The following is a 248368-nucleotide window of genomic DNA, read 5'->3' as shown; positions in this document are numbered from 1 at the left end:
CCGCACCCTTCAGATGATGTATTGTGGAGATTAGAGGTAAAGTTTCTATGAGGAAAATGGCTGAATCTAACTTTGGTTTGATAAAACTTTAGTTTCTTACTTTGCTCAGATTGATCATAAATCCCAACTTCCCAACTAATCCCAACTAATATTATAAATGCGAAAGTAACTCTGTCTGTCTGTCTGTCTGTCTGTTACGCTTTCCCGCTTAAACCTCGCAACCGATTTTGATGAAATTTGGCATAGAGATAGTTTGAGTCCCGGGAAAGAACATAGGATAGTTTTTATCCCGGTTTTTGAAACAGGGACGCGCGCGATAAAGTTTTTCTGTGACAGACAAAATTCCACGCGGGCGAAGCCGCGGGCGGAAAGCTAGTAAGTAAATAAATAAGTTGCGAGCGGCGCAGGACCGGTCTTTGTGGAAATCCTTGGGGGAGGCCTTTGTCCAGCAGTGGACGTCTTTCGGCTGAAACGAACGAACGAAGTAAATAAATAACTTTTTAGAATAAAAACGTCTTATTCGCGCCCAAACGCGGACTATTTAAAAAATAAACAGTGGAAAATAACTATACCTACCTACATACATACATAGGTACATTGTCTAAAATGGTGTATGTATGTCTTGTTGGTGTTAATAAATTTATACTAATACTTTATTATAAATGCCAAAGTAACTTTGTCTGTCTGTCTGTCTTGCTCTCACGCATAAACCACTGAACCGATTTTGATGAAATTTGGCATAGAGATTGTTTGAGTCCTGGGAAAGGACATAGGATAGTTTTATCCCGGTTTTTGAAACAGCTGGAGGTAAGATAGTTCCTCTATGCTTGAGGATTCCGGGAAAAAGAGTGTTCTAAGAGTGATTCGCCAACTATGTTGTTCACAATTTTAACTAAAGAAGTAAAGATGTTCTTTTAAGGCAGAAGAGGTCTTTATTAATCGACCTCAAAACGATAACTAGAATTGTCAAGATGAAAAAAAGGAAGATCATAAACTAGCGGATCCTTAATTATCCGGATTTATGGGGAAATGTATTAAATTATAATAAATTACCACAAACTGTTGTAGAACTACCCATTCATAAATTCAAAGCACATATTAAAAGTACCTTAATGAAAAAGGGCTACTATAAAGCAGGGTTCGAAAATATCCGATATTTATTATAAATATCAAAATATCGGATATTTATGATATATATACGATATATATCAACTTTGATATATATCAATTTTGTATGAAAGCCAAAGTATTATTTTATTGTATTATTCATGAATACTATTGCATATGTGTTACATAAACATGTTTTTAATGTTTTTAAAACTTAAAATCAGACAAATAAAGCAAAAACATAAAATATCTTTGAAATACGGCAAAATCAACTAAAAAAATAAAAATCTTATGTCAAAAAGTACAAATACAGTAACAAATTTTAAAAGTTGATATATATCATCAAAATCTTGATATATATCCCTTGATATATATCCTCGAACCCTGCTATAAAGTCGATGATTATTTAAAAGATAAAAATGTTTGGGATGCGTAACTGCCTAGCTCGCATAAATATTTATAACTATGTATTTTGAAAACCTGTAAACCTTTGAAAAAGAGGCTGACAATAGTGTCTGAGTTTCTTGCGCTGCTTCTTCTCAGCACTGGCCCATTTATTGTCCTGAAGCAGTGGTAGGGTTAATACTGGGACGTGTAAAAGTGCTTTTTTAAAGCCTACTTACAGAAATAAATGAGTTTTACTGAGTTTTTACTGAGTTTTATCAACATTAATGACTACTTTTCAGCCATCGGGCATCTATGGGATAAGTGGTCTGTGTCGCCACACTTCGCTTTCAGTGATGTTATGCTAATACTTGTTACAGGCTTTTTCCATTTCTTCAAAGGTAAATGATTTATGGTCCAGTCTCCATGTCTTTTTACATGAAATCTGCAATGTAGATTAAATTATTGAGCATACGTATGTCATTGCATACAGCAATAACTGGAAGTAAAGCAATAGTTTTTTTTTCTAGTTATTAAAAAATACCGCTACCAACCGGTCAACATGGAAATCATTGGGGAACGCCTATAAATAATAAATAAATAAATATCTTTGGACAATCTCACACAGCGCCATCTAGCCCCAAAGTAAGCAATTAATATGCTTGTGTTATGGGTGCTAGCTTAACGGATATACTACTTATATACTTTTTTTTTTTTTAAATACATACATATTATACATAGTAACACCCAGACCCGTCACAGAAATTAAAATTCATCATTTCAATTTCTGCCCGACCGAGAATCGAACCCGGGACCTCTCGGCATAGTAGTCCGTTCTGAACCACTACACCGAACGGCCGCCAATATTCAGCAGTGGACGTCCTATGGCTGCAATAATGATGAAAAAACTGAATAGTATTAAAAATGTCTTTTTGAGCCCTCCCTCATAAGAACAGATCCCAGGACCTTTAGATTAAAAGAGTTATTCCAACTACTAAACCGCCGCGAGGCGACCACGAGTGCTAAAAGTTCTACGATAAAATATCTCGGTGCTACGAGCTACGGCGCTCGCTATCGTAGCGTTGTAGCATAGTTTGAATTATCCGTAGCTCGTAGTTTGATATTGTACGTAAATTACTTCTTTTGAAAGTTCAGTTAGGAGTTTCTTATTCTTTTGGTGTAGAACCCTTGAAAGGAAATCTTAAGTATTGTAAAGTTTTAACCCTTTACCTACGGGCCCTTGGAAACCCAAAGTCGCCTCTCAATACGGGGTATTTTAACCTATAAAATTGTTTGCTCCACTTTACATCAAGATATTTTAAAAAGTATGAGACTTACGGTATTGAAATTTGGAATATTATATTCTGCAACTAATGTAGTTTCATAATTACAAGCGCATTTTACACTTAATTTGCAATTTTATTGTTTTTTTGTCGTAAACCGTGATTTAGTATTGGCTTTACCAAAATAACAATAGATGCCACCCGTATTGAGAAGTGACTTTTGACTTGGCAACTATAGGTGCCTCCCGTAGGTAAGAGGTTAAAAGTACGGATAACCTCCTAGAAAGCTGTGTGTATTGGTAATGATTTATGACAAGGTGGACCGACGATCTGGGGAAGGTTACAGGAATTAAGTACCTGGATGTGGACAGCGCAGGACCGGTCGTTGTAGAAGTCGTTGTAAACGAACGAACGAATGAATGGTCTATTCTGAAAAAAAAATGACTGTCACTTCGAGTTTCTTGAGTATTTTGTTATTACTTTTTTCACTTCAATTTTATTTCCACCTTTCTTTGTCTTATCGTACAAAACAGCGGAAAACCTTGGTTCAAATCTATACTTCTATACTAATATATCTATAGTAAATTATAAATGCGAAAGTAACTATGTCTGTCCGTCTGTTTTGTCTGTCACGCCTAAACCACTGGACCGATTTTGATGCAATTTGGCATAGAGATAGTTTGAGTCCCGGGAAAGGACATAGGATATTTTTTATCCCAGTTTTTGAAACAGGAACGCGCGCAATAAAGTTTTTCTGTGACAGACAAAATTCCACGCGAGCGAGGCCGCGGGCAGAAAGCTAGTTCCTACGTATTTACGAAATGTTCATTTCGTAAATCAATTCTAAAAAATCCGCACAAACTCCACAACTACAATGCGGGGAACGTTCGGAAAACTGCGTAAAATAGTCAGTGAATTTGATTAGTCATGCATATTCGATTGTCAAAAATTGGACGGTAAACTAGTTTGGGACGCCATTTTTTTCTATTGTGAAGTCCTTTGTTTTTGGACTGGCTTTTACTACAGCTTTAGGTAGGTATGTAACACTTTAACCGGCATAACATGTTATTTTTTATTGTTTTTGGAACTTATGATAAGTGATTAAGGTTAAAATTATGGTGGGAAATACCCACTGTTTTATTATGTGTAGAAGACGTCGATTATTCATTGTCAACATTCCACCAGCTCGCACTGAGCGTTTCGATGACTCTTTTATAATGCGAACAGCTAGGGACTGGAACTCGCTGCCTGCTGCTGTCTTTCCTGAAGACTATATTAATCCGTGCTTTTCAAGGCGAGAGTGAATAGGCACTTACAGGGCCGATATGTACCATCCTACCACTTAATACCAGGTGCGACTGCGGTCAAATACCTGCCTTGTCTTGCATAAAAAAAAGAAAAGATATTATTATTTCAGGAAATTCGATAATCACTGTGAAATCCTATGTAAATTAGAGACGGCCTACATGCTCCTTTTTTACTCCTTTTATAACATCCTATAAAACAAATTCACTGTCAAATGCAATGAAAAAACAAAAATAAAATAGATATCGCAATAATGAAAAAGAAAAAACAAAAATAGAATAGATATCGCAATAATGAAAAAAGTATGTTCCAAGCGAAAAAACAATTGAATAGAATTTAGTGAATGCCTAAACGCACGAATGGAGTGTTTGTTCGGGACAAGTTAACAGCGCAATGCACTACACTAGTGATGGCGATGTATCGATATTTTTATCGATAGTAACTTAAATCAGTGTCATATAAAACGCGCGTTGAACCAGGTTTTTGACATTTAGTATGGAAACGTCATTGTAAGTCAGGGTTCACTGTTCATCGCGCGTTTAATTTTGTTGTAAAAGGGGGAATGAGTTTAAATTTTTTATTTATTTATTTTATTGGGCTATCAACATGAGATACAGTATTAAACACAATTTAAAAAATAAACAATTAAGTCAAAGGTCTCTAGCTAACTGCTCCCACACAAACATTTAATCATAAAAAATATTAGTATAAATAAATTAAACAAAAAATAATATTTGCTACCTTCAAATGCAAAATAATTGGATTTTTTTATTTGAAAAGTTTTGTCATACAGCCATTTTTATAAAACCTTAAACTGTTCCTTATAAAGTTACAAAATAACATTAAAATGATTTGTGTGACAACAATCTGTTTAACATCATTTATGAACTTAAGTAAAACAGAGGTTTACTTACTTTTGGGGTACTTTGTTTGTTTCTGTTTCTACAGATGGGACTCAATTATTAAGTTTGTTCATAAATTCAAGTTATGATAATAATTATTCACACTTCTAGTTGTTATTTGATTAAGGGCTTAACAAACTTATTGCTTATTGTGTCTGGCTTCACTAATATGCAAAATCATATTATACAGGATGTCCCAAAAAGTAGTGTCAAGCTGAAGCCCAGAAATATGGTACATTATTAGATAACTGCTAGGCCTAGCTGATTCAGAAGTATTTACACCCATAACATGAATGGAAACTAAAAAAGTTAAAAATCCTGTATGTTGTAAAAAAAATCATAACTCGAAAACTATAAAACGTTACGGTAATTCTGGTAGCCCTACTGATGCTCTACCTCTGGGTTTCTGCTTGACACTACTTATTGGGACACCCTGTATAATATCTTTTCTTAAAGGTTATTAAACCTTGTTTGTCATCGGCTTTGCAATGGAGGGAAGTCGAACCTTAACTTCGAACTCCTCCTATGTTCTTCTGATTAATTTCGTTGTGGATTCAATGACAGCTTAACTTTCCCTCGGACAAACTTGACCTTCATTGGTTGGGTTTTTATTGGCAGTCAAGCTGTAGATCCTGGTTACACAGGAGTTGCAGCAGAGGGAACGAGAGGTGGGAGCAGTCCCGTTAATATGCAAAACTAAAGTGTGAGACGTTAATTGGTCAAGGGTATTCATAAAATCGCTGATTTAAGAATTCTGTAGATCAAACCCCTTCGACCGCTGGCCTGGATTATTGAATACTTTAGCTAAGTTTCCAGTTTGTTATAATACTTTAAATAAGTCAATCCAAATAAACTAAGTCTTGTGTTTGTTTAAAAAAATAATAATTGCGTATTCTTTGTTTAATCGTAGAGCAGTTTTAGATTTCACCTGAATCGATCTCGTAGTCTATTGTCAAAGGAATCCAACTATAGATCGTTTCATCCACGAAGACGCGTCCTATCAATTTTTGGTCGAGTGAAACGCGGGGGGTGCGGGGAGTTTGATCCGAGCAATCCGAGCGTCATTATTGTAATGTGCGTGTGCACTCATGGATTATTTAGCGTCTACCGATAACATTCAAACATTAGCGGAAGAATGGTGGGGCGCGTCTTCGTGGATGAAACGATCTTCACACGTCCTTGAGAAATTCACCATTCACGGCGACGTCAAGTAAAAGTAAACGCTATTGCATCAATGTATAAAGACAGCACATCAAGCTTAACACAATAGCATCTTATCTCGTTGTAATACAAGCTATTTTACAACAAAAATGTAAATTTCGATTCCTAGATTCCTCACGATAAAACCTGCAGCACATAAATCGCGAAATAATAATAATAATAAATGTTTAATTACTTATATTTTTATGCCTTCGCCTACATTACTGGGAAGGGAATGATTTAGAGCGCCTTTGGTTACCCTTACGCGGTGATATTTCATTGTGACAGCCCTAAAATTGTCTACAATCTTCAGGGAAATCACGCTTTTTGTCTATTTTCGTATCTACCACGATGAAAGGGCCAAAAATATTAGTTTTTACAGATTACGCGTTTGGTTTAAATATGACATTAAATTTTTTTCAAAGTTAGATTTTCTGAAAGTTTGGGTTTCGCAAATTGAATATTCACTTTTTGTAAGCAGTTACGTATCAAAAATATTTTTTCTGACAAATGAAAACACGAATGGCAATTCATGCAGACCTTTCAAAGGAAGTGATTTACACTAGAGAGTGACGCCCGTATTCACAAACATTACTATGAGGTCTCACAGTGCGCGTGGACGCACAGGGTCACACACAAACCAATCATAGAGCTCCATTCAACACTGTGCGTTCGATTTGCTGCTTTACTTATGCAAGCATCGTTTGTGAATTCGGGCGTGAGTGATTTGTGGATGCGGGCAGAGCAAAACTGGTCGCTGTGAAAATCCATGGGGAGGCTTTTGTCGAGGAGTGGACCACAGTTGAAACGGAATCGCCAGAAAAACCCCCACTTGCAAACGCTTCTTTTCAAGCGTGAAAAAAACCGCCCAATCTACCACCACTGAGTGGCAGCGTCAAAGTAATGCTCAAAGGCTTACTGGAATCGTTTGGGATCCTCCGCTAGTTAAAAGGGACAGAGAAATGGGACAGATTAACACGGATCTCTGTATTTTTCACGATAGAGGGATTTTTTGAGGTCCTATTGTTCTGGAGATGTAAAGGCGATTTATTATCAATTCAATTCAACCTTTTTGGTTTGTAACGTATGATTTGTTTTAAAGGTCTAGAATTTCGTAGGTCTAGATTAAGGAGTTCGGATTTTTTTTATTTTTTTTATTTTTTATTTTTAAATATTTATTCAGTTTAGACCACAAGTGGCACTTATGAACGTCAATATAAAATAATAAAAAAAGAAAAGGTAGCCCTTATGGGGCACTTTACATGTCTCCTTATCTTTTGGGCCCTACCAGCGCTTCGAGACAAACATATGGCAAGTGCTGAGAAGAAACGCCGGAACAAACTCGGATTTGAGGATTGACGTGCCTACTTTTTAATATGCGCTGCCTGCCTAAATGCGACTCTCCACACTTAAAATAGCAGAGGGTCAGTTTTTCACTAACTGACCCTAAAATTCAGGTAAATTGTTGGTTAACCGGGCAACATGGAAGCATTTTGGGAGGCCTATGTTCAGCAGTGGACATATTATGGCTGAGATGATAATGATGAAGATGGTAACTACTCGTTGGTTAAATAAAATTCATCATCATCATTTCAGCCACAGGACGTCCACTGCTGAACATAGGCCTCCCCCAAAATGATTTCCTTATCACCAGTTTGGTAGCAGCCTCAGATCATAGAAGGGAATAGATGTGAAACGGGGGCGTGGCGCGTGTCTCCGCGATATGCCCAGAAACGAACATCGGCCGCGTAGCTAGGTTAGTCGCGATTCAGTCGTACTAAGGAAATGTTCTCCGATATTTTGGATAATGCGTCGTTACGTGCAATAAAACAAGTGAAACGAAGAACTACAGGAACAATGGAGTCATTTACTACATGTAAGTATTGCAAATCCATTGGTATTTTGCTTATAAATAAAAAAAACTAAACATTTTTACGAACGAATTCAGTGCCGTAACAGTTACTGCGATATCGAAATCAGTGGTGATAAAAATTCTAACACACTTGTACATTGACGATTTAGTTAGCAACCACTGTCATGCTCAACTACTGCGCAATGTATTTAATTTCTTCCGATATCCACTGTCGTGTGAAAATACACAGTACGGCCGCATGTGCCGGTCGTAACATAGTGCCGTGCTCGTGTTCTAATGCGGTTTCCTATTATCGATAAATAGAAGTAAATTATAATTTTCTATTTTGTAATTTTAAATAAAAAAATGATGTGTTACTTGCGATTATAAGATTTTACAAAAAAAAATAACAGTAGAAGTAATTAGTAACTGTCAACTATGTAATTACTATAAGAGCTAGTTGAAAGCCTAATATAGGCATTATTTTTGATAAACATATGCGGTACGCAGATCGCCATAATTAAAAAGTAAATGCGTGATAGTAGTTAATAATAACGTATAATAATAAAAAGGTTTTCATACATAAGCATTTTGTGAAATCAGTTTCGAGCCTTGCCCCTAGCGATTTAAAGTATCGATATCTTGTCGACTCCATTTTATCTTTGTTCTCTCACTAGCGTTTTCTTAGTGTGCGTCACGTCACGCGGCCATTGATTGGCCATAAGGCATGCCTTCTGGCCAATCACAGCACTTTTAAGCCGGTTGCACATGTTGTCGTAGACTCTCAGTCGCTTTGTTTTTACACAGTTGAATGTGTGTGTGGGAGCTGTGGTGGGGGAAATGTGGGGACACTGGTTCTCGTTGTAGTTACGCGCGACTTCATATCTATTCTCTTTCTATGATCTGAGGTAGCAGCCTACATTCAGCGTCATCCTGCTACCGTATGAGGTCATCGGTCCACCATAGGTAATTATAAAAACTGCTGTGTAATTTTATACTTAGTTTAAAATTTTAATCTTCAGTAATAATAACTTTTTCATGCCATTAATATGTTTTATAACCTTCTCAAGGTTGCAGAAACTATTTGACTTGTGAAAAGCAAAACATATTTCAGTTTCGTAAGCAATATCCAATACCATTAAGTACACTCAAAGTGCATGGCAGTTCAATTGGAATAACTACCACAGTATATATCTACTGTGTAACTACTTCTGAGGCATCGAGGAAAAAATGATATTTTTCTTCAAATTTATTTAAGCCTGCAATGCCAAGTTGAAATGAATTGCACAGACGGATTTTTCAATTTGTCTGACTTACCTGGGAATTGAACCCAGCAGCTCTCTAAGATGAGAGATAGAATCAGAAATGAGGAGGTCCGTAAACGAACTAGAGTCACTGACATAGCCCGACGGATTAGCAAGCTGAAGTGGCAACGGGTACTTGGGCAGGGCACATAGTACGCAGAACTGATAGCAAAGTACTGGAGTGGAGGCCGCGTACCGGAAAACGCAGCATGGGACGTCCACCCACAAGTTGGACCGACGACCTGATAAAGGTAGGATACAGGCTGCTATCAACCGTGCGATGTGGAAGTCATTGAGTGATGCCTATGTTCAGCAGTGAACGTGCTGTGGCTGAAATGATGATGATGATGATGAACTAGGATGAGAGAACCTAACAACTTTCACCTTTCACCTTGGAAGCATTAGATCTGTTTCATCAATTTGTGTGTCTCAACTCGGAGTTGAATCCTGGACCACTACTACTCCAACTGTCTTACTAACAGACCATGAGGTTATTTATGAATCCCTGAGTCCACGAATATAGTAAGAATATACCAGTCAATGAATCGTTCTTTCGTTCGATTCAGCCACATGACGTCAACTGCTAGACAAAGATCTCCCCCAAGGATTTCCACGACGATCCTGCGCTGCCCGCATCCAGGTGCTTCCCGCGTCCTTAACCAGATCGTCAGTCCACCAGAATCGTTATACAAATAGCTATTTATCTCCTACTACCAACAATCTAAATCTAAATAGTATACATACATATAACTCAAAGGTGACTGACTGACTGACTGACTGACTGACATAGTGATCTATCAACGCACAGCCCAAGCCACTGGACGGATTGGGCTGAAATTTGGCATGCAGGTAGATGTTATGACGTAGGCATCCGCTAAGAAAGGATTCTACGAAACTCCACCCCTAAGGGGGTAAAACGGGATCCACGCGTACTAAGTCGCGGGCGGCCGCTAGTAACAATTAACATCATAAAGAATTCCGCAATTGGAAAGCTGTAGGACTTCAAACTTTTGAAAATAAAGTTAAGGCTTGGTATTTCTGCTAAAGTAGGTATTTCGCGCTGTCAAAATCTGCGCGCGCAATACTTCGCCGAAGACAGCGCGCCAAAGAGCTCTCGCGGCTACACAGTATAGAAATACCAGTTGGTTAGGTTAGGTTGACTTCCTTCCGTTCAAGCGTCACACTCACAGCACTTTCTAATACAAATCATATCCAAGTGATACAAATTAAAACAACTTTCAGAATTTTTGGGAATATATTTTAGAATCGAATAAATATAAAATATAACTGCCAAAGTAAACACGGTTCAAAGAAGCGTGGCGTCACCCGACCTTCCGGAATTTTCAAGATTACGTCACCCGACCTATCGTTAGGTCCTCGGGAGCTTGAGCGATCGGAAAAACATTTTATGATCAGTTACAATAAGTAGCGATTATTTAGAGCTTGGATAATAAATTATAGTTGTTGCAATTCACGAAACTTTGCATGTGGTTAATTACATTAATCAGTACACGCATCAATTTTGTTCAGTCTTTTTTGTTTATTAATAAATAAAAATATCATACTAAAATTGCATACATATTTTTTTGTATTGGTCTGGGTGTTTTCTTTCCATAATTTATGTATAACGTATGTACGGGGCTCTGTATTGAAAATAACTATGAGCATCACACGCGGTTACCTGCCGCAGGCACCCGCTCTGAGCACTCATGGGAGTTTATGCAGAGGTCGCTAGAGTTTGACTTTGAGCTTTGTTTATAGTCATTACGAAGCAGATTTTGATGGGAAACTGCACTGTCTTGAATTCGAAAGGGTAATTTGACGGTGTTAGGGGAATTCTAGGAATAAATGCAGAGCCTCCTCATTGAAATTGAGACATTTCAATTTGAGATTTCACTTGACATTGATTGCAATCTGACATGGAGTTTTCAAACACTTGTAAAAATAAAAAGTAATTAAATCAAAAGCAGTAAGACTCCCAAAATAACTTTCTACCCCTTTTACACGTTTGTCATAAATTATAATATTAAGGAATTGTTAAGCAAAATTTCAAGTAGATTGAACCAAATAATCACTGTCCCATACAAACTTTGCCCCCTTATTTCACCCCCTTCATTTCTTGACCCCATTTCGGAAAATCGGATGCCTACGTCATACAAAGAACACACCTTCCAACTTTCAGGTCTCTACGATATCCGTCAGTCATTTAGGACTAAGCATTTTTATTAGTTGTCCAATACTCTATCGTTCCAGGTATGTCATTGACAGGAGGGCGCTACTATCTTAATGGGTTATTTATTAGTCCCAACTTTATACCACTTGACATTTCAGAATCGTTTGACTTTAGATACCTAAGCGATTTGATATTCAGAGTCCCTTAATGAAATCAAGTTCTAAAATAACTTGAGGTGTTGTACCCGATCAAGCTTTTCATTGCAGGACAGTTAAATAGTTTTATTATTAGTTTCTTCTTTAAGTCTTGATTTGTCAGAGTAGGTAAAGGCTCCATGAGAGCAAAATTTAGCTTTATAATAGTTTTTAATTTTTTTCTTGAAATATTTGACGCCTTGTAATCTCTCGTTAATATAGGTCCACACAAATAATGTTTGACTTCGACTTTAATAATTATGCTCTTACATAATTAGAATAATATAAGAATAAGAATTTTTCGGTTTTTATATAAGGTGTTATTTTTTTAACTGATCATATTTTACCAACACATCCTATTACCCCCTATTGGGTTAGTAGTAGTTTCGCACGATTTTCCTTTGCACGAATATGCGAAACGTCCCCTTTCAATAATAATTTTTTTTTAGTAGGCGTTTCGCCCGGATGTATTAGAAGTATTAAAATCGCGTGCGAATCGACTCTTTTTTGAACTAGTAGTATGCGATTACTAGTTCTCAAAGGGGTCGATTCGCACCCGTTCGATTGTGAAAACCAAACTAATATATTTACTGTAAGTAAATGCTAAATAGTAAATATTAGTTTGGATTGTGAATATCCTATCCTACTATAATATTATAAAGGCGAAAGTTCGGATGTCTGGATGTCATGATGTCTGGATGTTTGTTACTCTTTCACGCAAAAATTACTGTACGGATTTTGTTGAAACTTTATAGTATTATTGTTTATAACCCAGATTAACATATAGGCTAACTTATGACGATATGTGACAAATAAATTTCAATAAATAAATAAGACGTGTCTAAAAAGCGAACTCTACCTATCGTCATTGGTTAAAATCTACAGCGCTGGACAAACTACTGTATGACGTTCGTAAATATTCATTCGGGGGAAGCCGTGAAACGCCATCTATCAACATGATATCTAACGGGGGTAAAACGAGGTCCACGCGAACGAAGTCGCGGGCGGCCGCTAGTTTATAATAGGTAGCTTTCCCTCCGCAACCTTATTGGTATTCCATGTATGTGTCTTTTAACTGATTTCTGTTAAACATTTCATGTAAAATTTGTCCAGTTATAACTCCATTTACATCTGCATCTGTAAACAAGGGTTCATGTTCTCCAGCCCAGATGCCGAGTAAACAGAATCGTCTTTCAGTGACGTGCAGCTGCCCCTATATTTGACCCTCTGACCTAATTTTTTATTATTTATTTGTATCAGTGTGCTCTTCTAATAAGTGTAAGACGATTGTATGTAGGTACTATTAATATGTAATTTTAACTCATTGGTTTTGTCTCATATTTAAGGAATTTACTATGTATCATGAGTAGAGTCTTCGTTTAAAAGGATGCGAACGATTTAAATTTCAATAGGTAGACAAAATTGATAATTCTTAATTATCAAATATTTTAGCTTTCTCCAGTAACACTGATATTATTATACTGTGACTCATCAAAGTCATCATTGTCAAAAATATTGACAAATCGCGAACTGTCACGTCCAAAAAACTGACACGCGTCCGTCCTCCGTAAGCGCCACCGCGCGACTGATTGAGATTGTCCAAGCCGTCATGGACGATTTTTTCCACATTTTTTAACATAGTAACTAAATAAGACGCAATATAAAAATTCCATCCGTTAAAAGCCCTCAAGTTATTTCTGAACTTTAGTTTAGTAAAAGATTTAGAATCTCAAATCGCTTTTTTTAAAAATAAAACCATAATTAGAAAACGAATAGAGGTAACTTTGGGAATTTATTCTATCGAGTCAACTTCATCAAATCGTGTTTCCATCCGTTAATAGCCCTAGAAAATATCCTCAACTATGCCCAATAAAAATCTTAGCCTTTAATTTTACTGTTTAGTACCTCAAAAATGAAAAATGAAAACCTCATTTTCGCCATTTTCTCTGCTACCCGGCCTTAAGTTAGTAAACTGAACTCCAAAGCTTTTTATTGTAGAAAGTTCGAGCTTTTCTTACGTAGAAAATGCGAAAGTTTAGGTAAAGTGATATGGCCGAAGAAAATGTCGGTTTCAATCGGTTTGTTTACGTTACGTTGCGATGTTGAAATGTACACTAATATTGTAAAGAGGAAAAATTTTAATGTTTGTTTGTATTGAATAGGCTCAGAAACAAATGTTACCGATCAGAAAAAATATTTCACCAATAAAATTCTACATTATTTTTGATTAATATAGGTGGTACGAAGTTTGCTGAGTTAGATTGTCTTGTCGGCCGTTTGGTGTAGTGGTTCAGAACGGACTACTATGCCGAGAGGTCCCGGGTTCGGTTCCCGGCCGGGCAGAAATTGAAATGATGAATTTTAATTTCTGTGACGGGTCTGGGTGTTACCAGAGTGTTACTATGTATAATATGTACTTATGTATTAACAAAAAAAAAGTATTTAAGTATGTTTAAATATCCGTTTTCTAGTACCCATAGTACAAGCTTTGCTTAGTTTGGGACTAGAGGCGCAGTGTAAATGTCCAAGGATAATTATTTATTTATTTAGATAAGTAACATTTGAAATACATTATTCGGATACATTAAATCGATTCTGAAACTTTCTTTTCGTTAGACTGATACTTAATATAATGAATCTCTATTAGGTAAGTAATAAATAATAGTAATCTCCTATTCAAACCCCAATCGAATTACTTACGTGCATATTAAGCAAATAATATCTAATCTCAAATTAATGAGTTTAATAATTGTTTGTGCCGTTCCACATTATTTGCGATTATTATTGGATTATTAATAATTAACGCTGCTGTAGTTTGGTGCCTAACCGCGGCATTACGGATGGTTGACTGTGCTCTGCGTTAGGCGATGAGGTAGTGATGGGACATGACTTTATCGATGGTATTATTATTCTTTAAAAATGTCGATTATTACTCTAAAAATTTTGAACTAGTGTTGTGATTTCAGAGATAAACCACTTTGGTTAGGAAAAATTGTGGTGTTTTTTTTAAAGTAAAAAAAAAAGAATAAACTAAAAACAGAAAAATACTGCCTTTCTGTTTGTTTATCTCTTTGTTCCAGATAGTCTCCAAAATAGCTAGACTATTTTTAGCCAATAGCTGATGTTATGTTATAAGAAGTAAGTTAGCAAAAATTATGTAAAATTATTATGGACGACTAAAACAATTTTAACGCTTTGTGAACCAAAATCCGTATGAATTCACTCACGACTGTAAGGCAAGGTGAAGGCAGAATCCTACTAATATACAAAATGAGAGTTTGTGAGGACTGATAAATGAAAATCTTGTCTTTCAGATGGTCTAAGTTCCCATTGGTTCCCAAACTTATTTGACCCGCGCCCCCTTTCGAACAAACAAAAATTCGGCGGTTTTTTATACTTAAGTACACAGATGGCCCGCGCCCCCCTTTAAAGGTCTTTGCGCCTCCCTTGGGGGGGCGCGCCCCCCACTTTGGGAACCAATGGTCTAAGTGTAGGTACGTACGTAGTAGAAGATTTACCTATAAGACTTTTGTGTCTTTCTATAGGAAACATATTGAATTCGTTATCACGAATAAACTTGCCAGACTTGTCACTTCACGACTAATTTCCACTATATCTAAAATTAAAGTATAGCAATATTTTGTTTGATGTTGAAGATGACTTACACTCCCTTTCTATTTTCAAGAGATTATTTCTTTTTGATAATACGAGTGAGTAATCCCACTACTTAGCCTTCGAGGAAATTGTTAGCTACATTAATTTCGTGTCTGAAACACTTGATTAACTGTATTTTCATTAAAGACTACGTCTACGCTTCCAGACTCTTCTTACTCTGTAATTAAGCCTAGAATAAAGGAAAGTGTGTTGATTATCTAATACCCACGTCTACGTAGGCCAAGGCCATAGTGATAAATAAAAATCATCAGCACGTCAAACTACTTACAGAATAATATAGGGAGATAATTGGGTATAAAATATGAATGTGTAGTTGTTAATTTCGCGAGTGCGAGTGAGCTTTGCATGTGTGGTGGCTCGCTACTGTTCGTTCGTTTTTCAAAAGTTTTTTGATAGACATTGCACTATAGTTTAAAGCATGTACACGAACACACACAGGTGGGGCTCGCTCGCCTTCGTAAGTTGCTTAAGAACTAAGCTCAAGAACTGTATTGTTTGTTGTAGTGGTTGTAAATTTTTAAGTATTGCATGAGTAGATATAGTATAGTGTAGTAATTAGCAGGAAACACAATGAATGCTCGGGCTGGGTGGCGCCATCTTGCTGTAACTTTAATAATCTTCAAAAATCTATTAAATTCCATACAAAAAACACCCAGTTACTGCTATGGTAACGGTTGAAGTAGGCTGGTGCAACTGAGCCCGAAAAACTAAGGACGAGAACTATTGCCGACAAACTGTAATGCAGTTTGGCAAATGTATCTATATATTTGATGTGTATCCTTTTGTGAACAATAAATAAAAAAAAAATAAAAAATAAAAAATATATTTATCTAAAGAATTTTAACAGGAACGTGGATTTTGTAACTTACGTGGGAGTGAGTGGATTTACAGTATTGAAGTAAATTGAAAATATTATTTGTGAATTTAATAAGTTTTCTTCTCTTAAAATCTTGAGTATTTTGAAGCTAATAAAGTTTATAAGGATTTTGAAACAAAATCAAATCTAAATAACATTTAATTTTTTCAATAAAAAACAAACTACAGTACAGACTTCTGATTTTACGCTTGAGTCTTAAATTTTTTTTTATAAAGATTTTAGTAAATTTTATCATTGCACAAATCACTAAAAGTCATGTTAGCCCCTCGCACTAAGGATCATAAGTCGGCCAGTCCGACCTCTTCACCGTTCGGCTATCGTTGCTTCAGAATTTATTTTAGGGTGCGGGCCGTAGGTTGTTGACATAAGTAAACCTGTAGATACGACCTCTTTCCCTCTTTGACGTCAACAGACTGCATTTTATACAGTTTAGTTATTATTAGTTTCTTTGGTAGACGTTTAATACCTTCCTTTCAAAAGGAGTAATTAACACGCCGATCAAAGAACTTGTAATTTAAAATGCCACTAATATAAAAAGTAAAATACAGCTGTATTTAAGCAGCAGGTTATTGAACTGCAATAGAAAATAACGAAATAAAAAAGGATGAAGAAAACAATTTCCGTTTAATTCTAAGAGGAAAGTTCATGACACTTGTTAAGGGGTTGACAGCAAACTTAGCGTAACTAATTGATTTCATTTTTACCCTGAAAGGCGACGAATTTTAATTTAAATATTGGCAATGTTTTCTTTTCAGGTAACTGGAATTCTTCAGGTTCCTTTTGAAAATGACTAAACTTAAAATATTGCAAAGTGATTTTGCCATCTCTAAGTGACACCTGGAATTTGTATTGTTTAATTGTGTATACAGTTGTATACAGTTAGCCTTAGCTCTGGCTAAGAAAATCCAACTGTATACATTCACATACTAGTGCAAGTAGTAAATCAAACCCAATATTTCCAAAATACAAAATCGTCTCTGATAACACATTCACGTTAACCTAATCACGTCACAACAGTTCATCAATAGAGAGCGCGATATGCCAATCGACAATTCAAACACAGTCTCTGTTTATCTTTCAATCTATATGTCGCAGGCAAATTGTATGATTCCGCATTTTACAAACGGCGTCGTCAGTTCACAAACGCTCGCTGTTCTATGATATGCCGAAGGCAAAATTTAAATTGCCTTGGCACTTTTTATTATGCCATAAAATTTGATAGCCAATTCAATCGCTGTTTACAAATTGCCGCGGCAAATTGAAGAATTTAGTTCTTTTTCTTACCACGCGAGGCGCTGCTAATCAAAACAAGAAAAATGGCGTCGAGTAGTGGTGTTGTGATACAGAAAACAGTGCAAATTTTACGTATTCAAATTACTTTTTACAAAAAAAGTATTGTTTTAAAGACATTTATTATAGTGAATTTTACGATTCACAAATAGAAGCAATGAAAAAGCCAGGGACAAATGAAAAGTTTTTGAGGTTATCCGGCACATAAAAAAACGCTAAGGTGACAATGGAATCTGGTGCTCGGAGGACTGCTGCGGAATATTATTGGTATAAAAATATTGTGTTATGGCTTCTAGGCTTCTTTTAGGTATAATTGAAATGTAAGACTTAACTAAAGAACTGATTAACGAAACTTATTTCATGTGATAGTTTTATGTACCTACCTATCCGTTTACTTTGTTTTTAATCGAACGAAAGTACCATAATATTCATAAAAAATTTATTATTAGTATGTAGGTACGTCAACAGTTTAAATTAGTTTAGTGTTGTTTTTGTTACGAAAATATTTTAGTTACTTTAGGAGTACTAGCACGTATTTTAAGTTTGTCCTATTTGAATAGATACCTGATTTCTGAAATAAAGTCTGATTTGTCTAACATGTGTTTTATGATGGTCACCCTATTGCATCAATCATAGTCGAAATTTTGTCATTGAACGAGTCGCCAATTTGCCTTCGGCATTTCATAGAACAGCGAGCGTTTGTAAACTGACGACGCCGTTTGTAAAATGCGGAATCATACAATTTGCCTGCGACATATACACTTACACACACACCCTTAGGTATAAAAGTGAAACATTGCAAATTTGGGACAAATAGGGAGTGACATGCTGCAGAAAATGTAGCGATTAGGTTACGACGTGGAGTATCCAGAAGAAATGTACAAAAGTCCACTAGTGAACTCTGTGATCTTCATTGGTTGAGTTTTTTTATGGCGGTCAAGTTGTAGATCCTGGCTACAGAGTAGTTGCAGCGGTGGGAACGAGAGGTGGGAATAGTCCCGAACAAAATAAACTCTATGCCAAAAGCACATTGTTAAAAGTTTATAGAGTCGGGCCTACTCCAGCTGTGACATCCACTGCTGTGACTCCTGTAGACAACTTTTGTTGCACAAATTAATAGTCCCGTATTCCCACAATAGTCTATCGGATCTTAACCACAAATGTCAGCTATTCGACACATTCATCGTTAAAACGATTTACATGTACATTAACATGATACCAGTGTTTATTTGGTTTGATTTAGCAGTAGGTATCTATATTTCGTAATCCCAAAATACTAGTTTGTTAGCTCCAATCCTCGCAATGGATGCGACCATGTTTGCCTAATCCAGTCACAGCAATCAATATCCAGATTGGACGATATGCAGACAATCTGCGAATCAAAGAGAGTGCTTGCGCGTCTTCCGTATTGTTGCATAAACCTAAGTAACAAGATAGGGTATGGTCGGATAGGAACTGATCCCAAATACATCGTCCCTGATGTGATTGCGTTCGCCGAGGTCGAGTAAAGCGGTCAAAATTGAAGACAAACTTTATGGATAGAAGTGTAGTAAACAGAGGCTTGCCTAGATAGATCTGCTTGTTCTGGCTATTGGACAACTTGTAAATTACCTACTAGTGATGGTCAACTCAAGTAAGTAACTCGAGTTAACTCGAGTTGGGCGTAACTCGAACCCACTCGAGTTGAATTCTCTCTGACTCGAGTTCGTATCGTAAACCGAATGGATCCGACATGGACCGAAGATTGCCGATCATTTGAGTTTTGAGACTATGTTCATTTGAAGTTAACTTTAAACTGCCGGTTATTGTTGTAGATTTTCGTGTTTTATGTTCTGTTTTTGAAAAATACCAAGTGATAATAAATATAAATATTTTTTTAAATTAAAATTCAAGCCAAAAATCCATGAATAAATTATTATATTTCAAACAAAAATTTTTTCTTTCTTACTTTAGTTAGTATGATTCTCCCAATACATTATAAATGATAATTTTTAAATGTTAATACGAATCTGAGGGAATAAACTGGTAAAAATAAGTAAAAAACTTACTTGTCCATCCAGTCAACTCGAGTTACGTAACTCGAGTTCAACCCGAGTTACGTGGACTTTAACTCGGGTTTTAAATCGACTTTTGTTTTTCCCGAGTTGATTTATAAAATTTGTTAATTTCTCAAGTAAGTGACTGTAAGGTTTTTAATGAGAAATAAATGTTCTTTAAACCTAGGTAAGTAGGTATGGCGGCATAATACACCAGTTTGACGAAAACTTGACATGAGCGTGAATTTTTGATGTGATCAGACTGCAATCATTTTATTTAAAAAATATATCAGCCTTATTCAGCTAAAGTATGCAATTTTATTCAAATCGAATGAAAAGTACAATAACCACAAATACTGTGTAAATCCTAAGCACAATAAAAAATGGTTTCTTTCTTCTTTCTTTCACATTTTTTTTATATTTACTTTAAAATCTATCGATGTATAAATACTTAACTCCTCAATGTCGACACTAACTTAATAATAATATTATTAAATATCGATAAAGATATCGATATAAAAACAAACTATTCCCACCACTAGAGTGCGTTCATGTTAAATTAATTTAGTATGCGGCGACGCAGTGGGGCTTGAATTTAGCGAATCGATTGCTCGTTCGAGTTTTTAGCCGCCATAACGAGGTTATCAATGCTGGTTAGTTTTGATAAAAGCAATATTTCCGAAGATGTATACGGGACTATTCCCACCTCTCGTTCCCACCACTGCAACTCCTGTGCAGCCAGGATCTACAGCTTGACCGCCAATAAAAACCCAGCCAGTGAAGGTCTAGTTTGTCCGAAGATGTATGTTTAAAAATATTATTTTGTTACTTTGAAACAGCGGAATCTCAATATAATCGCAGCCTGGCCAGTTGGGTTCAAATCTTAGTGAGAGCAAAATATTAATATGATGAGTAGCATAGGTATAGGTACGTACCATTTCTGATTTCATGAATTTTATTCATTTTATACTCGTCCATTTGCGACGACACTGTGATATATCAAAAACAGTGGTTTTACAGAAAACGACTTTTTAACTTTTGAATGACCATAACTCTTAAAAGAAGGTTAGGATTACCTAATTGTGTATGAAACGTTTAAAGATTAACTATTAATGAATTTAAATATTTATAGTAGGACATAAATTTGCGTCTAAATTGATGAAATTATAGCGAATGAAAAAAAAAGAGACCACTTATCACGTTGTTCTAGTAAAAAATAATATTTTGAAGATGGTAAGTTCAGTTGTCACGTTGAAGATGATGTAAAAAAATATATTTATATAAGTCATTATTTAGATAAAACGTTGATCTCGAAATTATTTTTTTTATTTTAATAACATTACAATCAGTAAAAATGAGGTAATTATTGGAACAGGCGAATATTTCGCTTTGCTATGTTAAATTGCACTTATATAAGGAATTGGCAAAGAGGCTCACCGAGGTGACCGGTGATCAAAAGGCTAGCTGGCAGCTATTTCGGTCAGAGAATTAGCCTGGCCATTCAACGTGGCAATGCTGCCAGCCTTTTGGGCACCATTCCTGACTGCGGCGCTGGGGGTGAAGTATTTTTTATTTTGTAAACAGCTTTTGTCATTAGTAATTTTTATTTTTAAGTCATTTTAAGTTTATAAGTAATAAAAATATTATCTAAGTAGACAGACATTTGCATACATACAATATTTAAGCTCACATTAAGTTTTCTTACTCTAAAAAATAATGCTTATCAAAATAAACGAAAAACTCTCAAAAGTAAAATCTCGTAAACTACTACAAAAAAAAGCACAGTAAGAAAAACTGTACTAAGTATGTATGTATGCAGAAGAAAAAATTGTAGGTAGGTAGGTACCTACTAGGTTCGTAAATAGATATTTTATAACAGACTAGTTATGACAATTTAATTCTAAAATTATCAACGCAAAAATCACCGTCCCCGGCGAATAAAAAGGCAAAAAAGCGACATTTTGGTACCTTTTAGGGTGTTTTAATTTTTTATACTTAATTAAAATTAAATGTATAAAATATATTTAAAGAATGTATTAAGAGTGAAAAATAACAACCACTATTTATAAATAATGTAGCCATTTTATTGGCGTAGTTTTTCTGAAATATTATTATAACAAAACAATGTTGCGCCCGCCAAAGTATATTTGGGCAATAAGCGATAACATTCCGTCAATTGCTGATGATCTGTAATTATATTAAAACATTAAAATACCTTTGTAGACAGCAAAACATAGCCAATACATCTAAGTAACATTGAATAATTACATAATAACAAATAAATAAATACCTGGGGTCATCCAACGCTTTGCTATTCTAGCATACTTCTACTAATAGATAATTTTGTTAGCTATCGTCTTAAATTAAGCTAATCTAAGGCTATCGTATGATAATATAAAATATTTTACTTGTTGTGTCTGTAAAAACAGACAGTCGTATAAGTATGTTTTATTTGCACTGTATTACTAGTATTTGAACTATTCTTCAAAACGAATGTATGTTTATCAGTCTACATCTACTCGTATTAGTTCCGACGTTATTGTAGCTCAAAGAGACCCTTTCACAGCGCTCTCATAGCGCTGTTAGTCATGTTGTCGGATTAGGTTGTGGAATTCCTTCAGGCAGTGCATCGCCACAATTATTAACCTTTGCTTTTTCGCATTGCTAGTCCCCATCTGTAATAATATCTGGAGTTTAGTATTACTGTTTAGCGTATACAACGTGACAAGTAGATATACCATTCAATTTCAATAACATGCATTCTGCAATAACAGAACATCAACAAATGACCTACAACATATTTTCAATATAGGAAAAATTTTCATCATCTACAACGTTACTAGTTAAGATGTCCCGATGATACTTGGATTTTCTTACAAGAATAACGTGACATATAAATAATTTCTTTTTTACTTTGCTTTTTGTTTTAGAAGAACAATGTGATAAGTATGACATGCCACATTGTCGTATAAAATAAAAATATTTTAAAAACTTACCTTTGTCATCAATACCGCGGTATCCTCGAGATGTCACGTTTTTCTTAAAAACGAAGAGCACCTCACATCTCAAAGCGCAGGTGGCAACTGAACTGTCACAGTGTCGAATCCAACTAGATCGTCGAACGAGCCAGCGCTATAACGTAATATTTTGTCTCTTTCTCTCATAGTATTGTTGTTTTTGGAGTAACAATTACCCTGTTTTTGGAGATAAAAGAACGCAAGATCGCGGTTCAGAATTTCGGTAAAACAAAAAATCGTATGTGTCGAGATGTCACAGTGTCGTCGCAAATGGGCGACATAAGCAAACTCTGCTTAATTTGTTGGTATCTACGAGTAGGTAATAGGCGTGACAGTAAAACCTTTTAAATATATATGAGTTCTCCAAAAAGTTAAAATACCTACCTATTTAAACTTTACCGTCTCTAATCTATGAACGTAGTTGAGTCCAGACAACTATTGGATATTGGTTAATCTATAGGTACTTAACAAACACAATAAATTATTATTATACCTGAAAGGGTTAGAGAAAGTTACGAGTAGTAGGTGATCTATAAAAGCGAAAGGTCACTGACTGACTCACTCACTCACTCATCACGAAATCTCAGCAACTACAAGTGCTAGGAGTCTCAAATTTTGCATGGGGGTTCCTTTTGGAATGTAGATTGTAGGTGCTCAATAAGAACGGATTTTACGAAACTCCACCCCCAAGGGGGTAAAACGGGATCCACGCGTACGAAATCGCGGGCGGCCGATAATTTCTTAATATTCCCATAAAGTCTTAAAATAATTACCCTTATTACTCATCAAACATGACACCGCACGAGTCGCCCGACATTTGGCACGACTACCCACGCGTATCACGTGACTGCGAACGTTACGTATCACGTGACACATCGGTTACAGATACGCGTGACGCGTGTGTACCGTAAACACAGCTCGTCAATATCACATGATGGTATTAGGTTAGTGATCGCTGATCGGATAAATAATGTAGATCAGAGCCAGACTGTAACAATAGCGTTAATAAAATATAAGTTTAGTCTGCAAATACTTTTATGTAGACTAGGTATCTACTAAACAAGCTGGTTAGTGTAAAAATGACAAAACTGTACAGTTTCAAGAACTAATCTTTATAGATTATTTTGACGCAGTTGCTAACGAGCACGCCTAATGTAATCATAGTAAGCACACAGAATTAAAAACAGCGTTATAGTACACGTGTTACCTAGGATTCGAATCCCAGTGGGGCTAATTTTTTGCTAGGTTTGGTTGGTGGTAAAGTTTATTCTACGTCCGCCCTAAAATCTGTCGCCTTTAATTTAAGCAATACAACACTTCTTAAGAATGACAGGACAGGAGATCATAAACTGGCTTCCGGATGAAGTTTGCTTCCACCATCAGCCTAATCGTCACTTTCCATCTGGTGAGATGTTGGACAAGAGCTTGTAGTTTAACATGATAATTTGACAGTGCCCCATAGCCTATCTAATATCAAACATAGAATTCTATGAAAACATTACTTATATGCCAGACAGAAGGTATTGATACTTGAAGAATCCTATCTTACAATCTTGTCAGGTATCCTTCCGTTTGGCCAAATTACTTTTCGCCAAATTTCACTTCGCAAACAACTTATCGCCAAAGTTTCATTTCCCAAATGAACTTTTAGCAACTGTACTTTTCGCAACTAATTCATTTGGTCAAATTATCATTTGGCAAAATTTTACTTGGCAAATGTTTATATAGCAAATGTTTTATTTTGCCAAATATTATATCCCAAATAATTTGTTTGGTCAAATTGACACTTCACATACTTACCCACCGTTACCCACAAATCAAAGCATAAGGCAGATGATCATGGTTTTCACAAGAATTTTATGTAAAACAAAGAGATTGCAGAAAATAGTATGGTTGCAGAAAGTAGGTATCGCCACAGAATAAGTAATAGTACAGGTACAGAAGGATTACTCCGCAAGACGATTTAAATAAATGCGAGTCTTGCTACGACGCGATACAGTGGAATTCAGCTCGCACAGCACTACGTACCTACAATTTTATTCACCTACAAGTTTTGTCTCTTTCTATCGCGTGCCTCTGAACTCTTCTTACGCTGTTAGGGTTGCTGTCTAGTAGTGTCTAGTAAAAAAATAATTAATCTACTTATTTGTAATGAGGTACGTATGTAGGTAAGTACGCATTCATTATGGAAAACCTTGGGGAGGCCTTTGTCCAGCAGTGGACGTCATTTATTTTGGCTGAAACGAACGAACGCATTCTGAGCAATAGTCATGGTAGGTTAGGTTCCTATACTATCCTAAGAATTATTGATTACCTACATGGTCAACATACCTTTCAGCATCTTTGGGAAGCGAAAAAAAAGATAAATCCGGTAGATTTCTTTTCGAATTTAAACACCCGAACGCCGCACAATAATATTTCTTTCTCTTTATGTCCATTTTTAAATAATACTTCGATCATAGAATTAGGTACTACAACGCACGCCAGCGTCCTGACGGGCGCGCGCGTGACACTCGACTGATATAATACCCGCCGGCGGGGCGCTTCGCTGTAGGTAATTATCGGATGTACCGCGCGGAGTGAGCCAGGCCTGGTATCGCAGAAAATAGTAGGTTAGGTTAGGTTAGAACAGTGACAATTAACGCGCGAAGGCGAGCGAAGCGTGCCGCGGCAGCGGCCGCCGAGCGCTAGAATCACCTCTATTGTTTAATGAATCATTTGGAAATGTCGATAAAAAGAATGAAATATGAAAATTAATTTAAAACAAATTTTATATTATCTACCCACTAAACAAAATAATAACTACAAGCTAATTTGTAGTCCATTCTATGCGACAATCAAATTATTTTGTAAATAGTTTATCGTGAAATATTTTTGCCAAATGAAACATTTGGCAAAAAATACTTTGCCAAACAATAATTTGCTAAACAATAATATGCCAAAAACGACATTTGCGAATTAAAAGTTTGCAATAAGTTATTTTGCCAAATGAGAATTTGCCAAATGAAAATTTGCGAAACGTTGTTTGGGATGTGATAATTTGGGAAACGTTTTTTGGCCAAACATTAGTAATCCATCTTGTCAATCAACTCGTAAGTTATAGATAGCACTCGACACCTTTTAGACAATATTCTTAAGTAGGTAACTCTTAACACCGTTAACTATGAAACAGGCTTTTGTAACACGTTTTCAGAGTAAACGTATTAGTTAAAGTATTTAAAATCTTCAACTCTGTTTTATAATTAAATACAAGTAAATAAATTGGATCTGAAATTGATGCTCACAGAATGGCTAAAGGCAACAGTACACGTACACAACATGTTAGTAAAACGAGACAATAGCTTCAAGCTTCATCATCATCATCATCATCATTTCAGCCACACACACACTGCTGAACATAGGCCTCCCCCAATGATTTCCATGTTGATCGATTGCTAGCGGTCTACGTCCAGCGCCTTCCTACTACCTTTAGGATGTCGTCGGTCCACCTTGTGGGTGGACGTCACATGCTGCGTTTTCCGGTACGTGGCCTCCACTCTAGAACCTTGCTGCCCCATCGGCAGTCAGTTCTGCGTGCTATGTGCCCTGCTCATTGCCACTTCAGCTTGCTAATCCGTCGGGTTATGTCAGCGACTTTAGTTCGTTTACAGATTCGATTCGTCGATATCGTTCGATTCCATCTCGTAAAGAAACACCTAGACTAAACTTAGGATTTCCATAAACAACGTCAAAATTTTAAAACAAATGTTCTCATCGCTCAACTTTTCAGGCATATTAAACTGATTCAGCATTCATGGAAAAATTTATAAAGCACCCTTCCTTCAGCGAAAAATGATGGAAGCATTTTCATATTCATATTTTTGCGAGAGCTTAGCGCGAGAAACGTAGATACTTGAAAATAGACAGAAATTTTAAGACTCATAAAAAAGGAGTGGTTAAAAGAAAATAACTTTTTTATAATAGTGTTATTTTTAGTTCATAAAGAAATTTAAGCGCTTTTTGCACATGCTGAAGGCAGAAAATAGCTTATTTAATGGAAAGTGATATTTTTAGTTCGCTAACGAATTTTATTTCGAAAGAATTTCCAAAAATAGATCGTGAGAAAAACTTTTATTTACGAGTAGCTTGATTTAGCTATTTATAATCCCATTTTAGCGAAAACATTACAATATTGTTTCAATTTGTAATCCGATTATGTAGGCCTATATTTAGTTTGAAATTCTTATCTAAATCCTAGCTACTCGTATCCTAGTACTATTAGAGTCAAGACGTAAAGTCTTTTTAATTTGCAATTACCCCTTGTTTGTACTTCTTAAATGATGTTGTTTTTCTGTTTGCGTATTTAGAAACGTCTTAAATAAACCCTTCTTTTGTTTGCTAACTCATTGTTGAAGTTAATTTGAGGCTGAGTTTCACCATCTTACTTTAACTTCGACAAACGTCAACAATCTGTCAAACTCCATACAAAAGCATCGGTTATTGTTATGGTTAAAATAAGGTCGTTCAACTGAGCCTTAGAGATGACTACGTCACACATCATACTGCTAAGGCTGGGTTGCACAATCTTACTTTAACTTTGACAAACGTCAAAAATCTGCCAAACTCCATACAAAAAACACCGGTTATCGTCATAGTTACGGTCAAAGTTAGGCGGTGCAACTCAGCCTAACTTGACATACTTGACTTATGGTCCTTTGTCCCCTAGATGGGGCAGAGGGCGTCCACAACAGTCCTCCATCGCGTTCGGTCTTGAGCTATGTGTTTGATCTCGCTCCAAGTCTTGCCGATCTTCTTCGCCTCGTCTGCCACAGTGCGCCGCCAAGTTTGCTTGGGGCGACCACGTTTGCGTTTTCCTTGGGGGTTCCAATCCAGAGCCTGCTTGGGGATGTGATCGGGATCCCTTCGGAGAGTGTGGCCAATCCAGTTATGCCCCGGCTTCCCCCCCTCCCAACTCAGCCTAAGCGTATTTATATTTAAGTACAGTCTTGATAGATCACTCTACGTAATCGCTCCGTTATTTCTCTTATGACGTTAATTTGCTACAAGAAGGGATTACGAAATTGAATCTGTCAGAAATGTTTCTCTGTCTACAGATGCTGGTTGAGTCTTCTAGACATCGCTTGGTCTTACTATTACACCCGTATTCACAAACATTACTAAGTATGAGGTCACTACAGGGCGCGCAAAATTGTTAAAGAAACTCTTTGTTAGTTTTAAGTTTGAGCCATAGTTTTATCCATTAATGCTTGTTGTTTCAAATAAAATCTATATCTATACTAATATTATAAATGCGAAAGTAACTCTGTCTGTCTGTCTATCTGTCTGTCTGTCTGTCTATCTCTCTTTCACGCCTAAACCACTGGACCGATTTTGATGAAATTTGGTATAGAGATAGTTTGAGTCCCGGGAAAGGACATAGGATAGTTTTTATCCTGGTTTTTGAAACAGGGACGCGCGCAATAAAGTTTTTCTGTGACAGACAAAATTCCAGGCGAGCGAAGCCGCGGGCGGAAAGCTAGTAAATAAATAAACAAACAACAAACAGATAAGTGGCTGGCCACAATTAATAATTGCTTTTAAACATAAATTAATACAAGCTCAGAATTTAAAACCAATATCGTCAAATTCTCTCAAAATAAGCGGCAACTTTGAGATTTAGGGCAAACATTCGGTTAATGGGTGAAACTTCTTAGACTTTGACTTAGGATAAGTTAAAGTTCGTCAAGTTTAATATACTTTCGGTAAATCAGCCCAGTGTGTCAGATCTTGTTTGGAGGATTGATTACTTTCGCTAATTACTGACTTAAAGTATACAGACAGATACAAAACAATTTTAAAAGAGCGGCTTAATTTAGGCACACAGTAACGAAACATTTAATTTTTAAAATTGTGTTCTAAGGCTGAGTTGTACCACTAAACTTTGATCGTAACTATAACGATGACCGGTGATTTTTGAACCTATGGAGTTTGACAGATTTTTGACTTTTGTTACTGTCAAAGTAAGATGGTGCAACCCAGCCTAACACAACAATAATCACTTATGTTAAAGATGGCACATCAATACCTACGCGTAACTTTTTGTAAATGTATTCATTTATTTAGGTAAGTATTTATATTCGTTGTCTGATACTTATGGTATACATAAGCTTTGCTTAGTTTGGGTATAGATGCCGCAGTGAATAATTTACTTGGATAAATTATTTGTTTATTACACATTTTGCAACGGGCTGGAAGACGTAGCGTGGGCAGACCTCTTGTGGTCTGACGATCTGCTAAAGATCGCGAGAAGTACCTGGATGCGGGCAGCGCAGGACCGTTCATTGGAAAGCCTTGGCGAAAGCCTTTGTCCAGCAGTGGACGTCATTTGATTGAAACGACATAAAATAGTAAAACACGGCTTGACGTTTCGGCTGCGATGCTGCAGCCGTGGTCACAAGCAGACTCACTATTTAATCTTTTCTTGGCATCGTAACACGGGTGATACATCATAATTTAAAAAATCCTGAGGGCAGCGAAAGCACTAGAAATAATTTATTTTATACATAACACGTTCCTGATATATCATAGAATGAGATAAAAAAAACTATTCACACAAAAATACATTAGGCTGTCAGTTATTGTCAAAATTGGATAATCTAAGCATGTTGGCTTCAAACGCGTGGTAAGTTTATTTGTATATTGGCGATATCACAAAATATTTATGTTATTTTCTGTATGTAATTTACAGAAGAAGGATTACTCTGAGTTTTTTGCTTGGTTTGGATGGTGTGTATTGCTACTTGCCGATTTTATAACCGTCCATGTGCCTGTGTATCATATATGTTACATTGCCAAGTGCTTCGTAATGTATTTTTAAATCATAATTTAAGAAAAAATGTGTATTTTTAAAAGATATTAGTGTTACATTAGTAGGAAATACAGTAATTAGAGTGGACAAGCATGTGGAGTGCAATTAGTTCATAAAAATATATTAAACTCCATTCACCCTACCTTCTGATGCCTTCAAGTATGACAATGTTGGCCTATTTTTGCTTCTTGTGGAAAAAATAAAACTAGAAAAATAGGCAGATTAAATATAAAATGCACAAAATATAATCACTTTTATGTGTGGTAAAAAGTTATTCGATTTTATGACTTTTATCATTATTAGTAGGTATAAAAAGCAAGAGTCTGAGTAATTATTATTTGCTATAATTGGATTTGGCATATTCTTTTCACTCTTGAGTTTCTGTTTTGATAAGGAAATTTAAAAATTGCCTTTTAAAATTATTTATGTATGTTTTTGTTCATTCAAAATTATTTTTAGAATATTTTAGCTTTTTAATTTTCTATACCCTAATCTTGGCAGTGTATGGTTTCTGAAAAACTGAAAACAATATATTTTTTTAAACATTTTTATTGGCCTATTAGGATCATACTTGACTCATAAATATCAAAAAAATTAAAATCGTAGTGAATTTTTGGTCATGCCAAGATAAGGGTTAAGCAGTGTCTTACTATTTTGTAGTACTGCATTTGCAGATGCATTATGCATTTTTAAATTATTATTACGTTGGGTTTAAGAATAAAACTTTAATTTTGGTTACACAATAGATCATTAACCTTTAGGAGTTATGTTTGTATAACCAACTTAAACATTGCCCTAATCAATTATACCATACACCCACTATCCTACTGATCTAATTCATACTTGGTTCGTTATACACCCAAAGGCGTTTTGCCCTCGCGCTTCATTGAACAACGTTCATATGCTAAATAGGAGTTACGCACGTATTTAAACTAGAATTAGAAACTCATAAAGGTCAGAGTTTGAAATGTATTACTACTATTATTATTCTAAATGGCATTTGGGTCCGTCTACTCTGCTAATAGTAGTAGAAGTATTTATAAGATTTTTGCTCCACGAATGTTTCTGTTTTTTGTAGATATTTAGACACGGAAAATAGTGGCTTAAAATCATCTTCATTCCATCTGAATAGAAATGTTCTTGGGAATAAATAAACACCAACCACACTCCTACTGTGCTCTCGAACGATTCAATCTTGCAAATGGATATAAATATCCCAATAAATCTAGCTTTCAAGTTATTCTGTTTAGTGCCGTTACTTCCTAATATTTGCTTATCGATAAATCAGAAAGTTGAAGGATGTATCGATAATCTCGATCTTTTCCACAGCTTCAGATAGTGCGGAATAAAAATAAATAAACTTTACGTCAATGTTTGTCATAAAATCAAAGTAAGTATCTTTCCAGATAAGGTTTTATGCACACAATATTGGAATTTATGCAAGTTCCTTGTTTAACCCAGATACTCCTGAAACTTTTTATACTTGTCAATTTTTATAAATTTTTAGTATGATTCTAAATAGAGGTCAAGTAACCACAAAAATATTAGAAAAATTCTTGGTCAACTGGAAAAGCCGGAAAATGGGTGGTGTTTTAACACCTGGTCGGAGAATGGACTACTACCACACATCTACTACTATGAGAAAAAAACATACGATTGTGTTAGGTTTAAGAGTTAAAAACGAGTTGTAAGTTGTAAGTCATTGACTAAAAAAATACCAAAATCTTATTCAGAGCTATGGTATATGGTAAGACATAAATCATAGCCTAGGATGCTTTAGTAAGTGGCGCATTTTTTACACCAAATTGATTTTTTCTTGCAAATTTTACATGTCAGTTGCGTGTAGTACTCGTAAGTAAAGTTTTACACAGGGAGGGATGTAAGCTCCGTGGACCCTGGTTGTGGTGCCATTCTTCATAAATATTGTTTAGGAGTATGACTGCTTTGCCATGTATATTTTAGACATTTTGGCACAGAACTTTCACAGAAGGTACTTGCACTATATTGCATTGTTGTAATTGTGATTGCGGTAGGTAGGTACTTTCATGGCAGAAGAACTAACTGCATTGGAGGCATCATTAGATTCATTTCGTCTTACTTTAAAAAAAAACAGAAAGCGGGATGTTATCATCTTTATCTAAAGAAGACTAATTGTCGTACAGTACTTCTGCCTAGGCTCTAAGTTGCGAACCTGGAAGTTCAGGAAAAATAGCAATAGAAAACTTACACGCTATAAGTAGTAATGCAGAAGCAACGGATGAATATTCTGGTGAAGAAGACCACATTACCTTACAAAATCTTCCAGCTTATAGTTAGATAAACGGAACCAGGCTAACCTGGAAGATTTTGTAAGGTAACGTGGTCTTCTTCACCAGAATATCCATCCGTTGCTTCTGCATTAGCATTTTCTGGTGGTAAAATTGCTATGTGGTTCGGTATCTGAAAATCGTCGTCAATGTTTTCTAATACATCCACAATTTCGTGAAGTCACAGCGGTCTTTTATATCGTGGCCTAAACTTTTAATGAATATACAGGTTAGACGTGGATTATGCGACCAGGTGTTAAAACACCGATCGTAATTTTGTCATAAAAAGTCTCAAAAATGTAAAGCTTTTCAAAAACATATGTTTATAGTTTTGTAGCTAACAGTAGTACATAAAATAATAACTAGTATAATCTGAGGTATTACTAGCAAGTTTATGAAATATCTTACCATTTATTAGTCGGTTTTGCACAAAACTAAATAACAGAATTCAAAATAATAAAAAACTAACAAAATAAAGCAAATATTATGCGATATCGAACATACTCAATTACAGCTTGATTCGTAATGAAGAGAAAATACAAGGAACAGTAAACAAATTCTCGATATTTTTATAATTTACCTGAGGATATTCCGAACTACTTTTTAGCGGTGTTATAACGCCTGGTAGGAGTAAGTGGGTTAACGGAGTGGACATTGTTTTCATTTGTTGCAATATTCGGTAAGCGTATTTTGAAAAAATATTTTAGTCCATAAAACTTGTATGGTACGAATAGTTTTCCATCAAAAGCGGAAAACTCAAAGTTTCAAGGTTTAGACGCAAGGCATTTCCTCTTCAAACTTGGCACAAAGTTACTCGGATGAACACCCCCTAAATCAAGAACAAATCAAATTAATATATCCGTATATCATGCCTTTTGTCCATCGCTCCATTTTCGCGAATTTTGGTTCGTCTCAAAGCGAAATTATTGCGCATCCCAAGTATTCCCGAGGACTGTAATTTAGTGATTCCGAGATATAGGCATTTGCTGCCAAAATTTTATTTTGAGTTAATATTAAGCTACATTGTTCACGGAGCTCATTCATTCATGGCTTTCAAAACATTTGGGTAATCTATATGAATATTTGGAAAAGCAAAAACATTACAATGAAACTTAGGTTTGAATGTAGGATAAATAAACAATTGAAAATATTCTTTTCCGATGTTATTAGTCTCTTTTCTTATTTTCAACGAATTCTTATAACCAATATTTTTTTAATTTATTTCAAAACGTTCAACTTTTCATAAATGCAAACACATACTCGTACAACAGGATACCTACTTATGCAGTTTTAGTTCGGTGTTTTATACGAGTAGATAAGGCACCATAAAAGCAAATGATTTTTGTGAAAGATGAGCTGAGAAGCACCAAATATTTTCTCAAAAATCATCGACAACTTTCACGTCAAACTATCGTCAACCGAACATCACTATCCCTAACTTATTCCTGATTTGAATAAACGGTTAAAAGGCAATAGAAATATCGACAATACGTGAACGCTCCCGAATTCGGATCCATTCAAGAATAAGTATTGTGCGGGTCCTGTTAACCCTTTGCTAGATAAATTGGCTTGTAACATCGTTTTTTTATCTGAAAACCTTTTTATCAAGTTGTTCGAACTTTCAGTGGATAAGAACTTATTTCAACGCGTTAAAACAATTATTTTTGACTTACTCCAGACTATATTAGATTTTTTGCAAAAATTAAATAGCAACTATTACAATCATGATAATTATCATCATCATTTCAGCCATATCACAGGACGTCCACTGCTGAACATAGGCCTCCCCCAATTATTTCCACATCGCCCGGTTAGTAGCGGCCTCTATCCAGCGCCTGCCTGTTACCTTTATGATGTCGTCGGTCCACCTTGTGAGCCACCTATAACAATGGTATAAGATAATCAAAAATAAAAATAGATAGTCTACAGTCTACAGCTTTACCGCCAATAAAAACCCAACCAGTGAAGGTCAAGTTTGTCCCGGGGGAAAGTTAAACTGTCATTGGACCCGCAATGAAATTAATCAGAAGAATATAGAAGGAGTTCGAAGTTAAGATTCATTTTAGAACGGCAGCAAGACTTACGCCCGTATTTACGAACATTACTACGAGGTCTCACAATGCGCGTGGACACAGGGTGACAAACGAACCAATCACAGAGCTCTATTCAACGCTGTGCGTTCGATTTTCTACTTCACTTAAGCAAGCATCGTTTGTGAATACGGGCGTTAGACATAACCACTGTCATTTAAGATCCTGTAGCATGTTAACGAGGCCATTGTTCAGCGTTTATTAGGTTCTCCGTTCAGCCAATACTTGTCAACTTCCTTGTCAACTTCTGCTTAATAATGTACCGAGAGCACATCGAGCTTGACACTGTGGCTTCTTATGCTGTTGAAATAGATGCGCTTTTGCAACAAAAATGTAAAATCTGATGTGCTAGCGTCTCGTACAGTCGCTGATGAAAGTACAGTGGCCTTCTTAAACAAAATTTTACAATTTTGCAAAGAAAAATTCGCGCGTCCTGTCATTGGCCTATGCACGCGCAGTGATCGCCATCGCCGACGTGATCTGCACGCGTTGGTTTGGCTGAAGCTTTAGCGCTCCTGCACACGACACCGCCACCGCACCGCCGCCGCGCCATCGCCGCGCCCCTTACACTGTTCATACGCGCCGAGTAAAACCGCCGCCACGCCGCCGCCGCGCCACCAAAGCATAATTTCTTCGCCAGCGGCGCGGCGGCGGCGCAGCGGCGGCGTCGTGTGCAGGAGCCCTTAGGCCTACTAGCGGTTATTTTACCACATTGTGTACTCCATTATAGATGTGTCTCAACTTGTCTATGATTGCAAAGTAGGTAAAAATTATTAATATTTTTTGAAAGATTTGTAAAGTCCGGTCGCCGAGCAGATAGAATTTCTTATGTAATTATGCGAGACCAATAAGGATGGGCAGCTTGGGGTCATTGTACGAAATTTTATCTGCTCGGCGACCGGACTTTATCAGGTTTTGGTTTAGCGCTAACCACAGGCTGGAAGACGTAGTGGGCAGGCCTGCGCAGGGCTGGTCGTTAGGCAAATCCTTGGAGGAGGCTTTTGTCCAGCAGTGGACGTCTTTTGGCTGAAACGAATACATTAAATTTTATTTACAAGATTAACAAAGTCTATGAGCGCTGACTGAGACGAAGAAAATCGGCATGACATGGAGCGAGATCAAACGCGAAGCTCAAGACCGAACACGATGGAGGACTGTTGTGGACGCCCTCTGCCCCATGTAGGGGACGTAGGACCTTAAGTCAAGTAAGTCATGGGTGCTGACTGAATAACTTTTTTAACACTTTTCCTGCGGGCTGTACCAAGCTTTTCCGCCTTATCAGGTTTCGAATCTGTCAAGTTGTCATTCCACTTTATACAGGGTGTCTTGTTTTCTTTCGAACTACTTTAACGGCAATGGACTTGCTGTCTTTTTTAAAAACTTAAGAAAAGTATGTTGCTCGAGTTTAGAAGGAATTGCAATGTTTGAGAGACAATTCAAAGTTACCTGCAGCAGACTTCAGTAAAGTTTTTCTTCTTGTATTAGCAAAACTTTTTATGATTTTGGTAGAAATGATAACAATATTTGTAACTTTATCTAAAGACATGACTCATGACGTCTCACACCTGCGTCTATAATAAGGTACTTGATACAAATAAGGCCTACCTAACTTTAAATGCTTATATTTCAATAAATATTAACGCCAGTCAACAAAAACAAGGTTAATTAACTTCTTCCATCCTTTAATTTTAGCAATATTACAAAAAATAACACAATTTTTAACTAAATCTATTCAAAATAAGCAAATTACGAAACCACTGATTTTGGCTTTATTAAATCACCTACACGGAATAAGGCCTATATGATTCAATTGCCTGTAGACCTTAAAATTGAGGTTGTATTAAACAAAATGCGGTCTTATAACATTAAACACGTCGATTTGTTTGCGTTATCAAAATTTTACATACCAAGTAAACAGAAATATATAGCCTGACCAGGAACATAAAAACCCTCGCCATGTTGCGGAAAACTAATGGTACTAATTTCTTTTAATGGCAACAGTAACTGAAAACTTCATTGTCATGTCCCCTTGCATGTCAGTCTATTGCTGTCAAAGTGTAAACAAACTTTATTTTAAATGTGCGCAATTGATTTTGTGAATTAAATTGCTAAAATCTTTTTATAGTCGTGAAAGAAAAGTGGTTTACAATGTGTTAAAGTATTTGTCGAAGAGAAATACTAAGGGTTCGGACAATATTTTCATTGAATAATGTTTCCGACAAAGGTTGTCAAATTGACTGACATGTTTATCGCATAGTACAGTCCACTATGAAAATTAGATGTGGTTTGTTTCAACTACCTATTTTTTTTTTTTTTCACTTTCTAAGTGTTGAATTTTATGGAATTGGGAAAGAAGTACTGAGTTTGAAGCGTTCATGAGCAAACATTGCAGTTGAATATTCAAGTTCTGAATTTGATTATTGATGAATAATAAAATAAATCCTACTAGCTCGATTGATGGTTTCATTTAATTTATTTAAACCAGGTTACCTATAATAATATTTTTTCGTTAATTTATGAAAATATCAAATTAGCCCGTAATCCTGAATCCTGATACATAAAGTTAGCCTATTAATTTAACACAGGTACGACTGTTCTCAGTGTTGCACTATCAAATGCAATTGACGCGCCTCTATGCCAGGGTTTTTATGTTCCTGGTCAGGCTATACTGTATATATTTAGATAAACTTAAATTCCACTTATTAAGAATAATACATGAATTATAGATAAAACTAGCGGCCGCCCGCGACTTCGTGCGCGTGGATCTCGTTTTACCCCCCCTTCATCTATCTTACGCGGTTCAGATTTTTTCATACAAATGTTTTTTCCCGCTAACTCCCGTTCCCGTGAGGTTTTTGCAATATCCTGTTGTAACTAAGCTTTAAGTTTACTAAGGTACCTGCATGCCAAATTTCAAGAGTCTATCTTACGCGGTTTAGATTTTTTCATACAAATGTTTTTTCCCGCTAACTCCCGTTCCCGTGGGAATTTTGCAATATCCTGTTGCAACTAAGCTTTAAGTTTACTAAGGTACCTGCATACCAAATTTCAAGAGTATATCTTATGCGGTTTAGATTTTTTCATACAAATGTTTTTTCCCACTAACTCCCGTTCCCAGGGGAATTTTGCAATATCCTGTTGTAACTAAGCTTTAAGTTTACTAAGGTACCTGCATGCCAAATTTTAAGCGTCTAACTTAAGCGGTTTAGATTTTTCGTACAAAAGGATTTTCCCGCTAATTCCCGTTCCCCTGGGAATTCCTAAGTATCCTATAACCTGCCCAGGAGTATGAAGAATAATTGTACTAAGTTTCGTTAAAATCCGTCAAGTGGTTTTTGTTTCTATAAGGAACATACAGACAGACAGACAGACAGACAGACAGACAGACAGACTGACAGACAGACAGACAGACAGACAGACAGACAGACAGACAGACAGACAGACAGACAGACAGACAGACAGACAGACAGACAGACAGACAGACAGACAGACAGACAGACAGACAGACAGACAGACAGACAGACAGACAGACAGACAGACAGACAGACAGACAGACAGACAGACAGACAGACAGACAGACAGACAGACAGACAGACAGACAGACAGACAGACAGACAGACAGACAGACAGACAGACAGACAGACAGACAGACAGACAGACAGACAGACAGACAGACAGACAGACAGACAGACAGACAGACAGACAAAAATTTTACTGATTGCATTTTTGACATCAGTATCGATCACTAATCACCCCCTGATAGTTATTTTGAAAATAATTATATTTCATGTACAGAATTGACCTATCTACAGATTTATTATAAGTATATAGATTAAATATTCATAGTAACAAAGTAATGATTCCTTACTTAAATTATCAAAAAAAATATCAAAAACAAACAATATTATTTTTTGTATAGGGCTTATTAAAACACCGTGTTCGAATAAGGCCTATACATAAAACCTTTTAAATAAATCAGTTTAGGAACATCATTTAGTCTTTATTTTTTGTAAACAAAATGAGATCTCAATTTTTGTTAGAACCAGGGCATAAAAAGGCTTCTGAATCATCTTTACGAACTCCTACATAATCTTTGTGATACCACCAAAAGCAGTCCTTTATGGTAGCATATCTGCTACATTGTCTTCGAGACAGGCATGATAATGTCAGCTTTAATCCTTTAGAATTATACATACGGCTTTTTTTTCTTATTTTTTATTGTTTTGTATTTTGTTTCTTTTTTTTACAGGTTTAGTAATTTTTTTTTACTCTGTTTTATTTTTATTTTCTGTGCTGTTAGTAACATTCTTATTAAATAAATATTTAGTTACTCTTTGAGTCATTTAGTTTAATGAATTTGTCCGTAATCAGGTGTTGACATAAGTATCCAATATGGCCTACCATGCTGAAATAAGGCCTAGGCCTTATTAGATATCTCGCTCTTGTTGTCTTTAAAAATTTACAAATAATGCATCTATAGCCAGTAGTACAAATTAAGGTAATTATTAGCTAGTAAGAAATATTTAGAAACGATTACTAAGAAAAGCTTAATCTAAAACAGCGTTATTTTACCGAAAATGTAAGATGAAATCGCCAGATTTTTATAAGAGAGCACGAAATCACCCACCACCTTAGAAGAACGCATGCCAATTGGTGCTGGGATCGTGGATCGGGACGCTCTTGCACTCTACCGGGTTGTAGGGCATATGAGTACGTGTCCTTGAAGTATTATCCCGGTTGGATTTGTTTATCTGTGTTTTCTGATGTATAGGCCTTATTAGAACGTAGGCCTTATTTGTATCAAGTACCTTATTAATTAAAGAAGAAACATTAACATTGTCATTTTAAATCATCACAAATCAAAGAAGATCCATTAATTTAAATAAACGCAGTAAATTCTAAAACTGAACGTGTCCAATATTATCGCGGAACTTGCAAATTAGACAATTAATCCAAGCCTATAATCGCATGAAACTGGATAAAACCAGATTAAACTGCCCCGTTCCGGTTTGAAGGACATAACAACAATAACTAAGTTAAAGCGACACACCAAAAAGTTTTGAACAAATAACTAAATTATTTAACATTAGTAAATAATGTAGGTACTACATATTAGTTGCAGAAATTGCTCAATAGGACAATTACCTTAATGAGTAAAGAAATAGGCACAGAATTTAGAGAGAAGTACTTATAAAGTAAGTATCTTTTTACTATCATGATGTCGATGTAATTGAGTCTCCTAGGCCCGTTTTCACCATCAATCCCTAATTTTTAAGTGACTCCTGTGAAAACAAAATTCCTGTTATGTGTTACCATAGAGGTCATTTAAAAATTAGGGATTGATGGTGAAAACTGGCATTAAGTAGATAAATTATGTGACTCATTGGAAGACACTAGACACAAGATCTTTGGGCAATAATTAGATGATGATTCCTCATCAGTCAGAATGACGTTTTGGCCGTTCGAAACCTTTGCCAGAAAAACATTTTAAGGTAGCTGCCAAAGCCATGAGGACCCCAACTTCATGATTAAATCCATCGTCCTTATTATTCGTGTCAAAATGAAAGCCTCCCACTTTATCATTACCAGAATCCAAATAAATCATATTGAGACCGTTTTTAAGAAACTTTATCCATTCCTAAGATTAGAATTTGGAGTAAATGTGACAAAATTAATGTATTAAAATACGCTGGAATTATCTGAGACGGGGTCTCCATAGACAAATAGTATGTGTAGACTTCACAAGAATTGTAAAGTGAGGATAATCTTGAACATAAATTAAATTATGAAGTTTGCAGCAACTGATGTGGATAACATACCAGCATCTAGACAACGAAAAAAATTGACATTTTGATATAATTTCCCATACAGAAACTGTCAATAAGTCAACTTTATACTTCTTCTTCCAACAATGGCTTCCGCAGAAAAACAGTGTTGTCTTTAGGGTTCTATCTTAGAGCATGATATAATGCTAAGCGGTTGCCATTTTTGGTTCTAATCTAACCGTCCATCATCATCGTTGTACCAACCTACTTTAATATTGTATCATTTTATGTACGAGCCAAATAAATGTTTTCTATTTCATTTAAAAGTATAAGCTGTGACAATTTACAAACTTATGGCCTTCACTGTTTGGATTTTTGAGTTTTTATTGGCGGTCAAGCTGTAGATCCTGGGGCTACACAGGAGTTTCAGCGGTGGCAACGAGAGGTACCCAGGTAAATTCCCGTAGTTTCCCGACTGACTGCCGAGACCAACTTTGTGCACTTATCATAAGCAGATGCTTCTATCGATAACATTTGTCTACGTCACAAGGATTCTTCTTAAATGGTTTTTTATCGGATCTTCGGCTTTTTGCCGTTTCTAATGCTCGCTCTGAGACTTAATTCTTAGTGTGAGTGAAAGTTTTATTCTCACTTATGCAAATGTTAGGATTATCATAAGGCTTTATTTTTTTGCAAATTTAGCCTTACCTATTATTTTATTACATATACAATTTGCCTATTATTTATTTGTTTTATTACATAGGTCTCGCTAATGGTGGACATTTGGACCAAACTCCATACATTTTTGCTCATTCTCTGTAGTCAGAATCTTTTCTAGAGTAATTTAACTAAGTAATAAAGAACATTAATGGTTATTTTTCAAAAGCCAAATTATTATTCCATAGCAGTCTTAACAAGATTCATTCAACTCCTACTGAATATACAAAAAAATCGTTCAGCCCGCATTATACTTGAAATTATAATCCTGTTATTCAAAAACGAAATCTAGTCCACAACAACAAGGATCATGGTTATAGGTCTACAAAAATTCTTAATGGCGGGTAGTCATAAACAAAGAAAACATCTAGCTCGTGAATATTCATGTTAGGCAAATTAGGTGTCCTGGATGGAAAGCTAAAATAAGAGCTTTAAGCTTTTGTTTGTTGTTTTCATCGATACAGGCCAAGGTTCGAAGAAATGTTAACATTAAACAATGTGTACATTAATGTTAGTTACAATCGTTGCTTACAAACAATAAAATATGTCCAAAAAAAAGTATTTGAATAAAAAATACACATTACAAATAGGGTTGGTTAGAGCAGTGTTCCGCAAACTTTTTGTGTTCAAGGTAAGTACATCTAGGAAAACGATGTTTTTTTCGGAGACACCACAAATGAACCACTGTACACCAATGTCCGACGGATTAGCAAGCTGAAGTGACCATGGGCAGGGCACGATAGTACGCAGAACTGACGGCCGATGGGGCAGCAAGGTTCTGGAATGGAGGCCACGTACCGAAATACGCAGCGTGGGACGTCCACCCACAAGGTGGACCGATGACATCGCAAAGGTAGCAGGGAAGCGCTGGACGCAGGCCGCTACCAATCGACCAACATGGAAAGCATTGGGTGAGGCCTATGTTGAGCAGTAGACGTCCTAAGGCTAAAATGATGATGATGATGGCACCAATGTGCCGCGGTACACACTTTGCGGAACACTGATCTATAATACTCGAGTTAGAAAATAGAAGGTCTTTATTCACACCGGATATAAGCTAAAAGAATGAGCTTTATCCGTGTCTAACATCCACACAAGTAACATTAAGAGCAAGGCATAGTTTAAGCTCTAAAAGTGAAATAGGTACGTATAAGATTTCAACTAAGTTGGAGCCGCACTTGCCAACCCGAATACTTTTAGTTCGTAGTCGTAACTTAAATCTTTATCTAGCAATGCAACTGCGGAATGTAGCTACATAGTTTTGTTAAGGTTTTTTTAATGCTTTGATGTGTAAAACATAAGTAAAAGGTAATTATAGCCTATATTTTTCAACTTTACGTTGCTGAACTATGATTTTTTCCTAAACCTAAACCACAAGCATTTTCCAAAATGATTGTCACTTTTCTAAGGCTGAGTTGCTTCACCTTAATTTAATCGTAACTTTAACCAGTGTTTTTATATGGAGTTTGACAGATCATTTATGTTTGTTCCTAAATACTTTTAGGGGATTCTTATAATTTAGTACTCTGACTAGGTTTGGACTAAGCGCAGTTACGCCATGTTTCTTAAAAGTTAAATTAAATCCCATCAAAAACAATACTTGTCAAAAAAACCAAGTCTCGCAACTCAGTTGTTCTACGGTAAAAAGTTGTGAGATCCATGTAATACCAAGTCCAGGCCAGGAAATCTTTAACGTTTTACATAAATTATTGACTTGGCCATCGCACTAAATAATTTAATTTACACGTGTTTTCATGCGATGGCCAAGTCAATATATTTATGTAAAACGTTAAAGATTTCCTGGCCTGGACTTGGTATTACATGGATCTCACAACTTTTTACCGTAGAACAACTGAGTTGCGAGACTTGGTTTTTTTGACAAGTATTGTTTTTGATGGGATCTCATTTCTTTTTGTATTTTGTAGACAGCAGTTATGTATCTAGAAAACTGGACCGAAATTGAAAACTTTTACTCGACTTGGCGGTTGCACTACCGTGCCCCCAAATATTTTAGTTTTTCCTTGATTCATACACCAAACACTACTTATATTCCAAATTTGAAGCTTCTAGGTCTGCTAGAAGTGCCTTAGAGTTTTGATGATCGGTGAGTCAGTGAGTCAGTCAGTGAGTGACAAAATTAAGTAACTTTGACCCGTTATAATTCTTAAACTACTGGTTCAAATTGAATGAAATTTTAAATATACCGTGTCTTTACAATGCCTGCATAGCTAATGAAAATTCAGCCTTCTAGTTTTATCCACAACGAAGTTACAGGCGGTCGAAAATGGCCTGAATTGCTTCGAGAAAAGGATGGTACGGCCGTGCCGCTTTTTTGCTCGACTTGGTGGGGGCACTGAAAAGCTATTAAAACCATACTAATTATGTTTCATTAATCCTATTCTTTTAAACTGCGATCTACAATCCGTCTGCCAAGAGTGGAGATTATGGCAAAACCCTCCACTAAAGTGGAGGAGGCTCATAGTCCAGCAGTGGGCTGTAAAGGACTGTTGATGATGATGATGAATACTATATTATCAAACTTCACAAAACCAAAACTTAGCTACAGGTGCTCTGTTAAAAAAACTTTACAACCCAAAACAATAACTACAGGTGCTCTTATACTTCTGCTCGCCAAAAGTTAGGACAACCTGAATCCCCAATACAAGGCACGGAGTGACCCAATAAGTTAGTTGTTGTGCCGAATGGCATGTTGAAAAGCAATATTAAATCGATTTGTTACTGTCAATAAGCAGCTGCGGCTATAAATCTTACGAATAAGGTATCATTTGCGAAAGTTCGCTTCGTTTGACCGAGTGATTTAGCGACGTTTCTGTTTCCTTTGTGGGGTCTTTTGGGTCCTAGGTAATATATGCTCCTAATGTATTTCGTCCGTTTCAGCCAAATGACGCCCACAGCTAGACAAAAGTCACCCCCAAAGATCCACAACGACGGGTGATACACTGCCTGCATCCAGATACTTTTTTTTTATTTAATTTTTTTATGCATAACAAGGCAGGTATTTGACCACAATCGCACCTGATGTTAAGTGGGATGCAGTCTAGTCTACTTATTCTGTATACTTCCCGTTATACAGATTACAAGCCATTATTGACCCATGATTTCATAGCACTGTACGTTTAGGATTCATGGATGCTAGTGACACAATTTTATATTTTAGTGGTTTTCCAACTGTCATTCCCATCTAAAGTAATATTAGTTCAGAAGTAAGGCCAGAAATAATACTCAATTATACAATACCAGTTTTATTTTCTTCTACAGACGGTATCACACAGAGAGGTCCTCTCGACTCGAGCGCTCGTAACAGAATGGATCGCGCGAGACCGAAAACAACCGTTAGCAACCGAGCGCATTCCAACTGACATAACTCACATTCCAACTTATTATTTCGCTTACCCGCATTTAATTATTAAAACAACAATATACATTTAAATTTCCAATTAACATCTGTTTCACAGTAAAAATGCTTACAGTCGGCCATCCTGAATCAACTGAGTCCTCCAGTTGAATTTAGTATATACAAAAAATAGAAAACTATAAACATTATTAGTAATAATAATTATTACTTAATATTTCATTCTCATCATAATAAATCAACATTGTTATTTCATTATCATTTTACATAAACTAATTTCATTATAAATACAATAATAAAATAATACTAATATTCAATATACTACTAAATACTCATCAAAATATTACTAACTACTCATCAAAATACTACTAATTACTCATCAAAATACTACTATAGGTGTACCAGAATCTCATGGCAAATGGGGAAAATAAACTTTGTTGAGTGCAATACTGGGGAAATTGGATTAAACGATCTTGATACTGTTTAATTTTTACTTATGACTAATATTAATGAACATGAAGTACGAATGCCTACCTATACATTTTAGGTATGTGTATGGAGAATGTTGTTATACATCGGGTTTTTAACATAGGAACATGTCTTGAAAAATAAGTAAACCGTATATTACTGTAAATAATTTTATTAAGTATCATACTTATAACTTATCACTTCATTCAGAACTAGAAAACGATTCTAAGAACTCCACTTGCATTTCTTGTTCTTCAAATAGATGATCAAGTTAAAGAGGTATTAATATAATATAAATCGCTTTTTCAGCATTTCAATTACTCAAACTTGTTTGATGAAATCTTTTTCAATTTTCTTTACATGGCATGGTCATAACATTTTCACCATTCCTCTGCACCAATGCATGAAATACACCTGAAAACCCCGATAAGCAGCTATTAGGTAAGAATAATATAAAAATAAACATAACCCTCCTGCTGACGCCGTTAGGTAATAAACTAAATGTAGGTAAGTATCAAAACATTTCACTCCAACTTACTGTCAACTCAACGACGCGCTTTAAAATCAAAGATTGACTTTGAATTATGCCTTATTTTACAATACACTTTGAAAACAATATGACTTGCTTGAGTTTTTTCGTCTTTTTCACAAAAATAACAAATAGGCATGAAGAGATTACAAAATTTCTGCAGCGGCTGACAGATCTCTTGATTTACTTTGACAGGTGACAATAAAGCCATAGACAATGGCCATATGAAAAACACACTTTTCCAATATTTTTATTTGCCATGAGATTCTGGTACACCTATATATACAAATTTATATTAACTATAACAAAATTCCGTTCGGCCATCTTATACCATAATTGGACCCATTTATGCAAACAGGAACCAACCCACACTTTGAGTGAAATTGAGTTAAGTACATAGATGGCGCTCAAATAACGCATTCTATCTCCAAAAAAATTATGGTACATTTTTAACAACTAACAACAGAGATACAGCACTGTCACTTGCGGAACCAACCCGCTTTGGCCAACTTTTAAAAACTATAAAGAACTATACAGCATGGTCCCTAAGCACTTATTTAAACTAATTATGCAAACTAGAACCAATGTTGGTTGGTTCCATTTAGCAAAAATTGTTACAATTTTTTTATAACTAAACAGAACCAAAGATTGTTTGCTTAGTGGAAATCAGGTTAGTCTTGAAGGAACCATGTAGCATAGTTCTTGATAGTGTTAAAATTAAGCTATTTAAAAATAAAAAATTGTACCTTTATCATAAAAAATGTCTTAATAATAACAAAAATTGATGAATAAATTTATGCATTGAAAAACTCTACTCGAAAAAGATGAAACGAAGCAGTATGAATAGTATGATCTATGACCTTAGCCTGTTCTTCAAAACGAAATAACGACGTTGACAGCTCATGAATGAGACGATTCTCGATGACTCTCGAAAACAGCTTGTAGAGATGGCTCAGAAGTGAGATGGGTCTATAATTCTTCAACAAGGTTTTGTCGCCTTTTTTGAAGAAGAGTATCACCACATTACTGTGCCATGCCGTAGGCGTTTTTTTTCTCAAGGATGACAGAATCAAACAGCTTCTGAAGAATCTTTAGTACCGGCGTCCTCTGCTTTCAGAAGCTCAGCCGTGATTCCATAATCACTCGGTACCTTGTTATTTTTCAGCTGTTTGAGAGCCATTCTAATCTCGTACAGGCTGACGTCCGGGATATCTTTGGTATAGTGTCGGGTCAATCTAGCTCTTGGGTTTTCAGCCAGATTTGTGACAGGTGTATGTACACTCGTGTATAATTATCCGTAGAACTTCTCAACCTCTTTCAATAACTCAAGCCCCGACGAGATGTCTCTGCCATCCTCGGTCTTCAGCTTGGTCAGTAGGCTTTGGCCAACAGACAGATCTCATTCGAACACTTTAGTTAGAGCCCTTATTACGCTCATTCGCCTTTTTTATACGGTCTGTATTATATTGGGGTAGGTCGCGAGTCAAAGACCTGGAAATCTGTCCGTTAAGACACCAATACCGAGCAGCATCTTCAGAGGACTGCAGGACCAAGTTTCGTCACTCTTCCATAAGTTTATTGGGGAAGTCAGAGATCTTTTTGGTTCCTTTTGAACGACGGTTTTTAAAGATCTTAGACCCAATTGTCCACACTACTGGTCGTTTGAACAATTTCCACGAACCTGTCATTGTATTCGTCCACATTTTCTCAATCTCCTAGGCATTCGAAACGATTTTGCAACTCGAGCTGAAAGCTTTCGGGGTTTTAGTTGGATGGACGCTGCGCGGAGCGTAGAATTAATCAGTCGATACCTCTCGAGCTTGGGTCTGATATTTAATGTGCCTCTTACCATTCGTTGATCACTTCCTGTTTTGACCGAGTTGATCACAGATACATCATTTAATATATGCTTCTTCGTCGACAAGATGAAGTTGATCTCATTTTTTATAGCGCCATTGGGATGCAGCCATATCCACTTTCTCTGCTTTGGCTTCCTGAAGAAGGAGTACATCATAAAGAGGCTCTCCCTCTCCATAAAGCCAGCCAGCAGTCGGCCACCTGCGTTCTTCTCGCCGTACCCAAATTGCCCCACTTTCAGCTCACTATCGCTTCGTTTACCCAGCTTCGCGTTGAAGTCCCCCATCATAACAGTAAAATGGGACCGGGAGGTATGAATGGCTCTGAAAATATCCTCATACATAGTATCTACTTCGTCGTTGGGGTGTTCCGTGGTCGGTGCGTATGTATATACCTGTATGACCTCCAGCGAATACCGTTTGGTGATTCTGAGTATAAGTTACGCTACGCCGAAACACTCTCGATCTGGACCACGTTGTTGACAAGGGACTTGTGGACGACACCACCCTAGGACTGCTGGTCGCCCTCCCGGAAATAGAGCAGATTTCCGGATTTGAGGATTATGGTGTCCCCCCACTCTCTTCGGACTTCATATAATCCTACGATATCCCACCGCAACCTGCTCAGTTCTTCCTCGAGTTCGGCGAGCCTCATGTCAGTCCGCAGTGTGCGAGTGTTAAAGATTGCCAGGGCTAGAGATCCGTCCGGTGCTGCAGGAGTTTTTGTCGCCTCTTACGACACGCCATTCATGACACGCTGTTCCTGGTAGTGAAGAGTACTTATTCTTTATGGCCGTTCCCACACGGCACAAAGAAGTTAATATACAGAAAAATATCAGAAGCAAGCAAGGCCGTCATGACAAAAAATGACATGGACTTACTTTAGCTTACAGGAAAAGCTATATCTGAGGCTAAACTAACAGAATATTAAAAGTATTCTGCATCTAATACCAAAACGACACACACAATTTCTACAAAACCCTGAAAAGCAGCAACATAGAAGACCATATCGACAGTATTACCGGGCCTATCGATTTTGAGGTAGAAGACGATAATAATAGTGATTTTAGTTTGGAGGGTTCGTGATTCCAATTCATTATCTAATAAAAGGCATTAAAATCTATATTTTATATAGAATGACTTTTAATTTTAGATATATCACAACAATGAAATCTTACATCCATTTTGCAAGAAGGAACTAAGCAACAAAAAATGTTTTTGCAAGAAAGAACCAACCGGTTTTTAACGATTTACTTTAACTTTAACTTTACAAAATTTATAAATCTGATATTCCTAGATAGGCTGCAGTATCCCACATAAGATTAACAAGTAATCATTCATTTATATATTATGTATGCATTTTGCGCACTCTTTTTACAAAAGTCTCATTTTCTCGAAACCACCCTGCTGTGGGTTGGTTCTTGTTTGCATAAATGGGTCCAATTGTTCCACCAATTATAATACTGCTTACGACACAATTATAATACTACTTATAACATAATTAGGTACTCATTACCAATCACTAATAATACCAAGAAAAGAAATCCTTCTGATCCTTTGCAAAACAGAATCAGTGCTATAAACATTTTTTTTTTTTAACTAAATCAGAATCATTTACATCACAGTATTATCTTGTAAATTCTAACATACTCATAATTTGTAATTCATTATTAAATTCCACTATGTGAAGACTTATCCATATTCATCACAACATACAAAAGTAACACACTCATAATATGTAATTGTCAATAGACTCCATTGTATATAAATCGTTCCAACTACAAAATCATATACAATCTAACACACTCATAATTGTCCATAGACTCCATTGTGTGTAAATTGTTCCAACTACAAAATCATACACAATCTAACACACTCATAATTGTCAATAGACTCCATTGTGTGTAAATTGTTCCAACTACAAAATCATACACAATCTAACACACTCATAATTGTCAATAGACTCCATTGTGTGTAGATTGTTCTAACTACAAAATCATACAAAATCTAACACACTCATAATTGTCAACAGACTCCATTGTGCGTAGACTTTTATTTCACAAAATAAAATACCATCTTAATTTATCAAATGACTCACTGAAACTATTTCATAATTCAATAATTTATCATAAACGTACACATTTTAATCATTGACCTCATTATCGCTACACTCATCAGCGCTCTCAATATTGTCATCTATATTCTGTGACACTACATTTGTTTCACCCTCATCATTGCCTGCACATCCCAAATCAGTCCGACTATCTCCGCTATCAGTTAAACTCTCCTCATCTGTGTCTGCCAACCCTTCTCGAGTGAAACTCAACCAAGGGTGGATTTTGTCTAAAGCTACAACTGCCTCATATTTACGGTTTTGTTTACGTGTCAAAGGCGTATCTTCGACCGCAAACCTATCATTGTTTAAAACCTTGACAATTCTGTAAGGCCCCTGCAATTTAGCCATTAGTTTCCTAGATTTTCCATCATTACTTCCAACCTCTCTCTCAATCCTAACTAAATCACCTGTTTTATATTTCCTACCTACTCTCCTAGTTTTATCAAACCTCTCCTTTTGTTTTGCTTGTTCCTCGTCAATTCTAGCGTTTACATTCTCTCTTATTGTTCGTAAATTTTCTTGTGAATTACCTACTTCACCCTGTTCAAGCAAAGATGTAACAATACCATCACTTTTGGCTCGCAATTTAGTTCCAAATAAGACCTCAGCTGGACTTTTTCCAGTACCCTTATTTATCGTTGTATTGAGACCTAGCTGAATTTCTTCTATATGGACATCCCATTCATTTTCCTTACAATTGTGATTTTTCACCGCGAGGGAGGCCAAGATGGTACGATTGTATCGTTCCACTTGGCCATTCGCTCGCGGTGTCGCTACCGCGTTTAAGACATGTTTGATTCCCAGACTATTCACAAAATCTTTAAAACTCTTACTAGTAAACGATGTACCTCTATCACTAATCAATCTACTTGGTATTCCAAATAAACTAAAATATTGGTTCAACACTTTTATGGTCGACTTAGACTTTGTATTTTTAACTGCATATAAATTGACATATTTAGTGTAAGCTTCTACAAGTACCAATAAATAACTATTTCTAGATTTACTGCGAACAAATGGACCCAAATGGTCCATATGTACCGTGTGGAAAGGCTTATCTATTTTCGGAATTGGGTGAAGCATTCCTTGCCTTTTCCCAGCAGGTATTTTATGGTAACTACACTCTAAGCATGATTGAACATACTTCTTTACGAATTTAGTCATTTTTGGGAACCAGTAAAGAGATTTTAATTTGTCTAACGTTTTGTCTACCCCAAAATGACCAAGTTCATCATGGCATTTTTTTAGTAGTTGCCATCTAAACCCCCTCGGAACTAACCACTTTAATTGACTGTCAACAACTCTATAAACTTTACCTCCCTTTATGCGATAATTTTGATAAACCTCATTAATTTTAGGCGTCTCAGGGTCCTCTAAAATTTGCTTTACTCGCTGAACTTCTTCGTCAGCTCCTTGAATGGTTGTTAACCAATCTTCTGTTTCTACCGCTAAAATATCGAAAACAGGCTCAGGCTCGCATGATTGTGGAATTGCGTTTCGGCTGAGTGCATCAACATGACACATGCGATTACCCGGCCTATACTCAATACCACAATCATACTCTTGTAGTTGAAGCCACCATCTACTTATACGTGGTATTATATCTCTTTTGGACAAAGTAGTGCGCAATGCGTTACAATCGGTTACAATTACAAACTTTATGCCTAAAACATAGACTCTAAATCGTTGTAACGATGCGATAACAGCTAACGTCTCTAATTCGAAGGAGTGATATTTTTGTTCTTCTTGAGTCGTTTGTCTACTATAGTAGGCTACCGCTCTCCACCTACCTGTATTATCCTCCTGAAGTAGCATACCCGCTATGCCCGTCTTACAGGCGTCTGTATGTATCTGAGTATTAGCTGTTACGTCATACAAAGCTAATATAGGCCTTTTTACTAATTCGGACTTTAGTGTAAAAAATGCTTTCGCCTGTTCAGTACCCCATTCCCATCTACTGTCCTTTTTTAACAATCTTGTCAATGGATTAGCAATTATTGCAAAATTTTTAACGAATCGGCGGAAAAAGCTAGCCAAACCTAGGAATTGGCGTACTTCATGTTGATTTGTCGGACACTTAAAATTTTCAACAGCCTCAGTTTTCCTTGAACCAGGTCTAACCCCGTTTTTGCTAACCTCAAAACCCAAGTAATCTATTTCTTGACAGAAAAATAAACATTTAGACAATTTTAATGTTAAACCTGCTTTTTTAATGAGTTCAAGAACTGTTTTTAATCGTTCCATGCCCTGTGATATACTATTAGCTGGAATTATAATATCGTCCATAAATGCAAACGCTTCATTTTTGACGTCTTTTAGCATTTTATTTATTGTTTTTTGGAAAACTGAGGGTGCGTTGGCTAACCCAAAAGGCATGCGTGTAAATTGATATTGGCCATCAGGCGTAACGAAGGCAGTTTTATCCTGTGACGATGGATCCAAAGGAATTTGGTAATACCCGGATGCTAAGTCCAGCGTTATGAAATACTGATAACCACCTAACTGATCAATTTGATCTTCGATTCTGGGTAGCGGATAATGTTCTTTTATCGTTTTAGCGTTTAACGCGCGATAATCTACACAGAGTCGTTGATCACCAGTTTTCTTTTGTACTAAAAGTATTGGACTAGCATACGCTGACTCAGACTCTGTGATAATACCCGAATCCAACATCTCCTGAATCATTTCCTTTACTTTATTCCTCTCAGAATAAGCAAGTCTATATGGTCTATATACAACCGGAGTAGTGTCTTTCAAAGTAATAGTCATTTCCGTTAAGTTTGTAAGTCCTAAATCAGTCAATCCAAATGAAAAACAACTCCTGTATTCCTCCAACAATGCCTTTAGTTTAATTCTATCTTCAACGTGTAACTCACTACCAGTTTTCAAGCAATCTTCAATATGGTCCCCCTTTTCACATTCTAACATTCTAATATTTAAGCAATTGGTTTCATCAATTAAATGTGCTCTAGTCAACAACTGTCCATTTTTAAAATTAATCTCGTGTGAATTTAAATTAACTACCATAATGTGACCTTCACCTTGTGTAATTGTGTATAACCCAGGCATAACAAAATAACTATTAATACCTACGTTCCTTACTGACTCTCTAACATAAACATTAATAGTACTGTTGGTATCTGTCCTGATTGGTACCATATTAATAGAATTTACGACAACATCACAACTAATTACCAGTTTATTCTTACATTTTTGATTCGCAATGTCAATATCAGGTTTCTTTTGAAAAACTAAATGTTCATCAGTTTTAATTATGACTACTCCCGCTTGTTCTGTAAACGTATGCCCTAACAAAACAGGGTGTTTTAATAACTCATCTGGTACTACTAATACCTCTACAGATATCTTAACCGATTGTACTTGTATTTGTACAACTGCTCTACCTATAGGTTCAATAATCGCTTGACCAAATCCCTTAAGCGAAGGTAGATCATTTGTACTGTATATAACATTCAAATCACTAAAGTTACTTAGACGAATCAAGGTACTCTGACTACCAAGGTCAACATAGCAAGTCATTGGTTTATCATTGACAAATATCGGTAGAATATACTTTTCGTCCAAACCTCCAGCTAATTTAATCTCCGATACTGCCTTATCCTTTTCAACAGATTTATCAACACCTTGACTATTTTTATATAATCGTTTACAATTAGCGCTTTGATGGCCAAGTCGTTTACATATATTACACGAAACTAATGGTTTAGTGCACTTGAACGATGGGTGACCAACTTCGTTACAGTTAAAACATCTTAAAATAGGTTTTGAACTATCATTAGCACCATCAAATCGCCTTTTTGTAAACGGTTGACGATATGACTTTTCCTTTGCGTCTTCAGTTTTAACTGATTTGAAAAATGAAAGCAATTCCTCGGGATGCGAGTAGTTTGCAGCCTGTGCTCCTAACCTCAATCCCTTGTCTTCTAAACCATCTAACAGACAGTCTACTGCCCTCTTACCATTGATGTCACAACGATTTAGCAAATTAATTTTATGATAATAATATGTCTCTAATGGTTCGTTAGGTTTCACTTTCCTATTAAGCATGTCATGTAAAATTTGAGCATAATTCTCAACAGTAGGAAACTGTGCAATTAATTGCGCCTTCCACTCAGCCCAGTTATACTTTAAAGTACGCAAACCATTGTACCACACTTTAGCCAAACCAGTAAATTTAGGTAACGCATAATGAAGTAATTGTGTTTCAGACCAATTATACAAAGACGCACATTCTTCCACCTTATTGATCCATATATCAACAGTTTGCTCTTTATTAGCAGGGTCAAACTCAGGTAAAGCATTAGTTGACATACTAAAATGGTTTTGTGATTGAGAAGCCGATGAGGGCAGCGATTTTATCAATTCCATTACATCCTGAATACTAAAGTTGTGTTTATCTACAGTTTTTGAAGCATTCTTTTTACTACTACCTCGATAACTATCTAAACTATCAGTACATGATGATTCACTCACGGTTTCACGACGCCTCCGCTTGTGATGTGGTGCTTGACTTTTTACGCGATGGCTGGAACTCCGTCGAACGCCACTCCTGCGATGTCGATGTCTTCGTCTCGCTCTGCGTTCGCCAGAAGACTTCGAACGTGAGCGCGATCGTGAGGGCCGCGTCCTTGTTGCAGCAGTTCGTCGCGAATCGGCTCGGCGGCGTCTGCGTCGGCTCACGTCGGAGCCGTCACGTCTCCGAGACGAACGGCCTCTGGACCCCGTACGGCCCGAGCTACTCGAGGGCCGCCGCGAGGGACGGGAGCGCCGTGCACCGGAGCGACTTCTCCTTGGACGTTTGCGAGGCCGCCGCGTGCGACTGCGACTGCGGCTGGGCGGCGTTGCTCTTCCGTCTTGAATCTCCGTAATTCCCGCGTCATCCCGACGGGGTCCGTCTTGCTTTTCCATCCCCCCATGATACGTCGACATTTTTGGTCTGAAATCAGTTTGGGTGGGCAAATCACTAACTGTGCTATGAAGATCTACTATAATCTGAGTTTTATTTTATGTCTAGTGTATATCCGTTTAAGTCAACAAAATATTTAATTTCAATTTACACTAACGTAAAATTATCAAGAAAAAGATAGTTATTGAGGGTATTCCTCAAAATATGTACTTATTAATAAATAATTATATTTATTAATTATGATTTTATAATGATCACTCATGAAACCACCATGATGGGGTAGATTTTTAAAGATTTACTAACTATAATTTGTACTATCACAAAAATAAAAATATCAAAGGTATTTTACAAACTGTATTTTTAATTATGCTAAACCACATATCCAATTCATTTTTATATTGTCATTATACAATAAACACTCAAGATGGATAAGATTCTTACGGATTTAATAAGAAAAAAAAATGTGTCACTCACCTTATATTTTCACCAAACTTTTTAACTTACTTGTCCAGTCCGTGGGCGTGATTAGAATATTAAGTAATATTCCCGTTCAATCCCACTTCTGAACTAAAGTAATATTAGTTCAGAAGTAAGGCCAGAAATAATACTCAATTATACAATACCAGTTTTATTTTCTTCTACAGACGGTATCACACAGAGAGGTCCTCTCGACTCGAGCGCTCGTAACAGAATGGATCGCGCGAGACCGAAAACAACCGTTAGCAACCGAGCGCATTCCAACTGACATAACTCACATTCCAACTTATTATTTCGCTTACCCGCATTTAATTATTAAAACAACAATATACATTTAAATTTCCAATTAACATCTGTTTCACAGTAAAAATGCTTACACATCACTGCAGCTACTCAGCTGTAGATATAGCCAGGGTATTTAGCATGTTTTTGTAATCCTAGTCTTTTTATCTCCGCTACCGCCTATGTCTGGCCAATGGCCAGTCTAACTCAGCTGTAGGGCAAGTAAGACTTCTAACGAAATAAGACAAGATCGGCAAACCTAATTACCAAACTAGATTCTTTGACCCCAAATCCATTTGGACCAAGTTAATTTTTGTTTTAGCTCGAATCGCAATTAATTTTGTTTGCTTTATTGCATTAGTGGCATCTAAACATGTTAGTAATCGTGTCTCTATTTTTCTTTTATGTTATTTTTCTTTTGAAAATAAATATAAGAAAATAGGCTCCCCTCGCCTGTTTTTCATACAACATTTTTCTTTCATATCCATGTAGATTAAACATTTTGTTTTCTTTTCATCGGGAGAAGCCTACGCTGTGTTCGATTCCCGCCTTAGGCAGTTAGATTTTTTCAAGTTACTTATAATTTACGCTGTTAGTTTTGTGAAATAGGTTTTACTGATATAAAATTACGACAGTACAAATATATTATAAGTATTTTCTCGTGCACAAATGTCTGTACATTTTAATGAAGGGTTGCTTTTAGATAATATCTAAATCTATTTCAATGAAAAATAAACCTACGAAAATGTTTAAGCACTGTTAGAATCTACTTGTTTAACGTTAAAAAACTAAACGTACGATTTTTTTTTACCCACGACGAGGAAGCTCTTTGCCTACATCTCACCTGATGGAAAGATATCATAAAAGATATTTACAATAAAACTATAATTTCCTTAATTTTTAAATGTAAACCATTAACTTTATAATAATTAGAACATCCACCGCAAACTACAGCCTCACGAGTAAATGTAGTGAACACGGTAATAAAGTTACGAAATACAATTTTCAACTCTGCAGTGTTGGCTCAAAAGTTTCAATGCAGTTACGATTGAAGCTCTGAAACGTAGTATAGTATAATTAGGGGAGAGGGGGGCATAGTGGAAGGGGTGGGCAAAGCGAAAAATTTGATTTTACCAATACTCTTTCACCCAATGGCACTCGTGCTTCACGTAAGCCAAGCACAGGGCCGACCAAGGTCATTGACCAAAATCAGTCCGGCTAGGCTAGCGCCACCGAGCAGGCTACATGACTGCGCGATGTAGATCAAGTGAGTTTCTTACGAAATTCAAGGGTTTTGGAGGCTGGATATTATTGTGAAAAGTGAGTAGTGATGGTATTTTTATTATTTAAATCTAATATCTGTTTATCATAGATTCCTTTGACATTTTGTAGATTAAACAAATTTTAATACTTTCTTAGTTATCAATTGAAAACTGTAATTATTATCAAAAAAGCAAAGTGGAAAAAATTACAAGGGGGCAAAGTGGAATGATTCCCACATATAAATATTTAATTTGTTTTTTCAGATGGTTCATAATTATTACAAAAGAAAAACGAACCAAGGCTCATGGACACAAGATCAAATGAGAAGAGCGATGGAGGAAGCGAGTCTTACTACGATTAGTTCGGCATCAAAAAATATGGTATCCTATTTGGAACTCTTCATCGTCATTTGAAATCTGGTGATGCATCGAAGAAGATTGATAGGTTCGTCCGGTATTTTTCAAAAAAACTGGAGCAAAAAATATACGATCTTGCAGTAGTAAGGGACAAGGTTTTTTATGGCCTAAAACAGTTCCTAATTAGCAAATAAGTTGTTTATGTTATTTCATTTAATTGACCTCATTAGCAAAATGCTCAAATAGAGTAGATAAACGCTTAATAAGTGCCTTTTTCACTTTGCCCAAAGTGCAATTCCACTTTACCCTTGTGATAAGGGCAAAGCGAAAAATTATAGACTATAAAAAAAAGTTATTTTATGCCAAAATAGTTAATAATTCGTTAATTTTTTTTAGAGTTTTCTATAATACAATACTTGTAGTATCATTTCGATTAAAACTAGTCTTCATAACTTATCTGGTTCTTTTTATTTTTTCGATTGAAGTTAAGTACTCCACTATGCCCCCCCTTCCCCTATACTAGTCCATAATACTAAAGTTTTAATGGCTATTTGTGTTACAATGATAGTGATATTATAATGATATATTGCTACTAGCTGTGCCCGCGACTTTGTACACGCGAAAAGTTTAATAATATTTCCCGTTTTTGCGACATATTTCGTTAGCGCTTCGCCCCTATTGGCTGTAAAGCCCGGTCTGTGAGCGTAATTATGTTGCTGTCGCGCTCTCACACTCACTGCGGGCGCCCGTCGCACAGTCGCGACAGCAATTTATTTAAGCACGAGCGATAAGGATGGGTAGCTTGGGGTCATTGGACAAAATTCTACGTGCTCACAGACCAGACTATAGTAATGTTAAACAAAAATAAGTGAAGATCAAGCCTTTCCAACCCGTGTGGCCAGCGTGGAAGTGTTCGTAGAATCATCCATTTGCCTCTGGAAACCTAGAGGGTCGTGCTCCTGCAGTTGACGCGTAATGATAATAATATGATGATGATGATGATTATAGGTGGCCTATATTTCTTCTCGAAGGTTAGGTATTTGTAGAAATAGAAGAAGAGTAAGCCTTCCATCCTGTAAAATTTTCATCTATCTTCCTATTACGTTTCATGAGATACAGCCAGCTGACCAGTGTAGACAGATGGAAGAAGGCAGCTGATGGCTGCCCAAAGGCTACCTATGAGACCCTACTCGTCTCATAGGCAGCCTTTGGGTACGGAACCCTAAGGTTTTTTAAAAAAGCTGGCTTTTATACAGAAAATGAAAGGTATTTGACCACGATCACGCCTGACATTACGCGAGATGAAGTCTAGGGTAGCGTGTCCAGTAAATGCCTCTCTCGCCTTGAAGAGCCCCGGATTATACTGTTCGGGAATGATATGAACAGGCACCCAATAAAAAACTGGTTGGTTCTTAACTTTTCATGACTTGCAATATCCTAAGGGCTATATTTCACGGGGACACCATGGCGGCGCAACCAGTCGCCGGCTACCAACAAAATGTATACAGCTCTATAGAGAGTTACTCACCTAGTGTCCGCTTGGTTGCGCAAAGCTACAGAATACATTTTGTTGGTAGCGGCGACTGGTTGCGCCGCCATGGTGTCCCGGTGAAATATAGCCCTTAATCATAACATTCATAGCAAAGAGGAAGACATAAACTTAACAATAGAAGGAATTCATGAATACTAACATACTGGGACCGTCATAACTTTATATGAATTTAGTGAGTGGCGAAAAAATATATTGCGATCGTACCCCCATTTATTAAATATGAATAAAATATAGGGTCGTGTGGCTACTTTATTAAACTTTTCCTCAATAAAATATGTATGTCATAGGAGTGATGTGACAATCACAAAAGTACTAGGTACACATAGAAATACAAGTTTGAAACGGCATATTTTTGGCGGTCTTATCGCTGGCAAGCGATCACTTCCAGACAACCCATGGAGACTGATTTACAATTCAAAAGCAAAGTAAATGTACCAATAAGTTTTATAACATATATAATGTACGTACAGTACCTATAGTAACGTACCTCTATCTATCGGTAGAAAGTCAGGCAATGCCTACTTAGAGAAAAAATCTAATACCTAATAATACGTATTACTATCCAATATTAAATGTCTAGTTTGCCAAAGTATTTACTACCCACATTTCCAAAGGTGGTATTGGAATTTTCCACATATTTCCGTTGGTATTGCTTCTCATCAACTAGGTAAGTGGTCAGTGGTGCGATTGTCTAAGGCAATCGTATTCATTTGACAGTTCATAACGTACGTTATGATGTGTCAAACGGCTAATTCTAATTGTGTAAGGAGTTCATAAAACGATAACGATATGATAACGATTTGATCGTAATTTTATACGATGAGTGAATGATGAATATGATTTTGACAGAAAATTCGAATTGTCTAAGTTTCATGAGCCCATTGCTAATGTCAAATGATTGCGGTGACTCGTAACTCATGATAATCGTATAAATTCTCATAGAGGTGTAATTCTATCCTCGTCCTCGTATGCAAATTGTTAATTTATTTCTTTGAAAGATAAAGTGTGGTAAGCGGTGAGTGCTTGGTGTTAATGGAAATAAGTTTTAGTGAGACACAAGAGTTCTTTTTCATCAACAACTATAGCACTAAAAGCTGAGTTACACGTGTTAAGTAGATAAGTGTTTTTCACTTAATTTTACGTGATTAAATTGCACGTACTTAAAACACAAGCACAATCTAAATTTTGACTTGAAACTTACTACTAAGTTTTGTACTATACTACTACGCAATTAATTACTTAAAATTAAGTCAATAAAGTAGTTAGGTAGGTACCTACTTATCTACTTAACACGTTTTAATCAGCCTTAACCCACAATACTGCCAAAGTGGTAGGGTAAAGTTATGTTGGGACATAAGTGCCCTGTGTGGGCTTATTTACAGGAATAAATGACTAATAAAATAAAGAAAACTGTTTAAATATACACATCTTTTTATTTAAATTCTTTACACAGACACAGACAGCTATAAGTACTTCTTTTGTGGTCAGCCTTCGTCTCTTTACAAACTAAGTTTTTATTTTAAATATAATACTATAGGTACTTTAATCACAGCATTCTTGAAAACTTAGTTTTTTTTTGGAACAATCAACAAGATATAAAATAACCATGAAAAATCAACAGCCTCCCTACTCATTTGTACTTGTCGTTTTTTCTAACAAATAATTATGCAATAAAATGTATTGTTTTAAACTTTTATGGTTACTAAAATAATAATTATTAATACACTTCGAAGAGTTCCAACACTGGTAGATGGTAGGACAGGTGCAGGCGCTGTAGAACAAGATGAGAGCTGCAATGACAAACAAAATAACATGTTAGCTGCTAGCTAGGATATAGCAACAACACATATCTATTATCCTACTAATATTATAAATGCGAAAGTTTGGATGTCATAATGTCTGGATGTTTGTTACTCTTTCACGCCAAAACTACTGAACGGATTTTGTGTAAACTTAACAGTATTATTGTTTGTAACCTAGATTAACATACAGTCTATAATTTATGACAATCTGTGACAAACTAAATTTTAAGCGGGTGAAGCCGCTGGCAAAAGCTACTAAAAATACCTTCATTATTTGTGCAACATAAATCATACTGTTCATACATAATAATAATATAAACATACATTATCATATTCCATTATTTAACTTACATATTTTAGAGTAGCAGTAGCAGTAACTGGAGTATTCTCCACCTGGGTGTGGGAAATTATTGGAAGAGTTCCAACACTGGTATATGGTGGGACAAGTGCAAGTGCTGTAGAGCAAGACGAGAGCTGCAATGAGAAACAAAAAAAACATGTTAGCTGCTAGCTAGAATGTGGCTGAAAAATTGTGATAAATCTTAGTCACTGTTTTTTTTATGCATAACGAGGCAGGTATTTGACCACAATCGCACCAAGTGTTAAGTGGGATGCAGTCTAGGATGGTACATATCTGCGCTGTAAGTGCCTATTCACTCTCGCCTTGTAAACACCCGGATTATAGTCTTCGGGAAAGACAGCAGCAGGCAACAAATTCCAGTCCCTAGCTGTTCGCATTATAAGAGTCATAATAATGTTATGTTGTGTAAGTATGTTGAACAGTTTATTGGTTAATGTCAATAAAATAGGCCTTACCGTTTTCCAGGCTTGCACCTCTTTAGACGTCCCATCCCCAATCTTGTTTAGTGCCCAGGACGTGTTGCGCCAGAACTCAAGTCAAGGAACCCTCATCACACGACCACGCGCTGTTACTACATTATTTAGCTGGGTCTCCATCTGGCGTGGGCAATTATTCTTGCCTTTGGCACTGAAAATGAAATTGATTATTTGATATGAAGAAACCAAAGTTACAGGAGTAGTTATTGAAACTTGGGTTGTTTTAATTTTTGATAGAATGCCTTAATTTAGTGTAATAATCTATACTTACTTGTGTTTTTAAACAAATTTAACAAAAATCAAACTTCGTAAAAGTTTTTCAAGTTTTTTGACACTTGACAGATAACACTTGTCATTCACAGAACATAGATTAAAATACTACTTCTCAAAACACTTATTTATGTATAATTGATTAAATGTGAGATTAAGTTCGCCTTAGGTTAAAATTTTGGCATTAAAGTATAAATAAATAAAAAGAAGTAACATTTCACGTCGTTTTTCGTTGTCCATTAACGCCACCTATTGTAGAGTAGTAGTCAACTTAGCCTGCCTAGCCTTAAAGTATGTATGCCACCTGGGGGCGGGTAGTGGAACTCGTATTTCATTCGTTCTATGCGTTTCGTTATATGATTTGCAGAGGTAAATTTTTAATTCGAATTCAATGTTTATATGAATAAAAGTATGTTATTAAGGTGCAATCATAAAATTTTATTAAAAAAAACTGCATTTGAACATGGATTTAATTTGTTATTTGTTAAAAAATAATGAGTTTTAGCGAATGTTTTTCATTAATAAAACGCAAATCCATGAAACGATTATATACGACCGGTCACTTTTCGGTCTTCATGGAATGGACAAAATTACACAATTCGAATTTAGATATACGATCGATGATCAATTGTATTCATTGTCCATCCATGAACAACTTTACACAATCGCACCTCTGATTGGAAAATTCCAAATCACTGAGCTGAGACTTTGATGTTTGTGGACACACGGGCTTGGAGGTTGGCGAACATTAGCTCGCACCGTAAAACTTGATCTATAGATTGTCCAAATGTCCCGTCAATAAAATGATTATTCTGTTAGTGACCATGAAAGTTTAAAACAACCGATTGTCCCTTGTAACATGGCTTATTAACTAGGCAGTCTGACCAGACATTCAGCAAGAGGAAGGAAGCCTGGGGCAATTTTCTAAACCTAAGTCCATGGTTGATAAAATTATTTATAAAAAAACAAATTTACAGCGAATGCAATGTAGATGATGCGATAATTACAGATTATAACGAGTTAAAACAGGAACAATAAGCTTAGTCTGAATAAAGCTATATTCACATAGTAGCGTGCAATTTTTTGAAGGCATGCATCTTAGGACTGAAGTTAATGTTATTTTTTCTAGCGAGCTGTTATCTAATATAAGATTTTAATCTTTCGCGTTCAATTTCAACTAAAATAGAAAAACACAGGTCTTAACGCGACGTTTATTAGCAGCCGATTCATCAAGCCGTGAGTACATAATGTAACTCATTAATAAACGTCGCGTTAAGACCCGTGTCTTACTATTTTAGTTTTTGGGCTGTTGTCTAATCACTATCACCATATTTACATTCTCTACTCAGTTCGGAGCTAGTACTTAATTGATAAGTTGGGAAAATATACCTATAACAAAAAATACTTCTTCAAATCCTCTGTTATTTTGTAAGTCATTGACTTTTTTGTAAAATACCAACAATACAATGGAAAATTCCATTTTCTGTTTTTAAAAATCAGTTTTCCAGATAATGTCTGCCACATCAAATTATTACAGTTCATTGAACACAATGTCTGTGTGTCAGATAGCAAAAACAATGCGTCCATTGATATTTGCTCCGAAAACGTTTATCCTTTCAAATATCAACTTTAGCTGTGAAGAAATAGAGTCGATAGACTTTCAGCCTAAAGTTTTGTTTACCTTAAAAAGAAATACCACGAAAGAGCAACAAAAAGGGTTGTCAAAGATTATAATTTTAGACATTATGTATGTATAGAACGCCATCTATTGAATAATATTGTGAAACAAATAAATAGTGACCTATTGCCTTTAGTCCATGTTCGTAACTGTTTCTGACTTCACCATACCATTTATATCATGTTAACATGGGCTAGTGTCGGCTCATATACCCATTTACCTAACACCCTGTATACCAGTACTTATCAGTCATCGGTCGCTTCTATTTTCCGATTTTCCATTTTCCTCCTCGTCCTGATTATCTCAATAAATAAGTTTCAGTGGTTCGCAGTACACGTTAAGCCTCTCCAAATAGTTTTGAGTGCTTTCTTTAGTTATTTCTCCCTGAACCTCCGAATTCGCAAGTTCCGAGTATCAGACTAAAAGGTTAATAATGTATCACTGATCCAGAAAACTATAAAATGTCACGTAACACCTAAACAAATACCTTACTAAATTAGCGCCACTATCGATCGGCAAAGGCCTATTCCCAAACCACGAACTATTGCGCAATTCAACTTAGAGCTACAACACACATGCTACTTAAGCATCGGCGATTAGGCGCTTTTTAGAAGCTGAATTATAATAATAAATTAATTTAAAACAAAATTAGCACAAACAAACTGCAAATCTTACAGGTATCATAGTAATTTAATGCTAAGTTTGTGTTACAATGCAGCCACACATTCCAAACTACACACTTTAAAACGCCAAACGTGGACAATTAGGTGCTTTTCGGAAGCTTGATGCAGCAGCAGTCGCTAAAATGCGCGATTCCGATACCGTGTCCGAACGGATAAAGTCGCGAAATTGTGATTCTGCATCGATAGAGTCGCTAAAACGCGCGATTATGTTACCGCGTCTGAACGGATGAAGTCACGAAATCGCGATGTTGTATCGATAGAGTCACTAAAACTATAAATAAAGAAATTTGATTTGATTTGAACGTGCGATTTACTGCGTCCAAATGCACGAAATCGAGATCGAGATTCTGCATCGATAGTCGATAAAACACGCTATTCGCGTCTGAAGAAATAAAGTCGTGAAATCGCGATGCTGCATCGATACAGTCGCAAACACGATGTTCGTCCGTTCGATGAACGTACCTACAATCGCGTAAGTTTAACTTTTGCCGAAATATGACGCAAATTTTATTGCTTGGGGTCCAATATACCCCGCACGACTATTAATGTAACTATAGGCTACTAGCTTTCCGCCCGCGGCTTCGCCCGCGTGGAATTTTGTCTGTCACAGAAAAACTTTATCGCACGCGTCCCTGTTTCAAAAACCGGGATAAAAACTATCCTACGTCCTTTCTCAGGACTCAAACTATCTCTATACCTTTGATCAAAATCAGTTCAGTGGTTTAAGTGTGAAAGCGAGACAGACAGAGTTACTTTCGAATTTATGATATTAGTATAAATTAGTATAGATAGTTTAGGCTCAACTAGCTAAAGGTTAAAGTAGCATGTCTGTTGAGGCCCTTACGAGGCCATACATCGTGGGCTTAATAGTATAATAGTAAATAACCGCCCCAACAACAGTTTGTCAAGAATAAGCGCAGACCTGCGACACACTACCGAGATTAATTGTTCTGGAACCACCTCCGCCATTAGGGGTGAGGGGTGAGGCATAACAGCCAGGACATTTCGTACAAATAGTCGTCTTCTTCGTACAAAGAGTCGTCGTGGGCAATTGGTCATCATTATGAATCACGATGAGTGATTATCTTTGCAATACGGCGCCATTCCTCGCGGACTGCAGCTTTCCGGGTACATTTGTTAACCGAGCACTCATTTGCGGCTTTGATCTTGTCTATCCATCTCATTGGTCATCTACCACGTGGTCTTGTGCCTTCAACTTTTCCTTGCACTACAAGATGCTGTTAGGACAAAATTAAATAGTCGTAGAGGTCGGTAGTTCCAAAAAAGTTGGAATAATTAATAATTTAAGACGATTAGCTTTCCTGTGCTGTGCTGTGACTTGCTTTGGATTTAAGGTTAGTTGTTTCTAATCTTTCAGAAAACTTAGAGCTCATTATACTTGCGTGTACTAGGTGGACCGACGATCTGGTAAAGGTCGCGGGAAGAGCATGGATGCGGGCAGCGCAGGACCGTTCATTGTGGAAAACCTTGGGGGAGGCCTTTGTCCAGCAGTGGACGTCATTTGGCTGAAACGAAAGAACGATACTTGCGTGTAGCATTTTTATAATAATACGAGTACCTACTAGTACTTACTACGTCATAAAATATATTATTAAGAGGCTCATTTACCTAAAACAACATAACTACATTTAGGGGTACGATATATTTCTGAATTGTTGGGCTGTGTTGTGGGTAGAAAAAGAACCTAGCTAACTAGGTTTACACATGGTATTATTATAAGTACTGTCTTATGTACTGCATTTAAGTACTGTGTTATGTACTAGCTTTTGCCCGCGGCTTCACCCGCGTGAAATTTATTTTGTCACAGATCGTCATAAATTATATCCTATATGTTATTCTGGGTTATAAACAATAATAAGTACTGTAAAGTTTCATCAAAATCCGTTCAGTAGTTTTTGCGTGAAAGAGTAATAAACATCCAGACATCCAAAATTTCGCATTTATTATATTAGTAGGATAGTAGTGAGGGAGAAGGAAGGAAAGGGGTCATGGCGGCAAGACGGTTAGATAAGAGTAAAGGGTGGCTCTGTAATATTTAAAGAAGATTAAACATATTATTGGAAGAAACTGATTTTCCTTGCGAAGCCCCGTCCCTACAAATTTTGTAGAAAGAATGCAAATTGGTTATCAGATAGATAATAAATACATACGGAAATCTACGTTTCGGAAATCTACAATAAATGGTGATTAAAGAGCCAACAAAAGCACTGAATTAACGGAACATGATTTATAGTTCTCGGGTCAACTATGGGTCAACATTGCGCCACTCTTGGCCTAGTTTTTTTAATTAATGGCCAATACTTATATTCTGAGTGCGATACATAAATTACGCCCGTATTCACAAACGATGCTTAAGTAAAGTAGCAAATCAAACGCACAGCGTTGAATAGAGGTCTGTAATTGGTTCCTGTGTCACACAGCACTGTGCGTCCACGCGAGCTGTGAGACCTCAAGTATGTTTGCGAATACGGGCATTACATACTTTTATGTAAGTAAGTATTACGGTTATAAGTATCGCTGTAGCTTTAAAAAAGAAAACCTTTAAAATGTACTCACAATATTATTTCATCATCTTCTGAAATCATGTCATAAGATGCAATAAAATTTTGAATTGAACCTCTTTCATACCTTTAAGATTAGGCGCACACCGTTGATTTTTCGTCGGCCGATAGTTTTGTCGGGCAGTTGATCAGTATGGGCATGTATGGGAGTGCGCACACTACGCCGATTCGATTTGGCCGATTCTTCATACAATTTAAAATCGGGCACAACTATCGGCCAACTAAAAATCAACGGTGTGCGCCTACTCTAAAGAAGCAAAACAAATTGTACCTAGTTTGCCAAATTGTGCCTACTCTCTTATAAAAAGAGGACGACTGAGAAATCTTCCTCCTTACTATACATATAAAGTTACAAAAGTAGGTCCTCTTTCACACGTTTTTACGTCCTTGTTCCGTAATATGATCTAACTAACGTTTAAATCTATTAAAAAGGTACCAAAACGGTGAGTTCTGCAATTTAGTTATTAAAAATTTCTTGCTATAGATAGATAGATCGTTTCATCCACGAAGACGCGCCCCACCATTCTTCCGCTAATGTTTGAGTGTTATCGGTACACGCTAAATTATCCATGAGTGCACACGCACACTACAATAATGACGCTCGGATTGCTCGGATCAAACTCCCCGCACCCCGCGCTTCCCTAAATTTGGTGGGGCGCGTCTTCGTGGATGAAACGATCTATACATATTTTATTTTATTTATAGCTTATATTATACCTAATACCATAGTATTAAAATTAAAAATACACACATAGGACATATCCTATGTGTGTATCTTTAATTTGTTCATTTTATCGTTATTAATCAAGGAATTTTACCTAAAAGTTAGCGAAATGATACGGGCTTGGATGTGGTTTAGCTTTTCTCGTAATATAGGTACTCGTAGTTGGCTTAAGTATAGTCTGGTCTGCGAGCACGTAGAATTTTGTCCAATGACCCCAAGCTACCCATCCTTATCGCTCGCACGTAATTATGCTGCTGTCGCGCTCGCACACTCATTGCGGGCGCTCGTCGCACAGTCGCGACAGTATCTAATGTAATTACGCGCGAGCGATAAGGATGGGTAGCTTGGGGTCATTGGACAAAATTCTACGTACTCACAGAGCGGGCTTTAGCAGCCTAAATAATCGTGGCCTAGCTCGCTCTGGCTAACTAATGAATATTTAACGACTAGTCAGTATTGTTAGTGATACAATGCCTTTGGGATCCTACGCTTAGGATTGTTAGGTAATACGATGTGGGCGGATGGGTTCTAGGCCTATAATCATTGACAATCCAAACATGGTGTAGGCGGATGGATACTATACTATCCCTTTAATAATTTATCAAAAGTGACAATCGTTCGTTCGTTTCAGCCAAATGACGTCCACTGCTGGACAAAGGCCTCCTCCAAAGTTTTCCACAATGAACGGTCCTGCGCTGCCCGCATCCAGGCTCTTCCCGCGACCTTCACCAGATCGTCGGTCCACCTAGTAGGAGGCCTGCCTACGCTACGTCTTCCAGCCCGTGGCCGCCAAAAGTGACAATAGTTAATTAAAACCTTGCGACATTGGTCCAACGATGTTGGCGTCTGAGTTCCAATTTGAAAATTTGAGGATCGATAGTTCGATCCCATCCACCACTTCGTTATGTAGTAAACCCATTTATAACACAAGCATAAAGTTAACGGAGATATTATTAAAGCATAAAATCAATAGTAGGTAATTTCGTGGGAAGGTTGATGTCGCTGTGAATGTGACTCTGTGAAATTATATTTTTAAGTATTATTAAAAATAAATAAACACACAGCTGAGCAGTTCGAATAAATGTTTACTTAACTTCTCGTCGTCTATTTTTCATAACTTCAATAAGAAAAATAAAAGCTTAAAATAACAACCACAAACGTTCCAAATATCAAATCAAAACCCAACCTATTTAGAAGCCAGAGAAATAAAAAGCTATAAGATAAATTTATCATTTCCAATCAATTTATTGGCGAACGAACTATTTATCACGTCCTTCGATTTTCCTTTTCTATTCCAATAAATCAAGATCTGCTTTGTTTGTGGAAAAATCAACGCAAACAATGTCATAACAATTGTTTTGTTGCTCTCCTATTCCGTCCAGACACGCATGACGTCATCACCCCAATTTTCTAGCTCATTTCACAACTGTCAATTGTCTTTAGTCGTCGTTGTCGCATCACACCACGCCAATTTACCTCCAAACACGTTGATAGAAAGACCAAAATAGAGCACAAGGGAACAAACAATTCAATCCCAAGACACATTCTGCTATAATTTAGGTCAAATGAAACGTTATTCCACTGCAAAATGTTCCGTGTTCATAATAGCAATTAAGGAGAAGCAGACTGAGAAATTGTTACAAAGTTATTCCCAACTTTTCAGTTACTTCAAAACTCATTTCATTTATGGTCAGGATTTTTAGAGTTTTTACGTTTACAGATTGTAGACGCTTGATTTTAATTGGGCGGAGATTGTTTTTGTTAACTTTTTCACTTTGCTGTTACAAAAGTTTGGAGTTTTTCTTTCGTATCATTTTGATCAAAACTAAGTCAAAACTGAATAAGATTGCGTTAAACTTAGGACAGTTTTCGCTTAAAAACTTCTTAAGAGATTCGTAACGTTAAAGCTGTTAGCAAATAATATAACTAGTAACTAGTCTTAGCTTCTGTAGATATAAATTATGCACAAGCTTTTGGCGTGGTTATAATTGTGTAAGTCTGGGTTACACCATCTTACTTTAACTTTAACAAACGTCAAAAATCTGTCAAACTCCATACAAAAAACACCGGTTATCGTCATAGTTACGGTCAAAGCTAGGTGGTGCAACTCAGCCTAAGTCTATCAAAATACCAACAGAACGCTCGAAGTCTATTTAAAATGTAGAGCTAGATACGATTTATTACCGGTAAATTATGACGTGGCACTTAGTTTTAAATAAGTTTGAAAACTGAACATAAAAATAAAAACAAACTCTGTTTAAATACTTTTCTAAAATTTCGTAAAAAATAAACATTAATTTAATTGAAAAACCCCCTTTACATTTCAAAAGAATTAGAAATAATCCAAGACATAGTTGACGTTCAAAGTCATTTCCAAGAAGCCACGATCGATATCTGCTCCCTTAAATACTATGAATCTTCATTGAAACCATGTGGGTTACTCATTAATGCTCCTCTTGACATTGACTAGAATCATACAAACTAATTGTACCAATCACAGACCGCAATCACAGTTGGCTAAGAAGCTTCAAAGTGACTCCAAGTTCGGTTACGGCTAAGGCTTTTGATTGTGTTGATATAGCAAATCACATAGCTTTACATCTTGTGTACTTGAACAAATAATAACAATAGTTAGTGCCTGTAATACTGAGAAGTGAATTTTCCTAATTACAAAGCACAAATTAAGGCCAAGTGAAATTATAGCGGGAGTCTCGCAAGGACGTATTTTGGGCCTGTAATTACAATGTCACGCTGATTCAAAAACTGTACCCAGACTAACAAAATGTTGTGGAATTCATTAGCGCTTTTGTTCTTGATAGTGAAGACTGTCGGTGTATTAAGTAAAGACTTAGATGAGAGTGAGAGGACACTAAGGGCTGTTTTTGTTCAAAACTTGTTGAACAAACGAAAGTATTTGGAAGGGAAAATAAGGTTGAGCGGCCCTAACGAATTCGAAGGTAAGGTTTTATACTTCTTCGTAAGTTTGATGCTTTATTTAGCCACGTATTTATTGAACACTCACAATTTTTACTTGAAAACATTTTTTTCCTCGATTGATATACAATATTAGTTATTATTAATTTAACTACTAATAGTTCTGTTTAGAAAATAGTCTGAAGGTATATTTTGTCATGAGATCTGGGGGCACGGCAGTGCCCCCACCAAGTCGAGCAAAAAAGCGGCACGGCCGTACCATCCTTTTCTCGAAGCAATTCAGGCCATTTTCGACTGCCTGTAACTTCGTTGTGGATAAAACTAGAAGGCTGAATTTTCATTAGCTATGCAGGCATTGTAAAGACACGGTATATTTAAAATTTCATTCAATTTGAACCAGTAGTTTAAGAATTATAACGGGTCAAAGTTACTTAATTTTGTCACTCACTGACTCACTGACTCACTGACTCACCGATCATCAAAACTCTAAGGCACTTCTAGCAGACCTAGAAGCTTCAAATTTGGAATATAAGTAGTGTTTGGTGTATGAATCAAGGAAAAACTAAAATATTTGGGGGCACGGTAGTGCAACCGCCAAGTCGAGTAAAATTTTTCAATTTCGGTCCAGTTTTCTAGATACATAACTGCTGTCTACAAAATACAAAAAGAAATGAGATCCCATCAAAAACAATACTTGTCAAAAAAACCAAGTCTCGCAACTCAGTTGTTCTACGGTAAAAAGTTGTGAGATCCATGTAATACCAAGTCCAGGCCAGGAAATCTTTAACGTTTTACATAAATATATTGACTTGGCCATCGCATGAAAACACGTGTAAATTAAATTATTTAGTGCGATGGCCATGTCAATATATTTATGTAAAACGTTAAAGATTTCCTGGCCTGGACTTGGTATTACATGGATCTCACAACTTTTTACCGTAGAACAACTGAGTTGCGAGACTTGGTTTTTTTGACAAGTATTGTTTTTGATGGGATAAAAGTTTCAACATAAGGGAACTAAATTAAGACATAAAACATTCAGATTCTTGCTTTTTGTAATAATGATCCTATGCACTAATTTTTTATGGCAAAATCTTACTGCAGTATGTCAAGGTCAATATAATAAAGAAGAAGGAAAACAAAGTAGGTCACGACTACATAATATCATTTATATCATTATGATGATACAGCTTTTTTAAACTAGTGGGCAATATTAAATTAACTCTTATGACAGCGTATGGAAATTAAAAATATAAAAATATTTACCAGCTGCTTGAAAGCAATGCACGCTCCAGAAAAAGCAAACATTTATACAGAACTTGAGTTTCGAATAATAATTTTTGTAGGTCGTTAAAATGTACTAAAATAGGTCTGCTTATCAATTAAATCGGGTATTTATTGTAATATTGTTTATCATTAATTGCATAGACCTTTTGCGTGTTTCCTATGTTTAACATGATGGTATGTAATGGATTTAAGTACCTAAACGTAGGTATTAAAATATACAAACATGGTTATAAGTACCTATCCGTTGTCTGGTACCCAGAGTAGGTACCTAGACTGGGACTAGATGGTGCAGTGTACCTACCTACACGTACTTATTATGTACTACAGGATACTTATTTATAAGAAAATACAATCTCATAACTCCTTTATAGGGAACGTGTACATTTACCACGCGGGACGCTGGGGGGCCGTCTGCGATGATTCCTGGGACGATGCGGCTGCCACGGTCGTGTGCAGGATCTTCAACAGAACTGGTGTGGCCACGTATGGAGCGCAGTATGGGGAAGCTACCAGTATGTTTGATTTTCTACTGCGCAATTTGTTTCAGATCTTCATCATGACATTTAGTTTCTAACGATCCTCTCTAATTTACCAGAGACAAATAGAGGATTTGGCAAGCACTCCCCATGCTGCCCAGATGGATTGGGGTAACTTGAAGTTCGTTTTTTGTCCCGTAAATGTATTTGTAATTTGCAGGAAGTAAAGAAGCTTTCGCAACCAAACGGGTAACGGCAAAGTTTTAGATATCACGAGTTTCAAAAAATTAAAGGCAATCTCGCTTTTACTATAAAGTTTTCATTGTTTGTCATCAGACTCTGGACTGGATGCGCTATCGTTTTATAAAAATTTTATGTTTTACAGGAAGATTCTGGATGGATGACGTAGTCTGTGAAGGCGAAGAGAAATCACTATCCCACTGCATATTCTCCGGTTGGGGATCATCAGATTGTGAGCCCAGTGAAGCAGCTGGAGTGATATGCTTTGACAAAGATAGTGAACTGTCTACGGAATCTCCAAAGAGTAGCGATAAGAAGATTCTGGAAGCCTTGGATCTGAAATCTGCCAGTTTGCGACTTAGCGGTGGTCGGAGTAACAACGAGGGGAGAGTGGAAGTGAGTACATTATTCTTTTGGAGAATATTTTTATTACACATTTCGAACGTTACTTCTATCGCCAATATCGTTTAAGACACCAATACAACGATGTCATTAAAACGTGAGCCCATAATTTTCATCATCAGCCAATAGCAATGAGTTGCTGGACATAGCTAGGTCTCTCCTACGAGTAATACGCGCCATTTTAACCTCTCTTTGACTTGTCATGTTGCTATTTTGACCTGTCTTCACCAGCTTCTATAATGGCCTAATTAGCGCCCGCCCACTATGCCACCGTTATTATCCAAAACATATCTTACTTACTTAAAAAAATGTTTTTACACTTCCAGATATACCACAACGGATCCTGGGGCAGCATTTGCCCTGACGGCTGGACTGTCTACGAAGCCTCCGCCGTTTGTCGTCATTTAGCCCTAGGCAAGTATTCCATTTCATTCCATTCCATTCTACTTCATTATATTCCATTCTACTTTATTCCATTCTATTTTTCTTCGTTAGTTCGTTCGTTTCAGCCAAATGACGTCCACTGCTGGCCAAAGTCCTCCCCCAAGGTTTTCCACAATGTTCCACAAGGTTTTCAATAACAAATTCTTCTTCATTCCATTCCATTCTACTTCATTCCATTCCACTTCATTCAAATCCTTACTTTTACATGCATTCAGTGTGTACATTCCTACAGTATTCTATTATACTCCAGGGTATGCCCAGCAGGCCCTCCAGACTGACTTCTACGGAGACTCCAGGATAGTCCTCAGTGGAGTGAAGTGTGAAGGAAACGAAAGCAATCTCTTCATGTGCAGTCATAGGGAGTATGGAGACGTGGTGTGCCCTGGCGAAGTTGGTAAGAGTCTGTTAATTGATAATTAAATAATGATGGCATAATACGAGGAAACTTAGGAAATTATTAGCAACTATCGGCCGCCCGCGACTTCGTACGCGTGGATCCCGTTTTACCCCCTTCATCTATCTTACGCGGTTTAGATTTTTTCATACAAATGTTTTTTCCCGCTAACTTCCGTTCCCGTGGGAATTTTACAATATCCTGTTGTAACTAAGCTTTAAGTTTACTAAGGTACCTGCATGCCAAGTTTTAAGCGTCTAACTTAAGCGGTTTAGATTTTACTACCATACTCCTAAGTATACTATAGTCTGCCCAGGAGTATGAAGAATAATTGTACCAAGTTTCGTTAAAATCCGTCGAGTAGTTTTTGTTTCTATAAGGAACATACAGACAGACAGACAAACATTTTACTGATTGCATTTTGGCATCAGTATCGATCACTAATCACCCCCTGATAGTTATTTTGAAAATATATTTCATGTACAGAATTGACCTCTCCACAGATTTATTATTACTACGAAAAAGATGGGATCAGCATTACCACTATCATAAACGGCATGGAGGGAATGATGAAATAGGATGAAAACATGATATCACAAACCTTCTTAACCAATCTAGTCAGCGTCGGAAATGTTTACCAAATCCATAGCTACGCCTTAGACTGAAAACCTCTTAAGCGTAAAAAAAGTAATTTTTCAGGAGGAAGATCCAGAACTGTAATATTGACTGAAATGCATATTAATGTGTAAATGAGATGTGAGGTTTTCTCTCATGGTTACACCACGGTTGAAAATGTAGAATTCGACTACAAAATAAATACCAATCACGAGAATACTAATTTTGTTCAACTGTCAACAAACTTCGATTGGCTTTATATACAGCTTGATAATTAAAATGTTACATTGTAACAAAGTATAGATGAATTAAGTTTGTTTGCAACGTAGCTACTCCAGTATGTTGGTTTCGTTTAAAGCATTCCATCAACTCTATAGACTTCAATCCATCAATACAATTCCTGTATAATACGTTATCTTCCAACAACGCACACACACAATGACATTTCAGACTGGAAATCTAAACAATTATCTAACTAAGTATCTGAGCAAATCTTAGTTAACCTCTTAACAGATTAGAGTCCAGACAGAGTCTTAAAACTTTACAGCTATCTTAATACCTTTGTAAGTGAATAAGTCTTGAATTTCTTGTTTTAATTTAGGGAAAATTACATCTATTTAATTTCTTGTGAGTTGTTGTTGTAGGTATGTACATAATGTTGTTCAAGAGATAGCATCTCCAAAACAAACATGTAGGTACCTACTAAAGCTCGCCAACATTCAATTACAAATAAGTACCCTGTATTTAATAGTAAATTGTTGTCTTGTAAGACATATTATTTACTAGCTTTCCGCCCGCGGCTTCGCCCGCGTGGAATTTTGTCTGTCACAGAAAAACTTTACCGCGCGCGTCCCTGTTTCAAAAACCGGGATGAAAACTATCCTATGTCCTTTCCCGGGACTCAAACTATGTTCCTGCCCTCAGATCATAGAAAGAGAATAGATATGAAGTCGCGCGTAAATACAACGAGAACCAGTGTCCCCACATTTCCCCCACCACAGCTCCCACACACACATTCAACTGTGTAAAAATAATTACTTATTTATTAGGACGAATTAATATTTATGTATACCATGACTGATACTTTTGGAGTCGGTGCCAAGATTATGAAACGTGTAAAGTTTGCCTGCACCGACTCCAAAAGTATCAATCATGGTATACATAAATATTAATTCGTCCTAATAAATAAGTAATTAGTGATTATTTTTCTACTTTTTAGTGTATGTTTTTTGGAGTCGGTTTTTTTTTTATAAAAATTAACTTATTTCTTGCTTTTTAGTTAACTAATTATTACCTTGGTGTTACCACTGAAGGTAGGCAGTATATTCTTAATGTCAAGTGTAAAATAATATTCCCTACAAAATACAGGTTACCATATCGGCAACCTAAAAAGACCTTAAACCGTCAGCCCACCTTAAAAACATGAAAGAATACAACTGTTAGGCTATTTGTACCTATAATATTTAAAGAATTATCCTCCAACTCCTAAGCGTTAAGGAGTTGTACCTACCATGACCAGTTCATCGTGATGAGATGATGGCTATCTGATGCAAACACTTGAATAACTTTAGAAACTATACTTATCTATAAAATTAAAATAATTATCCTCCAACTCCTAAGCATTAAGGAGTTTTACTTTCTATCATCAGCTCATGAATTTGAGATGATGATTTCCATGAGCAAATACTTGAATAACTTAAGAAAATGTTTGAAAAACGATATACGTGCCTATAAAATTTGAGGGTTGCAGTCGATTTCCCTAGGATCCCATCATCAGATCCTGACTTGGTGACAATGGGACCACCTCAGAAGTGTACCCTATCGAACAAAAAAAGAATTTTGAAAATCGGTCCACAATTGACGGAGTAATCGGTGAACATACATAGAAAAAAAAAACATACATACAGTCGAACATATAACCTCCTCCTTTTTTGAAGTCGGTTAACAAAGCGACTGAGAGTCTACGACAACATGTGCAACCGGCTTAAAAGTGCTGTGATTGGCCAGAAGGCATGCCTTATGGCCAATCAATGGCCGCGTGACGTGACGCACACTAAGAAAACGCTAGTGAGAGAACAAAGATAAAATGGAGTCGACAAGATATCGATACTTTAAATCGCTAGGGGCAAGGCTCGAAAGTGATTTTGCAAAATGCTTATGTATGAAAACCTTTTTATTATTATACGTTATTATTAACTGCTATCACGCATTTACTTTTTAATTATGGCGATCTGTGTAATGTTTATCAAAAATAATGCCTATATTAGGCTTTCAACTAGCTCTTATAGTAATTACATAGTTGACAGTTACTAATTACTTCTACTGTTTTTTTTTTGTAAAATCTTATAATCGCAAGTGACACATCATTTTTTTATTTAAAATTACAAAATAGAAAATTTAAATTATAATTTACTTCTATTTATCGATAATAGGAAACCGCATTAGAACACGAGCACGGCACTATGTTACGACCGGCACATGCGGCCGTACTGTGTATTTTCACACGACAGTGGATATCGGAAGAAATTAAATACATTGCGCAGTAGTTGAGCATGACATAAAGTGGTTGCTAACTAAATCGTCAATGTACAAGTGTGTTAGAATTTTTATCACCACTGATTTCGATATCGCAGTAACTGTTACGGCACTGAATTTGTTCGTAAAAATGTTTAGTGTTTGTCATTTATAAGCAAAATACCAATGGATTTGCAATACTTACATGTAGTAAATGACTCCATTGTTCCTGTAGTTCTTCGTTTCACTTGTTTTATTGCACGTAACGACGCATTATCCAAAATATCGGAGAACATTTCCTTAGTACGACTGAATCGCGACTAACCTAGCTACGCGGCCGATGTTCGTTTCTGGGCATATCGCGGAGACACGCGCCACGCCCCCGTTTCACATCTATTCCCTTCTATGATCTGAGTTCCTGCCAAATTTCATCAAAATCGGTTCAGTGGTTTAGACGTGAAAGAGAGACAGACTGACAGACAGACAGACAGAGTTACTTTCGCATTTATAATATTAGTATAGAAGTAATAGATCTAGCTAAACGCTGAATCTTATACAGTTGTAACAAAAGCGATTTTGCAATAAGAAATGTCTCGTGTGCTGTCTGTACCTATTTGTCAATAGGCCTAAATACGCTTACGCCTAATGGTTGTTTGCTAGTTTTCCTCATAACACGAGAATTTAATATAAAATTTATTTTAACTTACGGAATTTCGAATGATAAACTGTACCTATTATTATCTAAAATTATCTTTTTACTACCATCTCTCCGCGGTTTTCCTTGAATTTCGGCCTGTAACAGAAAACGCTTTAAGGCTGGGTTGCACCATCTAACTTTAACATTCACAAACGTCAAAAAACTGTCAAACTACATACAAAAAACGCTGGTTATCGTTAGTTACGGTCAAATATATGTGGTGCAACTCAGCCTAAGTCTTATTTACAAAAGTTTAACCATAATTCATTATTTCCCATATTAAAAAATAGTGGCGTCTTACAAACTTTTCTTTATTCAAGTTTGATTTTTGCAACAAAAGTTACTTTGTGCCTCTCACCAAAGTTCAACCTTCCTCTATCCAAAAGCTCTCCATATTTTTATGAAAAACACCTAAAAAGCTAATAGTGACAGATAGATTTTACTCCCTCTATAAACATATTTTTTAAAAGAAAAGCTTAATACCTAACAAGGTTTATTTCTGCATTAATAATATCAGTAATGGATTGGCCAAACACCTACAAATAGCATCTTCTCACTACAAATTCAAAGTAGATGGCGCCACGGCTACATTTAGCTGCCGCGAACGTTGTTTGCTCTGAATGTTCCATTATCATAATAACACAAAGCTCCTCAGGAACAGAGACAGAACCTGCAACGGATGATAGAAGCTGTACTTAAGTAACTAGCTAAGCAGCACTTAGACTGAGTTTAAGTAATGTAAGGCCCGGTTTCCATCAAAGCGGAGCGGAGCAGAGCGGAGAAGTGTTTGGCCGACTAATTCTTCTAAATAAAATAACTCAAAGGTGACTAACTGACTGACTGGCATAGTCCAAACCACTGGATGGATCCGGCTGAAATTTGGCATGCAGGTAGATGTTATGACTTAGGCATCCGCTAAGAAAGGATTTTACGAAACTCCACCCCTAAGGGGTAAAACGGGATCCACGCGTACAAAATCGCGGGCGGCCGCTAATTTTTCGTCGTCGGCGTCGCAGCGTGGAGCGAAGTTGTGCCACAGAATAAATAATGGTTTTGCTTAGTGGAAAAGAGTTAAGTCGAAATGATGAAATCTGATAGGTTATTCAAAACTTCTCCGCTCTGCTCTGCCTTGTTGGAAACCGGGCCATACACAAAATCATCGTTTCTGTATGAGGTTTAACTGACTTTTGTTACTATAGTTAAAGTAAGATGGTGTAACCTAGGCTTAGCTTAACTCCTCGCAGACTACAGGCTGTCGATCGATAGTTTGTATGAACATGTGCGCACATCACTACACTATTTGGTATAGGCCGATCTAGGCCGATTCCTCATACAAATTGGCAGCCGACCAAACAATCGACCGACAAAGTCTGCACTCTACCTTTCAAGAATATAATTGGAATAAGAAATGTATAAATCTTCGTCTAGAACCAATAGTGGATTTAGATAAACCTATAAAAAGAATTAGTTGCAATGAGGTCAATGAAAAGCAATGTCTTTTTTAAGTCTTTGAAAATTAGTTCTCTGTTTGGCTCTGTTTTGAATGTTTTTTTAACAAATTAAGTTTTAGTATTTTATGAATAGGTTCATTTATTATTTAGGCAAACAACTTTAGATCTTGTCTTGATACAAAGACACAACGGCTAAAGATAGAACATAATGTCGATTTTTTTAAAAACAAAGCTATAGGGCTCGCGCACAGGTGACTTTCGTCGCCGTGACTGTTTCGTCACTCTCTTACCAAGTCCTTGGAGATTCTCCCTATATGACGTTAGGTACTTAGGCTGAGTTGCACCACCTAACTTTGACCGTAACTATAACGATAACCGTAATTAATTAATGTTGTAAAATATCTTGTTATCCAGTAATAAAGGCTTATATTATTACTGGCTTTGCCCGCGGTTTCACCGGCGTGAAATTAAGTTTGTCGCAGATCGTCATAAATTATAGCCTATATGTTATTCGGAGTTATAAACAATAATACTGTAAAGTTTCATCAAAATCCGTTCAGTAGTTTTTGCGTGAAAGAGTAACAAACATCCAGACATCCAGACATCCATGTACAAACTTTCGCATTTATAATATTATAGTAGGATATTAGTAGGATTATAACAACAAAAATTATGATTATGATTATGAACAATAACCGGTGTTTTTTGTATGGAGTTTGACAGTTTTTTGACGTTTGTTAAAGTCAAAGTTAGATGGTGCAACCCAGCCTTAATGACTATAAAATGTCGTTTCATCCACTTACCACCAGGTTACGTGGCAGCAGTGGTATGCACACACGTGCTAGCCGACCTGGCCCTGGACACAACAGCTATAGAAAGAACGTCCCATCTGCAGGACGTGTCGATGTACCAGCTCCAATGCGCGATGGAAGAGAACTGCTTGAGCAAATCTGCTTATGAGGTAAGGTCTTTAAATATAAAATGTGTAAAACTTACACCTTATTTTTGACACTGGCTACATAATATTTCAATTAAAATAACTAATTAAGCACTTTATGTCCTATCGTTAATCATGACTCATAAAGGCGACAATAATATTAACTTTGTTTTAATTGTGTAAACCACTAGATATCGCGCTTCATCAAGTCAGTGCCTGAGGTATGAGAGCGGAACGGGAGGGGTGGCATTGACTATAATGTGACAGAGTATATTATATCTGAAGTCTCACTGACATTTTTTTTAAACGTTTTGTCGTCTGCGGTGTTTCCGGACGGATACGACCACAAGCTTTCAAGAGGAGAGCGTATCTTCACCTTATAGGCCGGCAACGCACCTGTAACGCCCCTGGGTCTGAAGGTGTCTATGGGCGACAGTAATCACTTACCATCAGGTCATCCGTCTGCTAGTTTGCCTCCAGTCACATAAAAAAAAATTAACATTTGACGTTACAAAAACACCTTCTCGTGCCACTCCTATTTTTGTCACTTGACGTTACCGAATCGTTTGACTTTGTGTTGATAGATCAAGGAGAGGAATCCAGACTGGCAATTCGAGACGCGCCGACTCCTGCGCTTCACGGCTTCATCTCTGAACATTGGGAACGACGACTTCAGGCCGTACCTGCCCAAGCATCTGTGGCAGTGGCATCTTTGTCACATGTATGTATAAGGAATACCTGGTAATATAAATCGCGTATTTCCAAGTCCAACTGTAATTTATGAAGCACGGAGGTGATGCACTTTATAATCAAAGGCACGCCTTTACGCAGGCCTCCCCAAGGCAATAGAAATATCGTTACCACCTTACATTTAACCTTTCACCCTTGTCTTATGGTCCAAAATAATAAAAAAATTGGACTGGCCTTGGCCGCTGCTTTAGGGTACTGTCGGTCGTACCACTACAATTGCCACTACTTGACACTGGTGACCACTGTAGGGGAACATTTGCACTCAGCAGAATGATGCACCTATAGTCTGCCTATCACTCAACAACTAGTGAGCGCAAATACATCCGCCCTTAAACGATTGTCAACTCAGTTCTGAATAGTACCATCTCCTTTTTACCATCAAATTTTTACTTGCCAGGCACTACCACAGCATGGAAGTGTTCGCGACATTCGATGTGCTTAATAGCACCGGCCACCGAGTGGCGGAGGGTCACAAGGCGTCCTTCTGCTTGGAGGACAACACCTGCATGCCTGGGGTCGAGAAGAAGTACTCCTGCAAGAACTATGGGGACCAAGGTGAGCTCTTTGATTCAAGAACATAAAAGAACCTCAAGATCACAAATTAATATCGTAGTCCCCTTGCAAAATGTATGGTATTTTTATGAAGGAAAACGCAGCGTGGAACGTCCACCCACAAGGTGGACCGGCGACATCATAAAGATAGCAGGAAGGCGCTGGATGCAGGCCGCTACCAACCAGTCAGGAAATCATTGGAGGAGGCCTATGTTGACTTGTTTAGCAGTGGACGTCCTATGGCTGAAATGATGATGATTAGACTACGTTCGCGCGCCATTAATATTTTATTTCGTTCGTTTTAACCAAATGCTTTCCACTACTGGACCAAGATTTCCCCACGAATTTCCACAAAGGCCGGTCCTATGCTTTTATTATTTTTTTCATTAAGATTTTTAATGGCATTCAACAATAAGAATGTGCTTTTTTATACTTTGGAAAATAAATGTACTTATTATGAATATCTCCAGGTTTAATACTGTTTTTTTGTTTGTTTCAGGTGTATCAGTGAACTGCTCAGACGTGTACCAGTACACCATCGACTGCCAGTGGGTGGATGTGACAGACGTGGTGCCTGGCGACTACACTTTTAAGGTAAGTGCCTTAAATAAGCCACAAGTTTTATAAAGGCAAGGGTTCATCATCATCATCATCATCATCATTTCATGTGACATAGGACGTCCATTGCTTAACATAGGCCTCCCCCAATAATTTCCAAGATAATCAGTTGATATGCATCCAGCGACCAGCACCTTCCTGTTACCTTTATGAGGTCGTCGGTACACCTTAGCATGGGTTGGCTTTATTTATTAAAAGTTTAAAGTTACTACTAGCTTTTATCAAGTCGTTATTGTAAATGTTTTTACCTTCCTTTCACTTTCAATATCTCCGTCATTTACAAGTAAGTATGTTTTGGAAGAATAATACGGAGTAATCCTGTCAATTTATCTAAAAGGCTTTGTTGAAGAGACAATTCTGCCGTTGACAAAAATATGTTTTTAACATTACTTAAGAAATTCTGTCATGTTAGGCTTGGATAGATGAATTGTGTTCGGAAAAATTTAGGTATCAACAAAACACAGCTGTTTCTATGTTGTATATCCATCTATATAATAATGTACGAAAGCACATCAACCTAAACACAGTGGCGCCTTATCTCGTTGTAATACAGGCTATTTAACGACAAAAATGTATAGGTTGATGTGCTGTCGACTTTACTTACTAACATACTAATCTTTAGACCCAGTTAAATACATAGGATAGTAGTTATCTCTGTTTTAGTAACATGCGCGCCATTAAGTTATTCTATAACTTAAGTTAATATTATTAACATAAGCGTTTTTAAAGCCCCACCCTATATTCAACTATAGGTACCATTGCTAATGCTATTACATTACTGTTTACATAAAGGTACAAACAAAACGTTAACTGCAAATTGAAGATAGGTACTTCGAATCGTAATAATTTTGACCTACCTTGTGGTTATAAATTAAAACAATAACATTGAAAGTGACCTTTCTTTTTAGCTTTCCTCTTTTCTCCCCTTTCTCTTTACTTTGTGAATTGACAAACAAAATACCTACACTTTCCGAACTTTTCATTCATAATAAGCATTAATTCAGCCAGGATCCAAACGCTTCATCCTTTAACCCTCAAGCAGACAATTATAAAGAACCACATTCATCTGAACTTTATTTCATTGTGTTAAGGTCTAAAACACATCAAACATTTAAACTTACTTGTCCGATTAAAGGCTAAATCCAAAGTTACGGTCCCATGTTTTCATTCCGCCCCAAATCGCTCGCCTTGACATAGTTCGTGTCCCGATTAACAGTAACTTTGTGAGAATAATTAGAAGGTACGTTTCCAATAACTATCTGATGTAAACAAAAACAAGACTGTTGTGGTATTTGGGGGCTCTAATCCACTGTACTATACATAATATGTATACTAATATGACTTAATTAAAGCCCGATTCGACCAAACTTTCATCCGAGAACAACTCCTGGTATAACTGGCACATTGATAGTTTCAGTATGGGAAATATTATTATGTCAAAACTGACGATTTATTCTTAGATTAAGATTTTTCTCGTTTGGTCGAATCCACCCTTGAAATTTTAATGTGACTCATTAAAATAATTTCCGTGGAAAAGCAAAATTTTATTGCCTACTTGTATCTACCCATTACCTACTTTTATAAGTGAAAGTAACTTTCAAAATCAAAAATATATTTTTAAAAAGAGAGTTTTTGATTGTATCTTCATAAAAATAGATTTATACTTTCCGCTGTTACCTTAATGATAGATTGCCCGGTGCTTTGTCCTGCTGGAAGCTCTTCTGGAAGGACTGGTTTTTTGTTCTAAACGTCCTGCCAGAAGATTGTCGCAAGTCCTGCCCGCAGTACGCAATTTGTACGGTTTTGCTTGCTGGTCCTTCCAGCAGTACGGTGACCTTCAAATTTGAACTCATACTCACCAGAAGTAGTAAACACTTGGTTAGTGTTTATTAAATAAAAAGTCATGTCGTAGAATCATTTCGTTTAATCAGTCTTTTACTTTTCTTAATATATTATAAACTTGTTTATCTTCTTTTAACTTAACTAATAGGAACTATAATAAGGAACTTTAAATTAATTACTTTGGTATGTCACTTTGTATTAGAAATTACACCTATCACTTACAAATACACTACAAATTAAAAACAAAAACAAGAAATAAATTATAAATGTTTGATTAGGCTGGAATACTACACATTCATTATAATATTATCGCCAAAATGTTGCCGACTCCAGGCCCGGCGCGTCAAAATGTGTCGCGCGAGCGCGAACGCGCTGCCCCCGTGTATACTCGTGCGCCATCGGGCTCTGGCTAACGGTTAGTCGCGTTTTTCGATCTTGGGCACTATTGGGTGAAAGAGAAAGAAACACTCTATTTTTTCGTGTAAATTTGAACTTTGTACAATGTATACTTACGAAACTGTGATCTTTTAATTTTGCGTCCTACCGGAAGTACTTTAAGTCCTGCTTGCAGGACTCCGGGCAATCTATCATTAATGTCCTTGACGTCAAGTATTGTGTGTGGTCTTGTCAAAAAATCATTCAGCTGTTTACTAACTGATATACTTTGTTTTTTTTTTGTCAAGGTGGCAGTAAACCCCCATGCCAGGGTAGCAGAACAACAATACCATAACAACGCGGCGACCTGCAAACTACGTCTGACAGACTCGTATGCCTCGGTTTATTCTTGTACGCTAGGACGACCGTGAAATGGGAGTTTAGTAAGTAAAAAAACATTTTTTTAAATAAAAAAATCTTTTTTGTTTAATTTTTTTTTAAAGATATTTTGTATAATAAAACGTTGAGAGTTTGTAAAATAAAACAATATGTTTGACTACGTTCTTTTATTAGAACCTTAATCGTACTATCACAATGTTATTTTCAATATTAAAACTAAAACATGAGCAAAATTCAAGTCTATTTGTTAAGAAATAAATAAACGTACATATTTTAAATAGATAGTATGATTTATGATGTTACTTTCATAAAATTAGGAAAGTAAAAAACCCGATACAAAAATAAAAAAATTAAAGAATATAACATTATATTCATAATTTGTACTTATTTTTCATTATTTTTGAAAGATTAAAAGAAAATACAATAAAAGTCATAGCCACAAATTCATTGAAAATTATAAGAAAAGTGCGGTTGATTGGCACATTAATGATGTAACAATTGTAAAATAATGTTACATTAGTCAAATATTACGAAAGGTACTAAATATTGTGATTGATCAAATTTTAATAACTACAATGAGTTAAAAACGACGTTCAAAATACAAAAAAAAAACAAGCAACTCAATGCTTGTGTTATGGGTGCTAGCTTAACGGATATACTACTTATATACTTTTTTTTTATTAAATACATACATACTATACATATTTACACCCAGACCCGTCACAGAAATTAAAATTCATCATTTCAATTTCTGCCCGGCCGGGAATCGAACACGGGACCTCTCGGCATAGTAGTCCGTTCTGAACCACTACACCAAACGGCCGACTATATTTGCATTGAACGTCAATTTTTCTTCGTATTTGTATTGAAAAGAACCTTAACCAAGTAGCCTATGTTATAAATAGGTGAACTAAATACATAAAACCAGAACTAGACTAATACTAAATACTCTAATACCTCGTAACAAAGGACGGGAAGGCACTTGAATAATTTACATATTCATAGATGAGGTTTGCTTTCAATTGTTTGTATTTAACTGGTCTAATCTAGGAGAAATATTAGGCTTATTTGATTTATTTAGTACCCAAAATGTACTGTTTGGGTAAATTATGCAATATTCATATTTAGACGATCTTGAAGTAAATGTACCTAACTTATTATTGAGTAATTTAGAAGAAACCATACCATTAAGGCTTGCAATATACATCTTTGGAAAACTAAAAAAAAATAACACAAAAAATTGAAAGACAACACTCATGTAACGACTGATATTTACTTAAATTAATTGTTCCTTGTACACGATACAATTTACATTCAGTTGAAATTCATTTACATATTTTAATTGGCAAGACAATATTTATTTCTATTAACATTGTTAGTTGATTTTATTTTTTTTCTTTATGTTATGTTTCTTACAAAGCCTTTTAAGAACATTATTTGTATTAATATGTAGTCTTAAAATATCAAAAAATATGTACAAAAAATTGCACAGTGGTCAATTATGACCAAAATATTATTATAAAGCTGTGACTGACAGAGGTATTTCATTTTGTGCAAAATTTTGTACGCGGGGTCTTAGGAGGAATATTTATTTGTTATAGACTGAAATAAACAATATTTTCATTTATGTAGGTATCAATTATTCCCAATGCAATAAATTGTACTGTGTACAAAATAAATGTACCATATTACCTTATCCTTTCTTGAACTTCAATAGCAATATACTCGTGGTCAAATGCAGCAGGATCCAAATGATGGTGACTATAAACCCTAGGTAGACTTGCGGTGTTTCAATACCCCAGCCCCTTTGGACCATAGATCTGAAGGACTCTGTTGATGTTGTCAGAGGAAGGATGTAGCTTACGAATCGAAGAATTTTGTGCATGCCTGAAAAAAATTAAAGGTAAGTGTTTTTGTAGTCTTTAGTAAGAATTAAAGGATTCCACGATTATATGGAATTTTGAAAGTGACTCTGCCATAGTGAAAGACATCAGAGAACAAAATTATTTATTGAATCTCTTGGATAGTGAAGAGTCATGTTCGGTAGTTTTATATTCTATCACTAAGTAATGTAGGATTCTAATGGTAAAAGTATTTTTCAAATCGATCCAGTAGTTTCGGAGCCTATTCAATTCAAACACACAATCTAATCTTTCCTCTTTATAATATTAGCTTAGAAGTAGATATAACCGAATATCATGGATAATTTTAGCGATTTTGGAAAGTAACTTACCCTCAATAGGCCAAATGCAGCCACTCAGCATCACCATAGGCAAGAAAGATCCAAGCGCCAAGTACGTGGCAGCTCTATCAGTGTCACAAAGCGTGGCTACTACGAAACCTGGAAAAACAATATCATCAGAATACATTGAAATTCAACTCTTTATGGGTACTGTTAATTATGAAAAATCTAAAACGTTAAAATAACGATATAGTTGTGGCCAATGAGTTGCTGTCATAGTGACATTGACAATACGTCAATGTCACACTAGGATCAAACGTCAGAATAGAGGGACGCGCGGAGACGACTCCGCGCGCTTTTGTGCTAAGTGATGAATTGTATCTAAAATAAGGCAATATAATGTGAAAGATGAGTATCCAGTGTTTTATTTATGAGAATAGATCTACCGGCCTCTAATAGTACCTACTAATTAGGGGCAAATAGAAATGATATATAGGCTTTCTTTGTTTATACAAAGGATTTCCAAGGATTCCCAAAACAACCGGTCCTGCGCTGACCGCATCCAGGTACTTCCTGCGACCTTCACCAGATCGTCTATCCACCTAGTGGGGGTCTGCCCGCACTAGTTACGTACTTTTACGATATCTAGAGTGGTGGTCCATCAACTTACCGAAAGTCATCCCACAGAATCCAGTCAGCATAGTGAGGATGCCCACCCATCCGATAGGCCCGTTCTGGCTGAACTAGACCTATTACAGTATCCAGAGTTCGTTCGTTTCAGCCAAATGACGTCGACTGCTGGACAAGGGCTTTTTCCAAGGATTTCCATAACAACCGGTCCTGCGCTGACGGCATCCAGGTACTTCCCGCGACCTTCACCAGATCGTCCACCTAGTTGGAGGTCTGCCCACATTTTACGATATCCAGAGTTTTGGTCCATCAACTTACCGAAAGTCATCCCACAGAAACCAGTCAGCATAGTGAGGATGCCCATCCATCCGATAGGCCCATTGTGACTGAGCTGGGCCTTTTAAGATACCCACGGGGAGAATGGTCCATCGACTTACCGAAAGTCATCCCACAGAATCCAGTCAGCATTGTGAGGATGCCAACCCATCCGATAGGCCCGTTCTGGCTGAGCTGGAAACCGACGAAGCCCATCAGAAGCACGATGACGGTTTGGATCAACATCACCACAATCTGCACCACCAGTTGGGAGAACAGAATCTCGGTTCCTGGTGAACAAACGAATACATTTTTACTGTATCTACCTTCATTCGTTTCGTTTCGGCCAAAAGACGTCCACTGCTGGACGAAGACTAATGCATCACCATCAATCTCTAATTTTTAAGTAAAGTGACCCGTTTGAAAACAAAATTGCTGTTAATGTGTTACCATAGTTAGGTGTCGCTTAAAATTTGGGGATTGATGATAAAAACGGGCATTAGTCACCCAAAGATTTCAATAACGACCGATCCAACGCTGCCCTCATACAGGTACTTTAAGTACCTACATAAGTGACAATCATAATAAAAATGGTAATTTGCAGTGGCTGAGTAATTAAAACGGGGGATTGTGTTTTGTGGCACTCCTTGATCCCTTAAGTTAACTACAGTCTGTATAGGTACTACATCATCCTTAAAATAGTTATCTTTCAGGCGCAGTCAGGTAAACATAACCAGCGAAGTTTGAAGTATAAAGGCGCCAGTAGATATTTGTTGATAAAATCAGTGATTTGAAAGTAATAGGGAATGGCTTTAAATTTATCTATTGATCCCCTTTGAATTTATAATATGTAAATAACCCTTTGAGACAGCAGTCAATGAGCAAAGTGAACTCAGTTCGAAAACATTTGACATACTGAATTCCTGTCTTATTTTCCCTCCGAAAGAATTCACTGGAATTCCTTCTTCCAAAGCCGTAAAGGCAAAACTTTTGGCCCTCCTTTGCATACAATAAAACAATAATGCGATATCCCCTACTCCGAGATTTCGGGGGAATGTCCCTGAAGTTAACTGAACTCTCTCGGTAACTGTACCTCTAGCACGAAAAACATTCGTCATCTAATCGTTTGGAATTCAACCTTGACTACTTTACGGTGAAATTTCGTAAATTCAAAACCTTTAAATTCATTGACAACGTGACAATCTCTAAAATGAGTTACATGCTACTTTTATGATGTAGGTACATCCCAACATACATACATACAGGATGGTAATGTAATAGGTAGGTACATTACCATGAAAACTACCAACGAAAATTGGCTTAAACGAGATCTAGTAAATAGATTTTTTTAAAGAAATTTAAAAAAAAGTTACTACTCTTTTCCACATGAACACGTAGAGATATTAAATTGAAATTCATATCAAATACTCAGGTCTATAGTACCTTTAAGCTGTAACAAAATCAAAGTTATATACCTACAGGTTTGTACGGAACCCTCGGTGCGCAAGTCCTACTCGCACTTGACCGGTTTTTTAGTTCTCCTTACAGTCGTGGGGGCGCTGTTTAACTCCCATACTTTCGATAGCGATTCGAATACGCAAACGATTCGTAGACGAAAGTTTTTCGTGCTAGAGGTTTTGAAACCAAGCATGAAGCAATACTTTCCTGGTAAAGTTCGTACACCTAAGATTTTCTGTCAATGAACAATGTTTATTAGGGAGTTTGCGAGATTATACCACGAATTTTCCTCTGCTTAATGTAAGACACGTGTTGTCAAAGTCGTGTGATGTTAGGATTTAAGGCCCGGATTCCACCATAAAGTTAATAATATACTTAGCGGAATAGAGCAACAAAGAACTGAGCGAGCGAGATGTCACTAGCAGCAACACTGTGTGATAAAAAGAGATGCGTGATGCCCGTCGCCGTCAATAGAACCGTTTTTTGCAACTATTCGGTTTCGTTTGGCAGCTAGTGGTTGTTGCTCTACTCTGAAGGAAGGAGACGATAGATGTGCGGCGAAGTTGGCAGGCTATTTCTACCAAAGCGGAGCGAAGAAGAGCGGAGCGGTAGAAGAGAGAAGATGTGTGAGCTGGACGTAGCTGTCAGCTATCAGTCTATTAGTCCTCTAGCTATCAGTCCTCTCGCCTCTCGGCTGTGATTCCGATCGGACGTGTGTCGTGCTGTCCCGCGCGAGTGTCGCCGTGCCGTGGGACTTCGCCCCCGGGCTTTGCCCTGCGTGCTGAGGCGCTCCACTGACCTCCGAAGCCCCCTTGCGTCGCGAAGGCATCAGCGTGAGTGATCGAAAAAGTTTTGTTTCTGCGCCGGATTCGAACTCGGGTCCGCTTGGATTTGCGCAGCGCCTGCCCCAACCGAGCCACGAGAACAACGAGCGGCCGCGCCGAATTTTTCAACCACAAGTCAACTGCTACGAGCGCCTACGGATTTTTCTACGAGCGCGCCTTTGCTACGAGGTTCGTCTATACGCGCGGTGCGTTCTACGTGCTACGTTGATTTGCTACGGACACTAGCAGCGTGTGACTATTATTTCGAGCTTCCTTCACGCTATAACAGCCGCTTCAACTCAGCCAAAATGTTGCGCTCACCAACTGACAAATCAAACATAACATACGGCTCGGCTCCCGACCTCAACCAAGGGACTGACGATAGAAGTCCCGATGCCTGCGTCACCTTACGATCCAGTAAAAGACGCCGATGTGACTGTGGCTCCTCTGACGAGTCTAAGCTTGATGTCTTCATTAATAAACTCACATCGTGGAAGCAGGACACCGACAGCAAGCTAACAGGTATACTGGAGTCTATGAACGACATCAAGAAGCAGAATGCAGAATTGCTGGCATCGAATGCAGAGATAGAAAAGTCTATTAACTTCCTATCTGAAAAATATGATGATATTTGTGAACAAATCAATAATCAACAGGAGCGGATAAAGGCTTTTGACCTACGCTTGTCCAGTGCTGAAGAGGCCACGGAAGAGAACAACAGACTTTCCCGTGCCAGCTCATTGGAAATACGTAACCTCCCTATAAAACAAAATCTACCTCAAGAAGAGCTGATTCGAACGTGCGACCTGATTTTTAAGGAGCTGGGAACGGAAGTTGCCCCCCGTGATGTCTATGACATTCGTATTCTGCCTTCCAAACAGGAATCGAAAACTGTTATAGTCACCCTGAACTCAGTGATATTAAAGAACTGTATTCTTCGGGCTTACAAGGACTTCAACAAATCGAACCCCCATGGCAAACTGAGTTCTTCATTGTTGGGGCCTAATTACCCGCGCCAAGTAATCTACATGTCGGAGAACCTTACTGCGCGTACTCGTAGGCTTTTTTATCTGGCGCGAGAATTTGCCAAAGCCGAGAACTATAAACATTGCTGGACAGCAAACGGAAGGGTTCTCCTTCGACAAGAAGATAATGGTAGACTAATAGTCTTGAATAGCGATACCCAACTAACAACTTTAAAGTCAAAAAACTGAAACTAACATTTTTAAATTTATTACTATTGTTATCTACTTATTTAGTTTATCACTCGTTACCTATAATAGCACTTTACTCTTTTAATTTAATTAAAACACTATACCTAAAGAAAACACTTAACACAACCCAATACTTACCTCACTACTCACTCATAACTACATTCTCGAATCATATCCGGTATAAATATTATTCATTTCAGCTATCTAAACCAATAAAAAATTCCTTCTTAATGTCAAATGCACACAACCATACACTCGTTTATTATAATATCACTTTCTTGTCACAAACAGACTCAAAGAGCTCCCTAATGCTGCACCTGTAATTTTTATTTATAAAATTCAATTGTGATAGCGACTTGATCAAAAAAATTGATAAGGTATCAATTGGCCACGCGACAAGGTGTGATCCCTCTGACGTTCGCTCAGTCCTCAACAAAAACTCCTCGGACAAGGCTCTAAAAATACTGACCCAAAATATTCGTAGTATATCAGCCAACATAAATAGCTTTACCACTTTGTTGACTGCCTTAGACACGGAAATGGATTTTATTATCCTTACAGAATGTTGGCTTCAGGGTGATCCAGCTATTCCAACTCTTGACAGTTTCTCTTCATATTCCTCATCCAATCCTTCGAACCAAAACGATGGTGTTGTTATTTTCTATAATAGCTCCATCTCTAGGGTTTCTTTATCTGAACCAAACGTGGTAGATGCGAGCTGTGTGCTCATAGAAATAAAAGATGAAACAGCTCTTCTCGCTATATACCGTCCATGTGCTTTTCGCAGTGCCCAAAATTTTATAAACTCCTTAGACTTGACCTTAACCGGTCTTAAAAAATTCAAAAATATTATTATCATGGGGGACCTAAACATCAATATCTCGTCATTACACCCTGATCAAGACACAGAAAACTATTTAAATATGCTCGCCTATCATGGCTTACTGCCAGCTCACACCTTGCCTACCCGTAATCTTGCCTGTCTCGACCACACTATTATTAAAACTAAACTGACGGTTCACTCCATTATAATCCAGTCCTCGGTCACAGATCATGAAGCAGTTCTTCTTGCTATTGACATAAAAAAGTCTATTGCAGCCCCGCCTGTGTCCCGTAAAAAAATCAATTATTCCCAGCTTCAAGAAACGGTTACCAACACAGATTTCTCTTTTATCCTGGAAATGACTGACCCTAACCTTGCGACGAATATTTTTATCCAAAAACTCCAACTCGCCATTGATATGCACACACAGTCCCATGTCTTGCCTCGACGACGTAGAATTCTCAAGCCGTGGATAACTCCTGGGTTACTAAGGTGTATTCGAAACAGGGACGGAATGCATAAAAAACTGAAAAAAGATCCAAATAACGACATATTAAAGAAAACCTATCAGAGATACCGGAATTTTTGTAACTCGCTACTTAGAAAGGTAAAAATTGCATATGACAGTGAACTAATTAAGAAGGCTGGAACTAATAGCAAGAAGCTATGGAGTGCCATTCGATATGCGACCAACCTTAACAAACCACGTTCAAGCTCCAGCGACTTACTTTCTTGTAGGCCCACCTCAATAGAAGCTGTTAATCATGTAAACACTTTTTTTGCTGGTGTTGGTAAGTCACTCGCCGAGGAGATACTATCGCAATCGGCATCATCGAACGGGCCCCTTATAAAATCAGTCTCACATATCCACTCTACGCAACAGTCCTTTGTTCTACTGAACACTACGACAACTGAAGTAGACTCCCTTATTTCATCCCTCAAAGGAGACTGTGCCATTGGATGGGACAATATCTCTTCTATGTTACTAAAAAGTTGCAAGAACCACTTAGTTCCATATATAACCCATATTTGTAATCTTGCCCTATCGACAGGCTGTTTCCCTGATGCCTTCAAAAAGGCCCTTGTCCACCCTATTTATAAATCTGGTGAGCGAAACCTTACCAGTAATTACCGTCCCATATCTGTACTGCCTGCCCTGTCCAAGATTCTGGAAAGACTCATAAACAACCAATTGATCAAGTACCTCGAACAAAAGAACCTCTTGTCCCAAGGACAATTTGGCTTTAGATCAAAGAGGTCTACGGCTGATGCGGTGCATGAACTCACTGATCATGTCTCCAGGAGTCTGGACAAGGGCAGTAAATGTGTCTCAATCTTTCTGGACCTAGCCAAGGCCTTCGACACGGTTTCGATCCCCATCCTGCTGAAAAAACTGGAAGTGGTTGGTGTTCGAGGTGTCCCACTTGCCTTGTTCCAGAGTTACTTCTCACATCGCAGTCAGACTGTCACAATCGACGGAAATAGTAGTTCTCACCTTCCTATGGAGTATGGGGTTCCTCAGGGAAGCATTCTTGGCCCTACGCTCTTCCTTGTATATATAAATGACCTCTGCTCTCTTAACATCCCGAACTGCAGGGTTATCTCGTTTGCTGATGACACAGCCCTTGTTTTCACTGCTGACACCTGGGATGAAACCTTCCAGTGCGCTCAACTTGGGTTCGATATGGTTTCTCATTGGCTCCGAGCTAATCTTCTCACTTTAAATGTTAAGAAAACCCAATATCTTTCCTTCTCAATTAAAAATATTTCCCCAAATGTTATTGATAACTTTCGTATAGTTGCACACTCTCACTCTGATCCAGCCACATTTCCATGCAATTGTCCTACCCTTAGTTCTTCCGAATCTATTAAATACCTAGGAGTGATTGTAGACAACAGACTTACATTTCAGGCCCACATTAGCCAGACCGCTGGTAGGCTACGCAAACTGATGTATGTTTTTCGAAATCTACGCCACGTTGCAGACCCTAGCCTGGTCAGGACCGTTTATCTGGCTCTCTGTCAATCGCTCCTACTATATTGTTTAACTTCTTGGGGAGGTGCCTGTAAATCTGCTTTGATTAAGTTGGAGAGAGCCCAAAGGGCAGTCCTCAAGGTCTGCACTTTCAAACCTTTGCAATTTCCAACTTATGACCTGTACCAATACTGTGAAGTACTCACAGTACGCCAGCTTTTTATCCTCATAACTGTGTTAAAACAACATCAAATCTCTGGATACGATCCCTGCGTCCAGACATCACGACGTAATCATTTAATAATTCGCTCATCCTCCTTCAAGACTGTTTTCTCACAACGTTTTTTCGGTTTCTTGGGTCCATTTCTGTATAATAAGATTCATCGTAACTTGGATATATACTCTTTAACAAAATTTGAACTGAAATCAAAACTAACAAAATATTTGCAATCATTAAATTATATAGAAACAGAAAATATTATTCTCCCACTTAGATAGACAAGAAAAATTCACTAATACTACACAACACATAAAACACACACACACACACACACCACACACACATACACACACACACACACTCACACAAGCGCGATCTCAAACATTTCTTAGAGTGCTATATTTTGTAATTCGTAAGTTTTTATCTCCAATTTTGTAGACTTTTTTGCGTGTTTCTAACATTGCATGTACAAACGGATCCTCCGAGAGATGAGAGTACTGGTCTCTGTAACACAGGCTCCTCGCCTAGCTCAGACACCAGTCTCTCACAATCTATTATATACATGATGTACTATTTTTATTGTAATACTTTTATGTCAGTTAGATTGTGGAGAAAAATAAAGATTTTTATTATTATTTATTATTATTATTATTGCTATGAAACACCGCACTGCTCCGCACATCTCCGCACCGCCACGCGCCGTCGCCGCTGTCAAATTCTATAGAAAAAACAAGTGCACCCGACACTACTCCGCTTTTCTTCGCTCCATCCATTTCCACCGAAGCGGAGCAGAGTGGAAATGGAATCTTAGTTGGATGGATCATGAATTGGTTGTCGGCCGTTTGGTGTACCTAGTGGTTCGAAACGGACTACTATACCGGAGGTAGCGGCTTCGATTCCCGCACAGTACAAACATTTGTGTGCATGAACATATTTGTTTGTATTGGACTGGGTGTTTTCTATGTATAATAAGTATGTATTTACAAAAAAAAGTATTTAAGTATGTTTAATTCCGTTGTCTAGTACCCATAGTACAAGCTTTGCTTAGTTTGGGACTAGAAGCGCAGTGTAAAATGTCCAAGGATATTTATTATTATTTTATTTATTATTCAAAAAACTTCTCCACTCTGCACCTTGTCTTGGTGGAAGCCAGGCCCTTAGCCTCGCGATAATAGTCGTCCACCTCACGTGTTGTTCAATATCTGCCGAATCCAAAGTCACAGTACAACAGTACTTTGACACAATGTGGAACATTTACCCCATAGTAAAATAATACAAGGTTTAACAATCGTCCGCTTTGCACTCGAGGGAAATCGATACTTTCTTTGAACTCACATTATTTATTTTTTTAATTTCGTTGCGGTTCCAATATTTTTTTTATTGTACCTTAATACAAATGACTAATAATACCGTTAACCCCTCGTGGTAAACTAACTTTCTTTAAACTTGGCCTTCATTGATTTGATTTTTATTGACGTCAAGCAGTAGATTCTGGTTACACAGGAGTGGGCGGTGGGAACGAGAGGTGGGAATAGTTCCTTGGCTTTGGAAGTTAATGGTATTTCAAAGTACAGGCAAAATCATTTACTAAGCACTGAAGCCACGAGCTGGCAGAAAAAACATTATTATAATATTGAGTTTATTACAATAGTGTTCTCTACGTCATAACTATACGTTGAACTCTAACAATAGTGATTGTCGGTCAAGCAACTAACACCAACGACCGATAGAAAATGCCAAGAGGCATTGTCATGGCTTCCATTGCCCATTGATTTCAGTCAGGCTTCCACGTGCCATACGAATACGATCTGTACCTTAAGTAACAATGAAATAATGTAACATAATACGGGACTATTCCCATCTCTCGTTTTCACCGCAGCAACTCCTGTGTAGCCAGGATCTACAGCTTGACCGCCAATAAAAAACCAACCAGTGAAGGTCAAGTTTATCCCGGGGAAAGTGTATGTAATACAATAGTTAAAGTTGTTGCCTAAGAAATAACTTAGCTAGATGTAGAGGACCAAGTAGAATGCATCAAATGGATACCTAAAGCTTCTTTAGAGACCCTGAACTCCAGATACTTTGCGTTTGTTTATAGTTTAAATATGGGGTCATCTTTGATTTACTCATCATCACAATAGGCCTATCCCAATAATTTTCTCATCGCCCGATTGGTAGCGGCCTGTATCCAGAACCTTTCTGCCCCATTCGGCCGTCTGCGTACTATGTGCTCTGCCCATTGCTAGTGCTTACCAGTAATCCCGCATACAAGCGACCGCTCCAGTATTCCCTCGTTCCTCTCAGCTAACAACGCTCCTGATGTCAAGGCGACCGCCAAAAAGTAGATGATCCTGGGCAAAAATAGCAAAATTAGTACGTAAGACCTGTAGGGTAGAAGACAATATTGTAAAATCTTGATTACGTACTAGTCATCGTCTCAGCCAAAATAAGAAGGTCCACTGCTAGACAAAGGCCTCCCCCAAGGTTTTCCACAATGAAAGGTCCTGCGCTGCCCGCATCAGGCTCTTATTTATTTAAACTTTTAACACACATACAAACCTGTGGCGGACTTAATGCCGGATGGCATTCTCTGCCAGTCAACCACGGGTCATGCAGGAAGAGTAAGGCGGTGCTCTTCCCGCGACCTTTACCAAATTGTCGGTCCACCTAGTAGGAGGCCTGTCCACGCCAGTCGCCAGTCGAGAATTTTCCTGCCCCAACGGCTATCGTCTCTACGAGCTATGTACGTAGTACTAGTGACTTACATTTAAACCTAGCAAATGTCCTCTAGATTGTCTGGAACAGATCGCTTTATAGCGATTAGAGAATCCTGGACAATCCATTGTTTTCTTTCAAAGACTATTGTTACTAATTAGGAAGCTAAATGCTTTATATTAGGAGTAGATTCACCACAATAGTCTAGCAAGATCGAACAAGCGTTCCTCGATTCTCCAATCGGCAGTACAATAGCGACACCGCTGGGCTACTGTCGGATTACATAAGTCGGTTTTATTTTGGCAAATTCTTCTAATTTTCATTCATTTTTCGAAACCACAAATTATTCAGAGCGGATTTTAACGGTTAAGAGTTAATAAAATATAATGTAGTACTCAACTCACGTCAAAATTACTCCAGGGCCAGCAAAGTCGGTCAAATTTGGCACTCTCAGTCCAAAAACGGGTTTGTTGAACTGTAACAAAACAAAAAACATCAATTAATTGATATATACCTACCTACTTTTGTAAGCTGACAAAAAATCACTTCTCCCGTACATTTTTAGATGGCAATACTAGCCGATAGCGTCACTATTTCGCCAGTTTATTACCTAAATATCAATTTAAAGGTATTAGGTACTAAGTAATTTGAGTTTAAGGCTACAATCAACTAAAATTACCTAGGTACCTATTCTTTTAGAGTAGTTGTGCCTTCTGAATTTATTGGTTTATGCTCTCAAATACCCAATTTGTCTTTCAGTATAGGTATTAGCAATGTAGACTTTTTTAAATTAGCGTAAAGTTCATTAACAATAATTACATCACTATAGAACTATAGTCCCCAAAAAGGGAATAGGTAGCTACTGTTGTATTTGTACACACTAATAAACGACTAATTTTATATACCATGAACTTTTAAGTACTAAGGCACTCCATTCTAGCCCTAACGTTAGGCTTTATTAGTGGCTATAATCGTTTAATATGGCTCATATAGCCACAACTACCCTACAACACTCATGAGGCTCAAGTTAATGCCCACGAAATCGTTATTCTTAACTGCTAAACAGGTTTAATCAATGTTTTAAATGAAGTTACTGGTGAATAAATAATTAAAGTTTTTCTTCGTGGGTTAGATAAAGATATTATTTATCTGATCTCCCATCCATCATCATCATTTCAGCCACAGGACGTCCACTGCTGAACATAGACTCTCAATGATTTCCAGACCCGTAGGTAGCAGCCTGCATCCAGCGCCTTTCTGCTACCTTTAGGAGGTCATCTGCCCATGTATAGGTGGACGTCCCAGGGTGCGCATTCCGATCTGCGATCCCCCATTAAATTAGTAGAAATAAGTTTGTGTTTTTATGTAAACTTATCATTACGTTTCAGCCAAATCTATATAAATAAAAATGAATTGCTGTTCGTTAGTCTGATTAAAACTCGAGAACGGCTGGGCCGATTGAGCTGATTTTGGTTTTATAATGTTTTTCGTAGTCCAGGGTAGGTCTAAACGGTGAGCAAATAAGGAAAAATTGCGATGGCTTATTTATTGCCTTTAAGGCGGAACAGAGTTCGCGGGGTCAGCTAGTAATAGATAAAGATAGTAAAGACCTCATTATAGGTATGTAATATTAATAATTTAACACAAGAAATATGCAGCTTATTCTGGTCGTCCTAGCATATAAAGTGGAAGTTAAATATAAAGAGCGAGGTCGGCATAGGTCAGGTCGACTTTCAGTCTTGTATTTACCAAAGAAAAAATTCGGGTGCTATTTGAAATAGGCTAGATTTGATACTCGGCTATCTAAGATCGGTAAACAACGTACTAACAAACACTTTTTCTGCTAGTGAAGAGCTAATTTTGGAACTATTATAAATACTAGGGTCAGTATAGGTACAAAATAATGCACGCTGATATCGACAACCTATAAATAAATAGCAAACAATACCAATATATTGTCGGTATACGTTTCATATTTCATTGCCCGAGGTAATATTAAATTACTTTACCCGTATAGTATGGACCAACCAACATCAATGGAAAATGCACTTTAAATGCACAATTATTTAATTTTGTTTTACAGTCCTGAAACCGCAAAAATCGGGAACATAGCTGCTTTCACGTGAATTGAAACGTAATGGGAATTTAAATACAATTACCCTGCATTGTAATTATTGTACACGCAAATAAACTGTATCAAACAAATATAAACCCGCATGAAAATTGGTTCATTAACGTCCCACTGTGGTCAATTTTCAAACTTTAGCGGTAGAAAATTCAACTTTATCAATGTGCAGGTAATCCGAAAAATAAACGATATTTCTATTTTAGGGTTAGTTGTTTACATTATAAAGAAATATCATCAGTGTGCTCTTATCGGTTTCTAAGATTCATTAATTTAAAGTTAATAATCTGTGTGTTGTAGTATTTCTATTTTAAGATAGACGGATTTGTGCGAGTTTTCTTTTGTTATTTGCTAAATACCTATCCAATAGTGAGTTTAGTAAAAAATGGTGATAATTAGTGAAGGTCACTACATTCTATTTTCATATTAACAATTTAAAATCTGGCAGATTTTCATATCATAAATAAATAGGGAATTTGACTACCGTTTTTATACATATTTAGCAGATAAAAAGGAACATAGTTTTTAGGAACTAATTAGAAATAAAAACTTTTGTTATTTGGTCATAGGCTGAAGTGTAACCTATTCAAAAATATCAGTTTTATTTGCGGAAATTTGCAGTTTCATTTGATTTTTTCAATTTTTTAGGCAATGGAAGTGCTATCAAAAACATGGAATTATTTGAATTATTATCAAAAAATCCTCCGATGAAGCTAATGTCCCAGAATAGCAAAGATTTATTGTTTAACTTTATTTTAGACTCTATTGGAGTATCAGAATTGAACATAACAAACCAAAAAATTTTTCAAAATGCAATTCATAATTTTTGTACAATTACTTCAAGATTGTGGCTGAAATCAGCTCAAAACAGTAAAAAATTGCGAAATATCACCTTCACATGCCTTCATAGGATTTTACGAGTGTCTGTTACATATTTCGTAAAAAATACAATAAGAAATAAACAAGCTCGTGGCGAACAAGAAAATTGTAGCAGAGAGAAAAGTACACATTCAAACTCAATTCAAGGAGTAACTTGGTTTGCTAGTTCATGTTCCTAAGCCTGGGTTCGGGAACAGAAATGATGGCAATACTGCTAGATGCTTCTTTGCTAATCCGGGTAAGTATATCGTCAAATATTACCGGAATTGATAGCGATCTAATTGAGAGGTTCGGTATCATCTTAAAAACCCTTATCTCTGGTTACAAAATAAATAGCGTCAAATTCGGAGAATATGCTAAAGACACTGCTATGAAATATGTTGATCTTTATAATTGGTATTCTATGACACCAACCGTTCATAAAGTTTTAGTACACGGCAAAAACATCATAGACAATTTCATACTACCAATCGGCATGCTCGGAGAGGACTCGCAAGAAAGTCGCCATAAAGACACCAGAAAAATGACCAGACAACTAAACAATGAAGATCTCATTAAAATACTGCTTCTATCTTCAGATCCCATCATGTCTAATATGAGATCTATAACCGTGAATAATAAGAACACCTTGTCAGCTGAAGTTCTAAATTTGTTACAAGAACCAGAAGTCGTAATCATTGAGGGATGACTTTCACATACCTAAATTATGTATAAAATAAAAGTATTTAACGTTTAAGCATGATATTCTATATAATATAATTAAGTACCCCTAAATTCTTAAAATTTACCACTGTGACGTCCGTATTCACAAACATTACCTACTATGAGGTCTCACGGTGCGCGTGGTCGCACAGGGTGACACACGAACCAATCACAGAGCTCTATTCAACGCTGTGCGTTCAATTTACTGCTTCACTTAAGCAAGCATCGTTTGTGAATACGGGCGTTACTTTATTTCACGCGCGTTTTAATTCAGTAAAATGAGAGGAAACTCTACCTAGCAATTTTTTTGCGGTTTCCTGGTTTCTGAGCTGCCAAGCCGGGATTAAATTAGTTTTCTTACAAATTAGTTCAACGTTGGAAAACTTGGCACACTTAAATGTTAACTTGGAAACACGTAAATTAAAATGCCAAGTCGCTTATGCGTCTTTTGGCACAGTTTACTTATTTTTAAGAAACACAAATACTCAATGTGATTTTAAAGTAGAATCATTTGGATTAAATAAATACTTTCCATTTTATTTGTATCTGTTCTAAGATATATAGATATATAATATCAGTGTGCTTGCCATGAGTTAACGTTAGGTGTGCTCGCTAGCGACTACGTAAAAAAATGACATTAATTGTATGACATATTGTGCAGCGCCCCTAGCGGCTACTTTCAAGAAACAAAATCTTCATAGAGATTTTTGACGTACTCGCTAGCGAGCACACCTAACGTAAACTCATGGTAGGTGCACAGACCTAATCTTTGTAAGATTTAAGTCACAGTTTAGATATCAGTGATCAGTACTAGTACATCACTAGCCTTCGAAGTCACAACAAAACTAGCTGAGTTGGTCAGTTCTGTGTAAACACAATCGAGTGACCCGACTCCGTTAACTTTTAGTGCCCTAAAAACACAGTCGTTTGTGAAACTAGAACTTTTTAGTTACTTTGTGTAGTAGGTATTGTGGATTAGAAAGAAATAGCAAATAAGTAAATAGACCATAGTCCGGTCGCCGAGCACGAAACTCTACTACTCTACTTTACGTGCTCGGCGACCGGACTTTACATGGCACTGCTGTGCTATGCAATACACTGATACACTATAAGTAGTAACTTTAATTTTCAAATACAAAACGTCTACTGCTGTACAAAGAAAAACCCTTAGGGCAGGGATTTCCATAACAACCGGGCTTGTTCTACCCGCTTCCAGACTCTTCCAGCGACTTTCACTAGATTTTTGGTCAACTGAGTGAACGGTCTATTCAAAAAGTCTATTAAGAAGTCCACTATGATCACCTAGGTGACCTTATCCATGGCTGATCAAAGGACACCAAAGTGTCGCATGGAGTCCACTTTGATCACCTGGGTCTTCCGTCCCATGGTTGCCACCGTTAACGTTTCTACCCCAACGCCATCTCACACTGGGTTGGTACGTGCTATCACTTAAGTTTGACAGTTGAATCTAGTAGATCGTTTCATCCACGAAGACGCGCCCCACCATTCCTCCGCTAATGTTTGAGTGTTATCGGTACACGCTAAATTATCCATGAATGCACACGCACACTACAATAACGACGCTCGGATTGCTCGGATCAATATCCCCGCAACCCACGCTTCCCTCGACCATAAAATGGTGGGGCGCGTCTTCGTGAATGAAACGATCTATATGTACCTATAATATACTTACATGGACAGGGATAGAGAGCAACCTCTTGGGCAGGTCGCACTGCTCCGCCATGTGCTCGGTGGCCTCCATAAACGACTCGCTTATGTCCCGTGCCAACATCCATTCGATTTGTTTGTCTGTGGACAAGAGAATTGTAGTTTTATAGAAGTCGTCGTTTCAGCCAAATGCCGTCCACTGCTGGACAAAGGCCTCCCCCAAGATTTTCCACAATGAAATAGATAGAAGTCATTTAAGGCAATTAGTTCTTTGCAGTAAACATTTTCAACTCTATCACTGCTTCAGGACAATAATGTGCGCCAGTGCTTGAAGCGTGGTCAACATGGGGCAGAGCTTTGCGTATTGAAAATGAGGGCTATCGTTTTAGCGCTTACCAGTTGGCGCTACTGTAGAGTATGGTCATGTTACGTGGTGCAAGTTTTATTGTTGAGTATAAAACGATAGCCTTCACAAGCTTCAACTACAATAATCGCCATCTCCGGCGCGATCAAAAGCCACTGACAGGTCGCGCGACCTATGACAGTTGACGCGACCTGTCATTGGCCTTTGATCGCGCCGGCGATGGCGATCTGTACACGTTAGTGTGGTTGAAGCATCAGTGAAATCGCATGACGCGTCTTCCGCGCCACGTCACATCGCATCAAATCGCATCGCTGCATTACGCGAGTGTATTTGTATGCTAAACCCGCAGTAGTTGGGCAGTGTTCCCCAATTTAACAAACCGCTATTTTAGATAAAAGCCACGTAGGGGCAAAAGAGTGGGAAATACCTTACAATGCAAGTTGGTCCGATATTTAGCCGAATTTCCAAACAAAATCTCCCACCCTTATACACTCAACATCAAATAAACCGCACCTTCCGCGACGCGAACTTTAAATATTTTCTTTTGACACAATCATGGTACCCCAACAATATTGGTTTTATTTGAAAGCCCAATAAATATCCTTAAAGAAAAATACATTTCATTTCTAAATAAATGATTAACATTTACCATAAATGTGACTTGAATATAGACCTCACTTTGGGCTCACCTCTGGGATCAATTAGACCAATTTTTATGGTTATAAAACCAAATAAAGATCTCACGTGTCCTCTTTAACAGATGGATAGCGATTAATCCCAACTTACTTAACAGTTTTATAGTCATAAAAAATGGCTAAGCGTAACTACCTATTTTTTGAAGAAGTGACTCTGGATCCTTGTAAAGACACATTTTTGGGGTAAAAACCTTTCTTTTAATGAAATGAAGTTTAGAACTAGGCTTTCAAATGGTACCAATGTTGGTGGGAAGTGGGGATGCATACGTTTGATAAGTGCTTGTCGCGGGAGGTGCGATTTATTTGATGCCGAGTGTATATTACAACAAACGTTCCATTATCACAAATCTCTATAAAGCCGACGAATTCGATTCCACAAATCCACACCCTTTATGTATCAGCAATAAATTAACGGAAGCCCTCAGAAGGGAAACATTGCTTAAGCTGATTGACTGTTTAATCAAGGGTGAGAACAATAAAGCCGCATTATAATGAGGGCAGTTGGCGTGTATTCTTAGCGTTTTAAATTCCATTAACGACAATTAAACTTGGCTTTTTTTGCGGGAAAGTAGTTTCAACCTTGTTTAAATGTTTCGTCGTTCGTCGTTTCAACCGAATGACGTCCACTGCTGAACAAAGGCCTCCCCCAAAGATGTCCACAAAGACCGCCCGCATCCAGGCACCTCCCGCGACCCCCACCAGATCGTCAGTCCAACTAGTGGGAGGCCTGCCCACACTACGTCTTCCGGCTCGGTCTCGTTTAAATGTTTAGCCGAACATTTTGTAATTATGGTAAACGTGCGTGGACGTGCTTGAATGTAGTGAAATAGTGCATATTGCATGTTCAAGATCTCTCAAGAAATCTGTGCCAGGTCTAAGTAAAATACCACATCTTCATTAGAACTCAAGGGTACCTAACGGGACTATTCCCCACCTCTCGTTCCCACCGCTGCAACTTCTGTGTAGCCAGGATCTACAGCCAGGAATGTCATCTAGCATACATTAATTATAATTCATTTCATCATTATTTTAACAAACTTTGCACTTGGCAGGACATACTTGACACTGGCTATTATGCAAAAAATACTAGCCAGAGCTTTCGAATTTAGTTACTCAATAAAATTTGTTTCCGACGTCTTCTTAAAATATTTTATTCTTAGCTTGGTTTTTTAATAAAATTATAAGAGGACAAAATAATTGATCATTGCGAGCATGCTCTTAAAGTGAAGTTGTAATACCAACGTACTTGTGCTAACGAACCAAATGACACAAAATTCTGTTGAAGAAGAGAAAAGTGCTCTCAAATAATCTGAAAATTCTACCATTCGGGTATTGACTGATGTATATCGCAGTAGTATCTAGGTACGGATGAAAGCAAGTCTAGCTAGTCTGTGGTGTGGTGGTGTCTTATTATGTAGTTTGTAAAAGGTGTTATTTTGCGTTAAAATTATCTGAAATTTTTACAGTCGACACTACACAACTGATAGACTGACATCCGTATTCACAAACATTACTAGAGGTCTCGCAGTGCCCGTAGACACTCAGGGTGACACACGAACCAATCACAGAGCTCTATTTAACGCTGTGCGTTCGATTTGCTGCTTCACATAAGCAAGCATCGTTCGTGAATACTATTGCAAGCATAAGATAGGTAGTATGTAAATTCGAATAGCAACAGCCTACGCGATATAAAAATAAGAGGAACTTAACCTAAAAACTTCACGACCTATATTTAAAGATGAAACGAATCCAGAAGTACCAATAAGTATCAAAGTAGTTTCAATTTCATAGTGATTAAAAGTTTTATCCCTACTGCGATAAATTACTCGCCAGCGTTTTGCCGGCTAATGAAAAAGTATTGTACCTACTTCAGACTTTCAAGTTCTTAGGGAGCTTTTAAAAAGAAGACTGATTATTAAGTAGTATGATAATGAAATACGTGCATACAGTTTTTTTTACGCCTTAGGCCCTTAGATTTTTACTGAAAATCATAAGGTCTTGTTATTTTTAGTGAATTAAATTATGTGGCTAACCGCTGGCTGGTATAAAATTGTTTGAGCATCCATAAATAAAATGGTAGCACAAAATAATATGCAATATTTGAATTTATCGACTGAAAGCTCTTTATAGAGTAAAAATTCTCCAGGAGTTCTATTTTTCCTAATATTTTTGTATTTTCCTAGTTTTTTTATTTTTACGAAAATATGTAAAATTTATCAAAATTATTCTCTATTATTATTTTTATGTTCATAAAGATAGTTGCTTTTAGTGACCATAACAATTCTTGGGATAAACCTAATACCCTTTCTGAAAGCCAAGAAACCATGTTGGAATGATCGCCCATGGGTCTATCCCATGCTCATGTTACGAGCTATCAAATTTCCATAACGGTTCCCGGAATAATAATTTGTCTATGCTAATCGATTGGAGACTGTTTGTTTGTAATGGGTCATTGACTGAACGGATTCTGAGAAGTATTTCATTAAAGTCCTTGGATAAAGCTTTAATATTTCCGAAAGAATAATATGTCAGTTTTAATAAGATTAGAGTAACAGCTTCTGAGAAAAGCATTAACTTCCTGTTGAGAGTAAATGCAAGATTTCAATGAATAAATAAATAAAATTGACTATAAAGGGCTCCAGAATAACTTTGTCCAAAAATGCATATTTTTAATGAGAATTAGTGGAAAAAGAGAAACAAGTGCAACCCAGTTTTTCGAGCACCATTGGATTCAAACGAAGAAAGTAAGAAAGAAATGTACAATTTATCTCAAGGAACCTAACAACATACAAAAAAACATTGTAGATCTATACATGACCGATTGCGATGTTTAATGACGATATTAACCGAACTATGTAGATGAAAACGTATACAGAACTTTTAGTGCGCAAACCAGCACGCGCTTGACCAATTTATTCATAATTAACGATCATCAAAAACTTGCCAGAACCCCAAAAATCATCAGTCCTGATCATTTATCGGTTCGCCGCCATAAATCTAATTTGTATGCAAACGAGCCGCACCGCATTCTGGCCATACATCAGAGTTTACATTTTAGTTGCAAATTCTACTTTATTACAACGGCTTAAGATGCTACTGTGTTAGGCTTAATATGGTGTCATCTGGGCAAACGAAGCGATTCCACGGAGTGCCCGCAAACGAAAATATTAGAGGATTTATCCTGCCTCTCCCGAAAAAATTAAAGCCGCCAAATTGGTGTTTTAATTGACCCCTCACTCGAAGCTTTTGGCAAATGGGGCTTGGGCTTTGTTTTGGGAATTTGTTACGTGTTGGTGTTAGATTACAATTGGCATCAGTGGTATTCTCTGAACTGTAAACGTACATTTTCCTCATTGTAAATGAAAATAACATTTTGAGATCGTTTTAGGAAAAGTCTTGTTCAAACGCAGTTAAGAAGTGATAGGATGTCTTTTAATTTTATGTTTGATGGCTGAAATAGCTTCTTAATTTCACACCGCGGCACCGTCACAATACGTCTACATTCGTAAATCGTAATGGAGTTTGAATTCCTTTTGGAGTAATCGGGTAAAAAGGGCTGTCCTAAAGAACGCTCTGTAAAGGATCGTTCATTTCAGCTAAATGAACATCCTCTGCTAGACAAAGACCTCCCCCAAGGATTTCCATAACGACTGGCCCTGCGCTGCCCGCATCCAGGTACTTTCCGCGGCCTTCACCAGATCCTCAATCCACCTAATGGGAGGCCTGCCCACACTACATCTTTCGGCTCGTAATAGCGACCTGAGAATTTTTCTGCCCCAGCAGCCATCAGCTCCACGAGCTATGTGTCCCGTAAAGATTCACTTACCAGCATTATCCATGTTGATCTGTATCCCCGAAGCGTTAACGGTATAGTCGTCAACGTGCCGGCTGTCCTGCAGACTCTGCGAAGGTCATGACCACACGAGCTTTGCTTTTGATTTACTTAACTACACTCAAAACTCATGACCTACCCTCCGATACACTTGGGTAAAAAGGGCTATCCTAGTGAACTACATAATATTGTGCAGGATCACTAACTATCACGCCGCCTGCCTCCAGTAAGGCAATAGATGCAAGCAGCTACTTTTATATTGTAGTCGTCTGTCCACCTTGAAGGTGGACGACGTACGCTGTGGCCTCCACTCCAGAACCTTGCTGCCCCATCGGCCGTGCGTTCTGCGTGGTAAGTGTCCATTGCCACTTAAGCTTGCTGATTCATCGGGGTATGTCAGCGACTTTAGTTCGTTTACGAATCTCCTCATTTCTGATTCACTTACCAGCATTGTCCATGTTGATCTGTATCCCCGAAGCGTTAATAGGCCAGTAGAATTAAACACAAAAATTGATTAAATCGGAAATAATTCCTACAAAAGATTTTTTTGCTTTAATGGCTTCATTGGTTGCCCATTAAGACTCTCCTAAGTTTTCGACTTCGACGGAGTTGTGCTTAAGTGGTGGGGGCCCCCGAAAGGGGCGTTTTTTCGGTTTTCCGGTTATACCGCGTAAAGGACTTACCCTATCGAAAAGTGGTCTGCATGACGGTTAAAGGGCACTTAATCCTGCATTGAATAAGACCAAATTCATATGTTTTGGACAAACCGTTCTCGCGCTAAAGTTCGGCAAAGTAGAAAATATACGTATAATTAATGACCCTCTCCACGTCCAATGGCTTGTTACCCACATGCTTCCAAGCCTTGTAAAGGGTCGCCTTAACCAGTGTAACCCTAACAAGGCTCACGAGTTTGATTCGCTTATCCTTGTTCGTCCCAGCCGTTCCTTAACTGCGGTTGCTGCACCTCTTCCTGGCACTCTCCTAAACGACTCTGTGTTACCTAATGTGGCTGCCCCTCTTCCTTGTACCCTCCTGTACGATTTCATTGCTTAGCCATATGCCTGGTCCAAGGTTCGACGCCACAAAATCAACTTCGTACGAGTGAAAATAGTTTAAATACTATTTCCCGTGCTTGCAACATTTTTCTTTACTGCTTCGCCTCTATTAGTCGTAGAGTGATTGTATATATCCTATAGCCTTCCTCAATGTATGAGCTATTCAACACAAAATAATGATTTAAATCAAACTAGTAATTCTTAAGATTAGCGCGTTCAAACAAACAAACAAAAAACTCTTCAGCGTTTTAATATGAACTTGTTGTTGTTGATTTTTGGCGTCGAACCTTAGACCAGGCATACGGCTAGGCAACGTAGTCATGCAGGAGGATACAAGGAAGAGGGGCAGCCACAGTAGGTAACACAGAGTCGTTCAGGTGAGTGCCAGGAAGAGGTGCACCAACCGCAGTTAAGGAACGGCTGGGACGAACAAGGATAGGCGCATCAAGCTCGTAAGCCTTGATAGGGTTACACTAGTTGAGGTGGCCCTTTTCAAGACTTGGAAGCCTGTGGGTAACAAACCATTGGACGTGGAGAGGGTCATTAATTATACGTATATTTTCTACTTTGCCGAACTTTAGCGCGAGAACGGTTTGTCCAAAACATATGAATTTGGTCTTATTCAATGCAGGATTAAGTGCCCTTTAACCGTCATGCAGACCACTTTTCGATAGGGTAAGTCCTTTACGCGGTATAACCGGAAAACCGAAAAAACGCCCCTTTCGGGGGCCCCCACCACTTAAGCACAACTCCGTCGAAGTCGAAAACTTAGGAGAGTCTTAATGGGCAACCAATGAAGCCATTAAAACAATAAAATCTTTTGTAGGAATTATTTCCGATTTAAAAGCTAATTCTACTGGACTATAACGGTATAGTCGTCGACGTGCCGGTTGTCCAGCATCCTGTCCTGCAGACTCTGGGAGTAGTTGGCTGCGAAGGTCATGACCACACGAGCTTTGCTTTTGATTTACTTAACTACACTCGAAAATCATGACCTCCTCTCTTCCTCCTCTATCCTCTGATACACTTGGGTAAAAAGGGCTATCCTAGTGAACTACATAATATGCAGGATTACTAACTTTCATGTGCCCTGCATCCAATAAGGCAATAGATGCAGGCTGTTACTCTTATATTGTAGTCGTCTGTCCACCTTGAAGGTGGATATCCCACGCTGTGGCCTCCACTCCAGAACCTTGCTGCCCCATCGGCCGTGCGTTCTGCGTGGTAAGTGTCCATTGCCACTAAGCTTACTGATTCATCAGGGTATGTCAGCGACTTTAGTTCGTTTACGAATGTCCTCATTTCTGATTCACTTACCAGCATTGTCCATGTTGATCTGTATCCCTGAAGCGTTAACGGTATAGTCGTCGACGTGCCGGTTGTCCAGCATCCTGTCCTGCAGACTCTGGGGACAGTTGACTGCGAAGGTCATGGCTAAAACCTTACCTACACTAGGGCAATGTTCCTAGTTTTGTTCCTCTGGATTGAGGATTGGACATGTCCAATCCTCACTAGGGCATGCCCTAAACTACCCTACCCGTGGAGGATCACTTACCAGCATTGTCCAAGTTGATCTGTATTCCCGAGGCGTTAACGGTATAGTCGTCGACGTGCCGGTTGTCCAGCATCCTGTCCTGCAGACTCTGGGAGTAGTTGGCTGCGAAGGTCATGACCACACGAGCTTTGCTTTTGATTTACTTAACTACACTCGAAAATCATGACCTCCTCTCTTCCTCCTCTATCCTCTGATACACTTGGGTAAAAAGGGCTATCCTAGTGAACTACATAATATGCAGGATCACTATCACGCCGCCTGCATCCAGTAAGGCAATATGTAGACTGCTACTCTTATATTGTAGTCGTCTGTCCACCTTGAGGGTGGACGACTTACGCTGTGGCCTCCACTCCAGAATTTTGCTGCCCCATCGGCCGTGCGTTCTGCGTGATGAGTGCCCTGTCCATTGTCACTTAAGCTTGCTGATTCGTCAGCTATGTCAGCGACTTAAAATCGTTTACGAATCTCCTCATTTCTGATTCACTTACCAGCATTGTCCATGTTGATCTGTATCCCCGAAGCGTTAACGGTATAGTCGTCAACGTGCCGGTTGTCCAGCATCCTGTCCTGCAGACTCTGGGAGTAGTTGGCTGCGAAGGTCATGACCACACGAGCTTTGCCTTTGCGGGCTGCTGCTATGGCTTCTTCTGTTGTTGGGTAGTAAACCTGAGAGACGATATAAAGGGATGAAAATGGAATATTTAGCTTTGATTTAGCATAAAAGTACGTTTATCTGGTAAATGATATCATGAATAAGAAAAATTTGTCGTTAAAGGTCAGTGCCAAAGCCAATCCATGTATGGAAGTTGGATCAAGTGCTGCCCAGAATGAAACCATAGTGCATTTTGTTCCTAAGGCCAATACTAATTTGTAAACCGAAGCGCACTGAAATCTATCCCTGGAGTTAAGAGAAAAAAGAGTTTTTTTTTTAATTATTTACATACAAAATATCATCGATGTATACGTATTACGCATAAGATTCCGCGATTATGGCATTAAATAACACTCGCTATGTTGAACTTACTGCATCCGTACACCTTACTTTAGTACGACTTCGACATTCTTCATAAGCGATCAAGCCTGGCACTATCCTTTCAGGTTCATGATAAAATAGAACGTAACGGCCATTATAAACTTAATCCATAATACAAAATAAACTAGGTAAGTTAAATTGTGACAGAAAGCCGAATTGCTTATCTGATTCACTTTTAGCGTTTACTAGAGATAATTTTCTTTAAGCACTGGTGATTTGCAAGAATATGAAGAAGACCACAAATACCTAGCTTGTATTTCGAATAAAATATGATAATGAGATTCTAAACCAAGCGAAGTATCAAAGCTAAGATTGGTTGAATTTCAATTGAAACCATGTTTGATACATAGAACTTAGTGTGATGTTTCCTGATTAAGGCCCAGCTACAGATGATAATTTTTCTACACATAAAGATGGTAAATTCCCAAAATACTCACCAAATTACTTTGCCTCCTATGGAAGAAGTCCAAATACCGACAGCTGAAGTTCGTTATTTCCCATTCATACGTTTCTTTGTTCTGCGGACACAACTCTTTATTGTAGTCGCAGAGTACTTTGGTGCTGTTGATCTCATAGTTGACGACGGCGATTGGTAACTCTTCGGGGTAATGGCCGATGGCAATGCAGAAGAAGAACATTTGCGAGACGGGTAGTAGGATTATGAAGCAGAGTAGTCTGCGGAAGAGAGTATTTTGTTGTAAATAAAAGTAGTAATGGTTTCGGCCTCCACATTCATTTTTTGAAGTCCGTATTGACAATTATTTTCTTTTTCTTACTAAGTTCTCCATGACCGATCTCACAAATCTTCTACAAAAATTAAGTTTTATACGAATAAGTTCAAAGATCATAAATGTTATCTCTTCTGTAAGTATCATTTTAACTTAGTGCTTTTAGATCATGGCTTATTTAAAAGACCGGCTACCTGATAAATTAAATACGAAGTAAAAGTCTAAGGTGGATTTGTTTTTAAGATGAGATTCAAGATCGATTGAGGAAGGATATGCCTAATCTCATTGTGTAATAGAATGATTTGCTTCATTAATTGAATCTAGTATTAATTTTATAAAAATAACAAAATTCTCACCCAAAATTCCTCAGCAAGCTCATCGCGTTTTTCCATACCAACGCCTTCATATGATGCGCTTTAACCGGCTTGATCTTATCGAATATAGTCTGGGACGGTACAGCATTTGCCGGCATGTCCACCGGTGGGACAAACTCTGGGGCGACCGCCACTCCCTTGCTGTGGATGGAGACATTGTCCCCGAACTCCCCTGATATTTCCCCTATTTCTGGCTCTTCGGCGTCTGTTGCTGCTGGGTTCTGGAAAGATGTATTTGTAATGCAAAGGTAGCCTGGAAGACAATAGATTTTTTAACCACCTACTTTTTTTACTACTTGATCGACCACGTATGTACAACATCACTTTAGTGAACGATTCATTCTCTCAAAATGTATTCATTTTGCATTCTTGGGTTTCAATCAAAAAGTTGAAGTAGCTTCTTCAGAAAACATTCTTCAGAGGGCTCAGTGTGAGTTTACATCAAACGTTGTCACTAGTGAGCGCGTTAAAAAAATATAATTATGAAAATTTTAATTCTTGAAAGTTTCCGCTAGGGGCGCTGTACAATCCGTCATACATTTGATGTCATTTTTTTACGCGCTTACTAGTGAGGACGTTTAAAGTAAACTCACACTAAGTCTCAGAAATATAGTTATCTTATCATTAATAGTACATCCAGGAATATGTCTTGACGACTGAATTATGAGAGCTATCAGCTCCATGTTCTTCTTCGAGGAAACTTAAAAGTATTCATCAGAATAATAGCAACATCCTTATAAGTACTTACGGCCATAGCAGGTAGTTCCACCTTATCCACGACGTCAGCAAGAATGCTTGACCTCCTTCTCTTGCCTCTGTTCTGCAGCACTGATAGCTTGAGGAACACGTCTTCAAGACTGTCGGCTTGGTAGCGACGGATCAGCTCGGTTGGAGACTCCTCGGCGAGGAAGCGGCCTCCTCTCATGAGACCGATCTAAAAAAAGGTTAACATAGATAGATAGTTTTTGTTGTGGGAAGAAACTGTTTTCCACCGAGTTTCTAGAATCTAAAAGGAGTAACATGATCCCTTCGTTTGTTAATGAGGGCTATCGTTTTTATATTCAACAGTTGGCACCCCTGGCGATTGACAGGACCTTACTCTACAGTGGCGCCATCTTGATGAGTGCAAATGCGATAGTCCTCCTACCACTTTAGCGCTCACCAGTTGGCGCCACTGTCTTCGCTACTAGCAAGTGACAGGACCTTACTCTACAGTGGCGCCAACTGGTGAGCGCTAAAACGATAGCCCTCATTACTGTACGTGTACATTCTACCTTTCTTTTATACAAGTAAACTGCAAGCTTTGTTTAAACTATTTAGTCGACTCATTGATGAGTGGTCTCAATGAGGGCTATCATATGTGCACTCCTTAATTCACTCTATTGATGAGTGATAGGAGCTTGCTCGTTACTAGCACCAATTCTATGCAATACGATAACCCAGCTAACTAGCACAAATAGTGGGTAAGTACACTAAGTACATAGGTACTAAACTCTATCTGCTTAATTACCTACTCTTGCGCTCCTCAGTGTTATACCAGCGAGTAATATTACCATAACAGTGTCACAAAGTGGCCCAAATTAGTCACTGAACTATGATAACTCTTTAAGTCATTGACTACAAACAATAGCAATTGCTGAAATTAATTTTTAGCACTGGAAAATGCCAGATCAAATATCATTTTAGTAGCTCAGACAGAAAAATCAAGTATCGGTCTTGAACTAGTAAGTAGATCGTTATTTATTTCCCACGTTTCTTCAAAACGTTGCAAACAAGAAATAAAACTCACTGGTCTTTGAAATGAATGCTCTTCAGGCTTTATTCTTTATTCCTTTTCAATAAAATAAGAAATAAACTGAACTACATACAAATGATCTCAGCATTGGGGATTCAAGATCTTGCCTGCAAAGTTTCATTTCGTAATGAGATGTCTTCCCACTTAGTAGTTTGTTGGATGTCTGCCATCTTTTTTAAGCTCGCAATTAATTTAAATAATGAATTGGTGGTTTAATTAGGCAAATGTTGCTTTTAAATCCTATTTAGAAAGGAATTCCCACTTCTATGATAAGCTTTGGATAAGTTTATACATAGATTTTGCATATTATAATATTTTATATTTTTGTCTAATTTATGGTCAGTTAACACCATTATCTTCTTCTAATGTCACTGATTGACTGACTCACTCATCACGAAATCTCAGAAACAAGTTCCTTTTAGGACGTAGGTGCTCACTAAGAACGGGTTTTAAGAAACTTCCTACCCCCTTAGGAGTAAAACGGGATCCACGCGTACGAAGTCACAGACGGCCGCTAGTGCAAAACCACGGACAGACAGACAGACAGACATATCGAAACTATAAGGGTTCCTTGTCAGGACTACGGAACCCTAAAAAGCTCTTAAAAAGTATGTCAACTGACTACTGGTGCCAAGACAACTTGTCCGATTAGCCCATTTGCGAAAATAGTTTCCTCAATGTAAAAGTTACTTGGAAGCCGACTAAATCAAGTAATTACTTGAAACTTTAGGAACTTGGGAGTTTTAATGGAAATGTAGTTTGGTTATTAATTGGATTCATTAAGTTTTACGATAAGTACTGGACAAGGTGCCAAATAATAAAGCCCAAAGTTTACTTACTAAGAATACTTATACCATTTTGAATCCTACTAATATTATACATGCGAAAGTAACTCTGTCTGTTTGTCTGTCTGTCTCTCTTTCACGCCTAAACCAGTAAACGGATTTTGATGAAATTTGGCATAGAGATAGTTTGAGTCCCGGGAAAGGACATAAGATAGTTTTTATCCCGGCTTTTGAAACAGGAACGCGCGTGATATAGTTTTTCTAAGACAGACAAAATTCCACGCGGGCGAAGCCGCGGGCGGAAAGCTAGTTCTAAATAAGTAGGTATATCAAATTATAGAAAAACTTGGAAAAATAAACTGTCTCAGCTAAGAATTGAGCCTACACGAGCTTTCTTGTTAGTTAATAATAAAGAAAGAAAGAAACAAACATTTATTGCATTAATAAGTACTATCGCATCACACCTTACTCTATTATTATCTTTTTAAGAACTACCATTATGACTATCCTAGTATCATAAGTCTCTCTACAATTAAGTTGAATTAAACAGCATTTACCTAAAATATCTGCTTACAGCGCACTTTTTGAAAGATTTTATACTATCTGGGAATCGAACCCAAACTTCAGTGTCAACAGCCACTAAGTCACTAACGCCCGTATTCACAAACGATGCTTGCTTATGTGAAGCAGCAAATTGAACGCACAGGGTTGAATAGAGCTCTGTGATTGGTTCATATGTCACCCTGTGCGTCCACGCGCACTGTGAGACTGTGTAATGTTTGTGAATGCGGGCGTAAGGCCCAGAATAGACGGTGAAACGCAACTGCAGCGAAACTGCAACTTTCTGATGATTCTTATGAATGAAACTGAAACTGAAAGTTTCAAACTGGTCGCGTCATGTGTGGTCTCTCAACGGACGCTATGGCGGAAACTTAGGTGCAACTCAAAAGTAACTAGCAGTTGCAGTTTCGTTGCAGTTGCGTTTCACCGTCTGTTCTGGGCCTAAGACGTTTTAACTTATTACTTAACAAAGTGTAGTAATACTCACAACATTTGCTTGTTTAGTTTCGTCGATATAATGTGTTGTGATGATGACGGTAGTTCGACCGCCATTCGATATGTTGACCAAGTGGTCCCAAATGCTGGAATGAACAAACAAAAACAAAGAATGAATATTGTATCAGCGCAAATTGGAACACAACAGTTCTCAGAAAAAGGGGAGAAAGAAATGAAAATAAAAATGCTGTTTTGGGGTAATTAAAGAGACAGACTGTAAAAAACGCAAAACTGGGGTAATGGACAAATTCAAAGTCAAAATTTCTTTATTTTTATAGACTATTTAAATAGTACTTACAATTCGTCAAATATTTTGATCTTAAGGAGTCTACATGTCTCTTCTCTTTTTGACCTACCAGCGCTTGAAGACCAACATTTGGCAAGTGCTGAGAAGAAGCACCGCAAGAAACTCAGACATATTTGGAAATATTTTTCTGACACATACAACAGGTAAATTAGAATAAATTATTCTTCCCCTATCCTAAAATGCTGTGCCGTAAAGGTAAGTAACTATTATTCTGAATACCGCTTACCTTTGTCTTAAGACTGGATCCACCCCAACTGTGGGCTCATCCAATATCAGCAGTTCAGGGTCATGAAGAAGAGCAGCAGCGAAAGATACACGCCTTTGCTGACCGCCTGATAAGTTCTTGACGAATCTGTGAAAACAACAAGTAAGAAAATAATGAAATATCTACGGGTGGTCATTCTGATTCGATCCTTGGTCGTGTTAATTTTACGTCTTAAAAATACACGAGAAGATACATGTTGTTACTTGTTTTGTTTGAGCCGTTAAGGAGTCGTGGCATAACTGTATCACCTATCCAACATAGATCCTCATCCAACTAACTGCTTATTGCTTTGGTGTCCTGTGGAGGATTTCCTTCCTGGCCATACGGGCATGGGGTGGTCTGATATTTACATATTGTTACGACATACACGTTACATTGGTAATCATCTTAGGATTGAGTCTAGCTAGCAAATTTAGAGAAGAATAGATATCAAAACCATTATTTCTTGGAAGATAACTCACCTCTCAGGGTCAGGCAACTGCAGTAGAGACACCATGAAGTCGCTGCGGACCTTGATCTCCTCGGAGTCCATGCCTGCTATCCAGCCGAAGTAAATCATCGTCTCTCTGATGGTGAACTCTCCGAACAGAGCTATTTCCTGAAAAGAAAAAACAGGTTGGTTAAACGTTTCTTCGTCTCGTATCTTGTAATTGACATGACTCAATTCCGAAGCACGAATTCATCACGAACAATCAGCCAGGCCCAGGATGCGCATCGTGATAAATCTTATCAATGATTTTAGACGACATATGGGCCTATCGCTTAAAATCGATAAAATGACGCGATAAAAGTAGCGCACTTGTAGGCCTAGAAGGCTGATGTAAATTCCAGTGCTCTAGCTTGAAATTTCAGTCAAAAGTGTCCCTACTTTCTTACATAAGGTTCACCTTTTTACATTTGTATGAAGCTTCCGTACTATTTTATTTATCTATTGTGTTTTACTGTGTGTGCGTATTCTTCTAAAGCCCGGTCCTTGAGCACGTAGAATTTTGTCCAATGACCCCTAGCTACCCATCCTTATCGCTCGCGCGTAATTATATTGCTGTCGCGACTGTGCGTCTGGCACCCGCAGTGAGTGTGCGAGCGTGATAGCAACATAATTACGCGCGAGCGATAAGTATGGGTAGCTAGGGGTCATTGGACAAAATTCTACGTGCTCCCGGACCAGACTATATTAAGATTTTTTCAGTTCCCCTGATTTTTTAATTTGGGCAACAACTCCGCGTGTAATCACATCATAGCAATTTTTAATTAAGGCGTTGAAAATATTTCTCTGATAGAGCTTCACCCTAAAACAATAAACAAACCTAATGACCTGGCTTTTGTCCAGCAATGGGTCAGCTAATGGGCTATTTAATGTGCACTATTTCTTGATAATTACCATTTTTGCATTGAAACCAACTTTGAATGCGTACAAGGCTTTCCGTTTTAAATTTTACAAAGGCCCTTAAAATGAAATACATACGAATAATTCTTATTGATTACTTTTATTGTTTTTATTAATTGCTTGATCATCTATCCTACTTGTTGCTATTTTTGTCAAAGTCAAAGGGCACGCAGAACGTTGCGTTTCGGTTGCCCTACAAATTTTATTAAAGTTCATAGCACACTTATCAACCCGGAAAAGTATCAACACCGTAACGCCTTTCGCCGCGAGACGAGGCGTTTACGTTACGGTGCGAATAAGTGTGCGTTGCAGTATCATACCATACGAAGAATACAGACCGCCTCGAGTTGATAGATAGGTACGGTTACGATCCGTTTCCGGGTTTATAAGTGTGCTTCGTCCTTTATACAGTGCTTAATGTGATTCATTACACAGAAATTCACGCCATCCTAAAGCCCCATGTTTACGACTATTCCAAGGCTAAACCTCTTGATCTTTCACTAAACCCTTCCTGAAATTGGTTCTTCTTTAAAATCTGGTCACGTAAGTGTGATGTATAGCGGTCTTCGGTGACACGTCACGTTCACATCACACATGCTCTTAAGTACAGTTTTTCTTTAACCATAGGACAGTTGTAGTAGGTATCAAGAGACGTTGGCAATCTTGCATGTGAGTAAGAGCGCTTTCACATTAGTTCGTTAGTAGCGCGACTGCAGCGCGGCAGCGGCGTTTTTATAATGTGAAGGCATGCATCCGCTCTCACATAGTATGAAATTTTCGGCAGCGCGTCTGTCGCGCGATTGTCGCGCTGCTAAATCGCCTAAATGTGATAGCTAAGACATGATGTCGTGCCCTGCGTGCCCAGACAACTGCACGCAGGAAAATTTATACTTAATTAATGCTACTGACAACGCCACTCTTGTAGCGGAGTTTTGGGCTGACACTGTAAGGTTTGTCGACACGACAAGAAGAAGAAGTAAGAGTTTACATCTAATTGTGACATAGAATTTCTGTGGCTCCAATAATAGAGAAACATGGGTTTCAACGCGACATTTATTATGAAGTACATGAGTACTTACGGCTTGATGTTTCTACAGCCGTGGTCACAAGCAAAGAACGCGAAAGTTTAAAATTTTATACCTAAACTTAATCGCAAACTATAAAAGACACTTCGCCTCTGAAAGTGAAAAAGAAGCTTTGTTTCACTCGATTTTATAATCTTTTTGATTGTCTTATCTTGATATCTAAGTACTTATTGGCGCGTTTATTAAGCTTTCTGTTGTTACAAGAAACACGCGTGGGTCGATTCAATTTTTCTAAAGTAAATTAACTAAAACAAGTCTGATTCTTTATGAAGTTTTTAAAATAACTATTCACTTATACCTCAAAGGTTGTTAGATGAGCTGTTAAAAACAAATAAGTTGTTATTCAAAATGTTGAAGAAAATCTTTGTCTAGCATAGACACAGTAATTTAGCCTACTTTTTTTAGCCCTAGTCAAAATAGTTATTATTTATTTCACTAGCAGAATCTTAATTTCATAAAAAGTAAAATGGTTTAGATTGAAAAACTAAATTATTAAAATGTTACTAAAACGGTTACCTATTTATTTTAAACCACCTACCCACCAGAAATAATTTAAGATTATAATACCTAATAGTGAATGAATTTTTCAAATCAGTCGAGTGGGTTCGGATCTAATTCAATACAAATAAACAAACAGTAATATGTATTACATCAGTTTTATAATATCAGTGTAGATGTAGATAGTATAATACTATATTCATTGCTATGAGTTTTGTTTTGAAGGCGATTTCCTTGTGGTAACCTTAATTTTTCTCAATGTACTACCACTTGTGTTACTTATTTAGTTGCAAGTGACAATAGTTGTGTAAGTAATTGAGGAAAATTTACACAAACAGATTAAGTTGTTTGTTTATAGGTTTCATAGAAATAATCTAAGGTGCATTAGAAGTGTCTTGAATCGAAAAGTGTGGCTATATCTATGAAAACTCGTAATTAATTTCAGATCTTATGTTATAAAATCATCGTCATCAGTTCATTTACGCCCGTATTCACAAACATTACTATGAGGTCGCACCGGGTGACATGCGAACCAATCACAGAGCTCTATTCAACGCTCTGCGTTCGATTTGCCGCTTCACTTAAGCAAGCATCGTTTGTGAATACGGGCATAATATACAAGACGCTAAACTCCCAAGAGTCCCAAGTCCCAACGCTGGCCAAATGGGTTGTGGTGGAGACTTGATGTTCGCATATTCGTCCCTTTTTTTAAAGTCGGCAAATGCTTTGTGCACACCCACTGGTAGTTGAGGACGGCCAGTGGGTTATGTGGGACTCTCCCCGCCTGCTCACTAAAGGCGGGGCCTACCCACTAAAACCCGACGGTGTTCACTGGAGCCCAAAGAAATGGAGCCACGAGTTATTGTCGTAGCTTGGACATTCGTCCGCAGCTCCACCTCAGGCTAGATAGAGCTCGTGAGCCCTCGTGAGCGCTCGTTAGCGAGCCTCTTCGGCTTCAAGTGAACCCCCAATCCCCTCCTCCAGTTGTTTTTATAGAGATTCGCATATTTGTCCCTTACTCTAACGATATCTACTAACATCAAACATTATCTCAAGTAAATACCTATAAGTGGCCAATAACCTCAAGGCTAAGGAAAACAAACATGCATGAACAAACATCTTTTTGCTCGTACTCAGTTCTCATGACTAGTGTCCATGGCCTTCGCTAGTCACGAAGCAAACAAGTAGGTTTGCAGAAATTATAAATTCATTACTATTTTGGTCATAATTCGTGTATACGGGACTATTCCCACCTCTCGTTCCCGCCGTTGCAACTCCTGTGTAGCCAGGATCTACAGCTTTCCCGCCAATAAAAACCCAACCAGTGAAGGTCAACTTTGTCCCGGGGGAAAATTAACCTGTCATTGGACCCGCGACGAGTTTAATCAGAAAAGCAGGAGGAGTTCAAAGTTAAGGTTCGACTTCCCTCCAGTGCAAAGCGGATGACAGGAGACAAAACAAAGGTTTAAGTAACCTTTAAGAAAAGATATGCACCACGAACAGTAAGGTAAGTAATAATTAGTTTACATAAAGCAACTAGATCAATAAACTGACTTATCTAAGCAATATTAAACATTTATTTCACTCCCGTTTCAAACCCGTTTCCGAAGCATTGTATCCCGAAATCAAACTAAACTCCATAAAATCTTTAAAGGATCGTCACAAAGTCAAACGTGCGTAAGTATCCACTTACAAACATTCTTCAAACCACAATGCGTGATTATCCCCATTCAGGAACCCCCAAATCTATATCACTTATGACATGAGACACACAGACCATGATTCTCACATTTTCACGAGCCATTACCGCACAGAAAGAAAGCGGTTCAAACTGGTTCATACAGGTTCATACCGGATTATCCGGATGAGGCCAGATAAAGAAAATTGTAGTTAGAAGTTTGGGGCCACAAAAGGACGACGCACAAAAGCCCATTGTGGGTAGAGTTTCCCGGATCTTATATGAATGTTTATTATAATCTGCGTACGAAGTCACAGTCATAGACTATGATACGTATATTTCTAAGTTTAGTATGATAAAGGGCGTTTTTGACATCGTGCGCTGGTCGACAGAAAGGACTTTTAAGGACTTAAAATACTTCCCCTCATAAAAGTAACTCAATTTTTAGCGGAAACCAGGCCTAAGACTCTAAGGTCTTATTTTAAAATTATAATATAACTACGACATTATTAATTTAATTTTATAAGCCCATTTGTCGTCTAAAATCGATATAATAACACGATAAACTTTTATCTTAACTCAGCAGCTGTTACGTAGACTTTACCTACAAATAAGTATATGCAAAAAATCAATGACGACATCCTAGGTTTTCATTGTATGTTAATAATACATAAGTAAATGATCTTGAGGATTGCTAAGCCGTCTAAAAATACGATAGCAATGATGTTGGTGACTTGTGAAATTAAAATATAAACAGAATAATTACATAAGAGAGTCCTTGTTAAACTATTTTCTGCACCAAAAAAAAATAGGAAAATAAAAACCTTTAAAAGTTTAAACATCTTAAAGAATTTACCTATACATTGTTTTTAGAACTATTGTTTTCCTATAGCTTGTTTCAATTAAAAAACCAGTTTTTATCCACAATGAGGAAGCTCTTGAGTACCAGTATTCAATCTCTACCAAAAGAAGAATGTTGTCTTTGAAACAGACTACAATTTCAATATCAAACGTTGATTCAAGAACCAATAAATCAGACGTTATTCCATACAAAGACAGGCTAATATAGACTTCTCGAGTAGCCATTATACTGAAATGCAATAATCTTATTACTGATCTAGGATAATGCAAGAGGACCTATTGTGTATCAGTTGCTTATTTCTTTGGATAGTAATAAAGAATAGTAGAAGTAAATGCAGTGAGTTCACTCGTTCACAAAGTCGCGCGCGATCTTCGTACATAATTATTTTATTTTGTAGGATATTACCACCGTGTGACAATGAAATATTGAAAAACGATACATCTTGCAAAAACAATATCACCTAATCAACAAAATGATGTATCGCCTCTAGGCTCTACCGTTCGAATTTTGTGAAACCTAATTTTTCTTTTTGCGACTCGATCTGCGTATCCACTACCATTGGTTCCCAAAGTGGGGGGCGCAAAGACCTTTAAAGGGGAGCGTGGGCCATCTGTAAGAACCGCTGAGAGAATGCATTCCAGACTGCTCGATACGACCAATAAATAATCTTGACTGTTGGAGGGGGGCGCGGAATTTTTTGTATGGTCGAAAGGGGACGCGTCTCAAATAAGTTTGGGAACCAATGCACTACACTATTGAACGACAAAATGAAAATGTATTAAAAATGCGCCTTTTATTTACAAATTATTAAAATAAACAGATATTTTCACAACTGACACAAACTTAAATCTAAACAAAGAAATGGGTGAATATCAACAAACTCGTTTTTTGCCTAATTCCGGTGGCGAATTTTAATTTCCACTTTCCAAAACTTTTTTGTGGCAGAAATAATAGTAAATAACTTGTATTATTCAATGATATGGTAGAGATCAAAATATTATTAATACTTCTCGAGATATGTCAATTTGAAATTATCAAGAGCCACCGAAATTGTATTTGGGCCACCGGAATTAAGAACCAATCCACCGAAATTTATTTATACAGCGGACTTCGGAATGTTACGGATGATTGTCTCAAATTACTTATTTATTTGTAATCAATTAAGTATTATTATCCAGTAAAGATGTTTATAATTAAAAACAATATTCAGGCCTGTGTTGTGACCATAAAAAAGCATCAGATCTTCCCACGTGGGTCGTAATAGCCGACTAAGGAATCAAAATACTGGAGGGTGGGCTGCAGCATCTTTCCGGGTATTATACTACCATACTGGAACTACGAACCAGCCTGCTAAGCATGGTGATAACGGCAAAATCCCTCCATAGAGAACAAATCCAAAACTTTCTGGCTCTAGCCGCCAAACAGCCCCGTTATTCTAGAGTCATCACAAAGACATCATACATGACCCTCAAACCCAGAAACCGACTCTAGTCCCGGGAGGGCGACCAACTGCCCCAGGTTGGTGTTAGGTTTATCTTCCATAAGTAAAAATATTGGTCCAGGCTAGCCAAGTTTTCATGATGGTATCATACCTATCCTATACTCAGAATTACGCAACTAATTATTCGCTAAAGACCATGCGAACTGGAGATTAAGTATGAAGATATTTCTAGATCTATTCCAGCTACTGAACTAACACATTACATATTTGTGACAGGGTAATTTAACGGAAAACTATGCAAACCTAGCGACAATGAGCTAAATGAAAGTTGTACAATTAAGAAACGGAGGACTAAATCCAGCCAGCCTCATAGAGAGAGAAGGCCTAGCAAAAGATGCCAGAACTGTAAAAGCGTACTGAGCTGCACCCTAATAGTACTGCAAAAATCAAAATGTTATAATCATTTTTAGACGAACAGGCAATTTAATCACATGTGCATTCTCCGATCACCACACAGCTTATGACCGCAGTCTATGAAGGAACACTATCTGCGGTTGCGATCCTCATCAGTGAGGGACCGAGGAAGAAGAAGAAGTCATCACCGAAATAGAAGAATGCCGAATAAAAGATGCTCAAAAGATGTCGACTGATGAAGCCTAAGCCACGACCAGTGCCAATCCAGCTCCAAAACCCCACGAATTTTCATCTCGAGTGGCAGAATAGATTGCAACCTACGAGACTAGGGAAATTTTAGCTGTTTCAGGACTATTCTCATCTGTTTTTAAGATTCTGCTTAGTATCGATGTATAAAATAGCTATCCAAGTCCTCACGCTGATACAAAGTGTATTATAGAGACGATTTTTTGTAATAAATCGAAAGTATGTATTTGCGAGGACCAAATTGAATATACCAACATGAATAACGAGGATAGCAGAACCATTTTGGTTAATGCCTAAGCTGCTAGGAGAGATTAAGAAGCACTACTAGTAATTAGGCTGAAGATCGAGATTATTCCGACACTTTATAGAAGATATCCTAGGCTTTAGCTTGAGTGAGATTAGAATGCCCTATTAAAAACAACAAGGTATGTACCAGGAGATAATGAAATCACAACTGAGCTTATGAAATCAGATGGAATGCTAGTACTAAAGTTCTCTTAAATACCACCATGTTTATTGGTCGATAAACCAAAAAATAAGACATGGTGGTGGTGGTAGAGACTGTAATGGAATGGACGTTGGCGATGGTCCAGAGTCAGGTGAGGCAGCTTTTTCCTGAAACATGACACTCGCTATCCAACATCCAGTCTCCCGACAATCTCATTTTCGAAAAGACGTTCGTAATACTACGTACATATTTAATGCTGCGTCAAATTATGCAGAAGACTGAGGACTATAATCAGTCATTATTATTGGCCTTTTTGTACCTTCTTCGATTCGGTCAAGACCTGGGCTGTGCTACAGTCTGTTTAATGGCGTCAAATTGACTGTCGATACATGCAACTTCTGAAGTATTTGTATGAAAACTTCATCATATCAGCCCTCCCCCAAGATCAGAACTCGAAACTTATCTGATTGCTGCGAGGGTTCAGAGTTGGAGATACCATAATCTCTCAAAGTCTTCACTACCTCCCAATTAGAGGTTTTCAAGCTTCTGAGCTAGACCGAGCTCAGTATCAAGATACGGCGAGTACATCGCACAACTTCGATTCACTGACGATATTGTAGTTATGACTGAGACCTTAGTAGACCTAGGTACAATGCTCCAGAGCCAATAAGACCAATTCTGGCAATAGATTCGCCACCGGAGCCACCGAAATTGCGCCACCGGAATTAAAAAACTGTAACAAAATTCAAATTATAAAGAAAACTATAATTCTGATCAATAATTTCTGTATGCAGATACAACAAAACACCAAACTTTAACCATGTTAAAGAATCGTTTAGCATCTAAGTAAGTAGCTTTCACTCATACACTTGCCAGCGAAATTGAAAAATTTTGTATTCCTGTGCCGCTGATACAAATATTTACGGGTCTGCTGGAAAAACAATATCACAATTCGCAAGTCTTTATAGCCCGATCAGGAGGACACAGCTGAGTGATGCAGGGAAGAAGAACTCTACGTCTCTCAAAGCTTCTTTGGAGAAGTAAGAGAGTGTCGAAATTGAGCCACTGTAATTGCTTTTTTTCGTGGGACAGTTTTGAAAGGCTATTTAAAACACTTAAAATATGAAATATCACATTTCTTTTATATCATTTGGAAGTCTTATTTAATGTATTTTATGGCTATACTATTTTTAAATTACTAAAATCCCCGAGAAAGAAGGAATAACACAATTTATGAGTAGAAATAGAGTTAGGACGCGCCACCGCTATTAGATTTTGGGCCTTTGAAAATTTTTTTAGTACATAAAATAACTACCTATTGTCCTGAAGACTTTACTATCGTGTAAAACGCTGTATAAACTATATACAGAAAAAAAATCATCGCTCTAGTTACATTTCTCCCATCGATTCTCAGCTCCGCCGCGTAAAAAACGTGCTTGGGATATTCACCCAAATGTTTTTATTAAAATACGCCTTTAAATCTGTTTGCATTGTAATCCAATTGAGATTTTAACTTCCTTTTAAGCTACATTATTATCTTTTTGATGTGGCTTTCATAATAATGAACAAAAGACAAAAGCTTAAAGTTCATTATGTACAATGTCCTAGGAGCTTAATTACGTACGTCATTGCTTACATTCATTATACGATATGAAAAAGCAATTAACGAGTTTTTTAACTGTTCGTACTTGAAATGGAATTGTTTTTCCGCTGACTTCATTTCACTTCTCCTTCGTAGCTTTTTCCTCATATGGTTTGGTCATTATGTGGTCATTATCACGACAGTCATCTATTTGTAATGGAATGGTAAACATTGCCTTTTTAGATTTTCACACTAGTACAGGTTACCTTTATTATACTTACTAACCTTTAAGGTATATGCTTCAATTTCCTTGAAGGTGTCGTGCGTTAGTTTTTTATTTCATTAGGTTCGTCATATTATAATATTAAACAAGTTTGTTGAAAAACTTATTACAACAACTGAAAAGCCTCAGCGTTTAGCTTGATTGAATCTTATGTGTATCAAGTAGTATCTCGTAAGTAACCTACATCTATTTAAGTAAGTATATCAACTGTGAAGCAGTGGAAACTGGAAAGAGAGATAGAAACTCTTTCGAGTCAATGGTTAGATTTTTACGTGGCATTGTGTAAAACCACTTTGTGTGTTTATTTCCACTTTGTATTTGTTCCCAGTTTAGTTATAGGAATTAGTCTGATAATCCCACGATCTGATAATAGCCACGATAGCCGAACGGTGAATGGGTCGGAGTGGCCGACTCGAGATCCGAGGAACGCGGGTTCGAATCCCACCGCCGCTCGACGATTGTGGTGAGCCCACTCGTAACACAAGCTTATTTAGCTTACCACGAGGGGCTAACGGGACTATTAGTAATTTGTGCAATACAAATTGCTAATAATCTTTTAAAAAGAATTAAAAAAAGAATCCCAAAAAGAAATAAGTACGATTCCGTGCAGAAGGCACGTAAACTATCAGTCAAAATGAGCCATATTAGATGCCTATGGCGTTTCATTAAGTCTGACACTGTTTGTGAGCTTAGTATCACAACCCACACGATAGAAAAACAGTGATTGATCTGGTCTAGACGCTAAGTTTAGCAAAAGCTGAATAGTCTTTGGATCTGAGTAATAAACTGATTGTTCTTAAAAAACCTTTGTTCAAAGCAGACTGGATCCTTGAGTTATCGGAGTAAGAAGTGTGTAAAACATATTTCCCACAAAAGATACTGCACTACCTAACAAATGCAGGACTTGAAATTTATATATAATAATGGTAGATCGTTACCGATCGCAGTGATACTAGGACTCCATTGAACTATAGCCGCTGAACAAAATAAAGAAGTAATTAAGATGGAAAAGCCTGAAGATTTTCAGATTACATACAAAGAAAACATTGTTTACCATTCTGGAAAACCCTATCACAGATGGCAGACAGTACAGTTATTATCTAGATAGATACTTGCTGGCAATAAGCGTGACGAGCTGCCATTACTATAATGCAATAGTGTAAGCCGTGACTTGTACAGTTGGTAGAGAAAACTACTTGTAGGGAGAACTGCAAGTCATGTAAGTCTTTGAAACGTTTTGAAAGACTATTGCCCGTTTTCACCATCAATCCCTAATTTTAAAGTGATCCCTATGGTAACACATAACAGGAATTTCGATTTCAAAGGGGTCACTCAAAAATTAGGGGTTGTATGTCACTTAATAGGACTCTTTTTGAACGCTAGCTAAGGATTGGTTATCCAAAACATCGTTTGGGACTAGAAGCATAGTGTATAATGTCCAAGGATATTTATTTATTTATTTATTATCTTTCGTCTCCTCTCCTCGCTTTGGTGGAAACCAGGGCTCACCAATGCAAATGGATGATTTAACCTACACTCGCCACGCTGGTTATATTTATTTTGGACGTTCTAAGTTATTTTTTATATATATATTTGTCACTTACTTTGGCCAGGAGCCCTCACAGTCTAGAAAAAAAAATTTAATGCCTAGGAAATACAATTTAATCAATATAGTGCTATTTATAGAGCGGTTTTAGTCGGCCGTTTGGTGTAGTGGTTCAGAACGGACTACTATGCCGAGAGGTCCCGGGTTCGATTCCCGGCCGGGCAGAAATTGAAATGATGAATTTTAATTTCTGTGACGGGTCTGGGTGTGACTATGTATAATATTTATGTATTTAAAAAAAAAGAATATAAGTAGTATATCCGTTAAGCTAGCACCCATAACACAAGCATTAAGTTGCTTACTTTGGGGCTAGCTGGCGCTGTGTGAAATTGTCCAAAATTTTATTTATTTATTTATTTATTATTTATTTATTTATTTAGTAAACCTTTAAATGGGTTTTATTTACGCGGCTGACTGTAGCAGTGTTTTGTTAGGTGCACCATAATTTCGTGTTGTTGTCACATGCTTAGACGGATGTTAGAGCGACATACATACCTACATCACATAAGTTACATAATATCACGTAGGTATATTAAAGAATACGTGACAGTATCGTTTTGTCAGCGGTTTTAGATCTAGCACTATAGTTTTTTTTGGGAATCGTAAGCTGTAAAATGTAAGAATGTAACAAAATATATTATGTTTTATTTCAGGAGAAATAATTCAGCACTATCATCGACATTATGAAAAAGCAAAATTGAAGACAGAAGAAATATCATTCATTCGACTTATATTCCAATTCATGGAAAAACAGTAATTAACTAAGTACCTTTGATAATTATCTGCGTGCCATATTTCAGCGTAATTCATATTAAATTAATATTATTGGTAAACCAAATGAAGAAATAAATAATTCCTTCAATGGTTTGTGCTGTATGTTGATAAAATAACTATAATGAAATCTTAAATGATCTAATAACGATATTAAGGCTATATAAAGCTAAGAAATTCAATAATTTATTCAATCATTACCTTTAAATTACACCAATCCAAGTAAACATACAAATCTCAATAGAATAGTCTATAAATACACTTCGTATAATGTGCGTAGAATACTAAACGCACAATAATTTAGCCAAAGCCAGATAGTACGCCGACCATTAATCTGAAGCACAATTTACACCGTTAATTATCAGGGGCACGGTAAATGGGTGGGCCAAGTTGGGTGTAATAGACACTACGCGGATTGAGACGCTTGCTTGGTGCTGAAAATTTTCCTTATTCTGCAAACTCTTTTTTATTAAATGAGAAAAACTAGCTCATATCAAACAAAACGGAATAGTACTAGTTACTGAGTGAAACAATAGTCACTACATTATTTATGTTATCTGTGACAATAGGCTAGGATACAATGTAATTAATGTTAAGAATTTAAGATCGAGTGTAGTAATTTAACTGCAACTGCATATTATGTTCTGACGTAAAAATAACTTTTTTATAACCGTTTATTAATTGTGATTACATTAATAACTATTTTTTATCAACTTACAGTAAGAATGTAACGTAATTATTCAAAAATCTCGTCTACCTATTAGCATTTGGTCCCAAAACTTGGCTTACGTTTTACTTTCAAAGCGTTATCTAGTCAAGTTATTAATTGTGTGGGTACATTGTGGAGGTGAACCAAGGACTAACTTTGTAGTTGAGAGGGAATCGACATATCTAAGCTTGAACCTGTTTCCCATTTTACCTCAAAAGGGAAAAAAACCCTTATAGCATTACTTTGTTCTCCATTAATATGAAATCAATATCAATCTAGCCTAGATACGTCCTCCAGAGAAAACCTCTATAAAAAACAACTGGAGGAGAGGATTGGGGGTTCCCTCGAAGTCGGAGAGGCTCCTCATGAGCGAGCCTCTAGCCTGAGGCGGAGCTGCGGACGAATGTCCGAGCTAGGACAATAACTCGCGGCTCCGATTCTTTGGGCTCCGGTGGACACCGTCGGGTTTTAGTGGGTAGGCCCCGCCTTTAGTGAGCAGGCAGGGAGAGTCCCACATAACCCACTGGCCGTCCTCATCGACCAGTGGGTATGCGCAAAGCATTTCCTTAAGCTTAAAAAAAGGGGTTGGCCTTAATACTTACTTGAGGCATATACCCGATCCTGGGCCCCGGGACGCCGCTGCCCGGGCTTCCAGGCCTGCCTCCGAGTACCCATATGTCTCCAGCATTCAGCCTCCGTCTGCCCACTATGCAGGACAGCAGTGTGGTCTTCCCGCATCCTGATGCACCTAGGAGCCCGTATCTGCGGAAATATTAAAGGTTTATTATGGACAGTCTGTTAGACTAATAAAGGACCTTTTAATTTCATAATTTTAGAAGAGTTTAGAATATACTCGTATGTAATAGTTTTTATTTGAAAGAAAGACATAGAACTATCCTACTAATGTTATAAAGGCGAAAGTTTGTGTACTGGACATCCAAACTAAACCCCGAGGACGAGGAAGACCCCGAATCACATGGATGTCCGTAGTAAATAAGGACCTTAAAGAGGCCCATGTCAACAGTGAGACGACCCAGGACCGAGCCGCCTGGAAACGCATGATACGGAGGACTGACCCCAAATGTATAAATAAAACGGGAATGGGCCAGAAAAAGTAAGTAGTAACAGGGCAGAATCTACGATCTCTCGTGATGCATACCTACCTACTAACATTCAACGTTCGCCTCCGGATTAAAATCGTAAGCTTTTTAAGCTTTAAACTTTAAATTTTACTGTCCAACCCCATGTACGAGGTTTAAGTATCCGAACTTTTAACTCTTCATTACCTACAAATAAATTCTTCTGATTGTGTCGTAAATGAATCCATCCGACTAGCAATTACTTTAAAATTAAATCCAAAAGGAAAACGAATTCAAGTTTATTAACTTTATTGCAATGTTGTTTCGTTTACGAATGTAAATTGCAGTTCATTTCCAAACGAAATTTTCGAATGTAACCAGCCAATGTGTTATTCACTTACCTGATTAAAAAATAATCATTTCTTCGACAAATTTTAGTATTGCGTCCATTTTTCAACTAAATTAATATTTAATTGAATAACCATTCATTTTGCAAACAACGATCAGGTGCGATATTCGTTTGTTTATTTTTCTCTACATTTTTTTTCTTTAAAATTACTTACCAATTTTGCGGCCAGTGTTAACGAAACTGGATTAAAACCTATTTCTTTTTTAAATCTAAAAGTGAGGCGTAAAAAGGCGTGGATATTTTCAATAAAACCTCTTTGAATAATTTTTATTACTTTGATGAAGTAAAAATATTTCGTAAATTAAATACCTACATTGTAAAACTTTGCAAAAAAATCCAATAAACTCAACCCTAATCTAAAACACGGTATGATCGTTATCGTAATCTTTTTAATCTTGAAAAATATTCGACGATACCATTCAATACAAAAGTTTTCCCTGAAGATTCCGCCCCATTTAGCGATTACAAGATTCTTGCTTGTTTAATCTTGTCTTAGGAATGTTAATGGGTTCTTTGGATAAATAACAAATAAAATGTATATTTATTTTTTGGTGTCAATACTCAATCGTTAATAGATCTGCCTACTCTTATAATACCTATGAGAATTTTATTTGGTGGGCGAAATTTTTCATACTGATTGATTATTGCCTAAAATAAACTATTGAAAATGGATTATTAAAAGTAAACATTACCCCAAATTGCATCGTGTTGTCACAAAATGTTTTCATTCGCGCGCGGAATCTTTTAACCGCGCCGCTGCCCGAGGGAATCGCGATAGTGTTTTGTTTCTGCCGAGATTGTTTTGTTTTCATTTCGCGATCGTCATTTGTTTTCGCCCGAGCTCACGGAGCGCGCGTTGCGTTTCTGTCGACGCTTGCAAGAAAATTACGCGCGAAAAACGTTTGCGACAGTCGTTTGTTTTGATTTTATCTGTATCCTATTGCCAAAGTGGTAAAATTATGGTTTATCACGGTACCCTAGTTAAAATAATAATTCTTCCACAACTTTGGTTAGAGAGTGGCACTTCTCTGTCCTCTTTTTGGCTAACAAAAAGTAATAATTGTCGTATACGAGTGTTAAAGGTTTTAAAGCGTTTTGCCAGATAGTTTTGACCGTTCCAAACCCTTGCCAGACAATCATTTAATTTTTAGGTAGCTGCCAAAGCCACAATGACCCAAACTTCATGTTGCACCAAAGCTCTTAGTCTATTTTGGGAGTGTGCGCTGACAAACTTTCGGCTTTTATAAAATGACCTGGGTCTGGCGTTCACAAGCTCTTAGTCTATTTGTACTTACATGGCTCCTTTAGGCACTGTCATGTTTAGCCCATCCAATATAACATTAGGGTTCTTCGAAGACCCATACTTCTTGAAGGCGCCTCTCACACATACTGCTTGCTCTCTTCTAGAAGCGACAGTGGACCTCTGAGTTTTGAATTCTTTCCTCCTCTCACGCAACTCCTGAATGGAAGTGGGAGGGTCTGCGCGAACATCTTCTAGGGATATAGTCGCGCCTTCGTTGTCGTAGGCGGGCATTTTTCTGGAAAGAAGAAAGGATCATTAATCATCATCATCATCATCATCATATAATTAACACTACATTAATCTTAATCATCATTATCATCATCATTTTAAATAACTTGAAAAAATCAAACTGCCTAAGGCCGGAATCGAACCCACGACCTTTCGCTTGCCAAGCGACTGCTCTTCCAACTGAGCTACTTAGACACTGGATGAACCCGTCGAAATTTTTCAAGTGTATACGCCGCTACGGCCGCGTTTCATCATCATGTCACTAACGCCCGTATTCACAAACATTACTATGAGTCGAACCTTAATTTCGAACTCCTCCTATGTTCTTCTAATTAATTTCGTTGCGGGTCCAATGACAGTTTAACTTTCCCCCGGGACAAACTTGACCTTCATTGGTTGGGTTTTTGTGGCGGTCAAGCTGTAGATCCTGGCTACACAGGAGTTGCAGTGGTGGGAACGAGAGGTGGGAATAGTCCCGTAAACATTACTATGAGGTCTCACAGTGCGCGTGGACGCACAGGGTGACATACGAACCAATCACAGAGCTCTATTAGCATTCGATTTGCTGCTTCACTTAAGCAAGTATCGTTTGTGAATACAGGCGTACTAAGTCTCTATTACAGGAGAACGACCCTCTAAGTTACCATAGGCTGCAATAGACTCAAGATCATCATCAGGTCATTTTAGACTGAGTTGCACCACTTTACTTTAACCGTAACTATAACCATAACCGGTGTTTCTTACCGGCGTTTGTTAAAGTTAAAGTAAGATGCTGCAACTCAGCCTTATTCTTTACAGCAGGAGCACGATTTTCTAGGTTACCAGAAGCAAATAGAGGATTTGATCTACACTTCCCACCTTGGCCAAACGGGTTGGGGAGGTTTCGCCTCATCAAGCCTCCGTTCGTATATTTGTGACCTTTTATGTCCCCAAGGAATAGTGGGACTGGACCTATTCTATAGAATCACACGGAACAGTGTGGGTGAAGTACCTATTTTTATGAAACATTGGAACACCATTAAATAAAGTTACAACTCAGTTTCAGACTTTATGGACCGCTGTATAGGCGTGAAGTGGCATACATTATGGCCCTTACAGCACTTTATTTTATTTTATTCAATAAATACAGGTTACAGTCATTTACATATCAAAATACATAAACAAAATGTACAGTGTCTAGACTCCAACCTACAAGTAGCGTATATTTAAGTTGATTTTTCACTTAATATGAGGCTATAATAAATCATTAATTTAATTTACTACAGTCACAAAAAGCATTCATAAAGTCCTTAGCAAACTGGGAACAAAGTGAAATTTTAATTTATTGTCTCGTCTGGAATACGAACCCAAAACCCCTGGTTCAAGATAATCTAAGGCCGAGTTGCACCACCTAACTTTGACCGTAACTATGACGATAACAGTTGCTTTTTGTAGGGAGTTTGACAGATTTTTGACGTTTGTCAAAGTTAAAATAAGATGGTGCAACCCGTGCAACCCACCCTAACTCTCTAATCACAAGATTGTGGAACACATACAACAATTGCATCTGTAATAGACATAATCATCATACAATATCATTAAACTTGTCATTAACTTTAATAACTATTATCTCTCAGATTGCAATTATTAAATCTAATGTCATCCATTATAAATAATGTTTGAGTGTAAGAACTATATTATGTCATCGTATAAGTTAGAGGTCATAAATGTGACTATTAAGATACTAAAGTAGGTACTACATTTTATTATCCTTTTTAGTGCTAAACGTACTTTACGATTATAGTACACAAAGGTTAGTTCATGTAATAAAATTTTTATACCATAATATAATAAATATTGCTATAGTGTTACGCACTAAAATGTATCGGTTAAGAAAGTCAGCATATTCATTTTTAAAAATAGCAGCAGCATGAATAGAATTCCATAGGTATTTTATATTCGCACGAGTCCAAAGATTATTAATCGTTTTAAAATAGCTATAGGTCGTTCCACTGCCTTCTAGCAACCAGCTCAAAAAATTATGAAAAATTATTTTTATACTAGATTTTCTTATTCATGCTACATAAAAACAAAACTTCGAAATTTTTTGCCGGTTATTTTTGTATCGTGATTTTTTAAACACATTATGTAATACGGGTAATTTATTGCTGTTTAAAAGCATCAACATGAGTAATTTTTATTTTAAGTAGAATAGGCATTTACAAAGTATAAGACTTTTTGGTTAGACAAGAGTTTTAATAGGAGTTGCAAACGGGACTCTTTATTAAAAAAAAAATTATAAATATTAGAACGAAAGTGTGTCCCATTTTATTTCTCCTCGTTCTTTCCATGCATGAATTATGTATGACATCTAAATGCATGTCACCATAACAGCATTGTTGTGTTCCGGGAGTTGGAGGTAAGAAAGCCAGTTCCTCTGTGGTTGAAGAATACGAGTGAAGCTCGCTTGCTCCTTTGGCCTGATTATCACTTGCATAAAAAAACCTTATTTGGCGTCGCAGAATCGATTTAAAAAAATAAAGCCAAAGAGGGCGTGAAAGTGCATTGACCGCCAAAAATTCCCCGAACAGCTGATTCGTTATGATGCAAACGCAATCCGAATGACCCTGTTTTGTATACAACATTATGAATGGAAAAATACAACTTGTTCTGCGATTGACGAGTTTTTAGCTTTACTTGAAGATTCTTGATACATTGAAAGTTTGTCAGGAAATCGTGTGATGTTCTAACAACGTATAAGCAGCGATGTACTTTGTTTAAAGCAATATATTATAGGTACATTGTTAGCGTGCAAGGTTGTGATGGCCAGATCTTAGAGGTTTTAAAGGTTAATTTTAGCTATTAGATTATTTTGGCGTAAGGTTAATATTATGCGCAATCATCTAATCTAATAATAGGCTGTATTTTTTTTTAGGATATCGAATGCGTTTGACGTATACTCCCGAATTGTGACGTCAGTTGTTACCATCCACACCACAGAAGAAAAACCGATAAGTTGCCATATTCATGAGTTTTTATCTATTATTTGCCTCGAACTTAGGGCACAAGAAGTCTTGAGTTACTGACTCATATAGCCTTTGGAATAAGACCCACAATCCGTCAAATGTGTCTAACTTTAACGTACGTCGATATTATTTGTGCAAACATACTACTCAAACACGGACGTGCAGAATACGTAAATATATTATTCAAAGATTCAAAGTCATGTTCGCAAAGTCATCGCAAATCTTATTAACGTCAGACTTGCAAAAAACCTTAAGGCTCTGTCACACCACGCGCGAATCTAGAGCGGAAACACGCCGCGGTTGCACGTCGCGTTTTGTAACGAGATAGGGCGAGCGCTACATTAAACTTTTTTCTGGAAATATACTTATTTTGATGTTAACAAGATTTCACTATCATGCCTTGATCACACGTACCGAGTAAACGGGAGAGTACTCGGTGTGTATGAACTTTGCGCAGAGTGCTCGGCCGAGCGCTCGAGTATGTGACTCGCTCACCCAACTGTCTCGACCGAGTAAACATTTTACTGTCTCGCCAGTTTACTCGGTACGCGTGATCAAGGCTTTAGGCTCGGTTTCCACCAAGGCGGAGCGGAGAGGAGCGGAGCGGAGAAATGTTTTGAACAACCAATCAGATGTTATTCAGATGCAATGAAATTGACAGAATGCAATCTGATTGGTTATTCAAAACATCATCTGCTCCGCCCTGCCTTGGTGGAAAGGAGAAGAGATGTGTTCGAAAGAGATGTGCGGAGAAGTGATATGGAAATAACGAAATCTGATTGGTTATTCAAACACTTCTCCTCTCTCTGCTTTGGTGAAAACCGGGCTTCAGAGTTACATGTATGTTGATAAATCACCTACTACCTACTTCTATTAACATTTCATACTATAAGGCACTATTTTGTCTTATTTTGCCAAAGTACATGCCAGCAAACAGAAGAATATAGTTTCTTCTCAGACAGTTTGATTTTATATTTAACTGATTTCATTCAACAGTCCATTTTTTTCTAATCTCTAAGGAACGGGTCGCTCTCATTCATTTCACACGCCAGGAAAACGCACGTACCTACACTAACCACTAGTGTGATCGGGGCTTTATCTTGGTATATTTTTAAATTCATAATTATGTAGGTACATATTAGCCTAAACATGTTTACTGCAAATTAGTACCTAATACAACTGCATAAACAGCTACGATGCAGCTTGATAACCTGTTAATCCTTACCTAAAAATTAATGGATTCATATACCTACACGCAAATGCACTCAGCTCTTTAGAATTTGAGATAAACACATTTAAGCTGTACAGGTTTTTAAACTACACCACAAAACAAAAATAAACAACAAAAACATGTTTCTTTAAATTAAAATTTAGAATAGAGTGACATTATTCCACAACATTTTCTTAGCGGTGGTAGAGCGAGCTAAATATGTATTAAAATAGGCTTACATTTTAAGGGTTCAAGTAGACATTTTGAGCCAGACGTCAGTCGTCCATTTGGACCGCACGTGTTTTTTTTTTATAACAACTGCGTTGGAAATTTGAAATAAAAATCATAGCCCTCCTTCTGACACAGTCGGGTAAAAATGACAATTAGTACTAGCAGTGTGTGTTGCAAACGCACGACAGACGTCCAATTCAAAACGTCTAATTTGAAGGATTTTTGAAATAAATTCATATGACTATTATTTGATAATTTAGGATATTCCCAACCTTAAGACACCCTGTATAAGACCTGATAAGACGCTAATTACATAGTAAAGTTACTTATTAACGATTACTAAACTGCAATCGGTCTGGTCTGGTTAAGGTGAACGGTATTTCCGATCCCATTCAGACTGTAAGGGCGACGGGTGCTTAGTCACTCTATGGTTAACCACTAAGTAAAGTAAAAACCCATGATTTTGCCCTTTAGACCCAATAAATCGTTGAAATGTTAATATACTCTATAATGATTGTGGTGTATGTGATTGTGGTCATATACCTGCCTTATTCTGCATATAAAAACTACACAACTGTAAGTGTACCTACACACTTAGGCTGAGTTGTACCACCTAACTTTGACCGTAACTATAACGATAACCAGTGTTTTTTGTATGGAGTTTGACAGATTTTAGATGTTTCTCAAAGTTCAAGAAAGATGGTGCAATCCGGCTTTATACGTTAGACAATAAGACAGAACAGTGTTTCTTCGACGTCCAAGTTGGTTGGTTTGACTTTTCAAACTTACGTTTGCAATTAGATAAATAGATAGTAAGAGAGGTCATGCGTTTCAACCGCAAAGTTATATTGGTGGTTGAACTTAGATTTTCTGAGACTTCAAATTCAAATGAAAAGATAAGTAACACGTTTTTGTTTTCAAAATAAACGAGAGGAAAAAGGGATCGGCAAAATTTTATTAAGAAGCGTTAAATTAACAATAAGTTTCTCTTCCTATAACTTATTTAATATTTCAAGTTCGTCAATAAAACTTGTTCTTATTCGAGCGTAACCATTTATGCTCACAATCATGTCGAAAGAGCAATTACAGCTGACATTGAGGTAGGAAGTGAGGATGACACCCTTGGCATGGTTACCGTAATGGCATGACAGATGCAGCTGTGAATAGCAATTTTTAGGGTCCCGTGGATGAATTAACTTGGAGTCCACTTTTAACAGCAGTTGCATCATTTTGATGACTTGCATTGTACCTACTACACTTTTCACCATTGAGAAAGTACTACAGTAATGTAGAACAGTAATGCCTGTGCCTATTCACAAACATTGAGGTCTCACAGTGCGCGTGGACGCACAGGGTGACCGAACCAATCACAGAGCTCTATTCAACGCTGTGCGTTCAATTTGCTGTTTCACTTAAGCGAAGCATCATTTGTGAATACGGGCGTAAGCGTTATATATGTCACCGTAAAATTGTGAATTCCGTCAGATTATAATCTGACGTAGTTAAATTACAATCTAACCTAACCTAACCCACTGTTAGTTTACAATCTAACGCGTTATATTATAAACTGACAGAGTTCACAATTTCACGTTGACATATTACATATATAAAAATGATCGTAGGTAAACATGATAAGATACGAAAAAAAACAGTATTTAATCCTACTAATATTATAAATGCGAAAGTTTGGATGCCTGGATGTCTGGATGTTTGTTACTCTTTCACGCAAAAACTACTTAACGGATTTTGATGAAACTTTACAGTATTATTGTTTATAACCCAGATTAACATAATAGGCTATAGTTTATGACGATCTGTGACAAACTAAATTTCACGCGGGTGAAGCCGCGGGCAAAAGCTAGTTTTCAATGGAAGTACTCTATCTACCGAATCACAAGAAAGTTCTTATGAGAATAGGTTATGGTAACGCCGATTTTGAAGTAATTTTGTAATTTCTGTGCAGTGTTTTTCCAATAAAAGTCATAATGAACCCTCAACATAAATGACAGCAACAATGTGTAGCGTACGTCGATGATGAAAAGTCACCTTCATGATGATTATAGAGTAAAAAGCTTAATTAAAGCTTGCTCAGGGCAGACAGGTATCGCCTCCGAAAATGATACCTTACATCACTCACTTGTCCTAGATGTCAAGTTAAAAATAACTTGATTTATAACCACGCCATATTATTTTTTTGGCTTCTGCAAATGGCTTCGCTCGTGTAAATTAAATTGTGGTGAGCCAAAGAAAGTGCTTCATCATCATTTCAGCTATGATCAGAGGTGGAATTGTGTAAAGCAATCGTTATCATTTGACAGTTCATAACGTACGATTATTCTGTCAAACGCTTTGTTTAACTGACTTTATCGTACGTTATGAACTGTCAAATGATTACGATTGCTTTACACAATTCCACCTCAGGTCAACTAGTTCTATTATTATATTCTGTGGCAGGACGTCCACTGCTGAACACAGGCCTCCCCCAATGATATCCAAATTGGCTGGTTGTACTTAAAAAGCTTAGGCTGAGTTGCACCATCTTACTTTAACTTTGACAAACGTCAAAAATCTGTCAAACTCCATACAAAAAGCACCGGATAACGTCAAAGTTAGGTGGTGCAACTCACCCTTAATAAATTTCTTTTTGTAGTTTTGATATTTCTAACACTAGAAATGATAGATTTCATAAACGAAGTTTGTAGTGTCATCCCTAAAGTTAGAAGTTTCATAAAAGGGAGATGTCCTTCTTCAATATTCAACCCATATCTAATTCGTCAAAATTATGTCAGCGTGAAAATATAACAAATGACAAGACAAGTTTAGATAAAGGTCTTTGTATATTTTACTAACTGTCAACCCTATTATGATGTCACCAAACAAAAAAGTTAACCCTTTGGAACTGTTTTTATGGTTGTACCTATAAAAGGTATATTTCTGTATTTTTATAACAATACAGCGAAGAACAATTTCGTTTGAACAACGTTCTTTAATAGTACGGTTAACTCATCAATATTTCTTTACGTCAGTTAACCTTCAACTAGACACAATACCAACTTAACCAATGTTGTACCTAGACTTTGACCTTACAGTAACTGAGTAGGTACATACTACAGCATATTATTTGTATTTTTTATTTAATTTTGTATACTGCAGGGGTGGCCAACCGGTCGATCGCGACTATTAAATAGTCCAGTCGATCGTGGCAAGGCAAAAAATACTACATGATTGTGTACTAAACTATGCTGTTTCATTTAAGATTTCAAGAAGTATGTAAGTGGTAGATCGCCCAGGGTTTCTTTAGTAAACAGTAGATCTTATGTCTAATCAAGGTGGCCCCCTGTTGTATAGTATCGTCGTCTAGCTGTACCTACAGACTAAACTATATCTAGCTGAACATTGTGACACGTTAAGTAATTATAATATGTAATTCGAAAAGGGCACTAACGGAAAGACAATCGTCTTTTTTTTAACCGACTCCAAAAAATTGTTAGAAATCTGAGATCCTATTCCCACCACTCTTTCCCACCACTGTGTAGCCACCCTGTGTAGCCAGGATCTAAAGCTTGACCGCCAATAAAAGACCCAACCAGCGAAGATAAAGTTTGTCCCGGGGAAAATTAAACTGTCATTGGACCCGCAACGAGATGTAGGAATTTATTTATGCATATTTTACTTATTTATAATAATATTTATAGTTGATATCTTAAGGATAGCCGTCGTATGTCACCTAGATACCTATCCTAAAGCCTACAAACTTACAATCAGAATAATAGATGGCATACATAATAGAGATTAATTAATTTAACAATTAGACTAATTAGTTACTAAGAAATGCCCGCACTGACGCTATTAACTAAATTACAGTAGCGAAAGAAGAACCCAAGATGATACATGTAAAAATAAAATTTAATAAATCAAAATAAATAAGGCTTAATTTCTTCAAAGAAATAAAAAATGGACCTGTGTCAGAATAATCTTTATATCAGATAGCCCCATTTATCGAGGAGAGCTTTAGGCTATGTAACATCACTCTATAGCCAATAGGGGCTGAGCACAGGCACAGTTAGTAGTTCATATTTAACCCTTAAGTGTTTTTTGTCCGTTTTAAAGGACATGTCAAATAATTGCTTACAGAATCTAAATTAAAGCAATTTATCGACTTTCAAGGGATATTTATAAAAAGCATGATATTTTATATGAAACACGGGGCTGTAGTTCAATAAAAAGCCGCGAATTTTAAAAATCAAGACAGTTGAATAAATGCAACAGCAATGTCAAGTTTTCACTCTTGATAAATGTGGCAATACTGTAGGTATTACACTTGTTCTTGTGCTTTATTGATTGATTTTAGAATATTAACGAATAAAACTGACGGTTATTGCCAACACTGTAAAAAAATATCGATTTTTTTCCATCCATTTCAAGGTTACAAATGTTATGTCACTTAAAACGGACAATGCCATGTATCAGTAATAAATACTCATGTTGATTTTTAGACATTTTTACCCAATTTCCCCCTTTTAGGGGTTGAATTCTGAAATAACCTGAAACACGTGTTTATTCATTTATCGATAGGAATGTATCCTGTGAAGTTTCGTATTAAATAGTGTAACTAATTTTGTTTCGCCCTACAAACTTTGGACCCCCATTTGACCCCCTCAGGGGGTAATTTTGGAAAAATCCTTTCTGATAACACCCCTAAACCCTAATAAGGAAACTACATGCCAAACTTTGTGTCTTTATACCCACCGATTTGGGATTTATGTTGATAAATCAGGCAGTCAGTTTCTGTTTTTATATGTCAGGGTATTTTTTGATAAATTTATGTAAAATCAACAGTAAATAGTCCAGATGGATTGCAAAAGGCGCTGGATTAGCCAGAGGATGATTATCAGGGATTCCTGTATTGTTATTAAGAAAAGTTGTTTTACGTTTATTTTTCTAAACTGGCAAAGTCCGCCCTAAGTGACATGGTTGTAATGCTAAATAATTGGCAATGTCCGTTTTGAGTGACATGTCATAACTTCTATACTAAATGAAATTTTTTCAAAAAGTAAATATTTTTTTCTTAATCTATCAAAACAATACCTAAATCCCAAATTTGACCATTTTTGAAGCAAGGGTTCAATGAGTGCCAATTTAAGGGTTAACATTTTTTTGTAATCCAAGCTCAGCTTAATTTATTTAAATTTAAGTAATTGGTGTGTTAAGTTACAAAAAAGAAATTGACAACTTTTAACAAAATATTTATCATACAAAATTCAACATTTAAACTCCAAAATTAAACCAGTCCAATCTATCCCCATTCAGTAAGTTAACAACTCCTTCGACTCAAATTATACAACAAACCAAATTAAAACAATACAACGCCCAAATGAATCCGTGAAATGGCTGCCCACCGGCACACCACCGGCCACAGAGTAAGAACATATAGCAGATTCACCTCCTTCTTTCTGAATTTGTTGTATAAAGTTTGGAAATAGAGACCTATAGTCTGATACACTTTAATCTGAAATTTTCTGGGAATTAAGTCAAAAAAGTAATTTAAGATCTAAAATTTTTTAATCAGGTAAAACGTTACTACATGTCCCAGTTTAATTATAAGTTAACCCAGTCACTGCCATTGCCAAGAAGACACTGCAAGAGCAATGCACTTATTGTCTGCATTTTTTATAATGTAAATAGGAATAGTCATTTTAATTACTTCCAGCCAAAGTTGTGACTTCACTGAAGATCAAATTGTGAAGTGAAACAATGCAACGGGGTGATATTCCGTACTTTTGATCGTAAGTATAGACACTTAGTTAAACTATTAACTTTTATTTAAATTAGTAACTAATACCAGAGTTACTCAATACACACATCTGCATTTGGAACCCAGATCTTTTCAGTCGGATGGAACTCTATGACTACCAGACCGCAGCGACTGGCAATACAAATACACAGGTGCTACTGTGCTAAAGTCCGTTAAGTTGTTATATAGAGCGTGGAACCAATTAAAATATTATGTAACGAATACTTATAAACCTTGTTGGGACAGAGCCTTGGTTAACATCACTACCGTTGGGTTTTTGTTTTAACTTTATGGGATTATAGAATATTTAAGGTACAATTGGTGTAATTCGCCGAATTTGACATAATTTGATGATTTTAAAGTAATTCCCTAGTTTCTAGAATTTAACCGGTTAGGATTAGTCTTCCAATTTAACTCTAAACTAGCTATCGTAAAATCCATCAAACTCCATAAAATATACACCGGTTATCGTTATAGTTACGGTTAACGTTTGATGGTAAAACTCAGCCATTTAAGATTTTTTTTAACGTTAATTAACTAAACTAAGTTTATTGATAAAGCCACAACAAAGAACTATTTTCTTTGTTTGTCCACACAAAGAAGTCTTCAATATTAATGCAAAATACATTAATGCATAATACTTCGTTTAAGCATCAATATTATGGAAAAACTTATGACACGTAGGTAATATAATTATTGACTTTAATGCAGTAGTACTATTGTATTCAAACTTATGTCTTTAAGCTTCCTGGTTTTGTATAGGCTAAGTATTACTTATATTTTTATGAAGCATACAATTCGACGTCCGTATATAACTTAAAATGAAGTATTTGTAGAGACTAGCTATTTGTAGGTATCTATGTACGACTAGGTAACCTACTCATAAATTCAAATTCAAATAGTTTATTCAGTACATAGCCCCTTTCCAGGACGCTTATACACGTCCCAAATGCCCTGCCATCACTTCGGGACAACATATGGGCTGGTGCTGAGAAGAAGTGTTCATAGCTAGGCTATATCACAAAGAAATAGTTTTTTTTTAATATATTGTAGCAGTAGATTCAACCTCTTAGCACATTCTCGTAATATTAATAGACATGTTGACACCACAGTCAATTGACGTACTTTTTAAAACTGTCAAAACGAAACTCTCCCATAGATTTTGTATGGCACTACAAGCAAGTGACGTCACTATTTTGTCAACTCAATTGAACTACTTTTTTCAATTACAATGCGAACAAAAATCGTAATTTACAGGTAATTTAAAATAAATTAAGTTTTTAAGACCAGAATGAAGGGTCTTTTTAAAACAGTTGTGGTTTCGAATTATTAGGGTATGGTGTCAAACTGTCTATTCATTTGTTTCAGCCAAATGACGTCCACTGCTGGACAAATGCATCCCCCAAGGATTTCCAAAACGACTGGTCCTGCGCTGCTCGCATCCAGGTACTTTCTGCGACCTTCACTAGATCGTCGGTCCACCTAGTGGGAGGCCCAGCTACTACATCTTCCTTCGCGTGGTCACTCGAGAACTTTTCCTACTCAAATATCAACACCAATGGCTAATGACAGATCGCGCGGACTGTCATTGGCCTATGATCGCGCCGGCAATGGCGATCTGCACGCGTTGGTGTGGTTGAAGCATAATACAGCCCCTCAAAAGAAATCCCCCAGAATATTAGAAGGACAGTCTATAATAATTACGAAATCAGCTAAATCTCATCTCCATTTAGTCTCCTTTTATTGTGCTAACAAAATGGCTTCCATTAAGGCAGTAAAATAAAAACATTACACCAAAGGAAACGCTAGTAGAGGCCCAGAACGACCCTTTAAACAAAAGATCCAGCACAAAAGGGCACCGGAATTAACTTATCATGGATATAACGGCCATGTCTCACTAGGACTAGGACACTGCTAAATTAATGTAATAAGTAATGTAATGGATCGCTTTTCCCGGAAAATCTAGTAGTGGTCGATTCACAATATCCGTGATCCGTGTTCGTCCAGATCAAGCTTGTCCACGAAGTGGCCCTCTAAGACATTTGAGTTTGCCTGCCAGCGAGTTATCCGGCGCCCTGTGGTTTAAATGGCCTTATGAATCTATACTATCTATACTAATATTATAAATGCGAAAGTAACTCTGTCTGTCTGTCTCGCTTTAAACCACTGAACCGATTTTGATGAAATTTGGCATAAATATAGTTTGAGTCCCGGGAAAGGACATAAAATAGTTTTTATCCCGGTTTTTGGAACAGGGACGCCGCGATAAAGTTTTTCTGTGTCAGACAAAATTCCACGCGGGCGAAGCCGCGGGCGGAAAGATAGTTTAGTATAATTTAGCTTTTGCTTTGATTTTCAAAATCTGTGTGCTGTGGCCCGGCGTCGCCACAGTCTAAGAAATTTTTCTCATCTGGAAAATCTATTGGGCCAGCCAATCCAGACCAATCAGGGACCGGCCGTATCACTCAAACTCCGTGTACTAGCGTGAAGTGTGAATTGACGCAACAGTGGCTTCACGGATACGTGTGAATAGACCTTAATTAAATAGGGTAGTTAATACACTATTGACTATTCAATTGACATACTTATTATGAGCTGTCAAAATGCGAATTTCCCATTAAAATATAGAAAAATTGTGACGTCACTAGTTCGCGGACTAGGAATGACGGAATTAAAAGCTTAAAAGCGATTAAAAATCTAATTTTGTATTGCATCAAAATGAAAAACAACATTATTTTTAAGTAGTATTCTTGTAATTATTGCCTATTGATGTCAATCCCAACTAATATTATAAATGCGAAAGTAACTCTGTCTGTCTGTCTGTCTGTTACGCTTTCCCGCTTAAACCTCGCAACCGATTTTGATGAAATTTGGCATAGAGATAGTTTGAGTCCCGGGAAAGAACATAGGATAGTTTTTATCCCGGTTTTTGAAACAGGGACGCGCGCGATAAAGTTTTTCTGTGACAGACAAAATTCCACGCGGGCGAAGCCGCGGGCGGAAAGCTATTTTTCCATAATTTATAAAATTATAAGATTGTTTCAAGACATAAATGATGTAACTTCCAAAGGCACTGGAAAAATTTAAGGCGTACAAGTGTGACAAAACCTTAAATTGAACACATAAATCTTGCTTCCTTGGTAATTGTGTTACGCAATTAATATTAGTTGGCTCAAGTTCCTCGTTTTGAATTGGTAATAGATTAATATTGGGCGAAGTTATGGTTTATTTACAACAATAATTTAAATGGGCTTAAATTATGTTCGTTCGTTCGTTTCAGCCAAATGACGTCCACTGCTGGACAAAGGCCTCCCCCAAGGTTTTTCACAATGAACGGTCCTGCGCTGCCCGCATCCAGGCTCTTCCCGCGACATTTACCAGATCGTCGACCTTTACCAGTTAAATTATGTAAGGTTTTATTATTTAATTTTATTCATTGAGGAAATCAACGGCGACACGTTACTGGTAATAATTTACATTACTAATTAATAAAACGTAACAGATAATTAAGTACAAGACCCACTGACGGATTAAAAATTAAAAAGGTTTTTTTAAACAGATTTCCACAGATTAACTTAATTAACAATGAAAAGTGTCGCAGTGTCTTAAGTCGAACGTATTTGACCAATGCGTGTTGCCAGTGATGGTATATGGATCTGAGACGTGGTCGCTTACTATGGGCCTCATAAGAAGGCTCAAGGTCACCCAAAGGGCGATGGAGCGGGCTATGCTCGGAGTTTCCCTGCGTGATCGAATCAGAAATGAGGAGATCCGCAGGAGAACCAAAGTAACCGACATAGCTCGCAGAATTGCTAAAATCAAGTGGCAGTGGGCGGGGCACATAGCTCGTAGAGACGATGGCCGTTGGGGCAGGAAAGTTCTCGAGTGGCGACCACGGGCTGGAAGACGTAGCGTGGGCAGGCCTCCTACTAGGTGGACCGACGATCTGGTAAAGGTCGCGGGAAGAGCCTGGATGCGGGCAGCGCAGGACCGTTCATTGTGGAAAACCTTGGGGGAGGCCTTTGTCCAGCAGTGGACGTCATTTGGCTGAAAAGAAGAAGAAAGAAGAACAATGAAAAACTTTATTTTCTTTTTTGTTTCTACTTACCTACCAAGCATTTTATTATACGATGGATACATGTGAAAAATATGTGTTCGGAATATGACAAAGACGGAACATGATTGTTTGTCACCTGTTGCCAGGACAGAAAATTACTTAGTTACTCATAAAGGTAGCGGGAAGGCGCTGGATGCAGGCCGCTACCAACCGGGCGATGTGGAAATCACTGGGAGAGGCCTATGTTCAGCAGTGGACGTCCTGTGGGTGAAATGATGATGGTGATGACTAATTTTCGTACATCCTAGTAGTAACGCAAATTCGTCATCACCTTAAAATCATCCTAAGTATCTAATTAATTGTATAAACAAATCTGATGATCTTGGTCAAGCTTAAAATAGAGTCGAACATGTGGGTATTTCAGATTGCTATTTGCGTAAAAGATTATTACTATTTGCTCTAAAGATTATCAATATTTTACTAGGTACTGCTACGTAATAAAAGAAGTAGGAAAAATCATCATGGATGAGTCATTTGTTGTGGCAACGACCTTCTTACAAAATGCATTATTATTCATTTCTTATGTCGGTTAAGGAAAACGCGGAGCTAATTTATAGTTGACAATAAACAATAATAAATATGATTGTGGATACTATTTCTTGCATGACAGTTGCAGACATTGTCCACATTCCACCAGCTCGCACTAAGCGTTTCGATGACTCTTTTATAATGCGAACAGCTAGGGACTGGAATTCGCTGCCTGCTGCTGTCTTTCCCGAAGACTATAGTCCGGGCGTTTTCAAGGCGAGAGTGAATAGTCACTTACCTACATGGCAGATAATTATGTACCATCGTAGACTGCATCTCACATAATACCAGGTACGATTGCGGTCAAATACCTGCCTAGTCTTCCATAAAAAAAGTTTTCATTTTAAATTAGTATTTAAACCTTAGCCCTGTGGTTCTAGCAGATTGAAATAAGTAGCGTGGGCAGGCCTCCTACTAGGTGAACCGACAATCTGGTGAAGGTCGCGGGAAGAGTCTGGATGCGGGCATCGCGGGACCATTGATTGAGGAGGACCTTGGAGGAGGCCTTTGTCCAGCAGTGGACGTCATTTGGCTGAAACGAACGAACGAACGTGCTCCTATGGTAGAGATTTTTTTATAATAAATATGTAGTGTAATGTGGTAGAGATTAAATAATCAAATGATGATTTTATCAAAATTTATTTATTTTTACAGAGACTATTCCCACCTCTCGTTCCCACCCTGTGTAGCCAGGATCTGCTTGACTGCCAATAAAAACCCAACCAGTGAAGGTCAAGTTTGTCCGGGGGAAAGTTAAACTGTCATGGACCCGCAAATCAATCAGAAAGACATACGAGTTCGAAGCTACGGACAGACTGGGATCCAATGCAAAACTTTACTTTTATACAAAGTAGGTATACATAGTTAGTAAGATAGTACTTAGTCATAAAATAATCGAAAAAACCAATAGGATGCAAGTACCGGTAATGTTTTACTTGACGTCAACCGACTCTTGCGCAAACTCAAGTCGATAAATATTAATTTTACTTTAAAAGAACCTTGGCCAAAAATTTGCAGGTATTTTTTGGATAAAATACTTATGCAATTTTTTTGCTTTAGGAGGACCTTGGCAAAAAATATGAGTTTTTTAAAATAAAAAATAAAATATTCATATTTAGGGCTTAGTGTATTGAAAATCATTGGATGAAGGCTTTTACAGAGACTTGAAAGATATGAGAAAGTAAAAAAATCCGTAATATAAATTATGTACCTACGCCAAAAAACCCTTTCATACTGTAGCATCTAAAAGTTGTAAGTTTCATTAGTCTTAAAGGAAAACAAAAGAAAATCTATCCAATTAGAGGCAAAAAGTATTTATACTGATTATCCATTAGTGTATTAAAGATAAAACGTTTCCGTCGGCCGTGACCCTATCGTACAGATTAAGTTTTATTTTGTTGTGTTAGATTTGAAGGCTCTACCTATACTTAGACATGAGCACTTCAATGTAAACACCGTGGAACCTTAACTAGTTGTAATCAATTATAAGTATGTTGCCTTTACCCAAAACTGTGCTGTGAAGTCTACTGTCGACTATAAATTATCAGCAGTAAGGCACGGGACTATAATTATTCCCACCTCTCGTTCCCACCGCTGCAACTCCAGTGTAGCCAGGATCTACAGCTTGACCGCCAATGAAAACCCAACCAATGAAGGTCATGTTTGTCCCGGGGGAAAATTAAGGCATCTAGCAGAATTTTATTTGAAAAATATTGAAATATTATTAATAGACTAATTTATTTAACTTGAAATTTACTCAACTACCAGGTAAAACTAATCTAACGTTAATACATAAATTTAAACGTTTAATGAGTAATTTAAAAGTTAATATCAGATAATGGATTATTATTTCAACTATTATTTTAGTACCGTTTATTTTAAATGGATTATTTGCCTACAACTATCGTAAATCACAATTTATAAGCAACATTTTTAATATCGGCTTTACACGAAATTATGTTAAAAACATGGTTTCTAGTGATACCTTTAATAAATGCGAATTTACTTTAGGTATAAACGAGTAGATTAGGTAGGTACAGTTACAGTACATAGAATAACACCTACTCTCGTATTTCACAAACGATACTTGCTTAAGGATGGATTCGACCGAACAAGAGTAAATATTAACCATACATAGACATATTTCCCATACTGAAACTGTCAATGTGCCAGTTATACCAGGAGTTGTTCTCGGATAAAAGTTTGGTCGAATTGGGCCTGAGCGAAGCAGCAAATCGAACGCACATCGGTGAATAGAGTGATTGGTTCATGTGTCACCCTGCGCGTCCACGCGCACTGTGAGACCTCATAGTAATGTTTGTGAATACGGGCGTTATTTATAGGAAAAATACATCCGACTATGGATAACGGTAGAAGTTCTAATTAATATGATATTAAAATGGCTCCAATATTAACTAATGATTTTAGTAAACTCGTTAACCTTTTAACAGTAATTGATGGACTCTACGTGACTTGACACAAGTAGACATAATGTCCAATTTGTATTGATGATTTAATTGATAAGACTATAAGTCATTAGATAATGACTGAATGACTCTGTGGTAAAAGAACCTCCTCCTTTTGTTGAAGTCGGTTAAAAAGAGTTTGTGGACTAGTTCTTAATGGTCTAGATCAGGGTTTCCCAAGCTATGGGTCGCCAGGGAACATTGAGTGGGCCCTGCCTATAGAACGAGACACCACCCTACCCATCCAACCGCTGGGCAGCGGGCGAAATTTCCTATAGGTGGGTCCCGCCCGAGTTTGGGAACTTGTATTAGATGAGTCGTAGCCCAGACAACTTTGGGAACCACTAGTCTAGATATATTCTAACCTCGGCTTTCTTAGTTAATTTTGGTCTAACAGAGAAAGCTTTTACTACACACGATTAAAACAAATTCGCAAAAGCTAAGATTAATATACGAGTGATCTAATTAAAATCAAAATCTCATTAAAACTAATCAGATCTTATCAAAAGTGTAAAATAATTACCAAACAAATATTCAAAGCCACCAAAGCCAAAAGTCCACCCACAAGGTGGACCGACGACCTCATAAAGGTAGCAGGAAGGCGCTGAATGCAGGCCGCTACCAACCGGGCGATGTGGAAATCATTGGGGGAGGCCTATGTTCAGTAGTGGACGTCCTGTGGCAATGATGATGATGATGATTTATTTAAAGCCTGGTAAATGATGATCGCAGCCATTTTACTGAGATTCTTTGGTCTGACCTAGTATTAAACTCTAACCTCGAAAACTGTCGACATGAGATCATTAAATTTCATAATAATCTTCAATTCTAGGAATCTCGCGACATCCTTGAGTTACTTACTTATTAATTGCTGAGTCACGTCTATTACGCCCGCATTCACAAACGATGCTTGCTTAAGTGAAGCAGCAAATCGAACGCACAGCGTTGAGTAGCTGTGATTGGTTCGTGTGTCATCCTGTGCGTCCACGCGCACTGTGAGACCTCATAGTAATGTTTGTGAATACGGGCGTTAGTCTTTGGTTCGTGTTATACTTACTTAAAGTCTAATTTATCTATCTATATCAGTTCAAAATTAAAAAGCGAAAGGTCACTGATTGACTGACTTACTTCATCACGAAATCTCAGAAACTACAAGTACTTGGAGTCTCAAATTTTGCATGGGGGTTCCTTTTAGAACGGATTTTACGAAACTCAACTGTAAACATTTACACGTGTACGAAGTCGCGGGCGGTCACTAGTTTTAAATATTTTCTAGGCGATCAAAGAGGTGAATTTGTGCCACTCTTCGGCACGTAATATCATACTTAGTTTATTAAGGTACTTGATACAAATAAGGCCTACGTTCTAATAAGGCCTATACATCAGAAAACACAGATAAATAAATCCAACCGGGATAAAACTTCAAGGACACGTACTCATATGCCCTACAACCCGGTAGAGTGCAAGAGCGTCCCGATCCACGATCCCAGCACCAATTGGCACGCGTTCTTCTAAGGTGGTGGGTGATTTCGTGGTCTCTTATAAAAATCTGGCGATTTCATCTTAAATTTTCGGTAAAATGACGCTGTTTTATATTAAGCTTTTCTTAGTAATCGTTTCTAAATATTTCTTACTAGCTAATAATTACCTTAGTTTGTACTACTGGCTATAGATGAATTATTTGTAAATTTTTAAAGACAACAAGAGCGAGATATCTAATAAGGCCTAGGCCTTATTTCAGCATGGTAGGCCATATTGGATACTTATGTTAACAGCTGATTACGGACAAATTCATTAAACTAAATGAGTCAAAGAGTAACTAAATACTTATTTAATAAGAATGTTATTAACAGCACAGAAAATAAAAAAGAAAACAGAGTAAAAAAAAAAACTAAACCTGTAAAAAAAAAAGAAACAAAATACAAAACCAATAAAAAATAAGAAAAAAAGCCGTATGTATAATTCTTAAGGATAGGAGAATTAAAGCTGGTATTATCATGCCTGTCTCGAAGAAAATGTAGCAGATATGCTACCATAAAGGACTGCTTTTGGTGGTATCATAAAGATTGTGTAGGAGTTCGTAAAGATGATTCAGAAGCCTTTTTATGCCCTGGTTCTAACAAAAATTGAGATCTCATTTTGTTTAGAAAAAATCAGGACTAAATGATGTTCCTAAACTGATTTATTTAAAAGGTTTTATGTGTAGGCCTTATTCGAACACGGTGTTTTAATAAGCCCTATACAAAAAAATAATATTGTTTGTTTTTGATTTTTTTTTTGATAATTTAAGTAAGGAATCATTACTTTGTTACTATGAATATTTCATTGTATCTATAATTTATGTATTATTCTTAATAAGTGGAATTTAAGTTTATCTAGAGATATACAGTATATTTCTGTTTACTTGCTATGTAAAAGTTTGATAACGCAAACAAATCGACGTGTTTAATGTTATAAGACCGCATTTTGTTTAATACAACCTCAATTTTAAGGTCTACAGGCATTTGAATCATATAGGCCTTATTCCGTGTAGGTGATTTAATAAAGCCAAAATCAGTGGTTTCGTAATTTGCTTATTTTGAATAGATTTAGTTAAAAATTGTGTTATTTTGTGTAATATTGCTAAAATTAAAGGATGGAAGAAGTTAATTAACCTTGTTTTTGTTGACTGACGTTAATATTTATTGAAATATAAGCATTCAAAGTTAGGTAGGCCTTATTTGTATCAAGTACCTTATTTGCGACATAAAAGCAATGTGGTTAGTGGTTACGCTTGGTTACTGGCTCATAATGTGCTGTCAGTGTACAAACTGTCTAATCAAGTAAAAGTATCATTACTTACCACAGGGTGTGGTTTTGTAAAACAACTTCCATCTCAGGAGTGGTAGTACACATGAAAGTAATTACAAGAAAAATATAAATACAATTTTAACAATAACTTTATTAGTAACTAGCGGCCGCCCGCGACTTCGTACGCGTGGATCCCGTTTTACCCCCTTCATCTATCTTACGCGGTTTAGATTTTTTCATACAAATGTTTTTTCCCGCTAACTCCCGTTCCCGTGTGAATTTTGCAATATCCTGTTGTAACTAAGCTTTAAGTTTACTAAGGTACCTGCATGCCAAATTTCAAGCGTCTAACTTAAGCGGTTTAGATTTTTCATACAAAAGGATTTTCCCGCTAATTCCCGTTCCCATGGGAATTCCTAAGTATACTATAACCTGCCCAAGAGTATGAAGAATAATTGTACCAAGTTTCGTTAAAATCCGTCGAGTAGTTTTTGTTTCTATAAGGAACATACAGACAGACAGACAGACAGACAGACAAAAATTTTACTGATTGCATTTTTGGCATCAGTATCGATCACTAATCACCCCCTGATAGTTATTTTGAAAATATATTTCATGTACAGAATTGACCTCTCTACAGATTTATTATAAGTATAGATAAACATTGAACAAATGTCTCCTAAAACTTTCGAGACGGCACTTGTTACCGCCCGCACCACCCCCGCGTACCCCGCTACACCACCGAGCAAATGCGGCTGCCACCCCGGTAGAGCGGGGCGACTGACCGATAGTGATAAGTAATACCATTTTCCTGATCCCATGAAAATTTATGTTATTTTTTTATATTTTTTCAATGTCGTATATACTATCATCCATGAGATGGGCGTTGTTTTACAAAACCACACCCTGTATAATTTGTACTTTACTAAGTAGTTGGTAACATTAATTCTCAGTAAGCCCCACTTTTCCATATACTGCTAATTATTTTACTAAATAAGTTCTCACATTAATGACTTGCCTACTCAAAATGGATCACAAATTAATGTTTGTCCTATTGTTTCGTCTCAAAACGGAACAAGTAAGATTGTGGGTTGAATACAAATTGGAGCCTTACAATATGTAACGTCACGTTATAGAATAACAATATAGACACTTTAAGGCCCGTAATACAAACTCGATTCAACTAGAGAGTTGAATTATCAGAGGATAATGATAACGAAAAGGCACAATTAGGCATTTAATTGATTTAAAGTCAATATTTGAATAAATTGCAAACTAACGAGACTATTCCCACCTCTCGTTCCCACCGCTGCCACTCCAGTGTAGCCAGGATCTGCACCTAAACCGCCAATAAAAACCCAAACAATGAAGGCCAAGTTAAAGTATCTAAATAGATGAATCTAGTTTTTAGCATTGATGTTATCTTTGTTAATTAGTGACTGTAGAAACAGTCAGAGATTATGAATCTTTCTAACTGCTGCGCATCCAGGATACCCTAATTGTTATAGAAACCTAGCTAGTGAACGTTGTGACAATCTAGAATCCTACCTTAGACCTTGTATTTCAAAGCAAATAAGGTGTTTATTATCATCATCATTTCAACCACAGGACGTCCACTGCTGAACATAGGCCTCCCCAATTATTTCCATGTTGACCGGTTGGTAGCAGCCTGCACCCAGTGTCTTCCAGACCGTTTTGAGGTCCACCATATGGGTGGATATTAATGAAGTTAAATATCAAAAAGAAAATACTTTATAATTCACAAGTCCGTCATAGTTCTAAGACCATTTCAAAAAACTGATAAACGATCAACATTACAGAATCTCCAGCAGCCTCTCCAGTAGAAGTGCAAGCCGATCCGATACGATTCCGAGGCGTGAGTCATCGCGTAAGTGACCCAAGGCCGGCGCATCGCGAATGTCGACTGTCGCAAGATCAACGTAGAGTCTTTGACATTCGGATGCGGTGCTTATCCAGAATCTTACCTAAATTACGATTACTTAGAAAATAAGCAAACAATCACAAGATAAACGATCGCTTGCAGAACCTCCAGCAGCCTCTCCAATGGAAATGCAAGCCGATCCGATACGATTCCGAGGCGTGAGTCATCGCGTAAGTGACCCAAGGCTGCGCATCGCGAATGTCGTCTGTCGCAAGATCAACGTAGAGTCGCCGACTTTCGAATGCGGTGTAGCTTTAATAGACTTGTTGATTGACATTAACGCGTGCACACTTAGCTAGCTTGATCCTATCAAAAATATTACAAAATGAAAGCCAAGTTCAATATTAATAACCTTGAATTATCCGACAAAAGATCTAAATAGTTGCCAAGTTCAGTGGACATTCCTGATTGAGAACGCAAAACTGATACCTATGGTCTCACTTAAAACTCAAGCAAAGCCTGTTTTAAAACTCTAGCAAATCTCTGAACAAGACAAGATGTTCTATGTTCTCTTCTCAGTCGGTGCACTCTTGTCAGAGTGGTCGTGGTCATCATTGTGAATCACGATGAGTGATGTTCCTCGCAATACGGCGCCATTCCTCGCGGACTGCAGTTTTCCGGAAGCTTTTATCTTAAAGCATTCATCATTATCTTCCGACCATTATATGTTAAAAGATCAATAATGACTCCCTAAATGCTAAATACTGACCTTCTATTATGATTTCACCTCAATATTTGAACAAATTTACCTATGCCATATGGCATAGGTAAATTAGGGCATGTATTTAAATGATCTTTTTAAATTAGCAAAAACGGCAAATAAAAAAATCTATTTGGTCGTCTATTTTAATGATTGATCCTCTTTCTTTGAGACATAAAATAAATAAAATCGATCGATATTTTAACCTCTTTTGAACTACGCAAAAAAAAATTGAGATGTAAAAATTATATCTGATCGTTACTTGTTGGTCCTCAAAAATAAAAGAAATGAGCACCAAATATTCAATATTGTGATACTTTTTTAAATAATTCGATTTGTATAAATTATTTTTTGTCTATATCAAATAATCTTCAAAATAATTATGTTATGGTACTTATTTTTATTAAGTTGTAGTCAAAGGATGGAAACTATTTAAAGGCACTTGATGTTCAAAGATTTTTTTTTATTAAAAAAGCATACTTAACACGTTCACACTTCGTTATCGGGTCGAATTGACCTTAGGTGCTGGATGCGTTGGTGCGGGATGGATATAATATTCGGTCTTTTCAGTAGTACGAAAGATAAATAAATATTGTTTTGCAATTGTTTAAATATTTGGAAAAAAAAACTTATCAGGTCCTTACGACCCGATGTCGCACTAAAAGTAAACAAATATCGTTTAGTGCTTTTATCGTGTCTAATCGACCCGTTGACAGATGACTTTATGGTCACTGATCACGGTCGAGATCGGTACCTATACTAAGAGAAAATCAACCTTGCGATTTAAAAAAATAAAGAGGTAAAAATTATGATGTCGGGTTCAGGGATGTCAGAAGTAAGAAATTATTTTACATAGCGCCTCTAGTCCCAAACTAAGCAAAGCTTGTAATTTAAACAAACAGGGCAATGTACTATTCTGCTTGCTTATTGGCCGCTAAGCCCTTGGCCAACTCAGTAACCAATGACGGACGATTGTTACTCAACCACAAAGTACCGCGTAAATTAAAAGATATTTTTTAATTAAAAATATTAACCAATAATATTTTTTGTTAGATCAAATATATTTTAAAGTTAAGTTATACATAGATCGAAATGTATTTATTAGGTGATCAATAATAAAAGGCAAACTTGATATTGTAACACGGCGCGCCCTTTTATTTACTTCGAGCGACCAGCGCCGAGCCGGCCACTACGTCACAGCGAGATCTACGCGCGCGCGCAGCCGGTTTACCCTGCCCCGAGACCCCGCACGCCGCCGCGTACGTCACACGCGCTCATCGGCTGGCTATAAAAGGCGTGCGAGCCGGCCTAGCAGTCAGTAACTATTCCTTGGAAAAGTGAGGCCAAATACTTAGGTGTCACCCTCGACCAGAGATTAACGTTCGCTCCGCACCTCAGACGCGTCTTAAGCCGTGCAAACCACTACATCCACCGACTCTACCACCTAGTTGGAAGGAAAAGTAAATTGTCACTTAGAAATAAGTTGACAATTTACAAAACCTGCATCCGTCCAGTGTTGACTTACGCCAGTCCGGTGTTTGCTCACACTTCCTGCACAGACCTTAAGAAATTCCAGACCCTCCAAAACAAATTCTTACGCCGAGCCGCGGATGCCCCGTGGTTCGTGCGTAATACGAATCTCCATAGAGATTTCGAAATCCCATCGATTGATCACTTTATGAAAGAAGCCTCTCGCCGCTACTTTGATAAAGCGATCAACCACAAGAACCCTCTTATCGTTAGCGCCGCCACGTATACACCCCAAAAAGATGTCGCTGCCCAATACCGACGACCTAGGCATGTCCTAGACGACCCGGACGATCCTATTACCGAATTTCTGAACACAGACATCACTGCCTTAAGCACGCCAACTACTCCACAACACAGTAGCTCGTTACACCGTACTCGCCGGCGAGTACGAGGCCCTGCTTTCCATTTCGGACGGTACAGACATGTACCGGGCCGGTTCTCCCCTATCCGTCCCCCGGACACGGCCTGAGCCGAGGTCCGAGCCTACCGTGGCGCCCTCAGGCCGCGTCCGTAGTCCCCTCGATCGGGCCCACTAGAGTGAGCCCGCCGTAGGCTGGACTTTGGTCCAACACCGCGGTGGGCAACCCTCTAGTTGGGTTCGCCACTGATCGGGCGCCTTATGCGCTCGATACGGCCCGATCGCGAACGTCGGTCTGCGACCGACGCGGACGAGCCTGGGCTTCGCTACGCGAAGCCCACACTCGGCCTCGTCGGCACGCGCACCGACGATCGCCAAACGGCTAGAGTACCTTCTGTACTCGCCACTCTGCCCGGTGAAGCTGGAAAAGCTCCTCAAGCTACCAGCGCGCGTCCCTTCAAAAAAAAAAAAAAAAAAAAAAAAAAAAAAAAAAAAAAAAAAAAAAAAAAAAAAAAAAAAAAAAAAAACTAGCAGTCAGTTCGTCCGCAACGCTCCGCGCTTCCGTACCACGGAACACGATGCGCCCGCCGGATTGAACTCGCACACTCCGCGATGGTAAGGTCTGCTTCCGTAACACGGAACTGACTGGACATCGCGTTGTATCGTCCCATGCACGCTTCCCGTGCCTGCTAGATTGTTAATAGAAATAGTAACTGTTGTCTTGTAGTAGCTAAGTTAATTACGCTAATTAGAATTTGCTCATTGTTTACATTCATGCTTAGCTCAAATGCATAATCCAATCCTGGTTTTATGACTTAGATAATTATTCACGCTTCTTGCTATAATTTATTAAGTGAATGCTATTGTACTAAATATGGCCCTAATGCATACGCCGATCCTAGTTTTATGCTTTGCACATGCTTTTGTTATGAACTTTATTAATTAGACGCAATTGTTTAGTTTTCAATTAAGTTTAGATCATATGCATAAACCGATCCTTGTTTTGTGTTCTAATTGAATTACTCACGCTTTTGTAATAAAGTTTATCAAGTAAATACAATTGTATGGTACACTATTGGATCCGGCCCAAATGCATATACCGATCCTCATGTTTCGCTTTGAATATTTAATTGGTCAATGCAATTAGTATTGTTTGTCATTAAGAATTGTTCATATGTACATGCCGATCCTAACTTTACTGTGATAATTTGTTTGTATCGACTAATAGCTCCGTAATTGAGAGGTTGTCTGCTGTGTTCGTGTAATTTAATTATAGGTTGATTGGCAATAAACACGAGATAAAGCCCTATAAAACTGGTTTTGGTCATTTCTCTCTGTAAGTTAGGTTCCCCCCTCCTATAAATAGGGCGACCCAACGCGGCGCCCTCCTACAAATTGGGCGTCCCAACGTGGCGCCCTCTTACAACTGGCGCCCAACGTGGGGCCCCTCTTACAATCTGGCGTCCCAACGTGTGGGGCCCTCTAATAAACTGGGTCCCATCGAGGCACGAACCTAAACTTATCATTTAAGACCAAAACCGCACAGACAACCTGCTCTCTTAGTCTCGCGAGTTAGGTATTAGTCGAAATAGGGTTAGGCTAATTAAGATAGGCTAGACTCGTAACACGAGTAGGTACCTACTTTGGCAGATTCGTCATTCGTGGTAGGTACTACCACAGGCCGCCAAAGATTTGGAAGACCCTTCTATTGTTCACGAGTAACAGGAGGAGTCCATCCAAGATATAATTTGAAAAGATGAAGGAGGAATTTGCCCTTCTGCGAAATGTTTTCCTCCACACTTGAATTTCAAGTCACCTCAACCTTCCATGAGTTCGGAAGTTGCAAGCGGGCTTATAATGGTGCCGTCAGGGATGAAGGTTAATAGCAGCGTAAAGCTGAAGGAGGAATATGCCCTTCCGCGAATTGTTTCCCCTATGGTAACCACACCTGGATTTCCAAAGTCACCTCAACCTTCCATGATGAGTTCGGAAGTTGCAAGTGGGCTTACAATGGTACCAGTGTTAGGGATGAATGTTAGCAGCGAAAAACTCAAGCCCTGCTTCGATACAGGGGGAGGGAAGAAGCTCTTCGGTCACATCAGCCCTGTTTGGATACAGGGGGAGGGAGGAAATTATTCCTTACGGGAGAAGTTTGAGAACGCCTGAGGGTTTTCGTGGCAACTGTACTCAGGGCTCAGCACCAAGGCCCTATATGATGTTTCAAAGTCATGGACTAGCTCTTTGAAATTGCAGACACCAATGTTCCTGACCAGTCTCTGGGCCTGTACCACTCATCAGCGCCCCGCCTGCTCCAGAGCGCTGAGACAGCGCCCCACCTGCTCCAGAGCGCTGAGACGGCGCCTGTGCCCAGTTCAGCCGCGCCTCTCCACGAGTGTGGTCAGCCAGCCTATGGTGGTGCCCCGAGCCACCTCCGCAGTGCCATGCGTGAGCGTGGTCAGCAGAAGAAGATGACTTCCCGAGCCACCTCCGCAGTGCCATGCGTGAGCGTGGCCAGACAGCCTATGGTGGTGCCCCGAGCCACCTCCGCCGAGCCATGCGTGAGCGTGGTCGGCTGAAGAAGATGACCTCCCGAGCCACCTCCGCCAAGCCATGCGTGAGCGTGGTCGGCTGAAGAAGATGACCTCCCGAGCTACCTCCGCAGTGCCATGCGTGAGCGTGGTCGGCCGAAGAAGATGACCTCCCGAGCCACCTCCGCCTTGCCATGCGTGAGCGTGGTCATACGAAGAAGATGACCTCCCCAGCTACCTCCGCCGTGCCATGCGTGAGCGTGGTCAACCAGAGGCCGTGCCATGCGTGAGCGTGGTCGGCTGAAGAAGATGACCTCCCGAGCCACCTCCGCCGAGCCATGCGTGAGCGTGGTCGGCTGAAGAAGATGACTTCACGAGCCACCTCCGCAGTTCCATGCGTGAGCGTGGTCAACCAGAGAAAGTGGTGCCTCAAGCCACCTCCGCTGCGCCATGCGTGAGCATGGTCAGCCGAAGATGACTTCCCAAGCCACATCGTGTGATGGCACGCCGTCATCCACACCAGTCCTGGCTTCCTCGTCGGGACGACTTCGGAGCCAGAGGGGGAGTCTGTAACACGGCGCGCCCTTTTATTTACTTCGAGCGACCAGCGCCGAGCCGGCCACTACGTCACAGCGAGATCTACGCGCGCGCGCAGCCGGTTTACCCTGCCCCGAGACCCCGCACGCCGCCGCGTACGTCACACGCGCTCATCGGCTGGCTATAAAAGGCGTGCGAGCCGGCCTAGCAGTCAGTTCGTCCGCAACGCTCCGCGCTTCCGTACCACGGAACACGATGCGCCCGCCGGATTGAACTCGCACACACCGCGATGGTAAGGTCTGCTTCCGTAACACGGAACTGACTGGACATCGCGTTGTATCGTCCCATGCACGCTTCCCGTGCCTGCTAGATTGTTAATAGAAATAGTAACTGTTGTCTTGTAGTAGCTAAGTTAATTACGCTAATTAGAATTTGCTCATTGTTTACATTCATGCTTAGCTCAAATGCATAATCCAATCCTGGTTTTATGACTTAGATAATTATTCACGCTTCTTGCTATAATTTATTAAGTGAATGCTATTGTACTAAATATGGCCCTAATGCATACGCCGATCCTAGTTTTATGCTTTGCACATGCTTTTGTTATGAACTTTATTAATTAGACGCAATTGTTTAGTTTTCAATTAAGTTTAGATCATATGCATAAACCGATCCTTGTTTTGTGTTCTAATTGAATTACTCACGCTTTTGTAATAAAGTTTATCAAGTAAATACAATTGTATGGTACACTATTGGATCCGGCCCAAATGCATATACCGATCCTCATGTTTCGCTTTGAATATTTAATTGGTCAATGCAATTAGTATTGTTTGTCATTAAGAATTGTTCATATGTACATGCCGATCCTAACTTTACTGTGATAATTTGTTTGTATCGACTAATAGCTCCGTAATTGAGAGGTTGTCTGCTGTGTTCGTGTAATTTAATTATAGGTTGATTGGCAATAAACACGAGATAAAGCCCTATAAAACTGGTTTTGGTCATTTCTCTCTGTAAGTTAGGTTCCCCCCTCCTATAAATAGGGCGACCAAACGCGGCGCCCTCCTACAAATTGGGCGTCCCAACGTGGCGCCCTCTTACAATATAAAAATCATCAAATTAACAAAATTAAAGATCAATAACTAAAAAAGAGGATCAAATATTATTTTTGTTTACCAAATATTAAAAGAGTATACTAAACATAAATATTATGTTACCTTTAATGAAGATCATTCATAATTTATCCGTAGATCAACTAATATAGACCCAATAATTAATAAAAAGATAAAATATAATAAAAAACATCATTTATTTTTAAAAGTGCACATACAAAAAAGATCAATTAGTTTTTAGAGGATCAAATAATATTGTCCCGTAAATTAGTTAGATGGTATTAGAAGATGATTATTACCATATGGCATAGGTAAATTAGTTAGTTATGGTATTAGAAGATGATTATTGCCATATGGCATAGGTAAATTAGTTAGTTATGGTATTAGAATTAGTTCAGTTATGGTATTAGAAGTAGAAGAAGATTATTCTTAAGAAATTTACTATCATGGTTCGAGCGAGTTTAAACATATACTAAAGTTTATACAGTGATAAAATATTGCCAACACAAAGACGTATTCTAGGTACAGATCTAACTTTTACAAAGGAACACCTTCTAACTCTAAATCCCGCTCAACTAAGCGGGATTTCGTGTTAGCCAATAAATGAAGTTAAACTTCAGTGTAGTTAAGTCTAGACTAAACTTGGTACCTAATAGAGCTTAGTAATGCCGCGGATTACGGATGTACGACCAATTTAATGGTGAGGGCAGAGTTCGCCGGTTAGGACTTAGGCCCAGTTTATTAATCCGTTGTAAACTAAAATAGATACATTTACTATAGGTTATTTTGACTTTAAGTGGTACCTACTTAAGGTAGTATATTATTTTGTTAATTTTGTGCCTTTAGTAACAAAGTTTGACTAGTGCTATTATCATCATAATCATTTCAGCCACAGGACGTCCACTGCTGAACATAGGCCTCCCCTAATGACTTCCACTTCGCACGGTTGGTAGCGGTCTGCATCCAGCGCCCTTCCTGATACCTTTATCAGGTACGTTTACGTTTAAGTCAGGTTTACGTTTATTAAACAATGGTTTATTTTGACTTTAAGTAGTACCTGTGGTAGTACTTAAGGTAGTATATTATTTGTTAATTTTATGCCTTTAGTAACAAAGTTTGACTAGTGCTAACTACTGTTTAAATATCACACCATATAGGCTTACTCTTGAAAAGGAATTTAAACTATGCTTAACTAGTTTTAACCTCATTTAATAGTGCGGTGATCATAAAGGTAGCAGGAAGGCGCTGGACGCAGGCCGCTACCAACCGGGCAACATGGAAAGCATTGGGGGAGGCCTATGTTCAACAGTGGACGTCCTATGGCTGAGATGATGATGATGATGATGAATGGTATGGTGCGGAACCATGAACGCAGTGGACCCAATATTGTCTAACATAATTCTTGTGTAACATAAGTTCGATTATTTAAGCGTGATGAAATAATGTAAAAAGTTGAATAAAGATTATGTCTAGTCAGCAAAAATAACAATCATTACATTAGGTACAGCAAGAGCGAACTAGGCAGCATATAAAGCTAAATACTAGCACCTTATGTGTGTGTATGTAAACTAAGTGTGTTTTTGCAACTTCAAATCCCTTCGGCCTGATCATCACTTACCATCAGGTGAAATACAGGCCAAGAGCTTCCTCGTTGTGGATTAAAAAAAACAATAATATGCTATACATGGCATTAATTAAGCTCCTCTTTTGTACCGCTGATTTTTGTTGTTAAATAAACTAAATCAGATGCTGCGCGGGCGTCGGTCAAACAAAACACGATTATCCTAACTCATCTAAACGAGTCGTTTTGTACGTGACTTGAAAAATAACTTTAAGGTAATTCCCACGAGTCGTTGACCTTTACGAATAGGATGCAAAAAAGTAGCCACGAAAGGACCTTTATAATAAATAGGATGCTAAAAAATGTCACAGGAAGTAAGTACTTTTTCTCAAGGCGAAGTACTTTTACTTATGTGTTGTGACGTCAATATTTAATCGTGTTTAAAGGAAGATAACCTAAATCAGTGGTTACTTTGTGACACCAATGTTGTGGTTGTAAAAATTAATGACCACTTTCGGACGCTTTCAAAGAAAATTCTGTACTAACTTTTACCAAAGTTGGTATCACGATAGAATAGGTAGGTATAATAATTCAATAGCATATTTTATGTTTTTTTATTATAAACATGACAAAGTGTGCAAAATTTTGTTTGTGAAAAGTTATTACGAACTAGATTTTTCCCGTTGCTTCGCCCGCGTAGGTCTATCTATATTTTGTTAGTCACAAAAAGATTGTATTCCGCGGAACACGCGTTGACGTGTTGACTGAATACTCGTATAGGTAATTATAATGTTACTAATGCTAAAATCGATAATAAAGCCGCTACCAATCGATCAACATGGAAAGCATTGGGGGAGGGGAGGCCTATGTTCAGCAGTGAACATCCTATGGCTGAAATGATGATGATGATGATGATAATGCTAAAAACTCAAAACATTAAATCGCATTTTACTATCCATTGCTGGTTAAAATTTACATCGTTCCACAACATAAATGCCTCCGGCGAGACATGAACCCGCGACCTTTCACTTGCCAGGTGACTGCTCTGACCACTAAGCTACGGAGACTACGGTAACGTCGGTAACCCTCTAGATATTGTCACGTTTTCTTTGTGTAAAGCCAGGTAATTTCTTAGCACGGCGGCTTAATTTCAAAAGACGCCCAGAGCTGGACTAAGGCCTCCCTTTTAAGGATTGCCACAAAGCCCGGTCCTACGCTGCCCGCATCCAGATGCTTCCCGCTAAAGTAGATCGTCGGTCCACCGAGATCGTTTTAAAAAGCGTAATTTCATAATACGGTAACTACCCGAACCATTATCACTCATTTCTCGTCTCCAAACGACAGTAATATAAGTAAACCACACCAATTAACTTACATAATAATGTATATCCTAATTAAATTCTAATTAGCAACAGTCCGGAAAGATTAAATAAGCGCCACTGTAATTATACAGAATTTAAAGTTTCACTACATATTTAATGGGTTATGCAATACGTTTGAAATGACCTAAAAATTTGTAAAACTGACACTAAACGGCTTACCGTGCCCCCGTCACACATTAAACATATTTTTGAAATCGGGCTTTATTTTAGGTCAACCTACTTTATACAGGGTGTTAGGTAAATGGGTATATGAGCCGGCACTAGCCCATGTTAACATGGTCATATAAATGGTATGGTGAAGTCAGAAAGGACATTGTCAGAAATCGCCTAAAAACCGCCCAAAAACATTAACCCATCATAATTATTTTCTAATTTTTTTAATACATTAAGCACCCTTTCATTCTAATGGACACTTAAGCATTGAAAAATTAAATAAATAAGTCTTTTAACGTTTATTCTATAATACTATTACAACTTCCGGACGTTTTGGTGCGTGGCATGGTCTAAAACCTATCAAGTTCCATAATTTTTGCCGATAAAATCTGTACGAGGCATTACCGTACTTTATTGCTGGGAGTCCATGTATAGTGATGTTCCTGCGGCCATCATAGACAATAAAATATCGATTTTGAAAATAAAATAAATCGATTAAACTGCTTTGAAGACTAGATTTGCGTTAAAAGCTAAAAAGATATTGACACTATTACAAGAAACTATCTAAAGTGTCCAACTGGTCGAAGGTCGTAAATAAAATAAAAATAATTAGGACCATAAACTGATATTCATGGTATCATAACTGTAAAAGTGTCAGAATCCGATGTTGAATCCAATGCCAGTTGAAGTGAGAGAAACATATATCAACCTAGTATAGTTGCCAGTCTCTCATAATCTATGCCAATGAGGGTTTTCGCGATTGAAAAATCCGCCAGATGGCAATACGTAGACGTGAGGTCCAAATGCTGCATGATTGGTTATTTTTGACATGACATTGACAGATATGTCAAAATCCACCAATCATGCAGCATTTGGACCTCGAGTCTACGTATTGCCATCTCGCGGATTTTTCAATCGCGAAAACCCTCATTCATAGCACATGTATAATAATAGACCAAATGAACTTTTATAGATTGTGAAAGAGAAGATAAAGATTTTATTATTTTATTAAAATCTTGCCACGAGGTAGTTTTTCAGTAGAAACCAGGATTGGATAATCGCTACAGGCAAGTATCAGAACATTTTATAAATATTTTTAATCGATTATATCCTTGTGAATCGTTTTAATAAATTGTCATTTTACTTTTTCAATTAAAACTTTTTCAATCCCTAGTCTTGTCAAACTGTCATAATGTCAACAAATTATAAATGTCACGTCAGTTGACTCAATTTCAGTCTTCTGTGCGTTTATTGTATTTTTATATTCAATGAAATAGTGCTAAAGGGTTAGTACTAAAAGTGAAAGCCTTTTTTCAGAAAGAAAACCAATGTGGTGCCCTTATTATTCATACTGTTTGAAAGTTACAAGTCAGTGATACAGAGTTGCCGCCATTATAACTCCGTGGTGATACCATACCAAAGAAGGAGTTTTCCTAAACACTTGTGTTATTTTTATATGTGATCAAATAAAAAGGATTAATTCTACTGCTCAAATGGAATAACTTATCCCAAGAGACCGAATATAAAAAAAAACCTCTCCATAGAAATTATCACCATCACGAGGATGTGAATTTTTTTGAGAATTTGATATTGGTCCTGTAAGAAAAGTAGTTGTATTTCAGTAGTAGAATCAACCCTTCTTGTTTCATCAGCAAGAGTAACTATAAAAACGCCCTGTAGGTAGGTATTATTAAGCTGAAGAGTTTGTTTAGTGTCAAAGACTGTCACACAGTGTAACTTAAATTGGTATATTATGATAATGAACATAAAAACTTAAATAAATATTTATGTTAATATTTTTTCTATTTATTTATTTTCCCAAAGCTTCACAGTGAAAGCTGAAACAGCAATACTGTTGTAAAACTAAACTTAGAACAAACTGTTACAAATATTTTACAAATTAAAATAAAACCGCATGTTGCTTTACTTTCTCGTATAGGTAATAAATGTAATTAATCGCTAGATTATTAATGTTACTTTGTTACCCTCAATAGTGAGTAGATCTTATAAAATGGTAACCCTGATTTTCATTGTCATTCAAGTGCTCTTTCTTCGCATAGGCTTCTGTGATTTGGCCAAGGGCCACACACATTGCGATAACATTATGCGACATTGATTTGACAGCAGCGGAGTGAAGTCTTGCGACTATGCAAAATGATACCCTGTAATCGTAGCGCATATAGACATAGACGGGGCGGGGCACATAGCTCGTAGAGCTGATGGCCACTGGGGCAGGAAAGTTCTTGAGTGGCGACCACGAGCCGAAAGACGTAGCGTGGGCAGGCCTCCCACTAGGTGGACCGACGATCTGGTGAAGGTCGCGGGAGGTGCCTGTATGCGAGCGGTGCAGGATCGGTCTTCGTGGAAATCCTTGGGGGAGGCCTTTGTCCAGCAGTGGACGTCTTTTCGGCTGAAACGAACGAACGAACGATACGTATTACCACTATTTACCAGACATTACTATTTATTGTATACTCGGATTACACGTAGGAGCACGCGCGTTACAGCTTCGGCCTTGCATTATTATAAGATCTTGTTCCGCCATTTTTCGAACTTACTCCGTGAGGATATCCCCGCCGAATTCTATGATGAACCTTTCAAAAGTCATATTCTGCAATGTCAAAATTAATTTGCCGAAATTCGCCGAGCCAGCTATGTCAAATAATATCAAACAGGATACGTTCAGAAATTAATATTACGATTTTAAAGATAAGACAAGACAACTTTTTATTGACTAAGTTGCTGGGACAGCTAGAAACTATTTTTTTTCCGGCACTTTAAGAAAATAATAAATGAATGAAAACGCAGCGTGGGACGTACACCCACAAGGTGGACCGACGACCTGATAAAGGTAGCGGGAAGGCGCTGGATGCAGGCCGCCGGATAAGGATACCGAGGACGCAGGCCGGATACCAACCGTGCGATGTGGAAGTCATTGGGGGAGGCCTATGTTCAGTAGTGGACGTCCTGTGGCTGAAATGATGATGATGATGATGAAATGAATGAAAATGACAAATCTTCGAACGTGTATAATACCGTGCCAAAGTAATCATATAATTTTGGCACCTTAATAACTATTGCCGTTTTTGTTGTAAAGATCATGCAGCGCTACTTGCGGATATTATTGGAAAGAAAACTATGTAGGCTCTAGATCTGAAGCCGCTTTAACGAACACGAAGTGCTCATACAATGCGGCGTATTTTCTTCCAGTCTTTAGTCAGGACTTTAATCGAATTAAAACCCCGGTTGAACGTGATATAGCTGCACTAGAATACGGTGCTTTTTTGCATAATCGCAAGACTTCGTTCCGGTGTCGACCGAATGTTATCACGATGTATGTGGCCCAGGGGTTACTGTAGCCGCTAAGGTTTGAAACTTCTTGCTTAAAATATTGTAGTCTTTGGCATAGACTACGACGGTAGTCATGGAGATATGAGTTTGTTATCTCGTGTCAGATGTAAATGGTGAAAAGAAAACTCATGATTCGTGTTATTTTTATGCAATATGTAGGTATTTTATAAAAGTGGAACCCCGAGTGATCTCCAAAACCCATTCTATTATTATATACGATTCGGCTTCGATATCTATAATACAATAGGAGTTTATTTCATGTGTCAGATGACAAGGGTGGAAACAACCTACGATTCATGTTGTTTATTTACGTGCAATATGTGGGCATATTATAAAAGTGGAATGCCAAGTTGTATTTCTAAAACTTGTTTTATTATTTTATACTATTTGGCTGCGACTCGGCGTGACGACAATACAAAACATTTTTCGCGAATCGGTGTTCATACATTCACACAATACATTAGACGCCATGTTGTCATAAACGACATATTATAAAATCGCTGTGATTTAATATTCTTAATCATTAATTTTATGGCAAGTGTCCATCAGGAATCATTGTTCTTACACACAGAATCGTATTATTTCGCTTTCGGGTAGTAATATGTCAAAATTGTTGGTTCTTAGGCGAACAATGTATGGAGAACGAACATTGTCCTTTGATGTCATTTTATTTTTTTTAATTTTCATACAAAATAAATTTTATGAAATCCGATTTGTATGAAAATTAAAATAATTAAAATGAAGATATCAATTTTCTGACTTCACCATACCATTTATATGCCCATGTTAACATGGGCTAGTGTCGGCTCATATACCCATTTACCTAACACCCTGTATGATCGTTTCATCCACGAAGACGCGCCCCACCATTCTTCCGCTAATGTTTGAGTGTTATCGGTACACGCTAAGTCATCCATGAGTGCACACGCACTACAATAATGCCGCTCGGATTGCTCGGATCAAACTTCCCACACCCCGCGCCTCTCTTGACCAAAAAGTAGTGGGGCGCGTCTTATAGATGAAACAATCTATAGTCTATACCCAAAAATAGTCTGGACTAGGTCGTGGGCAGAAACTAGTAAGATATTTATTCAACTTTGTCAAAATCAACGTCGTTTCACAATTCTTAAGTTTAAGCAAGGTAAACCAGTCTAAACTTAAGTCTAAAATCCAAATTTAGATCCGATGACATTGACATTTGTATCGATTCTGTACTCGATACGCTACTTTCTCGATAATGTAAGATCGATTATTTATGTCGTTAAGTGAGTCAGTTGAGGAAAAATTATATCAAATAGATTAATACATTTAAGGCTGAGTTTCACTAACTTACTTTGTCTGTAACTTTACCAATAACCGGTGTTTATTTTTAATTTTTTCTAATCTATTAACAGTACAAAACTAACGAAATATTACGAGTAATATTTCGTTAGTTTTGTACTGTTAATAGAACTTAACTATCAAGGCGAACAGTCATCAACGTAAAATAATCATCATTTACATTTTTTGTTCAATCTATTCGTATTCTAAGAAACGTGTTCAAAACCAACTTTTTTAAACCATGTAAAGGTATTGTTAACTATACTTCCATCAGCGACCCGTCCTTAACTTGTTTATTAAGTTTTCAAATACACAAAAAATGGAAACAATAACAACGCAATATTTACGATAAATGCATCTATAAATAATATACAATGTTCGCCTCAAAGGTCAACAAAACAACGTTGAAAACTCGATTCATTCTCGATTAAAGATTATTTCTTGTGATTGGTCTTGATATTTATTTTTTTCTAATCAAAAGCCTATAATTTAATCCAGCCGGGCTACGATGCGCGCCATGATAAAATCTTATCGATTTTTTTGGACGACAAATGTATGGGCATATCTTGCAAAATCGATAAAATTTGAAGCCCGTGACATCCCGCAATAAAAGTTAACCGTGGCGCAAATCCGAGGCTTAGATTTGAGCTTCTTTGACACGCATGAAAATGAGGGCTGAGGGGTTCAAATTCAAATTGTTTATTCAGTACATAGGCCCTTTCTAAGGCACGTTAGTGCCCATAAGTGTACACGTCCCAAATATAGCTTGCCCTACCACCACTTCGGGACAACATAATATGGTCTGGTGCTGAGAAGTGGCGAAAGAATCTCAGACCTTTGTCAGCGTCTTTTTCAGTAAAATACAGGTTAATTAGAACATTTTCTTGCTAAGTACCTTTACAAAATAAAGTATACATTTAAATTAATTTGAAAAGATAAATCATTGATCAGACCTTGCATTTTTACTACAATTTCCACACCAGTTGCACTGTAATGGAATGCAACAAGTCAACAATCGTTTTAAATGAATTCAGTTAATTATGTCGCGTTCAAACCGGAGAAAAATAAACTAAAAACTTGTGGTCTGCCTTTGTGATGCTCCAACGAAATTTTTTATCGATATTTTTAACTTCACAAAATAATATTCTAATACCTAAAAAGCTCCCGATAAAAATCCGGGAAAACTGGTAGAATATAGAAAAAATCTGCCACATTTGACGAGTTAACTTAGCTACAAGAAATATAAAAGTTATATTTTACTTTGCTTTCCATAATTTTATTATTACATCTGTTTATCGAAGTTTAACTTACAGATAATGCCTTGTGCTTTAAGTTTGTCAACGCTTATATTGAAATGAAATTAAAAACTAAATAAATGAGAGCATTTGGTTAACGATATAATTCTAGATCTAGGTCAATTATTTCAATGAATGAAATGACTACCTGGCCTTTGTTATCACAATGGGTTTTCCCCGATAATTGCCTTTGTTTAACTGAGAAAATTGGAGGATGCCCATCTACAGCGGATGTAAACTAATGATTTGATTGATAACTTATATTACTTTATCTTGTGTTTTTCTAGGCTTTTCTACGTAGATTTCCATCTATCAGAGAAGAATTCACATTAAATATACTAATTTATCAAAAAACCTATTTCGTAACAAAATCATTAACATGCTATTTATTAAAAAAATCTGTTACGTGTTCGATTTGATTTACGATCATTTGTTATTCGATATGGTGGAGGTAACCCGTCCATACTTTCATACTTAATTTGATTGTCTTCCAGATTTGTACATCCTTTTCTGAAGGTTCGTTCGTTCGTTTCAGTCGAATGACGTCCACTGCTGGACATAGGCCTCCTCCAAGGCTTTCCATAATGAACGGTCCTGCGCTGCTCGCATCCAGGCTCTTCCCGCGACCTTCACCAGATCGTCGGTCCACCTAGTAGGAGGCCTGCCCACGCTACGTCTTCCAGCCCATGGTCGCCACTCGAGAACTTTTCTGCCCCAACGGCCATCGTCTCTGCGAGCTATGTGCCCCGCCCACTGCCACTTGATTTTAGCAACTCTGCGAGCTATGTCGGTCACTTTGGTTCTCCTGCGGATCTCCTCATTTCTGATTAGATCACGCAGAGAAACTCCGAACATCCGCATTTCTGAAGGTATCCAAAATTAATTTTAATTTTTAGTAGGCATCCAACTTCACAAACAAAAAGACAAGCATTGTTTCTTGCACTTAAACTATAAATTTAGATTCATATAGCGTCATTCTACTATTTATTAATCATTATCCTAAGAAATATCAATTAATTATTATTAAAACAATCCAAGTACGGAAACCTCATGCGTGACTGATCAGTATACGATTTCAATCGATTAATCGACCGGAACTTTATCGAGTCGATGGAAAATTTATCCCGACTAACGTAGGTACGTCACTATAAACCTGAATAGTGACGCACGAGCAGCGTAAAATCCCTTGCAGGTTAAAAATAACCATGTTATTATTTTTAGTTCGATGTAAAGATAATAAGTTTAAAACCGGATTCAGTAAGTTAGCTTCGAGATTTTTCTGAAGCATAAAATGCGTTTTTATTCAACAAAAGTGCATTTGAGTCTCAAGAATGGTTTTGCTATTAAAGAAAGAAAGAAAGAAAAAATATTTATTTGGTACTTACCATAAATAAAACAATACCAATCAACAAAGAGCAAAACTAAATTGTTGTACCAAATTGGTCTCTGCTTAGTATGACGCCATACTCGGGGGCACGTTACGGCCACTGTATTCTACAGACATCACAATCTCGAGACAGACCATGACCATGACCACGTCTGACCATATTTTGAATGATACTCAAAAGAACTTTACTTTCATATACTAGCATAATATAGATAGGTAAGTTAATAGTAGATTATGCACCAAGGGAATAAAGACTGTCTTATGTCACGGGCGCCATATTAAATCCCAAGCTAGTGATAATAGCTTAAGATAAAAGACTACTGTGAAAACCTTAACTTCGAACTCTTTATACGTTCTTGTTAATTGCGTTGCGGGTCCAATGACAGTTAACTTTCCCCCGGGACAAACTTGACCTTCACTGGTTGGGTTTTTATTGGCAGTCAAGCTGTAGATCCTGGCTACACAGGAGTTGCAGCGGTGGGAACGAGATGTGGGAATAGTCCCGTTCTGTGAAAAAATATCTTTGTTCATAATACTTTGGCTCTAATAAACTTTTGCAGACTCCCAGCTCCATGTTATGAAACACCATAATTATTATTCACCATTATTATGCCTGCTCTACATATTTCACTTGCATCGCTAATATAACTATGTTAACGCAACTATACAAAACATTTTTATAACTTTCATATTTGCAACATAATACCTACCTCAGTCAGCGTCAAAATATAGTTCGTGACACTCAAAGTAGCCAAAAAGTTCGCAACATCTTTGTTACAATTGGAATAAGATTGTGTTGTGTATTTTTGGCTACTTTCATCATCATCTCAGCCATAGGACCGCCACTGCTGAACATAGGCCTCCCCCAATGCTTTCCATGTTGCCCGGTTGGTAGCGGCCTGCGTCCAGCGCCTTCCTGCTACCTTTATAATGTAGTCGGTCCACCTTGTGGGTGGACGTCCCACGCTGCGTTTTTCGGTACGCGGCCTCCACTCCAGAACCTTGCTGCCCATGGGCCGTCAGTTCTGCGTACTAAGTGCCCTGCCCATGCCACTTTGCTTGCTAATCCGTCGGGCTATGTCAGCAACTTTAGTTCGTTTACGGATCTCCTCATTCCTGATTCGATCTCGTAAAGAAACACCGAGCATAGCCCTCTCCATGGCACGATGTCACGACGCTGAGCAACTTTGACTTTGGCTACTTTGGGTGTCACTAACTATTAATTTGTCGCTGACTATACGACGTACGTGCCTCCATTACGTGTGAAACACGTTAGCACAAATTATAAAATTTCATTGTTTCTCTTAACAGCACGATTGTGAATTGGCTAAGAAGAGCCGAATATGGCATTGTATGCTAACTTAGGTACAAGGCCATAGGTATATTTTGCCTACGCCAATCATCTTGTATCGTCAATGACGTTCATTTACAGATTTAACAAGATTTTTATCACTCGGCGAGCTATGAAACGGTTGATGTTGGAATCTTGCTTACGATATAAAAATTCCGGTCGACACTAGAATAATGGACATACCTACTTAGTCCAAAAATGTAGCGATGGGGTGACCATGCAAGTCGTTTATAACCGATCTTGCTTCGGTCATCTTTATGAAGTAATCGAGTTTTCAAATGGAGTAAATGGTCTCTTGCGTGGATCTCAAGAAGGTACTTAGTGGCTGAATAAAAAATCCAACAGTGGACTGTCAAATGCTGAAATGATGATAATGAAGTTATCCTATTTTAAAGCATCATCATAATTTGAATCATAGCACAAAATGATTTCTTGTACAATTGTAATAATTGCAATGATCAAGCATTTATATGACGTTGATTTGAACCAGTCTGTTTTAAAGCGATATATGAGTTGCAATTTTGTATGATATTACCAAATACATAATGATATTTACAAAATGTGAATGAATGACAGTCACTTTACGATTTCCAGATTAACAAATGAATGGCATGTAAAGCTAGAATTAATCAAGCATTAGTATTAATAATGGCTCGTACAGTTTGTGTAATATTTAGATTTTATCACATAACCGGAATCATAATATGATATGAATCACATGATATGAATTATTTAGTATCCATTAATATTGGCATACTATAAAATAAGATATTTATATTTAGGGAATCTTAGTCTACTATCTAATATGCCACGTATTTTCTAGTTGTTTAATTTTGCAGCTCACTTTTTAAAATTAAAATATTTTTTATACTGTTAGTATTAAAGCAAAAATTTACATGGATAAAAATGTATTGATCACAAAATCACGGATTAATATTCCTATGTGTCTTGTTTACAATTTTTATTTTAGTAAAGATCCTAAACATCCAGATGGTCAACAAAACCAGTTCTCACAAAGCTACTTACGAGTAGTATGCAAAAGAAGAAATTAGCATATTAAATAATCAGTTCTAGGTTGAAAATTACCATTTATAAGCATGCTTAGTATGTGTTTTTATCAATGAGTTTTTTTATTAAGTATACCTACTACAAGATAATAATCTTCATCTCAATTTTTTTACCTTCTCTACGTACCAATACCTTATTTGTGCAAGTCATGCTGACGAGTAACATTTGTTTGTATGTTGAATTTACGCAAGTAGGCTCTATAATAGTTAATAGTAGAATAATAAAAGAATAGACATTTCAGCAAAATTTCTCACGTCAACTAAGATAAAAATAGTATTTCCTGAAATAAAATATGTAGTGGCTACCAACACTTATTAAGTACTTACTTACATACATCGCTTTTTCTGATATTATGTAGAGGCTACCAAAAATAACTGAGTTATATCTGTCGCTTTTTCTCAGAACTGATAATTATCCTGAAGTGGTGGTAGAGTAAGATATATTTGGGACATCTTTATGTGCCTTGAAAAAGGGAATTCATTTTAACCGAAGGGAGTCCGACGACCGCATAAAGGGTAGCGAGACGGCCGCCACCAACCAGCCATTGTGGAAATCATTGGGGGAGGCCTATGTTCAGCAGTGGATGTCCTATGGTTGAAAATGACTGCTGGACAAAAGCTTCCACAATCTATCTATGCAATCTATGTATTTGCAATGTAGTATCTATGCAATGTATGTATTTGTAAGCTGTTTGTTTTCTGAATAAAACAAAATAAAAAATAAAATAAAACAACAACCGGTCCTGCGCTACCTACTTCCCGCGAACTTCACCAGATTGTCAATCCACTGAGTGGGTGTCATAATAAATAATTATAATACATTTGCCCCCTTATTATTAAAAGTTACGCCCCTGTTGAACTCTGGCTTAAATTGTCATTTAGTATGGAAATGTCATTTTAATCCAGTGTTCATCCTAGGTGTAACTTTTTATTAATAAGGGGGTTTGTGTACAAATAAGTGGGATCCATGGTTTGTGCCATGGTAGACTCTCGCACATCTTTTGAGGAAGTCGAATGCAACTGGATTTTATCAACCGACTTCAAAAAAGGAGGTTCTCAATTCGACCCGTATGTTTTTTTTTTTCTATGTTTGTTACGCGATAACTCCGCCAATTATGAACCGATTTGAACAAATCTTTTTTCGGCGTATAGGTAATACCTCAAGGGTGGTCCCATTTAAATTTAATAATAGAAAAAAAGAGTAGAATACATTTGTCACCAACCCCTACTCTTCCCGCGGGTGTCGTAAGAGGCGACTTAGGGACTACACATCAAACAGAGAACGGGCAGCAGCGCTCTCTGAAAAACATCAATGTTTTAAACTGCGATCTCCAACCCGCCTGCCAAGCGTGGGGATTATGGCAAAACCCCCCACTATAGTGGAGGAGGCTCATAGTCCAGCAGTGGACTGTAAAGGGCTGTTGATGAATAGAAAAAACAACCCCCAAGGGTGGAAAATTGGGGATGAACTTTTTTATACGCAATATCTCCGCCGATTATAAATCAATTTGAACGATTGTTTTTTTGTTGAATAGGTATTATCAAAAGGGTGGTTTCATGCGAATTTGAATAAAATATTTCACCCCCAAGGGTGGAAAATTGGGGATGAACTTTTTTATACGCAATATTTTTAATTTTCAGTTTTTTTTGTGTTCACGCATTTGAAGTCGGTTTTATTTTTTTTAAAAGGTAATTATGTAGCTTATCTTATCATTATTTTATACCACAATGTATAATTTTGCACATTATTATTATACACTAGCTAGAAGGCTCCATACAGCCTCACTTACCATCAATCACCTTCAAGATAAAAGTGATTATACCCAGCCGTGAACTTGGGGCACTAATTAGTCAACACTTTTGCAATTACCGGCACGTGTTAGGGGTCGCAGAGCAAAAACACATGGTTAATACTGGAGACTATAATTTGAATAATATAGGAAAACCATATTTGTGTCTTTTCCTGTGCTTTACTCATCAGCATGCGAACTGTGGGCAGAAACTAGATGTGATGTGATCAAATGGCGAATATTGGGAGAGGACTTTGTCATCTAATTATAGCAATGGAATCTCTAAAGACTGATCAGTTTTATATAAAAAAAATCTAAGTTTTCAATAGTTAACAAAATTAACAGCTCCGTGAACAACCTTAAAATACACTAAGCTGTCAAGCAAGTAGACAGGTTAGCTTCGTTTGCCTTGCCTGACCTCTTTACTGACTGATATATTATGGATAGACAAATGGCAGTGGTCTCTACTACTAGAGGAGGATAGGCATCCCCTTATTTATACCATTTGGCCGCATCCAGCTTCTGCCAATCTTTCGCAAGTGATCACTCTACCTAGCTAGAGGGCGTTCTACTAGTAGACCATCACTCAAGAAATTGTTAACCCCAGTGGTTATTGCTTCTTCGACAGATTTACCAGTTTAACAAAAATATTCACACACGTATTCACAAACGATGCTTGCTTAAGTGAAGTATTTATTGGTTCATGTGTGACCCTATGCGTTAACGCGCATTGTGAGACCTCATAGCAATGTTTGTGAATACGGGCGTCATTCGCATGTAAAATATCACCAATGACTAAGACAATGTAAAATCTTCAAAACATCACACGTTATTTCCTCACAGTAGAAAACAAGGCAGACGTAGGCGTTGCGTAGTAGCAACTTGACCTTTGCACCTTTGCACCGAACATTGTAGAGACGAAGTCGGCAAATGAATATAGTGGAAAATTATCATTATTGCTTTTAGAGTCAAGCAAAAACGAAATACATCATCATAGCAGTTTTTGTAGCGCTCTATACTGAGACATCAAAGAAGCGAAGTTTTTATCGCTAGCTCTACTAATTGAGTGTACCTATTAGATGATAATAATATATGTGTTAATACTTCATCTACTATAAGGTATTTTAGATGCGTAGTTCCGGTATGCCGTCCCCACGACTAAGAGTCAATTTATGCAAACATCAGGCCTCTCCAACCCGTTCTGACAGCGTGGGGAGTATCGGGCAAAATCCTTTTTGGCACAAAAATACCGTCTATGTGTAGTTTTCATTTTTCTTTGTTTATTTGTATTTTGGTGTATGTTTTCGTGTCAAATAAAGATTTTCTATTTCTCCATTTGCCACTGGTACATTAGGTCATGCTCCCGCAGTGGAGATTTAGTGACCTGATATGACTAACTATGATGAGAATTCCCTTCCTTTTGAAATTGGTACTATGGATACCAGACCACGGAAATGACATACTAACACATTTTTGAAACGTTTGTAGCAAATTGTATGAAAAATGGCCCAGTATGGATGTACTTGATCTTACCTTCTAAATACTTACGGACAGTTTTGTATTATTGTTTAAATGATTAAAAAAAACCTTTAAACCAAATTGTATCAACTCCAGCGCGAGCTAAAATGGTGAATATTACGCGCTCGCGCACATTACGTGGCTTATAGTTGGGCAATAGCAAACGATTTGGGAAGTATGACGAAAAGATCTCATCGAGCGGTCAAGTAAGAAATCAGGACAAAAACTATGAATGAGTGTTTCTTAACGCTAACTGATGGTTGAAGTCCAAATGTAGTCACAAAATAAACGGGCGGTATTTGGAATCTTTGCAAAATCTTGGTTATGAATAGTAGGTACCTATTAATTTTAATATGTGGTTAATTAAAATGTTGACCGAGTCTGTCAGTCGTTTCTAGGATTGACTAGGCAAAGCCCGAAACAGATTATTTCATTTCGACGTTTGACTTTTAGGAACTTCTAGGTTTGACTTAGTCAAAGGCCGAAATTGGAATTTATTTCGGGGTTGGCCCGAAAGCCTTGGTCAAACCTTGGATAGACCAGTCATTCCGCGAAGAGACTGCATACCGACCTTTGACTATGACATAGATAAATGGGTTGCAAATGGTAGACTGAAAATCAGTAAGCTTTCTCTACCGATCAGCTATTAGTCTGAGAAATTAAGTCGGTTGTATTTTTGAGGTAGAACATTATTTTTCAGTCCCAAACTATGAAGGATAAACAAACAAGTGTTTTTGGATGGAAGTATTGTCTTTTAACGCCTGTCTTTTAATTCACAAACATTACTATGAGGTCTCACAGTGCGCGTGGACGCACAGGGTCACTCACGAACCATTCACAGAGCACTTTTCAACGCTGTGCGTTCGATTTGCTGCTTCATTTATGGAAGTGTCGTTTGTGAATACGGGCGTAAAACTTCCATGTTGGTACCATACAAAAAGTAAATGTATTTGTGCAATGACCCGGGTTTTTTGTACAGACGACAGCACATCAAGCTTCACATTGTGGCATCTTATGTTAGTTGTAACAGGAGCTATTTTGCATTGAAAATGTATAGTCTGATATGCTGTCGACTGTACAAACTGTATAACCTGGGTCCGGGAGCGCAGGACCGGTTGTTATGGAAAATTTTAGGAGAGGCTTTTGTCCAGTAAACGTCCTTCGATGGAAAAGGTATCAAGTTTATTAACATACCTGTTTAGTAAACTAAACACCTTATTCTTTTTAGGTACCACGCATAAACGGTGTGGGTGGTTTCTCTATAGGTAATATGTATTTACAAAAAAAAAGGATTTCAGTATGTGTTTTTTTTATCCACAACGAGGAAGCTCTCGGCCTGTATCTCACCTGATGGTAAGTGATGATCAGGCCGAAGGTGGAACCGTTAAACCATTGTCTGGTACCCATAGCACAAGCTTTGCTTAGTTTGGGACAAGAAGGCGCAGTCCAAGGATATTTTTTTTGTATTAGATGGATAAAAAATACTCGTACAAAATCATCATCAGTGTACCTACCATGAGTTTACGTTAGGTGTGCTCGCTAGCGAGTACGTCAAAAATCTCTAAGAAGATTTTGTTTCTTGAAAGTAGCCGCTAGGGGCGCTGCACAATATGTCATACAATTAAAGTCATTTTTTTACGCAGTCGCTAGCGAGCACACCTAACGTAAACTCATGGTAGGCACACTGCTATTGAAATTTGGTCTCCACTACAAGAATATGACCCTAAGCAATCGAAGGATTTAGCCTACACTCGTCTCACTGGCCAGATGGGTCAGAGAAGCCTAAGTAGCTCTTAAAACATCCACGGCAAGATTGGGGGTAGTCCTTCTACTGAAACCACGGCCCTATGTTAGTACATAGAAGGAAAAATTATTCTCGAGTTTTCCATGCATAGAATTAGGTACACACTACGGCACATAAAAGTAATCACTGTATCACCTTATTATGTACCTGCAATAAAGTCTATTTTAAAACAAACGTCTATAGTCTGACTGTACGTTTTCGTACCATCGCGATGCGCGCGCGCCGATGGTGTAAGCGGAAGGCAGTACGGGTGGCGGATATTTGGCAAAATCATTTGAATTTCCATTACATTTACACTGAGTTCAGACTGAGAAGATAGGAATAGTGAATCTTTTGTATTTATGAATGTTTTCAACAATATTGTTATTGAGTTTGGCCAAAATTAAAGTACACTGTTTGTGTGTTTTCTAACCTTACCAATGCTTCGAGATATCTATTACGGATCTTTTTATTACATAAATTAAACAGTACTTAATGCTTATAAAACGCAGTCGATGAAAAGCTAGATGTACCTACACCTTATTAACTCGAATTATAAAAATACTAGCTTTTGCCCGCGGCTTCACCCGCGTGAACTTTAGTTTGTCATAGATCGTCATAAATTATAGCCTATATATGTTATTCTGCGTTATAAAGAATAATACTGTAAAGTTTCATCAAAATCCGTTGAGTAGTTTTTGCGTGAAAGAGTAACAAACATCCATCCAGACATCCAAACTTTCGCATTTATAATAATTATTACATGTAGGATATAGTTATCCTAAAGTTCACACTCCGAAAACTAATACGAGTAATATGGGGTTTTTTTTGCTTGTTTGATAAAAGTTTTTCTTGAAATTTTCTAAGTTTTTAATCATGTAAAAAAGGTGACCTTTGTCATCCATCTGAATTTTAGATAAAAATAGAAGGTAGGTATATGGTCATAACCATTTAACGAGTAAATATAAAATATTCCATGCATATCTATGACTTTAAGTATTACATTTTATTATGTAAAGAATTGCCTTTGTGAGATTTTTACGCAAATAATCACGTACAGATGTTAATTGATAGAGCTGCTTACTCCATGCGTCAGAGTTGCTGAGTTAGTAACAGCTGCCGTTTTACAAAAAAATATGAGAATAAATTCTTTATATTTGATAATAACTAATAACGATAGAATATTATTAATATCTACATGCCGGGTCATAACTTCATAAGGGTCAGTAAATAAATAACAATTTATTTTATTTTTAAAAAGTGATTGCTACATAAAATTTTCAATCATTCATTTAATTTTATCAACGTTGAATTCAGAACTTGTTAAATATGTTAAAAAATAAAGGCATTTGTTAAATACTAGCGGCCGCCCACGACTTAGTACGCTTGGATCCCGTTTTACCCCCTTAGTGGTGGAGTTTCGTAAAATCCTTTCTTAGCGGATGCCTACGTCATAACATCTACCTGCATGCCAAATTTCAGCCCGATCCGTCCAGTGGTTTGGCCTGTACGTTGATAGATCACTATGTCAGTCAGTCAGTCACCTTTAAGTTATATACGAGATTTAGATAATCGTAGTACTCACTTATTTTAGAACGTTGAAAATAAGTACCATATTATGTAGGTATATGTATTGTTAAAGGCAAAAAAACGTAGAGTTACGTATTAAATTTTGACTAACTTTAAGGTGACGATACCGTAAAAAATATCTACCTAGTAACTTAAAGAACATGTTCTATTAATTTAACCGTCATTGGCTGAGTTGTACCATCTAACTTTAACCGTAACTATAACGATAACCAATGTATTTTGTATGGAGTTTGACAGATTTTTAAAATTAAAGTAAGATGGTGCAACCAGCCATAGAAGGATTGTCATCTCAACTAAGGTCAAGCACATAACCTGTTGAACAAATAGTTTAAATATTCATTATCTTAAGGTCCAATGTCTTTCGAAACTTGTACCGATCTCCAGTCACGTGTTGACAGTAAGCCTGTTTTAAAATGTTGAAATGACAGGTTACTTACTATAGTTTTAAAAGAATAATCAAAAGTAAACTTTTCTGAGCGTTGCGGGAGGTGCCTGGTTGCAGGGTAGGATCGGTCATTGTAGAAGTAACAGTGGCGTGACTACAGGGTGGCAGAGCTGGCAAAATTCCAAGGACCCGAGGGGGCCCCGGGCCCCAAGAAAGAAACCGATTCGAAAATGATAGTTGATAGTACCCATTCTTGAGCCCCCCTCCCCGATAATCAGGCTAGTCAGGGGACAGGGCCCTTAATGAATTGTCACGGGCCTAGGATGGATGGTATAATTACGCCACTTGTGGAAGTCCTTAGGGGAGGCCTTTGTCCAGCAGTGGACGTCATTTAGCTTTCAATGATTTTATATTCCTGATGTCATAAGAAGTCGAACCTTAACTTCGAACTCCTTATAATCTTCTGATTAATTTCGTTGCGGGTCCAATGCCAGTTTAACTTTCCCGGGACAAACTTGACCTTCACTGGTTGGGTTTTTATTGGCGGTCAAGCTGTAGATCCTGGCTACACAGGAGTTGCAGAAGTGGGGACGAGAGGTGGGAACAGTCCCGTGATGTCGTAAGAGCCGACAAAAGGACATGCAAACATATTCAGCCTCCCGTACTCGCGTGGCCAGCTAGCGTGGGGAGTGTAGGACAAATCCTCCATTTGCCTCTAGGTCATGATCATTGCAGACAAAAAAGTCCTAACAGTAAGTTTATTAAGGAAGGACTGGAAGTTTTCAAGTTAAGAAGGTAGATTTTTAATCACTAACAACTAAAATGTAGAGTTTAACTCTATTAAAGATCCTGGGTTTGATAACTTTAGTTCGAACATTTTATGTAATTTTTCACATTTGTTAGTTCGTTATGATTGAATGTTATTATTTAACTTGTGTATCGTATAGTAGTTGTGAATAAACTTGAAACACGTGATTGATTCTGTAGGCTTTTAACTAGATGCTATCAGCAAGTCAAATTAATTAAATTATGATAATGTAAATAAATACCGGTTTGATGTTTATGATCAAATCTGATTAAGTTCGAAATATTTTAATAATTAAGTATCTGAGTCTGACCCTACAGTCTCTGTCATGTTTTTCACTTAAAAGCAGTTTGATTGTTAAAATTTTTCTTTCATACACCTGTCCTGAAACTTTAACCAAATAGGCCCAATAAGTCGAGCCTTTCATAAAGTGATGCGCTACTATGTGACAGATAATTTTATTACATAGCACTGGACCTCAAAGAAAAAGGTTCGGTTAGAAAATCTTTTATATCTTCAAAAGTGCCTGTCGATTTATGAAATAAAACATACTGGAAAAACTACGCATATTTTTTATTTAAAAAAAGCTTGAATTAATCAGTATTTATTTTACAAAGCTAAGTCAGGCACTTTTGAAGATATTGAAGATTTTCTAACCGACTCCTTTTCTTTGCGGTCCAGTTTAATTACTAAGTATATGCCTATAGAGTTACTGGCATTAGCTTTATTTTAAGGCAGTTAAATTCAAACCACTTTCCGCAGTAGGCTCTACATACTGCCTATAATATTATGTACTGCCGCTACTTACATAACGTTGTCATATTACCTCAACTTCATAATTTTATGATCTTAATTCTGGGGCACGATTATAAAATTACGAGTATGAATGTCGTTGTGCATTTGCTGTGTGAAAAATGTGAAAACTGTATTTTAGTTTTTATTTTCTTTTTTAGTTTCCGAATACTATCTGCACTATGATCGATTGAATCAGTTAATAAAATACCTACTTTCAAGACTTTTCTGAAAGAAAAAATAGACGACGTACCTACCTACTATCAAAAGATGACAACTGAAAAAATATAAAAATCTATTAATTGACTTACTTGATTTTAAAACTCAGCCTCTAAAACTCACAAGCATCAAACCACACACAAACGCACTTCACTAAACACAACACAATCAAAATTCGCGCCAAAATTACAAAATGCGCGAGCTCGTGCTCAGCGCGTTCAAATAACACTGAACTTGCGCGAACGCAGCCTTCTTGTCTTGCCTTCGGGTTATGCCGAAGGAATTTCGACCTTATTGCATTGTCTTACCGCGTAATGGTTAAAGGTCATGCAGTCAATTAATAAAATTGCCAATCGAATCTAACATTTTCTTTTGCGTGTTTTCCAACTGCCTTGAGTTGGAAGATGGGCCTTTTACAGTAGCGGCGTAAGGGGGGGGCGGTGGGGGCGGTCCGCCCCGGGTGCCAAGCATCAGGGGGTGACACAAGTCGCGCAGATTAGTACTCACTGGCATATTTGCATGGCAAATCTGCGATACGGGGGGGGGACGATTGTCTTTCAATCTTGGAATCGGTAGGTAACCCCAAAATCCTGGGGGGTACCAAGGGGTGCCTTAGGACTTGTGACGGAGGGGGGGGGGGGGGAGGGGGGGTGATCGCCCCGGGTGCCAGCCCATGCTACGCCGCCACTGGCCTTTTAGCATGCGGTTGGATCAATTTGCTTTCCTATCTAGGTAGAGAACGAGAGTAAGTTAGAGTAGAGCTAGCTCATTTCCATTTTAGGGATTCATATTTAAAGGGTTGACCACCGGAAGGCTGTCTCTAGCCCGATTGTCTGATTAATAATATGATCTATCATAGGCATATCTTAAGCGTCTACAATAGATATGGAGCTGAAATTTTCATAGAATGTTTCTATAATCGCCATAAAAAATTGAAATAATAAACGTTATACAGTATACAGTACTTATTATTATTCTGTGGTTATACCAAAATTAAAATAAAGGGCTCCGGGTACTAAACCCTTCGTATGTGAATAGACTCCCATTAGGCCGATTTTTATTTTAGCCAGCAGACCTATTATACAAACCGTTCCGTCTGCTCGTTTGCCTCCTGTCACATAAAAAAAATCCTATTTATAATCTATTTTTAGGCCTGTCTCAGGCACAGAGATGCCGAGTTCGATTTCCAGAGGGGACAAAAATATCTGCACACTTTGACGGTAGAGCTTACTCGTATTCTTCGGATGAGATGCAGGCCAAAAGCTTTCTCGTTGTAAATTAAAAAAAAGATTTTGTGTGTCCAACCTAATAACTGAATCCAAGACCCCCGATTAAAATAATCTCTCTCTACCCATATCTATCAAGATCAGGGTTTCCCAAAATATGGATGAACATTGAGTGAGCCCTGCCTGTAGAACGACACACCACCCTACCCATCCAACTGCTGGGCAGCGGGCAAAATTTTCTATAAGTGGGTCCCGAGTTAGGGAACTTGTATTAGATGAGTCGTAGCCCAGACAACTTTGGGAACCACTGATCTAGATAGTTCCATCATATTATATCGATTTTGAAGATCCCATCCTTCTGTCAATTTGGCCATTATTACTTAATGTTGAATAACTTTGGTTGTCATTAAAATCTAATTAAATTCCAATCAAAATTACGTGTTCTTGTATGAATACGTGACTCTTGGTATATTCGACTTTGCTCTCGTTTTTATTGCTCTTAATCAACACTAATTAGCTTATTATTGAAAAGGTAGGTAGTTGTGTGTTTTTCCTGGTAAACAACAGGTGACTCTAAGGTGAAAAACAAGTGTAGGTACTAAGTAAGTGAAGCGTTGGTAGGGCAAAAAAAAGAATGAGACAAATATAGGCTCCTAAGAGCATTTGAGGATTTGCAAGTTCTAATTTAATTAGTCTAAACAAATAAAGATAATTTTGATTTTGATTTTGATTTTGATTGATAAAAACAACCTAAATCTAACTACTTATTCATTAAGAATAAAAATAATATGCATTTTTATCTTCTTCCTTCATCCTCTGAGAGAGAGACAATAGTATGTTAGTTGTCTTGTAACATACTAGGTAATTTGAAAATTATAAATAACTTGAAAAAATGTGCCAGTGTCTAAGTAGCTAAGTTGGAAGAATAGTCGCCCGGCAAGCGGAAGGTCGTGGGTTCAATTCCCGCCTTAGGCAGTTCGATTTTGTCAAGTTATTTATAATTTTCAAATTAGTTTGAGATGCTAAAAATTAAATAATTAACATACTAGTTATAACAACTTAAAAATAATGTAGAGACTGGTGGATTTCTTGGTGGGAGAGAATGAAGTATCCTCTTTAGCAGTTATGTTTTAAAATATTTTGTAATACCTAGCTTTATTAACATCACTTCAAGATCTTTCAAGGAGTTGCGTGAGCTCCAGCAAAATGCTACGTCACAATTTAACTAACTCAACGAGAGCGTACTATTATCATCTATCTTCTTCTTTAAATCATTAAAACAAAACGAAAACAACTTATTAATAGTTAATTGTACTTGACTCTCTGTATGCAAACCACACACGGAGCCTAGTAAAAAAAAAATGTAGAGACACCTTTCAAACGCAATTTAGCTGATTAAATCTAGTTGACTTACCTAACTGATTAAATATTAAATTTATTTTATGTCCAAGAGTTAATTAATTTAATAGAGGAATCCTTTTAAAAAATAAATTGAATATTTCATAGAGCCCTATTAATTATTGAGTAAATATGGTTGACTGCCATCTGTCGTTGATATTGCAAACTAAAATGTATGAAACTTGAAACCTGCAACTGATTCTTGCACAAGCAGGCTAATTGTGTTGTGAGTTTACGCTATATGTGTTGTATGCTAGATGGCGCTGTTTCGACTTAAGAGTTTGTTCATAGATGGCAGCACTAATTCTGTAGTCATAAGTACCAAATTTTTTTAATTCGATATTTAACTTTGTATGTACTAATCACTAGGGAATTTATTAAATCAGTGGCCTAATTTATTATTATTTGATTAATTCCTATGTAATTGTGGTGAATACCCGAAAGCTATGATAAATTATGTCATATCCATCGCCAACGTCCATACCATGTTGAAAACACCGGTTCTCGTCCGATCACCGAAGTTAAGCAACATCGGGCGCGGTCAGTACTTGGATGGGTGACCGCCTGGGAACACCGCGTGTTGTTGGCTTTTTGCCATTTTTTTCCGTATGAAAATCTTCATCTCCTAGTTGAGACATTTTTATTTTATCTCTATCATGATTACTTAAATTTTTCCATAGAAAATTTATAGTAGAGTCGCGTTCATCTCGTAAAAAAACACCACACAATAGAAGATTTAATGGAAGTGTAATGTGTATGTAGGTCGTAATGATGGTTAACTTTGGCCTTTTGCTACAAAATAATCCCAAGAAAACAACATTTGTATGGAATTTGCATGTAATTGAATAATTAAAGTCATCTGTCATGACTTACAAAATGTGCGTAATTGATACAATTATAAAAGTAGTAAGTAATAGTTGGATAATGATGGAAAATTGTATACAAATGAACTGTTAATAAGAATGAGTAAAATCATGACATTGTCATACTTTACATTGTATCCTTCGATCAACAATAACTATCAACTAGATAGCGCAAAAATTACGTCTCGGGAAGACCGCACTTGAGAAGTGAATTATTTTATCGTAGGTATAATCTCTTTTTTCATCTGACTTCGATTCAATTTAATATTTCATGGTCTTTAAAACTCCCATTGTACATACATCATAGTTACATCCCGCTAACTGTGAGTTGGCGTTAATTAAATAAGAACTCACTTCTCAAGTGCGCTGTAATTTCGCGGGACGTATTTTTTGCGCTGAACCCAATGATATATTATATAAAAACAATGATATTCTATAATATCATTGGCTGAACCGATATCTACTCGTAGTTGGTATTATTGATAGAAGATTGTTACTAAAGTAACAATTAGGGAATTCATTTTATATCTTGAAATGCTATCGGCGCCGCGCCGCACTATGGAGCGAAATTGGGATTTATGGACATAGCGATTTTTTTCACAATTTCTATTTGAAAAAAATACCTATCGATTGGTTACGTTATTCTGATGAATAAATGCTGCACAAGTTTTTCTCTAAAACCAATAGTTTGACTGGAAAAAAATATTTTCCATTTTCGTTGTATGGAATGAAACATAAAGTGGTCGATTTCGACTAAGCCTTGACAGATCTTGCTTTGAAACTACTTGAGCCTTGTTCTATGGCTTGTTGACTGTAATCCTACGCTATCAGCGCGCATCCAAAGTTGCCCGTTCACAAGTTATGAGGTTCTGAAAAATTAAAAAAAAGTAAGTAAAAGTGACTTTTTTTTGGAATATCTTTAAAGATTTAACAAAAATATAAAGATTTTATACGTTAATAATGTAAATTAACCTTAAATTACTGCTAAAAACACATTTTAATAAACTTAAAAGGAATTAAATCAGCGATTTTTTTTTCACAATTTCTGTTTAAATAAAATACCTATCGATAGGGTATGTTATTCTGATGAATAAATATTACGAACGTTTTTCTCTAAAACCAATAGTTTGGCTGGAAAAAAATATTTTCCATTTTCGTTGTATGGAATGAAACATAAAGTGGTCGATTTCGACTAAGCCTTGACAGATTTTGCTTTGAAACTACTTGAGCCTTGTTCTATGGCTTGTTGACTATAATCCTAGACTAACAACGCGCGCACAAAGTTGCCCGTTCAGAAGTTATGAGGTTCCGAAAAATGAAAAGTAAAGTAAGTAAAATTTACTTTTCTTTAGATAAGACGACAAGAGAAAGGTTAATTACATTACTAAAGTATATAATTTTCATGTTTTAATTGAATCTTTAAAGATTTGTACCCAAAAAAAGATACTTTTACTTACTTTAATTTTCATTTTTTGGAACCTCATAACTTCTGAACGGGCAACTTTGGGTGCGCGCTGTTAGTGCAGGATTATAGTCAACAAGACATAGAACAAGGCTCAAGTAGTTTCAAAGCAAAATCGGTTAAGGCTTAGTCGAAATCGACCACTTTATGTTTCATTCCATACAACGAAAATGGAAAATATTTTTTTCCAGCCAAACTATTGGTTTTAGAGAAAAACGTTCGTAATATTTATTCATCAGAATAACATACCCTATCGATAGGTATTTTATTTAAACAGAAATTGTGAAAAAAAAATCGTTGATTTAATTCCTTTTAAGTTTATTAAAATGTGTTTTTAGCAGTAATTTAAGGTTAATTTACATTATTAACGTATAAAATCTTTATATTTTTATTAAATCTTTAAAGATATTCCAAAAAAAAGTCACTTTTACTTACTTTTTTTTAATTTTTCAGAACCTCATAACTTGTGAACGGGCATCTTTGGATGCGCGCTGATAGCGTAGGATTACAGTCAACAAGCCATAGAACAAGGCTCAAGTAGTTTCAAAGCAAGATCTGTCAAGGCTTAGTCGAAATCGACCACTTTATGTTTCATTCCATACAACGAAAATGGAAAATATTTTTTTCCAGTCAAACTATTGGTTTTAGAGAAAAACTTGTGCAGCATTTATTCATCAGAATAACGTAACCTATCGATAGGTATTTTTTTCAAATAGAAATTGTGAAAAAAATCGCTATGTCCATAAATCGCAATTTCGCTCCATAGTGCGCCGTGGCGGTACCACGGGCCACGTTGTAGTTAGTGTCAATGCATTGAAATGCCATATTTAGTACACTAGCTTTCCGCCCGCGGCTTCGCCCGCGTGGAATTTTGTCTGTCACAGAAAAACTTTATCGCGCGCGTCCCTGTTTCAAAAACCGGGATAAAAACTATCCTATGTTCTTTCCCGGGACTCAAACTATCTCTATGCCAAATTTCATCAAAATCGGTTGCGAGGTTTAAGCGGGAAAGCGTAACAGACAGACAGACAGACAGACAGACAGAGTTACTTTCGCATTTATAATATTAATATAGTTGGGATTGCCAATATACTTATTACACGCGAGAGTTTATTCATTGAATGTTTATTGAATGTTTGTTACTACTTCGTATCGATGGATTTATAATTAAACTTTTGCTTGTAGGATAGAAAAGTAGATACTTTGTATTACTATATCTCTTTTTTAAAGGGGAAAAATGCATTGAATACCATACCTATCCTGCGGGGACAGGGTAGGTTATGTGGAGCTCACCAAGTCAGAAGGACGAGGCATACCCACTAAAAAGACCCCGGTGCCCCGTCACTCGCCATAAGTGGGAGGAAACTGTGAGTTTCCGGACAAAGCCTTCTCTACTAACCCCTCCCGGCGATTGCCCGCCTGCACGGCGGGCCCTACAAGCCCCCCAGGACGGGGGGCGACGTTATACTATACCTGCCACAACTAATGTGCAAAACAGAAGTGTCCTATCCTGAAAATGAAAACTAAAATTTTATACTCCAAAGAGTTAACTTACTTGCCTGCGCGGCTTCACCCACGTCAAATTTAGTTTGTCACAGATCGTCATAAATTATAGCCTATATTATTATGTTATAAACAATAATACTGTAAAGTTTCATCAAAATCCGTTCAGTAGTTTTTGCGTGAAAGAGTAACAAACATCCAGACATCCAAACTTTCGCATTTATAATATTAGTAGGATATAGAATCTCAAATATCGCATACCATAAAGCTAAAGCATAGACAATCATGTCAAGAGACTTGCGGAAGCATGGGCGGCCATTGCGAAAAATAATTACATAACGCTGACCCGATCTTTGGTAGTTTACACTTCGGTATGAAGATGGTATGCAGTTATGTGAAGAATTGTTGGTGCTGACTCATACTTTCATGTCACTATTGACTATTGACTGCTTGACACCAAAAGTCAATAATTTTAAAGTATTAAGTTATGCATGGGATGTGGGACAAGGTGGACCGACGACCTGATAAAGGCAGGAAGGCGCTGGATGCAGGCCGCTACCAACCGTGCGATGTGGAAGTCATTGGGGGAGGCCTGTGTTCAGCAGTGGACGTCCTGTGGCTGGAAATGCGTTACGTTGATAATGATGAAGTTGTGCCTTGCGACTTTTAAAAACTTAAATCCTTGTAATTTTGCGAGAAATGGGTCAATAAGCCCCAAATTTGAAGTATTTTCATCGATAAAATTGTCCATTGCCCTTAAAGTTTGATCACTACATGCCCGGACACACTGTACCTATATGGGTCATTCCATAAAAATCTGTATAATTTCGACGTCATTTTGTCCTAAACTTTTTTAAGATGCTTTTGAATACTTTATTAGTGTAAATTATAGTTTATTTATTAATTATGTCTAAAAGGGCCAGTCACTTTATGCTTTATTTTAGGATAAATTATAATTTTTCAATTTTTTCATACTACACTACTCTTATATGACTTTTAATAAAGTATAAAACTTTAACCTTAACATTTATAGATAAGTTAATATACTTAATGTAGTTGTTTTGTTATTATCGCTGTATAAAAAACGTCATTCCCTAACTACTAACTTAGTCCCTTGTGCCATTTAAAGCTAGGGCCTGACGGTCTAGGGACTGACGATTTGGAGTAAAACTTAACACAAATGCAGATTAACATTATATTATAAGATGCTTAATACAATGTGCTGAAAATAGCCGAAAATCCACACGTAAATACTATTAAATTATATACAATTTCCTATTGTAATCAATAAAGCTACTCAACTAGGGACTGACGAAGTGACTGGATCAACACATGTTTCCACAACAACTGGCACGTTTGCACTTATTCAAAAAACGGCTGCCGCAAACCCAATATGGTCTGAGGATAACTTCGTATCGTACTTTAAACTCAACTAAATGTCATTCGCTCTAAATACATATTAAAGCGCAAAATTATAAAATCAGTGCGTGGCGAGGGAATGACGCTAAAAGCTGTAGACACTTTTTCAACTTAATAAAATCAATTAATTGTTTATTGAAACCGCAAAATATTAATAGAATTTGGTTTAATGTACGTTTAAATAGATTATTCGTTAATTAAAACAAAGGATCAAGTTGATGTTTCTATAAATATGGGTTCCAAAATACAAACTTTTGGAGTACGGACCTGCCTAGGGAATGACGTTTTGGGTCATTTAAAAGGAATTTAAGATATTTTAAAAACAGTTTTGGAAATTATAAATGGGTGATGAATATAACACATTGCGAGCTGTTATTTAAAAATTTTGGAATAAAATATTAACAAATATTCCATGTGAAATGTGGCGCTGACTAAGAGTTGACATATTTTTGTGGAATGACCCATATACTCGTATCTCCAGTTTAGACCTTTGTTTTTGCTTTATAACTAAGTTTCTTTCAAATTTTGGGTTTTCACCCTATTTATTCAATAAATATTACCTATTATTTCTTTTGTTTGTTCAATTCTAAAAATCATTGACATGTCAATCTATCACTGTCTAAAGTAACAACTTATTAAACTTGACATTAGGTACTAAGCCTACTGTAAATAATAGTTCAAGGGTATAATTTAAAATCCAAATGAAATTCATAATACATAATTACTAGTAAATTAAGTAAGTTTAAGTTTATCTAGAATGTGCAGAGGTTGTGACTCTCGTATAATATGTACCTATAGACACACTAGTCAATTGACTTACTTTTTTAAAAGTTGCCAAAACGCGGCTCTCCTACACATTTAGGCTGAGTTGCACCATTTAACTTTAACAATAACTATAACGATAACCGGTGTTTTTGTATGGAGTTTGACAGATTTTGAGGTTTGTCAAAGTTAAAATAAGATGTTGCAACCCAGCCTTAGATAGCAAAGACAATTATGACGTCACTTTTTTATTTAATCTACATAATTATAAATACTTACTTAAATAAAATTAAATAAAACTAACTGGGTTTTAGGGATATAATATGTTTTTAGCTGTGCCTTGAGATCTTATCTTGACCACAGAACTTAAATTATCTTGGTCTCAAAAAAGTTTTCCCGCCAAATCATTTTTCTTCAAGGCACCTAGCAAAGGCATCAAGTCATAATGCCTAAATCAACCTGCGTTCAAATTATACAGCCAGACGAATTATCATCGTGTATTATCGAATAATAAACAATGGATGTTATGGCGGGGCGGTCGCGTTCCAAAACTGTACTAGAGAAAGGGGTCTCATTCGTGACGTCACTGCCATACGGCATAGACTGAGCATTCTAATAGATATGACTCAATGAAATTAAATGAAATAGGCCTAGGTAATTCAGTATTTCAGTACATAGGCCCTTTCCAGGGCACTTATACACGTCCCAAATATAGCTTGCCCTACCACCACTTTGGGACAACATACGGGTTGGTGCTGAGAAGAAGTGGCGGAAGAAACTCAGTCACCTTTGTCAATGAACATGATAAATAAGATTTAAAAAGGTAGAGGCACAGAAAAATCCTACCACCATTAGTGCAAGCCAGAAAAACTTTAAGGCCAATGTATTCATTTAGTTTTGAGTTACATGTATTAAAATAAGGCTGTTTGTTTCTATAATAAAAATAAATTAATAAATTCATAATTAATCAGGCGTTAATAGCCCATCAGTGTCGGTGTCGAACTGCCTACACGAGAGTCGCTGTTCCATCCCCGTCGATCGTCGAACTTTTGTAATGAATTGACTCCTAAGATTGTCTAAAATGTTAACTTAAGAACGATAAATTATACACTTTTGTAAACATAAATTCGAAAAGTCAACGTCCATGTTTGTTGGAAAACTTGGAAATGAAGAACGTTTTCGGCGCCATGATGGTAATCCATACAAATTAATTGTGAATATGTAACTGAATAAAAATAATATGACATTTGTATGAAACACAGCCTAGGCCGTTACAGCTAAAGGAAAACCAATTTCGAATGCGCTAGAAGTTTTTACGAATAATTTATTCATGTCGTCTTTTTTTAAGTCTTGTTTGTTAAGTATTATCTTTAAATTCAAGTTGCAACTACAGATGCAATATGTAATGGTTATTATTAGTCGTAATTGCAAAACACACCGCAAAAGGTAATTCATTAAGCAAATATAACATTTTCCGCGATAATTGTTTGCACGCAAGCACTTGTTGATCTAAGATGCTGCCAATGATTGCCAAGCCATTGTTTGATGAACAGTTAAAGCATAATACCTGTAGCAATCTAAATAAAAGCTCATTTGCCCGTTCTCAAGGTTCTTAGCTCTTCGCCACCACAAGAGAGAGCGATCAAACGGCCAATCGCTTCAGTAGAGATTTGACCGCGGCGCGAACTTGACGTTCTAAAACGCATTCTACTTTCGAACGTCTTTCAAAACGCGCGCCCTTTTTTGAAGTTTAGGACCTTTTTTCAAAATTTGAAAAAGTTTGTTCAGTGAAAAGTTTTTTAAATTTGTTAATGGACCTGCTTTTTATTTTGTGCCAGTGACCGATAGCTGCAAAAAGTAAAAGGAGGTGAAACGTTTTTAATTTCGGTGAGTGTTTGTCGCGTGTTCTAGTTTTTTTAAGTTATTTAAGGGGCCAATGTCATGGGCTTTATTATATTTATTTTTAATCAAATTATTTTATTTTTATAATTACTTTTAAGTCATAAGGCAACTTAACGTTCTAATTTCTATATGTATTTACTTACGTAGTACCTACATGGCGAAATTTTTAAGTAGGTTTCTGAGTCATTGTACTGTAACCTGATATTACTTTTATTTGCTGTAACAGCTTTTTCGTTTCACAAAACGTGATTGTTTATCAGTGTACGCCGTTTAAACACCTTTTATTGATTGTGAATCTAAATGTTATTGTTTTTTAATTGAATTTCAAACAGTATTAGTAAATTTTCTATTAAGTGAGTAAGAGTAACTAGAAGAAATAGAAAATAATGTAAATTGACTCTACATTAAGCAACTTGCTTCTGAATATATTGTAACTTCCTACTTTTTTATATTTTTAAACCGGCAGACAGTGGTGACTGAGTTTGTTGCGGCGCTTCTTCTCAGCACTTGCCAAATGTTTGTCTCAAAGCGCTGGTAGGGCATAAAAATAATGGGACATGTATAGGCTCCTTAAGATCATTTGACGATTTGTAAGTACTAATTTAATTAGTCTAAACAAACAAATTTAGATTTTGATTGACACTGGATGGATTAGTTGATCTTTGTCAGAATAATAACAGATAAACGAATTTTTTTTACGTCTCTACATGTCACAAACTAAATTATTAAAAAAGTTTAACTTCAAAGTCATCCTGCACAAATAACACTATTTTAAAAAAAAAAAACAAATAAGATGCCTAAATGTTTTTATTAACTTAATTTGTGTACAAAATCTCAATATCTGTGTAACGGTGTCAAAAATTATGTAAAAATATTACAATGCTTGTCCGCGGCTGTCATAACGGACCTTACGAAATGTATTTGACTGTTTTTACACACTTTATAGCAAAATATATTTTTTGAACAAATACCACGTAACTAGGTTATTATTGCCTTAATACGTGTTATTTTTGAGTTGAAATAAAAAACTTTCATTACATTAACTGTTAAATTTTTACTTAAATTACGAATGACCCTTAAAATCGTATCGTAGGTACGTAAACGTGTTAAATGCTTTTTTGTTATCTTTATGTAGACGAAAATGCAATGAAAACTGCCATAATAACATAAAGGTAGCGTAGTTTGCGTTTTGATTCCAGACGTAGTCAGGTTCGGGTACTACAAGACCTGGCGATAAAAAAAATCAGAATCAGTACCTACTCAAAACAAAAAAAAGCAAATAAATTATTTATAACTTTAATTTTATTAATTTAATCTGATTTAATTAATGTAATAACACTAATTAGGTCATTAATTGTCATTTTTATAAATTACAGATTTTTTTCAAAGTTACGAACTTTTTCAATCGGATTCATTAAAAATAATTGCGTGACAAATGTGGGCATAATTGTCAATTGAATTACCTAATTATTAATTCATGATTATTTTCTACATTTAAAACACTCAAAATGAATATAGGGTGTAAAGAAAAGATTAGATTTATAGAACGTCTTCTGAATGCCGTTTCAGTTTATGAGTTAACATTTATAAGCATATTTTAAGGGCAAAGAATTACTTGTTAATTAAATACTGTTTACATCTTTCAAACAACGTCCAATATTGCTCTATCAACATAAAGGGATTGCTCTATCCCTATCAAATTTTAAAATTACTCGTCTCTAGTACTCCACTTGAATAGACATACGAGAAAGTAGTGATTTACTAAGTAATATAATAAAAACTTTAATGACTCTGTTGCGTGAGTCATAATACTCTGTAATATCTGATACTTTTACCGAAAACGATTTCACAAAATGACTCTACATTTTCATAGAAACTTTCGTTTTTAAACGTACACCAATTGTGGGAAGTCTGCCTAAACTAAAGCTTCAACCACACCAACGCGTGCAGATCGCCATCGGCATCGCCGGCGCGATCAAAGGCCAATGACAGGTCGCGCGATCCATGACAGTTCACGCGACCTGTCATTTCCCTATGATCGCCCCGTGATCGCGCCGCGAGCGACGGCGATCTGCACGCGTTGGTGTGGCTGAAGCATTACTTATAAAATATTATGATTAATCTCACTTGTCTTGTGCGTGATTATTTTAATTACTTGTCAGTAAACTGACTAAAAATCTAGTAGAGTATCAATCAAGTGCCAAATTTTTCTTCATTGATACTTGATCAAATTAATTACAATAAAAGTGATATCGAATTGAGCCTCAAAGAATAACTTTTAATAAAATAATACATTCGTGATATAAATCAGTAAAGTCAGAAGAAACTGATTTTTTTTAAACTTATTAATAATTTTTATGAGTATTTATTTTTAGAGCGACCATTGTTTTTAGGAAGTGGCATTTAGTGACTCTCGAAATAAGACGCGAGGTTAAAAGTCAACATTTTAAACTGGAGATAACAAAAAGGAAATAATTGATCAGGAAATGTTACCAGTGCTAAGAAATGGCATTTACATTAAGCTAAATTATTGTTTTAATCTTTATAAGTACAAGGGTATATCATTCAACTCTTACTTATTGACCATTTAAGAAAGGTGAGCTTAGGTCTTCAAAAAGTCTCTACTTCAGTAGATAAGTAACTATATTATGTAGAGCACTGACTGGAAAAAATAAGTATGATGCACCTTATACCTTATTAAATGTTAACCCATAAGTAAGAGTTTCACAACGATACAAGTAACACACATTACAGAAAAAAATCGTTGAAAGTACAACTTTAATCATTACTTAAAGTAATCATTCTTGAGTCTGTAATTGAAAAACAACTCTCAAATTAATCTCGATCCAATCTTAGTCATATGCTATGATTGATTTTATTAATACAGGGTGTTAGGTAAATTGGTATATGAGTATATTTCAATGATAATATAAAATTTCTGACTTCACCATACCATTTATACGAGTATGCATATGTTAACATGGGCTAGTGTCGGCTCATATACCCATTTACCTAACACCCTGTATAAATTCAATAATCAAGAACCTTCAGGATCGGCCATTGCTGGAAAAGCAAAAATGGCCGATCTTTGACACGTCCGATGACATCAGTTCCTGGTGCATTGTCCATTGTTCTCCATCTGTTAATAAACTTCTGCAATCTTACACTCACTATTGTGGCTTGTGAAATAATATCAAGTTCAATCAAGTCATAACATTTGTCTTTTCCTGCAAAACGCCGGCCGAAGTTCAGGTTTCTCTGAGACAATGTGTTGCGAACCCTTTCACTGTCCGCTAAAATCGTACCTAATTCAAATACGTTATCAGTATTATAGTACTTACAACGTTTATAATTCAAGTTTTTCTGCAATATTGACAAAAATCTAAACTAAATATTAAACAGAGGTGGAATTGTGTAAAGCAATCGTTATCATTTGACAGTTCACAACGTACGATGATTCTGTCAAACGCTTTGTTTAGCTGACTTTATCGTACGTTATGAACTGTCAAATGATTACGATTGCTTTACACAATTCCACCTCTGGTCAAGTTCAACCCATCTGGCCACGGTGGGGAATGTAGGGCAAACCCTCTATCCGCCCTTTTGCAGGTCAAAGTCAAAATTTCTTTATTTGTATACTAGCGGCCGCCCGCGACTTCGTACGCGTGGATCCCGTTTTACCCCCTTCATCTATCTTACGCGGTTTAGATTTTTTCATACAAATGTTTTTTCCCGCTAACTCCCGTTCCCGTGGAAATTTTGCAATATCCTGCTTTAACTTTACTAAGGTACCTGCATGCCAAATTTCAAGCGTCTAACTTAAGCGGTTTAGATTTTTCATAAAAATGTTTTTTCCCGCTAACTCCCGTTCCCGTGAGAATTTTGCAATATTCTGTAGTAACTAAACTTTAAGTTTACTAAGGTACCTGCATGCCAAATTTCAAGCGTCTAACTTAAGCGGTTTAGATTTTTCATACAAAAGAATTTTCCCGCTAATTCCCGTTCCCGTGGAAATTCCTAAGTATACTATAACCTGCCCAGGAGTATGAAGAATAATTGTACCAAGTTTCGTTAAAATCCGTCGAGTAGTTTTTGTTTCTATAAGGAACATACAGACAAACAGACAGACAGACAAAAATTTTACTGATTGCATTTTTGGCATCAGTATCGATCACTAATCACCCCCTGATAGTTATTTTGAAAATATTTTTCATGTACAGAATTGACCTCTCTACAGATTTATTATAAGTATAGATAACTAACTATACTTACTTACAAAAAGGCCAGGAGAGACTAAATCACCTGATGATGATGAGATGAATTGGTCTTACAAATTGAACGTGTCTTCAAGTCTTCATACTTTGCCTAGATCAGTCATGTCAGAACCAAAAGAAGATAACTGGCAGTTGCTAGACAAATTAAAAAAAATAAAACCGACTTCAAATGCGTGAACACAAAAAAAAAACTAAAAATTAAAAATATTGCGTATAAAAAAGTTCATCCCCAATTTTCCACCCTTGTGGGTGAAATATTTTCTTCAAATTCGCATGAAATCACCCTTTTGATAATACCTATTCAAATTGATTTATAATCGGCGGAGATATTGCGTATAAAAAAGTTCATCCCCAATTTTCCACCCTTGGGGGTTGTTTTTTTTATTATTAAATTTAAATGGGACCACCCTTGAGGTATTACCTATACGCCGAAAAAATATTTGTTCAAATCAGTTCATAATTGGCGGAGTTATCGCGTAACAAACATAGAAAAAAAAAAAACATACGGGTCGAATTGAGAACCTCCTCCTTTTTTGAAGTCGGTTGAAAAATCAGGTGCGATTTCGGTATTCACAAACGATGCTTGCTTATGTGAAGCAGCAAATCGAATGCACAGCGTTGAATAGAGCTCTGTGATTAGTTCATGTATCGCCCTGTGCGTATACTGTACTGTGAGACCTCATAGTTTTGTTTGTGAATACGGGCGTTATTCTAACAATATGCATTTAAAAATTGTACTTAAACATATTTTATGACTAATTTATGGAATGGAACTTAGAATAATAACTTTATAGTACCTAAATAAGGCTATATGATTTTATAGCTTTAACTAATTATACGATACGAGTACCATATAAGGAGTATTGTGTACCTATTTATATTATGTTTGTTTACTTTAACCCTTTCACATATACTTATGTAATTTGTTAATTACCGTGCCCGCGACTTCGTACGCGTGAAAACAGTTTGATTAATATTTCCCGTTTTTGCAACATTTTTCTTTACTGCTCCATCCCTATTGGCTGTAGGGTGACAGATGTTATATTATAGCCTAAAGCCTTCGTTGATAATTGGACGAGCTAACACAAAAATATTTTTTGAAATCAAATCATTAGTAGAGTAGTATTTTTAAAAAAAAACCTCAATAGATTAGCTACGATTAAAATCGTAGAAAAATAATGTTCTTAATGAGAAAGGCAATTTTGAATGTATTAACGTATTTACATTTATTTACAATCAACTTTTCCAAATTACTTAAAACATTGATTTGTTCCGTTTTGCGTCACACTTCATTAATTGTTGTCATTATTAATTAATACCCATTATGAATGATATCATATAGGATGCTATTATCAAAATAACGTCATTAGACTTCTTCTTGAAAGTTCCATTAAAAAATAAGTAACATAATAAAAATAAAGGTAAAGATTCCGGGAAGTGTATGGAAATTTTTCCTGGAATTTTTCTTCCAAAAGCGAAAATTTTCCGGTAATTTACTTTGGAAGGTCAATAAGCTTTAGCATGACTAACTTTATTTTGCAAACACACTCATTGTGTAAACCTACATTCAGAAAAACATATTTATTTACTTTTAAATTAACAGGCCACCGCATTTCTTGCATCAATAGGTATTGTTAATTCTGTATGATGATTAAACGAACATAAAATCTAGATTTCCTGTCACGTATTAAATACCAATCTAGGGTGATCTTAGAGTTAATAATTAATTAATCTACCATTAACAACGCTCTAACTAACCAATAAATAAGTTTATAGCTCATGCTTAGAATAAAAATTAATTAACACGCCATATTGATGTTGTTCTATGATGTGCATTTTAATTACCAATAACGTCTTACATTAATTACATTAATAAAACTCTGAATAGTAATTATTTTTTACATCACTTGGAAAAAATTACCTAGCTCTACTTAGTCTTGCTTAAAACCAATGGAAAACAATGTTTTTAGATTTTTTTCTATACGTATAATATTTTATGTTAACTGATGGTGTAGTATTTTATTTCCATTGTACAATAGCTCATCTTTTAAGTAACTTAAAACCTCAGACGTATTTGATATCTATTAATAAGCTTGACCCTTACTAGAGCCATGCATTTATATGTTTATGAATGAGTGATCTCTCGACCAATCGGAAAATAATGTAGGTCTGGAAAATTATTTTCCCACGTTATCTATTCAGCCAGTACATTCTTCAAGTATGAGTAGCTATTTAATATAATTTATTTTTATTATTTTTTTCAAAAAGAAAAAAGTTAAGAATATTAATAGCAATATAGCACTTTTTAACATCCAAAACCTTACCAACTTGGAGCAATAAATAATTTCAATTCAAAAAATCTGTAGGCCAGACATAACGTCGGGAATTTTGGCGGCCACTTAAAAAAAAAACAAATTAAAATTCAAAAAATTCCAAGCATATTCCAAGCAAAACATTGCTGTCGTAAAATAGCCTTTATCGCAACTAACTTAAGATGCCGTTAGCTTGAAGTGCCATCGTCTTAGACTTCCTAAACACCTAGAGCTTTTAAAAATCATACACGTATGTATCTCAAGTACATAGTAAATCTAATCTTGCACAGCTACTAGTACGTGACGTACATAATACTACTGTTGATATCTTTGCGAAACTGTGGGCGATGCAGTGTTGCCAACTATTCTTTTAACACTAGCTTTCCGCCCCCGCGGCTTCGCCCGCGTGGAATTTTGTCTGTTACAGAAAAACTTTGTTGCGGCGTCCCTATTTAAAAAACCTAAATAAAAACTATCCTATGTCCTTTTCCGGGACTCAACTATATCTATGCCTTTCATCAAAATCGGTTCAGTGGTTTAGGCATGAAAGCGAGACAGACAAACAGACAAACAAACAGAGTGACTTTCGCATTTATAATATTAGTAGGTATAGATACTAGGTACTAAATTCATTTTAAAAAAGCTAAAGATTTAAAGCTAGGCCTAATCCAAGATGGAGCGGAGAAGATTATGCATTTAAATGCATTTAAATAAATTGTTTATTTCTCTCTTCACAAAGTAGGAAACATGCGTACTTAAATACAAGGTCTTATAATAGTAGTCTTAGCTTAATTCCTATCACTTGTGAGAGACTGGTGCCTGAAGTAGGTTTCAAAGAAACCTGTGACACAGGTCGCCAGAAGTCGTCGGATGATGGTCGGAGAAGAGTTTTGAATAACCAATCAGATTTCATTATTTCCACTTCTCTCCGCTACGCGCCACGCCGCCGCTGTCAAATTCTATAGAAAAATTTGACGGATCGACATTTCTCCGCTTCGCTCCGTATTGGTGGAAACCTTAACGTCCCCAAAAAAAATAGATATAGGTATTGTAGGTACAATAGACACAAAGTTCATAATTATTTAGATCGTGAAGAAAAATCAAATATATTTTTGAAATTTTACCTACAAACGGCTAAGTCCAATAAATTGAGTTTGTTCTGTACCTACTACCACATAATAATAATAAGTACTCTACTACACCTGAAAAGCTTTTTATTTACACCATTAAAACTAAATGACATTGCGTCGTTCATATTGCAATTTGTTCAATGTCAAAAAATTCTGACAAAATATAAATTATTTATGGAGACTTTCACATTTATATTAAAAAGAACAAACTGCTTAGGAAACATTAGTTAAAAAACATTTTGGTGTCTTAAAAGATTTTTTTTCTGTATGTCCGCTGTTTTTTTACTCTCCTGTAAACTTGTCATTTTTGACATAGAACAAATTGCAATATGAACGACGAATGTTCAAAAAAATACTGTTGAAGATACCAACTTATTTAACTGTATTTTCAATTAAAATAGTAAGACATTTAAAATTAAATTGATTATTTTGTCAAAATCAACTCATTATTTTTTTTAATTTACAGAACTTGACACATTTTTTCCTTCGTTTTTTATTTACTGTACCAAAGAGTTGGCAACACTATTCAGGTCGTGGCGGGAATCCTAAGTCTACATCCGCCATAGATACATACACGGGTCCTTTTTTAGAAGCGACTGTTGTGAGCGGTATGCATTAACAAGAATGTTGAATGATAGTTTAAAGAATTAAAATTATTCTGTATTGTTATTAGAGTACTAGCTGTGCCCGCGACTTCGTACGCGTGGAAATAGTTTTAATATTTCCCGTTTTTGCAACATTTTTCTTTACTACTCCACCCCTATTGGCTGTAGGGTGATGTTACGTAGCCTAAAGGCTATCCAACACATAAATATTTTTTCAAATCGGACCAGTAGTTCCTGGGATTAGCGCGTTCAAGCAAGCAAACTCTTCAGCTTTACAATATTAGTAAGATTTGTACAGTAGAATCAATCTTTTTTGTTTGATCACCCGTCAATGGGTCACCCTGTATAGACTGCACTTTGGAAGAATCTTTACGAATGCAGGTGTTAATGTATTTAACTATTAATAAATCATTATTGTCACATTTTTTTGTAATTGTGAAACGCTCAATATTTATACACAAAGTTGACCGCAATCGTTTGTTAATTAATGTTACATAGACAGTACAAATTACGGAAAATTACATACAATATGGGTATTTTACGTATCCTTTCAAGTTTACTTTTCACATTGCTACGTGAATGAATAGACCGGGATAGTTTAAGTTTGTATTCATATTGATTGTTGGACACAAACAAACACATGTATTTAAGTATTGCTATTTACATAGTAATTTAATACAGGAAAAAATTATAATAAAAATAAACTTTTTTAAAAACAAGCTTTTATTCTGAATTTCGAAAGCTTGTATCGCGCATGGAATTTATTCCTCTTTTTCTCTGTTTGCGCTACAAGCTTTTGAAATTCAGAATAAAAGCTTGTTTTTAAAAAAGTTTATTTTTATTATAATTTTATTTTACACTTTTTAGTTATATCTTAATCTCAGGACCCTGGACATTATCTAACACTAAAGTGCTCGAAAAGACAAATCCAACGAACCCAAACTCGATGAGTTTCCGCCGTTTTGTTTAGGAGTTCCTATGGCCACCTCCCGACTCCATCATCAGACCCGCTCAATGGTACCATAATATTGCATTGTCATCGTACTTACATAAGTATACCAAATTTCAGCTCAATCGGTTGAGGAGAACTGGTCTTAAATTCAGTTGCAAGATTTGTCCCACACATACTAACAAGTGAAGTCAATATAAAGCTTGTAATAATAATAAAAAATAAAGGAAGTTTTCTTTGAGTAAAAATGTTCTACGGTATTAAGAGTACTTTCCCTCCAGGTCGCATTACAAAATTCCACCCTGTATACCATGTGAGTTATATTGATCAATTAAACCAATAATTATGTTTTATAAGTGAAAGAAACGACGGGTTTTTTTAATAGACCCGAAATTAACTAATCGGTGCATCTGTTTTCGGCACTTTTGCTCTCGCAATCATGTCACGAAAAGGCTGATCCCTAAAGCCCAAAATGACATTGATCTAAACTCTTCGCAATCCCCATCTAGGTCATAGAACAAATTCTACCGCCACCCCATTATCGATACACTCACGCAGTGAAATTAACCTTCGTGTGGATTCGGATCACGCGCACTATTGTAATCGCCCTTGGCCGGTGGTTCACCCGTGAAGAAATGTCTCGGCTGTTTGACCTTAGCTGCGCCGTGATGCGCTGTAAATATTGCTAATTAAGTATTAGAATTTGTCATTGGAATTTTAGCAAAGGAGCTAGGTATGCTGAATAACGTATGCTTCTTCTAGGAGTTTTTTTAGCTCGTTTGTTTCCAGCCAGAGTTTAGTTATTATCATGCCATAATTATAGTTAGCTTGGCGTCATTGGGTGCCCAGGTAAAATGTGAAATTCCTCAGTAGGTAATTTTTTCTTCTTCAGTTCTTTTGTTGAAAGTTGAAAAGAACTGCTGTTGTTTTGGTTGGATAGATGACCTCAGCAAGACGTTCAATGCAGGCCGATACTGAAAATCATTAGAGGAGGCCTACCTTCGACAGTGGACGTCGTATGGCTGGAATGATGATGATATTGCAATATCCTTCCCAATTACCTACCATATCTTTTCAATTGAAATTTCTCCCAAAATACCTACTCAACATTTAGTGACTTATCCATGAATTCGTCACACGCAGTTGAGTCACTTTCGTAGTCACGTAGAAATATCCACCTAAATTTGCTTCTAACAGTCAAAAATAGGCCTAAAACCATGGATTCTTCATTACCTAACCACCAGCCCTGTCCGGTAATCTGTTCATCCAACACTAATCAAGGAACTGGTGATTAGGTATATGCACGGAACTAAAGCGCGGAAGCAGGAACCACGTAACATGGTATCATTTTCTTGCATCTCTCGGACTATCGTTGTGCTGGCATCATTATGTATTGTCCTGGAGTATTCTTTGTAGTTGACAATAAGGTCCAGTTTCCACCAAAGCAAACTAAAGTCGCTGACATAGCCCGACGGATTAGCAAGCTGAAGTGGCAATGGGCAGGGCACATAGTACGCAGAACTGACGGCCGATGGGACAGCAAGGTTCTGGAATGGAGGCCGCGTACCGGAAAACGCAGCGTGGGACGTCCACCTACAAGGTGGACCGACGACATCGTAAAGGTAGCAGGGAAGCGCTGGACGCAGGCCGCTACCAATCGATCAACATGGAAAGCATTAGGGGAGGCCTATGTTCAGCAGTGGACGTCCCATGGCTGAAATGATGATGATGATAATGAAAGATTAGAAGAGATGTGTGTGATTAAGCAATCAGATTCGGTTCGGAAACCTCTCCTCCCTGCTTTGGTGGAAACAGGCCTAACGGGATTTTACACGTCATACTTTTTTTTATTGAGATTTCATATTTCGAAAGTCAACTAAAAGTTTTATTTATAAGAGTAGGCGCACACCGTTGATTTTTAGTTGGCCGATAGTTTTGCCCGATTTTAAGGGTAGGCGCACACCGTTGATTTTTAGTTGGCCGATAGTTGTGCCCGATTTTAATTTGTATGAAAAATCGCCCAAATCGAATCGGCGTAGTGTGCGCACTCCCATACATGCCCATACTGATCAACTGCCCGACTAAACTATCGGCCGACGAAAAATCAACGGTGTGCGCCTACTTTATAAGCGTACAGGAAAGCTCTTGGCTTGCATCATGCATTTCATCTGATGAAAATTGTTGATCAGGCGGAAGCTGCGAAGTTGAAATTGTACTATCGGAATCAGTATTACCATTTATTTGCTTTAAATGTGGTACAAAAGATGGATACCGATATCTAAGTAATATCTTACCATAATCTGCCGAAACTAAAAATTTTTTAACATAGTCATTTTGACGACAGACTTAGGTAAGGGTGGTTGCTAGTCAGGCAGACTTAAGATAAGCCTAAATACCAAACAAATTTTAGACCCCACTGGGAATTGTCTCGAAGCGCTGGTAGGGCCCAAAAGATAAGGAGACATGTAAAGTGCCCCATAAGGGCTACCTTTTCTTTTTATTGTTTGCTATATTTGACGTTCATAAGTGCCACTTGTAGTCTAAACTGAATAAATATTTTTGATTTTGAATCAAACCAACAAAAGAATTTCTGTCCAAAATATCCGATATGGATGGAGGTTAATTTGATGCTATTTTTAACTGGCTAGTAGAGTACAATACGGTACATTTGTATTGAGAACGCAAAATATCCGAGCAAGGATTGAAACCGGTTAAAGTTTCGGAAAACACCGGTTATATTTGGACTAACGATTTGGTTGACATTATTTTTAGGGTATGTTACTATTTTGAATAAAACTTATGCCAATTTAAGGCAGAGTTCACCAACTTACTTGAACCGTAACTATAATAATATCAAGGTGTCTTTTGTATGGAGTTTAGGACAAATAGTGATTTTTTCCCTTTATTTGACTTTGGGTCTAGACTCTAGACAGTGTTTTTGTAGGTCGACTTTGTCTCTAACAGTGATAGACGTAGGTACACTAGTATTTATTGAAAAAACAGTTACTTACACAGATTTACATATTTTTAGAAAAAATTCTAGAAGTTCTAGTACAAAATTTTTGTAGAGTTTATCTCTACTCAAATTCATTTATAAATATAAAACTCAAAGGTGACTGACTGACTGACTGACTGACTGACATAGTGATCTGTCACCGCACAGCCCAAACCACTGGACGGATCGGGCTGAATTTGGCATGCAGGTAGATGTTATGACGTAGGCATCCGCTAAGAAAGGATTTTACGCAATTCCACCCCTAAGGGGGTAAAACAGGATCCACGCGTACGAAGTCGCGGGCGGCCGCTAGTCACTAATAAATCCTCTCGCTTCCCACTTTACCAAGAAACGGCATATTCCCAAAATCTATGTTACTATGTTAAAGACCCGGTAAGGTCACAAAGTGAGCCGATTCCGTCGTAATGTCTGTTGTAACGAATCCACGCAACACCCGTAACGTCTGACCGCGGCGGCGGCCAACCGGTTTCTGAGAGTAGGTATGCGCATGGGCCATAGTGATGTTCTTTGTTTCTTATAAATATACGAATTTATTTACGGCTAAATTGCTATCAGATAGCAAAAGCAGATTAAAAAGTGGGATTTTATAATTTTAAAAGTAAGAAATGGAATTTTGCGGATATCAGCATGCAATAAGCCTTATTTATAGGAGATAAGGAGACATGTAAAGTGCCCCATAAGGGCTACCTTTTCTTTTTTTATTATTTTCTATTGACGTTCATAAGTGCCACTTGTGGTCTAAACTGAATAAATATTTTTGATTTTGATTTTGATTTTATTACTATTTGCGGACTTCGTACACGTGAAACTTTATAGTTTGAATCATTTTCCCGCTCTAAAACTCCTTTTGAATAACTATTCTCATTGATGCTCTGCTCTTATTAGTCTTAGCGTAGTATTTAGCTTATAACCTTCCTCAATAAATGGGCTATCCAGCATAAAAATAATTTTTCAAATCCGACCAGTAGTTCCTGAGATTAGCGCGTTCAAGTAAACAAACTCTTGAGTTTTATAAGTATGAACAGATTTTAAAAAGTTAATAATTATTATTTAAAAGCTTCATCATAATCATCATCATCTCAACCATAGGACGTCCACTGCTGAACATAGGCCTCCCCCAATGCTTTCCATGTTACCCGGTTGACAGCGGCCTGCGTCCAGCGCCTTCCTGCTACCTCTAAAAGCTTGGTGACGTAGATTTATACGAAACTAGCTTTTCACCCGCGGCTTCGCCCGCTTTGAATTTTGTCTGAATTTTGTTTCAAAAACCGGGATAAAAACTATCCTATGTCCTTTCCCGGGACTCAACCTATCTCTATGCCATTCATCAAAATCGATTCAATCGAATCAAAGCGAGACAGACAGACAGAGTTACTTTCGCATTTATAATATTAGTATAGATGATTTTTTTCTATATCTACAGGGTGTTAGGTAAATGGGTATATGAGCCGACACTAGCCCATGTTAACATGGTCATATAAATGGTATGGTGAAGTCAGAAAATTGATATCTTCATTTTAATTATTTTAATTTTCATACAAATCGCATTTTATAAAATTTATTTTGTATGAAAATTAAAAAAATTAAAATGATGATATCAAATTTCTGACTTCACCATACCATTTATATGACAATGTTAACATGGGCTAGTGTCGGCTCATATACCCATTTACCTAACACCCTGTATAGGTACGTATTAATTGTCCGTATCGTCACATCACTAATCGACAAACGAATAGAGAAATGGGGTCACGGTGTCAGTGCACGTATCATCGCTCTCCCCAGACGATGTCGCTTTCGATGTCGCATCTCATTAGATGCCCACAAGGACAAATGTAGAAGGTCTATAACATTAACCGCCTCTGTGGTCTAGTGGTAAGACCACCTGCTTCAGACGCAGAGGTCCCGGGTTCGATTCCCAGTGGGGGCAGATTTCTCTGTTCGGTTTGGTTGGTGGTAGGGCTTGTTCTAAGTCCGCCTGGCTAGAATGTCCATTTTAAAAATAACTAAAATTGATCAATTTCTAAACTCATAAAACTTTTCCATTGACATTAATAATTAAAACTGGTCAATCTCAAAACTCATGAAACTTTTCTATGGACATAATACTTCTTCTTCTTATCGTATCGACAACAAACCTACACAGTGTCAGCCCAAAACTCCGCCACAAGAGTGGCGTTGTTGACATAATAGTAAACCTGTTCGATACACCTTAGGCCCAGCTACCTCCAGTGTCAATCAATGTGTGTAATTTTGGGACACCCTGTTAAGGTTAGAACTCCTAGACCCAATATTCAATTCCTAAATTGGACGTGGTTTCGTGAGGATAGAATGATTATTATGTTATTTTGTGGTCATTTGGGTAATTTTAACGAGAAGTATGCTATTACTAAGCTATTTGGCTGTGAATTTTCTAGAATTACATAATAACACGCATTGTAATAATTATAGGGCTAGTACGCGAAATATGACAGCCGACCTTCGGATTTAGTTTTTAGATTGTAGGAGTAATAACAAATAAATATGTAATTCCTGTTCCTATTTAAATAATTCGTAATATACGAGTACCGTAGATGCTGGTTAGTTTTGCTTTAGAGAACAACTTTGTCTCAAAACTATGAAGGACTAGCGGCCGCCCGCGACTTCGTACGCGTGGATCCCGTTTTACTCCCTTAGGGGTGGAGTTTCGTAAAATCTTTTCTTAGCGGATGCCTACGTCATAACATCTACCTGCATGCCAAATTTCAGCCCGATCCGTCCAGTGTTTTGGGCTGTGCGTTGATAGATCACTATGTCAGTCAGTCAGTCAGTCACCTTTGAGTTTTATACATATCGACACCTTCAGGTTCAATTGTCGTATAAACCATTTTGGCCAAATCGAGTTATTTATTTTTATCAGAATTTTTTTCTCTATCGAGCTGTATATTCGAAATATTGAAATTCGCTAAAAAAATGTTTATACGCCCCAAAAAACTATAGCCTAAAAGATAAATAAATACCTTATAAACAGTGTAAAAACCGAACGCTTGTTTTTGGTATTTTTGCTAAGATGTATCAACCATACATTTTTTTAAGCCAGGACGTAAAACTCTCTCGTAATTGAAAATGGTTTTTACGCCCAAAGACATGGCGTTTTATGTCCAGATTCAACGTCGTAAGTCCACGTGTTCAATATGGTAATTATCTGTTTCATATTCATATTCATTTATTTATTGCATCACATATGTATGTATGTACAGTAAGTTTTTCTTATTTATAAAGTTAAAGAAAGTTGATTGTTTCTACTTTTAAAGATAATAACTAGATATATAAGGTTGCTTTCCAGGTCCAGTACATCCGTGAATAGGGATGATGACTGGGTTATGAAATCGAAATTCTATTTAGTCCGTCAGACAGAGAATTAGAAAATTTAGACTCATATTTTTAATTTTTCCCATAATCGAAAAATTACTGTGTTATATTGAGTTGAAATGTCGCGTGACGTCACTTTTGAGTAAAAATTCTACTCAAGCGTGACGTATCGCGCCATTTCAACTCGATGTAGCACTGTTATTATTAAATTATGAAAGAAAATAAAAAAATATGAGTCTCTTATTTTCTAATTAGTATCTGTTTGACGGACAAATAATGGAATTTTGTCATCTAGCCTACCTATTGATCTCGACTAAATGTGATGAATTCAAGACTTTTAAACAAAGAAAACAAGCCATAGTGTGCTCAAGAAGGCTATTTATACCCTTTTGAGATGCTCTGTAATAGTTAATTACTTTACAAGTACTCCAACTTTTAATTGTTGCCAGTTACTTTTAGCTGTAATTTAAATTTGGATTTCTTGTAAAGATATAAATTCCTTAGAGAAATTCTCAAAAAATTACAAATCCTTCTCCTGAGCATACTGGGGCTCTTCTCTTTATGCAAAATTTATCATAACCAAACGAAATCAATATGCGTCAGCAGAGAACCAGGAAAGCTGTCTTAATGTTTTGCTGTAATTGTATTTTTTTGTTCAAAATTTATGGTGATTAGTTTTGTTTAGAATTATTAGAAATATTATTTGTTTTGCCATAATTTTCCTGCAAAATTGTAAAAAAAATTGTTATTTTTCGTATGCAAGCAAATTTATTATTTCTACCTCAACCAAATATAGTTTTTACACTGTTAAATATCTTTGTGCAAATTCTCTAAACAACAAAAGTCTGGAAATAGTAAACAATACATTATTTACATACATAGTTTTAATAATACATTTGAATAAATCACTTTATCAATGGGTATATAAACCAAAAAAAATACATCTAATGGTCTTTAAGCCATCAATTTCAGTCTCGTGTTTACAAAAAATTCAAATACGACGTAAAGAGTTATTTTTAGGTCAAATATAATGGGTCGTATAAACCACCGAGTGCCTTTTTCAACGACGTATCTCCAAGCTAACTTTAAAACTACTGAAGATGCCCATTTTTTAAATATTTAGACTTTTTCATCGCAAAAATTGAAAAATGTTTTCTCTTTGACATTTTTTTATAACTTCTCAAATAAAAAAGTTACGATTTTTTTATTAAAAAAAAAAACGTTTTTTGGCTCTCCTGAAAAGTAGGGTTTTGGTTTATACGACAATTGAACCTGAAGGTATCGAATATATTTAGATGATTTAATTTACGGTACATAAATATTATTTACATCGATATTACTAGGCACCAGATTTCGCGATCCGGACACTCGTTCTGTTCAACTGAACTGTACTGCAATCAGTGCACCTTACTTTAGTGCGACTTTGACATTCATGTGAGCGATCTAGCGCTGCATGTTTTAAGTTTGGTTACTGCAGAGGGCGGAATGTGTAAAAATTACATTAAATGTATGACGGATTGTACAGCGCCACTGGCGGAAAAGTTCAAGAACTAAAATTTTCATACATTTTTTAACGCGCTCAATAGTGAGGACGTTTTATGTAAACTTTAGTTTTTATCCTTTCCAAAATGGCGTAAGAATTTTGCTTATGATAGCTTATCTATCCTTTATAAGTCTATGGTAAATACGTACGGTTAATGGGTTTTGTATTACATAATTGATAATTCCACCATAATTCACCAGAGGAAGCAATGGAATATCGCAATCTCTTGGAATTGGATGCGCATGTAGGGTTGCCAGGTCCAAAATCACAAAAGCCGGACTTTGTGCTTCATTTGGCCGGACATTTTACCCTAAAAGCCGGACATGTGACGGGGGGGGGGGGGCTGTGCAATTAGTGTCAGTTCATGAGTGAGTACTATCATCATCGGTTACTATCCAGCATCCTGATCAGTGCGCTTCAAATGATTCTGTGGCTCGACTTTTGCCTGGCGCGGCAACCAAATAAAAAGCCTAACAAAAGCCGGACAGGCCGGACAAGGCAATATTTGGCCGGACAAGTCCCTAAAAAGCCAAACATGTCCGGCAACCCTATGCGCATGCGACTTCCCAACATGGCGGACAATCGTGCGCAGTGTTTTACGATCGCACACACTATGGGACGAAATTATGTAAATACACGACAAATTATTAATACATTGTAAAAACCTTACTAAAAGTGGATAAAATTGCGTTGAGAGGAACGATTTTATATGCCACATTTTTAGCTTTCTTGCAAAATTACACTTAAAAAATCTACACTTAATATTATAAATGCGAAAGTAACACTGTCTGTCTGTCTGTCTCACTTTCACGCCTAAACCACTGAACCGATTTTGATAAAATTTGGCATAGAGATAAGTTGAGTCCCGGGAAAGGACATAGGATAGTTTTTATCCCGGTTTTTGAAACAGAGACGCGCGCGATAAAGTTTTTCTGTAACAGACAAAATTCCACGCGGGCGAAGCCGCGGGCAGAAAGCTAGTATTTAATAAATACACAAAATATTGACAGTAATATCTATCACTGTTATTCATAGCTAGCTGTGGGCAATAAGTGACAAAAAGACCTGAAAACCTGAAAATATGAAAACCTTTTTTACAGGAACGGTTATTTATTAACACTCAAAATATTATGTTTATGTATCTAGGTGTATGTCTATTATATTAATATGTATTCGTATGTTATTTATTTTATCTAATGCTATGTAAGTATATTAATTAAACGTCATATTTATTACACCGCCTTAGTCTCTCTGCTCGACCTGTGGTTGACTGGCAGATAATGCCACCTGGCATTAAGTCCGCCACTGTACAGTTGTATGTGCAAAAGTGTAAATAAATAAAAAATAAATAAATAAAATATTCAGTAAACTCTTTTTTCGGTTCATTAAAGTTCAAAAACCTGAACAACAAAAACTAAACTTAGACACGCTATGTAAATTACCGTTATTTTCGTGACAAATTTTCGAGAAAACAAATACTAGTCACGTGAATAAATATTATGTCCACAAAGGCATATTAGAATATTGATTTTGGCGATTTTAACATGAAGATTCTAATTTACGAAATAATGCCTACTTGAAAACAATATTGTTTTGGAGTTGTTTTTCTGAGGTCATTTTTAATTTGCACTATTAACACCTACTCGTAAACGTGATGTACCGTTTACAGACATCAAGCTAAATTCTATAACATCTTAATTAGTTGTAATAGGTCCGATTTTGTAACGTAAAATGAGCTGTCGACTGTACATTTTAAACCTTTATTAGGTTCACGTGTCAAAGTTGACACGAACAAGGTACAGACAACACATTCGTCTTTAACTTAATTATTAAAATTCACACCTAAGTATTAAAACAACGTAAAATACACAGTCACATCGTATTTTTTGTAATGCCTTCGTGCAGTTTGCTTATAGCCAGTGCTAAAGTTAAGTCAATTCGTAATCAGTCAGTATTAGTTCAATTATAAAATTAATTCAAGTATTATATAAACCTATGTCTATGTACTAATGATAACAAAGAGTTTCAATTCAGCACAGTTTTCAGAAAAGAAAGAAACAAACTACTACTCGTACTATTAAACAGCAAATTACATAACTTAAACGTGTTGTATAAATGATAAGATGGCACTTTACTGAAACTTTATGCGGACTTTTTGGGAAAATTCGAAGTGACGCTGCACTCTTTTCTTTTTTTTTTTTTCAATTTTCCTATCCTCATGCACGTTTACTACCTACTTACTTTCAAACGCAAAATATTTAAAATGCAATGGCGCCCCCAACATAGAATTTGTAAAAAACTGTGAGGAAAATGGCGATCGCCATGGCAACTTCCGAATACTTTAGCCTGTTTTCGGCGAGGACACGTTTGCTTTTTTTTTAATGGCAATCCGCGGCAGGATGCGCCGTGCCAGAGGTAACTTCAATACCCCAAAACACTTTCCCGCCATTAAGTTTTTTTTTTTTATTTAAATGGCTTGCACGGCTTGTGCATTTGCCAAGATCGTGACGATGTAAAAAGTAGGGACGCGTCATTTGTGAGGAAAACCATATGTTATTGTTTTTAGTTCGCAATGCAATGGTGTAATCTATTGATGATCTAAAAATAATAAAAATATTCAACACCCGGGAAATCCTCAGCGTTTAGTTTGATGAGTCCATAATGTAAACATCAAAAAAGAGTCATGTGCAACTTAGCGCAACGAAGCGTAAAAATCACCGGCTGAAAGTGGATGTGGTCCAGCAAGCAGACATAATATCTCAGTCTATTTAACTATCTTTCGATAAAGATCAAACCACAATAAGATAGAGAACTAGCAGGTACTCTTCTCGAGTGCCTCTGGACAGCGATCAACTGGTTATATGTATAACACTTTTAATTTATAGAGTGCACCATCGGACTATCTCTACAATCGCGTGAACGCCTCAATGTGACCACGACCACTCTTCCAAGAATGAAACGACTAAGAAGACGCCATCATAAATACTTTATTTTAGCTATGAAAACAGCATTTGTCCCCAAAAAATAGTTATACAATTGGTTATACAGCATTGTAGCAGCAAAAAGGTCCCCGTTTCAGCTTATGTCATTGCAAACCATATGGTGCTAATTTTTAGATTATGGTGTGCACATGGATAAAATAGAGCTACAGACAAGGTGTCAAATGTATAGATCATTAACCTTGTCCCATTTATCATGGGGTATATGAAACTGTGTTAAGTGCGCACGCGCCGACGTGCTTGCCAAAAGGGTCCCGTTATTGTGTGACGTAACGGACTAACGGTCTTATGTACAGTCAGCGTCATAGTTCGTGACATCCAAAGTAGCCACAAAGTTCGCAATATCTTATCTTATCTTATTTAGGGCCGCGCATGGGCGCAGTGCACGTCGACCCTTTGGGATCTTTTGTGCTTCCCCTTTTATCCCCCTCATCCGCAAAGATCCTATCCATATAGTGAATCAAGTGTTTGGGTGAGATTCTTCTGGTGTCGGATAGCGCGTCGCATTCGCACAGTAGGTGTTTCATAAAGTTCGCAGTAAGTCTTTGTTACAATTGGAATAACTTGTGTTGTCAACTTTTGGCCACATTGGGTGTCACGAACTATTTTGACTCCGACTGTAGGTACAGACAACGAATTAGGGTTTCTGATTTCTCGACCTATTTTTTTTCTCGAGTTTCGGGAATTCTCGAGGCGAAAGTCTCGAGTTTTCTCGGGTCTCGAGTCTTTCAATTAAAACTGTTGAAATCGGTTGAAATTTAATAAAAACACAGGTTTTTTAATCTAATATACCTACTTTAATGCACAACAATCAATATTAGAATTTAGTACCACTTATTTTGGTAAGGAAACAAACAAAAAATGAAATCTTCTTTCATAATTAATATTAACTAATAATCATAACTTAGTTATTAACTAAAGGAACAAAAGTCATACGGTCGCGTGTACTTTAAGGATAAATAACAATAAAAAATCTGGAGCTACAATTGAATCACTTGTTTTCCAAAGGACACAAGTCCAAATAGCAAAATTACGATAAATAGTTTTTTTTTTACAAATAAAAAAACACTTTTTAATAATTTTTTAAATTTCTTTAGGATAACGACTTGAATAAACTTTACGAGGAGGCACGAGTACCTAACCTAACAGACAGTTAATAAATTTTTCGGTCTTTAAATCAGTCAGAGTTAAACATACATAATAAATAGGTATAGCATACTCGTAGGTAAACATGATTACTTAGTTTCGATTGAGATCATTCATCAGTTAAAAAAGGAAGACTAGGCCAGTCTAAAAGCAACGCTAACCTATTAAATAATTAAAAACTTACTTTTGTCTAAGAAAACAGGCTTTCAAGAGTATTAAAGCTTCAAAATCGAAACTCGAGAATTCTCGAGCTCCGGTAATTTTTTTCTCGTCTCGAATGAAGCCAAATTTCTCGAGTTTTCTCGAGTTCGAGAAGGCTCGAGCAGAAACCCTACAACGAATGCATAAGCTAAACGTTGTGCATCTTATTTAGTGGTTGCAGGAGCTATTTTGGAACCAATATTTATGTGCTGTGGACTGTACAAGATGCAGAATTATTATCTGAACTTATTGATACAAACAACGGCATGTCTAGCTAAATATTGAAATATCTTATGAAATGAGGAGATGTGCAGGAAAAACCGAAGTGACCGACATAGTCCGCTGAATTGCTAAAATCGAGTGGCGGTGGGCGGGACACATAGCTCGTAGAGCTGATGGCCGTTGGGGCAGAAAAGTTTCCGAGTGGCGACCACGGAACGGAAGACGTAGGTGTGGGCAGGCCCCCCACTAGGTAGACCGACTATCTGGTGAGGACCTTGGGGGAGGCCTTTGTCCAGCAGTGGACGTCATTTGGCTGAAACAAACGATGAATGGGCAATAAGAGCGATTTTGGAGCAAAAATTATACGCTGTGGGGACTGCACAGCTTGCAGAATCTTTTTTTGTACCGACGGCATGTCAAGTTAACACTATAGCACCTTATTTAGTCGTAATAATTGCTATTTTGCTACAAAAATGTAAAGTTTGATGTGCCGTGGACTCTACAAAGGTAATCGTGTGAAGTGAACTCTGTTGGGGTCAACTTTCACATTGCTTTAAACTGAATCATTGTAACAAATGTCATTAGGATGATCAGGACAATCGATGATTTGATCATTTGCGAAGCGAATTATGCTATGATCTTAGGTTGTTGTAATAGAGATGCTTTTGATACAAAAATGTATACCTAGTCTGACGTGCTGTTGACGGTGTGATTACAGGATTTCTATTTTTTAGTTTGTTTCTTAATATAAAAATACTTACCTTAAATAGATTAAGGCTGGGTTGCACCATCTTACTTTGACTTTCACAAACGTCAAAAATCTGTCAAACTCCAAAAAAGCACCGGTTTTCGTTATAGTTACTATCAAAGTTAGGTGGTGCAACTCAGCCTAACACAACCACACAGTGTCGATTAGCCGGTGGTGGAGGCCTGGTGTGCTTTAGCCCAGGGTTTCTAGTACGGACACCAGTCTCTACGAAATACTTATTTTTGATCCTTGTTGTTATAATTACCTGTTACAAATTGTGACCTTATGTATTTTGTAAAGAGAGAAATAAAGTTATTACCTATTTATTTATTACATGTAATCAATCTTTTTGTATTTTGTATGTACAGGATTTTTCTCAATACTGAGACCGATATGGATACCGGTGGCGAAAAAATATATTGGAAAACTCTGGCCGAAATATTTTAAACTATTATATTGCATTTATCTGAAAGTCAAGTTGCATTATGATATTTACCTAAGATCAAGTGGATTTAGCAGATCTTTTAAGGATAATAGGTAGTTATTAGGAAAAATATTAGGAAGGAAAACCCCGATATTGATCGATCATAATAAACCAATTACCTAGGTATTGAATTTTATGAGTTATATTTAATAACTTTGCTCTTTGGTTAAACCAATATAGATTAGGTATTAATATTATTATGTATTATCTGTGTTAATATCTACCTAAAATTTTACATGCAAAGTTTTTGTATTTTTGTATGTTGCATGCTTGCTACAAAATTAATTTGTAATGAGGGCTATCGTTTTTATACTTAACAGTTGGCACCCCTGGCGATTGACAGGACCTTACTCTACAGTGGCGCCATCTTGATGAGTGCAAATGTGATAGTCCTCCTACCACTTTAGCACTCACCAGTTGGTGCCACTGTCTTCGCTACTAGCAAGTGACAGGACCTTACTCTACAGTGGCGCAAACTGGTGAGCGCTAAAACGATAGCCCTCATTAGTTTATGCATTCACTAAATATTGCCAGTTTGTTTTTAAAACAAAAGAAGAATTAAAACATTAACTTCATTCCAAATTCGAATCTCCCGCGCGATTCAAAATTTCAAATACCTCAAAGAATTAAAAAGTAATAAAAATACAAAGGTCGCATAACAATTCCGAATTTGAATTTCGAAGGTCGTTCCACGGGTCGTTCTCCACTTGCGCCGAATTTCGCCGGGCGGTGACATAACGGCTCGCGGTGTTCCGGTCATCCGAACGTAACGTCATTGCGTCAATCGTGCGTGGCTCCATTGTGGCTAGGGACGAGTTTGATTGGCATTAATTTAAAATTTCTTTGATATTCTTTTGTTAATAAAAAAAAGTTTTTGTTAATATTCACGTATTGAGGTAAAGAAACTGTTTTTCTGTGAGCACTGAGATCTTAAGAGAAGTTAAAAGATCTTAAAGGTCAAATCGTACATAACATTGCTTATTTTTTTTGTAATCAGCAAGTAAAAATAAAACACGATCAAGAAGTTAGCATAGAAATTGATAATCCCATAATAAAGACATGAACGCATACGTACTTCCACATTTTTTTTTTTAGTTATACAATACTCATTACATTTCATAATTGAACCTTTTGATATTACAGTAAAGTGATGAGCATTACCGTTGTATTAAAATCCAATCAATCCTCTCTAGAGAATTTTAAAGGAATCGTGGTAACATACTTGAAATCTGAAGCGGATCTGAGTTACCAATTTCAATTCCAAGCAGTTCCGAATTGTTTCGAATCGTGGTGACATGGAGAAGCGCCGCATCTCACACACGCTGTGTCGAAAGCGCAGTGGGCCGTTGACGCGACCTGGATAAGGACAGCGATTGGGGTTTCATTAATACGAGTACAATCGACGAAGATTTGAGTGCGTTTTTTTTTCTTAATAATTATGGCTTTGCGCGGTTTGCACGCAGCTAGTGTAAAGGAAAATTTAGACTGCGGTTTCGGACTCGGTTCTAAGCAGCGTCAAAGTCATGGTTCGTTGCGACTCGTGACGAGTTGCATACCTACTTACGCTTTACTCGGGGATGGTGAACGAGGCCCTTAGACACCCCGTAGACCACTTGTTCCACCACCACACCCCCAGAGGAGGCGCAAAGACCTTTAAAGGGGGGCGCGGGCCATCTGTGTACTTAAAATAAAAAACCTGCGACCGCTGAGAGAATGCATTCCAGACTGCTCGATACGTCCAATAAAATAATCTTGACTAGAAGAGGGGGCGCGGAATTTTTTGTATGGTCAAAAGGGGGTGCTTCTCAAATAAGTTTGGGAACCAATGCAAACTGCAGACTGCTAGTCGGCCGATAGTTTGATAGGTCTGAACATGACGTATGGAAATGCCCTCCGAATACCAGTTTGGTATCGGCCAATTCCTCATACAAATTGGAAGCCGATCAAACTATCAGCCAACTAAAAGTCGGTAATCTGCAGGGTGTCTTATACTGATTTTCTCAAGATTACGAGTAAATGGCATAGAATCATTAATCAAATAATCTCTATTTCAAATATTAGCAAATTCACGTGTATTGTATTATTCACAAACAGCACATCAAGCTTGAGATGATTTCGTGCCCTGCGTGCCCAAACAACTGCACTCAGGAAGACTAATGAAGGCTACTGACAACGCCACTCTTGTAGCGGAGTTTTGGGCTGACACTGTGTAGGTTTGTTGTCGACATGACAAGCAGATGAATCTTATGTCGTTGTAGTAGGCGCTATTTTGCTACAAAAACGTACAGCCTGATGTGCTAGCTGTACAAACGTTTATAGTGCTCATCGCATGGCAATTTACCTAGCTCTTATTAAAACGGATCCAAACAATGACTAATTGACAATACAATTACAGCCTTGAATGAACGTGCCACGTTCATGCCAATTCATTTCCGAGCAATACATTTGCATAGTAAAAAGGAATAGTAACGCATCTTTTAATTACACACTTATTTACTATGACACTGACGCCCATATTCACAAACATTACTTTGAGGTCTCACAGTGCGCGTGGACGCACAGGGTGACACATTCACAGAGCTCGATTCAACGCTGTGCATTCGATTTGCTGCTACACTTAAGCAAGCTTCGTTTGTGAATACGGGCACAGAATAATAATAAGTTCTTCGTACAGAAGATTTTCTTCGCGAAGGTATTTATGGAAATGTATTCTCGATGTCGTTTACAATATGGTGTAATTTAGCTTGTCTCAAGAGTCGAGCACCATTGTTGACAAACGTCAGTGATCGGTACTGCGCCGAAGACATAGGGTTCGGTAAAATGATGTGTGACGTGAGGTGCCAAACTGCGGAAAATGGCGGAGGAAATACATGTTTATGCATGAATTATATTTTGTTTCTAATGTTATTCAGGCAGTTAAACAATACAGCACAGTATGAATTAAACCACCGTCTTTACATATAGTTTATTGTCTTTACATTGCAAATGGGTGAAGAATACACGTGCGTGCGTCAATACTCGCTCGTGATTGTCCTGTCGATTAGGTATCCCAGGAGGGGTAGTCGCGCGTGTTTTGTTTTCGATGCAAACTCGCGGAGATGAACAGGCCTGATACGGGCGTAATTTACATAGTTAACACTTCATACATAATACCATAAACTATTATTTGTCTGTGACCATAGACTATACACTGCATTAATATGTATCTGTTGTGCTTCATCGAATAGGAATTTGAAATTCTAATGCTTCAAAAAAATCTTGCGTCTCGTTGTGTCGAGGTTACAAAAAGCTATAAAGGTAATTCCGACTTTATTTTTGATAGCAGTGAGTCGCCTTTTAATGGGACAATTTTTTCAACATAATTGATTCCCTATGCACGGAACACTAGGCACTGGCAGTATGATTTATGATCCTCCAATTTCAATCTCCTTGAAGGATTTATGTGACACTGGCTGTCTATTGTCATGGTTTATAAAAAACTGATAGTTACTTTTTTTTAAATTTTCAAACGATTGATACCTAGTGGTACCTAGATAATGTAAATCCTACTATTCTCTTCTTGCACTGTGGTACGATCGCCAATTCAACTGTTCACTGACAATTTCCTATCAAGTCATCGTTTCCTTTGTCATTAATTTACGAGTATCAGTAATTGCTTAATGAAGCTACTAATTACGGTGACACATTAAAAACTAGAAACGCAAATCAATCATAGATTATGGATAATGACTAGGTAGGTTATAATGAGAAAATATTTCTGTCCTCATCCCATCCCAACTATCCCAACTTCCCAACTTAATATTATAAATGCGAAAGTAACTCTGTCTGTCTGTCTGTCTGTTACGCTTTCCCGCTTAAACCTCGCAACCGATTTTGATGAAATTTGGCATAGAGATAGTTTGAGTCCCGGGAAAGAACATAGGATAGTTTTTATCCCGGTTTTTGAAACAGGGACGCGCGCGATAAAGTTTTTCTGTGACAGACAAAATTCCACGCGGGCGAAGCCGCGGGCGGAAAGCTAGTAAACTATAAAAACAACGCCAACTAAGTATGTATTTTAAACAATTCTTATTGGCGCTGGCTAGTTAAAAGTTCTTTTCTTCTTTTTTTAGGTCTCTGAAAATGAAAATGAACTTTATTGTGAATGTGAATTTAGGTAAAAAATACAAAATACACGGCTTAACAATAGAAGCGTACCAAATTCTACCTTTTCAGGCGTACCTACCTATTCACAATTTCTTGGATTTTGGAAACCGTCACATTGTCACTTAAAAGCAACTCTTACCTATTATTATTAACTTAGTCTTACAATAAGTTAAACCTTAAAATAACTACTACTTCCCCCACAGACACCGCAAGATGGCGCCCAATTGACAGCTGACGACACCAGCAACCAAGATGGCGGCGGGTCCGGCCGCGGTGGTAGTCGCGCGCGCCTGCAAGCACTATGGGCGCCCCGACAAACCGGACTACAAGCCAGTGCTCGTGCACCTTGACATGACAGTTGAAAGGGGTATTATGTGAGTATCATTCTCGTATCTCCCACTTTTCTCACCCTATCCCTTAAGTCTCTCCCCCTCACTTAACTCTCTTCACCTTTGTTAATTCCCTCTCTTTAGCGAGGACACGGACGGACACGGTCACCACTCATCAAATGACATGTTTATAAGTCAACAAAACTGACTCTGATTTCGTTTAGCTTACTACGAGACACGAGTACTTATGTTCGTAAACCAAATACCATTAACAACCAAAATGTAAATTGCCAACGATCACATCGAAAATAGGAACTACCAAATCCCAACTTTTTCCCTCTTCTAATAATACCACTCAGCTCTACTCCAATATTATCCTCCACTGTTCTCTCTTCTTAATAATTATCACTTTCATCACTCGTCTCTTTAAGCAGGCCCTTTTTTGTCTTCTCTCTTTTTCTCTCATATTCCAACTATTGTTCCATAACATTCTAAGTTCCTGCCTTACTTCTTCTACTACCAAGGTTTAACCATTATTTTTCTATTTCCCAACAGCTATGGCCTCCTAGGCCCTTCAGGGTGCGGGAAGACCACCCTCCTCTCCTGCATAGTGGGAAGAAGAAAACTAGACAGTGGTGACATTTGGGTCCTAGGTGGCACCCCTGGAGAGAAGGGCAGCGGTGTGCCCGGCCCCAGAGTTGGGTATATGCCACAGGTATGTAGGTATATTTTTAACGCTATATTATATCGTAGCTATATCGTATCGTGTGCCGTGCGGGGACGGCCATAAAGAATACTCTTCCCCACCGCCAACAGGAGGCGTGTCGTAAGAGGCGACAAAATCCCTGCAGCACCGGACGGGCAGCAGCGTCTGCGTGCGAAACCTTACAAAAAACTGCGATCGCCAACCCGCTTGCCAAGCGTGGCGATTAAGGCAAATCCCCCCCCATGGAGAGGAAATCCTTGGGGGAGGCCTTTGTCCAGCAGTGGACGTCTTTCGGCTGAAACGAACGAACGATATTATATCGTAGTGAAGTATTATTTGAAAATATTCTATACTGACTGCTCGTCAATCCTCGCAAGGCAGGCACATTTTATATGAGGCATCTGACTACTGGTGAAATGGTTATTATCTTGATAGGTACTAACTTAATGATATTTTCCTAAAACGTTCATAAGTTATTACAGCCTAGGTAAATTACTAGATTATTCTTTCGATCTTGATCATTCGGAAAAAATGCAATATCGAATGGTTGGAGACTCTATATGCGATTAGTCTTCATCTAAATTCATTAAAATATGTTTTATTTTTAGATTTTATATACATATTTGACTTCGCTTGACTTTCAACTAAAACTATTAATAGAACGTATCCGGATATAGTTCTGGTATTTAACGATTTTCAATCAATATTCACTATGCGACGTGACCGAGTTGTGCCATATTATTTTGATATAAGAACAGAACTTTTGTAGTTAGTATAAATGCGAAGTTAACTATAACTGTAACCGCCTCTGTAATCTGTTAAGACCACCTGCTTCAGGCCCAGAGACACCCGGTTCGATTCCCAGTGGAGTCACTGCTTGGTTTAGTTGGTGATAGAGCTTGTTCAAGTCACTGTCTAGCTACCACTATCTTAACTTAACATAAGTCGCCATGATCTGTTTTAAATTAATACACTTATTTTTTGTACATACACATTCATTTGATGCTTATACATCATATCTACTGGAGGGTAGTCGAACCTTAACTTTGAACTCCTCCTATATTCTTCTGATTAATTTCTAATGATAGTTTAACTTTCCCCCGGGACAAACTTGACCTTCACTGGTTGGGTTTTTATTGGCGGTCAAGCTGTAGATCCTGGCTACACAGGAGTTGCAGCGGTGGGGACGAGAGGTGGGATGTCCCATAGCAGAAAACTTAGAGTATTTTTTGCATACACCTTCAAGATCAGTCACATAATTCTCTCCTTTCAGGACATAGCACTAGTCGGGGAGTTCACAGTCCGCGACGCGATATACTACTTCGGCCGTATATACGGGATGAAGAGCGCCAAACTGAAGGAGAGGTTCGACTTCCTCTCTTCACTGCTGGAGTTGGCAGCTGAAGGTCGGCTGATCAAATCTCTCTCTGGAGGTCAGCAGAGGAGGGTGTCGTTAGCTGCCGCCCTGGTGCATGAACCGGAGTTGCTGATACTGGATGAACCTACTGTTGGGCTGGACCCAGTTTTGAGAGAGAGGTAAGGTTTAGACTTAAAGTTTGAGTGAACACGATAGTCTTTAAAGAGAGGTAAGTTTAGGATACTATAGATAAACAATGCCTTTATATATATATATATATAGCACTAACGGCTAGTATTTGAAAATGAGCTGTCAAAACACGATTTATTCTCCCATTTTATGAATTTTAGCTTTGAACGTCAACTCCCTGACACCCATACTTAAAACTAACTAAGTGTTAAAGGTTCGCGTACCTAACTTTTTAATACTAGTATTTTATGATCTGTGATAAGAGTTTGGGTTAAAAATAATTGGTAAAAGTTATGCTTCTCAAAGGCTCTACCTGAAATTACTCAGGTAGGTTTGTCGTCACAGTGATAATTTTCGAACTAAACTAAGTGGTTGTTTTAGTACACATATAAAAACTACATTATTTAGATTTAGCATATTATTTAAAACTGCATTAGAGATACATAAAAATAGCATCAGGATGTGCATAAAAACACTTGACATTTGAATAATCTAGTACTTTGTCTTAAAATAGCAATTAAAAACACGTTATCTATTTTAATAATTCATCTATTATGTAAACAAATAAAATGCAGGTTAAATGTCATTTTCATAATTAAATTGTTTTACTAATGACCCTCCCCGGCTCGCGGATTACAGGTAGATAAGGTACTAAACATTTTTCTTTTAATTACAGATTAAAAAAATATAAGCCTATGTTCATAAGACAAAAAAAATGGATTCCAAATTCAATGGTAATAGAAGTTTAGAAGTTTCGGAGCCTATTCAATACAAACACAATAAAAACATAAATATACATGGTTTCTATAAAACAAATCTACAGTTGTTATTAAAATGTTCTTGAAAATGTAAATGTTTGTCAATGTTCAAATCAAACATCAAGGTCCGTCAATATATACACAGACGACCCTTTTCGGCACTCAGTCAGACTGTAAATACTGCTCGCATACAAATATTTGCCTTTACTCAACCTTCATCAATTTGCGAAGTATTAAACTTTTAACGACCTAGAACGAGTCAGGATTGTACGCGAAGGTTCCTTAGATTTGAACAATTCGTTAGGATTAGTTCCGTATGCATTTATGATAGGCATAAGGCAGACCTCCTACTAGGTGGACCGACAATCTGGTGAAGGTCGCGGGAAGAGCCTGGATGCGGGCAGCGCAGGACTGTTCATTGTGGAAAACCTTGGAGGAGGCCTTTGTCCAGCAGTGGACGTCATTCGGCTGAAACGAACGAACATTTATGATTGTCTAGCTAGGTCAGTAAAATCGACAAAAAACGTCCTACAATTACAAAATACTTAGTGCAGTAATTTCAGCACTAAGCCACCTTGCATACGTTATTCGTAAATAGGTACGATTATTTTACACCCCGATTAGAGCTAAATACACATAGCTTTTGCCCGCGGCTTCACCCGCGTGAAATTTAGTTTGTCACAGATCGTCATAAATAATAGCCTATATGTTATTCTGGGTCATAAACAACAATACTGTAAAGTTTCATCAAATCGGTTCAGTAGTTTTTGCGTAAAAGAGTAACAAACATGTTAACATTCAGACATACATACAGACTTTCGCATTTATAATATTAGTAAGATACAAAAATATAAATTAAAATAAATTCAGATACAGTTTTTACGGTTTATAAGTTTTTCCACCACCAAGATTTGGCACTTATCAACGTCACGCAAAGGAGTCCTGTTCTTAAGGAGTTCTTTACTAGTCTTTATATGTCTCTTACAGTTCAGACTAAATAACCTGTTGATAATGATGATGAATATGCCGCAGACAGAAACTATTGCTAAAGTACTAACGCCCGTATTCACAAACGATGCTTGCTTAAGTGAAGCAGCAAATCGAACGCACAACGTTGATAGAGCTCTGTGATTGGTTCGTGTGTCACCCTGTGCGTCCACGCACACTGTGAGACCTCATAGTGATGTTTGTGAATACGAGCGTAAATTATCTAGCAAAGTTACTACATAGATCGCGAGAATGAGTGATTGAAAACGAAGCAAAAATTCTAGATCTGGTACAGACAACCTGATGGCATATCAAGCTAAAAAATACTGCAGCGTCTTGTGTAATTGTAATAGGTTCGATTTTGCTATGAAACTGTACAGCTTGATGTGCTGTCAATTAAGTAGGTATACGTTGCAATCATTTGAGCAATTCTCGAGCAGTTTTTGCGCTTTTTTTCCTTTGATTGACTTGTTCACGTATTGATAAGAAGGCGACAGCCGCTGTTACATTGATTTAGTAACCTATTGAAATAAATGCAATAAAATTAATTACAGTATTGAGTTGTATTATAAATTTGCGCCTCAGAATTGCCAAAGTTAAGTGGCAGTAGGCGGGGCACATAGCTCGTAGAGTTAACGGCCGTTGGGGCAGAAAAGTTCTCGAGTGGCGACCGCGGGCCGGAAGACGTAGAGTAGGCAGGATCTTACTCGGTGGACCGACAATCTGGTGAAGGTTACGAGAAGCACAGGACCTGTAGTTGTGGAAATCCCAAAGGATTTCCATTTGGAAGCCTTTGTCCATCTTTGAACGTCTGTTAGTTAAATCAAACGAGAAAATGTACAAAAAGAGTGCTATACGTCATCTTTTGGTTCACATTTTACATCTTCAATGCTAAATGCCAAGTTGAATCATTTTATTGGAAACCCCCAAAGCCAAAATCCTTTCGTTTCAAACGAAGGCATATTATATAACCATTGCATGACAATGCCCATGCATTCCGACAATATACCCATTATATCTGGCATATTTCTACTGTCCGAGAGAATGGTTAATCTTCCAACAATTATGGTGGTTATTAGGACGGAACCCAGCTCGCAGTCGCAGGCGATGAGCTATCAGCTGACTCGGTTATTATTGCCATAGCCTGAATAGAACAGCTTCAAAAGTCTTCGGTGTCTATTCACATATGACTGCCACAGAATACCAGCGTTATACTCTATGTCCTAACCTAGAGCATAACACATGCTGAGTGGCTGCCATTTTGGTTCAAATTAAACAAACTTACACTGATGTTGTAGTGTAAGTATTTTGGACTGAATAAAAAAATCTTTCTTCTTTCTTTCCTTCAAACTTTTTGGCATAAAACCATAAGAATGGCAAAGTCCCAAGGGCGTTACAGACTCATAGCAAAAAAAAGTTTGGGAAGATCTAGTGAAAAAAATTCAAAGAAATTGTGCAATCAAATAGCATGCTGCTGTTGTGGGAAAATTTGGACCAGTGAAAAAAAAAATGTGCAATTAAATAGCACGCTGCTGTTGTTTATCACCTTGAAAATTGTATTAAAAGACATTTTGGCTATGATGGTACCGATAGAGTAGAATATGACCATTCCCATTCTTCCCGTGGAAAACGCAAAAGGCTACCAAGGGACAAATAGGTGAACATTCACAGCCTTCCCCAGTCAGCGTTGGGAGTGTACGCCAAAATCCTCCATTTACCATTGATTTTGATAGATTAGTGCCCGTTTTCACCATCAATCCCTAATTTTCAAGTGACCCCGAATGATGAAACCAAAATTCCTGTTATGTGTTACCATAGGGGTCACTTAAAAAATAGGGATTGATGATGAAAACGGGCATAGATCTCTTTTAGTGAAGACTGAAGACTGCTTCTGGCATTAGGTTACACTATTTTGCCAAGCTCTCAATAAAAGTGAAGTTTAGTGAAGTAACCGTTATATTTTGACTACGACACCGGTTTTCGCACAGCATCGATTGTTTTTACTCGTTTAAGTAAGCCAGTGTACCGTGTTAATGATGATTAATGGTAGGTACATGTTGATTGCTATAGATAGGTGGTGGATTTGTGACACTTTAGAGTTTTCTAATGCCATGAGAATTAAGTAACTATGTTTTGATATAATTACCTTATCCCTAAATTCCCCATAACATACTCCTTTTGCGTCTGGTAAAGAGAAGCAGGAGATTAGGGACAAAAATACAATTATCAGCCGACCCCCCTTGACCCCGGCGTGTCACACAGTATTTTTTTAAATATAAACAAAAATCACACATTGAAAAAGCACTATGACTCGAATGTTCTGGATTCGATTAATCAGGCATTTCACACTTTTTTTCAGTTTCATTAGTGCATACTTGAATAAACTTAATGAATTCTTAAATAGACTATCAATAATGTAATCTTCATTTTAATTAATTGATTTTTCTTAACATTTACTTAAGTAAACAAATTAATCTAACACAGTATTGCATGACTGAAACATGTCTCAATTAAAATAATAACAGAGAACAATAGTGAGTAAAGGTTTGCTATTAATTTTTAGCTAGATCGTGATGGTGATGCAATTTGCGAGATAGGTAATTATTATAGTAATAGAACAATAGGCGGCCACGACATTGTATTGGCGGAAGAAATATAAAACGTCTGTTGTGGTTTTATTCCAACGATAACATCCGAGGCAATGAAGTTGATGTAAAGGTATATTCACAACAGTATTTGGTACGTAACGCGAGCGGGACGTATCGAAGATTTGCCACAGAGTCGACTCGTCACAGAGAAAAGCATGTTTAAATTCGTCACACTTTATAATTGTTTTGCAATTAAGTATGGAATATTTTTTCAGTAATCTTATTTTAGATTATCCCATAAGTAAGTACATCTTAATAGGCTACAGAGAACGGGCAGCAGCGCTCTCTGAAAAATATCAATCTTTTAAACTGCGATCTCCAACCCGCCTGCCAAGCATCCCTTATGGCAAAACCAACCCTCCACTACAGTGGAGGAGGCTTATAATAATAGTCCAGCGGTGGACTGTAAAAGGCTGTTGATAATAATGGTGATGATATCTAAATTCTTAAAGTAAAGTAACTCAATAAGTAGAGATTCAACTTTATTTTATAAAATTTGAAATACAATAGCTCTTTTGTAACCATAGCGCATAAAAATGCAACATAATAAAGGAGGAACGATTTAATTTATTCCTTGCCACTTGTAAGCACAATATCATTTTCAGTGTGCAGGAGGAAGCTACTTAGGGTAATTTGATTCTTTTGTTACATATCAAGATCTTACCACCAGTCTGTCATCCCGCTTATATTTACTACTAACTACGTAACTATCTCACTAACTTTAACACATCCTGATATATGCAATCATAAACGAGAAAAACAGATAGGGACCCAAAATTCTAATTTTACTGTAGTGAACCAGTGGGTTTTGATATGAGTGCGTAACCACGGGCGTAACTCACAATTAGCAGCTTATTCTTTTTTTAATATGCAAGGAGTAGGACTGAAAAGATAATGGCGGCCACGAAAATACAATGTGGAAAGCCCTCAACTCGGCAGACTGACAATGCTAATAATAATAATAATAATAATAATAAAAACGTTTATTGCTTTTTATACATAAAAGGAATTACAAGAAAATTATTACATTATAAGCTTAAAATAACTTATGCTAAAAGAAAAAGCAAATGGAGGTGGCTCAGCATCTGCCGCCAAGGACTACCTGCCCTAGACAGCGCTGGTTTTCAGCCACCACCATTTCTCTTAAGGTGATGGTCGAGAAAATGGTCACGGGGGCTTCGAGAAAAAAAAAATGAGTAAAAAAAAATAAATAAACATTTAAACTGACTAAAAAATAGAAAAAGTACACTTTTTCTGCCTGTGTAGTGTAAGTGTGTAGTGTGTGTGTAGTGTGTGTGTGGTGTGTGTGTGTTTTTGTGTTTTGTACTGTATGCTACGTGAAATAATCTCTTAGGGGCAGTAGTTTCCAGTACCCTCGGCGAAGATCTTCTGCATCTATCTGTTTCTTAAGTAAGGCAGCTTTATATTTACTTTTGAAACCCTGAATGCTCATTTTTTGTTTCATAGGCGGGGGTAGATCGTTCCATATACTGGCTGCATAGAACTTGAAAGATCCTCTATAACGCGTAGAATTGTGTTTAGGTATTCTAAGTGAGTCTTGCAATACAGATCGCAGGCTCCTCTGTGTGTTGTTTTTAACCCAGGTAAGTTTTTCAAATAGGTACTCCGGTTTTTTATTCCAGATTACTCTGTGTACAGTGCAGGCAAAATGGAGTTCACTGCGAGCCTTCATATTAAGGATACCTTTCTTATTCAAGTAAGGAGTTATATATTCCCTCCATGGCACATTGTAGCAGAAACGAATACAGGCATTTTGTACGCGTTGAATCGCCTTTTCGGTCCGGGTATTAAGTTTGGGTCCGATCACCGCGCTGCAGTAATTAAAAGGAGAAAGGACAAGTACGTCAGCCAAAAGTAATCTCAATTCTTCACGTAAGTACGGTCTAATTTTGTATAATATCTTAAGTTTGAAAAAAGCATTTCTAATTTTACTGTTTACGTGATCTTCGTATTTTTGCTCCCCATCTAGGAGTAAACCCAAATTTCGCGCGGAGTTTACCCTCTGTAAGACGACATTATTGATGGAAATTTCTTCATTGCAATCTACAACTCTTTTTATTTGATTTTTTGTTCCCAAGATCAAGACCTGCGATTTATTAGGATTCAGTACTAAAGAATTTTTATTAGACCAGGTGTAAATATTTTGGAGATCCTCATTAATATTCCTTACAGCATCCCTAGTGTCTTTGCTATCAAAAGAGTAGTACAGCTGTGTGTCGTCCGCATATAAATGGTATTTACACGTTTTTATGCACTGTGGAAGGTCAGCCGTAAAAATTGTGAACAGAACAGGACTCAATATAGAGCCCTGCGGAACTCCTCGTACTATTTTTCCAGGAGACGAGAGTGACTTTTTGCCATCATTTCCGTAAGTAACTACTGTCTGTTCTCTGTTCACTAAAAAAGATTCGAACCACTTACATGCGCCAGTTGAGAAACCGTAATGATTTAGTTTTGCCAATAGAAGCTGTGGATGTAAACAATCAAATGCTCGTGTATAATCCAAGAGAATCAATATGCTACTCAATCCCCCATCTGAAGCCTCCGCGAGATCATCCGTCACTTGGAGTAAGGCTGTTTCAGTTCCGTGCCCTCGACGAAATCCAGACTGGAATTTAGGCACAATATCATTCCTGTCCAAATAGTTTACTACTTGTTTTAACACAACCCTCTCCAGTATTTTTGATAGAACCGGTAAAATTGATATAGGACGCAGGTCTTTCAGTTCATCTGCGGAGTCTTTTTTGGGTATAGGCCTAACTAGTGCTTTTTTCCATTGCGCGGGGAAGGTGTGGGTCTCTATAGATTTATTAATAATTGCTGTTATAACAGAAAGAGTTTTGTGCAGAGTTGACTTAATCATCTTTATGTTCAAACCATCCTGTCCTGACGAGTTTGTTGTAATACTGTTGATAATGTTAAACACTTCTGCTTCTGTTGTTGGCTCTAAGTTAAAGGTATTTTGTTGTTTAGGTTTCCCAATACTAGTCGAGACATCGTTCAAATCGACGTCTTGGCAAGTTGGTAGTGCAAGAAAATAATCACTGATTTTATTCGGATCATTTAAATGGTCAGGTATATTGTCCGCGTGCCTGTTGTTGAGAAGGGTGGTATTCTTTATATTTTTCCATAAAATATTAGGCTTTTTTAGATTATTATTTATGAACGAATTAAAATATGCTTTTTTTTCATGTTTAATTGCTGTCGTTGTATAGTTCTTTAAACTGCGGTAATAATTTTTAGGTTTTGTGAGATTTAACTAAAGCTTCGTCTCTTAAGGTCATCATAAATTTTATTGTATCGGTGATCCATGGTTTATGTTTATCTTTAATAATTATTTTCCGTATAGGTGCATGAAGGTCAAAGAGAGCTAATATATAGTCATTAAAAATAGCGACCATCTCATCGACAGTTTTTCCTTCCATAATAGATTGCCAAGGTATAGAGTCTAGGTCCCTATCAAAAATGGTTGGGATTATATTATGAAAAACTCGTTGATATGTTACTTGTTTAATGAATTTTGGTTTCTTTAGATCGAGATCTACCATAACAGTTGCGTGGTCACTTAGGCAGTTATTGTGTACTACTTTCAGATTTTTGCAGCGTGTCGAATCATCGGTAAGAACTACGTCTAGGGTGGTTTCTGTACTATCGGTTATCCTGGTTGGTTCATTGACTAGTTGGTCAAGGTTATGTTGGTTACAAAAGGAGAGTAATTCTTTGGTTTGTGAGGATTCTGGACGATTAACATTGATATTTAGGTCACTCAATATACAGATGTAGTCACACGGCGACATGATATTTAAAGATTCACTAAGAGAGTCTAAGGCGTCCCCAACACAAATGCTTTCTGGTCTGTAGGCTGTGCCCAGCGCCAGGGTTCCTCCTGGCAGCCGAACCTCAAGCCATAACTGTTCTAACAAGGACTGAGGGTGCTGTCGCACTTTAGTTATTATTCCTTGTCTTACGTAAAAACCAACCCCCCCGCCTGTTCTACCCCTACGAGCTCTATGTATAAACTTGTACCTAGGTATGACAGGCGCAATCGCTTCTTCGCCATCACGGATCCAGGTTTCATTTATAGCTAATATGTCTAACTTGTATTTTAAAATTGTAACTATTAGTTCATCTTGTCCCGTGTTCAGTGATCTTGCATTAAGTAGCCCCACTCTCAAACATTTAACTCTTTTATCATCCATTATAATCGGTAGCTATTTGCATACATTTTATACAAATTAAAGTGTTGACGAATCCGCCAAAAGTGTGTAAATTGTGTAAATGTGTAAGTAGTTTTGTGTGTGAGTATGAAAAAGTGTATATTACTAACTTAAACAGTGCACTATATTGGCTCCGTGCACGATTACAGCGCCAACTAGCGTCCACAACTTTGAGGGCTCTGTCACATTGACATTTAGGTCGTATATTTGTGAAAAATATCGAAATGAAAAAATTACAAATATTTTCGACTAATAAATTGTTGTGAATACCACGATTTGGGTGGAAAAAAGGTTTTGAAATAATTTTGGTCATTCAAATCAAATGAGGTAAGTCCAAAAATTGTGTTGAATTTTGATTGTGTTAGGGTTTGTTTACTTCATTTATAGTTGTAGTTTTACAGTAAAACAAAAAGAAAAAGCTACTTTAACGGTTTAATTATATAACAGTAAATATAATTAAATGTTCCTGTATCGCTAGTAATAAATTAAATATCGTTTTCAGATCGAAATTAGTATTGTTTTGAAGACCGGGTTTGTGAGTGTTACAATATCAAAATCCAACCACAAACCGTATTTAAAGGAAAGTTGTTGGTATTGGCTGGACAAGTCCGAGATGTAGAAGAATTAGGAACAAAACAAGGGCAGAGTTCAATAATTCACGCTCTCATCATAAGGCAAACATCTGTGCACAACAACTACTGTGACTCATTTTTGTACAACCACGTTGTATAGTCTAGTTATTTCCAAATTGTAAACGGCTATTAAACCAGTCCTATTGAAATACAGTCCACTCTTTTATTTAAGTTCCCAGTAGGACCCTTTTCATGTGATTAATTAATGATATTAAAATGTAATAAGTAGAATCGCTTTGCCATTGACAGATACATCTGATGACAGAGCTTACATTATTTCTACTTTTGACCACCATGAGCGCTGCGATCGATTATGTTTCCCCCACCTAGTACTTCGCACCCAGCGAATAGATAATTTTTATAAACAACTAAATGGAAAAAACAAAGATAATTTGAAAAATAAGAATTAAACAAATCAAGAGTCAGCCACAAAACGGAACACAACGCGAACATCAAATTGAAGGAAAAACCCTTTCTAGGTCCTCTTCTGACCGCAGTCTGTGGCGTGGCTTCCCATCTTCTTGGCGAACAAAAACGTTGCCCTCTCGCGTCCAAACATATTTGAATTTGCAGGCACGCGAGCGTTCCCGCGCTTTTTGAAATAGCTGCCGGTTATGTTTGGTAAGTCGCTCGTTGATGTAGCATAGGTGCGCTGAACTTGCCCCCGGCAGGCCCTCGGTTGTGACATTGCGCCGTACCCGTGCAGCACGAAGCAGAGCGTCGCGGGTGGCGCGGCGGGTAAGGCGCACGGCTAGGGGACGAGGGCGGGTCGGGCCGCCGCCCTGTGCTGCGGGGCGCGGAGGGCCAGCCCTTTCCGCGCTTACTACGTCTTTTTCATCGATGTCGACTCCGATCTTCTTTGCGAGCGTAATTACGATGTGGGTGCAGTTCTCATTAGGTGTTTCTGGGCAGCCAGCAATCTCCACGTCGTTCAATAAAAGGGCTTGGTCTCGGTCATGAATTTCCGCTTGAAGCCCAGCTATTGTTTTCTCGAAAGACGTAATGTTTGGGTGCTCATTTGACCGGTTTTCTAATTCATACACTCTGGCTTCCAGCTTCTCGATACGACTGTTTTGCGTTCTAATAGTGTCAGTGAGCTCTGTGATCGCCGCACGCAAGCTGTCCACCTGACTGCAGATCAGGCCATTCATATATTGTTTTAATTCTGTGACCATATCATCCTGCTTCGTATTTTGAGTAGAGGTTTCTGGGCTCGAACAGTCCTGCTCACAGAATGAAGTCTCATGTGTTGGTTTCGAGATTTGCCTACGATGTGTAATATTCATATCTTGTGTGGGTGACGGGGCCGAATCCTCCATGCTACCACTTGAAGCAGATGTACGAATTGGTGTGTTTATATTACCCGTCTTGGGCTTTTTGCTCATGCATTCCGGGCAACTCCACTGGTCTTTTTTTTTCATTATATTAAACAGCTTGTATGAGACATTTGCACATTCTAAGTCATATGTTGATTTACAAGTCATGCATCGCAAGAATTCCCTTTTGTGCAGCTGTCTTTGGCAGCCCGAGCATTTATTCGGTACACTCATTTTCAATGTTTACCAAAACAGTTCCTTAGTTAGCATGCAAGAGTTAGTTAATGAAGTGACATATAACGCATTCTGTTGACGACTCAAGGTACTAAAATGGCCCTTGTTTTTCCTGACAATCCTCCGTGTAAAGCAGCCTTCTCGTCTTGCAAGAAGCTTCCAATTGTAAACAATAGATGGCGTTGAATGTTCACAGAATGATTTAATTACGGGCACTGAGTCAGTATTGAGGTTATAAATATATTCACTTCCAAAAATAATAAACAGTTCAAGCACTAAATAGATTTCGAATCATCAGTCTGTAGTATATCGTCGGTTTATATGATTATTTCGCATGTCCAGTAAATAACTTGTCGTAATATTTGCACAGATAATCCGGCACAATCAGTCACTAATTTCACTGTTTATACGGCAAAGTCAGACAAAACTCCATGTAATACACAATGTCCGTAGCCCACTGCACTCCAGCACTACTTTAAACTAACGAATAAGTCACTTTATACTAGAAAAATAAATAAATTTTACTCCATCCCATGTTTGTTTACGCGCAGCAGCGCCCCCTTCCTTGCTAGATGCCTCGACCGCGGGTAGGGCACAGCAGGATCTTTGACTTACTTGACTTATGGTCCTTTGTCCCCTAGATGGGGCAGAGGGCGTCCACAACAGTCCTCCATCGCGTTCGGTCTTGAGCTAAGTATGTGTTTGATCTCGCTCCAAGTCTTGCCGATCTTCTTCGCCTCGTCTGCCACAGTGCGCCGCCAAGTATGCTTGGGGCGACCACGTTTGTAGGTCGGGTCGGGCAGGATCGGTCTTGTAGAAAACCTTGGAGGTCTTGGTCCAGCAGTGGACTTCCTTTGGGAAATGGCTATTATTGTGCTAGAAGTAACATGTTAAACCAAAGTATACTCGTACTTAGAACCAAAAAATACATTTTCTTACGGCCATAGCCTCTCTATTTAGCAATCGTCCCACGTCACAACAACATCGTACAATGATTCACTTTTCCTGTCAATCGATTGTTAATTACATAGCTTTCATTATCAACTCAATCAACTTTATCTGTTCCTTATATCTCTGTGTTTAAAGTTCAAAATGCTATAATTTAGAACATGCGCACGATTCGGGATACCTTCGAAGCAATGACATTTGGTTCGAGGGGAGAATGCTCAATTAGTTTGCATATTAAGTTGTTGTGCATTTGTTGGAGAACTTTCTGGAAATTATGCTCTATAAATAGGTTGATTATGGCTTTTTTGAAATGGAAAATACTATGTCAGTAATTATGGTGTCGCTAAATGGGAGTCCATAGCATATAAATCGCTTGAGTTGACGCAAAGTAATTTATCAATGAAAAGTAATGCGTGCCTATTTATTTAATTCATTGACCGAAATACCTACAAAAACGGGTTAGACATTCTTTTGCGACAAAGTCAATTCGTCGCACATTTTTAAGTTTCATATTAATATTGAAAGTAAATTTTTAACGGGATTATTCCCACCTCTCGTTCCCACCGCTGCAACTCCTGTGTAGCCGGGATCTACAGCTTGGCCGCCAATAAAGATCCTACTAGTGAAGTTTAAGTTTGTCCCGGGGGAAAGTTATCATTAGATCCGCAACAAAATAAATTAACGCTAATTTGACACGAGAAATTTAAAAATTGTGACGAATTACCCTGTGACAAGTCGACTCTGTTGCAAATCATCAAAATCTCCAAAAACAAATAGAAAAAGATTTCCGGTTCACCTTAATAACAGCTATTAAATAATTACGTCAGCAAATTAGTTAAAAAAGTTAGCGATAAACTGTCCGTCATTAACTGAACACAATTCTCATTATAGTAGTTTGTACGTATTTATGTATTTATTTACCCATTAGTCACGCGATGCTGATCAAGAACATGTTATTACTTATTTGACAGCACTCTGTTTGTAAGAAAAAAGTTAATTAATAAAAAAGTCTAATCGTTTTCTTGTTATTTTTATTATTTTTACTTCGAAATCACGTGAACCATTTTGTCGTTGCATTTATTATACATTACATAGATCCTCCTACGTATTTTTTAAATGCGAAGGAAGTGAAAGAAAATTAAGAAAATATTACTTGTTGACTTTTTTTTTCTTCGTTCGTTCGTTTCAGCCGAAAGACGTCCACTGCTGGACAAAGGCCTCTCCCCCAAGGATTTCCACAAAGACGGGTCCTGTGCCGCTCGCATCCAGGCACCTCCCGCGACCTTCACCAGATCGTCGGTCCACCTAGTGGGAGGCCTGCCCACACTACGTCTTCCGGCTCGTGGTCCCCACTCAAGAACTTTCCTGCCCCAGCGGCCATCAGCTCTCCGAGCCATGTGCCCCGCCCACTGCCACTTAATTTTAGCGATTCTGCAGGCTATGTCAGTCACTCAGGTTCTCCTACGGATCTCCTCATTTCTGATTCGATCACGCAGGAAAACTCCGAGCCTAGCATTTTTTTCTTAAATAAAGATTAAATTTTGTATTAAATAGTATTTCTGTGATAGACAGAAAACGCAGGCTACCCGAAGCAACTACTTGGGAAACCATTATGAAATAGCGCTTTGACAACTCAAAAAAGTTTATAGGAGTGTCAGCTAGCCAAGTAAATAGACAGTAATTTGGTTAATACTTAAACCTGATATTTCTGTACGGTGTCGTAACAAAATGCTTTATTTTCCAGGATATGGGAGTTCCTCGCAGAGCTCGCGCGAGGCGGCACCACAGTCATCATAACCACACATTACATTGACGAAACGAAACAAGCACACAAGGTAATTTGTAGCTTATAACGATAAATTTTGGCGCTTATACTGGTACGTTAAGGTGCATAGTTTACTGAAAAAAATAAGGACATGTCTTTGACATGTAAAAATAACAAAAGTGAAAACTTAATTCAACCAAAGTTACTGGCAGTTTACACGTCTTCTGATTTAAAAAAGATTGCTAGTGATGACAACGCACAATACAAAAAAAAATCTTGGGTTTGAATTTGGAATGTCAAAATATTGACAGCGATTTTGTTTTTATTGACTTGGCGTGTTCTATCTGTGAAATACTAGCCACACACAGACATGATGTTTGTTAGTCTCCTTGCAGAAAGAAATAAAAACGCACCAAGAAGGTTTTGATTACCTCAATGCTAGATTTGCCGCCAATTTCGTCAATGTCGCGATTAGTTTTGTAGCTGTAATTGATTTATAATAAAGATTACTGGCGATTGCATCTGATAGCTAGTCTGTTGCATGGTTGCACTTAAGTAGCTGTTGAAACTCATTGATATTCAATAACCACAGCCATGAAGCGATTGCGAGTGTTGCTATTGTGGGGTATCATTATTAGATGATTAGCTATTTCATACAACAGACATTGAAACATTAATATCTTATTTAAATGATTTTTTTCCTAAACTTCATACTTGCCTAATTTTGGCGTCTTCGCCGTTTTTGGCAGTTACTTCCAAATGTGACGTTAATGCCAAGTAAATTCACCGATTTTGAGTTTATGTTTCAGAAATAAAAATATAAATATTACTACTTGGTACAATGATGTCAATAATATGTCATGTCAGTTTTATTTATATTGACCCGACGACACGACTAATAATTTGAACCTAGGCCTTGCAGAGTTAAGTAAGTACGTCACTACGCCGAACGATAGAAGTTTCCATTTTTGTTCTAAAGATTGAATCTTTCAGAAGCCATTTCTTGAGCATCTACTTTTCAAGAATCCACGGCAAGACAATAGGTCCGCTGGCAGAGGGCCAGTCTTGGCCCAACCAGCCCTAATACAGGTTACAATGCGCCTGCGACCATTTGACGTCACACCCTCGTTTTGGCTACCCAAAGCTAAGCATTGTAGATTTGCTGATTGGGAAAATCCCACTGCTTAGGGACTCAACCTTGAGTTGTAATCAAATCAGGGGCGTAGCTACCGCCGTATCAGCCGTATCAATAATACGGGGCCCCCAGAGCCGGACTTTTTAGGATTTTGATTTAAATATAAAGGGTCAAATGACCTCTTCTCATCCCTAATGATCGAATGACCTTTTTTAGATGGGGACCTAACAATTTTGAGTACAGGGCCCGTTTAAGGTAAGGTGTACCTACGCTACGCCCCGTGCGCCACTGAATTAATTGATCGGAAAAGATAATCACCTGATAAGTCCCTTTAATTGCTAACCCATTTTTCAGAGGAGATCCTTTAACTGATTTAAGTAACTCATTATTAAATTTGAAGTTTTAAAACCTTTCAGTCATAAATCTCCCGCAGGTACTCCCGTATCGCTCCCATACCTCAAGCACTAAGTTAAGCGCTAGTCAGACAACTTCAAGTCTTACTAATCAAAATCTATTTGCAACAGTCTTTTCAAGGCCCCGGTGCCGCGGTGATTGGTCTCGGCATTTGGCAACGATTTGCCAAATAACAGTCCGCTACTGTCACTTTTTGGTCGTTTTGGTGATGCACTAGATACTTACTCGCATTCATAATAGTAAATACTGTTTATTTTCCTTTTCGATGTCTGAAATTTAGGTCAAATTCTCTAGCGAAACGATAACAGAACTTGAAAGATAGTGCCCAATTAAAGACAATTTTATAAATGATCTGCCAGTAACCGATATTAACCTTTTTTTTTTCAATTAAATTACATTAAATTGCATACCTATCTACCCTGCGGGGACAGGGTAAGTTATGTGAGACCCGGTACTGCATCGATCGCCTTGGTGGCTTAAAGAACTATGGGAATCCGGACAAAGCCTTCAACTACCACAGTGACTCATATTATCCTAGCGCAAGATAGCAATGTTACCGTACTTCTTGGAATGGGAATAAGTAATACTTCAATCCTCTCACACATCTACGACTCGAGTACAGGCTTATTTCGGCCGATAGTTAAGTCGGGATATCAGCATGAATATGTATGAAAGTGCGTACATTAGGTACACCGATTTGGTATCGGCCGATTCTTCATACAAATTAGAAGCCGCCGACGAAGCTATTGACCGATGAAAATTCTATACTTAGTCTGCGGGGGCTCTTAAAGTAAAAAGAAAGCCTATGAAAGTCTGTACTGTGACCCTTAGACTAAAAATAAGCTGACAATAAGTGACTGAGTTTCTTGCGCTGCTTCTTCTCAGCATTGGCCCATTTATTGTCCCGAAGCAGTGGTAGGGTTAATATTGGGACGTGTAAAAGTGCTTTATAGAAGCCTATTTGCAAAAATAAAATGGGTTTTTGAGTTTTATTGAATTCTCTCTTAAAGTTCTTCTTTTCTCTAGATCGGTCTACTCCGAGACGGGCAACTCCTGGCCGAAGACTCCCCTGAAGAACTGCTCCGGAAATTCGACTGCGACACGCTTGAAGACGCCTTCTTAAAGCTGGCCCTTCGCCAACATGAAATGCCTAGAAGAAGGCCCAGTAAGTATTTTGCAAGGAAATCTAATAAATGACTAAAAATGTCAGTTTGCAATCGCACTATAACGCCCGTATTCATAAACATTACTATGAGGTCTTACAGTGCGCACGGACGCACAGGGTGACCCACGAACCAATCACAGAGCTTCGCGCTCATTCAACGCTGTGCATACGATTTGCATCGTTTGTGAATACGGGCGTAAATCTGATAGGGAGTAACCAGCAATTCAACAATGGCGACCTTTCTTTCTTAAAATGTCCGTGAGTTACTTTCCGAAAAGGACTCATTTTCCTCATTACATCGAAGTAATCTTCCGCAGCCCTCACAGCGTCTCCCGACGTCATCCCGGACGGGATTCCCAGCGTTGTGGACAGCCGGTACGAGTCGCGGGAGGACTTTAATGTGGTCACCAGCAGTACCGATGTAAGTATACTACTTAAGTATTAACCTACTGTGAAAAATTATCCTCCGACTCCTAAGCGTTCAGGAGATTTTCCTGCCATTATAAGATCATTGACATGAGATCCAAAGTCCTATACTAAACCTTCTTCGATGTAACAAATACTTCTAAAAGCGTGTCAAATTGGTTCGGCCAAACGCGAGATAATCGTAAAAAAACAGTTTTTCGATAACTCGCCCTGTGAGAAACTGGCTCACGAGCGAGATGTCTACTATTCTATGGGTATCATTAGGAGTCTATAGTCATCCACTTTTATACCTAAGTTTCATACTTACATTGAAAGTTAAATGTCATGAGAACTGTGACGAATTTCCACAGTATTTTCCTATGAAGAGTCGGCTCCAGGTATCTGCTATACCTACATCTGCCCTAATTTCAGATCATAGAATATGATCTGAGGCCCTAATATTGGATTTTTTCATTGTATTCAATATTACTTTATTTTTACAGGTGTTAACAACAAAAGAGAAACCAAAAGACTGTAGAGGCAGATCGAAGGCGAGGTATAAGGCAGTATTTATTAAGAGCATACAACAGTTCTCCCGGCATCCAGGGTAAGTGTTGTCATAAATTTTAACAGATAATCGAACATTTCATAAGGTAGGTAATTATGGAAATCATTGGGGGAGTCTATGTTCAGCTGTGGACGTCTTATGGCTGAAACGATGATGACGATGATAAACCAACATTTTTATAACAGCATCAGGACCGTTTCCCAACAAAGTGGAGACGAGTGGCTTATTGGGAGAATTATTTCCACAAGCGGAGTGGAGAAGTGCTTTAACCGTTTTCAATAAAGCTGAGCGAAGACGAGACGTGTACCTTGTTATCAAAAATCTATTGATTGTTTTAACGTCTCGCATCATTTTAGCCTCGTTTCAGCTTTGGTGACTCTTTCAGCTTTGGTCAAACTTACTTCTCTGTATGGAAGGAGGACATACCGAAAGAATTCGCGCGGCTAAAGCTGCGAACAAAATTTAGTAAAAAAAACACGTCCCAAATCGCTTCCTAAACAATGCGATATTGACCCAGAATGTTGGCTGAATTTAACAAAATGTTATTCTTCCAGAGGGCTGGTGTTCTCCATCCTGTTCCCCATCATCCAGATCGTGGCGTTCTTCTCTGCCATTGGCCATAACCCACGTGGATTACAGCTAGCCGTAGTGAATGAAGAAACCGCCTTCTCACCGTGTAAGTAACCTAACTAAACGTTCTATATATATACTAAGTATACCAATACTTAGTAGGTAGCTTATAATAGCAAAAAAGGGACAGGCTTCCTACTCGGCGGCTGCAGACCCTCCCGCCTTTGACCAGCAGTGGACGTCATGAGGCTGAAATGTGACTTATCTAATCGTCATTATCACCAGATCATTATTTTAGTCTCCACTGCAGGAACGAGTGCAAGACCCTCTCTTATTTAAGCTAATGTAAGCCAAATCCTTGACCAACACTGGACCGAGACGGATTATTTCACCCTCTCTTTCAAGTCGAAGAGAGAGGGCAATAGGGTTTCTGATTTCTCGACCTATTTTTTTTCTCGAGTTTCGGGAATTCTCGAGGCGAAAGTCTCGAGTTTTCTCGGGTCTCGAGTCTTTCAATTAAAACTGTTGAAATCGGTTGAAATTTAATAAAAACACAGGTTTTTTAATCTAATATACCTACTTTAATGCACAACAATCAATATTAGAATTTAGTACCACTTATTTTGGTAAGGAAACAAACAAAAAATGAAATCTTCTTTCATAATTAATATTAACTAATAATCATAACTTAGTTATTAACTAAAGGAACAAAAGTCATACGGTCGCGTGTACTTTAAGGATAAATAACAATAAAAAATCTGGAGCTACAATTGAATCACTTGTTTTCCAAAGGACACAAGTCCAAATAGCAAAATTACGATAAATAGTTTTTTTTTTACAAATAAAAAAACACTTTTTAATAATTTTTTAAATTTCTTTAGGATAACGACTTGAATAAACTTTACGAGGAGGCACGAGTACCTAACCTAACAGACAGTTAATAAATTTTTCGGTCTTTAAATCAGTCAGAGTTAAACATACATAATAAATAGGTATAGCATACTCGTAGGTAAACATGATTACTTAGTTTCGATTGAGATCATTCATCAGTTAAAAAAGGAAGACTAGGCCAGTCTAAAAGCAACGCTAACCTATTAAATAATTAAAAACTTACTTTTGTCTAAGAAAACAGGCTTTCAAGAGTATTAAAGCTTCAAAATCGAAACTCGAGAATTCTCGAGCTCCGGTAATTTTTTTCTCGTCTCGAATGAAGCCAAATTTCTCGAGTTTTCTCGAGTTCGAGAAGGCTCGAGCAGAAACCCTAGAGGGCAATTTGTCACGGCACAGCACAGGCATTCACCAGGTACCTGATCTGAACTATCTTCTATTGTTTATATTTGTATTTACAGATGGTCACGATATATGCAGAAATAGCAGCTTACGGCCAATAGTCAGGATAGAGGAAGAAGACACGTGCGAGCAGTACATGCTCAGTTGTTGGTTCTTAGAAGAAATGGAGAAGAAAGAATTGTATCAGGTAAGTACCTGACACCGCACACAACAGTCAATTGACACACTTTTGAGCTGCCACAGATTTCAAAACCTACCTACTTACCTACTAAAAATCGAATACTATGGCTCTTTTAAATCAGACATTTTGAGCCACACGTGAGTCGTCCGTTTCCAGGACCCCACACAGAGAATTTGGTAATAAGAGCTGGTTCAGGTAACGCGTTTTTACTTGCGGGAGCGGCAAAACGCGCGTGTGGACAGAATGTATGAATCTTTAGTAACTACCTCACAAATTCACAATGTCGTGATTAGAAACGAGCGAAAAAAAACGCGCCATCTGGAGTCTGGACCAGCTCTTAGTGTGCGGCGTTGCAAAAGTACGACTAACGTCCTGCTCCAAGTGCCTAATTTGAAGGAGTCCTAAGTATTGCAGCAAACTGATTACCAACTAGATTTTCTGGGCTAGTTTTTTAAGAAGTCATGATTGGCTAATAGTGTTAGTCAAGTACCGAACAGCAACATGTTATTAAATTATTAAATAACCGTTCCCTAAACTTCGTTCCTAGATTCCATACGAAACCACAGAAGAGGCCAAAGCAGCGGTAGCCAGCGGCGCGCTGTACGGGGCGCTGTACTTCCACCGCAACTTCAGCGACGCGCTCGCGGCGCGCGTGCGGGAAGGGGAAGTCCCTGATGACGTGGTGGACGACAGCAGCATTAGCGTCTGGGTCGACGTCAGCAGTAAGTTATACCCTCATAAAGTCACCTACAAGTTTACTTAGGATGACGTCAGCAGTGTTTGAGCTGACGTCAGAAGTGTCGCAGTGACTGGGATGACGTCGTTAGTGTCTGGACTGACCTCAGCAGTATCTAGGTTGTCGTAGCTGTGTCTGAGCTAGCAGTAAGTCTCTCAAATCTGCTCCAATATGACGTCAGCAGCGTCTGGATTATCACCACCAGTAAGTGTCTAAAGCCTTCCATTAGTCTGCTTAAGATGACGTCATCAGTATCTGGGATGACGTCATCAAATCTGTATTTCCACCGCAACTTCAGCGACGCGCTCGCGGCGCGTCATCAGGGACTTCCCTGATGACGTGGTAGACGACAGCAGCATCAGCGTCTGGGTCGACGTCAGCAGTAAGTGATACCCTCATAAAGTCACCTACAAGTCTACTTAAGATGACGTCAGCAGTGTGTGAGCTGACGTGAGCAGTGTCGCAGTGACTAGGATAACGTACTCGTTAGTGTCTGGACTGACCTCAGCAGTATCTAGGTTGTCGTAGCTGTGTCTGAGTTAGCAGTAAGTCTCTCAAATCTGCTCTAATATGACGTCAGCAGCGTCTGGATTATCACCACCAGTAAGTGTCTAAAGCCTTTCATCAGTGTCCCTAAGATGACGTCAGCAGTCTGGCTTGACGTCAGCCAGTATCTTGGCTGACATCAACAGTGTCTGAGATGACTTTACCAGTGTCTGAGATGACGTTATCAGTGTCTGAGATGACGTTATCAGTGTCTGAGTTGACGTTAGCAGTGTCATAAGTCAGCTACAAGTCTCTAAGATGACGTCAAAAGTGTCTGGCTTATTACCACTGTTAGTGTCTAAAGCCTTCCATCAGTCTGCCTAAGATGACGTCATCAGTATCTGGGATGACGTCATCAAAGCTAGCGGCGCGCTGTACAGAGCGCTGTATTTCCACCGCAACTAGGTTGAGTTGGAGTTTTGGTATCTAAGTACCTAATAATGCCTTCAGAAAAAAAACTAAAAATTGTATTTATTTCCAGATCACCAAATAACCAACTTCATAAAGAGTCAGCTGCACAAAACGTACAGCAGTTTCACGAAGCGAACGATGCGGGCTTGCGGAAGGAACGAGGACTTGGCTCAGGTTAGTAATACTGTAAAATTCTAAGCTTGTTATTATGTCCCAGTTAATTGCGGTCCCAGTTGACGGAAGCCTCATGTGCGAGGATTCCGTCAACTGGGACCGCAATTAACTGGGACCGCGGTCCCAGTCGCCGGATGCGTAAAAATTAAATAATTTTCTTCCGGCGACTGGGACCACTCATGGATTTTAGTACTGTACCGATTTTGGATTAAATAATATTTTCTTTTAAGTTATCTATGAGTGGTCCCAGTCGCCGGAAGAAAATTATTTAATTTTTACGCATCCGGCGACTGGGACCGCGGTCCCAGTTAATTGCGGTCCCAGTTGACGGAAGCCTCACTGTGCAATATTCACTTATTTATTTATTACTTACATATCTATTTTACATAAGTAATACTACATTATTTCTATCCATTCAATGATATTATGTAATATCATTGTATCCATTATATTTATCTATGTAAAGTTTCAGATTACTTACAACCTGAATTCACATTGTACATACGAAAAAGGTAACACGTCATTATATAAAATACATACATTAAATTGTTATTTTCAGCAATCAACATTCATGTATTTATGTTCAACATAAAACTTATTGACTGTAGGTATCTAATTAACCTAAGTATTTAAAATTATTAAACACAAGCACTTTTCATGGTTTATTCTTTAAATTCTTAAACTGTTGCTGTTTTTATTGTTTATTGGAGTCATCGATTTAATTGAAGTATTTAACTTCATAGCAACATTGGTATTATAAATTAAATTATGTGGTATTGAATATTTTGTGGGAGTAACTTCAAATTTTTTCAAAGTAAAAATTCAGGCCAAACGCCTTCTCCATTTCTGTCATTCATAAGGAAATTCATTAAAGAAACCATCCATTCATATCTGTGATAGAAACAGTATCACGAACCTCTCATCCCAAACAGAGGTGATACTTAATGTTTGAAAACAATTTGGGACGTGTAAAAGCGCTCTTCAAAAACTTACTGAGAGTCTTAAAGAAACATTCACGTTCAAAGTTACTAGCTGTTGCAATGTTTAAAGATTATGTGGTTTTTATTGGCGGTCAAGCTGTAGATCCTGGCTACACAGGAGTTGCAGCGGTGGGAATAGTCCAGTTAGCTGATGCAATGTACCTCAATGGATCATTTCAGATGCCGGTCCGCTTCCAAGACCCGGTGTACGGCAAAATGGACACTCAAATGGTGTGGTTCATGGCTCCGGGGATCATGATCACGTGAGTAGCCTACAGTTATTATTTTTAACTATGGATTTGTGCAGCTTACACAGTCATTTTGCTAGTGTCAATTAAAAGAGGTAACTTCTATCAGGAGACAGTTCCAGCTACCCATTTCCGGTCATGTCGTCTCGTTATATGGTAAAGAATCACCATTACATTTGATGAGAGCTAGAGAAAAATCGGAAATGGGTAATAAAACATTCTATAAAATACCTATTTGAAACAAAACTGCTAAACATAACGTCTAACTTTTCCGTCAAGAAGCCACTGAACATAAAAAACTTGTGATGAATGTTTTCCAAGTCCCCTCGAAACGCTAGGTCGCACACATCGCAATAACCCAAAGATTCGCGCGATAAGTCTCGCCAAGTAAGTAGGTATTGGCTTTTTGCATAGTCACAAGAACTTAGTTCTGCTGTCGCCCGAATATTATCGTGATATAATTTGGCCCAAGGGTAATTGATGTCTTTGTTTGTACAGTTTGTTTTATTATCTTCTTTCTGCCGGCTATGATGACGTAGACTTTAAGGTACCATGATAATCGCCACTTATATCCTATTCTAAATCCCGGTCTGTGAGCACGTAGAATTTTGTCCAATGACCCCAAGCTACCCATCCTTATCGCTCGCGCGTAATTATATTGCTGTCGCGACTGTGCGACGGACGCCCGCAGTGAGTGTGCGAGCGCGACAGCAACATAATTACGCGCGAGCGATAAGGATGGGTAGCTTGGGGTCATTGGACAAAATTCTACGTGCTTGCAGACCAGACTATACGAAAGTTTGGATGTCTGGATCTCTGGATGTTTGTTACTCTTTCACGCAAAAACTACTGAACGAATTTTGATTAAACTTTACAATATTACTGTGTAACCCAGAATAACATATAGGCTATTATTTATGACGATCTGTGACAAACAAAATTTCAAGCGGGTGAAGCCGTGGGCAAAAGCTAGTAAAGGATATTCGCTTACATTATATCTGTATTTGCAGCATAATCTTCTTCCTGCCCGCGGTGGTGACGTCGACGCTGCTGATCGGCGACCGGCTGGAGGGCGTGTGGGAGCGCAGCGCGGTGGCTGGAGTCAAGCCTAAGGAGATGCTGAACGTGCATATAGCGCTGCAAGCCGCCATCATTGTGCTGCAGGTGCGTAGAACACAACAGGCTACGGGACAGTCCTGGATCTGTCAATAGGCGGTATAGGCCGCGGCCTAGGGGCGGCAGATTTCAGATGACGCTTACTCGATTTCAGAAGATAAAAGTTAAATAAAGATCCAACCCCACCCTAGCCTACGGGCGGCAAAACTGTAAATCCGCCACTGCTACTGGACTATTCCCAACTCCCGAATCCTTCCTAACGGATTATTCCGTCAAGCCCAAGATGCTGAATGTGCATAATTATAGCGCTGCAGGCTGCCATCGTTGTGCTGCAGGTGCGTAGAACACAACAGGCTACGGGACTCTTCATCATCATCATCATCATCTCAGCCACAGGACGTCCACTGCTGAACATAGGCCTCCCCCAATGCTTTCCATGTTTCCCGGTTGGTAGCGGCCGGCGTCCAACGCCTTCCTGCTACCTTTATGATGTCGTCGGTCCACTTTATGGGTGGACGTCTCACGCTGCCTTTTCCGATACGCGGCCTCGACTCCAGAATATTGCTACCCCATCGGCCGTCAGTTCTGCGTACTATGTGCCCTGCCCATTGCCACTTCGGCTTGCTAATCCGTCAGGCTATGTCAGCGACTTTAGTTCATTTACGGATCTCATTTCTGATTCGATCTCGTAAAGAAACACCGAGCATAGCCCTCTCCATAGCACCTACTACTTACATTTAGATACTACCAATCAGAACGGGACTATTCCCAACTCCCGAATCCTTCCTACCTTCCGACCGGATTATTCCGTCAAGCCCAAGATGCTGAACGTGCATAATTATAGCGCTGCAAGCCGCCATCATTGTGCTTCAGGTGCGTAGAACACAACAGGCTGCGGGACTCTTCCAAACATCCCACCTCCCGTTCCTACCAATGTCCTTTACTAAAACTTCTCAGCACCAGCCCATAATATGTTGTCCCGAAGTGGTGATAGGGCAAGCTATATTTGGGACGTGAATAAGCACCCTGAAAAGGTACTAAGCACTGAATAAAAGCTTTGACTGACTTTGAAAAGCTTCATCAGAAGTCACCCAAAGGGTGATGGAGGGTTCTGTTTCCGGAGTTTCATTTCGACATTGGGCAGACCACATTATCTCTTAGATGGTCGTTGAGGCAGAAACTCTCGACTGGCGACCACAGATTGGAAGAGGAGTCAATTTGAAGAGAATCAACCCAATCAGTGGACCAACGATCTGGTGAAGTCGTGGAAACCTAATAGTTCAACCATTTCATTTCTTTTCCAAATCCAATTGCTAGGAATCTGCAAAGTCTGAACTGCGTATTCATGTTTTTAAAAATGCGAAATATCAATTTAACAAAATTTGAGGCCCTGTAATGTAATACAAATTTTGATTAATTAACAGCTTTTTATCTTACGATAATGGTCCTTCCAGACGGCAGAGATGATGGCTCTCTCATTCCTCGGCTACGGCATGCCTTCCGAGGGTTCGTTGATAACGTGCGGCCTGCTGCTGTTCCTGCAAGGACTCTGCGGGATGTGCTATGGATTCCTGCTCTCGATATACTGCTCCAGTTACACCATGTCGTTCTTCGTGGCCACTGGAAGCTTCTACCCCATGATTCTTTTGTGCGGTGAGTGTTCTATACAATTATGGTTTTTTTTATCCACAACGAGGAAGCTGTTGGTCTGTATCTCACCTGATGGTAAGCGATGGTGGAAGCGAGCTTCACCCGGAATCCTCAACCACGGAGGAACTGGCTATCTCACCTCTAACTGCCGGAACACAACAATTCTGTTAACATTGTTATTATGGCGTCAGACTTAGGCTTAGGTAAGATGGTGGTAGCTAGCCAGGCGGTCTTAGAACAAGTCCTACCGCCAACCAAACCGAATAGAAAAATCTGCCCCCACTGAGGACCCGGGACCTCTGCATCTGAAGCAGGCGGTCTTACCACTAGAACACAGGTGCGGTTAAATTAGAAGTTGGTCTTACTTTTATTAGGTCATTAGTTTGAAGGAAACCCTCCTCGACTTTTACAGTTTCACGAGTTTCAACCAGTAATTTCCCATTTTAGAGAGGCCTAAATCTACAATAATAATAAAGAGGAAAGATTTGAATAATAATATATTTGTATTGAATAGGCTTCGAAACTATGCTGAACCGATTTAAAAAAATGTTTTACCATTAGAACATAATTTCAGATGAACATAGACATTTCACAACACGGTAAAAAGTTCAAGTCAGCTAGTTTCCTTATATTTTGTAGGTATTCTTATATTCTTCTTGATTCTATTCTTATTTACTCTTCTATCCGCAGGAATCCTCTGGCCTCTAGAGGGCATGTCGACCGGCCTCCGCATCATCGCTCTCATGCTGCCCTTCACGATTCCCTCCAAGTCCCTCCGAGACATAATGGAGCGAGGGTCCTCTTTCTTGGAGCCGTCGGTCTACCAAGGATTCCTGGTGACCCTGGTCTGGATCGCGGTCACTTTAGGCCTCTGTTTCTTGAGGCTAAAGTTGAAAAAGACGTAGGATTTTTTTGAGACAGTTGGAATGTAGTACTGATATGCCAATGTTGTGTTTTGATGATTCAAGCAAAACTTTTGAATTACTTGTGGTGTGCACATAATATAAACACATTTGTGAGCAAATCGATTTCATGCGGTAAGAAATTATTGCGAGAAAAATCTCCATAACTATCGACACAACATAAAATTGGCTCGACAACACACAATGTGTCTGGGTGTGACAGACACGCGGCAAAAATCTTGGCCAGAACTTAAGCATAGACTTGGAACTTGAGGATAGTTCTACCAAGACCTAAAGAAAACGTGTGCGTATGGATTGAGTGAGCACCCCCTGGAAAGCATTAAATTTATACTTTTCTTATTGTAAAAGGCCTAAAACGTATTGTAAAAACAATCTTTCCATTTGTAAAAAGATTAAACCAAAGATAAATAGATAAAAGTCGGCTCACTCAGTCCATACAGAGGATCAGCCGGATCTCCGTAATATAATAAGTTTATAAATATCATTAATGCTCGTTATATTGTAAAAACTCTGCAAAGTTAGTGTCTTTAATTTTAGATGTGTGAGGGCCGTAATTAAAAAGTTATACATGATTCTTTGTGCTCACTCAATCCATACGCTTTTTATAAGGCCCGATATTCTGACTAACCAACTATAAAACCGCATTCCAGCACATGCCTTGTCGAAGTAAACCTTAAACAGCATTGTTTATCATATAAAACTAACCACTATTACTGTGCGTTCTTGAGAAATATTCTGATAAAAGTGCTCACTCAATCCATACGTTTTTGAAAAGACAAAAATCTTTAGTTTGATAAACACGAGGGTAAAAGTGAACATTTTACAATTGAAGTAAACCCTTTCACTAAATGTTTGTTATTAAA

The 248368-nt window shown here is 37.5% G+C and overlaps 3 protein-coding genes, 1 long non-coding RNA gene and 1 other non-coding gene across 6 annotated transcripts; 3 read left to right on the top strand and 2 right to left on the bottom strand.

Annotated features, from left to right (window-relative positions):
* Positions 1-58936: 58936 nt before the first annotated feature.
* LOC135083787 (uncharacterized) lies at positions 58937-60594 on the bottom strand. 2 transcript variants are annotated; one of them, XR_010259696.1, is made up of 4 exons: positions 60434-60594; positions 60142-60313; positions 59677-59799; positions 58937-59313 (listed from the first exon to the last, which is right to left on the bottom strand). It is a non-coding gene; the product is annotated as an uncharacterized LOC135083787 (long non-coding RNA). The 2 variants fall into 2 exon arrangements; XR_010259695.1 differs by lacking the exon at positions 60434-60594 and having other exon boundaries at positions 60142-60421.
* Positions 60595-68610: 8016 nt separating this feature from the next.
* LOC135083774 (lysyl oxidase homolog 2) lies at positions 68611-83183 on the top strand. Its single transcript, XM_063978520.1, has 10 exons — positions 68611-69056; positions 70692-70832; positions 71182-71432; positions 71765-71852; positions 72133-72276; positions 78363-78514; positions 79075-79211; positions 79638-79795; positions 80292-80386; positions 82936-83183. Exons 1-10 carry the CDS (start codon positions 68882-68884, stop codon positions 83056-83058), a joined length of 1464 nt encoding a protein of 487 aa, XP_063834590.1. The 5' UTR covers positions 68611-68881; the 3' UTR covers positions 83059-83183.
* On the bottom strand, positions 83179-181466 carry LOC135083781 (ABC transporter G family member 20). Its single transcript, XM_063978531.1, has 16 exons — positions 181318-181466; positions 130394-130636; positions 128213-128372; positions 115062-115198; positions 114562-114687; positions 114021-114114; positions 111141-111326; positions 110375-110613; positions 109728-109965; positions 108746-108923; positions 100782-100897; positions 95787-95857; positions 94921-95018; positions 86276-86443; positions 85260-85367; positions 83179-84913 (listed from the first exon to the last, which is right to left on the bottom strand). Exons 2-16 carry the CDS (start codon positions 130630-130632, stop codon positions 84720-84722), a joined length of 2352 nt encoding a protein of 783 aa, XP_063834601.1. The 5' UTR covers positions 130633-130636; positions 181318-181466; the 3' UTR covers positions 83179-84719.
* A 2853-nt stretch (positions 181467-184319) lies between these two features.
* Positions 184320-184438, top strand: LOC135083998 (5S ribosomal RNA). Its single transcript, XR_010259748.1, has one exon. It is a non-coding gene; the product is annotated as a 5S ribosomal RNA (ribosomal RNA).
* A 7069-nt stretch (positions 184439-191507) lies between these two features.
* LOC135083899 (ABC transporter G family member 23-like) lies at positions 191508-248077 on the top strand. The gene is made up of 16 exons (XM_063978654.1): positions 191508-191745; positions 219090-219260; positions 219771-219930; positions 221195-221457; positions 234973-235063; positions 237569-237707; positions 238025-238128; positions 238616-238719; positions 239235-239356; positions 240600-240727; positions 241269-241443; positions 242485-242588; positions 243749-243831; positions 244827-244980; positions 246387-246585; positions 247273-248077. The coding sequence occupies exons 2-16, from the start codon at positions 219139-219141 to the stop codon at positions 247485-247487; spliced, it is 2163 nt and encodes a 720-aa protein (XP_063834724.1). The 5' UTR covers positions 191508-191745; positions 219090-219138; the 3' UTR covers positions 247488-248077.
* Positions 248078-248368: the final 291 nt, after the last annotated feature.

The sequence above is a fragment of the Ostrinia nubilalis genome, chromosome 24 (genome assembly GCF_963855985.1).
Source record: "Ostrinia nubilalis chromosome 24, ilOstNubi1.1, whole genome shotgun sequence".
NCBI lineage: Eukaryota > Metazoa > Arthropoda > Insecta > Lepidoptera > Crambidae > Ostrinia > Ostrinia nubilalis.
Note: the sequence above shows the minus strand (reverse complement) of the source record. Positions and strands in the feature narration are given on the sequence as shown.

Coding starts and splice junctions, on each gene's coding strand:
- LOC135083781 (XM_063978531.1), bottom strand. CDS start 130,632: ATGCCCGCCTACGACAACGAAGGCGCGACTATATCCCTAGAAGATGTT. Junction 128,373..130,393: donor ACAGTGCCTAAAGGAGCCAT/GTAAGTACAAAT, acceptor ATATTTCCGCAG/ATACGGGCTCCTAGGTGCAT. Junction 108,924..109,727: donor ATAGGAGGCAAAGTAATTTG/GTGAGTATTTTG, acceptor ATCGTCTCTCAG/GTTTACTACCCAACAACAGA.
- LOC135083899 (XM_063978654.1), top strand. CDS start 219,139: ATGGCGGCGGGTCCGGCCGCGGTGGTAGTCGCGCGCGCCTGCAAGCAC. Junction 240,728..241,268: donor AGAAGAAAGAATTGTATCAG/GTAAGTACCTGA, acceptor CTTCGTTCCTAG/ATTCCATACGAAACCACAGA. Junction 246,586..247,272: donor CCCCATGATTCTTTTGTGCG/GTGAGTGTTCTA, acceptor TTCTATCCGCAG/GAATCCTCTGGCCTCTAGAG.
- LOC135083774 (XM_063978520.1), top strand. CDS start 68,882: ATGTTGTGGAATTCATTAGCGCTTTTGTTCTTGATAGTGAAGACTGTC. Junction 71,433..71,764: donor ACAACGAGGGGAGAGTGGAA/GTGAGTACATTA, acceptor TTACACTTCCAG/ATATACCACAACGGATCCTG. Junction 79,212..79,637: donor CAGTGGCATCTTTGTCACAT/GTATGTATAAGG, acceptor TTTACTTGCCAG/GCACTACCACAGCATGGAAG.